This window comes from Lepisosteus oculatus, chromosome 5, assembly GCF_040954835.1.
Source record: "Lepisosteus oculatus isolate fLepOcu1 chromosome 5, fLepOcu1.hap2, whole genome shotgun sequence".
NCBI lineage: Eukaryota > Metazoa > Chordata > Actinopteri > Semionotiformes > Lepisosteidae > Lepisosteus > Lepisosteus oculatus.
In genome coordinates this window covers 30,074,345-30,311,257 of record NC_090700.1, presented here as the reverse complement: position 1 = coordinate 30,311,257, position 236,913 = coordinate 30,074,345, and the positions used below count along the sequence as shown (strand labels likewise).

At 42.7% G+C, this 236,913-nt stretch overlaps 8 protein-coding genes and 1 long non-coding RNA gene across 13 annotated transcripts; 5 read left to right on the top strand and 4 right to left on the bottom strand.

Annotated features, from left to right (window-relative positions):
- Positions 1 to 1,120: 1,120 nt before the first annotated feature.
- Positions 1,121 to 29,865, top strand: ipo9 (importin 9). The gene is made up of 24 exons (XM_006628287.3): positions 1,121 to 1,382; positions 8,180 to 8,241; positions 8,834 to 8,920; positions 9,300 to 9,501; positions 9,667 to 9,755; positions 10,417 to 10,503; positions 10,599 to 10,718; positions 11,685 to 11,785; positions 12,847 to 12,905; positions 13,365 to 13,516; positions 14,688 to 14,786; positions 16,530 to 16,636; positions 17,374 to 17,513; positions 18,171 to 18,333; positions 18,867 to 19,093; positions 19,321 to 19,469; positions 19,687 to 19,815; positions 20,209 to 20,484; positions 21,670 to 21,836; positions 23,365 to 23,498; positions 25,049 to 25,168; positions 26,613 to 26,714; positions 27,222 to 27,298; positions 28,014 to 29,865. Exons 1-24 carry the CDS (start codon positions 1,214 to 1,216, stop codon positions 28,122 to 28,124), a joined length of 3,129 nt encoding a protein of 1,042 aa, XP_006628350.1. The 5' UTR covers positions 1,121 to 1,213; the 3' UTR covers positions 28,125 to 29,865.
- Positions 29,866 to 35,334: 5,469 nt separating this feature from the next.
- Positions 35,335 to 43,985, top strand: shisa4 (shisa family member 4). Its single transcript, XM_006628350.3, has 5 exons — positions 35,335 to 35,604; positions 39,240 to 39,417; positions 40,443 to 40,576; positions 40,963 to 41,163; positions 42,058 to 43,985. Exons 1-5 carry the CDS (start codon positions 35,544 to 35,546, stop codon positions 42,096 to 42,098), a joined length of 615 nt encoding a protein of 204 aa, XP_006628413.2. The 5' UTR covers positions 35,335 to 35,543; the 3' UTR covers positions 42,099 to 43,985.
- A 3,795-nt stretch (positions 43,986 to 47,780) lies between these two features.
- Positions 47,781 to 64,716, top strand: lmod1b (leiomodin 1b (smooth muscle)). The gene is made up of 3 exons (XM_015342368.2): positions 47,781 to 48,306; positions 57,058 to 58,587; positions 60,178 to 64,716. Exons 1-3 carry the CDS (start codon positions 48,046 to 48,048, stop codon positions 60,202 to 60,204), a joined length of 1,818 nt encoding a protein of 605 aa, XP_015197854.2. The 5' UTR covers positions 47,781 to 48,045; the 3' UTR covers positions 60,205 to 64,716.
- LOC138239196 (uncharacterized) lies at positions 59,064 to 62,316 on the bottom strand. Its single transcript, XR_011189647.1, has 3 exons — positions 62,232 to 62,316; positions 60,777 to 60,933; positions 59,064 to 59,404 (listed from the first exon to the last, which is right to left on the bottom strand). It is a non-coding gene; the product is annotated as an uncharacterized lncRNA (long non-coding RNA).
- Positions 64,717 to 67,837: 3,121 nt separating the features above from the next.
- timm17a (translocase of inner mitochondrial membrane 17 homolog A (yeast)) lies at positions 67,838 to 80,183 on the top strand. The gene is made up of 6 exons (XM_006628286.3): positions 67,838 to 67,947; positions 70,073 to 70,172; positions 72,043 to 72,106; positions 72,534 to 72,662; positions 73,143 to 73,253; positions 77,649 to 80,183. Exons 1-6 carry the CDS (start codon positions 67,922 to 67,924, stop codon positions 77,717 to 77,719), a joined length of 501 nt encoding a protein of 166 aa, XP_006628349.1. The 5' UTR covers positions 67,838 to 67,921; the 3' UTR covers positions 77,720 to 80,183.
- A 98-nt stretch (positions 80,184 to 80,281) lies between these two features.
- Positions 80,282 to 93,891, bottom strand: LOC102682358 (arginyl aminopeptidase (aminopeptidase B)). The gene is made up of 11 exons (XM_006628348.3): positions 93,363 to 93,891; positions 91,281 to 91,421; positions 90,498 to 90,649; positions 88,134 to 88,250; positions 86,492 to 86,727; positions 85,552 to 85,665; positions 84,762 to 84,874; positions 83,971 to 84,079; positions 82,848 to 83,072; positions 81,644 to 81,786; positions 80,282 to 80,936 (listed from the first exon to the last, which is right to left on the bottom strand). Exons 1-11 carry the CDS (start codon positions 93,888 to 93,890, stop codon positions 80,775 to 80,777), a joined length of 2,040 nt encoding a protein of 679 aa, XP_006628411.3. The 5' UTR covers position 93,891; the 3' UTR covers positions 80,282 to 80,774.
- A 1,903-nt stretch (positions 93,892 to 95,794) lies between these two features.
- LOC138239195 (aminopeptidase B-like) lies at positions 95,795 to 96,892 on the bottom strand. The gene has a single exon (XM_069190265.1). The coding sequence runs from the start codon at positions 96,877 to 96,879 to the stop codon at positions 96,331 to 96,333; it is 549 nt and encodes a 182-aa protein (XP_069046366.1). The 5' UTR covers positions 96,880 to 96,892; the 3' UTR covers positions 95,795 to 96,330.
- Positions 96,893 to 98,342: 1,450 nt separating this feature from the next.
- On the bottom strand, positions 98,343 to 213,715 carry scube3 (signal peptide, CUB domain, EGF-like 3). Of its 2 annotated transcripts, XM_069190263.1 has the most exons (23): positions 213,200 to 213,715; positions 191,467 to 191,589; positions 183,919 to 184,044; positions 168,258 to 168,392; positions 143,814 to 143,939; positions 141,857 to 141,973; positions 136,907 to 136,954; positions 130,649 to 130,765; positions 127,848 to 127,970; positions 115,727 to 115,843; positions 110,871 to 110,993; positions 110,292 to 110,408; positions 109,882 to 109,977; positions 108,290 to 108,406; positions 107,520 to 107,681; positions 106,655 to 106,858; positions 106,106 to 106,267; positions 104,779 to 104,946; positions 104,212 to 104,373; positions 103,892 to 104,089; positions 103,099 to 103,251; positions 101,822 to 101,901; positions 98,343 to 101,209 (listed from the first exon to the last, which is right to left on the bottom strand). In XM_069190263.1, exons 1-23 carry the CDS (start codon positions 213,303 to 213,305, stop codon positions 101,057 to 101,059), a joined length of 3,033 nt encoding a protein of 1,010 aa, XP_069046364.1. In that variant the 5' UTR covers positions 213,306 to 213,715; the 3' UTR covers positions 98,343 to 101,056. The 2 variants fall into 2 exon arrangements, with proteins under 2 accessions (XP_069046364.1, XP_069046365.1); XM_069190264.1 differs by lacking the exon at positions 136,907 to 136,954.
- Positions 213,716 to 219,828: 6,113 nt separating this feature from the next.
- LOC102699073 (T-complex protein 11-like protein 1) lies at positions 219,829 to 236,320 on the top strand. 4 transcript variants are annotated; one of them, XM_015342162.2, is made up of 13 exons: positions 219,829 to 220,148; positions 220,919 to 221,124; positions 222,189 to 222,310; positions 225,582 to 225,753; positions 226,366 to 226,452; positions 226,859 to 226,991; positions 228,523 to 228,643; positions 228,924 to 229,144; positions 230,058 to 230,194; positions 231,696 to 231,901; positions 233,060 to 233,241; positions 234,233 to 234,405; positions 234,933 to 236,320. In XM_015342162.2, the coding sequence occupies exons 5-13, from the start codon at positions 226,368 to 226,370 to the stop codon at positions 235,166 to 235,168; spliced, it is 1,494 nt and encodes a 497-aa protein (XP_015197648.2). In that variant the 5' UTR covers positions 219,829 to 220,148; positions 220,919 to 221,124; positions 222,189 to 222,310; positions 225,582 to 225,753; positions 226,366 to 226,367; the 3' UTR covers positions 235,169 to 236,320. The 4 variants fall into 4 exon arrangements, with proteins under 4 accessions (XP_015197648.2, XP_015197647.2, XP_015197645.2 ...); XM_015342161.2 differs by lacking the exons at positions 219,829 to 220,148; positions 220,919 to 221,124; positions 222,189 to 222,310 and adding an exon at positions 225,116 to 225,255 and having other exon boundaries at positions 225,599 to 225,753; XM_015342159.2 differs by lacking the exons at positions 219,829 to 220,148; positions 220,919 to 221,124; positions 222,189 to 222,310 and adding an exon at positions 225,116 to 225,255.
- The last annotated feature ends 593 nt before the right edge of the window (positions 236,321 to 236,913 follow it).

Here is a 236,913-nt window from a genome sequence, read left to right as displayed (position 1 = left end):
CTTGTGCTACCTGTCTGACCATAGTATGTGAATGAATCTGAATTTCTACCTTTATTTACACACTGTAAAACAGCCTCCACGTGACAAACATTCTGGAAGTCACTGCAAATGAAAACCTAGAAACACAACTGTTATCTAGCCATTGTCCTGCCCAGTCCGCTTTCATTTCCCTATACCCATTAAGGTATTCTGTGAAGATGTGTATCTAATCCAGAACACAAAAGGTAGTGAAGTGTAAATGACAATTTACATGTTAATTCACTGTGCCCCCTTAATTACATAGTCATAATCATACTAATTCCTTACACTTATATAGCGCTTTTCTGGACACTCCACTCAAAGCGCTTTACAGGTAATGGGGTCTCCCCTCCCAGCACCACCAGTGTGCAGCCCCACCTGGATGATGTGACAGTAGTCATAGTGACTAGTACCCTCACCACACACCAGCTATCAATGGGGAGGAGAACAGAGTGATGAAGCCAGTTCAGAGACGGGAATTAGGAGGCCATGATTGGGAAAGACCAATGGGGAAATTTGGCCAGGACACCCTTACACCCCTACTCTTTTTGAGAAACATCCTGGGATTTTTAAAGGGCGCAGAGAGTCTGGACCTTGGTTTTATGTCTCATCCGAAGGATGGGCCTTTTTACAGTATAGTGTCCCCGTCACTATACTGGGGCATTAGGACCCACACAGATAGCAGAGTGAGAGCCCCCTGCTGGCCCCACTAACTGCAACCTTAGTTTTTCTCAGGAGGTCTCCCATCCAGGTACAGACCAGGCTCACAACTGCTGAGCTTCAGTGGGCTGCCAGTTGTGAGTTGCAGATTAATATGGCTGCTGGCCATACATACTTTTGTCACAATAAAAAACTGGAGTTCGTTTTCTGTACGGTACTAATAAACCCCTAGAGTTTCATGTGGAATGTCTCTAAAATGCTGGGAATGCTGAAGTGCTTTCATCAAATTCTAATACCGAAAGAAGGCAGGCTCCGTTATTCACGATGGTACACCCCTGCCCCGGAACTCCGAACCTGTCGTGCCCCTCCGCTCCTGGAGATGGAGCAGGCGCCCCGCACCGGGAGCAGGCGCGGCCGGACGCCGCTCTTGCCCTCCTGAGCTCCTCCTCCCCGCCGGTCCGTGCATTGGCGCGCTCCGGTGCAGCCTCTGTTCTCCTGCACTTGTGCTGCGGCTCCGGCTGTGCGGGCAGGAATAATGGCGGGCGTGAACGCTTCGGGTGCCGGCTCCGCTGCGGCGGCGGCTGGCCCGGTCCAGCAGGGCCTGAAGGAGGCTCTGATAGAGACGCTGACCGCGATATTGTCCCCGGTGCAAGAGGTGCGGGCAGCCGCCGAGGAGCAGATCAAAGTGTTGGAAGTCACGGAAGGTGAGTATCTGCGTGGAGCAGCGAGGGGAAGGAGGATGTCACCATGTGAATTACAATGAGTTACCCCAGGCCTGCTTGGATGCAGTTAGGGGTACTTAAAATAAGGACAAAAACTGTCTGAACAGTGACACCACGCAGTCATTTTCACTGAATCCACTCGTGTTGATGTCAACCACGCGTGACTCTCTGCCTTGCTGTGTAGTGTGTGCAGAAACGTGCACGTTTCGGAAGTGTCACGGTACGGTTTTCCGTCACCTGGGAGTGTTTCCTTGGGTTGCCCGTTGGTCAGTGTCCAATAAGATCTTTATTATTCTCTATTTTTCTTTACTGTGTTGTAATTGTTTTCCGCTCAAAGCGAAAAAATAATGTCGCGTCAAGCACTGAGGAGGCGAGACTCGCCGCGAAGTGGGAGCTTGGAAAGTGCGAACTTCGGCTGTCTCGGCAGTCTTGACCCGCTTTTTTTCGTAAATTCATGAGAAGGGCCAGTGAAAGTTGGAAAAAAAAGTAGTTTGTGTTTTCCCAAATAACTGCTGTGCTGTTTTGAGAACAATCTGCGTACATGGGTGTCATTCTTTATATGAGACTCTGCCTAATAGTTAATGGCGTGCATCTCCCATCAAGGGATGATAGCCTGTACTGCTCGGGATGAGTTTGATGCGCTGTGAAATCTGGGACCTGATCTATGGATTTCTTGTCTCCGTGTTGGGAAGGAGGGGGAAGTTTCCTTCCCAAATCTCCCGCCCACGCGCGTCTCGCATTGAACTTGAAGAAGAGGGTGTCTCCATGGCGACGGGCAATGGCGTTTCGGGACCTGGACGTCAGGTTCGGACTTCTGCTGTGAAGAATAGACATAGCCATCCTGAATCCTGGGCTCCAGGTTTTCGCCAGGGAACTCTAATGTGCAGTTTAGGTGTTATCAGTCTTAATGCTGTTTTGCAATATTGTACTTGCTTACCTAATCCATTGTAATGGTATTTGCTGTGGTTTATTTGTAATTTCTGCCTGTGCCTTCAGTTTCCCCTGCAGTTTAAAAGCTGTATAATGTGACCCACTACGGCCTTGTTTTAGTTCGCAATAAGGTTATGATGTTCGTTTTTGTTGAATACAGTTGCAGCTTTTTAGCTGTCCAGTGGTTAACAAGTGATTAGAAAATGAAGTCCTATTTCTGCAGTTGCGATAAGGCCTGTTTGTGCTAGTAAAAACTCCTATATGGTGGGCTCTGTGGCTAAGGATCTGCGCCTGTGGCTGGAAGTTTGTGGGTTTGAACCCGGCAGAGGAATTCTACTCTGTTGGGCCCCTGAGCAAGGCCCTTAACCCCAACTGCTCCAGAAGTGACCTATAAATGGCTGACCCTGCGCTCTGACCCCAAGCTTCTCTCCCTGTCTGTGTGTCTTGTGGGGAGCAAGTTGGGGTATGTGAAAAGTCAAACTCCTAATACAAGAATTTGTATATGGCCATTAAAGTGATCTTAACTTATCTTATATCAGCCTTTCTGATATACTTATAGTATGTCATTTTTAATCTTCTGGATCTGGTTCTGATCAGTGTTCCTGTTTTTAAGATACAGAGGTGTCTCTACTCTGTGCTCCAGAACAGCATATATTACGAAGGTAAAATCCTCTGCCTGGTGCTCCGGCGGGGCAGGATCCTGGGCCCAGCGCTAGGGCAGGGGGGCAGGATCCTGGGCCCAGCGCTAGGGCAGGGGGGCAGGATCCTGGGCCCAGCGCTAGGGCAGGGCAGGGGGGCAGGATCCTGGGCCCAGCGCTAGGGCAGGGCAGGGGGGCAGGATCCTGGGCCCAGCGCAAGGGCAGGGCAGGGGGGCAGGATCCTGGGCCCAGCGCTAGGGCAGGGCAGGGGGGCAGGATCCTGGGCCCAGCGCTAGGGCAGGGCAGGGGGGCAGGATCCTGGGCCCAGCGCTAGGGCAGGGGGGCAGGATCCTGGGCCCAGCGCTAGGGCAGGGCAGGGGGGCAGGATCCTGGGCCCAGCGCTAGGGCAGGGCAGGGGGGCAGGATCCTGGGCCCAGCGCTAGGGCAGGGGGGCAGGATCCTGGGCCCAGCACTAGGGCAGGGCAGGGGGGCAGGATCCTGGGCCCAGCGCAAGGGCAGGGCAGGGGGGCAGGATCCTGGGCCCAGCGCAAGGGCAGGGCAGGGGGGCAGGATCCTGGGGTGTGTCTGGAGGAGGCCCTGGAAGGTGAATGGAGATGAAGGCCTACTCACTGTGAAAAGGGGCTTCTGCCTCTTTCAGCAATTGATTGCAGGTGCTGGAAACCAGGGGGTCCCACTCCTGGTCCTGGAAGCCCCCCCACACATACACACACCTGGTTCCCATTCCAGCCCAGCTCTCAGTCCCTCAGTCGAACCCTTAACTTGACTTCCAAGTAGGCCCGATTCCTACTCTTTCACCATTTTTTCTCTTCCAAGAGTGTCGGGCTCAGGTTAGAAGACGTCTCTGTGGTGGTAACAGCCTCTTTTTGCCAGTCTGTCTCGGTTCAATTCAACCACACGTTTTCTTCTTCCAGTTTAGGGGAGACAGCAAGCAACATACAAGAGGCAAGGACACAGACACACTCACTCACTCCAGGAAGAGTTTTCCCAAAACTCGGTTAACTACCAGTTGGTCTTTGGACTGTGGGAGGCAATAAGAGCACCTGGAGGAAACCTGCATGAACTTGGAGAAAACATACAAACTCCACACAGACAGCACCCCAAGAACTGAACCTAGGGCCCAGTACTGAGGCAGTAATGCTAACCACTGTGCCTCCATGCCAAGCTCCATCAGTTTTTTTTTTGTCATGACATTAATTTGCAAAAATCCTTGATCTACTTTGTACTGTAGTGTATTCCTATACTTGCTAATATTTGACTATACACAGCATATGCATTGCATAATAATGGAGGTTTAAATTTGGACCAGGTTATTTCACATACAGCCAATATAACCAGACCTTTGTTTTATAATGTATTAAAATTGAGTTTGGTTTGTAAGTGCTCACATTATATGCAGCATTCTAAGAGTAATAACGTTTGGTATGGTACGATTAAAATGTCCACAATTTTGAAGACATTTAAAATAAAAAAGCAGTCTTTTTTTAATTGAAAAAAAATGGCCATCCCTAGTTTTCCCCAGGTGCTCTGGTTACCTCCTGTTACCAGGCAGGTCGTGCTTGATTGGCTGCTCTGAATCGTCTCGGTGGTGATGGGGGGGCAGGGTTGACCCCAGTGTTCTGGTGCTGTGCCACGAGTGGGAGGTGCTGGGCTCAAGCTGCTGGGCTTGTGTGTCAGCCCCCTGCTCCTGTTGCTGGGAGTGTAATATGACAGTCAGTCTAGTACTGCAGTCTCCCCTGCCCGTATGCGCAGCCAGGCTCCTGGAGCTGCGTACTGCAGTCTCCCCCGCTTGTATGCACAGCCGGTCTCCTTGAGCTGCGTGCTGCAATCTCCCCTGCTTGTATGCGCAGCCAGGCTTCTTGAGCTGCGTACTGCACTCTCCCCTGCTCGTATGCGCAGCCGGGCTCCTGGAGCTGCGTACTGTAGTCTCCCCCACTTGTATGCGCAGCCAAGCTCCTGGAACTGCGTACTGCAGTCTCCCCCGCCTGTATACTAACCCAGGCTCCTGGAGCTGCGTACTCCAGCTCTTCCATCTGTTTGTTCAGCCGATTATTATTATTATTATTAATGCTCTGATGAGAAATTGTTAATAGAATGTTTGAGCTCATCAAGGAGAGCATACTGGAAGCCTCTTACAGATGTCACTCCTGAGAGTACCTGTTCCTGTGGCGGTCTGGAAATCCAGCCTCATGCCTACTGTTGACCTGGGTCTCTGCGATTCGACAAGAGAGGGTTTGGGTTTGTTGGCTTGTTAGTTACCGTAGCTGGTTTCAGTTGACTGTGTATAGTGAGTAGCTGTGCCACAGCTGGGTGACAACACGAGGGGCGGGGTGCGTCAGAGTGTGGCACAGGGCACTGTGACAGAGGCTCCAATTGAGCGCCTTTGTGCTGTGTTTCCTAGCAGATCAAAGAGAAAGGAACAGACCCCAGGGTTACCCATGCTTCTGCCTACACGCCTGTTTTTTACCTGTATCATAGTGGAGAAATGCAAGAATTCACAGTGCCGTTCAGCTGTTTGAAATAAGTGTTAATTTGTGGTTCAGAAATTGCTTGATTTAGAGAAGGCGCACGCAAGGTGCGTCTTGCCTGGTGTTTCAGGCAGTTTTTCTAGAAGTTTTATAGTCTGAGTACAGCTCTGATCACTCGGTGTTATTGCCACAAAGGGGTGTTTGCAAAAGATCACTGCACATGCATTATAACTGTACAGAATACCTGCACACCTGGCACGATGGCGTTTTCTGATGGGTATTCCCACCTTTCACTTATGTCTGCTATATCTCCTGCAACAGGTGTCTGTGATTTCAACTGCACTCAGGTTGGGTTCTGCAGTAAACTGCCCTACGGTTGTGCGAGCATGCTCACTGCCGGACATCGCCCACAGTCCCTGCAGCAGGACGGAGTCTGTGCTCTTAGGGTTTCAAGGTGTCTGTGACCCCAGCTGAATATTGACAGACGCCCGACAACTCGGTGACCCTCCCGTCAGTAGAGGAGGAGTGCACGTGGCGCCCGTGTTCCTCCGAAAAATCTCTGTCCTGCATGGCTGGCAGGGCATCCTCTCTGCACACAGTGCCCAGACCAGCGCATGCCACGGGGGCATGCTACTCCGGCACACCCAAGCCCACCCAGCCTCCCGGGCAATTCTGCTTTACCGGCTGGTGGGTTAAAAACCCCCTGTGGCTCTAAGCAGTCTCACTGCATGCGGTGCGGACCAGTCGCAGCTCTGTTCCTCTGCGTCTGAAGAAAAGGACTTCTTGAATTCCTTCTGCCAGAGTGCCAGTTCGCCAGCCCAGCCTTGTCTCAGCCACTTCCCAGTTTACAGAGTCAATGTCATCCCAGCTCCCTTCCAGCAAGCCCCGCGGGTAACCTAATAAGTCCCTGCACGAGTGTCTGTTCTGAGAGCAGGCCTGTGCGCGGGGTCTCTGTGCCCTGCTTGTGAAAACCCCTCCTGCTCGGGAACCCTGCGCGTGTGTCAGCCTCATCCTCCCCTGGTGTAAAAGGCTGATTCTGCAGGATGTCGAGCGGGGATGACCTCTCTGGCGCTCTGTCTTTCAGCCTGGGTAAGCAGCTCTGCTAGTGTGTCAGCAGTCGCTTTGTCTCCCAAAGCGGCGCGGTGCCCCTCTGGGAAGGGGCGCTTAGACAGCGGGGTCTCTGCCAGCTGCCAGTCTCGGGTTTAGGGCTTTGTCTTCAGATTGATGGAAGAAGAGAAGGATGATGGCCAGCAGCCATATCACCCTGTAATTCACAACTGGCAGCCCACTAAAGCTCAGCAGGTGTGAGCCTGGTCAGTACCTGGATGAGAGACCTCCTGGGAAATACTAAGGTTGCTGCTAGAAGAGGTGTTAGTGGGACCAGTAGGGGGCGCTCACCCTGCAGTCTGTGTGGGTTCTAATACCCCGGTATAGTGACGGGGACACTGTACTGTAAAAAGGTGCCCTCCTTCAGATGAGACATAAAACCGAGGTCCTGACTCTCTGTGGTCCCAGGGTGTTTCTCGAAAAGAGTAGGGGTGTTACACCAACGTCTTGGCCAAATTTCCCCGTTGGTTTTTACCTATCATGGCCTCCTAATAATCCCCCTCTCTGAACTGGCTTCATCACTCTGTTCTCTTCCCCACTGATAGCTGATGTGTGGTGAGGGTACTGGTCACTGCAGGTGGGGCTGCACACTGGTGGTGGTGGAGGGGAGTCCCCATTACCTGTAAAGCACTTTGACTGGACTGTCCGTATGTGGAGTGTCTAAGTGTAGGGAGTATATGTTTTGTTTTTTACAATAACAGCCCTTGCCTGACTGTTAACAGACCCTCAGCTGATCTTGAAATCAAATCCCAGAGTTTTCCGATTCCTCATTCTTCATCGCCATGTCCATGGTGTGTGGACTGGATGTGTGAAACACACAGATGTCAAGAAAGATGGGTGACCCGTTGAAACAGCTGTCCTAGAATGTAATTTGATAGTTGCGTGTATTTACTGTAGGTTGAATCCAGCAGGGTTTTGGCAGTCATGCTCTGTATCCACACTGTACTATTTTAGCTCTGCCAGTTTCATGTTGTCTGCAAGACACTTTTTACTCTACCACCTTGTCACTATGTCCCCCTAGACAAGGGTATCTGCTAGGCAGGTTAGATAAACCCAAATGAAATGCAGTGCACATAGAAACAGGACCTCCAAGAACATGGGCAGCCTCAGTGGCCGGTGGTGGGGCTGTGTGAGTCACCTCTGGCATGATGGGATGATCTTGCGCTAATGCCTTCTGGAGATAGAGGTAGAGAAGTTTATTGCCATATGTACGTGTACATTGAAATTCTTACTAGCGCCTATACCTCAGGACATGCGCGGTACTGCAGACAACACAGTGTAACAGCCAACACCATACAATGTAAACACAACATTACAAAACGGTACATGATAAATAGTAACAACCAGAAGAATAAATAAGTTGTAGAAAAACTCTGCAGTGTGTATGTCATCATCCTTGGCGGTGTGTTCTTTATAGCCTTGTTGCTGGACCTTCACCGAAGCCCAGTGCTGCATGCTAAGTCGTTTGAGGAGTCCAGTTAGCGTATCTCCCCGCGTGCTCGAGTGAACGCGTGAGCCGCGGGCCTCTGGAAGCCGTCTCTGTGTCGTGCTCTTCGCGACGGGCTGTTATGTTGTCGCTCTTGTGACCGGCAGCGTTCCGGGTCTTGTGTTTCCTCAGAGTTCGGAGTTCACCTAGCAGAGCTGACTGTGGACACCCAGGGGGCCCTCGCTATTCGGCAGGTGAGCACAAACAAGTTCTGGGTGCCGGACTGTCCTGCAGCGCTCAGTGAAGGACTCTCCAGTTGTGCAGATGTATTGGAACATCACTGTGTGTAGCTATTCAGAGATAGAGGCGTCAGCGTTGCTCATAATAATTAAAGAAAGTCCTGATAGCAGCGCACCGTGTTGTTTAAGTGTTATATGCCATGTTGAAGATGTTATCACCTTCATTTACACCACCTGTACAGGAGTTACTATCAGCTGCTTGTAAGAGCATATAGGTCAGGCCCTGCGCATCCTTGGGCCACAATTGGAGCTCTGTGTTACTATTATCACTGGTTGAGGGCTTAGCATTGTAACATGGAACTGGACATCCTCCCATATTACTAAACGTGAATTGGAAGCAGATGTCCAAAGCTGTAAATGCAGCTGTTCCGCACAAGCAGAAGACTTTTTTTTTTGTTTGTTCACAGGTCGGAATCCCTTCAGAGCTTTCCGCTTTTACTTAAAGCTTATTTTCACTTATATTAATAATATTGACTTCTAAGTGAAAATAAAACGGTGATGCTGTGCTTCCCTGTGAAAGTGGGCCCCTCTCTCTCTGTCTCCTCAGCTGGCCTCCGTCATCCTGAAGCAGTATGTGGAGACCCACTGGTGTGCCCAGTCGGAGAAGTTCCGGCCCCCTGAAACGACGGACAGAGTAAGGACACCACGGCCTGGTTGTTGTGACCTTTCACCTCGGAAGCTTCCCGGAGGTGTAGCAGCTGTCTCTCAATTAAGATGGCACAGGAAAGTGGTTTTAACATTACTGAAAGCTGGAGAAAGTGTCCAAATTGCTTTGCATTTGGCAAGCACAGGAGAATCTGCACCCATCCTCTTTAAACATCGTATAGTTACATCAGGGAAATGTAAAATTACGTGTTAGAAGAGAATGATGTGTTATAACTATCTCTTGCCTTTCACGGTACTGGGTTGTTTCTAGGTTCCTGTCTCTCTTTGTGCTAGTAAGGCTCTCGCTGTGGAGTTCAGGATTGTAGAAATACCATTGCCTGCCCTCCTGACCGCGGCTCTCTCGCCAGGCCAAAGCGGCGATCCGCCAGCTGCTGCCCGGCGGCCTGCGGGAGTCCATCAGCAAGGTGCGCTCCAGCGTGGCCTACGCGGTGTCGGCCATCGCGCACTGGGACTGGCCGGAGGCCTGGCCCGAGCTCTTCAACCTGCTGATGGAGATGCTGGTCAGCGGGGACGTGTTCGCCGTGCACGGAGCCATGAGGGTGCTCACAGGTACCGCAGGGCGGGCTCCTGGGGGGACGGGGTCTCGGGGTACGGGGCTGCTATGGGACGGGATCTCGGGGATGGAGTAGTAACAGGGGGGGTGTGCTGAAGAGACTGACCTGTGTCTCCCTCCTCTTTCTCTTCCTCCTCATCCCCTGGCCCCCTTGCTGCCAGAGTTCACCCGGGAGGTGACGGACACTCAGATGCCCTTGGTGGCCCCAGTGATCCTCCCGGAGATGTACAAGATCTTCACCATGGCTGAGGTACCCAAGGGGAGGGGGTAGGGTCAAAGGGCAGGGTCCAGTGCTGTCTGGGGCTTGTGTGGCATTGAGGGGGATGAAAGGACCTGGACAGCACGGATCTGTCCCAGAGCGAGGTCAGAGAAGTATCACCTGGCCTGGCAGCTCTCCACACCTCGACAGCTGGTGCTGTAGTTCTAATTAATAAAGATTCTTGCCTCCATGGCAGAATAGGTCTTCACATTTTCCCTGTAAATAGGTTACATAGATTATTCGATTTTAATTGACAGGGCAGTAGGATATAGTTATCTTCTCTCTGTTGCACTAAACTACTAGCATTTACTTGCTCTCTTGCTAGAAATGAACTTTCTGTGCACAGCCTTTTTTATAGTTATGGTAGGTGCTTATAAGGCTATCGATATGTCGCAAACCTGCTGCATTGATTACTCATGTTAATCACATAAAACGATTTTAGGCCGATCGTTAGTGATCAGACTGGCCAGTATAGTGATTTGTCATGAGTTTCTAGCGTGAGCTTTGTTGCAGGAAGAATGAATTGAAACACTGCCTGTTTAAGGGATAGTTACAGTCATGTATGAGGCAGGTGCCAGGACTGCCAGTGGTCGGCGCTGGTGGGCTGGGCGGCGGACACAGAGTGAGCTGGCCCTATGCTCTATCCCTACAGGTCTACAGCATTCGAACCCGCTCCCGAGCCGTGGAGATCTTCACCACGTGTGCCAACCTGATCTGTGCCATCGAGGAGCTGGAGAAGGTAGAGGGAGGGCTGGGCGCGGGGTGTTGCTCTGGTAGAGGTGTAATCAGACAGTGCAGACCTACAGACCAGACCTGCGCTGTGTTTCTGTCCAGGGGGCTGCCAAAGCCCTGATCTTCCCCGTGGTCCAGCAGTTCACAGAGGCGTTCATCCAGGCGCTGCAGATGCCCGACGGGCCGTCCTCCGACAGTGGGCTCAAGATGGAGGTGCTGAAGGTGAGAGACAGGGCAGGACGTGGATGAGGAGACCTCCAACCTCCACATCCAAGCCTTGAAGCAAGAAAGAAGTTTGGGGAAAAATATTTTATCAGAAAAGCTACGAAAAAACACTAGACTTCTTTAAATCTATACTTCAGACTATGGCTTTGGACTGGAGGTGGAGCAAGTTTAGGTTTGCATCCAGTGTGGTGGAATAGATGAGACTTCCCTCTGCAGTATTAAATAAGCCTGAATGGTACACTGTTTTTGCTAATATGGAAGGTACAGAAGTGCCTTGGCAGTTCAGGTGGGTAGCTGCGTCAGCATGCGTTGGGTTCAAAGGAACAAGTAATACGTTTATTCCATGCTGAAAAGGGAAGAAAGAAAATGCTACGTTTCGGCACCTGAAGAAGGCTCCAAGGCCGAAACGTAGTGTTTTCTTTCTTCTCTTTTCAGCATGAAGTGCTTTGGCGCTTTGGTGATGTCTGTTCTTTTAAAGCTTCTCCTGACCAAGACTGCATTTGCGGGCCTTTTGAATAGTCAGAGCTCTTGCGACACCACCTCCAGGCAGAATCATTTCTCATGGAGTTCAAAGGGATTAATTAATAGAGCCAGGCTTTCCTGAAGCCCCCAGACCTGATGGAAACCAGACTTTATCTATTTCCACATGACGCTTTCTGTTCCCAGTTTTCCATTTTTATCTGCTGTTGGTCTTCAATTTTACATTGGAACCAGCCTGTCAGACTGTGGTGTTCAGGCTAAGCAGCGACTGGCGCCGTCTTGAAAGACGAGTACAGTAGATAATTTGACAGGCAAAAGCCCCGATCACAGATCATGGGACCAGATAATAAAACCTGCCTGAAGATGTATTTATTCTGTTTCAATGCAAAATGGCTTCCGGGTGACAAGAATGTGAGAATGTGCATGCCGTGTGGTTTGAATCCCAGCTGATCATCGCTCTCCCACCTCTCTCCCCCTCCCTAGGCAGTGACTGCGCTGGTGAAGAACTTCCCCAAACACATGGTGTCCTCCATGCAGCAGATCCTGCCCATTGTGTGGAACACTCTGACTGAGAGTGCTGCCTTATATCCATCACCCTGAGGCCAGCCGGCGCGTGTGGGAGTGTGTGTGTTAGAGAGCAAGTGTCTTCAGCTCAACTGAGGGGGCAGGGGCGTAAAATGGAGAGAAAGCCAAACACGTTATGACTAAGTGCCGCACAGGAAAGGCTCAGAAGGACAGCGAGGTGCTACAGCTTGGCCCTAGCCTGCTGGGATCGTGGTTGTCAAGTGGTGGCACTCGGCTGGCGCCCATCAGGGCTGTAGGTGTGGGGAGGGCGATACCCTTGCAGGGGGTCTGTCTTTTCAGCAGGGAGTGATGCGCAGGCAGGCTGGCGTTCATGTGGGCGAGAGAAGGGCCGCCGTCTTGTTGGCCACCATAGAGCTTGCAGAGACCGTGTCTGCATGTCTAGTTCCATCCTGAGCAGGTCTGCCCGACAGGCATTGTTCCTGGAGAGGTACAATATAATTGGCTGTTCTACATTGGGTGGGCCCTATAATAAAAATATTGGGATATCTTTAAGGAAAGAAAATCTTTCTGGGAGCTGAGAAACCAACTCGGCTGTACCCACCCACTTCTACCAGCTGTGCTGAGCCACAGATCCTGACCTGCCTGTGGGCATTTTGAATACAAAGTTGTTTGTGTGTTCAACGGAGAAAATATATAAAGTAATAGATCCCTGCGTTTGGTTTTCCTGATGCAAACGCAGGTGTCCACCCCACTGGTTTTTGCTGGGTCAGCAGTGTGCTTATAAGATGAGGGTGAGATCAGGCTTTGGGGAGCCCCAGGAGGGAGGATTCATGAAGCTGAGCGATTTGTGTATGGTGACCCCAGCCAGAGAGAGGCATGGTTGTAGTACTGGGAATGTACCACTGTCTTCTGCCTAGGGCTGCTGCTCTCACCCCCATTATGTATACATGTTGTCATGCCAAGGCTTAAGGGTGGCACGGCACCACACCGTATTAAACCACCCATCGGAATAAAAGAAATAAGTAGAATAATAGGAATAACATACTGCCGCTTCACCGCACTGCAGCCATTCTCTTCTAGCTTCTGTCAGCTCATGTGGGCTCCTTAACCCTCTGCGTACTTATGTCAGGACGGAGGTCAATGACACGGAAGAAGTGGACGACCCTGTGGACTCGGATGGTGCGTGGGCTCCGGAGGGGGGCGATTTTACAATTGCGGGACGCCGAGGGCGCCTTGTGGGATTGTCACTTGGGACCGGATCCAGCCTGCCTTGTCGCCTTTTTTCCCCCGCTTTGCCTCCTGGCGCGGCCATCTGTCAAAAGATGATCAGGAGCGGGCGAAGTTTAACGTGCAGGGCTGTGGCTCGCAGGCTGTTCTGGGTGCGGGTCTAGTCTGAACCACAGACCGCGGCAGGCGAGTCCAAACCCGTGAAACAGCCTGTGCCGGTACTGTCAGAGAACGTGCGCAGTGGCAGTTTTATTTTTAAAAGCTTGCGAGCTTCACAAGAGAGGTAAGAAACCCAAACTGCTCAATCGTATGGCTGCCGTATTAGAAACACTAGTTAGCCTGTACGGTTGTTTCCTGGCAGCGATCGCTGCTGTTGTTGTAACTCCTCCTCCGTCTCCCCTTCCCCCACAGGAGAGGTGCTGGGCTTTGAGAACCTGGTGTTCAGTATCTTTGAGTTCGTCCACACCCTCCTGGAGAACAGCAGGTTCAAGAGCACAGTGAATAAAGCTCTGCCCGAGCTCATCTACTACATCATCCTCTACATGCAGATCACGGAAGATCAGGTATGTAGCCACGTGCTAGCACAAGCATCGCTGTGAAGAGTACAGGCGTCTCTGCTATAACGCGATGGATGCATTCCTGTAAAACCTTGCTTTATGCAAAATCGCGCAATAAAAATAACAGGACTTATGGGGAAAATTGGGGTTAGGGGCAGACCACTCACAACCTAACCAAATGCCTAACCAAAACTTTTCTAATATCCTAATAAAAATGTTAACACAGTTTAAATGCATGTTAAACTCATAATAAATAAAGAAATACTTCAGCAAATTTAGGAAAAAAAGTTGGGAAGTCCACTGCAAAAAGTTAGGAAAAAGTTCACCACCTGAAATGTTATCACCACCACCCTTCTTAGACGCATTGCCACCTTGTCCACTCTTATTTACAGCAATGCAGAAGATTTTGTGAAAATAGCACGCAAATTAAGGAGCACCTCCCAGTTAGTGCTTCCAAAACAAAACACGTGGGACAATGGAACATCATGTGTATTCCTCTGTGGATTGCTGCGTTACTCCGAAAACGCAAAACGTAAACATGTCTGGGATGAAATTGCGTATAAGCCATCGTGAGTTTTGGAAACTCGCATAATAGCAGCGATCGCTGTACTTTGCTTTCTGAAGAGGAACTGTGAAGGGACAGAGTCTAGGTTCTAAAAGGTTAAAACCTAAAATCTAGGTTTGAAATCTCATCGGAATCACATCTTCTCCTAAACCAAACCTACAGCAAAGTTCTCAAATGTATTCTACCTTTAAGTGCAGTGAATCGAAAATGTGATTGTTTTACCTGACAACATAGAAATGAGGAGGACATTTGTCCAGTCTGTTTGGTACTTGCCAGCTAATTGATCCAAGGATTCTCATTTGTCTTTTATCCCAGACATCCACATGACAATCCCATGTCTGCTTTCCTGAATTTCTGAATTTTTGACTCTCTGTACAGTGTAAAAGTCACAGTTCCCTTATGGCTCTCTGTTTTCCTCTCTCTGTCTTGATCATTTGGAAAGAGGATTTCCTCTGAGAGGTGTGAGCTAATCTGGAAATAATCGCAGTCCTTAACAAGCTAACATGTCTGTATCTGCCGCTGTTCTCCCTCGACAGCAGCGATGAAGAAGCAAGTACTGCTCAGCTCCTATCCGATAAAAGCCTTTCTGACGTTGTCCTTATTCCTGCGCAGATCACGGTTTGGACTGCCAACCCGCAGCAGTTTGTTGAAGACGAGGATGACGAAACCTTTTCCTACTCTGTGCGAATCTCTGCCCAGGACCTGCTGTTGGTAAGAGCTGGACTCTGTGATCTCTGAGAGCTCACCCTGTCTGGGTATACTGATTCTCTTGCCTGTGGTGGTGGTGGTGGTGGGGAGGGGATACTGCAGTTTTATCAGTTCTCAACTGCAGCCACTGGCGTGAGATGTAATCTGAGACTGTAGAGCAGACCTGGAGAGCACTGTGTGAAATGACATTTAGACTGTAGTTACAGTTGCGCTGGTGGGGTGGGGGTTGGTGAGGCCCTTATAACCAAGTGGCAGTAGAGACTCAAGTAATAAATAATAGTAGTAATAATAATATTATTAATGACTCCTCTCCACCACCACCAGTGTGCAGCCCCACCTGGATGATGCAACGGCAGCCATAGTGACCAGTACCCTCACCACACACCTGCTATCAGTGGGGAGGAGAACAGAGTGATGAAGCCAGTTCAGAGAGGAGGATTATTAGGAGTATGATTGGTAAAGGCCAAGGGGAAATTTGACCAGGAATTTTTAAAAACCATGGAAATTCAGGGCGGTGCCTTTTATATAGTATAGAATACTGTCCCCTGCTGGTCCTGCTAACATCTCTTTCAGCAGCACCCTTGGTTTTCCCAGGAGGTCTCTTATCCCGGTACTGACCCGGCTCATACCTGCTGAGCTTCGGCGGGCTGCCAGTTGTGAGTTGCAAGGTGATATACCTGCTGGCTGCTTGTGGCTGATTGTGACTTTTGAATCATTTTGGCCTGTGCCCAAATCCTTTTGGTGGCTGCAGAGTCAAAGGACACCCAGTAAAGGTGCTGCCTCCCAAGCTCGTCGTGTCCTGTGGTATCCTGGGTTCAAGCCTGGGCCAGTGACATGCCGTTAGTGGACTCGGATCCCACAAGGCGCAGTGCAGAGCAGGGCGTCTCCAGAGTTACAAGCCCCAGGTTTGCCCCCTCAGACATGCAGCGCCTCTCCCAGGTCGTACGGAGAGGGGTGTGTCAGTGGGAGCACACCCGTGTGTCTCACCTGGGCCAGAGCAGGTGGAGGTGTTGTTACTGGTGTTAAAAATATCTGCCCATTCTGAACTGGAAAGGCGTTGTGGAAAGAAATGTACAAGCTGGGTTAGCGTTGCTGCTTCACTGCGCTGGGGTATGGGTTCAGCTCTGGAGCTGGGGTGCCATCTGTGTGGAGTTCGTATGTTCAGTTTATTTTTATATAGTGCCTTTCACAACAAGGTTGCCCCAAGGAGCTTAAGTGACCATACATGTTGTGAATACACAACAGAAAAGACCAGAAGACAATGGAGGAAAGGAACCAAAAACTCTAGGGGTCCAAGGTCAACTGGCTGCCCTTTGGGCATGCTAACATTATTCAATTAAAAAAATGAATACAGGTTTTAATCCATCCATCCAGCTCCATGCAGGTCTCTGTAGACCAGCAAAACAGTATGTTCTCCCCATGTTTGAGTGAGTTTTCTCTAGGTGCTCTGATTTCCTCTCACACTCCAAAGACACGCTGGGAGGTTAATTGGCTTTTGGGAGAATTGGCCCTGGTGTGAGTGTGTGAGTGTCTGTGTGTGCCCTGTGATGGACTAGTGTCCTCTCTAGGGTGTATCTTGAGCCCGTCGCTTGGCGGGAGAGTCTCTGGCACTCCCGTGACCCTGAATTGATTAAAAAGGTTCAAAAATGAGTGGATGTGCAGCCTCACCTCACAACGATGTAGGAGGCGTTTCCAGCTCTCCTGCAGCGGTAGCGGTGTTCTGACGAGAGCTCTCTCGCCCGGCAGGCTGTGGCCACCGAGTTCCAGAACGAGAGCGCGGCGGCCCTGGCGGCCGCTGCCACACGGCACCTGCAGGAGGCAGAGCAAGCCAAGAACAGCGGCAACCAGCACTGGTGAGCGAGCAGGCAGGAAGTGACAACATTGTCGCCACCTTGCAATAGGCAGAGCTGTGCGCAGCTGTCACTTTCTTCTATTATCACCAGCTACTGGGCGACAACAGGAGATATTTGAGTCACAATCGGTGCAGTGGACGTATTTGGTCAGTTGTGAAAAGGTGTAGTGATTCCTTTCATCAGATATAGGGTTTAATTTGGCTGTTTCTCCTTATATATTTTGTAGTTTTGATGTCTGAGCTTTATTATTATAAGAAGACAACCGCATACAAGCTAAGCCTTAGGTTTATCTGCATCTGAAGAAATTTGTACTAACACTGTTGATGCCCTTTCTGTTACAAATCCTACTAAATATCTAGTGACCAAGGATGACCTGTTATGTTTTCATCTTTAATACCTTGGAGTTCAGTGACATTTGATAGGTTTTATTAATATCATTTGAAAATTCTGATAAAAAAAATCAATTAGTAGCTTTCTAGAATCAATATTTCTAGTCCATAGACTTTTCAAAGAATGTTTTTTGAACTTTATGAACCCTGTGCCCTATAACACTTTGTGTCAAGGGTGATTAGAGTAAAAACAGTTGCAAATCATGTTCACTGAAGACCTATTGCTGTCTGTCCCCCGATGTTCTGATTGGCTGTGCAGTGCCTTGCCCCCTTTTCAGAACTGTCTGAGATTGGCTGTTGTGGCCCACCCCTTTCTCAGAGCTTCCCTGATTGGCCGTGTGTTCGCAGGTGGAAGATCCACGAGGCCTGCATGCTGGCCCTGGGCTCTGTGAAGAGCATCATCACTGAGAACGTCAAGAATGGGAGAGTCCAGTTCGACATGCACGGCTTCCTCACCAATGTCATCCTCTCCGACCTCAACCTCTCGGGTCAGAAGCACCACGTTTAAGCTTAAAATACATTACCAGCGGGACAGCACAACAATCTTGTCTATCCTACTAGCAAATTTTTTTTCTTATTGTTTCCTGAGTTAATTTCCAGTAACAGGGGTCTCCAAGCGTGGTCCTGAGGGAGCCTCAATCTTGTTAGTCTTACAGGTCACCTGTTTCTAAAGCCTGGCAACAGCTGAGTTATTGATGAATCAAGCGAGTAATTATTCAAATAATAATCTGATCCTTCAGGGCTGGAGAGCAGGTTAGGCTTTAGTTCCTAAATTATCTCTATATGACTAACTTTACTAGATCACCTGTTTAATTGATCACAATGGATTGGTTGGTTTAATGGTGACCTATAACACCTACTCGAGCTGGAAATCCCCGTCATATGTAGTCAGTGTTATTAGAATGTCTGTCTGTTGCAGAATAGCCTAGAGCTAAAGCTTTTACTATAGTGAATTTATTGATCATGATCAAAGACTTTGGTTTCATTTTGTATTTGGTTGTTTAAACCTTGTTTAGATGGGGTTTTTTTTTCCAGCTGGAGAAAGTTGAAAGTCTTTTTAATTGCAATGCAGAGTTATTGGAGATGGCCCTCTGTGTCTGCCACAGTGCTGCTGGTGGTAACTGTCTCTCTCTCTTGGCCTTCAGCTGCCTCTCCGTTCCTCCTGGGCCGGGCTCTTTGGGCGGCCAGTCGCTTCACAGCAGCCATGTCCCCTGAGCTGATCCAGCAGTTCCTACAGGCCACTGTGAGTGGTCTGCATGACAGCCAGCCCCCCTCCGTAAGGATCTCAGCTGTCCGGGCCATCTGGGGGTGAGGCTCTCTGGCACTGATATGCTCTCTCGCACGCCCGCCGTCTGAGACACCCGGCCGCTGGCGCGGGCTCTCTCACACGCTCTCTCGCACACCCGCCGTCTGAGACACCTGGCCGCTGGCGCGGGCTCTCTCGCACGCCCGCCGTCTGAGACACCCGGCCGCTGGCGCGGGCTCTCTCGCACGCACGCCCGCCGTCTGAGACACCCGGCCGCTGGCGCGGGCTCTCTCGCACGCACGCCCGCCGTCTGAGACACCCAGCCGCTGGCGCGGGCTCTCTCGCACGCCCGCCGTCTGAGACACCCGGCCGCTGGCGCGGGCTCTCTCGCACGCACGCCCGCCGTCTGAGACACCCGGCCGCTGGCGCGGGCTCTCTCGCACGCACGCACGCCGTCTGAGACACCCGGCCTGTAATAAGAGACCCTGCCTGTAACACGTCCATTAGAAAATGTCAGATCAATGAGAACCGATGGGCTGGCCAATGCATTCGACAGCCAGCCAGGGGTGAAGAGCTCTGTCTCTGTGCCCTCCAGGTACTGTGACCAGCTGAAGATGTCCGACAGCACCCACATCATGCAGCCCTTCCTGCCCAGCGTGCTGGACGGCCTGGTGCAACTGGCGGCCCAGTTCAGCTCGGAGGTGCTAACGCTGGTGATGGAGACGCTGTGCATCGTGTGCACTGTGGACCCAGCCTTCACCACCAGTGTGGAGAACAAGATATGCCCCCTCACCATCGCCATCTTCCTCAAATACAGCAACGGTAGGACAGACCGATTCCTGTTGTATTCCCTCTGGTGCTGGGGTTTCAGTGCTGTGCTGTGTTATAAAAAAAGTGTTGTCATGGAGTTATATTATAAATAAAAATCAGATAGATAACAATAGTTGGGCATGCGGTGGTGCCCAGGACATGAGGAGGACAAGATTGGCTCATACCTGAGCAATAGTGGGGCTGGGGTGTGTATTCTGATAGATCTCTCTCTTTCTCAGACCCTGTGGTGGCTGCCCTGGCACAGGACATCTTTAAGGAGCTCGCCCAGATTGAGGCCTGCCAGGGGCCCATGCAAATGAGGCTCATTCCGACACTCATCAGCATCATGCAGGCCCCAGCTGACAAGATTCCCTCAGGGCTGTGTGCTGTGAGTAACACTCTGAAGCCACCTCACATACACACAAGACACCGCACAACACGACACTGCGCCTGCTCCCCGGGGGCCTGTCTGTCCGTCCGTCCTCCAGACGACTGCGCCTGCCCACTTGTGTCCGCTGTGGGACTTCGACTTGGACAAATAAAGGTAGTTACCCAGGGCAAGATCTAGATTTCAGGAGACTGAACCTGTGCCTACCCGTTTGCAGACGGCCATCGACATCCTGACCACAGTGGTGCGGCACACGAAGCCGCCCCTCTCCGAGCTGCTCATCTCGCAGGCCTTCCCCGTCGTGGCGCAGTGCACCCTGCGAACGGATGACAACGCCACCATGCAGGTACGCTTGCCCGGCTGCAGCTGCAGGCAGTCAACAGCACTGCTCCAGTGGGGCTTTATCCTCCCAAAGACGGCATCCCATCTCGCAGCAGATGGAGGCACTTGATGTAATGTCACTTGATCTTCTCTCTGAGCTCTCTTTGACTCCTGGCCGTTCTCTTTTTGGCTGGTTGAGGATCTGTATTTAGCCGTTTTCACCCACACGTCGTGCTTTTAAATTCATTGCTTCTCGTTTTCTCTAGTTTGTTTCTGAGGGAGTCGTCTCCTTCCTGGCGTATCTGTGCATCATCTCTTCCCCTCGCTGTCTGTTCCCGCATTGGGTTTGCCCCGTGTCGGGGTGCAGTCACCCAGGCTCGGCTGGGCGTGACGGCCCCCTCTCTCTCTCTCTCTGCAGAACGGCGGCGAGTGTCTGCGCGCCTACGTCTCGGTGGCCCTGGAGCAGGTGGGGCAGTGGAGGGACGAGCAGGGCCACAGCGGCCTGTGGTACGTCATGCAGGTGGTCAGCCAGCTCCTGGACCCCCGCACCTCTGAGTTCACCGCGGCCTTCGTGGGCCGCCTGGTCTCCACGCTGATTGCGCGGGCCGGCACGCAGCTGGGCGACAACCTGGACCAGATCCTGCGCGCCATCCTCAGCAAGATGCAGCAGGCCGAGACCCTGAGCGTCATGCAGGTGGGGGTGCCCCCTGGTGGTTGTGGTGGTGGTGCTAGTGTGACTGCCTTTCAGTGCATATCTGCACTGCTAGAATGTTAATAATGGCCTCTAGTCTCCTGCAGCGATCTTGTGTCCGAATTGAGCTTCAGATCATTTCCTATAAAGGCTTGTCAAATTCTCTCGTGATGCGTCCTATATAAAGGATAGAACTAATAGTTTTTCTTTGCATCTAATATGCAGGCAATTAAAGTGGATAAGTAGAGCAGAATATTTCCAATCCAGGCACTAAAGAGACTTTGACACAGAATACATGGGCAGCCCAAGACATGTATGTACAGTACTCTGGTGTAGGCGTGTTCGTCGTGTGGTACCTGGAGTAGGCTGATGTTTATGCCATAGGAGTGGGAAAGACTGGCACTTGCAAGGGGGCTATATGTTTAAGTTGGTGTAAGCTCTCCGCAGTTCTCTGACTTGGAAAAGGGAAAACTACAATGCTATTTTTATATTTCAGAGTTAGAAAGAATCCGCCTTAACGAGTACATTTCAGATCACAAAGTTAAGATGTGCACAGTAACACGCAAGACCTCCAACTTGCATCACAAAATAGGCAAAATTTTCAGGTATGTGCAGTGTCATGTTCTGCAATTCAGAGTGAGGCAGCGAAACGATGACGTGAAGCTTATAACATTGCAAAGAAGCAGGCTTGTGAATGCATCTCTTTTATCCAGTGGAAATATCGCTCTGGACTTTGAGACGGTTTTGTCGACAATTACACTTGTTAACTCACTCTGGAACATTTCTGTGGTGAAAAGTCTGCTGCACCACCTGTGCTCGCACGGCACATTCCACTAGTCATTACAGCGACTAGTGAGCAGGAAGGGCGGCAGCACATCACAGTTCGTGGGAACTTGAATACGTGTTTGCAACAGCGTGGCGAGTTACGGTACTTTTACAAAGTTCAAGTTTTTTGTCCTTAATTCGAAATTCGTCAAATGATTCTAAAACATAAATTAATTGAATAACTGTTCTGAGAAACTGGGACTGCGGTTCCCCTTTGAAGAAAAAAACACAGATGAACTGCAGCGTAACCCAGGACTAAAGAGCCCACCCCACGGCCTGGAGATTGCAGACCTGCGTTTTGGGGTGTCGCTGTTGAGAGTGTGTAACCCTGTGTGTGCTCACTGTCTCACCCCCCCCGTCCAGTCCCTCATCATGGTGTTCGCACACCTGGTGCACTCCCAGCTGGAGCCACTGCTGGAGTTCCTGTGCAGCCTGCCCGGCCCCACGGGGAAGCCCGCCCTGGAGTTCGTCATGTCCGAGTGGATGAGCCGGCAGCACCTCTTCTACGGCCAGTACGAGGGCAAAGTCAGGTGAGCGCAGGCTGGCCTCGAACACGGAACGAGAGGTCCGCAGTGACCGGATAGACCCCAGATCTCCATCCCCGGTGCCGGAGAGCCACACTCCAGCAGGTTCTTTAGGTCACGGTTAAATCGCCAGTTTCTGCAGGTGTTGAATCATGTACTTAAGAGGATATTTGAGACTAAAATCAAAATACTCTTCAGTTCTCAAGGACTAGAATTCTCATAATTGAACAGATCACCTGTTTGATTCATCATTAGCTCAAAGGAGTTGTCAGTCTTTAAAAGGAACTGATTTATAAGACTGACTGGACTGGAGCTCTATAGGACTAGGGCTGGAGACCCTCTGATTCAGGGTGACCTATAAGACTACTGGACTGGAGCTCTATAGGACCAGGGCTGGAGACCCTCTGATTCAGGGTGACCTATAAGACTGACTGGACTTGGGCTGTCCAGGACCAGGGCTGCAGACCCTCTGATTCAGGGTGACATATAAGACAGACTGGGCCGGGGCTCTGTAGGACCAGGGATGCAGCCTCTCTGATTCAGGGTGACCTATAAGACTGACTGGGCTGGGGCTCTGTAGGACCAGGGATGCAGACTCTCTGATTCAGGGTGACCTATAAGACTGACTGGGGCTGTCCAGGATTGGATACCCTTTCAGCGGCCACTGCAGGCCTGTCACACTTGGACGAACTCCTGCTTCATGTTTTGAGGGTCAGGCTGTTGACCAAAGCAGGAAGTGTTTTAACAGGGGTTCCACTTCTGATTATGGGAACCCCTTGTGCCGTTGACCTAAGAATCCTTAAATGAACCAGCAAGTCGCTGGGTTAGGACCTGTGCAAGTTTTTCCTTCTACTCAACGCAGGGAAATGCAATAGTTAAAGGGCAGCCTCCTATATATTTAAAAAGTGAAAATAGAGAGTAAACCTGAAAATTAAAACTTGTTAGATCTGTTAAGAATTCAAAGATTTAATTGAGTGCTCAGGTGGGAAAAAAAACTCACACTTATACCAGACTTTGGCAGCATATCACTCTTACAGTTAAGCGTCTCCATTGCTGGACTATAAAGTGAATAAAGTCACAGATTCAAGACAATATCTTGTTACTGACTTAAGGCTTTAAATAATCTAACCCCTCTGTTTACATTCCTTCCGGTTCAGTTGAGGCTGGTCCTTGGATCATTGTCCCCAGGACTTAATCTCAGACTTTTGGTGATTGAGCTTTTTTCATCTGCTCCGTTGTTATGGAATGCCCTTCCTCCAACTCTTCTTCCTCGACTGTTTTCAAATCTAAACCTAAAGCTCACCTTTTTACTAGGGCCTGTGTCTGATTCCCTCGCAGTGTATCCTGCATGCTTCATTTTATTCACTCTTTTCCTCTTTTTCATTATGTACAGCGTCCTTGGGTTTGCACAGGTCATTTATAAGTAAGGTATTATTATTTTATTATCAGAAATCATCAGGTGACGACCAGCATTGGGAGCCTCTCTTTTGATGGCATCTTCTCTTTTTCCCCTACTTTGTCTCCCTCCCCACAGCACGGTGGCGCTGTGCAAGCTGCTGCAGCACGGCGTGAACACCAACGACAAGCGCCTGCAGGACATCATGGTGAAGGGCGAGGAGATCTTCAACCCCGACGAGGGCATCCGCACGCGCTCCAAGAGTGCCAAAAGTACGAGCCCGCCGCCCGCAGCACGGCCCTGGCTTAGAAGCGATGTGCATTCGCTTGGGGACAGCCGGCAGATCAGGCTTTATTGGTGTGAGCCTTGTGCCCGTGCACCAGTCACGAGGACCGTGCCCGCTTCCCTCTGGGGCACGCACGTGTCAGCCATCCTGCGCCCCGGCCACTAGAGCTCCGCAGTACGCCGAGCAGAGGGGCACCTGGTGAATCAGTGGGGTCACTTGTACAGCAAGTGGGAGGGACAGCCCAGCCCGCTGAAGTCCACCCTGCTGCTGTTTGGGGAATCCGAGGCTCATTCAGAAGAGGGTCACCAGCTGAGCCCCGCGGTGTTACTTAATGAGAGGCGCTGGAAGGGGAGTGTTAATTGGATCTGGTTGGTGAATCGGTTAGATGACAGTCGGATCAAGGAGAAGCAGTCTGGGTGAGGAGGTTAATCGTGGTGTGTGATATTTTGACAGGAAAAGGTCAGGGAACAAAGGGAGCAGCGTTTTCCCCAGGTAAGACCGTTTCAGGGTCACTGGCAGCCATACAGATAGGGAACAGTGTTGGAAAACTGTTTGGCAGCTGACACGTAATGTCATGGTGTGTCAAATGAGCATTTGCCAGAAAAACATGGGATCTGTAACCCCTTATGTCACAGCACTTAGCACTTGCTAAGAGGGCCAGTGGTAAAACAACACTGTCCCACCATGTTCTTATCAGTCTTTTTCCAGTTATTTGAGCAGTGATGTCAGCGCACTGAAACACAAGGTGTGTGGTCCAGTTTATACATTTGTCAGCCCTGCGTGTTCAGCCTAGTTCTTCGCCATACATCCAGCATTTGCCACCTCATTGGCCTTGCCCTCTCTGAGGGACCTGGGACCTTTTTCCCCAGGTGGTTTGGGTATGAATCAAAAGATCATTCAGCTCCGATCCTGAATGGCTCAAACAGTAAGGTGCAGGTTGAGCTGTATGATCCTTGCATCCCATGTTCAAACCTGCATCTCGCCACTAAGACGAAATCCAGTCTCCAGGAGTCCCCAGGTGATGAGACATGCCTGACACCGTGATGGTGGTGGTGCTGGAGTTAGTCTGCTAGGGGACTTGCAGGGGGGCGATCCAGGTCGCAGCAACATCTCCAGTTGGTGTAACCTCTCCTGTCAGGTGCTGTGGAGCTCATAGCATCTTCCAAGGCTGGCGGTTCTGGAGGTGAGCGTGCCATAGGTGCACATGGCTCTCTCTCCGGCATTTCTAGGTGGAGCCGATTCATAAAACAAGTAGGGATTCCAAATGGCACGGGTGTATAATAAAAAAAAAAAATGCTGACTTGACGGTGAGTTCCAAGTTGACCATCAGCCTGTGAACCCAAGACAGACCTTTTGATGTAACTGGTTTTGTATTACGTTTTCATCTGGGCTTGTTGGGGTTTAAATTGAGTTGATGGTGGGGATGTGTTTTTGTGGGGAGGGATATATTTGAAAATCCATCCACAGTTCTGCCAGCCCTTCTGTAAGGTAGTCCTCGCTGTGCTCTGGGGTAAAGTCTCTCTCCCTCTCCCCCAGATCCTGAGCGGTGGACCAATATCCCCCTGCTGGTGAAGATCTTCAAGCTGATCATCAATGAGCTCTCCTCCGTGATGGAGACCAACGCGTCACGAGCCGCTGCCGCAGACTGGAGCCAAGGTACGGCAAAGACAGGGGCGTCAGAACTACCCACCGTGCCACAGGAAAGGCTGTTAGTAGATAGTACACATTGAAGTGTAGCATACAGTTCCTCGCCACATAGCCAAATTTTGCCACCTCGTTGGCCTTGCCCTCTCTGAGGAACCTGGGACTTCTCCTGGAGATATTCTTAGGCTTTGGAGATTTCTTGCAGTGAAGAGTCTGCCACACTCCAGTGCTGCTTGAGCTCAGACCTGTACAGTTTGATGATGACAAGATAGCATCAGTTTGAGGCTGGATTGACTGAGCACATGCGTCGCAGGCAGGGGTGGATATGTATGCCTGGCTAGCCAGCTGTCCCACAATGATAATAATAATAATAATTATAATAATTGCTTACACTTATATAGCGCTTTTCTGGACACTCCACTCAAAGCGCTTTACAGGTAATGGGGACTCCCCTCCACCACCACCAATGTGCAGCATCCACCTGGATGATGCGACGGCAGCCATAGTGCGCCAGAACGCTCACCACACATTAGCTATCAGTGGGGAGGAGAGCAGAGTAATGTAGCCAATTCATAGAGGGGGATTATTAGGAGGCCATGATTAGTAAGGGCCAATTGGAAATTTGGCCAGGACACCGGGGTTACACCCCTACTCTTTTCGAGAAGCGCCCTGGGATTTTTAATGACCACAGAGAGTCAGGACCTCGGTTTTACGTCTCATCCGAAGGACGGCGCCTGTTTACAGTATAGTGTCCCCGTCACTATACTGGGGCATTAGGACCCACATGGACCGCAGGGTGAGCGCCCCCCGCTGGCCCCACTAACACCTCTTCCAGCAGCAACCTTAGTTTTTCCCAGGAGATCTCCCATCCAGGTACTGACCAGGCTCACACCTGCTTAGCTTCAGTGGGTTGCCAGTTGTGAGTTGCAGGGTGATATGGCTGCTGGCACATACGATCACTTGGTATGTGCTAGGTCCCTGCAAGCTTACAGCCTTGTTAGCTGATTATTATGTCTATGCTGCAAAAATCCTTATACCCTTCCTGCAAGGAATCGCCAGTTATTTTTTGGTTTACAGCAGCTCCCTGTTCCAGCAAGGAGAAGTAGGGGGCGGTGGATATTCTCCCGCTGCCACATGCCAATGAACGTGCTGTGGGCAGCCCAGGGCCTTGTAGGACCACTGATTGATTGGAGGGCTGGAGCTTCCTGATGTCACTACAAGCTCCCACAGCCAAGACACTGTCACTATTGGTTAACAAGCCAAGAATCAGTCACGGTTGGCTAGTGACATAGCCCTGGCTAGAGCTCTCTGTGAGCGAGCTAACTGTGCTGACACAGCCTCTCGAAAGCCCAGAGACATTATAAAACAGCAGGTGGGGGACCAAGCTAGTTAGTGACACGTGGATCTACAGACTGCCTGTGCATTGATCATAGCCTGCATCTCTCTCTCCCTCCAGATTCAGGAGACATGTGGGAGGAACAAGAGGATGAGGAGGCCGAGGAAGATGAAGGATTGGCTGGACAGCTGCTGTCTGACCTGATTGCGTCCAACAAATATGGTAAGAGCACAATACTGCCCCCTCTCTCCATTCTGCCTCGTTGTGCTCACTCACATCTGGCACACAGCTGTTTTGAAGAGAATAAAGCATTTATGATTTTTGACATTAGTCAGATTGTGGTTATATAATTTTTTTATCCTTTAATAGTCAATTTCATGACACAGGGATGTATGATAGCACCAGTCAGCCCTTCTGCTTTTTATTCTATGCTATGCAACAAGAACGTGGGCAGCCTTAATACGGAGAGAATCTGTATGTTGCAACACAAGGCACAAAATGGAGTAAACCCAAACACCACAGTACTGTATCTGGTAGCTAGTTCTAGTGTGTTGTGTGTCTAGGGGTTGACACTGGGACAGAAGTGTAGTGGGGAAACTGAATTATCATGCATCAGTCATGCCTTTAGTGGCTGACTTAATAATGCTGGTTTAGATGAATCGCTGTAGTGTGATGAGTCAAGCGCTGTGTGTTGTGTGTGTGTGTGATGCCTTTGTTGTCATTGCTCAGACGATGATTACTATGAAGATGAGGATGAAGAAGACCCAGACGCCTTGAAGGACCCGATTTATCAAATAGACATTCAGGTAAATCGCTGATCATTTCCAAAACTACTGCTGCAGGCTCTTCTCAATTTTTCTCCCAGATACATGCAAATGAATTTTACACTCCATCAGAAATCCACTTTAGGCGGCTTTCAGATCTCTAACAGTTAAACAGCACAGATATGGTAGAAAGATGCATCTCATCTACAAATATATCTGTTGACAACACGGTAGAACCTTTAAGTCTACAGAAAGTATGTCATGGCCATGGAGAACCATGAAGAAACTAAGACCCATACGTTTTATCATCCAGTTTGCTCAACGGCAAGCTTTGAACACTGGGGAAAAAAGGATCCACATCTGTCCCAAAATAATATATCAAGTGCTGAAATGTCTTGGGATTCCACCTAGATCTTTTTAATTCACTAAGAGTAAAATAATGACCTTACAAAATAGGCAGTAGGGGCTCCAGAGTGGCTCGCTTGTTTATCTCCAGGTTGTTTTTTACAGCACCACTAGCTATAGATCTCTGAGTTGGTTAATTAGACCAATAACGGGCTGATAAGAGCCCAGCAAGTCGTTAAGAGCCCAGCTGGACTGAAAATCCATAGACACTAACCCTCTGTGACCAGGATTGGGTACCTTTGATGTAACAGTTTCATCGAAACTGTTTGTACCTGGCCACGTCACCCAGCGCCCCCTGTTGGCGGTATTAAAGAGCTGCCTCTCTCTGTGCTTGTCGCCTTCCCCACTCCAGGCCTACCTGACAGACTTCCTGCGCCAGTTCGCGCAGCAGCCCTACTACTCCATGTTCTCTGGCCACCTGAACGAAGCGGAACGGAGGGTCCTGCACTCCATCGGCATCTAGCCTCCCCTCCTCCTCCTCCCCCCTGCCTAACCACCACATCTCGCACACACGCCACACCCACGCCACATCCCTCCCAGGAGCCGCCCACGTGCCCAGCTCCAACCCATCCATCCTGCGGAGCGCCAAGGGAGGGGAGAGGGCGAGAGCCGGCTGTGACCTCCTCTCCGCCCCGCGGCTCAGTGCGGAAAAGGGACAAGTCTGCACGTGAGAGGGAGACGGGCTGCACTGGAGGTGGACTGTCAGTAGGGGGCACCAGGAATGCGTGGGGGCTTAAAAACACAAGGAGGGGAGGGGAAAAGTTTTACCTTGGAAGGGACGCGTTCCTTGCGTTTCCAGGACTTGGGGAGGATGTTTTTTCCGAAGGACTGCTGTGGGATGCATCCCAGCTCCTCTCCAGGGCAGGCGGGGGGGCAGGCAAACTGGGACTGTTACATTGCAAACTGGGATCTGGACAGCCTTCTGCGGACGGATATTGTTTTTGTAGATGCAGTTGATGTGTTTTGCTGGAGAGAAAAAGGAACAAGGCCGTAAAGCAGGTGAGGAGGGCGCAAGGGAATAGGTGGTTCTGGGACAGAGAGTGGGCATGCAGCCTGCAGCTGTTTGCTTCCCAGTTCTGCGGATTTTCCAAGGACTTTGGCAGAACCCTGGGACTTTCTCCTTGAGGAACAGTTGGTCACCACTCTACCCTCCACCCTGGACTGCCTTTAATCGGAGATGGGGGTAGCACTTCAAGGACTGACCAGCAGGGGGATCTTGTAATCAGTTTTCACTGTGCTGTCAGTCCTGGCATGTTTTACACAGACGCACTTGTTAAAAGCAGCGGTTCTGAGGAGTGGGTTCAGGGTAACGTGCTTTACTGGTTTTTTTTTTGCAAGATCAAAGTCCATCCCAGAAGTTCAGTTGTCACAGCTTTGTTTATGAAGGCCACAAGGCCGTTTGGCTCAAGTGCTTCTGTCGTCTTGCGGACACATGGTAATGTACCAGCAAGGACAACACAGCTATGCAAAAGGTTGTGGAGTGGGTCTTCAGGGGGAGCAAGATAACTTTTCCATGTCTGTTCTGAAGTGGTACAAACCCAGGATGGGCAGCTCCAGTTTCTGAGGGTCTAGATTCCCGCAGGTTTTAGAGGTGCTTTTCATTTAGCAGCTTTTAAACCTTTAAACACTGAGGACTGGCATGCACATCCAAACACATGGTTCAAATCAGATAAAATCCAATCAGTTCTCCCTGGATCCCAGGATCTAGACTTGCCCATTCTTGGCAGGGAGGAAGTGAAGCCAGGCGAGATGCAAGTCTTACCTCCCGGGCTTGCTGGGCTCGACGGTCTGCACTTGCAAGGGAGAGTGGTGAAGGCTACTCCCGCAAAGCTGTCGTCATCCGCAATCAATTCACTTACTAAGAGGTGTGGCCGCCGACATCCAGGTCAGCTCAGCGTGAGAGTCTAGACAGTCGGTGAAGGACACCTTGGCACTTTCTCCTCGAGTTGCAGTGGCATGGCGGTATTTCTGGACAGCGCCGTCTGAAAGCGGGGGAGCCCTGTTTTTCTCGAATGGGCGGCGAGTGGCTCCCAGCTGTCTCTGCCCAGCGCAGCGGGATGGGCCTCCGGTGACGTGCTCCCCCCTCCCTTCAGCTCTGCCACATCTGCTTCAGTTCAGGGCCGGCTGCGAGCACGGCCCTGTTTCTAACGTTTGTAAGGTTTGGAAAAAGAAAACAAAGACAATAAAAAAAGCACATTTAAAAAGGTATCTTAATTAAAAGGGAAGAAATGTCCTGTTTTGCTTATTTCTGAAGTACTTGGGCTTTGTTTTTGGCTGTCGAGTTGGGTGGGACCACTTCCCATGATCCCCTCCACTGTGCCACTCTTGGTCACTGCTTCCTCATCCCGTGTTAGTACTTGGAACAAACCATTCTCCATCCATCCGTTTTTCTGACAGCTTCATCCAGCACAGGGTTGTGGGGCAGCTGGAGACTGTCTCAGCAAGCAACAAGCGTGAGACAGGCTGCCAGTCCATCAGCGGTTAGACACACCAGGGCCAATTTCCCCAGAAGCCAGTTGCCCTACCAGTCTGTTTTTGGACAGTGGGGGGAACATATAATCGCCACACGGATAGCACCCCAGGTCTGGAATTGAGCCCCAGGATCCCAGCACTGCAAGGCAACAGTTCTAACCTCTACTCCACCCTCAATGTATTCCCATTACTTAAATTCCAGCTAATGTTTCTTTTTCCCTAACTTCAGAGCGACCTGGAGTAGGGCACTGGTAAAGGATGGAAAATGAGGGCACCATGCAGGACCTTTCAGCAGGAACTCCACAGAGGTGTAACGTGGTCTTGTAGTTGCCAGTCGCGTCTGGTCCTGGAGAGCTACAGCCCAGCTGCTGCTGTGGGTTTCTTTCAAGTCCCCAACAGCACAACATCAGGCGACAGGCTAAATTGCTCAAGGGTTAGTGGGACCAATTTAATGTTCTGGCTTTTGTCTGAAATTAGGCAGGGAACTCCCACCCTTGCTATTTTGTATCTAACCATAAATGTATCCATTTTTAAAGAGGCGGGCAATTAGATGGTGCTCACATCACCAAATGATTTAATTTGAGCAATTCAGAGATCACTTCATGTAGAAATGTGAATACTCTTCAGCTGTTGGGGACAACATCTTGCTTAACAACACTCCCTATTTTAATCCACCTATTGCTGTTGGTGCTACTGCACTTGGCCCCAGCTGTGTTTACTGCCACAGTGACCAGCAGGGCAGTCCTGGTCCTGAAGGGCTAATGTCGACATTTTTTCTACATCTCAAAGCAGGGGTTAAGTTGTCCTATTAAACCAGTAAATAGCTGCTTGAGCTCACTTGGACCGGAGTGGGAATGAGACCTGCAGATACACAGGCCCTCAAGAACCAGGATATCCCCTCACTGATCTAGACAAGGGATAAATGTCTAATTTAGGTAACCAATAGCGTGGGTATAAAGTTAAAAAAAAACGTGCAATGGCATTGGAAGGGATTATTTGTGGGTGCAGAAAGCCTGGCAGATGTTTGCAAGGAACACGCACCCCATTCTCCAACCTCAGCGGACAAAGGGGATGAATTCGGAGGCAGAGAACAGGAACATCTCGTCACTAAAGGCTAGAGGCTGAGGTTTGTAAAAAAAACGCTGCCAGTACATAACATCACTCCTTCATCAAGAAAGAAAAGGTACCACCTAGCAGGACCGAATAGGCTGGAAAAAATACACAGCAGTTAAAGACGCTTAAGTATAAATTCTTCATCAAAACACCGTTACTGTTTTATTAAATTGTTGACTTAAGCAGAAGTATAACTTTTCTTTTGCGCTAGAGGGAATTACTAGTTTGAATTATTTGAGCCTCTTCATTTTTTCCCCCTCAGTAATGTTGCTGCCGGAGTAGCTGTTGTTTAACAAATTGAATATTAATTGATTTTCCAAAGCAGCAGTGGTCGTTCAGTCTGCGTTTCACAGCTCTCGGTCCACAGGCAAGAGAGTTGGAGCCGCAACCGGACTTCATGATCGTTTTTAATTACATGGGAATCGAGTACCAAGCAGATTTTGTAATCGACTTCGTTCTCTCGATAGTTGACTGAACTATCGTGCTTTGGGAACTGTTTTAATGAAAGCCTCTAACCCCCTACTCCTGAAGCCGCCCAACTGGCACTGCTAGAAGAGCCAATCGACACAATGTAAAACATAGCATACTATTCCCAACTAGCTCTGCGTAGAAGACATTTTTTTACCGCAACCACCTGCTGTGTTTCTCAGAGGACATAAGCGGCGGGCCGTAGAGCTTCCCCAGTGTTATCGGCTCAGACAGATGGACACCAGTCTGTTCCTCCAATCCGGAGAAAGGCTCTCCAGGCCCCGATACGGTGGCGCGTGTTTCTGCGGATGCGCAAAAGGAGGCCGGGCGCACCGGGGTAAAGTTAGCTCGAAGTTCGAAAACGATTTTGGCACGCCTGTAGCGCTTTCACGAAACCTCTTAGAGTTGCGAGAATGCTTGTTTTGTGTATAAAATACATTGTGGATGCTTTCTCAGCCTTTACTTTTTCGATTTTATGACATTTTTTTGACCATGCACGAATATTCTTTTGCCCATATCTTCGCAATGGAAGAACAGAACGCCGTCAAACCAAATGCATTTTTAAGACCACGACTTGTGGATATTTCCACAGCCTTTACATCAAACTATCAGTGAGCTAATTATCTTTTTTTAAACCTCCGGTTTTTCATCGATGCGTAATTACGCACGAACTGGAACCCGGGGGACCGCTGTGTGCACACGTTCACAACGCGAGAAATACTGTTCAATACGGCTTCATGCGAAAAACCCGTATATGACCATAGGAAGCAGAACAGCGCAGTCTCCCATTACCCAGACTGTAAGCACGGGAATAAAGCTTTGTTTGATTTCTGAAACCCTTCCTTTACGCCCTGTTTTCATTCAGGTAAGGGTCAACTATATTCACAATACTACTGACAGCAGGAAGATTAAAATATTCTTTACTCAGCAGCTTATTAAAAACAGCTCCCATGATGTTCAAACCGATTTACACAGAACACTGACACAGCTTTGTGTTCTGAATCTCTTTTTCTCTTGCTTTTATTTAATGTGGCACAATGCACTGGGATAGGGGTATTCTGTTCACAAACCAATAGCATTTAAACCACAGCACCCACAATGCTGCAGGTAAGTGTTTTGCACACTAAGCAGGTCATCTGACTATTCCAAGCTTTGTTTTGGGTTATGGAACCTTTATTTTTTTATGATTTTCTGAAGATAACACTACAGGTGGGATGGGTGGGTTGTCTTCATGGCTCAATAGCATTTCAAATACAGCACCCACACTGCTGAAACCAAGTGTTTTACACACCAGACAGGCCCCCGAACCTCATACAACCTTACTGTGGCTGTGGCCCCTTTCTTTATTTTGTAATGAGTTTCTGAAGATAACACTACAGGTAATACACTGGGACGGGTGGGTCGTCTTCATGGCTCAATAGCATTTCAAATACAGCACCCACACTGCTGAAACCAAGTGTTTTACACACCAGACAGGCCCCCTAACTTTATATAACCTTGCTGTGGCTGTGGCCCCTTTCTTTATTTTGTAATGATTTTCTGAAGATAACACTACAGGTAATACACTGGGACAGGTGGGTCGTCTTCATGGCTCAATAGCATTTCAAATACAGCACCCACACTGCTGAAACCAAGTGTTTTACACACCAGACAGGCCCCCTAACTTTATATAACCTTGCTGTGGCTGTGGCCCCTTTCTTTATTTTTTTATGATTTTCTGAAGATAACACTACATGTAATACACTGGGACAGGTGGGTCATCTTCATGGCTCAATAGCATTTCAAATACAACAGCCACACTGCTGAAACCAGGTGTTTTACACACCAGACAGCCCCCAGAACCTTATACAACCTTGCTGTGGTTGTGGCCCCTTTCTTTATTTTTTTATGAGTTTTTCAATATGGCACCATTAGACAGGCAGTACATGGGGATAGTACATCGTGCTCTTCACGAGTCAATAGCTCTTCAAGCACAACAGCCACAGTGCTGCAACCAGGTGTTTTACACACCAGACAGCTCCCCTAACCTTATACAACCTCGCTTTGAGTTGTTTAACATTTCTTTCAAATCACTTGGGTTCATCAATCATTTGATCATTTTTCAGCGTGGAATAAACCTATTACTTGTTCCTTGGAGATTACCATCTGCTGATAAGATATGATCGCTATATTGACCATATACAATTTCTTGCATAAGGAATTCATATTTTGCATACACCGATCCCCCCGGAGTCCCAAGTGATTCTGGTTTTGGAAAGCTAAAGGACAATGAGCTTCACGATACCAGGGGGACAGTGGGTGGTCAAGTCTCCCCTAAACAATGGATCTTGTCAGATTATGATGTCAGTGCATTTAATAAATGTTGTTGAACTCTCTTTAGCCCAAATACAGAGGAGCCCAGACCCAGAATGTTACACATACTGACAGAGAGTGATCTCATTATGTGTGTTTGGATTTTAACAACTATTTTTATTGTTTGCTAGAACCAAAACAATCTATGTTAGACATTTTCATCTTCAGCCAAAAATACAAACCTGTGTACGTAGTGTGGTGCAGGTTCTTGTCCCATCCTGCTCTTGGTCCAGGTTGGAGGGTTGCACCGATTCTGAATCTTGTTAGCTGGTATGGATGGGTTTGGGGGTGTTGATACCAGAGTGGTCCAGGAGGGGGATTCAGGTGTCTCGGGGGCATTCTTGTTTTTCTATGAGTTCAGGTTGATTCTGTTGGTTCTGTCATGAATCTCCCTCACGCAGGCAAGCGCTCCCGCATTCCCTCGAGCTCTCCCCATACCAAACGTGCACATGTCAATCAGTCCTCTACTTAAACCCTCATCTGTCCCCCGGTCATTGCTCACGATTGAGATTCTCTCCCAGAGCTTACCTACTAACTACGCCTTTGCCTTACTATGACTTCTCCCCTGGACCTCGACCCCGCTTTTCCGACAACTGCTTTAGCCACTCGATTTTGTACCTTCGCCTGTTTTACGCTTTCTCGGGTCCTGACCCCAGCCTGTCTCTTCATTTACGCCTCTGCCTACCGACGCAACTTCTACGCCTTCCCGGACTCCGACCCCTGCCAGTCCCTCGACTACGCCTTCGCCTGTCGATTCTGTGCCTACGCCTGTACTACGCCTTCCCGGACTCGGGCCCCTGCCTGTTTACTCCGACTACGCCTGCGTCTCGCGCCAACCCTACCAAGGGCACCGCATTGGATCCCTATCCTCAGCAGTCAGCCCCTGCGTGACAGGTTCTGAGTGTCTTGGTTACATCCGTTTGTGTGTATAGATGAAAAAGCTATTGAAGAGCACCCCCACACCCCCCACCCGTCTCGGTGGAAGTTGCCATGTTCAAAAAATCCTAAAAAGATAATTAAAGTTGCACACAACAAAGCATGACTGTGAAAGGTCAGGAGGCCTGCCTAGTGAGCACAACACTTGATTACAGTCAAAAAAAACATTAAAAAATATGAGAAATCATCCACAATGTATTTTATACACAAAGCAAGTGTTTTTGTAACTCTAAGAGATATCGTGAAAGCGCTACAGGCGTGCCAAAATCGTTTTCGAACTTCAAGCTAACTTTACCCCGGTGCCGGACCGGGGGGGGCGCTGGGGACCTTCAGACGCCTCTGAAAGCGTCACTGCCGAGGAGCCCGGTGTCATTGGACGCGGCTAGCCGGCTGCCCGTTACATGTTCAGCGCTGCTTCGCAAACAGGATTTAATTACACATTTTTTACAGTTTTCAGTGGGTGTTAGGGATGCAACACACGTAGTCCGCTATACGAACGGCTGCGGTTCGAATTTATTGAATTCTTGAATTCTCCGGCGAGATGTCCGTGCTCGCTGTATTGGCTTGGCCGTTGCTGGTCATCGCGCTTTCCGCCGGGCAAGGTAAGATACATTATCAGTCTGAGATACCCTGAAAGGCCTCTGTTCTGGAAAATTAAACGTTAAAAGCTGCATTGACATTATAACGTGTCTGTTTCTCCTCACTGCTGGGGAAACCGCTGCTACATTTTGTTATTACTGTTCTTGCACTGGATGAATATCTGGTGGGTAGCTGTTGGTAATAAGCATTTCACAAGAGAGGCGTTATTGTTAAAAATCTGTAAAGTGCTTGCAAAACCAGTTTGCTGTGGTGTTTGCAAATTAAATTTAGGATGTTTAATTCGAAATGCAGTACATCCTACAAAGTACAAATCCTTGGATCTCTTTGGCCTTTATTTAAATGTACCATTAAAAATCTTGCAGCTGATGACGTATTGTTGCTTTAATAACTGTAATATTGTATCATCACACTCACACGGCACTTATTATAAGCTAACAAAAATACTCGTAGCACCAAAGAAGTACAGTGTGTAGCCATTTATATCATAGCAGCGGGGCCTGTACGTTATCCTGCGTGGAAAATAACATTTCTGTTTTCAAGCTGCTACCGAAGACAAAAAGGTTTCTGTATTGGCGACTGCTCGGAGTGGCACTGTATCCTCTCTAAAATATATCTCACCAGTCTTTTTTTATGTACACTGATTGTAAACCACCTCCGAACCGTCATCTTTTGATTCTAGGTACATACAGTATATTTAACACTTCTCTTCGTAAACTCCGTGCCAACTGAAAAGAAAATCAGATGTCGTGAGAGGCATAATGATTTTTTCTGATCCTCGGATCAGCTTGGCTTCTTTCATGATGCTCCGTGTTTTGCTTTGGTGTTGTGGGCGCGTTTATATCCGTGTGTCCTTTAACCCTTGTAAGCGGTACTTATCGGATATCCTTTACCCATCAATGAAAATCTAGGAAGACAAAGCAGATGGTATTAGCAGGGTAAACATTAAAAAGATGCACGAATATTGTGTAGTGGGCAGCATAGTGGTGCACTGGTTAGCATTGCTGTCTTGTGGTGCTGGGGCCCTAGTTTCAATTTCTGGGGTGCTATCTGTGTAGAGTTTGTATGTTCACATGGATTTCCTCCTGCAGTCCAAAGACATACTGGTAGCGTAAACGCCTTCCTGGAAAACTGGCCCTGGTGTGAGCGTGTGCCCTGCCTTGCTCCTGTTGCTTGTCAGGATAGGCTCCAGCTCCTCTGTAACGCTGTATGGGATTTAGCAGTTAGAAAATGGATGGATGGGTCTAATATTGTATAACCACAGCAGTAAACATATGTAGGAGGAGGTACCTCACTAAGTACTTGAAGGCAGACACAACCGCTTCTCTCTGGTCTTTCCTGAGAGATGGCCCTTCAGAACAGAGCAGGCAGCTGAAACCCAGGAACAGCTGATGGAGAGCAGAGTGACAGCCATTAATCTAGAGGGGGAGCCATGATGGGAAAACCGCAGCTGCTCAGTTTCGGTAACCAGAAACGGGTTTGGCGAGGGCTGTTGTCTTGAGCTGTGCACCCTCCTCCTTTTTTTTTCATCTCCTGACCAAAAGGACAAGCTGAGAAGCGGTCAGTCAGGGCTTCACTCTGAAAATCCTCTCTGCAGGTGTCTTAAGAACAGAAGTGCTATCAAGCAGAAGCTCTGTGCCAATCTGGACTTTCTAGACGTCCCTGGATGCTTTTTGTGAACATAAAATAGCCCGTTTGGTAGTAGTTAATTGAAGAGGTTTATGTAGGTAACTTTGTCATCATACATAGGCTGCAAAGGGTTATTCCATGCTGTCAGGAAAAGAAAGCTCTCTTCAGGTGTGATGAGGTCCGAAAGAAGGCTCCACAGCTGAAACGTTGTGTCTCTTAGTAGTTAATTGATCTGAGGACCTCATCCAGCCAGGGGTTGAAAGGAGTTGGCTTCAACAAAATAGCTGGGCAGCTTGTTCCATACTCCCACCACCCTTTTTGTAAAGCACCCCTTGTGCCTTAGTCCGTATATTAATGTATACTCCCGTACATTATTCATCACAATTCAAGTGCATGAATTGTGCCTGGAGGCTTACTGGTCTGTGCGGGCAATTTCAAATGTGTTATCTTTCTGTCCTACTTGGGAAAATTTGACATGGTGCGGAAGCTCAAGGCTTTTATTTGATTGCACAGCATATTTCCGAGTAATTTTTCAGCAACATTCAGACAAGACAACGTCCTGCAATGTTAATTTTGCAAAAGCCGGTTTATTTCATGGTTTCTTCTGCCGGCCGGTTTTAAAGTTTAAAATAAAAACCTTCTGGAATTCCAATTTCTGGGGGTGTCACGGTGTCGCATTGCTGCCTCACAGCGCTGGAGCCCTGGGTTCAGTTCTGGACCTGGGGGTCTGTCTGTGTAGGGTTTGTACGTGTGATCTCCTGGTGTCCATGTGGGTTTCACCTGGGGGCTTCGTTTTCTTCCTACACTCCAAAGACACACTGGTATTTTATCTGGCTTCTGGGAAAATTGGCCCTGGTGTGAGCACGTGTGTGTTGGTGTTTGCGTCTGTTGTTCTGTCCTGTGATATGGTGTGGTGTCTCCAGGGTGTATTCTGCCTTGTGCCCAGTGCTTGCCAGGATAGGCTCCATTGAGTCTGACATTCACCCACAGGGAAAGAGTCCTCATGCACTGTGGTTTGATCCATTTGCTTTAATACTGTAGCAGTGGGTGCTGGATATTTCCAGGAAATTTGCAAATGCACAGCATTTCAGATTGAAATGTTATGAAGTATTTTTCTGATTCATCAGGTTAGCTTGTAAGCTAGCTAAACCAATCCAGCTACCCCAAATTAATAGTCGGGTTTGTTTCCCTGAATTCAAGGATTGGATATTTACCTGGATCATCACATTTCTATTACAGTTTGTTGCCAGTTGCCAGTGCTCTCAGTTGGGTTTTCTGTAGTAGAGTGAATTGAGAAGCTCTGAGTTCAGCGATAAGTTTGCACCAGAGCCACCCAGTCTGCAAGAGCCTGTGAAGCAGGTTTAGAGAAGACGGAGGAGGTGACTTCTCTGTACTGGAGAAGCCTCAGTCTTACTCTGCTGATGCTGTATCCTTCACCTTGGCTGTAACCGCTAATCAGATTGAAAAGCCTGGATCTGTCCTCAAGCTCAGATGAGGTCCTTCGCCTGCTGCGACTCTTAAGAAAGTAGGTTTTGTTTCGACTGTACACCCCTTCAGAGAGTGGGCATGGTGAGTTTTGTCTTCTGAGTATATTAGCTTTCACCCTTTAGTTCCGTTCATAGTTGATTTTGGGAAAAATTATGGGCAAGATTCCAAGCAGCAGTTTTAGTTATTTATATTCTGTCTATGTAAACCTTTTGAGAACTGTAGAGCATTTTGAGCACCTTCTTTACCAAAAGGTGCCAGTTTGGCTAGGAGTGTTCTGTTAATGTGGCACACAACATAAGAATCATGACAGCTGAGAGAGGGTCATTCACCCATCAGGCATGTTTGGTTGCTGTTACCTTATCACCCTAAGATCTGCTTTCTTCCAAGAAAGAGCTGGATATCGGCTTGTGCTGGGCGGCTTGATCCACACTCCCACAACTCTTTGTCTACAGAAGCTGGCCCTGTTCTCAATCTCAAACGCACTTTGCCTTGGGTTTGCATCTGCTGACCTTTGTGTCTGCAGTGAGCGCCAACGAGGACTGCCTGTGGTACGTGGATAAGAACGGCACCTGGCACAATGGCTTCGACTGCCCCCTCATCACCTTCTGCTGCGGGAACTGCCACCGGCGCTACTGTTGTCTGGACAGCTTCAAGATGATCACCGAGAGGGAGCAGAAGCACTGCATGCTCTTCCAGTTCAGGTATTCAATTCTGAGCCACCCAGGGAGAAGACAGATCTGTAACATGGCGCATAAATATTCCTTTTGTTCCCCTATTCTCTTAGCTTTCAAGTGTCTCTTTATTGTCAGGGTGTTGGACAAAGCAGGCGAATCCATTGAGGTCAGAAATAAAAAATGTTATTTGTTAAACACCTCGAATCAAACATTTTGATGATATTTTTTCTCTCAGTTTGGAATTGGTGATTGCTTTAGGATTGAGGAGGGAAGAGACGTGTAGAGACACAGAGACCCGAACTGCTGTTTGTCGTGTATCCTGCTCCGCAGTGCCTGTTGGGGGAGACGGTGCTGATTGGAGGAGCAGTACGTCCCTCACTGACATCACTGCAGGTCTGCTGGCGATTGGGGAACTGTGCATTCGCTTCTAGCCACTGAGTCAGCCATTCAGTCAATACTGGCGCCCTAATAATCTGTTTTGCAGATATGTGGCACAGTCATATGGATTGCTGCCTTGTAGTGCTGGGGTCCCAGGTTCAATTCCAGTCCATAGATGTACTGGTAGGTTAATTAGAGTCTGGGAAAACACACCCACTCCCCAGGTTACATGAAGATCCTTTTCGGTAGGTCTGTACTTAGTTTATGTGAATGGAAAGCGACTTGCTCGAGAGTTACCATTGCAGATACTTATAAATGAAAACATTTTGCTTAAGAAACAAAGCATGAAACACTCAAAATACACAGTAAAAAATCAATGAAACATTAGCGAGAGAAGGTACGGTCAGGATACCACAGCTGCACGACAGCAAAGCGAGACCGAGTGTAAAATGGCATCCTGCTGGTGACCGTGGTACAGCGACTCTGTGCTGCTCATCCGCTGGAGGGCTTGCGTATCAAAGGTAAACGTTGCACAACTTGCACTATGAGTCTTGCGTGATCCTGGCAGGGATGTAATATATGACAGAAAAAGTGTGCTGTGGTGAGTTCATGTGAGGGAGGGCGCAGTCTCGGAGTGCTGTACGTGTGTAACCTGCCTGCCCCTCTCTGCGCAGCCCCACCACCATCGCTGGCATCGCCTCCTCCATCCTGCTCTTCGTGGCCATCATCGCCACCGTGGTGTGCTGCTTCATGTGCTCCTGCTGCTACCTGTACCAGCGCCGCCAGCAGCACAGGACTCCGTTCGAGGGTAGGGGGTCCTGCTGGGGGGGGGGGTCGGTGTGTCAGACTGTGAGAGTGTAGATCAGTGCCACGCACAAAAGTAGACTCAAGCGCGGATAATTCAGTAGCAGGGATGTGTTTGGGATTCGTGGCCTGACCGCAGGCTAACGCTCGGAGACCAGAGGCTGCTTGTTACAACATGGGGGGAAGAACGGCGGACAGGAAGTGTGGTTTGAAGACATCGTGTCTAGTTAACTGTGCTACCATTTTCTTCGTAAGGAGTGTCCTTTTTAAAACAAGACTCCTTTCATTCCTCTGCTTTAGATCTGTCCTTCAAACGAGGGAGTGATTGGCCATAACTGGTCAGCTTTGCAGTGATGTACCAGTCAGTGATGCGAATGTGATGTTTTTCAGGCCAGCAAATTCCACTCTCCAACTACCCCATGGATTCCTCACACCAAGCTCCAGGCAAACCTGCTGGGGCCCCTGAGTACCATTACCCCGGTTACCCACCTGAACCGCAGTATCAGCCTGGCGCACCCCACCAGTATCCCATGATGCCCCCGGCGCCCTACCCACCCTACCCACCCGCAGATCCTGGGTATGGCCAGCCAGGTAAGAGCCAGTGGGAGAAACCAATTTATACTCCAGCCCATCTAGGCAGCTCAAGGGACGTACTCTGGTTGTGATTATAATAGCCAAACCATTTTAAGCAGTTGAACGGTGTGCTGTGTGTGGATGTAGCTCGAATGAGTTCAGAGTTGGGGGGCACAGTGGTACAGCAGCTAGCATTGCTGCCTTGCAGCCTTGGGGCTCTGGGTTCAACTCTGGACCTGGGGTGCTATCTGTGTGGAGTTTGTATGTTCTCCCTGGGTTTGTGTGGATCTCCTCTCTGTTCTTCAGTTTCCTCGCTCAGTCCACAGACATAATCGGTTAATCGGCCTCTTGGAAAATTGGCCCAGGTGTGCGTGTCAGTGTGTGTGCCCTGAAGTGGACTGGTGTCCCATCATGAGGTGTTGCCCTCCTTGTGCCCGTTGCTTGCTGGGATAGGCTCCGGCTCCCCCTTGACCCTGAACTGGAAGAAGCGGTTAGAAAAAAGATGGGTGGATACGTTTGACTTCAGTTTCTTTTTTCACAACATGAGATGTGAGCCTGTTTCAGTGACCAGGACTGAACGGTTAACACTTGGCTCAGCACCCACAGCCCCTGATCCGCGCTTTTGCAGTCTAATCTTTTCCGATTTAACCGGCACTCCTGGGAGCTTCCCACAGAACACCCAGGTGCCGCAGGTCATGCTGGTGTAGAAGAGCGAGATACTGTAAACCTTGTAATGGCGGTGGTAGCTAAATGACAGTGAGGTGTGTACAAAGTAGAGCTGCCCAGTGTGATTCCTGTGAGGCAGCAGATGATGATTGAGGAGGCAGTGTCTATTATAGCAGCGCAGCACAGCAGGCAGGAAGACCGATGAAGCCAAGCACTGACGTCCTGCTGCTGTTCCTTGTGTTGCAGTGCCCCCTCCGTACACCCCCCCGCAGTACAGCGGCCCCTGAGGAGCAGGAGAGGGGGGGACAGGACTGCGCCAGAAGAGCAGGGACAGGCCTCCCTCTCTCGCCGTCACTCCACTGGCTTCTCCCATTTAAAAAAAAGCACTAACTCACACCATGCGGCTTTGTTTTCTCTCATTGGATGGAGCATGATCTGAGCTGGGACTTCTGCTGGACTGTGCTGCATCTGCAGGACAGCAGGGGGCAGTGTGGAGATGTCAGCTGGCAGATAGAAGTATTCTCCTCGGAGTCGGGAACAGCCCCACATCACAGACTTCCAACTACACCTGGAAAAAGGGATCACATGTCTCTGGGGTTTTCTCTTCTGCGTTTTGCATTTTCTTTTCTCTGCTTTATTTTTTTTCTCTCCTTAATTGTATTGGAGCACAAAGAGGTAGATATTAAAGGTCACTCACGTCAATTTTTAGGCCCATTGTTCCTCCTCGTGGGTCTTAGTGATATAAAAAACTCACTCAGCTGCCTCCTTCTGTAATTCTGCTCAAAGCATCCTTGTGGCTGTGCACGTGTTCTGGTTCATGGTGTTTTGAAGTTCAAATACTCTGCAAATGGCTAATTTCTCCAGCCTCTCCCCTGTTGCTGTGGTTTACAAACTTCCATTTATTTATTCATTTGACAGCACTTCTATGGGAACTTTAGCTTTTCTTCCTGGCCACAAACTGATGGTGATTAAAGGATTCGCGTTTTTGTTTTTTGTTTTTTTTAAATGCTTGTCGTCATTTGGAACTGACCAGAGCAGAAAGATCCACTTCAATGAGACGGTCTGTTAGAACGCGTATCGGACGCACCTAGACGAGTATTTGGTCTTCGGCTTACACAGTCTGGCCTCCCTAAACTGCCCTTTGAAATCGCTGCGTGAAGCAGTTTCTCACTCGTCCACCTGATCAACTGTGCAGTGGGGCTGCTGGTGCTGGTCACCAATGCTGGTGCTGAGCCACACAGCCCTGGTTTCTGCTTGACTCCCCTTCTATACCTCAGCTGCGTTGGATCTCAGACTCTAGTCCTGGAGAACCTTAGTTCAGCAGGATAAGTGACTATTAAATCCCCAATTTCGTAAAATTTGGACAAATAAAAAAAGGCAACCTTTTGAGGTCTATGACTGCTGAATCCATGTTGTCTCTGTAATAGAAAGCATAATAAAGTTCCACTGATACATGGCCATTGTCTCCTCATCAGAGAGCCAGTAGTGTCGGTGATGCATATTTATTTGTGTTTTACCAGTTAATTAAACAGGTGGAACCAAAATTGAAGTTCTCTTCAATCCCCAAGGACCACAGTTCTCTTAATTGAACAGATTACTTGCTACAGACTCGTTCACTGTTGAGAGGTTTTGCCGGCTGTCTCCAGCAGGTGACCCATAATTGAAGTGGGGGCCCCGTTTTATGTAGAAACCTGTTTTTTAGTTGCCGGTTGAGCAGGTTTGCCCGCAAGTCCCATAGATGGTAAAACACAGCTGCCAGCGATAGAATGGTTGTGATGTAGTCGATCTGTTACGTGCATTAAATAAGAAAATGTGACATACTGTACCGAATGCTTTGTTTTATAACTGTTTTCTTGGATCTGTGGAATGTACACCGAGGTGATGTGTTAAATCTATGATTTCAAAACTGGGTAAAACTAATTCTCTGTTCATTTACTAACCACACCAGTTTTGGGTGGGTGGCTTGTGGAGTAATCTTTTGTAACAAGTCCTTGCTGAGTGGGATTGAGGGCTTTTTTTCCCCGAGCGGTGTTTATCTTGCCCGTGTGGTTGCCTATCCTGCTTTTCTTGTTAACTGATTGTCGAGTAACATGATGGATAGCCATGTCCACATTAAGAAAAAAAGAAGAAACAAAACTGGCCAATTTGTAATAAATAAAATAATCAAAAGTTAACCTTTTGTGGTCTCTGGCTTCAAAATCCATGTTGTTTCCTACCTCCATAATAGAAAGTATCAGCAAAGTTCCACCGACGCTTGGCCATTGAGCCAGCAGTGGCAGTGAGTATTAAAAGAGGAACTCCAGTCTATAGACTGAGATTGGGCTGAACTAGCTGAGCCGTGTGGCAGCCCACAGCCAAATACATTACAGCAATGGTTCTCAGCCATGGTCCTGGAGGAAAACAGCCCTAATTGCTGACCTAATTGAATGGTTTGCTTCTTCAACCATTTATGTAACTTGTTTCTTTGGTCAGTCCTGATTGTCACACATACCCTGCTTCAAGGATACTGTTGCCACAGCTTTGGCACTCAGAGCTCTACACAGTCTCTCCTCACCTTGCTTGCTGTTCTGACTCAACTGCTCTTACAACTGATTAACATACACAGGTGGAACATGGCCTTCCACAGAGGACCCGTTGGGTAGAGTTTAGGCTGCACGTCTGAATAAGAGCGGTTGGGAAACTCTGAGGGTATATCAATCACAAATCCCGTATGACTTTTAGAGAACTAAAAGGAAATTTACAAACATGCCCCCAAATAAATAATAATAAACTGTATTTTACATTGTAGCTTCTCAAAGTGCTTTACAGAACAAAAAATACACAATGAGAGGAGACAGCAGAATTACATAAGTTACAGTAAGGGTTTGGAAAGCAAAGGGTCAGCCACACAACCAGTTAAATACAAGTCCTTCTAAAGAAGAAGGTTTTGAGTCTGTATGTGAAAGTGCTCAGGCTAAGTCACTCTGTGATATCCTTAGGGATAGATTTCCAGAGCTCTGGGGCCGAGCAGGAGAAGGTCCTGTCACCCATAGAACGTAGATGGGATTGGGAGAGAGACAGAACACCAGGATTTATTTAATGAAGGTTGTGAGGTGGAGAGAAAGAAGAAAAGTCAGACAGGTACTGAGGTGACAAGCCATGCAGAGCCTTATAGGCGAGTATGAGGATTTTAAAGTCAGCACAAAAATTGATGGGTAGCTAGTGCAAGGACTCCAGGATAGGAGTAATGTGATCACTTGCTCTAGAACTGGTCAGGATTCTGGCTGCCAACTTTTGACATAATGTAGTTTATTCAATGTGGAATTTGGATTCCTCAATGAGTGTGGGGCTCCAGGAATCAATTCTAGACAACAAAAATATGTTGACCACCTTTTCAGCAACAGTTAGCAACAACATAGGACGCAGTCTGGCAATAGTTCTGAGGTGGGAGAATGATGTTTTAACAATACGTTTCACATGTAGGTCGACCTAAAAACCTGGATCAAATATCACACCCAAGTTCTTCAATTCAGATAGAAACTCAAGTACAGTACCATTCATTGATAGGGTTACTGCATTGGCTTCACAAAAATGAGGGAGGGTGCCCAGATACATGACTTTAGGCTTGTTGCAGTTTATTTGTCATCTAGGTTTTTATGTCAGAAATGCAATTAGAGAGCAGAGACGTGATTAAGAAATCAGATTAACACTAGAAGGATTTATCCTTTACGCATGTCATTTTGTATCTCAACCAGGAGGGGTCCTTCTAGACTCGTTTTCCGATTTAATTAGAAGCTTTCTTCGCTTTTGTTTCTGAAAAGAAATGATAAATCACTGAAGAGGCAAAACCAGCGATTAATATGTGTGAATCGTTGATGTTTCATGTCCGAAAGTTATTTTCAGAGAGATAACATTGGGTGATTAGATATGAATAATCCCCTGGTCTGGAGAAAAATGCGGAGGGAAAGCGAAAGTAATTATTGGAGTTACTGGAGTCCGTCTTATGTAATTAAGTAATGTCGTAAGTGCACATGGTGAGTATTTATTAACCCGCAGGACATTAATTAAATGGAAAGGTTCAATCAATTAAACAGTAAACTATGTAGTATAGTCATTGAACATTTTGTTTGGTTTTCAAGTTTAATCGGTATCTAATCTAGGAGCGACGAGAAAGATGTGCTGAGGAACAGATTTCGAGAAGCCACATTCAAACTACAATTGATAAATGATTATTGGTTATGGGCAAGAATGTGTGAAAATCTGATTTTCCTTTGACCTAAAACCTAGCAATACAACAGGTCTCTGTGTTGACAATACAAGTACTGTATGTGTACAAGTATAATTAAGTGGTGTTTTCTGGTCTCGGAAGATTTCGAAGGGTGTTCGGGTGGACCCCAAGAGCTATGAAAATATATGCAAACTAAAAAGCAGTTATTAGAATAATAATTAACACAGCATGCTGTGGGGTCGGTTTGCATCTGTACACCCGGTCTAACTAGTAAAGGTGTAGGGATCAAACACAGCAGTGAAGAGGACGTTGTCAGACCACTATGATCTTCTCAAGTGGGCCTGTTACTGATGGGTGGCCTATACATCATGTGATGGGTGGCTATCACAGAGGACAGTCACCACCCCGGGCATGAGCTCTTCACCCCACTGCCCTCAGGCAAGAGATATAAGAGCATACGGACACTTACCACTAGATTCTTCAATAGCTTCTATCCACAAGCATCCCCCTCGGACCACACCTACACCATCACCATCTACCTCTTTATGATTTCTTATTTATTGCACATCTCCAGTCATTGTTTACACGTCTGTATTGTTTACATTCAAACTGTCTACATGTTTACTTGTTCATTGTCTACTGTTTGTCTGTATATTGTCTTGATGCACTGTTTGCACTTTGTCTTGTTTTTTACACTTGTTTTACAATAGAGAGACTTCCTGTGAGTAAGAATTCCAATGTACTAGTACCGGTTACATATGGCAATAAAGTTCAAGTTCAAGTTCAATACGTACAACAGCTCTGGTCCGTGCGGGACCCAGAAGTGAAAGTCCGGCCATCCGTGGGGAATAGTAGGAGCGAGCAAACCCTAAACCAACTAAACAGTCGTCGCGTCCTGTCAATCAAACCTCCTTTTAGTGACGGATTAACGTGTATCAAATGTGTCGAAACCCGGTTAACGCGCCAGCAATAGTCCTTATTTCGTATTATCATTTGCTTAGTTGACACCTTTATATAGCGCTACCTGTCGTGCATATTAAGCTATTACGCATTACGATGCCTAGGTACGCTGCACCATTCTTTAGCACGGTTTCACAATGCTTACATGTGCAGTTCATGACTGCAGCCATGATGCACCACAGTTAACCCTCACACGCATGTGACACCCCGAACACGGTGGGGTCCGGGACTGGGCAGCAGCAGGCGGGGTCCGAGGTCTGAGGAGAACCGCTACCCAGAGGAAGCGACCAGCGAGCCAGCTGGCACGGTGCCTCTCCGTAGTACCAATGTTGTCACTCATCTTTTATCGTTCGTCTCGGCTTTTCACAAATATTGCTTTTTGTTTCTGACCCAATTTTTTCATGAACATGTATTTTGATACTTTTGTGCATTTATATTTTTCATTGCACTTCCTTCGATTCTTTGAAAGACAGAATAATTCAACTCTTCTGTTGTACACAAACAAAAAGTTAAAACGGAACACTTGCAATGAAGTTCAAAGTTGTTGCCAGGAAAGAATAAAGAATTCTGCCTTCCAAATTTAGTATTTGTGGTCTCCCAGCCAGAGCCTGAGAACCAAAACTTTTAATGATGTTTCATTACGAGGGGAAAAAAAACTCTGACTCTACAGCTTCGTATCAGCATCTCATGCTTTTACATTTCACCCGACTCTCACCCCCTTCTTCCTATTGCCTTTAAAAGGCTAAATGTTGTGAACTAAATTTGGGCATGGAGCTGCGGAGGATTTCAAGGAATGTCCTCGGATTTCAGACGGCTTTGATAGGCTAGTCTCGCTGCTCACAGGCTCCCGGGCTCCGCTGGTTGTCCACTCTGCGCTGCCCGCTTGCCAGGACAGAGCAGCTCGGTTTCTCGCTCCAGCGTGCGGTACCTCAGCAGACTGGACCTGCCTTTTTGTTTCTGGAGGAGCTGCTGACCTGGTGTGGACATTTTATTTTTACTTTTTTTTTTAGTGGTGGAAGCCCATACTCCTGTATCTTCCAGGTTTCGTTAGCAGCCAGGTCGTCGACATGTCCAGGATGTCGCGATACAGACGACAGGTGAGCGAGGATCCCGACATCGACAACCTGCTGGCCAACCTGTCGCCTGAGGAGATGGAAGAGCTGGAGAAAGAACTGGACGTGGCCGAACCCGACCCCAACGTGCCCGTCGGGCTCCGGCAGCGGAACCAGACGGACAAACAACCGTCGGGGACCTACAACCGAGAGGCTATGCTGCACTACTGTGAGCGGGAGACGAAGAAGCTCATCCAGAGGGAGCTCTCAGTGGAGGTAGGGGGGAGCGTCCGAAGACTCCCAGATCCAGGGTTGAACTTTAAACGTTGTTTGCATCCTGCTATCATGCCTCCTTTGTCTTTTTCTCTGAGTTCCCGTTGGAGACTGGAATTCCAAGAAAAAATACCAGAGAAAAAGCTTTTATAAAACAAACGCGGTTCAATTTCATTCGAAACAGTGCCATCATTTTTTGCCAGAAATGCACGATTCTCGTGGCAACGCTGGTATGCTACTTAGGGGAAATTCGGGAGTCATTCAGCTAACGTTCCCGAAAGTTCAGCGTGTTTGTCTCTTTCGGTACGGGTTTCTCAGAAGACTTTGGGGACATTGTCTTTGGCGTGGCAAATCCCAGTTCTGGATGTGCCGCTTATCGTGTTAATCGTGTTTATTCAAAACATAAAACAGTTTTGGTTTTATGTGGAGCCGATAAAGCCTACAAATCTCGTTTTGACTGGCGGAGGTTGTCTAGTGTCAATAACGCGCACGTCACAGGGACTCCCTGACACAAACAGCACTCCTGCCAGCAGATTAAAGATACGGGCGGCTGGATGGGAGTTTGAGTCAGCACCCCTCTGCACAGTGAACTTGTCAGACTAATGCAGATAGACTTGCGGCCAGCAGGCAAGCTGGCTCGACCAGGTTGCGCTGCTCTTCGCTGTGAGTGCAGAGGACGTACTGTATCTGGTGATCAGTATTCCCTCTGCTGTCAATGCAGGATAACAGAGATTGCTTATTCACAATACGGCCTGTAGCTGCGGTTTTTAAGACATCTTTGTTTGAGATGCGACCAATTTCACAGCCTCTCACGACGATTGATCTCTTGAAAGTGATGAGCCACAACATTGTCAGTAAAATTCAGGCAGCTATAAACCAGGACAAGAACACTGTTGAGATCCATACAAATATCCTGTTTTGTTACTTTACACTGTGAAACATAATTCAATATAAAGCGTTCAGAATTTCAGTGAAGCACCAGGGAAAACAAAACACGTTGTACCGTAGAGAAGAAAGAGTGCACAGCCAGGAATCCACATCAAAGCAGTCTGCAATTCTGGAGATAGAAATACTGATGAGGGGTCCTACACAGGATATAGGATAACGCAGCTTTATTCATCTTCTTAATTGTGAATCTATAAACAATAAATTCAATCTCTTTGGGTGTGCAGACATAGATTTAGAGCATTGTGATCATCCAGTTCATGTCTTCCTTACTATATTAATACTACTATTATAAATAATTTGCTTTTGCAGATGCCCATTTCTAACATGACTTACAATCAGGAACTTTTACTTTGTGTGTACAAGCCAAGAATATGAGACTGACAATTTTAAAGAGCTGTGCTCGTGTAAACAAATAGAACTGTAATTGTTACAAAATGTGTTTGGTCCTGTTGACTTTCTTCACCACAGAACACAACAGACTGCAAACAGGAAAAGTTTGTTCCCTCCTTCTTACGTTCCACAGAGCTTGATTTTCTGCAGAGAGACACAGCAGAGTAACGACTGTCGTATGAGGTCTCAAGAGGGAGAGAGAGGGGGTCTTCTGAGTCTTTAAAACTTTAACAACAAGATTAGATGAAGAACAGGAAACAAGAAAAATGGGGTGCTGTCAAAGTCTCCCTTGATAGCTCCACTGAGAAAAGAAATGAGCAGAAGACCCGGCCACAAGTTCTCACTGTGTGTGTCTTGAGTCTTTCCTCATGCATGTCTCTGTAAGCTCTGTCCCGCGGAGTGACATTTCCTCTTACAGAGCTTGAAGATACCATATGTCGAGTTCCTGAAACCCTGCCTGGTTTCCCAACTGTGGCTCCATGTTCATGATACAAATATCTGCATGATTCTGAAGACCAAGCACTGTGCTGCACAGCGAGTAACACACACAAAAAGAACGTGAACATGCAGGCACAGTGAAAGCACATAAAGCTGTTTCAAAGCCAGTGATTGGGCTTCAACAGCATGGTTGAGTAGCTTGTTCCACACTCCCACAACGGTTTGTGGAGAGAACTGCCTCCTTTTATGAGTTTCACCAAACCACGTGTGTCCTCTGGTTCTGAAATAGGATAACAGGAGTATTTTTCTTTTTCCTTTTTCCCAAATCTGATATGAATCTGCTATGCAGTACCGTGTGACAATCCTTTGTACAGAAGATTATGGCAGTAGCCCGAGTCCGGGAGAGCAGGGTGGGCCTGTGTAAGAGCACAGCTGTGGCTCTGCAGGCAAGCGTGTGTGGGACTATAGACACTGAGGCACACGTTCATCTGCTCCTGACGAGGGCAGAGGGCCAGGGCTCTGGCCGAGCCTTGTGTAGACGAGCTTCTTCCTGGAGCGAACGTCTGCAAGGCCCGTGGATTCTGGAAAAATGTCCGCCGGGCCGAGCTTTCGTAGCTGGTAGATCGCTCGATGACAGTTCCCTCCCAGCAATGCCCCCCTGGTGTTTTTGGGAACTGCTCCAGGAAAAGAGAACTAGTGTAGGCAGCATGTTTGCAGTATAGTTTGTCCACCCCCTCTCCCAGCAGGGCTTTCATTGAATTTTAATTCCCAAACAATTTGTGCTAAAGACTGGTTGTCTGTATTGAAATCACTCAACAGTTCCTAAAATGGTATCAAAATGTCATTGTCAAAGTAGAGGGACACCTTCCCCGTGGACCCCTAGTGATTTCTTCATGATTGTGGTCTTTTGAATGAAGCAGGCGTGAGGCGTTAAGCAGTTCTTTTTAGGAGGCAGCTTGCATTTCTCCTCCTTCTACCCACTGGGGAGGCTTGTTCATTCCCTAGTCTCCAGAGACACAGATTTGATTTTAACGACTGTGTTTTTTAAAAACTTTTTTCCCAATCTGATATGAATCTGCTTTGAAGGCGAGGAGCAAGAGAGCCATTGTAGGAGATAAGTCCTTCTTTATCATCCTTCAGGTTTGCTTGAGTCTTCCTAGGCCATTTCCACTGGTTTATTCCCGGAGAGGTGAGATCTGGAGCTGGGATCCTGTTCGTGGTGAGGTTAATCCTTGTTATGCAGTTCCTGCATTGTCCAAGACCTCTTTAACTCCTTAACTAAGCCATATCCTCTGGCGTACAAGGAATATGAGTTATGTCAGTGCCAGGGTACCAGGAAACTGAGGTCAAAACACACCCAGGAATCCATACCCAACACATCCCTCAGTACGTTCTGGGTCTGAACCTTCTATTCGGGCACGTTACACCATGCCAAAGGCTTCACATTAGAATTACATCGATTTCAATTTGAATTAATACTCTCTCTCATGACCTTCAACACTGGGTGCACATAGGCTAATGTATTTGGCTACACCCACGGTATGTAAATACTCTGTGTGGATGATTTTCCCCAGGTCTGGTATTAGGTGGCGCTAGTCTGGCCCAGCTTTCAATGTTTTAAAAATGTTAGATTCTTTTTTTGTTTCACACCCAATGATATGTCAAGGCCTCCCAGATTGTGGTGGAAAAAGCAGCCTGTCCATAAAGAGTCCATGGAGGAAGGACACTCTTGTCCCAGCAACAGAGTGGAATATTGGATTGGTCCCCAAAAACTCCACAATAGCAAGCCCCACAAGCAGGTTCTGGGAACCCTGATTTTCTCATTTCTTTGAAATAGGTCAATTATTTTCTAAGGGTAGCAGGCAGTAAATATAATAAGGCTTCATTAGTCCTTTGTTTGGTTGTGTTCTGCTGTTGTATAGTTTGACTTTGCTAATGGCTGGACAGAATACAAACAGTGCTAAATCTCGCTCAGAGGGGTTCACTGTCTTGGACCTGAAGAGAGCCTAAATGTAATCTTATTTCTGCTGGTTTCTCTTTGCTGATTTCCTGGAGATGATATCAGCTCCCCTGGCCAGAGATAAGAGCTGAAGCACTTATAACCCTGTGTTGGAAGGGCTAGAAGCCTGACAGCAGAGTGCTGCTACTTCTTAAGCTGTAGCAACGAGGCAGATCCAGAGAAGACGCAGGAATAATAGAAGAGTGACACTACAGGAGGTCAGCTGGAACTGACTTTATATTCTGCATTGCAGGGGGAAACAGGGCATTTAGGAGGATCTCCTGTTTTGGGAGGACACTATCTAGAAAAGGGGTTTAAATAAGATCACTTTAAGACAGTTTGAATTTCAAGTCATTTTTTTTTATTTTGGCAACAACAGTGATGGGATTCATGGAAACATATTTATTTGTGTTCCTTCACGAGAACAATTCTGAAGCCTGTGACTCCCTCACAAATCCTCTTTGGCCGATTGGAGCAACACAAGACTCTGGTTCCCATTCTCCACTCTTTATTTACTTGGAGGAAAATTAACTCACTTTGCACCCCTCCTTCCTGTAATTTCCTCACCACATCCCCCATTCTGATCTATTCATGAAACAGGTTTTCTGAGTGGTACTTGTGGCCTGTGCATTGACCTCACACAACCAAGCTCAACCTTGGCCATAAAAAAACAGTCTTGACCTTCAGTGATCGTGCAGGGACTGATGCAGAGGCTTGTGCGGATGGATGATAATAACACAGGGACAGGAGAAGGCCTGGACAATGCTGCTAGGTTTCGGAATACTGATCCTGGTGCAGGAACCAGGCTCTTCCCTCTCACATCCAGTCGGTTCTGATATGGAGATTAGGCAGATTTGTAAACGGGGCAGGCGGATGTCTTATAGCTGGTGTGAGAGCAAGGTGCTCCCTCTTATCTGAGTGAGGAAAGGGATGAGTAACTTTATCAGGCCCTGGCACCCAGGGCATGCATTCCAGGAATACTGCCCCGAGCGTGGTGCTTGAAATGGGATCCAGTAAGATAATACCCCCGAGCGTCTCTGTCACACCACAGCCCGGCTATGTGTTTTCGCTTGGAAAATAATTCCTCCTTGCTGAGGTGGGCCCTCGCTTTTGAATTAAGCTAAGTGAGAATGAAGGGGCGTGAGCAGGGAGCTGCGGTGTGCCTCCTGTGCAGCACAGATAAGAGTGAGGAAGAGAGAATGCTGAAGGCGCAGTGGATTGACAATGTAGCACAGAGAAGTGCAGTGTGGAATTACAGTACAGCTCCATTAAAAATGAAAGACCGTAGGGAAGCGTAACACAGCAGAACTTGGTAAATAAGCAGCGTGAGGAGCTGAGAATTCTGGTTCCAGTTCCCGAGCTAAACTCAGTCACAGGGCGTGCTTTCTGTGCAGTGGGCGTTGCGAGTGTATTGTGAAATGCAGAACGTCAGTTCAGGATGGAAAGTAGAAAATGGCATTATTTAAACGATTACCCACCTCTCTGGCCTGCCTCATCCCACTCCTGTGTTTGCTTCTTCTTGGGCATTCTGTATAAGCCTCCACCAGTGTCTCCTAGGTCTGTGCGTGGTTAAGTGTCTGTGAGACTGTGTCACTTCTACACTGCATTGTGCCCTCACTCTATTTCATCTGCAGGACTTGTTTAAGCCCATTGTTTGAATACCCATAAAAGCACATACTATTGATGAATACTATTAATAATAAAATGCTAAAAGTAGAACTACTGACTTACATGCTCAATTAATACTGTTAGAGCTGTTAGAATTAATGAGACCAAAATAGACCAAGAATCTTGCTCAATCATTTTTCTTGAGCGGGAGTGCTGATTTGAAGTGCATATTGTAGCATGAAGTTACCAAAAAGACTCCAAGGCCCTTAATTATTTAGACACCTTGACTATAGTTTGGGGTGATATGGTTGCCTCACAGTGCTTGGGCCTGAGTTCAAATCCTGGGGTGCTATTTGTGTGGAGTTTGTATGCTATAATATTTCCATGGGTTTCCTCTGGGTGCTCTGGATTTCTCCCACAGTCCAAACACATACTGGTAGGTTAATTGGAAAAATTGGCCCTGGTGTGAGTGTGTGTGTTTATATCTGCGCATGCCCTGCAATGGACTGGCGTAACGTCCAGGGTGTACCCTGCCTTGCGCCTGTTGCTTGCTGGGAGAGGCTTCGGCATTGACAAAATGGGTAGATGGAACTGTCGCCCTGCATGTCTCCATGAACATCCCCCCCAGGGAGGGATCTGCCTCCCAGGGGAGAGCAGTGATCTCCACCCATTGTGAGAAAAGAACCCGCAGAGATCCACAACAAGGACAGTTGTGGATCTGCTATTTAAATTCATTTAGGTTATGTGTTGAGCTTGCCAGAGCAAGGGAGATATTTCACAACTCTTAATAAAAAGTGTAATAAAAACAATTGCATTTGTATAATGGTTTTCATCCCTGAGAAAGCTCATCAGCGTAGTGGAACTCCTATGAAACATAGCTTTCTCTTTTCTTCTCCTTTAGAACAGGACACCGTCAGGACGCTGTAGAAACAACCAGAGCGCCTGTTTGTGTCTGGAGAGCAGTGAGGCTACCCAGGGTGGCTGAGGCCTGATCGAATGCAGGATCTGCTCAAAGCCTAGTACATGTGTGATGGTCTGTGGCAGTTTTCTGAATCACTTGTCCCAAAATAACCTTATGAAGAGCAGATCGCAAGAAAGTGTATGTGTAGCACAATGCCCTGTGGCCTATAGCTGAAGCATCGGGAGCTGTCCTCTTGACCTTTAACAAGTCTTCTCAGAAGTTCTGTTTTGCTAGTGTTGCCTGCACAACAGGAGTGCAAGTGAACCACGTACAGCGCGGTGTACCGCCATTCCAAGTCTGAAGTACTTTTGTCCTCAGCTGATCCTTTAAGGAAACTATCCTGTACCAAAACCGTGGGGCTTGTTGCTCAGAAGTGTTGGAAACAAGCCACCTGTGTAGCAAAGGCCGATGAAACCACTGTTGCTGTTTGTTTGCACAACGCCCAGGGGAAGAGGAAAGCGAAGTGTTTCAGTCTTGATCAGACCGGTGAAATGTCAGCCACTCACTGGGGTCCAGCGCTGCTCGATGTTGCTAGGCAGCGGGATCTTTACGTTCAACAAAGGCCTCTGGAAGCATGTTTCAGCCGGGACACATGAGCTGACAACACTGTGGTGCCAAGCGAGTCATACCTGCGGAATAGCTGGCTTTTTTTAATGATCAGACCTGGACACAGCTCTCAAATGAGGATTAAGACCTTCCAGACGCAAATGTCAAACCTGGACCCTGAGGACACCCATTAGCCACTGAGAACTGCGGATACAATTTATTTTACACAAGGAATTATGAGTGTAGTGTAATCAACACCCCAACACAGCATAGATGAGAGTTTGCTGGGGATAAATGCCCCTCCTTAGAAACCGTCCTATTATTTGAATTTAAACACAGTGTCTGGAAAAACCTGCCAAAAGTATTACTGCATTGCTATGCTGCGATATGCATTCAAGTCCTATGCATTTTCACTAGAATTGTGTTTTAAAGGGGGTCTTAAAATGCCCCCATTTTTCCAGGATAGGCACAGAAAGAAGCAGTGTGGAAGTCAGGGCTGGTTTTCTGGAGCTGGAGATCCTGGGCAGATGAAATTCCTGGGCTGCTGGTTTACATGCACACTGCCTTTTAAGGACACATCTGAGGGAACTGCAGTTCCTCACGGCAGCAAACGCAGAAGCTCACAAATCTCGGACTGCGCTGGCGGAGCTATCCTCCCCAGTAAACCTTCTGAAAATGGCTTGCCGCTTACAATGTAAATAGGGCAAATCTGACCTCATGCCTTGTGCATTTCCACGATTCCATGTGATTAAAAAATAAAAAACGCCTAGCTGCCGATGTCAGTGCTAATAAGCCGTATGGAGGCGGGTCAGCGAGAGGTGGCTTTGACGAATCAGAGATTTTTATCCTTTGACCTGGCTCTATACACAAAGAACGGAGATGAGTCGGTTGACATGAATAAATGTTTGGTTAGAATTTCTATATTGAGAGCTTGATAATGTGAAAATATCAGTGTACTCTTGCTTGTCATGTTGTATTTCTTCTCTTGACTCAGGGCTCTTTTCTAAACAAAGATTTTAAATATTTGTTCTTATGTCTGTCACATCAAAAGCTTAATACTGCACCATAAAAGTGATGTTTATGGCCCAAAAAATTTTACTAGTCGGCTGCTTATAATCCAAAACAGAATTTTCATACGTATCAATTTAGATCTTTAAATGACAAGCCGTGGTCTTTAAAATAACTTTCTAATGTGTGACCCCTTTATCTAGTGTTATCTATGTCTTGGTGTCCTTATCTGTTTAAGATATGGCATTTGTATTTTAGCATCTTTTTAATTTGAATAACTTGCATTTTATGAAAAACAACTTTTTTAATATTTCATGTGCCCCACCAGTCAGCAATGAACATGGGTTATATATAATTCTTATCTTTGCTTCTAGCAAATATCCTTGCTATTGTAATGGATATTTTTGAGAATTTCTTTTTCTAAAGAAACACTCTTGAGTGCCAAATCGGAGATGATGAGAAGAGAAACAATGTTGCAGGAGGTTCTGAATGTCCATTATATATTGCTGATTGTTGAGGTGGCGCGCGCTGGTGATATTCTTCCTCTCCGTCCTCTCTGTCCGCCAAGAGAAACCTTTCCCGACAGTTTTTTAAATCGCAAAAGTGAATTATGGTACACACTTCATTTGTTAGCTTGTAATACAGAGTAGGAACACAAATTCTTGAGGCAGCCTTTATTTGGAACAGTGTTATTCCCTGGCACTTATTTCCCAATATTTTTCAAAGTTTAATAGATGACAATTTGTCCTTTAGAGTGGCAACAAAGATTGCAGGTCTTTCAGCTAAGCTAAAGTCCATCCTGTGATTGTGCCGGTCCGCATGCAAATTAAATCTGTCCTTCTGTGTCCCTGTCTAGGAGGGAGTCCCGTTGGACACAACCAAAGACCTCAAGGTGGGGGAGAAGGAGAAGCCACAAGAGGGGGAGCCCAAGAAAGAGAGCAGGAAGCAGGAGTACCTGCGGAGGATGGGCCTCAGCCAGGAGAAACGCTGTTCCAGGTCCAACAGCAAGGAGAGTGTGGAGAAGGCTGGAAAGGAAGTGGGCAGCCCCTGCGAGGACACCCCACGCAAGAGAGGGGCCGCCGCCCGCAAGGAACAGGAGAACAGGAGGGAGGAGAAGAACTGCCAGGGCATGGAGCGCAAGAAAGACCATGGGCCCAGCACTCCAGGGAAAACCAAGAGAGAGGAACCCAAGACAGGAGCGTGCAGGAGAGAGGAGAGGGACAGCCAGACCAAGGAGGGCAAGAGAGAAGGCCCGGACTGTCCAGACAGGATAGGCAAGTCAGACCAAGGGGAGAAACGTGGAGACACGCCGGACAGCAGGAAGCAGGACAAGAAGCCCAAGGGTGAGGATAGGTGTAGCGTGAACGTCAAGACCGGATCTCAGCCTGAACAGGTGTCCAGGGAGGGGAAGCCCTCTCAAGAGAATGAGAAGAAGCCCAGGGAGCCACTCAAGAACGAAGAGCCGGAATCCGGCACAGCGGGAGAGAGTCCTGGAAGCAACGCGACAGGGGAGGAGCAGGAGGACGACGCCACCCCCAGCATATTCGACGAGCCCCTGGAGAAGGTGCAGAACAATGACCCCGAGCTGACCGAGCTCAACATCAACAACTCGGACGTCATCAACAACGACACCCTCATCCGCTTCGCCGACGCGCTGGGGGACAACACCCACGTGAGGGTCTTCGCTCTGGCCAACACCCGCGCCGACGACCACGTGGCCTTCGCCATCGCCAACACCCTGCGCTCCAACAGGACCCTGACCAGCATCAACCTGGACTCCAACCACCTCACCGGCAAGGGCATCATGGCGCTGGTCCGCGCGCTCCAGAACAACACCACCCTCACCGAGCTGCGCTTCCACAACCAGCGGCACATCTGCGGCGGCAAGACGGAGATGGAGATGGCCAAGATCCTGAAGGAGAACACCACCCTGCTGAAACTGGGCTACCACTTCGAGCTGGCGGGGCCCCGCATGACCATGACCAACATCCTGAGCCGAAACATGGACAAGCAGAGGCAGCGGCGCCTCCAGGAACAGAAGCAGGCCCTGGGGGACGGGGACAAAAAGGGCTCCTTGGAGGTCCCCAAAGTCGGAGGGGGCCTTCTAAAGGGCTCCCCCAAGCCCTCCCCCAAGCCCTCCCCGCAGTCTTCCCCTTGGTCGTCCCCCAAAGTGTCACCCAGAAAAGCGGGGGCGGCCGGACCTCCTCCCCCTCCGCCTCCGCCGCCCCCCGCGCCCGCCCTGGACGGCGAGGCCCTCCGGAACTCCCTGACCCCCGTCTCGCAGAGGAAGCTGGACGACAGGGGCAGCACCCCACCCCGCGACAAGAACACCCGGGACCAGCTGCTGGATTCCATCCGCAACAGCAACATCAAACAGCTCAAGAAGGTAGAGCCGGGCAGAAGCCCCTACACCCTCACACCCGGGGACAGAGAGATCTCAGGGGTTTAGAGCAGCCGGGAAATCCTGACCAGGGGGTTGCAGGTTCACATCCCAGGTGGGGGCTCTGCCACTATGCCCCTGAGCAAAACAGACTTTGTCCAAACCGCTACCCTGCTATAAATAAATAATTATCAAACAGAGCCAAAACTGAAAGACAAGGGGGGAAAAATGTATCCGAAAATGTATTGGTACCCTGCACAGACATTTGTACATGTTAAGTACAGATGTGTGATTGCCTTTCTGATAGTACTAGTCAGGTGTGCCAGTAAATGACCTCTTAAACACAGACATTTAAACCAAATGGAGAGGGAACAGCGTTTTAGAGTATAGCCCACTGATACTCTCTCCCGGTCCCCGTCTCTCTGTCTTCAGGTTTTCTAATAACTTCATTTGAGTCAATTGTTTACTAACTTAGTCTTTATTATCATTATTTCCATACCTGTGCTCATTGAGGATTACAGTATAAATTACTCACAAAGCCTGCTGGACTGGACTGTCAGTGGGATTCACCAAGAAATAGGCAGGCACTGAGAGTCGGGTACAATCAGTCAAGCAGAGCTCTCTCTGCTCTCGGTAACACAGTGACCCATGTAGCCCAAGCCTGTTGATGATGGACGCACCTGTCCTCCAATCAACACTGAACCTCTGGTGTGGGGGCTGTGCTTCCTGTGACTCATCTTGTGATGTTTGGCTCGAAAGTGGGCGGGTTGGAGGAGTCTGCCGATATTTCCTCATTCTCTTTAACATGCCATCGTGGGGTGAGCTGTAAAAAACAGCCAAGTGCAGTCTGAAGGCATGCTGTCAGATGTGTGCTTTCCCATGTGAAAGATCATCTTGTCTTATCCCCTGGTTAAATCGTTAATTGGTCATTAATTGGTGGTAATAATGTTTCATTCCATAAGTAATTAATTAGACCATTTTTAAAAATTATGTAGAAAATAAGTTTAATATATCTTCCCCTTAACGGGCACTCTGACTTTTCCAGCCACGCAGACGTTTTTATTAATTAAAAAGGATTTGTGCTCATTTCAATGAGACATTTTAAGAGCCATCTGTGCAGAAACTGCTTTTTCTCATCATTTGATAATTAGTAACACTGTGGTGTGTGAAAATATGGCCAAAGAAAATGACATATTTAAAAAGATAAAGAAACCAAGATGAACAAAATATATATTTTTTTCAGATCCTTGAACATAAATGTGCCATCACAGCACCCTTCTAATATCAATCACAGGAGCCAGACAACTGACACGTTGACAGTCAGCTCCCTAAATTTCACTTTAAAAGTGCTTTCAGCAGATGTATAATCTCAGCAAGGGCAAAAAGCCGACTGCGACTTGTTCTCTGCAGCACAGGGATATCTGCTTCCTTATGTAACCGTTCTGGTAAACCAGAGAGACAGATGTCTGTCTAACAACAGCAGCTGACATTGCAGACAGGAGTTTCACACTCATTTTTCTCCAACTTTACATGAAGAATGAACGACCAGTACTGAGCAATGTCCCAGACACGTGATTTCTCCTTTCCCGCCTGCAGGTCGAGGTGCCGAAGCTGCTGAGATAAAACTAACCTGGAGCATGGAGGAGCGCTGGGGGAGGGGGTGGGGTGGGAGGGGGCTGGGGGTTGGGGGGCAGATGGACAGCTCACAGGCCTCGTGGGAACTCCGAACTCTGAAGCCGCCCGAGTGATCACCGGCAGTACTGATGGGGGGCAGGCGGACAGCGACGATTGATCCGGGCTGTACCTGCTGCGGCGCTGTCCCTGGGTCCTCCCTGTCTTGGCACACACTGGACAACAGAGGGCGCAGGTGGGGCAGTGGTGTGTAGGGCTCCTGAGAAAAACGCTCCAAGCTTGGCTGTGTCTGTGAGGCTATGTTGATTTGCACTGGAGTTGGAAGGTTATAGTATGTTGGAAGAGTGTGTGAGCAATGCTGTTTGTATGGCCTTTTATTCAAGTGTAGATTACCTGGCCACTCATTGGGATTTTAATCGTGTGTAGATTGCCTGGAGATTCAGCAGGTTTGATTTTTTTTTACCTCTATCCCTGATTTTTTAAGCATGTTTTCACTGGCGTATTTTTAGATTCAGACATATTAGACAGTGATGTTGCAGGCAATATGCCTTTCTTCTTGTTACCTGATCCAGTTGGGCTTGTGGTGGACCAGTGCTGTCAAAAACACTGCAGCCGCCCCGCAGCCTGTGCTGTCATTCCTTGTAGAAGCATGGATTCACGTGATCTGACGTGACCCAACAACCATGGTTCAGTTCAGCCAGTCCAGTCTGTGATCTTGACCTAACAGTAGAACAGTAACATTCAGATCTAAACTTAGATCCAGCTTTCACCCAACTGGTAGCTCACATACATGGGCAGAAAAGATGGCCGCAAATGAACAGAAGCAGAAATCCTATCAGATTTTAGATACCAGACTCATGTAGGATTTCTTCATTTTTTCCTATGAATGGAAATCCACAAGATCTTTCCTGTGGGATTCCGGGAGGAGACTGGCAGGATGTTTGGAAGATTCTGTCAGGAGTTTGGCCCCAGATCTTTCACAAAGTTCTGGCATGGGTGATCTGCTGTTGTCTGACACTGTTATCCCCACTAAGTGACAGTATAGGTCTTGTAGGTCTAATATTACTAAGTGACAGGGAGGTGTTAGAGTATACAACATCTAAAAGGACACTTATTTTTAGTTGTGCAAGAAATTTAGGATGCCCACCTCTTAATAGCTACCTAGGAAGGTAGATCTTTCCAAATAGGATGCAGTGAGTCAATCACTCCTTTTGAATGATTTAATTTATTTTGAATAATTTCTTTCATGAAGAAAACATGAAAACAGCCTGCTATAGGAATAGGATGGGGTTCTTTACATCAAGGGTTGCAGCTGAGTGCAACAGCACAACTAAAATCGCTTCTATGCTCCAAGAAAAAGCTGGAAGAGGTTCTTGAACCGAACAGCGAATGACAGAATACAGAACGGCCCTCACTGATGCACGTTCTGAACCAGCTCCCTAGAAACAAGGGTTGCAGTTTCTGTATTCAAAGTGTTTTCTATAAGTCTTTTTGAATTTACAGATTGAATGATTGAGTCTATTGAAGCTGCGGGTGACAGGTATGTTTCACACTGGGAATAATGTGACAGAAACAACCTTTTGCTTGTCTATTTCTGGCAGCTACTTTCTTGTAAATCTGGTGAGGGGATGAGGGATGAATAATCACTGCGGGATGAATGGCATCAGCTCTGTTTGTCTGGGACTGCAATGCACAATGACTGAGCTCTTACATTTCTATATACAGCGCCCCTGGTGCACACAGTGGTTGAGTAACATGATATAAATGACCCCTTTGTGTGCAACTATTCAACAGGATGACTGTGTCCACATATGGCATTAGATAATCTAACCAATGTGCTGCAGGTGATCCCTCTCTGCAGTCTGTAATAACTGTCAAACACAATTGTGTCCTTAACATTTAACTCTGTTCTTTATAATCATAACCTCTGGTGGGTTTGAATGCAGTTTGTCTTTTCAGATATTTAAAGCTTAAAGGTTATGAAAAGGCTACGATAATTGCATAAAATATCACAGTACCTCTATTTTTGCAGAATTTCCTGTGCCTTTTGCAGGTTCTGAAATGCTTGTCCCGTGTGAATCTCTGTTGTACCCCAAGGGTCCGCTGGCCTGATGGTCTCAGTCCCTCATTCTACTTTCATTCTTTTAATTCATTTAGCTACGCCGTAATTGACCTAATTAAGCGGTTTGAAATATGTAATAATATTGTATCGCTTTCAGGTTCACGTGGGTATGTGCCGCTGTCGCCTCAGGTCCACCGCCGGTGACTTCACCGCGCTGGCAAGCCCACTCGTATGTGTTACAGTAATATGCTGTTAAACCTGAGAGTTCAAGTTAACTTTAACATGAATAGGTCAATTTAAGTACGGGCTAAGTACTATCATATTATTTATTCAATTAAGGGGTCGATTACGTTAGCGGGAGCTCAGATGGATTGAATTAATTTACCTTTTTTATTATATACCGTCCCAATTTGGCCAGGCAAAATTGTTTAAAGACTTGTCTTTTCGACTTTCGTCTTTTCCTATGGCTGTGCTTGTAGGCTCCTCGATCACGCTCACCTGTCAGCTTGCCCAATCATCTTTGACAAGCAGCAATTAACTGGCATTAGAGCCGGCACCTATCGCGTGAGCTGCACTTCCCTCACGTGACGTCACTGCACGCCTACCCCTCCTGGCTTGGCCTTGGACTGTCAAGGGTGCAGGGTTGCCATGTTTGCGACTGCTAGTTTTCCTAGTCTTTATTGCAAATCCTCTCCACTGTTAAGGACTATACTAAAAAGCCTCTTTGTTGACCTCTCCTTTGAGAACAGTATGGAGAGCTTCCAGTACAACACAACAAAACCGTGAAGAGACGCACTTTCTGGGCCATGTCATTGAAATCCCTGTCTAATGAGTCGGAGTCGGAGCCAGCCGAGCTTTTACACAGCTTTAAGATCGTAGGTCCAGACAAGTAGTTCACTCACCTTTTCCCTTTCTCGAGATTATTTCCGAACTTTTCTGCGAAATATTACAAATGATAGTTCTAACAAACATATGACGACAAGCTGGTTGCTGGGTGAGAATGAATATGTTTTCCGTTAGGCTTTTTTTCAACTAAGGTTCAGAACCTGCAATTAAAAAAAATCACATTCTGTTTAATATTCTAAAGTTAAATGCATGAATAACATGTCTTTGCAGAATCATGTAGCTTTGTTTTTTGTGTTTAAAAATGATAAACAGCGGCATTTTTAATTTAAAACGCTTGTGATAAAACCGAAATAAAGGGACGAAAATTAACATCGAATTGTAACCAGTCAAGTGGATATTCGAAAGGATTCTGTGCTTTCAGCACGAGAAAAAGCCACTTAATAATTAACTGGCCTATTTTGCGTTGCTCAGAATTAGGAAGGAAACCATTAAGTTAGATATTACATTGTTCGCATATATGTAAGCAGATACTGTACATGTACGTTATTGTATGTTTTCTAAAGGAAAACATTCAACCATAGCATACGTTTTATACATGCCTATACGTCTTGAATATTTAAATTATTATACTACTTTCCGTAACAATTCATTCTCCATCTTCAAAATTCTGACGACTTTTCCCTCGATAGTGACGTAAGATGACGTGTCTTGGGTCACCGATCAAGTTCCAACAGCTAAAAAAACAAGTTCCAACAGCTAATGTCGCTCTATTTACGTAGAAGACCATACGATTGAACAGAAGGACATTATGTCATGCCTTAGCTAAATGGAAGCCTGGGGATAAAGTTCTCAAACGCACCCAAGGCGTTTTTTATAAGAGGAAAAAAAGAGTCGTCCATACCTTTACAAAGGAGAAGATAATTCTTGAAATGATAAATTAGGCGATGTGTAGTTCAATGAAAGAGTTTTACAGGTCTTAAGTTCTCGTATGTATCGAAGAGTTTTTGAGAAGAATGATGTTCACACAGCTTTGTAAATATTTATTTTTCTACAGCTTCCAGATGTTCAACTGTTAAACGCATCATATGGATTTAAAGTGAAAAATAAAACTGTAGTTACGTTCAGATACGTTACTAATACGTTTTATCGTGATATACACCCAATTACGGTAACTTTCTAAAACGTTGCTCATGTTATAATGTGTCTCCTGTGTATCGTAAATATGTATGTTTGAAAGCGTATGGCCCATAAACTCTTTTACGACGTTATATTGGAAATGCTAATTTTAATATGAGCTGACTAGATTAACGGTAAGTGTCTGTACTTAAGAGTGTGTAAAAACACTATACCTGTATGTTGATGTAAAGGGAAAACTGACAGTACTACAATATTAATAATACCAATGTTTACTATCATGTAAATATACTGCACTTGACATCTAAAGAAATTGTCTTACAGTATTTCAGGTTACAGTGCCTTAAGTGCAAGGAATAGTACAGAAGGCAATTGTATGCACCTTTTGAGAGCAATGTGTTTTAAAATTGTACGTAAACAGTACAACTTTTGATCACAATAAAACTGAGAGTTATAACTTACAGCCTTTGAACATCATGTATTTAGTCCCACTACAATGCTACAGTGATGAGATATCTAAATATCAGGGTTGATTGTTTTAAGGTAGGCATGGAGCCAGAACAAATTTCCTTACTCAAATCAGGCTCACACTTTTACTAGACTAGATGTGAATTAAAAGTAACTTTCTGGAAAACAATGACTCATCTACCTTGTAGTCATCAGGTGGCTTTATTAAGCCCTAAAACTCTTTTATTGTGATAAATGCCAACAAACATGTTTTACAGTTTGTGATACAGTATGAGAGGCCTTTAAGGCCATGGACCGATGGATAAATGATTAGCGTGAATATTTCTCAAAAGTGACAACCAGAATAAAACACACCTTAAAAAAAAATCAGTCACAGTAAGTAGGTTACACGAGTTACGTTTTCTGTGAAATATGTTTCATGTCTATTCCACTGTATCTCTCTGATTTTCTATGGTACTTTGAGGTAGTTTCTGTAACATATTTTCACATACTGTGCTTAGGTTTCTCATTGCTAAGCTCCTTCTCCTTTTCAGACTGATTACGAACGAACAGAAGGGAAGCTCAAGCACGGGGCTCTCAGCCGCAGTTCCTGGGGGGCCCTGTGTCTTGTGGTTTTGATGCCAACATACAATACATAGTTGGTCAAACTACATAATTGACTGTATAATTGTAACACTCCAACCAGGTGATTAATAGGCAGCGGCACCTTTAATTGAGTGCCTTGTGCAATGAACTGTAAAAGACCTCAAGAGAAAATCCTGTCTGTGTCTAATTTAGAAAATAAGAAGGTCAATAGTCTGACTGCTCAGGTTGGAACAAGAACCCGAAGACAACAGGCCCTCCAGGAGGTGAGTCTGAGACACTTCTCCACAACAAGCATATTAAGGTTTTACTTCCTAAACATACATAAAGAGGCCGTCGCTGACATCTCATCAGGCTGGTGGCAGAGGTAACACAATAGGTTTGAGATTGTTCCTCCGCTTCTTGTTATCCAACAGTGTCCCTCAAAGCTGTGGACTTCCCTCATCATGCCAGAACAAGTTGGGAAATCACAGGACAGCATCCAGAGTACTCTGGCACAAAAGAAAACTCCATCCCTCTCTCTGAGACTCTATCCATGTTCTTCCAGGAGTAGATTCTTCCCCAGCAATGATTGAGAGATGTACTGAATGAAAGCTCGGCAGTTATGTTTCAGTTGCCTCCCAGCCTGTCCACCACAAACGCATACACAAACTCACAGCCCCCAGCACCAATGAAATGCCTATATTTGGTCATTTTTCAATGGAAACACAGTCTGAGGCTCATTCCATTACCATTCCTAAGAGTGGGAGAAAGGCCAAGAGCTTGTCTGACGCTCTTTAAAAGCTCTCCGCTCAGACATAGAGTAAAAAAAAAAACAGCTTATGTAAATATTTCCTTCTATCACAAAACTAACATAAATATTTATTTACCATCAGTCCCAAAGTCCTTGTCCGTTTCTTGTCTGAGTGTTTAGTCTCATTATTATCCCACTTCAGACTACGTAGCATCTCTGGACAAAGCTCATACACGTAGATTTGGTCATGCTTGTTCGAACGTCTGTGAACAGACGACCGTCTAGGTGAACGTCTGAGACAGATCCAATTTTTAACTGCTTGGGTCTGACGGAGAAACCTCCTTCGTCTCACACGTGAAAGGGATGCATTTTTGTCATCAGAGAACTTTAGTGAACCAGTTTTGTGTACAAGGCATAGAATCTGGCAGAACAAAGTGGAAACCAAGGAGAAATAGACACAAGACTGAGAAAGAATAAAAATGCTTCTATACGCAAAGGGAGGTAGGAGTGAGGAACAAATGACCAAGATATGGTGTAAATCTAGGATTCCATTTCAAGTCTTTCATGTCTGAGGAATTCAGGATACAGGGCTTGGTTTGTTTTTCTGTCTTAGGCTCTCACAATCCTGTGGGATTCATATTCCTGATAGCCTTTGTGAAATAACAAATCAGTCACACAAATTCCACACATATTTATGAAGTCACATAACCACTGTAAGAAAGGGTTAGAAACCAGCGATGCCCATTCAGCTCATGGAATGTGTCCAGTTAGTAATGGCTAAAAGATCTGAGAGCCTCATTCAGTCATTCTCTGAAGGACACCAGGACATCAGCTTCGATAACTTGGCCCAAACACGTCAGGTACCCCTGTTTAGGTCTTGATCCAGACTCCCACAATCCTTTGCAGATAAAGTCCCATGCTGGAGGCTTGAGGAAGGAACGAGAGGGAGGAAGTGAGGAGACTTTTCCTTACAAATCCTTTCCAAAGAAATCAAGGACCTGGAATGGGACTTTCTCATTCCCAGCTTTCCCTCTTCGTTGATGATGGGAGGATTCACCTGCTACCAGAGCAGCAGAGGACTGGGGGTGGGTATGAAGGGTACAGAGGTGACACATTCTTGTACAGGAATGTCCCTCAGGTCCAATGAAGGACCTGTGCCTTATCATCTGTAGCAAATGACACCCTTGCCTTGTTTCCTATGTAACAGTTCAGAACGATGTAGTCTGAATGACGTCTGACGTTGTTTTGAATACAGATCCTTTTTTCCTGAACCAGTCTTGAACATGTTTTGTGGTCTCGGTCAGCAGTATCAATTAAGTAATTAACAACCAACATAATTAAGAAACGGTCCTGCAATAATCCTACAATGAAATGGAACTGGTGCAGAAAGGCAAGCGGCTTAATAATTGATGCTTTCAGAGTTTTAAGGTAAAAAAACAAAAAAAAAGTATTTTGTTTACACAGACTGTAACTTTAAATTGAAAATCAAAATAGTAGCAGTGACACTTTAAGTTGACGTTGTCCACTACTAGGCGCTGAGTGGTCGGCACAGTGGCCTTTAGTCCTGCTGCCACAACTCAATTCAGTTCCGGCTTGGACACCTTCTCTGCGGAGATTAGCCACCCATAGCCACACAGGTTTTCCTCTGATTTCCACCCATAGTCCACAGACATGCAACTTAAATCAGGTCCGGAATTGAACCCAGGGCAATGCAATGCTCCTATCAGTCCTACCAGTTACGCATGGCGAAAATTAACTTTACATTTACACACAGTAAGAGAAGGACTAGCCCTTTAAGTCGCGCCAGTTTCTGAGAGCTTACACTTCCTGTGACGTCAGGACTCCGCCCTACTTTTTCCGCCGAGCGAGACCCCGAGAAGAAGATGGAGGAGTACGCACGTGAACCATGGTAAGTCATTATTTTTAGTATAGTGTGACATTACAAATGGTGTTTGTTTGACACAACGAGAGCTTAAAACCCCGCTAACATATGGGAATTTTTCTTCGGCGCTGTGAGGAAGGGTCGCTAACGCTGCAGTGGCCGGTGTGTCACACACTTTTTCTCTGCAGAGCCGGTCGGTGTCCTTGGCATCACAGACCGAGCCGGGTGACCTTGTGTAACCGATTTTTGTTTTACAGAAGTCGCGATTCCTGTGTATATTCTGTGTGGGCTCAATAGAATGTAAGACTGTATCCACGGTAGTCTCTTACGACCTGAATTCTTAGTTCATATTACAAGACGAGACAATTTTCCTTGTGTTTCCTGCCTCCTGGTGACGTAACCAGTGAGGGAAGCCTGTGTCTTTAGCACATTGTTGGAATCGACTAGAATGACGCTTTAAAATGAGTTCAGAAGGCATGGTGGGGTCGTTGATTGCAGCTGTGTGTACCTTTGATGTGGCAGAGTGCTGTTGATCACGCACCGGTGTTGTGTAATACTGATCCCATGCCGGTGATACGTTATGAGAGCCTGGTGTGTGGGTCACAGGCATACACTCGTGCGATTGCATTGCAGCCTCTGGTGCTTGTCGTTATTACAGCAGTGACCAGCCCTGGTCCTGGAGTGACATCCAAGCAGGTTTTCTGGGTCATCCTTAAATCATCAGAGCGTAAAGACGTGGAATGTGTGGGTTTCGATCAGCATGGTTATTGACTGTACTGAAGTCAGCCGGGCTGTGTGATGTGCGTGAGACCTACAGGCTGTTAAGATTTTCATTTCAAATGCTCTCTAAACATTATTGAGCAAACCTTCTCTTTCAGTGATGAAAATTTAAACTGGTTTCCTCCAGGTGCTCCTGGTTGGCTCCCACAGTCCAAAGATATGCTGGTGTGTGTGCTCTGTGATGGACTGTCCAGTGTATACCCATTGCATGCCAGGATATACTCCAGCTCCCTTGTGACCCTGCAGTGGCAGAGTGGTTAGAAAATGGAGGGGTATTTAGACAATACATGACTTGTAAGACCTGCTGGATGGGTGCTATCCAGAATTGGGTATGAGCGGCCCACCGCTCTCTAACAATATAGTAGAGAGGAAAGGGCTTCATTTAAAGTGCTTTGTCCGCCAGACTCAAGACTGCGCAGCCCTGTTGAGAAACCTGAACTCTTCCACCAGAGGCCAGGGTGCGGTTCAAGGGTGCGTGCTCGGTTGCGCTGTGTGATCTGACGCCTTGATGAGAACACAAGGGTAGTTCAACCTTGTCTAGCGATATTGTACACAGCGTTTTGTTTCCTTCACTTTCCCACGTGACTTGAACTAGTTTAATCTGCGCGAATTAAAGAGAAAAAGGTGAGGTAGCGGGCGGCAGGGTGCCATAGTGATCAGCATTGCTGCCTCACTGCACTGGGGTCTGGGTTCAATTCGGGACCTGGGTTGCTGTCTGTGTGGAGTTTGTATGTTCTCCCTGTGTTTTCTCCAGATGCTCTGGTTTCCTCCTGCAGTCTAAAAACATACTGGTAGGTTAATTCGTTTCTGGGAAGAACTGGCCCTAGGTGAGGGTGTGTGTGTGTGCGTGCAACCCTGAGTTGTATAATACAGTTGGATATTTGATGGATGAGTTAGGTAACTCTTTTTTGGTCTGTAATCAACAGCCTCTGCTGGCAAGGAGGGTGTATTGCAGGTGGAATCTCTCATCACTTCCCTGCACCTTTATGCTCAGTGCTCTTAGAAGCTTGCGTTCTTAACAGCAGAGAAAAGTAGCAGAGTATAAATATATCGAGTATAAGACAGAGTCTTGTACAGAGTATAAGTATGTTTGAGAATGTTTTTCTTGGCTTAGACAGATGTATTAAGTTTTTCTTGCTTATTTGATATATTTATCTGTTAAAGGGTGCACATCAGAAGGGAGACTGCAGCTCCTGTGCACTGGTTCTGTATTTCAGTACCTTCAGAATGCAGGCTGAGGCAGAGGGGCCAGTGGGACACATCCTGGGGCAGAACTGCTTCTCTCTCTCTCCATGATCGGTGGAGCAGGAAAATGTCAAATCGATTGTGCCGGCAGGTCATTAGAAAGTTATTGATGGCTTTATTTCTGCAGCCCCTGGAGGATCGTGGATGACTGTGGGGGTGCCTTCACCATGGGAGCCATTGGAGGAGGAATATTCCAGGCAGTCAAGGGCTTTAGAAATTCACCTGCTGTAAGTACTGGGACACTACTCCTCTATCGCAGGGCCTGGAGTCTCACAGCCCTGTCTTGCTGGCCAGCCTGCTTCTTTCATTCCAGCCGAACTTATTTAATGGGACAAATAATCAGGTCCTTTTCAAAGCTCTTGTCTTCAGCTCTTAACTAGTTTTAAGTAACTTGAAATGTTCAGCTTTTTGTAGCTGACATAACGAAAAGCGAATTATGAGGCTGATTTCAGGTCCATGCAGAGCTCAGTCAGAATGAAGACCAGGACTGGAGAGGGCCCCGTCTTAAGACCAGGAAGCTGAATAAATTACCCGGGCGGATCTCCGTTTCTTCAGTTCCACCATCGTGATGGAATGAAAACCAGAAAAAAAAGTGGTTCTCAGGAGAGAGAATCTATACATCAACTCTGCTGTCCTTTGCAGTTTTGGGGGGTAGTTACCTATAAAAAAGTAATTCATTCAGTTTTTAAGGTTTCTAAAATTTCACATTTTTTAAATTGCTATAATTACTCCATATTGACATCACATTGATCACCGGAACTGATGTTTTTCTCAAAATATTTCCCTGCTTTGCCCATCTCTTTTGGACCATTGACCTAGCCTGGCTCTGCTTGTCCTGTCAGTGCTTTTGTTGCCCCCTGTGTATTTAAACTAAGAGTGTGACTTTCCTTCTAGCCTTTCCTCTGTCTGCTGTCCTTACTGAAAGCTTCCAGCCTTGTGCTGGACTGTAGAGAATGGGGGAAGTGGGGGGCACATTCAGCACTGCCTTATCATGAACCAGACCTCATGTGGCCCTTCCATTTGCAAGACGTGAACATCAGCACATGTGTGGAAACTCTTTCTGGTAATTTTAGTACAGGAGACTGAAATCCTTTTATGCCCATGTTGTGTTTTGTCCGTGGCAGGATTTCACAGTGTTCAATTGAACAGATATTTATAACAGTCACTTGCATTTGGCAGGTCTTGACTCACTTTGTACTTTCCCGGTTTTCTTGATCTCTTATATAGAACTGCAAACGTCTATTTACGCGAGAAGGCTCCTGTCCTTTATTAAAGGCTCTGCCTACTAGCGGCATCTAAATAATTTCCTCTAGCTCTCTAGTGCTGTGTAAGAAGCTCTATCTGTTCTTAGTGCTTTGTTTGTTGCACCCTAGTGCTTTCACTGAGCTGCAGTAAAGCTCCAGTAGCTGAGGGCATGATTGAAGCTTCCTTTCCAGATATAAGGCTGTACTTTGCTACTTTAAAGCTGCAGCAAGAAGCTAATCCCAGGACTGAAACGTACATACATGACAGTTTGGGGGTTTCGGTTTTAGATGTCAAGTTGCACTCTCTTTAACAATCATGGTCATTCTTCACTGTGTTTATTTTTTCACTTCCTCTATATTTTAATACTTTGGCGTCCTGAATTCAAATTCTCTGACAGACAATGTCTGTGCTTTAGATGATGACTATACAGACACTTTAATAAACATTCTGCTTTTTGCTTGTCAGCTTTACTGTCCAAAGTGCCTCTGCATGTCTTTCCAGAGCCCCAGTCCTACTGCCAGAGTACTCCTCCTATGATGTTTGCCTACGCCAGTCTCACAGCGATGCTATGAGTGCCTCTCCACATTAGTGCTGCTGGGGTTTCCGCAGTGTCTTGAGTTTGTCAGCTTGCTGCTTTCACTACAGTTGCTTATTATGGACACTTGGTCCTTCAGATGTCATGATGTTGTCCTGCTTCTAGACCCTCGCTGTCTACAGTATATGAGACTAGTTGGAAACTCGTGTTTTTGACCTTTTCAACGTAACTGCAGTGTCGTCAGCTGAAACAGGTGTTTGACGCTTTCGGTAGCTGTGCTTGGCTGACCTGCTTGGGCTTGTTGTGTGTTTCTCCAGGGAATGAGTCACAGGTTGCGAGGCAGCGTGACGGCCATCAAGACAAGAGCCCCCCAGCTGGGAGGTGAGCGGGTGGGAGACGGGTGGGGGAGGGGGGGAGTCAGATAAAATTGTGAGTGTTCGCAGGTCCACATGCACGGTGCGCTACTGTTCGCCTGCTGTACCGAGCGAGCCTTTGTGACCGAGACAAATATATTATTTATATAGCCACTTTTATGCGAACTTGTAGGGCAAGGTGCTTGACAATTAAATGCGGAGAGATTAAAATCGCAACAAGTAATGTGGTGGAATAGCAATGCGTTTCCCTTGCAATTAAAGAAGGCAGTTAACAATCAAAAGTGACAGTACGTCATAAATCCACGTTTCAAATAATACATGACAAGATAAATTGAGATGGAAAGAAATGGGGTACGTTTTCAGATGACATTTAGGAAAGTCACCAGAGTGTCATGCTGAGGCGTGTTGCAGTAGCCTGTGCTTGTGTCGGACAGGGAGTTTCGCTGTGTGGGGGGGCCTGTTCTCCATGATTGACTGCAGCATGGTGAAAATGCGGGGCAAGGAGGACCCCTGGAACTCCATCACCAGCGGGGCCATGACGGGGGCCATCCTGGCGGCGCGCAGTGAGTACCCCCCTTTTTCCTTTCGCCCCCGAGAGCTGCTGTCCCCTCAGCGATGGGCGTGGGTGGGGTAACGGGTGCCGGCTTCCTACTGATCCTTGCCCATTTTCCTCCCTTCAGAAAGCATTCACTCCCCCCCAAACGATAGCGGTTTGTGAATGCATTGAATTGATTTTTTTTTCTCCTGGACAAGAGAAATAGTGCAGAAATATTTGTATGCCCCACGTTTATGAAAAGCAAGCCATATCTGTTTTACTGAAGTATTCCCTACCCAAGTCAAAGCACCTTCTGAAGAGCTGACAGCTGTGAGTCTTCTTGGGGGTGCCTGCTGCGTTGCACATCTGGGTTTAGGGATTTTTGCCTATCCTCACGTGTTCTCCCCCGGGCACGACGAGAGAGATTCACACCGCTGAGCTCTGAGGCACTGGTTCAGGCTCCTGCCTGCCTCCAGAGATACTAAGGTCCCTGTGTTTGTGTTCTCAGACGGCCCCGTGGCTATGGTGGGCTCTGCGGCCATGGGTGGCATTCTGCTGGCGTTGATCGAGGGCGCCGGGATCCTCTTAACGAGGTTTGCTTCCTCGCAGTTCCCCACAGGTGAGTGTCTGCAGGCAGGCTAGAGGTCTGCACAGGAATGACAGCGATGCAGTAACGTGCCTTTTCGTGAATTTTACAGATGGGGAAAGGGAAGCCAGAAAGAAAGTAAAGGAACGGCGGCTGGGACGTACGACTGTGATGTATTTGTGGACCAGAGCAGAGTAGACTGCTCATTCAAAATGGGTCTTTTTTAACAAGTAATGTAATGTGTATATGTTTCTTTATTAGCCCTATACAATTTCTTGCATTAGGAATTCGTCTTTTCGCATACCCCAGCTTTTCTCCATGGAGACACAGACACACAGACAGGGAGAGAAGCTTGGGGTCAGAGCACAGGGTCAGCCATTGTATGGCGCCCCTGGAGCAGCTGGGGTTAAGGGCCTTGCTCAGGGGCCCAACAGAGTAGGATTCCTCTGCCGGCTGCGGGGTTTGAACTGGCAGCCTTCCAGTCACAGGCGCAGATCCTTAGCCACAGAGACACCGCTCCGCCCCAAGTGTTCTGCTGTGCGTGAGGAGTTAATAACTGATGCTCTAGTGTTTGAGTGAGTGAAAGTATTTAAAATAATTTGTTAAAGACCATCTATAGCAAGTTTAAAAGTCTAAACCGGTGATTCCAAAACATTTTGTCTGCCGGGCCTTTACAGACCCCCCAACTTACTGCATCCCGCTTTGTGGACACTTTTTTTTGTATCTTAAGCCATTGAATTCCCACACAATCTGTAAATAATTTTGCAATTGTATTTAATATTGCATTGAATATATGTTGCTTTTAGTGTGGTGGATGACCCAGTTTCATGGAACATAAGTGTGTATAATTCTAAATATACAATAATAGAATTGGGCACCAGAGGGAATGGGTTCGTCCTGGTGAAAGCCAGAAATCCACTTTCAGGCATCTCAAGGCGCAGTGCATTAAAACCTTAAGTGCCCTGTCAGACATCTGAATCTCTGACCTGTGCTTTTGCTGGAATTCAGTCCTGAGGGTTCTGTTCTATGGGACTCTCTTGCTCGTTTGTTAATAGATAATCTGGACGTTGGAGGAAAAGTTGAGAAAGGTGTTGCAAAAAAAGAAAGAGTGGTGCAGTGGTTGGCATTCTTGATTTGTAATTGGAAGGTTATGGGTTCAAATCCTAGGTGAGACACTGCTGCTGTTATACTTTTATACCTCACCCAAATTTCTCAGTTAAAATACCTAGCTGTATATCTAAACTGGATAAAACGATCAACCAATTTAAGCAAAGCTATTTAGGAAAATTTTCATTTTACTGTTGTCAGGTTTGTGACGGTGTTGCCCAGTGTCACCCCTGAAATTATAGCTTTTTATTTGCCAGGAATTCGTGCAGGCTAGGAAACACCTCTGTGCTGTATTTCTCCACCCCACCAGCCCAGATGTCCATCCTTTCAGTCGTGGCTTCAGTTATGTCCTGCACTTTGAGAGTTGTTGCACTCAGCCCTTAAAGGCTTAAACTCGTTTAGGCGGTGCAGAGAAGAAACCGAGAGAAGAAAGGGCTAATCTGTGAGAAATACGATTGACTTCATAGGGTAGTACATAAAACTCGGTCAAACGCTCTCCCAGGGAGAGCCAGCAAACCTCTGTGTAGAGCAGCAGATTGACTTGTTGGTGTAGAAGACATGCTTTGATCAAATTGATTCTTTTTCCAACATTGTCTTTCTTTAAGTTGACACTTCCAGCAAGTTGTAGCAGCATGGGCTGTGTTTCCTGTGAAAGGTACAGTGCACCCAAGTGGCCTTCAGAGCTCCTGTTCTCCGCAGTGCCTCCCATTCATGGATTTTGAGCCATGGGTGTGAATTTCTGTGCAGCTGGCCCATGTGGGTAATTCCACGATCGCTGGCCATCAAGCACCTGAAAGATGAGCCACTGTGCTCACCCAGTTGTAGAGTGAAAAATGAACGTTGTTGAGGAGTCCCTTTACTAATGAACTCCGGATATCAAGGCCAAGTCATTATTGATATCAAGTGGTGTTTGATAATGGCACCTTTCCTTTCCACTCTTTAACTGCTGAGTGTGAAGCTTCGAGAACCTTTGTGTTATCAGTCTTGTCTACAGCGTCATGTTTTTCTACATTCTTGTTCTTGCTGAAATGTGCGATAGTGCCCATAGGGTAAACTCCTGTGGATTATCTCTGCTGCTGTCCTCGTTTCCAGGTGTTTGTGTTAAAGAGGTGGCTTTAAGCTGTTGTTCGCAAGTGCTTCACCAGTGTGCTTTGTGGTGATGGATAATAATAATAATAATTGCTTACACTTATATAGCGCTTCTCTGGACACTCCACTCAAAGCGCTTTACAGGTAATGGGGACTCCCCTCCACCACCACCAGTGCGCAGCCCCACCTGGATGATGCGACGGCAGCCACAGTGCGCCAGAACGCTCACTAGACATCAGCTATCAGTGGGGAGGAGAGCAGAGTAATGAAGCCAATTCATAGATAGGGATTATTAGGAGGCCATGGGAAATTTGGCCAGGACGCCAGGGTTACACCCCTACTCTTTTCAAGAAACGCCCTGGGATTTTAAATGACCACAGAGAGTCAGGACCTCGGTTTAACATCTCATCTGAAGGACGGATGAGAACTTTGCTGAGTTCCTAAGGAAGGTGTAAGCATTTTAGCCATTTTAATTATTTTGGATTAGTGATTTACATAATTAAGATGAGTGTTTTCCAGCCTTAAATGTTTTGTACTTCTACTAGTTATCATAAACTTTATTTTTATATTGTGGCTTTAAAAGCATCTTCTTAAAGCTCTTTACTGGAAAAAACATTTTAAACAACAAAAACGGTAACAATTATTAGCACAAAAAAAGCAGTGGCACTCGTCCAACAAAAGGCTATTCCAGTGTGTTTTTAGTTGTATTTGGGGTTTTTGTGCCCATTTCTTTTTGTTTTATTATTTCTATTTGCACGTGGAGGGTGAGGCTTGCCTTGAGTCTGTTTATGGTTCTGCGATGTCCACAGTTGGTAGTTTTTGTTGATGGCTTGTATTTGTGCCTGTCTTCAGGTATCTGCCCACTTTGCTGTTCTGTATTCATTGTAAAAGGTTGTCACTGAAGTGATCTGAATGAAGACAGTCTGCTGTAACATGATTCTAAATGGTGAACATTATTGCTCTGCATGATGTTCTCATTGTTACTTGGAGAAATAAGTGAACTAATTGCGTTTTTAAGAGGTGAGCAGCTGTTGGACGTGTTTGACATAGTGAAATGCAATTGGCTAATAAGGGAGTGAACAGAATATATTGCTAAGACAGCTCTATAAGACAGACATGCACTACTAGGATGCATTTTGGGAACTACTGCTTAGACGCTACATTTATACCAAGACGGACTAATACAGTTTTGTCTAGAAAATCTTTTCAGTATGTTGTCTGTTTTTCTAGAACTTTGCTGAGTTCCTAAGGAAGGTGTAAGCATCTTAGCCATTTTAATTCTTTTGGATTAGTGATTTACATAATTAAACTGAGTGTTTTCCAGACTTTAATGTATTGTACTTCAACTAGTTATCATAAACTTTATTTTAACATCGTGGCTTTAAAAGCATCTTCTCAAAGCTCTTTGCTGGAAAAAAACATTTTAAACAGCAAAAACCGTAACAATTATTAGCACAAAAAACAGAGGGGGTTAGAATCCTGTAGGAGATGTAGTGGGGCAGAAGCAGACAGCAATTAAATAACAGCCTTTCTGAAGGAGAGGATAGAAGATGGATATACTGATGTAACAAAGACTGAGCACATACAAAGTCCATTTAAAGGTCCCTGCTGTTGAAAGGCCTGTGTGCTCACTCTGTGCTTCTGATCGTGTCTTGTCCTGATCTGTTTATCTGTTTTAGCTGGCAGAGGGGTCTTGTGCACATTCTAAGAGCAGCTCTCCTGCAGGTTTTATTGGGATAGTGAAGTGGTCTGTTCCTGGCAAGTGAAGTGGTAACCTGGCAACCATATTCTCATCCACCACCGGACCAAATATTTGTCATTCAGACTTCATCTGGAACTAAAACCAAGGGCTCTTAAGTTGAAACGCATGTTGAGCTTCCCAGTCTAGATGTTGCTGGTTTCAGTCTGAGTCACTTCAGCTGGAGATGGGTGGGTTTGGGTAATCCAGGGTGGCCTTGGTTTGTGGGGACCCCTGGGACTTGTGACCCCAGGTCACCTGTTATCCTGGAGAGCTGTCGGAAGAAGGCGCATCATTCCTACGGTTGTAAGGCTCTGTGAAGCGGTTAGCTCATGCAGTGATTCAGAATAAGGGGAGTATGCAAAGAAGAATAGTTAAGAATATTGGTTTAGGAAATGAAAACCAGCAGGTTGCAGCCTTCTCTGTGAAGGAACGTATTTGGGACAGACATGTCTGTGTTCTGATCTTCTGCACGTTTGCTGCTATCCCTGCAGGTCCCCAGTTTCCTGAAGAGGGTTCCTCCATGCCCTCGCCCTCCTTTGGAGACTATCGGCAGTACCAGTAAGAACGCCTTGGGCCCTGTCCCTGCCAAGCCTTTTACTTTCCTCATGAACTCTCATTGGGATGCTGGAGTACCTATAGAGAAGAGACCAGGAAACCATGCACACAGAGATTTTTGATATTCGACACATCATTGTGGCCTGGGAGAGAGGAAAATGTATTCTTTATTAGTTTTGTATTTTTATCTGATTTTTTTTTTTGTCTGAACCATCAACAGCACCTGCCCTTCTCAGTACTGGTCTTGCACATTTAGTCCATCTCCATCCTGATTTCTAAGGCTGATGGAAGTGATTCTTCCCCTGCAGAAAAACCCTTCTGCTTCTCACTCAGCAGAACACATTGACCACAACTAAGAGACTGCTGATCTAAACCGTAACTGATTATTATATTGTTGTATGTGTATGTGTGAGACCCCAGTTGGGATGCTTCTGATCTCTCAGGCCTACTTGATAACTGCTGCTCTGCAAAAGTAAATAATGAGAAAGAAGCTTCACAAGCCCCAGTGGCTCATTTTCTATGGTCTTCCCAGAAGCAGGAGAGCAGAGAGGTTCCTCTACTAGGTAAGGATCAGTAGCTCAGATGGATAAGGATTTGGCTTTTCATTGCCTCCAAGAGCAGATCGAAGGTGTGAGACCTGGTTTGCTTGCGAATGAGGATTAAGTGAATGTTCTTGAAAACATCTTATAGAGTAAGTCTCAAGCTGGAAAGACCTGAGTGGGGCACTAAAGGCACAAGCCAGGAACAAGTAAGGTGTTGTGATTCTTTCACAGCTTATGCTGCGATCCAGTTTGAATCTGTATTATAACTGTATATAAAAGCTGCCCACAACTGCTTGGTGCATGTTGCTTGCCTCAGTTAAAGCCTGTTGTTTCTTGTCCTGATAGGATCAAAACCTGTATTGTGGAGAGGAGCTAGAGGTGAATAAAGTTGCCTTTCTGAGCAGATCACAAAGCCTTACCTGGAATGTAACGCTCAACCTTCATCTCTGTTCTTAGTGCCAGAGCCCTTTTTGAGTGCCAGGTCACCAGGACCAGTATAGGCGTGTTGATCATAAAGAAACCCCACTTCCTACTGGTCTTGATTTTTAGGAGGGCATTTGTTTTTTAATTAAAACAAAAAAACAGATGTGAATGAACTGTTGTGCTGTTTTAAAATCCAGTCAAAAACATTGCTAAAGGAATGTCCTGTGGGTCAATTGGAAAACTAGGGGAATGATTTAGGGAGAAAATTTTATATTTATATAATCTATAAATAGTATATATATGTAATGTACTCTAACTTATGTCTCCTTGCCTTGATTAATATGAGACAGAGTCCTGCCCTATGGCAAGAGGTGCTCCTGTGTATTTGGCAGCCTGAGTGTCTATAGGACCTGAACCATGACAGTACCAGGGCTGTATGATAGATTTTGGCATCCTCCAACCATAGTTCTGCAACATAGAAATACTCAATAGCTGCATCTCTTCAAAAAACCTTCAAAAAACCTCTGGAGTTTGCCTTTTTCCTGAGCCTCAGTTACATCCTGCAGATTGCAATAAGTTTTTCTGGAAGCAGCACTTTAGACTGGAAAAGATTGTTTAATTCATGATGCTGACTGGTGTTCTGTTTTAAGTAATGGAGTTTTTTGTTTAGTTCATTACTGTCAAACAAGAGACAGCATTGAAGATGTTTGAAAACACTTGGGGTTTTGAACACTGAGGCCCAGAAGTCAGTTGATCTTAGTCTTCCTCTCTCAGGGCAGGCTGTCTATAGGTATCAATGACAAAGGTTTGACAGCTCTCATAGGTATGCTGGCCATTTTAGGAGAAGTGACCTAAGAAGTCACCCTACTTAATTGTGGTGCTGGGGACATAAGATGGACAGGGGCCTGAAAACACCTGACTACTGTCATATTACAGTTTATTTCCATGCTAATTCTTTTGTTTTACAACCCCTGTGCTTAGCTGGGGTAGTTTATTTAATACTGTTGAGCTTTAAAGTTGCAGACATGGATATGCTCTATTCCCACACCATTAGTGAAACTGAAGCTGCTGCAGTAGATCAGTTGGCATGGGTTATGGTTGTCCTTGCAATCTGATTTTAAAATAATTTAAAATAAAAACTGAAACTTGTAGCACTTAACTTGACCAAATAAGTGGTACAAATAATGTGACTATTGCTACAGCTCCACTGGGCTTTAATCAGTTTGTCTGTGTGTATCTGTGTAGTGACTGTTCTGAGTTATGTGCACACTTCACATGCACAGTCAGTACTCTTCAGCCATTCAGTTATTCTCGATTTGTACAAAGTAAGCACGTGCTAGATACAACATCGCTGCAGTCTTTAGTGTTCCTGGTACAGCAGACAGACGCTGCAATGCTTGTCTACGGACCTGACTACAATGTACAAATGTTGTTTATGATGGGAAATAATATTGTCAATCTTTCGTGTAAAAACTTCTTAAATAAATGTTCCTTTCTGCTGTGGTACTCAGTTTTTGTTTTGTAATCTTCACTCCAGCTTGTTGCTCAATTTTTAATTCAGGGATCCTGTTTTTTAAAATGCACTTACTGCACGATAAGGGGAATGCTTGGTTACATCTTTTATTAAAGTGTCAGATCTACAAATCGAGAGACAGGAGTAAGTACAGATGTGAATCTTTTTCATTAACATTGTCAGTGTCTTCACCTTGGAAGAAAATTGAGATAAATACAAGTAATGTTAAGACTGCCCTAAGCTCTCACTTGGCTATCTGTGCTGGAGTAGCTTTGCTTAATTTCTTTCACTTGTTTCCTTTTAAAATGCTTAAAATATTTCACTCCAAACACAGGGCATCAACTCTTCATGATACCTAATAAAACTAGTAATTTTCAAAACAAGACTGCCACATCGTCTCTTTTCAACAGTAAACTTTTTTAACAGGTTTCCCAGTGTCCTCTGCATTTCCATGTATTCATTCAATTATCTCAAAATTTCCAGAAAAAGTAGGATCATTGATCTTGATTAAAAAAAAATTAAAAACCTTGATATGATTGCAAGCACAGAGCACTCACTGGCATGCTAAACGCCACACGGTCTCCTTACACAGGAGCTGGGTTGTCCAGTATTTTCTGGATGTAGCTGCGGACTATGCAGTGCAGCTGCTCGGAGGTGGCAGAGAAGATCTCCTTGGCCAGGGCCCTGGTCTTCTCCGAGCCGCTCCACATGGCTCGATACAAGGGCAGCGTGTACTTCTGCTTTCCCTGCAAGACAGCCGGAGAATTCACAGCAACGAAATAAGACAGTACCTGTGAGTGTCCAGAGAGCTGCAGGACTAAGAGCTGGAACCACCTTCAGCTCCAGCAACGTTAAGCCAGAGGGTGGGGAAAACATGCTCCTTTTCTACAACTGCATTCACGCGCCGTCTTTCAGGACATACAGAGCCTCCTCAACCTACTCTGCATTTTGTGTTTTACATTAGGTAGTTACTATTCTTACTGGTTCTTGAAAGAAGACGAAGTATCGGCTTCAATGGCTTTGGTGGGCAGCTTGTTAACACTTCCACAACCCTTTGCTCTGCAGGAAGTGCCTGCTGTTCTCACTTTTAAGCACACTGTCACAGTTTCCACCTCTGCCCCCCAATTTGTTTTTCACTTTTGATTCTAAAGAAGGCTACTGGGCTGATTTTGTCACTGTGTTGGAGGACTTTGAATACTTGAATGAGGTCCCCTTGTAGTGTTCTTGTAATGTTCAGCTCCTTCAGACTGGCAGTGTATGCCCCCCAGTGGGGCCCTGCTGTTGTGCCACTGGATCAGGTATTCCCTGTACTTATTAAACCTGATCAGTCAGACCACTCAAACCAGCCTCTTCCTTTGGCCCGGAAGGAGCAACTGCATCACTGCAGGAGCTGAGACTCCTGCACGGTTTGTGATGTGATTCAGTATCAATGTGCGTCGCCGTGACCCCTGACCTGGCAGCTGAGGAAAGCCCTGACATGCTGGAAGCCGGGCTTGTACTGGTTCTTCAGGACAATCTGGGCCCAGCGCAGGCGCAGCTCGGCATTGTGGGACCCCATGATGTGCGGATACTGCTGGGCAAACCTCTCGAGTTGACCTGACCACAGACAGAGTAAGAAAGCCAGAGAGGTCAGTATCCGACGTCCTCCAGGAGTTGCAAACTCCCAGAAGACACATGGAGAACTGGATCATGAGCATCCAAGAGGAAAGGGGGGAGAGAAGAAAGAGACAATCATCTGGCAGTTGCAAATAACAACTGTTCTGACATCTATACCTACCTACCAAGGCAAAAGTCCCGGACACTACAGCTCCCAGAATCCCTCACAGGGCCAGTAAGATGAACACATATCCCACATCCCATTTGTACAGCCACACTGTTGCCCCTTGTCTAAACTGGACACCTCCAACTCTTGGCACTAGTCAGCTCCATGGGACTAGACTTCACAGGACACTTCAGATACCATGTGAAACACAAAACTGGCAATCACTCACCAGTTTATTTACTCAAGTGATTACAACATCACTCACTTTCAGATCACTTTCATTCACTGCAAAAACATTGTCAGTTTTCTTGGAATTACTGAAGATTAAGCGGGAAATATCTGGCCTCAGAGGCACGGTGCCAAGACATACATCTGTAGAGGAACAAGTCTGAAGAGGACTCCACAGTCTCCAATCTGCAGTCTCAATTTCCTGTCAGACACTCACTAGGCCCATTAATGCCACTTTGAAAAGATGAATGATAACAATACAATACTATGCAGAATTTCTGAACAAACAAGTTAATAATAGTTTCAAACGAAGCACCAATACTATGTCTCCTTCTAATGAGTCTGAATATTTAACAATAATAAACAACTTTAGCTATTGTTAATTCTTGAAAAAGTATGTGAAACGCTGACTAGCCTTCTCTTTAGTGCTGTATGTTGCGAGACATCCTTCCTTGTGAATGGAAAAATCTCTAGTTGTGCAAAATAATTTTAACACCAAGTCTGCCATCTAGTGGTGAACGGTAATATCACACCAGTGCCTTTAACGGAGAAAGACCAGACTTGAGATGAGAATGTGTCCCTCCTCAAGGACTCCCCATTCCAGTTTCAGTGGATGACAAGGTGAATCTGTGCTGGTGGAAAGAGCATGACAAGTGCAGTTCCTCACCAGTGGGCAGTGGAGATTTCTCCAGGACCTTATCCAGGAAGTAGACAGTCTGGTAGGTCCTCCAGGGCACCGGGTCAATGGCAGCGATGGCTACCACATCCAGCTGTTCCTCTGCCCACAGTGCTGCCAGACTCTTCGCTGGCTTCATCAGGCTCTGACCGGCCGACAGGTCGGGAAGGTAGGGTGGCCAGCCGGGCACTTTCAGCCAGCGGTCAAACTCCAGCCCTGCAGCACAGCCGGAGGAGAAGACAGGACACATCACCACCTCTTAACAGTAATAAATAATAATTCCTTACACGGACATAACACTTTTCTGGACACTTCACTCAAAGCACTTTACAGGTAATGGGGACTCGCCTCCACCACCACCACCAGTGTGCAGCCCCACCTGGATGATGCGACAGCAGCCATCGTGACCAGTACCCTCACCACACACCTGCTATCAGTGGGGAGGAGAACAGAGTGATGACACCAGTCCAGAGATGGGGATTATTAGGAGGCCATGACTGGTAAAGACCAATGGGAAATTTGGCCAGGACATTGGGGGTAACACACCTACTCTTTTCAAGAAACACCCTGGAATTTTTAATGACCACAGAGACTCAGGACCTCAGTTTTACATCTCAGCAGAAGGATGGCGCCTTTCTACAGTACAGTGTCCCCGTCACTATACTGGGGCATTAGGACCCGCACAGACTGTCTTGTTTCCTCTACTGTCTTTCCACAGTGTATAGACAGTTGTGATGGGAGTGAAGGACGATCGTGATGGCTGCGAATCTCACATCTCGGGTCGCAACCGAGCGCAGCATCCAGTTGGCCTGGGCAACACGAGCGCCAAGCTGCAGGCCCGGCTCCACTCCTAGTGGCTGACTGTTCGACGAGCAAAGCTGGAAAAATGTCGCCCATCAGGAGCAGGACTGTTTCCTGTCACCACAAGCGACAGAAACCTCAAAAAATAAAACTGCTCAACCCAAAGAAATGCACTGCCTCCAAAAACATGGAAAATGGGAGCGAAGGGGCACTTTTGACAGGCTGGCTGGATTGGAATCCTGTAACGGCCAGAGAGGAGAGGGCAGGCCGGTTCTGTTATCGAGCACCCTGCTCCCTCAAAGGAGAACCCTACCTTCGATCCGGTGGACGTCCTTCTCCTTCAGGTCCGGGAAGTACTCCAGGTAAAACTCCAGGGTGTCCTCGGCCACCACACTGCGGAACTTGAACTTGTCCACATAGGCCTGGAGAAAAAAAAACACTAGCGCTATGCTCTCAGCACCGGTACCTAAGGGCAGGCCTGGACAGGGGGACATCTGGCCATCAGCTGCTAACCCTCAAGGACTGGAGCTGCTCACCACTTTGGTCTTGACTGAAGCCACTCCAGATCTGCATATACCTTCCCTAAACCACTGGTCCCAGCGTGCCCTACACTGGCTGACTGAATCCAGTTCTCCCAGCTCTTCAGATGATGGTGCATTAAAGAGAGCAGGGAATCCCACTAACACCCCCATTACAGATTTTCATAAAGTACATGTATTAAAAAAAGCCAGATGAGCTGGATCTCATGCTGACAACAGTGCTCTTCCACTCTGAGCGACAGGAATCGGGAGTGAAACTGGAGACCAGCATGACCCAGGCTGGCTGGGGGGGGGGTGGGTTCCTGGATTATATTACCAAGTGCACTGAGGGGTGACAGGACAGAGGAGCGAGTACTAGTCTGCGATCAGCATCTGGAATCGTTTCTGCCAAATCCTGTTCCTTAAGGGTGTGGAGATTCACAGCCGTGCGTCTGACTGTGTGGCTTCTGCACAGCCTGCTGACAGTCAAGCTCTGGCACCTCTCCTTATTAAAGAGTCTGTGAAGGTCTACATCCTCCCTCCCCCAACAGGACGATTCCCACACAAGGGGAGTGATGACACCGACCCTGAGGAAAGAATCGAATCGGCTTTGGTCCCCGGTCAGGTGGGCCAGGTAGGAGACGAAGCAGAAGCCCTTCTCATAGGGGGTCTCGTTGTAGGTCTCATCGGGGTCCACGCCTGTGGTGGGGGCAGACAGATGAGGATTGGTTCAGGGTGTGGTAATGCCGAACCGTCCAGCTCTTTGTTTTGCTACTGTCGAGCGGACGGAGAAGCAGTGAGCAGGTCAGGCTCTTAGTTTAAATAAAGATCATGAAAGAGTTAAAACGAACCGTCTCCTCTCAATATTCTTTATTTGCAGGGTGGTAACAGTTTATTTGCTCTGAATAATATTTAACATGTAAAATTTGTAAATTGTATAAAACCCTCAGTTTCTTACACTATAATATTCCTTATATGCGACGTTTGAGTTTCCTAATTATCTAAGAAACATGTGTAAATTTAATCTTAAGTAATGGCACATCTGGTAATGTTAATTCTCAAGTTACGCGTGTAACCTTTGATTCAGTTACAAATAAGAGGTCGTATTAGAAGAGGTCATTTAATTTTGCCTGTAATACGGGGTCACTTCTGCTCTTGGTTTAAATAAACAAAGATAAAAGGATTAAAACTAATGGCCTGCTCTCAATGGTGATCCCATGCTTGTAGTCGCCTGGACCTGCAGGGCACCGAGGGCGAGCTTTATCAGGTCGGCTTAAGCGAACATCACGCCCCATCCCACAGCCGAAAACGAACAGCCGCCTTTCAAACCGATCGCCCCGGCTTTCCGACGGCGCACAGGAGCGGGCCGAGCTGACCTGGCTCGATCTTGACCCTCAGCTTGTTGAGCGGGTGCTGCTGTCCGGTGTTGTCCATGTGCTGGCGCAGCAGGGCCCTGCCAGTGGCCGCCTCCAGGCAGGTGTAGGCCTCCCCTGGGGAAGGGAGGAGAGTCAGGTGGCACAAGCGGGCATCTCAAATGACATTCAGCAAAGGTGACCCGTTCACAGGATACCGCTTTTGGAGCTTGAAGGATGAAAAAAAGACCATATTTTCCAGATTTATAATTTAACTTAGTATATACTAGATTTTTCCCCTCTGGCACTCACCAATCATGTATATAGAACTTTTCTGGACACTCCACTATAAGCGCTTTTCAGGTAATGGCGACTCCCCTCCACCACCAGTGTGCAGCCCCACCTGGATGATGCAACAGCAGGCATAGTGACCAGTACCCTCACCACACATCAGTATATCAGTGGGGAGGAGAACACAGTGATGAAGCCAGTTCAGAGATGGGGATTATTAGGAGAACATGATTGGTAAGGGCCAATGGGAAATCACACCCCTACTCTTTTTGAGAAACACCCTGGGATTTGTAAAGACCACAGAGAGTCAGAACCTCAGTTTTATGTCTCATCTGAAGGACGGCGCCCTTTTACAGTATAGTGTCCCCGTCACTATACTGGGGCATTAGGTCCCACACAGACCGCAGGGTGAGCGCCCCCTGCTGGTTCCCCAACTTCCAGCAGCCACCTTAGTTTTTCCCAGGAGGTCTCTCATCCAGGTACAGACCAGGCTCACACCTGCTGAGCTTCAATGGGCTGCCATTTGTGACCTGCAGGGTGATATGGCTGCTAGTTATGGAGAAACAAAGGCAAGAAGGTCCCGCTACTCGAGTTTGGGCTCTTGAGAGCTTTTCAATAGAAGAGCACGGCGGGTCGCGCGGCCGGGACAGCAGGCCATCACGTCCTGGCGTACCGAAGATCTCCTTGCAGACGCGGCGCTGGGCGTACATGGTGAAGCCCTCGTTGAGCCAGAAGTCGCCCCAGTTGGCGTTGGTGACGAGGTTGCCGAACCAGCTGTGGCAGATCTCGTGCACGATGACGCCGGCCAGCGAGCGGTCCCCGGCCAGCAGGCAGGGCGTGACGAAGGTCAGGCAGGGGTTTTCCATGCCGCCGAAGGGGAAGGAGGGGGGCATGAACAGCACGTCGTACCTGAGAGGCAATAGCGCGCAGGTTTGTGCTCCACATCACCATCCTTTGTGCCTCCTTCAGGCGTGCAGAAGTTCAACTACACTTCTCACGCACCACAAACAGAACTGCCAGGCTGCGGCCGTGACACTGTCCTGATTTTTGTGTTTTGGGGGTGAACAGCAAACCCTCTCTCTAAACGGTTTGAGTATTACCAGCCCCTTTCAAAGACGTTAATGTTAAGGTGGTACCTCCTGCAATCCTGCCTCCAGAAGCTCTAGCTCATCTCTAATTTAGTTAAGGCCTGGAACAGGGATCTCTGGGTCTAACCCCAGCTGAGCTGCCCCGTTACGCAGCCGGTCCGATCCAGGGAAGTCTAGTTCTGGCCCAGTTCTGATCCTGGAGGGTTTGCATCTCTGCAGATCTTCAAGGTCTCTTTAAAGCAGCAGCTCTCGAAGAGCGGGGAGCTGCTGTTAAACTGGTCCAGTTAAGCCAATAACAAGGTGACTGGAATTGTAACAGTCGAGACAGAATGGAAATCTGCAGATTCACTGTCCCTCCAGGACCAGGATAAGCCAGCACTGGTGTAATTAACCCCATACAGTAATCCTTCGTTATTCAATCTTAATATGTTCCTTAAAAATTGCTTGGAGCAAGAAACCTGTTATAAACAGAAATTCAATTCCCATTAATTCTGGATTTATAAAAAAAATGTACAGCAGTTGCTCCTATAGCAAGGAACTACTGTACTTGTAATCTTTTTTTTTTACCAGGCTCTGGCAGTCATTAATAACGATAACATTTTATTTCTATACAATCCAATGGTTTACTGATCCTGTTAGTCATTAACTACATATAGGCCTGGAACAGAATGCATCTGAAAGCGCTCTAGCTGGGCAGAATGGCCTCAGGGAATTGACCACTTTCTGAGCGAAGAGGCCTGTCTCTCTCCGTCAGGCCGTGCGAGCCCGTTACTGCCCAGCAGGTCACAGGAAGAGCCCTGGCAGTGTTGTGCCCTGTCGGGTTTTTTAAAACGGTGGTCTGGAGGAAGCTGGCTGATGCAATGACTTCATCACCCTTAATTCATTTCTGCGCCTGGAGCACCGGGATCCTGATGTAAATGGCTCTGAAGCAGCAGTTTTGAAAACAAATTATATTCACGTGTCTTAATATAGATAAGTTAAACACAGCTGCAAACACACGCCTCCAGAAATACAACCTGGACTGACCAACTACCGTCCTTGAGTGCCAGACTCCTTTAATTTTTAAATGAACTTTTAGATTCAGACCTAGAAAAGACAGGACACATTTAACCGGATAATTGACTCCGAAAATTGCAAACAGAGGTCAAATCCTGACAGGGGACCCCGCAGTCCCTCAGGCCTGGAGGTATGTTTGACACCCCCCCCCACAGTAGCGGGGCTACTCACCTGCCCCACATGTAGGGCCCGAACAGCTTCTCCCCCACAGCCAGGAACTCCTCGATCACACCGTCGAACTCCTGCTGGGCCGCCGGCAGCAGGCAGGGCTCGGTCCACACCCGCGTCCTGCAGGGAGGGACAGAGGTACAGTGGACAGCCGGCAGGACAAGCAGCTCCACTACGAATTACTGGACCCTTCCAATATCGGTCATCTTATCTCGACCTCACCTGGTGCACGGCGAGGTCAATATTAACACACAGGCTGGCCTTTCTCCACAAAGCACACCAGATGGAGACTACAATCCTATTAACGCTTCAGTTGAGTGACTCCACTCTTCGGCTGGACTGGACAGGGTTCGGCAATCTGACATAACCTCAGCATTTACGACTGGAGAAGAAGAGTCTGCATGTCAAGGTCCTTCACATGAACAGAGTTTTCTCCTGACGGGTGATGTGTGGTCCCATCAGCACCCCTGGCCAAATCTCCTGGAAAGTGCCGTTCCAACCTTCAACACCAGTACCCTCACTGCAACCCCACACGGAGATGATCCTGCTGGATAACGGGCACGTGAGCGGACTGCACCCATTTTAAAACCTTGTGGGACGCAAGCCGAGTCAAACCTGTCTTTGTTTCTGCAGAGGTTACAACATTTTAACCCGTGGGTGGTGCTAATTTTTTGGCCAGTTAGTGTATTTAAGTGGTGGGTCAGGGATCTGTGTACAAATTGAGATACCTGGTGAATGCAAGAAGATATTCATGTTACATTACATCTCAGCACTGATCTTATTTGGGACCAATAAGCAAAAAAACACCTTCTGTTGCATTTAAAAAAAGAAAAAATCTTACAACTTTGTTCTCTACACTTGACATGATTTTGTGTAGTACTTTGAGATCAGGTTGTTAAAACGTACTTTGTAAATGGGGGAAAAAAGGCCGAGCCTGTGATGATCAAACAGAACAGGCCAATGTTTGCTGAAAAAAAAGAAATGACTGACACTCTGAAGTCTCCACTAAGGTGGTTTGTTTTTAAATCGGACTTCAAACAGGCTGCTCACATTCAAGAGGATGTGAAGAACGAAGATTGATGACTAACGTACACAGCAGTTTCCTTGTGCAAGGGCTTTGGCACTGATAAGGAGGCTCAAGGATCAAGCGAGCTGGCACTCGCCGCTGTGAAGAGGCCGAGCTCAAAGTGTTCTCGGAAGAATCCAGGTTGATTCTCTCCTGGCGGCAGACAGGAGCCCCTCAAACGCAGCCTGACGAGGAACAGGCCCTTGCAAGTTTTCAAAGGTAATCTGAATGAGGTGCAAACAATTAGAAAATAGTTTCAAGCCCACATGCCTCAGGCCTGATTTTATTGCAAATCATTATCTGTATTCTGGAGGTCAGCTGCAGGGGATCACAATCTAGAGGATACCGAGGTGCTTCTTGAGGTTAAATCACATTGGATTTTGATTCTGTGCTGTGCTTATTTTGTAATTTTCCATGGTATGCTGAGGTCTCATGGCATTTGAAAGTTTCTCATGAAGAAACTCTAGAGGCTGAGATCAATCATTTAACAACGAGCATGAGATTTACAGCACAGGATTACAAATATGGTCTTCAACCACAAGAACAGCTCTGCTGGAAGAACCTCAATCTGTAGATATTACTGTTGAAGCCAATGGAAAAGGTGAGCATTACCGCTGTATAACCCAAACCCACATTACGTAGAGATCTTCACTGTCATGGAGGATCTGGTCATGGAAGTGACAGCATGAACAAAGGGAAATGAAAAACAGAACTTAAACTGCTCATCTCATCAGTACAGAGGAGTTACAGCAGAGCTGGTCCTAAAGAAGGTACTATAGGACTTTAGGTCTTCCTTCTTCCACAGCTCTTAGTTCCCAGAACTGAGATAACAGTTACCTCCACTGGATTTTTATGCATCAAAACACACCAGCCAGATGGTCAGAGAAGTTTAAAACTGGCCCAGGAAGGAAAATCCCGCTGTTCAGCACCACTGTAGGGGGCGCCGTGGACCACGCTGGGGTGCGACTGTAAAGGTACAGTGCTAGAGCCCTGCAGCAGAAATTCAGAGCTGTTCCTGCTGCCACCTGTACCCATGCGTCTACGCTACAGGATGTGGCTCGCTACAGCGGCCTCATTCAAGCATTCAAACACCTCCAAGGCCCTGGCAAAGACAATCCAGGGGACTGCTACAGAATCAGTGAGTTGCCTCTTTACACAAAGGGCTGTGGGGGAGTGGAACAAGCTACCGAGCCATGTCTGTGAGGCTTCTGGGAACTTCTGGAGGAGATCCTGGTAAAGATTAGTTACTGACTACCCATGGGGTAGCTGCTGCAGGTTGCCTGTCCCCCAGTTGGGCTCACCTGGGGCCCACCTGGGCTGACACCAGCTCCCCCACAGCCAAAGCCACCAGGTAGGATGGGATGGGCTGCTCCATGGTGAACAGGAAGACGTTGTCGGCCTTGCGGTGCTGCCAGGTGGTGGCGCTCATCACTGCAGTGAACCCCTCTGGGACCTGTGTGCAGCAGGGACACAAGGCCACAGGGGTCAGATGCAAGGAGAGAGGCCGTCCCCAGGGTCTGACACCCTGCCCGGCTACACAGATCTGAGGCAACACGAGCAGCGCTTGCTGCTGGAGAACTGAAAGGGATCTTCCAGCAGCACAGCAGGTTTCTTAGTGCTTTTCAATCTCTCATTTGTTAAAGGTTTTCATAAGGAAAAAAAAGCCCAACAATGTAATAATCATTTGATGCATCAAGTGCATTTAAAGTGGACCATAGGAGGTACATCTTTACACCAAGGGTGGTAGGAGTGTGCAACAAGCTACGCAACCATGCAGTTTTAATCAGTACTCCAGTTTCTTTTCAGAAACAGTTGGATGAGGTCCTCCAGTCAGGACAGGAGGCAATTCTGTACACAAAGGGTGGTGGGAGTGGGGAACAAGCTACCCAGCCATGTGGTGTTGAAGTTATAAATGACTGGGCGAGATCCTCAGATCTATAAGCAAAAGGGGCAGGAGGGCTGGATGTCCTCCTCGTCCGCAGTCTTTCCCGTTTTGTGTTCTCCTGATGGGACAGTGAAGACGAGGCTGGGGCCCCCAAGCCCTGCTGGGGGGGTGCGGCTGGAGGGCATCGCCGCTGCCTCACCTTGATGGAGGCGGAGTACGTGCTCTTTACTGCCGGCGTGTCGCAGCAGGGGAAGAAGGACCGGTTGAGCACGGCCTGGCCTTGCGTGAAGACGAAGGGCTTCGTCCTCCCCGCCGTCTGCTCGGGCTCCAGCCAGCAAACCTGCAGCGGCGGAGGGGGGAGAGAGGCAGACAGGCAGAGCCTTGAGAGACGGGGCCGTGCGGAGACCGTAACCTGCACCGCAGCAGAGAGGGGGCTCCTCCCCAGCGGCCTGTGGAAGCCTGGGAACGGGCTCCGGTTGAGCACCGAGAAACCAGAGCTGTGAACTTGTGTCAACATACAGAAATGGGCGTGTGAAGTTGAAAAGAAATATACCTTTACCAGGAAAACGAGAAGCTTTCTTGAAGCAGGTATTATCAGGGCCAGCACAGTGCCAAGCCCCTGTGAAATGTTTAGGGCCTACGAAGGAGGGAAACACTAGTGACTAACGAAAAACGAGCTGAAACAACACGCTTGCGATCGACTCGAGGTGCTCCAAATCAATAATCATACACGATCTAGCGGCTGTTCTAGAAACTAGGAGTCGCTCCATCAATCATTTGAATAGTTTAAAGCGCAGCATGTCAATCGACGCAATTCAATTAGCGTTTACCCTTATTTTCCCACATTTCAAAGGGAAAGTGCCTGGGGCCTACGAACACCAAAATCCGGCACTGGGAATGACTGGACAGACATGACAATGCCAATTCACTGTGCAGACCGACACTTGTCATCAGCAGGGAGTCTGAGATACATGCTTTGCACCAAGTTGGAGATGCTGTCTTGTGGGATTCAAACTTACACTTTCACAGTTGGTTTTTGCATGTGCCTGTTCATTGGTCTCAGTCTCATATGCGTTGCGTTATCCAACCTCATCCCACAGATGTTCACTGGGGCTCAAGCCTAGTAAGTAGGATACATTCATAGGAACGGTAGCAAGTGAGATCCCAAGATCGGATCAACATAGTGTCGTCAATCACTGCAACTAGACACACGTGTCAAGAGCATCTCAGTCAGACCTCCCTTCTGCAGATCAGCACCACGCTCCCTGGTCTCCGCCAGAGTGGTCTACACCACACCTTGGTCAGTAAAGAGCAGTGGGGAGTCCGCCTAAGACATTACTCCGACACACCAATGACTGGAAAAGATTGCTGTCATGATAAGTGGGGGACACTGGTTCCTTTCTGTGTTTCTTAAGTCTTAAGAAACAGAATTTAACAGATTAAATCACCTCATTTCCTGTAGCCAATCAACTCTCTCATTCACAAAACAATTTAGCGATTGTGCCACAGTGATACACCTGATCGAGTCACCAGCGATCAATTAAAACAATGTTACCAAACTTGCAGCTCAGATTCCCAAACAGGTCCAACCAGAGAGTTAGACAACGGTGAGTGAAATAAAGTTATTTTGGTGGGAAAAAAAGTATTTTTAACCCATATGTCAGCAGAACTTATTTTATAAGTTTGGAAGTCACATATTCAGGACTGAACTTCTATATACTGTACAGACGTCGCAAACCGCAGGCAGGATTTACGTTTCCAGAAATCACAAGGTCTTTTTATTTGGCAAAAAATGAAACTGAAACTAGGCTTTTCGTACTAAAGAAAACTAAAAACAGCCAACAAATTCAGTTAAAGAGCATTACAACTAGAGAGCGACCCCCGGACACTTCAAGACAGCAGGACTTGTGGATTGATATCGATCTGAACACCTGAGTGAACGCTGACACACACAAATTCTACTAAATTGTGTAAATCTATCGTTCTCGTTAATGATAAAACTCCGTACGAGAACCTGGACTAAATCTGTTGCTTTACAGTAATAGAAACTGTGATCTCTCCCACACATCAGACTGCTGTCACAAACCCACTAATACGGAGTGGTCTGGGACTAATGAGATCACTTTACTCAAACTTGCAACAACACCGTTTAAACTTGAACCACAAGCACTAATTTGGGAGTCCAGCCAAAATCCTTCATATTAATTCTCGCTCTCTCTCATTTGTCCGCTAAAGGCATCCTTTACTCTCCCCCTGGTTTGTAAAACTGATGTATCCTTACCCCTGGTCCATCGGTCGCGCAGTACTTGATCGCGACCTGAAACTCATCCTTGCTTTTCCACGGGTTGGGAAATCTCAGCACCAGCGTGGTGCCGTAGCTGGTGAATCCTCGCGTCTCGAACTGCGCCGCCGTCCACTCCGTGCCGCCGACCCCGAGGAAGGACACCTCCTGCAGCCTCAGGGACGGGTGGACGTCCAGGCGCAACTCGCTCTGGGAATCCCGTAGGCATCTCACTTGCAGCGTCTCGGTTCCCCGCAACTGCCTCTGCTCAAAATCCACCTCCAAGTCCAGGTGGAAGTGCTTAATGCGGAAGTGCCTGTAGCTGGAGTCACTGGCCACGTCTTCCGCCCGGTCCGAGTGCAGCGAGAGCGACTCTTCCATCTCCCTGAGCTTGACTACGCGAGGAGCTGCTATCCTGTAACACCGTGTCCTCCCTGTCTGCCGGGTCTGGAGCCGGCTGTGCAGGCGAGAGTGACAACACGTGACGACCAGTCTCTTGCTGACGCCTGCACTAATTGAAGCCTTCATCCCCGGATGGGTACCGTATTTACGCACCCGAGCCTCGGGGCGCACGCAATAAATTCAGATTAAATTGAAAAATTAAGACCTCAGCACAGTAAGAACTAATATAATTGCCAAATGTTATGCACTTCCTAATATTCATTGCATATATTCAGCAATTGTGCCACCGGTCACCCAAAGATTATCCTGATACGGACTGCCACAGCATTCCGGTACGTGTATGTACATTCAGACGATCCAACCGCCGCCAAACTCACATAATTTCAACGACCCTTTAACGATACTGAATAATGTTTTTATATTGTTAACGTTATTTACTTAGACGACTAAAGTTTGTCCCGAAGAGCTACAATACGTCAGTTTTTATAGGACAGACCAGGCGTTTAGGTGTTTAGACTTTGTAATGGTATATTGGCGTGCAGTACACGCTTAGCGCCCTCGTCCGGTGCAGTGTTATAATACACCCTCGCTGGTTTCTCTTTTTACTGTATGTGCTTATTGGCTCTCGTTAAGTCTGATACTAAATACCCCAATGGGTTGGAGTTTTTTTTTTATTAAATAGTGGAAGCCTATAAAGATTTTCCACGTTCACCTTTGACACTGCTATAGTTCGAAGGTCGGATAGTTGTAAAAGTGATGATCCTATGGCAGGCGTACTGGGACGGATAAACTGTGACGGAAAATAGGGTACAACGACAAACAAGATTGCAGACAGATCCCTGCTTTCATAAGCGCTTTTAACGTCACCTTATTCTGACTCGCCATATCTAATGAATTGAAACTTAATCAAAAACAAAAGATTGCACCTGAAAATAGCTACGGTAATTCGTACCTGCAGTGTGACAAAACCGTTTCGAGTAAGGCGGTCCAGCACTCAAACACCATTTGCCCAGTTAACTGAATTTAAGCGTTGCAATTCTAATACTGATAGAATTAATATCTGTGAACATGGCGTTCCTGTGAAGACTGCCAGTGAACTGCCATTTCATTTCCTTTGTTACCAATACACAACCTGGATTACCAATTCCTGCAGTTTAAAAACCATGAGGTCAAATGACTCAAATGTTGGTATCAATGTGTTGATTTTGTTCTCATAACTCTGATAAATAAAGTGGTGTATGTTCATTTTGAATACAGTATACCTGAGGGCAAAATTTCCCTAGTGGGTTAATTGGTGTCGGAGTGAGCAGCATCCCTCACCACACTTGGGAAGGCAAATTTCCAGCATAAACTCACCTTGCATAGACCTGTTCTTGACTGTTTTATTGACATTCTACAGGTTATTTCTCGTACATGGAAAGGTGTTTGTAGGTGTGCACCCTCTTCTTGAATACATGTGCATGGCTGGTGCTGACAGTGATTTGAGGTGTCTTCATCAGGTCGGGCTGTTTCTGATCTCGAAACAAGTTTCTTTAATATGAAAAATAGAAGCAGGTGTGATTCTTCTTAAATGACAGAGCTGGGAAGAGTGCAGAGCTACCCAAGTTTAGCACCGCTTGAATTCAAGCCCCGCTGGCTCGCTGTCTGATGTGTAGTTGCCTGGAAGAAGATGTGTGCTTCTACTGAATTGTTTGTTCAAAGCCATGACGTTCCTGGACAGTGAAAATAGGAAGCTCTATCCGTTGGTGTATATGATGTGGCATTGCCTTCCTGTTTGTCTTTTTCTTCATTTACAATAGAGTATGCTGATATATGTATGTGCAAGTGTGCTGTAGCTCTTTTGTCAATTATTCAATCTCCAAAATGCAAGTGTGCAAAGAAACTGTAAAAAGATGAGCTCAGGTTTGGTCTTGTCTGCGTATTACTGAAGGCACCGTAGGATCACGAAGATGACCAGAAATATAAGATCTGATTTCTTTAGTTTTGCTACATTGAGACCCACGGGTTTCAGTAAAGAAAGACGCAAGAGCTTGTAAACACGTAAGAACACCAAATTCCATTCATTAAAAAAGACAATACAAAATCCAGACATCATTTTTTACATGAGCAATAACAATTTTCAAGTGCAAATACCATTATCAACTCTATGATACATCATCATAGCAAACTCTTATTTTTTTTTTAAAAAAAGGCAATAAAACAAAAATGAGTGTGTGTTTGTGTTCAGGCTGATGCGCTGGGAAAGGAAGAGGAGGAAGAGGGTGGTTGAACAGTGATATGCGGAAACAGAATAACGAAAAAAAGCCGATATAAATATGAGACTCAAGAGAACTGATGCAGCTTGGCTTCTTTCATAACATTCAAGAAAACAGCGATGGCAGCCTGGGCTCTACTGTCCTCATGATGCGTCTCTGGTCATGAAGGTGCAGTGGAACACCTGGAAATGTGTTCTTGTAGTATGAAAACCATGCGATTTGTTCATTTTTTAATGCAATTACTGCTAAACTTGTACCAACTGACAGAAGATTATTCTATTTGTAGAAAGATTGTGCAGTGATGTGCACATTTAAAACTGATGTATCCTTACCCCTGGTCCATCGGTCGCGCAGTACTTGATCGCGACCTGAAACTCATCCTTGCTTTTCCACGGGTTGGGAAATCTCAGCACCAGCGTGGTGCCGTAGCTGGTGAATCCTCGCGTCTCGAACTGCGCCGCCGTCCACTCCGTGCCGCCGACCCCGAGGAAGGACACCTCCTGCAGCCTCAGGGACGGGTGGACGTCCAGGCGCAACTCGCTCTGGGAATCCCGTAGGCATCTCACTTGCAGCGTCTCGGTTCCCCGCAACTGCCTCTGCTCAAAATCCACCTCCAAGTCCAGGTGGAAGTGCTTAATGCGGAAGTGCCTGTAGCTGGAGTCACTGGCCACGTCTTCCGCCCGGTCCGAGTGCAGCGAGAGCGACTCTTCCATCTCCCTGAGCTTGACTACGCGAGGAGCTGCTATCCTGTAACACCGTGTCCTCCCTGTCTGCCGGGTCTGGAGCCGGCTGTGCAGGCGAGAGTGACAACACGTGACGACCAGTCTCTTGCTGACGCCTGCACTAATTGAAGCCTTCATCCCCGGATGGGTACCGTATTTACGCACCCGAGCCTCGGGGCGCACGCAATAAATTCAGATTAAATTGAAAAATTAAGACCTCAGCACAGTAAGAACTAATATAATTGCCAAATGTTATGCACTTCCTAATATTCATTGCATATATTCAGCAATTGTGCCACCGGTCACCCAAAGATTATCCTGATACGGACTGCCACAGCATTCCGGTACGTGTATGTACATTCAGACGATCCAACCGCCGCCAAACTCACATAATTTCAACGACCCTTTAACGATACTGAATAATGTTTTTATATTGTTAACGTTATTTACTTAGACGACTAAAGTTTGTCCCGAAGAGCTACAATACGTCAGTTTTTATAGGACAGACCAGGCGTTTAGGTGTTTAGACTTTGTAATGGTATATTGGCGTGCAGTACACGCTTAGCGCCCTCGTCCGGTGCAGTGTTATAATACACCCTCGCTGGTTTCTCTTTTTACTGTATGTGCTTATTGGCTCTCGTTAAGTCTGATACTAAATACCCCAATGGGTTGGAGTTTTTTTTTTATTAAATAGTGGAAGCCTATAAAGATTTTCCACGTTCACCTTTGACACTGCTATAGTTCGAAGGTTGGATAGTTGTAAAAGTGATGATCCTATGGCAGGCGTACTGGGACGGATAAACTGTGACGGAAAATAGGGTACAACGACAAACAAGATTGCAGACAGATCCCTGCTTTCATAAGCGCTTTTAACGTCACCTTATTCTGACTCGCCATATCTAATGAATTGAAACTTAATCAAAAACAAAAGATTGCACCTGAAAATAGCTACGGTAATTCGAAACTGCAGTGTGACAAAACCGTTTTGAGTAAGGCGGTCCAGCACTCAAACACTTCTTGAATACATGTGCATGGCTGGTGCTGACAGTGATTTGAGGTGTCTTCATCAGGTCGGGCTGTTTCTGATCTCGAAACAAGTTTCTTTAATATGAAAAATAGAAGCAGGTTTGATTCTTCTTAAATGACAGAGCTGGGAAGAGTGCAGAGCTACCCAAGTTTAGCACCGCTTGAATTCAAGCCCCGCTGGCTCGCTGTCTGATGTGTAGTTGCCTGGAAGAAGATGTGTGCTTCTACTGAATTGTTTGTTCAAAGCCATGACGTTCCTGGACAGTGAGGATAGGAAGCTCTATCCGTTGGTGTATATGATGTGGCATTGCCTTCCTGTTTGTCTTTTTCTTCATTTACAATAGAGTATGCTGATATATGTATGTGCAAGTGTGCTGTAGCTCTTTTGTCAATTATTCAATCTCCAAAATGCAAGTGTGCAAAGAAACTGTAAAAAGATGAGCTCAGGTTTGGTCTTGTCTGCGTATTACTGAAGGCACCGTAGGATCACGAAGATGACCAGAAATATAAGATCTGATTTCTTTAGTTTTGCTACATTGAGACCCACGGGTTTCAGTAAAGAAAGACGCAAGAGCTTGTAAACACGTAAGAACACCAAATTCCATTCATTAAAAAAGACAATACAAAATCCAGACATCATTTTTTACATGAGCAATAACAATTTTCAAGTGCAAATACCATTATCAACTCTATGATACATCATCATAGCAAACTCTTATTTTTTTTTTAAAAAAAAGGCAATAAAACAAAAATGAATGTGTGTTTGTGTTCAGGCTGATGCGCTGGGAAAGGAAGAGGAGGAAGAGGGTGGTTGAACAGTTATATGCGGAAACGGAATAACGAAAAAAAGCCGATATAAATATGAGACTCAAGAGAACTGATGCAGCTTGGCTTCTTTCATAACATTCAAGAAAACAGCGATGGCAGCCTGGGCTCTACTGTCCTCATGATGCGTCTCTGGTCATGAAGGTGCAGTGGAACACCTGGAAATGTGTTCTTGTAGTATGAAAACCATGCGATTTGTTCATTTTTTAATGCAATTACTGCTAAACTTGTACCAACTGACAGAAGATTATTCTATTTGTAGAAATATTGTGCAGTGATGTGCACATTTAATAGGGTTCTTGAATTATAGAGCTTTGTACCCAAAAAAGTACTGTACATGACATTTTCATAAACCTATCTAACCTGAAGCAGCATAACAACTAAATCCAAGTTAAGGTTTTATTGGAGGTTTATTTGAAGTCATCTTACTGGCATATGAAATTCTACCTAATCAGCATTTTTCCTGGGATACGATACTACAAATAGTATGACTGGTAATAGTACTGACTGCTGTCCACCTATTTTGTGAAGATAATCAAAACCAAACTTCAAAGCAGTCTTTTTTACTATTTTGCTATGTTAAAGTCTATGTATTAGTTTTCTCTAAACATTTTAAAATGATCTGATATGTGTGGCATATGGACATAAATTAAATTTGTTAACCTAATTTTTCTATTTTGACAATTTACCAGGGTTTTAAAAAAAGAGTGGTTTCACATTCACAGCAAATGAATGTTTACAGAAGTACTGGGGCGTTCTAATAAACTTGCACACTATGTGTATTAACAGTATATATGCACCACTAGGAAGTTTCAATAATGTGAAGAACTTTGTTTTAAGACCTGTAAAGTTGTTCATCCGCAAGGATGTTCTTTAGATATATACATGTATATTACTATTTAAATTAAAATGACATCCATTTTTAAGGGACATGAAAACGTTTAGATCCTGTTTTGTTTTTAAATACAACCCAAGTGCCAGTCGCTGTATTTCAAAAGTAACGTAAGAATATATTCTTTAAAAAAATAAAAAAGACATTCCATTGTACAGTTTTGGCAGGTATAAATATTGTTCTTCCCTTGCTGTATACAAAAGAACAACAAAAGAAGACTAAAATCATTGCACTTTTACAACAAAGGTAGGATGGTGGGTCTAGATCTAGTGCATAAAATAAAAAAGGATAATCTTGCCACTGAGGCAGTCTTTGGAAGAGCTGATTTTGGTGGGACAGAGTTAGAGGGGGAGAAGGGTATCAGCAGAGGACTTGGCTTCTTTGGGTGAAAGGGTATTCATTTGGGGTGGGCCACCTGGAAAACCTGGGCTCAAACTTCATCACAGTCAGTTAATTACAACAATGAATCAAGATCTCAGGGTCACAGCTGTGACTTAAATGAGGCCTAAGCATTATCTGAATAACTTGCCAGTTTTGAATTCTTGCTATAGTATGCCTTAACTGCTCCTTTCATATATTGTCTTCGGTCACGTTTTTCAATTCTCTCTTTTCTATCAGATCCATTTTTTTTTTCCAACAAAAGTAGCTCCTTCTGGGGGGAAACCCTTAAATATTCAAGGGTTCGAATCAAAACCAAGTTTTAAAGTGACCATTGAAGTGAGCACCTGATGTCCCAGGAACATTTTTTTTTCCGTCTCTGTTAAGGGACCGTTTTTAATGTGAAGCACATTAAAACACATTGTGATCACAGACTCGGGTTTCTCTAGGTTTCCTATACTGTGTTTTTTGGAAGCACTAAATGTGTGCTGAAAATAGAGGTTTCTGTTTGGAGAAGCTATTTAACTTGGAATATAAGAACAGTTTAAAAGGAAGCAACACAAACTAATACAATCCAACAAGAAACGGACATAAAAAGATAAGAAATCAAACTGTTTTAACAGCAAGACCTTAAGAAGCATTGCTCTAAGAGCCTGAATATAGTAATGCTCTGAACATAATTAAGATGTACAAAACAATAAGAGATACCAGAGCTCAAGTCCCATTTTAGGAAAAGGAGACTACATAAGAGTCCAACAAGAAAGCACTTTACCACTTTCACACATCCGGTGAAAATTTCAATTCATTTTAAGTATGTAAAAGTTCCTTATTGTTCTAATAAGGATGTTCTTTCACCTTGAAAGGAAGCAGCTGTGATGGAGACAGTTCTCGCTGCAGCTAAAGCACAGGGTTTTGCGAACGTCTTTCACGGGACTTCAGACAAACAAAAAATGGACACAACAACAAGTGGCGATAAATAAAGATGGAGGGGGGAAGAGCCAATCAAACCAAAATCTGGTCTGACTCAATGAGAAGACTGGAGTGAGCTCGGTGGGTGACATCCGCCGGTAGAAACAAAAGCCGAAAAAAATGAAAATCTGCATAGTGACGTATGTTTTAAAAGCCATAAAAAGAGAGTCTCTTTGTCATCTTGTTGCTGCTGCGGGCTATGTAGCTGGCTCGCTGGCCCTGGGGCTACTTGTATGGTCTGAGGAAGGCCGAGACTTTGCTGCTGAGCAGGCGGATGAAGGATCGTGGAAGCATCTCCTTGGACTCCCGGGTGGTGTAGTTGAAGTAGTGGTTTGGGTGAGCCAGCACATCAAACAGGGTTTTAATCAGCTTCTTATCCTGCCAAGGATAACAGCAAGCTCACGTCAAGAGACCGGCAAACCGACAGAGTTCAACTGTTTTTTAGGTCAGGTTTGTAAAGCGTAAACTGTGCCCTGCTCTTTCACATTTTATGGGGTGGGGCTGTAGAAAACAAAATGCATTTGCATCATCAAAGACCAGTGATGTCAGGCTAGGAGCCGGCAACTCAGATTGAAAATGAAAGCTCAGCTGCATCAGCCAGTTCAAAGGAACAAATAATTCCGTGTTGAAAACAGAAAGGAGAGATGCACAATTTGGGGTGTAAATCCTTTTTCGGGATTCTCTACAGCCCAAATGTTGTGTTGCTCCTTTCTGTTTTTTTATCATGGAATTCACCACTACGTGTTCCTTTGCAGCTGACGCATGCCAATTGAACATCAACCTGAGTGGATCCACACTGGTCTGGAATATCCCAATATACTTGTTTTGAAACTTTCAGACTGTTTAACATGATACATTAAAAAACCTTTCCCAATTCCACTATCTAGTGTAAGGATGAGAGGTTTTGGATTAGTTTTGAGACATCCCAAAATTAGGGTTTAAAAAAGCCCAAAAGGAAAGATCCAGATGACTGCAGACACAGGGCCTCACCTTCAGGATCTCTTGGTGGTTTTCAGACGCATACAGCCTGCCATCTCTCACAATGTCCTCCACCAGCTGTTCATAGTCCTCTGCAAAAAGAGTGCAGATACAGTATTAGGCACACACAGTGTGAATCCAGTACAAAACACATCAGCCTCTAACCTATGGTTGCTTTCAGACTTGTCTGTCAGGGTTAAGCCTACAGATATTCGGACATTTCAGCATACCGTAGAACAGGATTTTTTCAAGGCATATATTTTGTGAACAATACATTTTACTGCTTCTAAACACTGCAGTGTGGGATCAAAGAGTAAGTAGGGGAGGTATGGGGCAAATAAAATATATATGATTGTTCACATGGCAAAATAAATATGCTTCAAAACGTGCTGGACACATTATTACACACTGTATTAGTATTCATGTTATAATGGCATTGACAAATATGTACAAAGGAACAATGTAAACATTTTGATATTACGTGAATACTATTGCCCAAAGCAGTACAGGGATTTTTTTAAAGGTCAGAAAGGTCAACAGCAGAGGAAAAATATTGGTACTGCTCCTTCATTTATAGACAGCAGTTCCTATGTATGATGTAATTTCCCATGACGTGCTAGCCTTTAGGTGCACCCTACTGTATGTTCAGGCATGACTTATGGTAGAAAGCTATGTTTTAAGAAGTGTACCTATATTCATAGTTTGCTAAAGATCTCCACGACATCTAACATATCTCCAACAGAGACATTCACCATTGTGAATACTACCTTTGGCTTGGTTCTGAAATGTTTCTTATGGGACGGTGTTCACATGCTTCTTTAGATGACTGTCTGTGAACTCTGTTTGGTGCTGTGAACATTGTTACAAGTTGTGAACACTGTTGGACGCTGTGAACACTGTTGGATGCTGTGAACAGTGTTAGGAGTTGTGACTACTTGAACACTGTTGGGTGCTTAGAACACTGTTGGGTGTTGTGAACACTGTTAGGTGCTCTGAACACTGTAGGGTGTTGTGAACACCATTGGGTTTTGTGAACACCGTTGGACGTTGTGAACACTGCTAGGTGCTGTGAACACTGTTGGGTGTTATGAACACCGTTGGGTGTTGTGAACGATGTTAGGTGCTGTGAACACTGTTGGGTGTTGTGAAAACTGTCAGGAGTTGTGAACGCTTGAATACCGTTGGGTGCTGTGAACACCGTTTGGTGCTGTGAACACTGTAGGGTGTGTGAACACTGTTGGGTGCTGTGCACACCGTTGGGTGTCGTGAACACTGTGCTAGGCCTTTACCATCGTACGTGACATAGGGGATCTGGAAGCCCCGGGCACTGTTGGCCTCGTTGGATTTGAAGTTGATCCAGAGGCGGCGAGAGCGCGCCGTGAAGGCAATGGGACGCTCGTATGTCTGACACGTCTCGTAGGTGGTGATGGAGGTTGGAGAGGCTGGAGGATAATGGGCAAAAGAGGGAGACAGAAGCAGTGTGTACGACGTCAGTAATGCTCATTAGTAATGCCTTAATTAGAAATTGTTCAGGACATTTTGTTATGTTACAAATCGCGGACGACATTAAGCTTCAACACCAACACAACAAATAAACACATTCAAGAAGAACTACAGATACAGAACCTTGCTATTTAAAATGAGCAGCTGTGACAAACAATATGTAAAACACACAACAATGGAGCTAAAAAAAAACTATCCGCTCTCGTGTAACAAGCGGGGCCAGAGGTACACAGTCATGCAAAAAGCTGATATTTTAACAATGGATTGAAATGTATTTTGTAAAAGTGGGGTAATTCTACCATGTTTTAGGGATAATATTTAACAGTGCAGTGATCTAAACAAAAAAGCTATCAAGCAACAAGAACTCCTTCTAATTAAACTTTTTTTTGCCACTGCTCTTACATTAGCTGTCAACTTCCTTTTGACATATTCTAGTACTGCATATAAATCAGCTTATTTCGTGGTGTTCTAGTCCTTGTTTAGCATAGCTGTTTCATTACTGACATGCTACCGCATCGTGTTGAGGCGATATTGTGGTGTGACTGAGGGCTACCAGAAAGGCAGAGAGGCTGAACTCACAGTTTTTGCGCATCACCAGCACGTCCCCACATTCGTCCTCGGAGGGCAGGAAGATCTCGGGCACCACAATGAGGATCTTGCGCTTGGGTGGGGGGTTGATGTTCCAAGTGCACTCCACATTGGCAGGGTAGTTGCCCGGGTAATTGGGTGACTCGATATAGCCAGTGTACTCGCCCAGTTCGCCACCACACTCCCGGTCTGTATTGTGAACACAAACATGTACAAGAACGCACACATGACAGACAGGACAAGTTTAGATATTCCACTGTGAGAACTCAGACGGAGTCAGAGAAGGGCGAGGCATGTCTGAAGGGCCTTACTCTTGCACTGGGAGACAGTGGTGGCGCCGTCAAAGTCTGTGGTGGTGTTGCCAGGGCAGGAGATACAGTAGTTCTGGCGGAAGTCTGGCTGATAGGTGCCTACTGGGCAACGAATGCATCGATGGACTGTAGTATTGTAGTAGTGACCAGGAGAACACTGAACTGCAGAGAACAGAGACAGGACATGGATTAGTAAGGCCAAAGAATAGGTGAGGAACATAACATTCTGCACTATAATGGCCTAGCAGAACTCATGGTTATACACTGAAATGGGGCTATGTCTGGGGTACAACAAATATCATAACAGAAACATAAATCAGCTGTCCTTAGGAAGAGGGTTAGGGCTAGGGTTTGAAACACGTTTTTTTAGTTTTATGCTGAAGCCACTGAAGAAGTGTAAAGTGTAAAAATATTTCTGGTTCTAGATGGCGGCTCCCTATTTAAAGAAAAAAACGTACTTTAGTTTGGCCTAGTGTTATCTCTGGGAAATATAACCTCAAGCACGCGGCCTGTAGCACCACCTTTGCGAACCCTGAATGGGGTTCTCTAGGGAGAAGGCTAGCTCACCTTTGGCCTCGCAGTCGTGGAAGGAACTGGCACCCTCCCACTTGGTGCTCAACCCCCCACCACAGGGGAAGCACAAGGTCCGGCCTGTGTCTGGCTGGTAGGTTCCATGTGGGCATGGCTGACAGGGCTTGAACCCGTCGGTGGAGTAATGCCCTGTGGGGCACTGACCTGAGCACAGCAGAAAGAAGGAACAGAGCTACATTATTACTTGCTCAAAATATAGAATATAACTGGGGTATACCGGTTCTACATTAGGTTCATTTATGTAATGAAGCAGGTAAAGATTTATTCCATGTTGAGAGGAAAACAAATGAAAGAAAAAAAATGTACCACCCGAAGAAGGCTCCACAGGCGAAATGTTGTGTTTCATTACTTTTGCTATCAGCATGGAATGAAACCTGTTTCTTCTAGCCTACCCATACTGACTCAGCTACCTACTGTACTTCAGCTTTGTTTATGTTAAAGCATATTTATCGAGTAAGATATACAATATCTTCCAGGAATTATCATCACACATTTGATTTTTATAATAATAATTCCTTGCTTTTCATCCCAAAAGATTACAAAGCCCTTTAAATAATCCACCTCTGCAGTACAGCACTAACGTAGATGATGCACAGCAGCCCTGCTACACAGCAGATCATGTAGAGAAGTGTGAAATTACTTCACTAAATACATTAAGGGATAACTTTAAGGAGGCCAGATTGTGCAAGGTAAGAGTGGAATTTCGCCAGAGCATCGTAGTTTATATCTATGCTCTTACATGGGGCGACGGGGTCTTTAATGACCCTAATCAGGACTGTGGTTTCAATGTCTTACCCAGTGGACACTGTCTCCTACAGCACAGAACTCCTTATCACTGGGGCACTGGTTCTGTAAATTCTGGTCCAGGGGAAAGAGAGCCCCCTACTATTCCACTAACACCATTTACAGGATCATCCCAGTTTTCCTTACAGGTCTCCCATCCCAGTATAGATAAGGATTCGCTGCTGCTTAGCTTTTGAGATCTGATTAAATCAAGCTTAAAGCTGATAATATCACCATTAATAATGGTTTATTATTATTAGATTATATACACAAATACATTGGTAAAGAATGTGAGAATGCATGTACACAGCTGTGACATATTAAATATAAAAAATGGGAAAAATATTAGGCTTTTGATGAAACACTCTGTTGTGTTGTGCTCATTTACATAAGTATGACAGTACTTGGTTTGTTAAAACACAACAACTGTTTAGTCGGATTGTGCTTTGTGACAGAAAAACCCTAGTCATTTGAGAAATGAGACATCTGGAGAAAGGCTGCAAGAGTACTCTGGACATACCTGCACAGGATGTTATATTTCGAGCACCAGAAGGTCCATGGCCTTCACTTCCAGGGCAGAGGTCACAGGCCAGCTGCCCCTCCTTCTCTTGGAAGGTGCCTGGTGGGCACGGAAGGCATCGTTCCTGCTCCCCATGGTAGTAGGACCCGGGCACACATCTGACTGAAAAAGCAGCAAAGACATGAGTCAGAGACTGTGTGCAGTGTGACAGATACAGAAGCATGTTTTTTAAATGACAAAGCTTCTCATTCAGTCCTCTTTTTTTAGGCTAATTTACTGTAAAGAACTTTTTTTAAAATAAATGGAATTTAATCTGCATTTTACGTGTCTTTCCCATATAGTCTCCTTATATACTCCTCAGATAGACCATATCAATACAGTATGAGCAATTGTTTGACACACATATATGGTGCCTGTTCTGTCACTAAGTATGGTAAGTGTGTTAAGATACAAAATAAACTGTTTACTGTCTATGTTTGCTTTTCAACACTTCTAAGCTCCATGGCTGTGTCTCTCAGTCGGAGATGCTGCCGTCAGCCCCTTCCTTACCACAGCGCCCACTCTCTCTCTCCCGACCCGGTCCACAGTTCTCCTGCTTCTCAGTGGCTCCCGCCAGCTTTTGGGCCACCTCATAATCCAGACCAGCCACACGGATCAGGAAGCGTTCCTGGTTGATGGATTTCTTCAGGGTCTTGATGTAGGACTTCACCTGCTTCTCCATACGTTGTCTTAGGCAGTTCAGATTGCAGTTTCCTGTGGAAATGCAGGGGCACAGGCAGATTATATCTGAGCGGGGGGACACATAAAGACATGGGTGCACATCAACATCACAATAACCCATTCTCCTTATTCACCCTGTTTCCAATGGTATTGATTACATCCTCTTTGATTTCAGGGTAATCTATGTAGCATTAAATAATCAATAAAGAACATCCTTCAACCTGATCAATAACAAGATTAGGAAAACATTTGTCTCCTAACACTTAGGCACAAGATGACTATTCTCCAAAAGACAATGCTTTCCCTTATTGGACAGGGATCAATGCTTTGAACCGCAAGACACTTCCACCAGAATACAGGTTACAAAAAACATCACTGTGACGATCCACCTTGTAAGCCTTCCTGTAACAAAGCAAAAACAGTTAAGAAAGAAAAGAAAAGTTGTTTCTTGGATTAAGGAGAGGTGGGCCAGCTACAGAATTTGTTAACCATTTGAAGCTCTAGGACAGACAGTGATCGGTTCTTTATTTTATTTTCAGAATGCCTGGTTACTCCTGGTTAGGACAGCACCCTGGAGCCCTTCCTGGAAACACAGGGTGAGAGGCAGGACTATGCCCTGCCTAGCAGATACCATGCCGGGTCTCTTTGCTGAGACGTTTGCAGCATGTTTCCGGTCCGCTCGGTGTCTCCTCACCTGTGACGTCACCGGGCTTGATCTCTGCTTCCAGCTCCAGCGTGATCCTGGTCACCTCCTTGTTGGGGGGGTTGCGGGTACGGCGGCCCTTTGCTTTCTTGGAGGAGTCACACTTCAGGTTGACGAAGGTGACGAAGCAGTCGCTGCAGGGCTGCCCACTCCCTGGGGAAAAGCAGACATAGACACTGAGAGGCATGCAGGGGGAGTTGGGGTGGGGTTCAGTGTGTGAGGCTGGCCTTGAAATTGGCTTTGCAAGACAGTGATGACCTTTGATTCTGGAGCCTGCTGCCGCTGCTGGTGGACATATTTTTAAATACGGAATCACTACAATTCCTCCACAACTCCAAAACAGTGTGAAATCTATAGCTGAACCCTGGGTTTCAGTGACAACGGGATACAGAGCCCTGGCATACGAAAAAAAAGCAGCTGCTTCACATCAGCAAGTTTAAAACAGAACAGACACAAACCCATCTGTGTCTGGAAATGTGGCTTTGTGTGTCATGTAAGGCCTTACACAGATATAATGCAGTAGGGTTATAATTATACTGTAGGTGCAGAGGAGCACCACACTAATTCAGGGCTGTTTAACACAGCAAGGCTGTAAGCATTCATTATTTTGTAGTAATATGCCCCCTGTGGTACAGATTTCTTTCACTTTGAGAGTGAGCAACATATTCCTCACATCTCTCTTCTGAGACGTTTTATGAAGGGAGTGAGTGTGTAGACCTGTACACACACTCCCTCACATGCTCACGCCCATCATGTCTCACCTGGCCCCTGCTGGCGCCCACCCTCTTCTTGGCGGCCCTTCAGTTTGGGGTGCAGGTGACACTTGGCGTCTTTGATCTTGAAAGAGGCTTTGTGCTTCACTGGTGGAGCCAGAGTCTCTACAGACAAACAGAGCAGTGTGTGGTGTTAACCTGACACAGCAGGACCAGTTCTCTCTCCCTTTACCCTCACCTCTCTGATACCACAGTGACCCCATACACTTACTCTGCTTCAGCTTCCCTTAATCACAATCATTTCCCTAAGTGTCAGGACAAAAAACACAGGAATTGATGATAATCAGAATAACAAACTTCAGCACAGTGCAAGGAAAATGTTACCCGATCCTGCGATTTCATTAAAAATGTTCACCTGCGTCATAACCCGAACAACATTTCTGATTTGCAATTACTTCAGTGATCTCTGGTGTCAAAATGTTTCTTATTCTCTTTTGAATTGGTACACAATAATTATAATATAGTATCAGCCAAAGAAAAAGGAAAGGAGAGTTCACAAAAAGACAGCAACAAAAAAGTGAATCATAGAAAAGATTTTTAGTCAATTTTTGGAAGATAAATTACGGGGTCATTCCATGAAGGTGGCTGCCTATTTTCCACCCGTCCAATATGTCCAAAGCTGTTAGATGCCCCATTTGGAAGGATGCAGTCCTTCCTCTTGGGGCAGAAAATAAAAGAACCTAAAGTCTAAGGGGTATAATCTATGCCAAGTCCTAAACACTCTTCACTGAAATGCCCAATAATAATATTTAAATGTAGATAAAGCCAAACCACCATAAGCTTTTGGGTGCTGAAAGGTCATCAATCAAACCCTTGGCCACATGCCCTTCCAAATAATACTGGCTATGATAGAGTTCAGGGAGACATCTGAGTGGGAATGAAATTCAGACTATTGCAAATAAAGAATAATATACATAAATATCTTTATAATATATATATATAAATTATATATTTTTATGTATAAATGACCAGTCATTTAGTATAACCTGGAAAGATACACCAGTCTGTTGTGATTTTCAAGAAATCATTCTGCAGATTTCCTGAAAATGGGGGGAGGTCTTACTGCCCACGAAAGGAAATAGTGATAGTGGGCAGAAATCATGATGCTCAGGGTACATAATTCAAAAGAATAAAAGAGACTTTGAGAATGATCAAAATAAAGTTAGAACATGGAGAGCTGAAGCGGAGTTATCTAAAGAAATAAAATAATAGCACGAAACAAAATGTAATCTTTGGCTGCCTGTATCTTAATAGGAGAAATACTGGTGTGTCTAATAGACTGAGCCAGCAATTTTAATGAAGGAGAATAATAGGAATGCATCAAAACTTTCATGACTGAATTTTACTGATGACGTTTATTTTCAGGATGAATAAGAAGAGCAAGAGACAAAGCATCAAGAAAGATCAAAGCAATTTGAAATATTTAGCCTGTCTTCAGCAGCAACTGGAGTTGCAGGATTAAAAAACAGTGAATAAAAAAATGATATGGCTGTTATGCAGCATGTGTCGAGGGCTGGACAAGAGAAATAAATGCAGAAACTGTGGCTTGTTATCCGTTTAGCACTGAAATGGGGGGTTACCTATACAGCTCTGTGAGTTGCTGCTGTTCGCTTTGGGGGTACTTTTGCCACGGAGGATAGGAATCCCACAGCTCACTGTATAACTGTTATCAGATTCTGCAATGAAACCACAAGAAACAAGGGCATCAGCCACTCCAGACACACAGAAATGCAAATACATGTGAAGATTTCCTCTGTGACTGCCTCAAGCATATTCCCCACTTGTTTATTGCTATTACTAAAACTGAGTCATATTACTAAACACATAATTGAGTTTTAAGATACAGGGTTAACCGTCATGAGGGGATTTGTCCAACCTTTTTACAACTACACATGGCAGAAAGGTGTTAATTTCAGAGGTCAATGGCCCAGCCTTTCACAGCAGCTAGGGAGGCCCAAGGCCACTGTGCCTGCGAGTTTCTACGGCCTACCTGCCAGATAGTGAGCTTTGGAGGAACAGGTGAGGGAGCAGCTCTCTTTCTTGCCAGTTTTGCTGCAGGTCAGGCTGGCCTTGGGAGAGACCCAGCTGGACACGCACTTCACCAGCTCTGAAATACACACTCACAGATATATGCCCTCATGTACACACAGACACAGATAAACACAAATGCAGACAGCCAGGAAAATAAACACAAGCACACGCCAATAAGTTACAGCACAGACTTTACTTCTGCATTTTTAAATCTATGCCAAGTAAATTATTAGAGGTGCTTACAGTAAAAGCCTGGACATGTGTCCTGGTTTAAACTGCCCTATTAACCAAACTAACGAAAGCTAAACGCACAGCAATTACAAGCTGCTTCATGCGCTGTATTGTCTACTTAAATAATAGTCTGTATTTATGCATAGCAAAAAAAATAAATTTCAAATGTTAGACATAGTAAATGTTTTTTGTTAATGTTAATGTTTTTTTATAGATGCACTATAGGGAAGCACATACTCTCCTTATTTAGACAAGACTAGCTGCGATTCATAGTTCTGACCACCAGATGTCAGTGTTTCCTACTTACCGATGCAATCCTTCTTGTTCCAATGAAGTTTGTAGCCAGGGGGACAGGTACACTCATAGCTTCCCAAAGTGTTCATGCAGCCGAATTTACAGCCCCCGTGGTTAATGCTGCACTCGTCAATATCTGCATAAGATAAGCACAGGTAGAGGGATGTTCACATATGATGGGTCACATGAAATTCAAAAATGTGCATTCCCAGATTTGTTTTTTTCCACGTTGGAATAACATAACTCTCACTTGCCTACAAAACAATCTAAAACACAGTGATTGCCCACTACAAGCAGAAGTAAAAAAGGCTCCTAGATTATACTGCTATTTAATTCATACACTTACTGTATAAATGATGATGAAGCTATTTGGAGAGTAAAATATTGTTGCGCTTAATCCTGCTTCTTTTCGTGTCCATAATATACAGGCCGTTTCCCCCCACCCACATTCTTTAATTGCTTAATTGGTAATCAAATATAAAAATATGATAATTAAGAAAGTCATGGGAGCTGCCTTCTGTAGGATTGGAGGATTGGAGGAGACACCTAGTCTAGAGCCCTTTGCTAACCCACCCTTACACTTAAGGAGAAATGGATGTTTTCAGACTCTTGCTGATCCATTCAAGGCTTGTTTGAGTCTTGGCAGCTGTGGCCTCTCTGTGACTTTGCGAGCTCTATCATTTCTTCATCATGGTTCCTGCTCAGAACCTACCCATTACTCCTAAATCTCCATTTAAGAGGGCTCCAGTGTGGGAGTCTCATTTAAAACAATCCATTATCCCAGTCTAACCAAACATGCCCTTCGGTGCAAAGCCCAGTATTAACAGTGATTTAGAGAATTAGTTCTCATCCGAATCGTTGTGTGGTATAGTGAAAGCAACAAGACACAGCGCAGCTCTCTGCCGCTCTGTGCCCAGCATACCGGAAACAAAGAATTTATTACAAAAAGGAAAAGAAAAGCCTGTCTCTCTGGCTTTTGGAAGACAAACCCCAATAACAAAAGAAGCATTAATCACACCAAACATGGCGTGCACAAAATGCTCCTGCTGTCTTTAGAGAGATTTTTTATGTGCTTCCATATTATATTTATAGTATTAAAAAACTGAAAAAGTATGTGTAACTGCAAAGGAAAGGATGGCGTCCAAGTATCATTTAATAAAGGGTTTTTCTTGAGGAGACAATTATTTTGATATCCATCAATGCACACACTTCATAATGTGATTGTTTTCATTAGTGAGCTGGGTATTCAGCTGAAATCCTAGCCAGATCCTGTCACATGTGTTTGAAGCTTCTGAAACAGGAATGGAAGTACATTTCAACCCACTGAGTACACTTGGTCCCAGTCTGGGAAACCACTTCAGTAAATTATAGCCTCCTTTTATACTGACAACTAAGCCACACGCAGGCCATACAAGCTCTTATTTAATAGAGCTAATCTAGTAGTTCATCAGCCCCTGAACTCACTTGGAAGACATTTGGGCTAAGAGAATAGGAGTGTTGATTTCTCACTGACAGTATGGTACGTAAACTCCTGTCATATTTCTACAAGAAAAGGGGAATTTGGAATGCCATTAACATGGAATCCTGCTACATTCAAGGTCTGATCACCAGTCACTATTATTACACTTAACTTGTGCAGTAACATCATTACATCAATAAGCCCAACACAGTGATTTACAACAATCTGAAATGTATTTGTTATTTTGGTAAAGAATAAAGTGCTCTATGGGCTTAAAAAATGAGCCTGTCTGCCAATAATTGCGTTGTTTTGCTGTGCTCGTGCCTGAATGCCCCGGAGCTCACACCTTTAACATGCTCTATCTTCCATGCCATGTTTCTGAGTGCTCCGAAGGGCCTATAATTCATCTTTACGGTGGAACATTCTGGGAAGAGACAAAAAACTGAATCTGGCACACACACTTACCCCCTGAATTAACGGTATACCTCAATTATTTCATGCAGTTGCTTTTTTGTTTATGTCACAGGCATTCATCCAAGTCTCACAAAGTAGGAAAATAAACTAGAAACTTGCAGTAAAATGTTTCAATAGGTGTCAATGCACATCGATCAATTCAATTCTCTTCTGTTCCTTGTGAACAAATTCCAAGAACCTGATGTAGACTGATTTATAGATATCTGCAGGTTGTCAAAAACAGAAATGGCTCAAAATGCTATGCAATGAGAGTCTTGTCTGTATCTATGGCTCAAGCTCCCACTGAGCAGGGATAGGCTGAGTCCCCAGTCAGACAAAGATACAGTATCTCAACACAATTCCACTGAAATGGCTGTTGCTAAAGCTGTGATAAACCTTCTAGGACTACAATGAGAACTAAAACTACAGCTTACAGAGTATTTCTTAACTTTGCAAATATAAAACGTTTCCATCCATCCATTTTCTATCCACTCCCAATTCAGGGCCACAGAGGACCCGAAGCCTAACCCTTCAAGCAAGGGGTGCAAGGCAGGATACACCCTGAACGGGACACCAGTCTGTCGCAGGGCAGACACACAGACACGCACACCCTCACATGTGAGGCCAATTTTCCAAGGTGCCAATTAACCTACCAGTCTGGACTGTGGGAAGAAACCAGAGCACCAAGAAACCAATGTGAACATAGGGAGAACATATGAACTCCACACAGAGAGTCTGGAATTGAACCTAGGGCCCCATGCTGTGAGGCAGCAGTGTTAACCACTGCACCTTTGTGCCACAAATAAATAAAAATAACTGCAAGGTTAAGTTTGTGTTGGGAGATAAAAGGTATGACTAATGGGTATTTGCAGATTATTGAACAGCATATTGTTCTACCTTAACTTAGCTGCAGGATATGCAATAATGATACTGATCAAGTATGAATTGTTAATTGTAGGTGATATATGTATTATATATATATAATAACCGTGCCAACAGTAACCATGTAGTGAAGCGACTGAATAGGCTCTCTGAACAAAAATCACATTCCACCACGGGTAAATTGGTTGGGCTATTAAGTACTGAAATTGTCCCACAGCTAGCTTAATTGTATCACTACATGACAAACAGCTTCACTACTGCTTGGTTCCTTACATTAACTGAATATGTTCCCTCAGCAATTTTCCTTTGTACTTTTTCACTTTTGTTAGGAGCTAATGTTCAGTTTTCTCAAGATGCACAATGCAAAACCTAACTCCTATTGCCTTCTTCAAGACTGCATACAGTATATATTCGTTAGAGTGTGAAGCCACATTCCTAAATTAATCCACAAGTGTCACATGCGTACACAGCACTGAAAGTGGTCCACCCAGTGTAGAGTCTCAGTGGTTTATTATTTAGTTAGGGCTGCTCGGCTGAATATTACAGGGCTCTGAAGAGATCCACACGTATCACTCAGGAGCAGTGTCAGTGTACAGCAGCAAAGATCTGAGATTTCTGTGCCCCTGTGTGTCACTGCATGTATACATGCTCGTTAGAGTGTGTATGTATAAGAGAGTCAGGAGTCAGGAAGGAGTGTGAGGACAGGCGGGTTGCCCATTGTTAAGAGCAATGGTGATGAATGATAGACCCTGCTCCCCCAAGATTGTCTGCTCTGTCGGAACTCTCAGATAGCCAGCAGGATTTATGACGCTCCACTCTTGCACACATTGAGAGGAAGGGCCCAGGAGTTTATTTTTTCTACACTGCTCTTCTTGTGAAAAATGGGCACTCTGACTCCAGAGTCTCTGGCGTTAGATAAACAAAGGGATCGCCCCGTACGACCTCAGTAAGACTGCAGCGGTGCTGAAAACACTTGGGGAGTGTGAAAAGCAGCCTGACTGTCTCTACATGATCCTGTACTACAACTGGGATTGGCCACGCAGAGATTCTCAAGAGATTAGCTCACACAGAATTAATGATCACATTTTGAACTGATCTGCTAGGATTCATTTGAAACACTCTAAGCCCTTGGCAATTTTCCACAAATATATAGTCACTTTCATATTTGCAATAAAGAACTATACTGAATGTAATCAATTCATTTGATAGATGTTTTAGAAGGGAAAAACATTTATATTATAATGATAATGATAATTCCCTAAAATAATCCAATCCATCGATTGTGTAATCTTAATATTCCCTTAATAAAAAATCTCTTGTGGAAATCATGGAGACCCCTTAGGAAGCAATAAGAAAGCTATCTTGTCATTGGAGTTACAGTGGCTTCATGAGATTTCAGAAGGACAAAACCACAGCGAGTATTTCTGCTCATTGGGTATGTACTGCTCTTGAATTGAAGTGAGGACAATGGAAAAGTGAGGAAAGAGTCTGTATGTGCCGGGAGCAGTGCATTTCTCTCAGTGCAGAGAGTCTGTATGTGCCGGGAGCAGTGCATTTCTCTCAGTGCAGAGAGTCTGTATGTGCTGGGAGCAGTGCATTTCTCTCAGTGCAGAGAGTCTGTATGTGCCAGTAGCAGTACATTTCTCTTAGTGTAGAGAGTCTGTATGTGCCAGTAGCAATACATTTCTCTCAGTTTGTATGTGCCTGCAACAGTGCATTTCTCTCAGTGCAAAGAGTCTACATATGAATTTCTCTAGGTGCAGTGTATTTTAGTGGAGTGTAGTATTTCTAAGAGACCTTTTTTAGAAATACTACACTTTCTTGTTTGATAGGAAGATAAGTGAGCTTTTAGGTAAGTTCTATTGCCAGTTATAAAGAAGCTAACTTTTATTTCTTCCTGTCCAATCTAAAAAGCCTTCAGGGGCTGCTTCAGACTGCAAAGAGATTTCCACACTGATATACGATCAAAGAATCAGAAATTTTAATCAGTGAAAACTAGTGTCTTGTTTCGGCCTGTGTTGTGTCCTCTTGTATTAACTTTAAGACAATCAGATGAAATAGTTCAGGTGGCCTACCTCCGCAGTGGGCCAGTCCATACAGCACGTAGCCCTTGTGGCAGAAGCACTGAAAGCTGCCAGGGGAATTGACGCAGGAATGATCACATGCTCTATCAAAAGAGCACTCATCAATATCTGCAGAAGAAGAACAAAGAAAGAGCCATCAACACACAGGACACAGGAACACAATGTATTATGTGGTGCACTGCGTCCACTTGAGCATTCATTTGGAAAAGCAGCAAGCCCCTTCAGAGGATAAAGTAAAATGACTCTCATGCATCTTTTAATGAGGCTAAAACAGGGGCATCCACGTTCCAGCCATTCTAAGCCATTCCTTCTGAAGGTGTTAGTACAAATAGTTAATTGTTTGATTAGCTTATTAACTTGATTATTAATCGTTTAGTAAGGGGTGTAGCTGTACTAAAACACCTCAACTTAGGGGACAGCAAGTATTGGTATTGAAACGGTTTTCCAAGACAAGTGCCAGGCAGATTCACTGTATACTTAAAAACATAACTGAGAATTCTTGGCTCTGAAATTGCCTCTGAGAGATGGCACAGTTTGAAAAATGTTAATCTAAGATCGCGTGGCTAGATTTGTGTATGCAGCAACAGGGAATAGAACTGGATAAACAGAATTATTTGATTTAATGCTGCCTTTGATGCAGAAGGCTTTGGCAACCTTGGCAGAAAGGATGTGCTAAGGGTCAAAATCACATTTATCTGCCACACATATTCTGTTTGTTAATTCATATTAATGCCAAAACGCTATATCATAAAAAGTATTTAGAACACCCCTCAACATACAGGCTTGTTAATCTTGCAGGAATTTGTTCTTTACATGCCATGCCTATCTGCTTGTCTTGTCTGTGAAAAGTGTGGTTTTCACTTTAAGCAAGGAAGTAGTTCTTAACTGGCCTAGAGCCAAGCTGATCCATGTAGTTAGTGGCACACAACACTGTCCTGCTGCCAAATGCCTGTCCTCCTCAAACCTGCTTAAGATAAGAGAGGTTTTGTGTTGGCAGTGGGAATTCAGTACTTTTTGAATCTGCCATCCATCCACTGGTGCCAATCACTGCACAATCTGCACTGTGGCTGTAAAAGTCAGTTAAGTCTCATTTAGCAGAGTAATAAATAGATTTATATGTATATTTGAATCTGACAGCTATAATGACCCATATGGAAACCATTTGCATGGAAAACACTTTCTTTATCTAGGAATGTGCCAGAGCAGCCGGAATGTGACACCAGATCACGTGATTGATCCATTTTCGCCATGAACTGCATTGAATTGGCAAATACCTCTGCTATTGTCATGTCCAGATATTTACATTAAATCCTGCCTTCTCAGCAGCTCAGCTGCTTCTCAGAAGTCTACCGTCTTTGGGGAGGAGAGTAAATAATAATCTCCTACTCTCCTAATCTCCTTTTAAGACTATCTTAAGAATCATATCTAATAATATATATGTATTTCATATGCTATGTATGTACACCAAGGGTCAAATAAGCAACACATTTTCAAAGGCACCGTAGAAGAGAGCAATATTGTTAATCTTTCATTTTGATCCACACATTACAGCGACCTCTGCATACCTGAATAGAAAGCCATCCCCTTTTTAAAGACATTGAGACACTGATGGGGACAGTTCCTGGCATGTGTGATGGCAGCACTGTGTGTGCAAAGGGAGTTTACTGTATTGTAAAACTAATTAACTCAATGATTGTATCCATATAGCACTTTCTATCACAAAGGCTCAAAGGTGAGCGTTCTGGTCCCCTATGCCTGCCGTCGCATCATCCAGGTGGATGCTGCACATTGGTGGTGGTGGAGGGGAGTCCCCATTACCTGTAAAGCACTTTGAGTGGAGTATCCAGAAAAGCGCTATATAAGTGTAAGCAATTATTATTATTATTATTATTATTATTATTATTATTAAAGGATCCCAAAGTTCTGTACATATAGGAAGAGACACATTTCACCCACCACTGCAGTCCAGTACCCTCTTAAATGACACATGGCAGCCATTCTACACCAACAGCCCCAGTACACAGCAGGTCAGGTGGAGAAGTGAAAGTACTGCTTCACCACTTGAATTACAGGGCAATTTTGGGGAAGCCAGATTGTTTAAGCTCCAAGAGAATTTAGTAAGGGCATTGAGCTTAATGCCATTACTCTTACACACAATGCCACGTGATCTTTAATTACCAAGTCGTTTCTATTTTAATTTAGAGTCTCATTTAAAGGACCGCACCTATGCACATTGTTCCTAGTCACCATAGTGCAGCACTTGTTTGGAAAATCTGCACTTTATATATAGTAGGGGTAAATATTTAATTTATGTAACCAGTTAAGCAGTGTGTACATCGACTGTATATGATTTAGCTTTACAATTCTTGGCTATTACTGTGAAGTTGAGCATTTTAAATGTACATGTATCTATTTTTCTTTTTGGCATCTTGAATCCATTTTAGGTGGAGGGGAGTCCCCATTACCTACAGTATAAAGTGTTTTGAGTGTCCAGAAAAGCACTATGTAAGCATGAAGAATAATAATAATTTTATAAGATAAACATCAGATCTTTTCTATATGATGTGGTTTACATTAGATCTCAATTATCGTTATATCCAAAAGATAGTTTTACTTATGCAATGGGAATTTTTTTTTCATTTAAAACATAGAAAAATATATTTTTTTTATACAAAAGAATCTCATCTATACAAAACATGAAGAATTTTATATACAATTTAAAGTCATTTCCAAACTATTTTAAGATAGAAATTTAGGCATTAAACCTGTCCAGAGTATAAAAGTATATTATGAGACATAATAGACATTAAAAACAGACAGTTTGTATCACTTATGGCATTTGGTGTACTGTAGTGGAGTGCCCTATCACACGCAGTCTTATTTGGAAACTGATAACAGTCCAGAATCTGTAGGCCACAAGCTGCATGAAGGTAAACACCTTCTAACAGGATTGGTCCAGCTTGTTCTAAAACTATAAAAGTTAACATCAATCGTTTTAATGATCAAACTTTAAAGGCAAGCAAAACTGGGTTACCAAGACTGGATATTTACATTATCACCAGATTCAAATTACCTGTACTGAACAATATTCGATTCTATTGGTGGATGAAATCAGATTCAGAGTACAGACGTTTATCTCTCTCAGTTCTGCCCTGCCTAAATCAGTCTAAACCTTTTTTGTCTTAAACAGAGAAGAGAATGAGGGTATTCATAATATTTAAGGAGACTAACAAAGTCAACCTTATGAATTTAATTGCAATTTAGCAGTAAAACACAAACCAGAGGACACAGAAGGAAACTAGAGCAGAAAGCAGGAAGAACTTCTTCATACAGAGGGGGTGGGAGTGTGAAACAAACTACCCAGCCATGTTGTTGAATCCGATACCCTGGCTTCTTCCAAGAACTGGCTGGATGAGATTATTGGATTAAGTAGCTACTAACAACCAAACATCTAACAAGCACTGAATGGCCTCCTCTCATTTATGAACGTTCTTATTTTGTTGTATCAGGATTGCTCTGTACCTTCAGTGAAACCACACTACGCTTGCAACAGAATCATCATGGCAACAACTCTTGGTCATGTGATTGGCCAGTGACACTTAATTTAGGGCAATAAATAATCTGAGCACGGGAGTTTCCTCTTTGGCTTGGCCGCTGTAGCCACCACTTTTACAGGTAAGCAACAATCGCAGCAGATAAAACAATTATTAAGTGATCAGTTTTCAAAGGGAAGACAGGATGTCTTTGGAGTTTGGGTGAAAATGAAAGGGAATGTTTAAGGTTTCGCAGATTTAAAAGACTTTCATTACAGGGTCTGAAAAAAACACCCACATTATCCTGGAGTGCACAGATGCACCACCACAACACACAATGAAAACGAATATTTAACAACAGAGTAATGATACACAGTAACTGCAAAGACCTGGATCATATTGAACGTGAGACAGTTTTTTATTTTTTTATATGAAACAAAAACACAAGTGTGAAAAATCATAGACAAAATGTCATTTATATAAAATATAAAAGGCTTTTATATTTCATATCATGTTTGCAAATATCGACTTTTAAGTGGCAAGCTGATGGATTTCTGGCAAAGCGTTTGTCTTAGGAACTGCAATCAAGCACACAGTTGCCAGCGAAAGGCAGCCAAATTCTTACTTTACTTTTTCTCGGTTCCCTGTTGTCTCAGTGAGAGAAATCTAAAAATTCTCCACACACACTCACTTTCCAACCAAGCTGGCCAGCGCATAAGAGATTCAAAGTGTTTGAATGATGTCTCTGAGTAGCAACAAGCTCAGCAGTAGTGCTCTGGGGTCTTTATTGCCTTTGGCTGTCTTCATATGTACAGTACTTCTGATTAAACTGGGTGCAATCTCTAGATAAGATTAGTCATTTTTGATCAATATTTGTTATGCCAGTCAATTCCAAATATCTGTACTGAGCTACAGTCATGTAAAACAGATAAGCAAAAGTATAATGCCCTCAGAAACACCTGCTGCCTTACTCAGTACAAGTGAAATACCTTCCATTCTGTCTGTGGTGAAAGATAATTTTATCATTAAAAAATGATTTACTTCACAGTACTGCTGTTTCATCATTATTACAAGCTTCTGTATTTGTAGTGCGAGTGTTTCTTTGCACTTCTCTAAAAGCAGTTAGCAACGCTCCTGTGTAGCTATAGCTTGATCTTAAAGGTAATTATTTCCAGACTGGTAGAGTGTAATACTGTACAGTATAAAACAACTTGTCTATTCTACTATCTTTCTCCACAAGATGAGCCCTGATTTTCTCCAAGATGTATAAGCAGGTCATTCAGTTCATAAAGCATTTCTGTAATTGAATCCTCTCACAGAAGGCTGACAAGTGGTTTCTGGATTTAGATTCTAATATGCCTTTAAGAAAAGACATCCTATCTCCTCCCCAGCCTCCATTCCATTTCTCTGGCCTCAAAATCATCTCACCTGTGCATGTGAAACCAGCAGTAAAGCCATCCGATATCACCTGAGCAGCCTTTAATTAAAACCACGGAAATCTAATTGCTATAAATAATAAGCCTGGATTATATAAGCAACCATGGCAGTGGTCCCACACAGCAGACTCTGCCAGTTTGCAGAGTGAGATCCTAGTGTTGGTTGAGATGTATAGAGAACAGACCACAGAAAGCACCTTCAGCAAAGATTAGTTTTTACATAAAACTTTATTATGGTGTGGGAAAATGCCCTCCCTGTCCGCACACACAAGCCCAACAGGCTTGGCACAACTAACATTTCGCTGATTGGACTGGCATGTTTGGACAATAAGCAGGCCCTTCAGTTATAACAGTTCATTTTCTGACCACTTTAATTACTTATCCCTTTTCCCCACTTGCTGCTCAAAGGGTACATCTGCTTCAAGACTGGTTATTTCTTCGTGAGAATTGCCTGACCTGATTTTCAATCCAAGATAGATGTCCAATAATAAAAACTCAGCGTGGGAATCTGTACAGGGATCAAATTCAAATCTGTTAATGTTACAAGGAACAAGCTCCTCAGGGTGTGGAGTTCTCAATAAACCAAGCAGAGTGGCAAGATATCTAAAGTGAAATCACTCAGAGCAAATTCCTTCAGAAGATCATGGGAGACCCAAATCAGGAGTGAAGTTCTGTAGGCGCTGTTTACAGCACAGGTATGTATGTGTGGCGAGACAGGTACCAAGAGTACGTGCAAGATACCACAAGGCAATGGGGAAAAGAGCGCTCACAAACACAAATACACCCTCCAGACAAACAGAAGAGCCTTTGTCTTCTCACATCGGCACATCTCAGATTTTTATATATATATATTATTTATAGTACCAGGGCATCACCCTCTTGAGACACACATGTGTGTGATAAAGCAGGCCTAGCAGATCCTCACTTTAGGTTTGCTACCTGGCCACACAAACACATCCAGCCCAGAACTTTCTTCTCTTCTCATTTGGTCACGAGCAATTGCCTGTTGCTCACCCAATGCCGAAGGATAAAACACACTGAAATAAGGCAACACGTGGGAAAAAACAAAACAGATTCCCAACAAGCAATTAGACAATCTGTGCAGTTCAAAAAATGTTACAGTGATAAGAAATGGCTTTATCTGCAATGTGCCAAATAGAGGATCCAAGCTTGCCTATGTGGAGAAGAGGCTGCATCTGATAAGCACAGTACCACCAGGCCCTCATAGGGAGGCAGCAGGGGGAACAGCTCTCAGACACTCATGGAATGAAGGAATGCCTACAGTCGCTCTCATCACACAGGCAAGTCTCTTCATGATTAATTACACAGGCGATGACAGCTATGTAACACTGTGACTGTTTAAATCCAGATAACCTGCGGAGTTAAGCTTATACTTCTCAGCTTCTTCCACATCTAAGGTGCTTGTTTTTGTTTTCGTCCCTTTCTCTCAAGCAAAGTCTGGTTATTGATACCATATACACGGAGAACCACCCTTTCCCCACTGCTTCCTGTTCCACGGCTATTCCTCCCCCCAGTGCACACCCACAATTCTATTTTCACACTGCTGCTGTTATCTCCAGAACTCCAAAAACAACAATACAAATGTAAAAGTCGAGATAAATGTGTATTTTGGCAGATTGCAAGCAACTCCCATTCTCCCTTTTTTGAACCCTGACACAATTACAGGCCAGACCCTTGAACCCTCAACTAAGACTAGCACGCAGCAGCTGAGCCCTCTTCACCAGAGTCCTGTTAACACAACACCTGGGAACGTGCTGACAATATACAGTGCCTTGCGAAAGTATTCGGCCCCCTTGAACTTTTCAACCTTTTGCCACATTTCAGGCTTCAAACATAAAGATATAAATTTTTTATTTTATGTGAAGAATCACCAACAACTGGGACACAATTGTGAAGTGGAACGAAATCTATTGGATTTTTGAAACTTTAACTAATAAAAAAATGAAAAGTGGGGCGTGCAAAATTATTCGGCCCCCTTGTGTTAATACTTTGTAGAGCCACCTTTTGCTGCGATTACAGCTGCAAGTCGCTTGGGGTATGTCTCTATCAGTTTTGCACATCGAGAGACTGAAATTCTTGCCCATTCTTCCTTGCAAAACAGCTCGAGCTCAGTGAGGTTGGATGGAGAGCGTTTGTGAACAGCAGTTTTCAGCTCTTTCCACAGATTCTCGATTGGATTCAGGTCTGGACTTTGACTTGGCCATTCAAACACCTGGATACGTTTATTTGTGAACCATTCCTTTGTAGATTTTGCTGTATGTTTGGGATCATTGTCTTGTTGGAAGATAAATCTCCGTCCCAGTTTCAGGTCTTTTGCAGACTCCAACAGGTTTTCATCCAGAATGGTCCTGTATTTGGCTGCATCCATCTTCCCCTCAATTTTAACCATCTTCCCTGTCCCTGCTGAAGAAAAGCAGGCCCAAACCATGATGCTGCCACCACCATGTTTGACAGTGGGGATGGTGTGTTGAGGGTGATGAGCTGTGTTGCTTTTACGCCAAACATATCGTTTTGCATTGTGGCCAAAAAGTTCGATTTTGGTTTCATCTGACCAGAGCACCTTCTTCCACATGTTAGGGTGTCTCCCAGGTGGCTTGTGGCAAACTTTAGACGAGACTTTTTATGGATATCTTTGAGAAATGGCTTTCTTCTTGCCACTCTTCCATAACGGCCAGATTTGTGCAGTGTAAGACTGATTGTTGTCCTATAGACAGACTCTCCCACCTCAGCTGTAGTTCTCTGCAGTTCATGCAGAGTGATCATGGGCCTCTTGGCTGCATCTCTGATCAGTCTTCTCCTTGTCTGAGCTGAAAGTTTAGAGGGACGGCCAGGTCTTGGTAAATTTGCAGTGGTCTGATACTCCTTCCATTTCAAGATGATCGCTTGCACAGTGCTCCTTGGGATGTTTGAAGCTTGGGAAATCTTTTTGTATCCAAATCCGGCTTTAAACTTCTCCACAACAGTATAACGGACCTGCCTGGTGTGTTCCTTGGTCTTCATGATGCTCTCTGCGCTTTCAACAGAACCTTGAGACTATCACAGAGCAGGTGCATTTATACAGAGACTTGATTACACACAGGTGGATTCTATTTATCACCATCAGTCATTTAGGACAACATTGGATCATTCAGAGATCCTCGCTGAAGTTCTGGAGTGAGTTTGCTGCACTGAAAGTAAAGGGGCCGAATAATTTTGCACGCCCCACTTTTCATTTTTTTATTAGTTAAAAAAGTTTCAAAAATCCAATAGATTTCGTTCCACTTCACAATTGTGTCCCACTTGTTGGTGATTCTTCACATAAAATAAAAAATGTATATCTTTATGTTTGAAGCCTGAAATGTGGCAAAAGGTTGAAAAGTTCAAGGGGGCCGAATACTTTCGCAAGGCACTGTAGCTCCTCTGTTTTTTTGTTAACAATATTCAAATATCAGGTTTTAGCATCAGAGTACTTTTGCCTAAAAGCCAACCAGCTTACCCTATCTTTAATCAGCTAAACTCTAGAGGTAGATGAAACAGAGACGTTTGTGCATGTCATAACCAATAATTTAACATTTCCTTGTATGAGTCATATGGTCATTACCTTCCCATACATATATATTATTTCTTTTGAGGCTACAGACCTATTGGAAAGGTGTGGATGTATTGTAGTCCCATGTATTATGTTTCATAAGGATGAAGAGCAATCAAGTTGGCGGTCTGGGTGACATGAGGTGAATTTGTTTCAGCCATCAATCAACATTTGTCAAGGGAAGAGTTTAAATCCGTAGATAAGACAATGATCACATTCAGAGATTCAAACCTGAGAGATCCGTATCCAATTTTTATTCATTTACACTGATCTCTTAATAACTATTCAGTAAAGCATAATTGGTGTTTAAACTGGTGTTCTAGTCAAAGGGTTATTTACACTAATGCAAAGTATTACAAATTCAGGAAGAATAGGATCTTAGAATAGAATCAATGTTAACTTTTAGCTCCTTCTTATCAATGTTAAAACAATAAAGCCAACCAACATCTCCAGAAAGTTAAAAGGCAAGCTGTGTGAAGCACAGAATAGTGAATGATGTGGCTCGAGTTACTCCTGTCTTGGGGTATGTCTAAGACTGACACTTGTTTTGAAACCTCTTCAAAAAAGTGATTAAGGCTAGTACACTTAAACTTTCACCACATTGGGAAGCTGACAGGTACTTAGCTTTAACATGTTCTGTTTACCTCAGACAGGGATAAAACAGAAAATAGAGAAACCCTTTTTCATGCTCCTACAGAAAAGCGAAGGATATGACTGTGTCACAGCACCTATGCTTGTCTAGACATCTGATGCCTTTAGAAAGCTGTTTTCTTGGTGAATTGAAGGGGGTGAAATTATACTTGGCTAATAATGATATTCAGATAAGGAAGAAACCTGCGTAGAGCCACTTGTAGATGTGACCGGATATTCAACAAGGTAATGAGTATAGAAGAATATAGAAAAAGGCTTGAACATCAAAACATTTGGATAAACAACATCAAAGAGATTGCCTCAGTCTCCCTCTTCATTGAGTCATCACTGCAGCACAGTACTGGCAATAATGAAAAAAACTTAGGAAATCACAATTTTAGAGAGATTGAGACAACTGATTCTTTCATCATACTCCATGACTCCTGTGCTTGTAATGAAATGTATGGTTATGAGAAATTATGAGTATTAATATGTTTCCAATGTTTTTAGTTTTGCTTTGTTATGCCATGAGACATCCATTTTTAAACCACTTCATTCAATTCAGGGTTGTGCGGGAGCTGGAGCCCATCCCAGCAAGCAATGGATGCAAAAAAGCATACACCCGGGCTGGGACACTAGTCCATTGCATACAGTAGATAGTCCATAGACAGATAATAATAATAATAATAATAATTGCTTACACTTATATAATGGTTTTCTGGACACTCCACTCAAAGCGCTTTACAGGTAATGGGGACTCCCCTCCACCACCACCAATGTGCAGCATCCACCTGGATCCGATGGCAGCCAGGCGGCAGCCATAGTGCCCAGAAACCTCACCCCACATCAGCTATCAGTGGAGAGGAGAGCAGAGTAATGAAGCCAATTCATAGATGGGGATTATTAGGAGGCCATGATTGGTAAGGGCCAATGGGAAATTTGGCCAGGATACTGGGATTACACCCCTACTCTTTTTGAGAAATGCCCTGGGATTTTTAATGACCACAGAGAGTCAGGACTTCGGTTTTACGTCTCACCTGAAGGACGGCGCCTGTTTACAGTACAGTGTCACCATCACTATACTGGGGCATTAGGACTCACATGGACCGCAGGGTGAGCGCCCCCTGCTGGCCCCACTAACACCTCTTCCAGCAGCAACCTTAGTTTTTCCCAGGAGGTCTCCCATCCAGGTACTGACCAGGCTCACACCTACTGAGCTTCAGTGGGCTGCCAGTTGTGTGTTGCAGAGTGATATGGTTGTGGCTAAACAACAGGTACAAACACCGACACACCGAGAAATAGCTCTCCACATGCAGAATTGAACCCAGACCCCCAGAGTTGTGAGACAGCAATACTAGCCACTGTGCCGCCCGTAAGGCTCTCGGTATATTATTGTTTCATTTGCAATTTGTCCTAAATTGTCTAACTTACACTGAAGATATTGATAGAAATATACATATTTCAACGGAGAGCATTACAGTATTGCAGATGTTGAAGAAATGTGGGCAATAAGATACAGCTTCTTTATAAATTCCACCTACAGTGTGGGCAGGAAATGAGTCTGAATGGAAAAATCTGGGCCCTGTCTGACAGTTGCTTGATTCACAGTCAGCGGCAGTGAAAACAAACAAGGTTCTGAGCTACTATTGTACACACTCCCCTGATAACCTCTGACCTCGTGACAAACACTTCTAGCCTTTATGCCCTTGGCTTTGTTTCAGGACATCACAGCGAAGGACAGACAGAATGTGAAAGTGGGGGATGGACAGCAGACAGAAAAACAAATCTGTCAGACTGAGGGCTCTCTTTGATAAGACTAGGTGTATCATAATAAGATTTTCAACCAACCTTAACAAATAATTAAAAATTGCACATCCCTTTCTTCTTGTTTTCTCTGCAGGACTTGAAGTATTTGTTGGGCTCCTGTTTTTATTCATTCTCTTCCAAGCTGGAAGTCTCTCCGACTGGATACCCACAGACAGGGAGTTATTGATGAGCACGGCTTTATCTTAATATTTTCCATAACTGTTGGTGGTGAGAGGTTTTGGATTTATCTATTGTGTTTGGCGGCATTCCAAGAAAAACAGAAGAAAAAGCTCCAGACAGGCTTTCTCTGCCATTGGCTTTCTCTGCCTCAGCTGAAGGCTGGGGGCAAGGTGGCAGAGGACTGCGAGGAGTGAGGAGTCAGGTATGATAAAAAAATCAGAAAAAAGACGGTACTTGAATTTTGCCGTAATTATGTCCTCATAATATTAAAGGACACACAAAATTCATCTCCTCATTTCCTCAGCCTGACATGTACATCTTACTGGTTCCGAAAGAGGTGGGAGTGTACAGCATCTTAAAATACTACCTGAGCAGAGATTTCATGTACTTCAGTTTGAGAGGTTTTGAGGCTCGCACATGTGGACCGGAAAACAAGCAGAAGGCTGTCCACATCATGATACTAAATGGGTAACATAGTTAAGTAAGTCATTTTGTTGGCTGACAGAAAGCATTGACTTTTGCAGTTTCTCCTGTAGAAAGTCATGTATCCATAATTTGGGTGGGTGTTCTCACTGTTCACCACAACATCAGACGTGAAGGACAGTGTTGGACAAAACGACCTCATCAACCTCTGTTCTAAAAAAACTGATTGTATCACCATGGAGATACTTCTCCAACCAAGGACTGAGTCACCTGCACTGTGTAGATGGATCCATACATCCTCAAGAGGAATGTCGAAACACGTAAATATCTGCCTCACTAGAAGGTCCATAAATATCAACATGGAAATCGGAAGGGAACCTTGATCTTCTGATCTTAAAATAACACTGAAGTGAGGTTCACATCCAAAGCCTTGCGACCCTGTTAGGGTGATGCGATATTTTTTCCACTTCTCTGGGCCCCCCCCCTCAAAAGAAACGCCGGACAAACAGCGCTACCTTGGCAGGTCCTCTCATCAGTCAGCAGTTTGTAGCCCTTCTTGCAGCTGCACTCAAAGCTGCCCACCGTGTTCCGACACACATGGTCACAGCCACCGTTGTTGAGACGACACTCATCGATGTCTGTACAGGGAAGCACATTAGGTAAAGATTAGCAATAACTGTACACACCGTGATCAGAAATATTTAGCAATCCTAGGCTTTGGGAAGCACTGGAAGTGGTTAAAACCCAGGTTACTCAGAGGCTGTCGATTGGCGTGATTAGTGTTCTAGGACTGAAGTAAACAGCACTCATTGTGGGTGTCCCATGCTTGAATGAACTTTGAGGAAGATATCTGACTGTCTCATTGAGGTAGATAAATAAGTTTAATTAAACTGCACTGCAATGAGACTCAGTACTCACAGACTTTGTAAGATGTGAGATCCTCGTTTTACTACATATTGTTTAACAAGTTTCAAACAGAGAGAGAGAAGAGAGGGAGTGAGATACAGACAGCTCACTGGCACTAGGAGAGCCATGCAACTATTAACATAAAAATTGCATATCAATATGAAAGAGAATTAACTGCAATCAAAAAAGTCCTTAATGTAGGGGTTTACCATTTCTTATAAGACTCTGGCAAAGGAGCAGCTTCAGAGATGAAACGTTTTCTTTACTAGTATTTTATTTCTGCTTGTTGATAGTGATTAGAGTGTTAATGCAGATCTAGATAAAACTAGTAGCCAGATAAAACAGTTTTCGTTGTGTCAGCATGACGACTCAAACATGTACCTCTTTAAAATCATTTTCATGCACCCGGTATGGATGCGTCTGAGAATGTATTGTTTCTAAGGTGCTTGGTGTCACTTTTCGATTTAAATGATCTGACCAATTTTTAGATTTAAATACTGTCAGTCACATCTGCAAAAGCATACAACATTCCAAAGCAATGCTTACAGAGAAAGCAATTCCCAGCATACAGAACATAGCAACATATCGTAGTTTTTGTCATATTCTTAAACTTAAAATGGAAAACTAAAAGGAATGAATGATCTTAAACCCTGTGACAGTGAAGATTAAGGAGCAGCTTATTTCCTGGACTAAAATGTGAAGAAGAAAAAATATAAAGACGGCATGGTCTACTGTTAGGTTTTTTTTTTCATTTTAAAAAGAACATGCTCATAATCACAAATGTAACGATTTTTTTTTCCTTCCTGGCATTCCTTTTAAAGCAGCTGGGTGCCAGGGGAAACAGTTTCCAGGTATCGACAGTGGACACCAACTCTCTATTTCCCCTCCATCCTCTTCTCTGCTCTTACTGCTGTGTGACAGGAGAGGCAGAGACCTCACACACTCTCTGTCAAATCACTAGCAGAGCGAGACCAGATGAAAAGGAATCTAGGAGAGAAGACAGCCAGACAGACGGACAGGCTGAGGGATGGGAAAGTGTTCTGTATGCCTCAGTAACCCTGAATTGCTTTTCTGATTAGAACCTGTCATTGCGGGCTCCCAGTCTGCCCTCAGAATCCCCTGTGCTGGTGCAGCAAGGCGTGGAATGACAGGCAGAGGGGGCAGCAGGTCAGAAGAGACATGATCCCAGAGAGGAGGGAGCTGCATGAAGTTCATACTGAAGTGGTGCTAAAATAACTCTCCACGCCCTCTGTCAGACGATGGACAATCACAAGAGAGTGATGTTGTCCTTTCGGCCACACATGACTGCACCACCCTTTAACAAGCTGTTAGCAGCCCTCAGCACTTAGCCTTTTTTTAATCCTCTCTGCTGAAAAATAAAATGACAGTTTCTGTCTCCCTTCACCGCACACACCACCATTACCCTTGATCTGGACATTGATAGGTACAACTGAACAGCCATGTTCTTCAGAAATTGCTGAGTTATATAGCATAAACATGCAGAAACGCACACAGATGAGACACATAGACACACCAGAGGAAAAAAAAGAGCAAGACACAGCAGCAAGAAACTTACTCTCCTGGCCACAGTCAAACACACATCAGCATAAACAATGACACACAGTAGCTCATGAGTCCCAGTGACCTCTAAACATACTTACATACTGTACCTGCACAGGATGTTAGAAACAAGACAGAAACCCTCACCAGGAACACATCAACGCACAAAAAAAGAAGCATTTCAGTTCAGAGTACAGCGGAGCTGTGCTGTATACCCCAAATTAGACCTTTAGAGATATCTTATTTTAAATTTCTTTACCTAGGTTTGGCCAGTCCATGCACACCGTAGTAGAGACATAAATGCCTTCACTTGATATGCTTAGAGAACTGTTACAACTATGAAAGTGAATTAACAACTGTCTTATGCTGATCACATACAGTATACTGTATATGCCCTAACTCTAACCTCAGCCTTTTTACATGTGGTGTCCTAGTGCTTACATCTGGGGCATTAACTGGGAATTCATTATTAGCTGGTGGCTACCATTTTAATGTGTAACTTTAACAGTATGTTGGCAATTTTGTTGTTGTTATGAACATTCTCAGTCTGCAATCCTGCCGTATTGATGTGCTTTTGTACCTTTTAATGTCTTACAGGGAGAGGAGTGAGGCCATGTCACTGTATATTTTAATGTCTTACAGGCAGGGGAGTGAGGCCATGTCACTGTATATTTTAATGTCTTACAGGGAGCGGAGTGAGACCATGTCACTGTATATTTTAATGTCTTACAGGGAGAGGAGTGAGGCCATGTCACTGTATATTTTAATGTCTTACAGGGAGCGGAGTGAGACCATGTCACTGTATATTTTAATGTCTTACAGGGAGGGGAGTGAGACCATGTCACTGTACCTTTGCACGTCTTGCGGTCAGGCTGAAGGGTGAAGCCCACGGGACAACTGCAGCGTACCCCCGTCACTGCATCATGACATGTGCTGTCACAGCCACCGTTGTTCACTGCACAAGTCTCTGGAGAAACAGACACAGCAAGAAGGAAAGGGAGCTGTCAGTTCTGCCATAAAAGACACAAAACCCTGTATACTGTACTGCCCTTTCCCTGAATGCCTTCACATCTCATTTCATTTCCGTAGTTCATGTGCATGTGTTTTTCTTCAATCTAACAATATTATTTGATAGAATGTTTCTGACCGTCATCTATAGGCACACATGTAGCTTCTTTGTTTAAATGAACGCAAGGGTGATAGCTGATCATTAAATCCGAAACAAGACACACAGGCCTCAGTTTCTTAGATAACGGCGTCCATCAGTCTCCTAACTCCATTGCCTAAATTATTATATAAAATCTGGTACTCCCAAAATATGCTGCATTTGTAATATGGGGAGGCTGTCTGAAAAGCACAGAATATTTTATTTTGCGATACAGCTTGTACTGTACCTTCAGCTTTTTTTTCTTAAGTTATTTTTATTGCACACAATTTTGAATCGCATGCAGGCCCATTTGTTGTTGTAGGGTCTTTGCCAACAGGTTACAGGCAGTTTAGACTCTATAGAGGTTAAAATAGAAAACAGAAATTCTTAAGGACTAAACAAAAGGTGCATGCTATAGACAATTTAGTACAGACACAGGAGCAAGTAGCCTACGTGATGATGAGATTATATACTACAGTTGAATTTATGTTACAGGGAGATTTTAATTTTCCACAAATTGGGATATTGCTACAGGGAATATAGAAGATAAAATTGATATGGTTGAAAAGGTTAATGAGTACTTCTTAACCCAGTTTACATACACTCCAACTTTGGAGATGCTCCTATTGACTAAATATTTTCAAACAACATGGATATGGCTGAGTGGATAGATATGATGCAATCAATGGGAAAATGTGACTGTAATATGGCATATATTGATGTATATTTTAAATCTTTAAAGCTTGAGTCTAAAGTTGGGTTCTAAATCTTAGAAAAGCACATTACGGGGGAATGAGGCTGAGCTGTTACGTGGGAACAGATGGGTACAGAGTTAATAGAAGAAGGATGCTTCAGAAACAACGTTAAAAGCTCAAATTCATTCCTAAACAATTCCAAGTCCAGGAAAATATGGCCTAAATGGTTTAGTGGAGAAATCAGAAGGATGAGCAACGTACAGCCACTGCTGAAGAAAGACATTAGGACATTTCCTCAAGGAAAATAGAAAGGATTATTGCAAGATGGAAAATAATTTTACAAAACATGTTTTCAGTACTTCAGACAAACATTTCCAATGTTCAATACAAAGTGATCACCTAAGGTACTGGTAACATACACTCACAAGGGTCATTCTGAGCTGCAGGAAGTGATGCACAAAATGACACATCGGTTAGTGACATAACCCAGACTCAAACTCATAATATGTGTATCTTCAGCTTGTCAAAGTATTTCAGTTGTTTATTAATTATTTAATATTCTACCATAATTAACAGCTCACCGATAATGTGGGAAGGGGTTGTCTTCCCCTGCGCTTAACATAAAAACTTTCATTCAGACCTTAAGAGATTCAAAAAAGCAGCCATCATCGCTGGCTCACCTTGTGTGTCTAAAACTAGTGAAACTTCCGAAAGTGTTACAGGGGCCAAACAATTACATGTGTTACATCAAAAAACTGTATAGTACAGTACTCTGTAGTATACTGTACTCTGACATGCTTGCATCAGTGATAAATAATTTATAATGTATATTTTAATTTTTTTCTTTTAGTTTTTATCTGTGATGTTTTTAAGGGTTTGAAATGATAATGTCATTATTCTACCTTCCATAAGACACCACTGAATGGTTTTGATTTCTGAATAGTTAACCATTTCATATAGATATTACCTTTTACCACTGCTGTGGTCTTGGCTACAATCCTGAAAAATGCATTACACTTGGTGCATACCGATCACATTTTAGTTTCTATTCAATTTAGGGGAATAATATAAAGCAAGAATGTTAATATTATGAAGTGTGTTGAGAAACAATTAAAACACATTAAAGGCTGAAAAGCATGTGATTAAATTAGAAAGAAATAATTTGCTTCATTATGCTGGTGAGTAGATTCCTGTTTTTTTGGGAGTGAACAATACTGACTTCGAGTGCTCAGTGAAAATAGCTGTACAATTTGTACGATAGATAAAAATAACTGCAGGTTATGCAAACTCTCGTAAAGTTTCAATTTAAATCGAATGGAAATATCTGAAACTTAGCTAAGCATCTATTGCTCCAATTACAGTTTATTTAATGAGAAAACGCATTTGTTTCCATTACAATTCTATACTCAGCTGCAGAAATCTTTCAGTTTCTTGTTTAGGGAAAGGGGTATTAAAAGGGTATTACTTTTTATTAGTATTTTTTATTGGTATGACAATACCAAGCATTCATTCTAGTGATGTACTGAATGGAACACCATTTAGCTTCTCTCACTCAACCTTTATCTGACAAATAATGGTTGTATGAATTACTAAGATTTTGGGCATTCAGAATACTGCAAATTAAATGTCAGTAGTTACGTGATGAACCTACTGAATAGTGAGTGCAATACTCTGTAATGCAAACATGAAGAATTAATGAATTCTTTCAGATCACTGTTAGACTGGGGGAGCTGAACAAAACATCAGTAATTGGCTCAGTAGGCTTACATTGAGAACCTTTCTTTGTGCCATTCTGAGACCAGAAATTCGTGAAATTAATACATATTAAAGTTGTAAGTTCTGTTGTATTCATTACAGATTCGTGCTGTCTTAAAAAAAAACAATTAATGGCATTTAACTGAAGCGTTACCAAAGTGGCACAGTCTGTTTGTTAAAATTACACACTGCAGGGCAGTGAAACTTGGCAGCCTTTAGCAGACCATGGAAGAGTGGTGGCATTGTCATGGCTTGTCTGTAAGCAGTGAATAAAAAAAATGAACATGGCCAAGGCAGATTACAGATGCACCCTTTCTATTGAAGGTTTGAACTAGAGTGTAATTTCTAGAACGTTTAGTGAAAATCTTCTGTTATTTCTTGTTTTAAATCGATGTTTGCAGATTATGATGTTGTTGCAATAATATACTATAAATGCTCTTCTGTATTAGATGAAGGATTGAAATGACACTTTGGTGCATGCCCAGGCTTGAGGTTTTAGTGATTTTACAATGGTCTGCTGTGGATGTTACTGACATAAACGCATTGTACTTTTCAACCAAGATAAGACAGTGAAGCAGTGCCCCTTTTAGGCCCGACTCTGCACTGTGGATTTCAATATCATGTGTACAGTACGTATACTTGTCATCCCTCAGAAAAACAGGCAAATGTTTGTATTTTTTACTGCTTTTGTAGCTTTTCTAATTCATTGAACCTACTGATATTGAATGATTTTTTAGATTATGATAATGTGTGACAAGCACATTGTGTGACAAGAATACTGCCAACCCAGAAAACACATTCAGTGTATATCTATTTTCAGTGGCATATCTATTTTATGCTTTTTTTTTAATGATAATAATAATAACAATGATGATAATGTTGCTTTATTAGCCCTATACAATTTCTTGCATTAGGAATTTGTCTTTTCACATACCCCAGCTTGCTCTTCATGAGACACACAGACAGGGAGAGAAGCTTGGGGTCAGAGCACAGGGTCAGCCATTGTACAGGGCCCCTGGAGCAGTTGGGGTTAAGGGCCTTGCTCAGGGGCCCAACGGAGTAGGATTCCTCTGCCAGCCGCAGGATACAAACCGGCAACCTTCCAGCCACAGGAGCAGATCCTTAGCCACAGATCCACCACTCCAGTCTGCTAATTCTGCTCTTTTTTAAATGACATTTTTAAATGACATTTCAGTAGTCTAGTTCTTAGTTCCTAATGAATGTGACAGAGATTAAATATGTATAGAGTATTTGGTGTGACTCGCTCATCTAATGGAATAGCAGTCCATCCAAGAAGATAAGATGTCCTAAGGATTGAGCTAGAAAGTTTAACGCAAGGGTGTAGATGAGAGGCAGGGGGCATTCAAGAGAGATATGCAAAAGGAAGTGCTGGGTGTGAGACTAGGATCTAATCTTCCTCCTGAACATCTATTATAAGCACCATTAAACATAAAATCCTCTGTTTCGATATTTTTGTTTTGGAATTCAATTCAATTTGGAAGAATAATGGTTGCAATGCAATTTTGGAATTTTCTGAATTCATCCCTTGGAATTAGTAGGGCTTCATACTTGCTGCTTTAAGATTAAAAATCTTTGTTTTCAACACCTTTCAGAAATGAACCTGATATATCCACAGAGAAAAAAAATAAGGCAGCGTTTCACTTGAGCTATTCTTCTCAACTGCTGTAGCTTGAGACATGTTTTTCACAGGCTTCCTTTAATTTAAAAGAAATCTCCTAGCTGGTCTCCTGCTATGAACTGCCATGCTTTGGTGCTAAATGGCAAAACCCATTTCCCCACTTCTGTTAATCAATGCATGTAAGTAGAGACAGAGCCTGGAGAAAGTGGATTGTCACAAAAGTGGGGGATTTGTACTGATTGACATAGTACATTGTACATCCTTTACTCAGAAGTACCTCTGAAAGCAAGCATGCAGTTAGTCTGGGATTATTTAGAGGAGGAAGATTTTGCTATCCTTTCTGAATGCTGTTTCAGTCCTTCACAAAAGCTGTGCTATAAGAGAGCTTATAATATGTGTTCACTCTAAAGGGGGTAAATTGATGTTTCTGCCAGCATTTCTTGAGAATGGAAAACTCTAGAGACATTTCTAGTTTCATTATAAAATGAATACTAAATCAGCTCGGTCCTTCATATATTTTTTTTTTACTTTCACAAAATGCATCAGTTTGAAAGGGTAGGTCTTGTGTTTATTGACCTTTGAAATCCAGGGAGATGGTGCAGGTGAGTCCCCTATTCTAAATAAAACCTATTCTGAACAAGGTCCCTTCTTTGCATAAGGCCCCAAATCAGCCAAGGTCATTCTTTAGAACATTTATTCATTTGTTCAGAGCACCTTTGTAAGAAATGACTTGGTTAGTGAATGCTTACTGCCAGGTTTCTGATAGTCTTTACATCAGTTTAGCCTTCAATTTCAACTCATAAAGCATCATTTTGATGTACAGTAATAACATTTTATACAAGCATTTACTTGCTATTAGTCTTAGATCTCATGTGTAATACATACACTCAATTCAGTTGTTTTTTTTAATTCCATAATCCACAATGGTAATATTTATATATTAAAACATATTATTTGGTTATTAAGACAAGAAAATGTGTGATTCTGCTGAACTGGAAAATTTAACAATACTAGAGTTTTGTTATTTAAGTCATTTTTATGTTTAGTACAGAATTAGGAGTGCTGTACTAAAGAGATTTTCTGTCTTTGTCCAGGAAGGCTGATTTGACTGGGTTTAATGTTGTTTTCCACTGACATTCCTGGGTCCTGATATTGAATTCAGCTGGACAGATAAACTCAGAGTTTTAAGCAATAGTCTTATGGGTCTGTGCTTCCAGAATAATGAGATAAAAGCTTATTGCAGTCCAGGATTGTATCTCAATGCTGTCAAATGATATCACAAATGACCTAAAGGCCCTTAGTGCATAGGGACATCAGGATACACACTTACTTGCTGTGGAAAATGTGCTTATAAAACGCTCTGAGTTAAAGTTTCAAAAGGCCAACGCAGACACAAAAAGAAAGGGTTGGACCAGAGCTGTAAAAAAGAGATTGACCCTTAAATTCTGTGCGGCAGAAATGATCTGGGAGTAAGTCTCTATATTAACTGAACTCGTAGTTTCTTTAGTAAAAACATTAAAGAGGGATTTGTTCTTAAAATTTGACATGGTACTTTTTTGAACACCCTTGCAGCAAAACTGAAGAAACATATAGGTAAAGAGGGGAGGTCCAAGGGCATTAGCCAGATGATCAGGGTGTAGTGGGCAGTGTGTACGGGAATGCGTGCTGGATGAGAGTGTGTCTAGGAGAAAGAGTGACAGACATGACACAGCATTCACAAAGGAACCCAGGAGAGTTGGGGCACAGGTAGGAGACACCTTGGAAAACGGCTGAACCTCAGTTCTTGTACCTCTGCACACCCTCACAGACAGACAGTCAGGACGCCAAGGCTACAGTTCAATCACATCCAAGCCAGGGAACAGACATATTTACCATTGGGTAACAGCTGTGGGGCTGCCTGCTGCTGGACACTTCTTTCCCCTGCACACATTATAAAAACACCGGTTTAGTGCTTGAGAGTTGCCATGGAAACCGGGAAAAAAGATCCCGCCAATCTCTCAACATTCTAAATAAAATATTCACTATGGATCTATGTAGGATACTGTACATGTTAAATTTAACACTGTTGCAATATGGTAAAAATATCTGATAAAAATAGTATCTTAAAAGTAATTTGACTTGGCAGAGGCTTCATATTTAAGTATGAAAATGAATGCATATCAGTATCTCTACAAAATCATTTTATTGATTTTACTATACTTTTTATGAATTGAGCTCTTTTCTTATATATAAAGAGAATGAATTTGTAGCACTGTTGAGAGCTCAGTAAGATTGTGGAATATGGTGAAGCAGTGCTCAAAATTATTGGGACACTTACACATCAAAATCATCTGTGGTATGTCTGTTTATCTTTACTCAAATGTACTTCAGCTAGAGTTTCACCTGGGCATAGGACTAAATGTTTTAATTAAAAAAGAGATCACAAACAACCATCTCCTGCGCCAGTTCTGTTCAGCTCAAGGAAGAGCAGCAAATACACTATGCTGAGTGAAAACCTGTGACCAGCTATGTGTCAACGATGGTCTTGAGTTGTTACTCAGTTGTTATTCAGCTGCATTCTGTCATCAAATTAAAAAAGAAATAAAGTAAAAATGCTGTCCCATTAACAATGAACACTACTTTAGCCCAATGAAAAGCTCTCTTGAATGTGCTCTCCTTGTGTGTTTGAGACATACTTATTAAAAACCTAGTCGTTCTTATCTGCAGACAGTGAAATTGCCTACATTACCTATGTTAGATAAAACCATTTCATTTATCACTTGGTTACACACTGCACATCAGCATGCATTTCCCTGGCTTACGGTGAAGCCTAGACACACATGATGTAACTGGTTCAATATGGGAGAGGTTTTAAAACGTGACGCAAGGCTTTCAATAGGTATAATACCACGGAAAAAAAAACCCAAGAGTCAGCTGTTTCAGGTCTGTGCACAAACAGCTGGCTCATAGAATTGAAACAATCACTGAATTATAGTAAGCGTTTAAATTCTAAGCAAAAACTACGAATACAAGCCAAGGTATTGTTAGTAACAGACGAGAAGAGAGGCCACAGCTGTGCGCATGGTCAGCTAAGAAAAAGGACAAAAGAAAAACAGAGAAATCATACCCAGAGCCAGATCACAGAAGCGTAACACTGATGAATGCAAGCAGGGATTCACAGAACTGATGAAGCTGAGTGCTGCAGGGTTAAACCAGGACAGGAGTGATGGCTGCTCCTAACCTGCCAGAACAGCCCTGGGACTGAGGGAATTTCACTCATGGATGGCTACGGAACGTCAAGTGCAAAGGCTGTACCCCAGCAAAGGAGTCTGTATCAATACAAACTGTACGTGGCACTACTGATCTTCAGGATGCAGTGAGCTACAGAGGACATTTAGAAACCATAGCACATCAAAATACAGCGGCCTCCTCAGTAGTTTCCTCAGGCTGCTCATTCTTTACAGCATATTTTCTAAAGACGTCCATGTCTTGGATGGACTCTATTCCAGGTCAGCTTTGCCAGTAAGCCAGTCCAACGGTTGATAATTTTGGTGTCTTGAGCTGTGAAAACAGCTTGTGATCTAAACACTTTTCTAGTTCAGTAATTGAAAAGCAGCACTTCTTTTACAGCGGCATTATATCATCGGGGTGTTAACAGTAACGATGATGTTTATGCAATTAATGGATGCACACAGAATTGTGCCCATGCCCAGCCCCTTTTCTGACAAGCAGGCGGGCCAAAGAGTTCTGTTTAAGTTGACATCAAAGATCCTACCTAACCGTGACATGTGACAGCTGTCTACCTTCGATCTACAAAAAAGCTTCAGTGAGAAACATACATATTTGCCCCTAGAGACGCATAGTGAGCCCAGCAGTTCAGTTGCGGGTCTGGGTTTGTGTATACCAGTGTGTGGGTGCTTGTGTGTGTAAGTATACATTTTTGTGTGCAGAGGTGTGTGTGTGTATGGTGTGTGTGTGGTTAATTTACGAGGATCAGAGATTCTGTGCAACTCTGCATCTGCCTGCTATTTGGGGATGTTTACGATTTGCTGCACTAACAGCTTGAGTACTTCCACATGATGACTTTTTTTGGTTTTGTTTAGTTTCTTACTTTACGGAAACGTATGTGCAAACACACTGGAACTCTGCCCTGAGAGAGTTTTGCAGCGTTGCTAATGGAAATTAAGGGCAAGGCTTAGAAACTGGATGGATTTCTCTGTTAGTCTGATCATTTGAAACACATTAAGTCAATTCTTTTTTTATGTGTCTGGATGCTTTATATCATCTTGAAAGGTCATTCCGTAAAATTCTACATCATCTACAAAAGCGTTTAAGAAAAGGTCATCCTGTCAGAAATAGTGCAGTTTCATTTCTATTATATTCTAAAATAGAACTGATTGTAAAATAACTTGAACTTTGTTGATATTGATGCATTTTAATTGAATAAAGACCAATCTGGAAACGTTTGCACGTCCTTTGTTTCTTTGAAAAAGAAGACTGACACAGAAAACCCTCAGTGGGGCTGGGCAGGGTGAGCTGTACTAGACTGCATAGCAAGGGCATTAAGAATCAACTGAAGAATCACAGTAAAGCTTGGAAGAATGGCAGCCAAGAAAGGAAGAAACTACGCAAATTGAACACATTTTGTATTCTAAGGAGAGACTAAAGTACTAGACAGTACATAGTAGGATTTGCAACGATTGCAATGAAGGCATATAAGTGGGCAAGAGAAGCTTAGAAAAAGTCGGTTCTGTGTTCAGTGTGCTCTGTGTAGTGTATTATGCAGACTTCGCCGAACGAGCTTGATGCCATGCAATGCGCACTTCGCATCTGGCTCAGGGAAGTCAGTTACCCACCACCAGAGAGAGAGGCTGAGCTTTGGACCCCGCCCCAAGAATGATCCGGCACACAGTAATCAAAGAGGATGTGTACACCCCTGGGGACCCCCTCCCTGCCAACTTAAACACGGATGCTTATGAGTCCCCCCCCCAGCGCCCCCTTCTCCCCAGCCCTGGGGCGGCTGTGACCGCATTCAGCACATGTACAATGCGCTAATTTATTCCAAACACACCATCAGCCAGGGTCAGCTTTCTGCAGGCACAGCAGTGCCTGCACATGGGAGAAAGCAAACGTTGCACTTGTTGATGAGAAGTGTTCACACTTGGGGAAGTCTGTTTTTCTCGACAGTTTATTCGGACTCCACTCTCTCTTCTCCAGAGCTGCTGCGCACAGTAGCCTGCTTTGATTAGCTCATTATTCACACTCTCAGTGGGTCCTTCAAGACACAGCTTTCGTCAAGCTGTTAATTGAAGCAACTCATTTACTTGCTGTTGTTGTTTTTTAAAATGTTCAAAATAATAATAAATGCATGCCCTACTTTTACACAAAAAGTTATTATTTATATAGTGTTTTTTTTAGCTTTGAAAAAATAATCTCAAACACGGGATGCTCTATTAAGGCCACTAATTAGCAGCACCACGAGGCATCCAACTGCAAAGTGGACGGCTGATTCCCCAGAATGGCACTGCAGGCTGGTGACTCAAAGCCCAAAGTGAGACTGTAGAGAATGTTTCAGCGCTTCTCTGGAATCTCTCTGGGATCTGTATTGCTCTAGGCTGCTCTCTGAAGCTGAGGTGTGAATCTTTGTGTATTCATAATCTTCGAGTTGTGCTGTGCTATCCAGCCATGTCAAATGAAAATCAGTTTGGATCCTGCTCCTGTGATGCCCCGAGGCAAGGTTATAACTTAAACTTACTGAAACCTGAACTTCTAAACTCTTGAAAACAGGAGAGTAAAGGCCGAAATTCATTGGTAATCTAATGTTGTATAGCACCTACACTGCAAAAAAAAAGGGAATCCAACCACACTTTTCAACTCTATACTTCACAGGCCTGTGGTGACTTCTGGATGAAATGACCATGTACTAGCACTCCCTTGGTGAAGCATGACAGCACCCTGTTCTCTCAGCTACAGTGCCAAACTGCTGTTTTAGTGATCTAGCAAAAGATCACATGCAGAGAAAGCAGGGACTAATGAAGCAAAGCAAAAAGAAAGCTGTAGTGAAGCATCATAATTAGAGATTGGTAAAGGCAGAGGACACCATAGAACTCCCCATACACAAAGACTGTATCCAACATTATTGTGTAGAAAATGCAGTGATGTTGAAGCTTACACCTTGACGTATATTACATGTTGGCTATTCAAAATGATCTTGGATTGTCTTTGGTTAATTACAACTATTTACATAACTACGTCTGTGGATGTGTTTCAAATAAAATCTCATCAATTCAGTTTACAGAATGTACGGTGGATTTATGGGAGGAGGTTGGGTTTAACACCAGAAATGGCATCCTATGAAAGTGCATTCTGACAGCTTTAGGCCACTCACCTTCGCTAAGCGGACATGTATTAAACGGGATCATTCATTTGAGAAAAAAAAGTGGATTGGCAGCTAAAAAAGACAAAGCATATACTGTAATATGAATGGCTATTGTAGAGTGATACATAGAATTGGCCATCCACATTTTGGTGCTAAACAGGTAAAATATCGGAATAGGGAATGCAAAACTTATGTTTAGGATGATGGCCAATATTGCTCTATGAAAATCTTTGATGAATCTGTGATCACAGTCACAGTGATGTGGCGTGTGCGTCAGTTGATTTTAAAGGGTTAAGGAACTTTAAACGTGCCATTTTATGGAAGAACACCCAACCTGCCCCCACCCACTGATACTGAAGAATAGAAAGCAGCTAGTGGTGAGTCTGTGTTCTGATAAATGAAAAATGAATGACAGAATCATCTGAAAAGTCCTTAGCCCCCCCCAGCCATAAGAACTGACTCACCTACACAGGTCTTGCCATCAGAGTGCAGGGCGAACTTCATGTGACAGCCGCACTTGGGCCCTTGGTCGGTGTCCTCACAGGTGTGCTGGCAGCCCCCATTGCCATAGTTACAAGTCACTGCAAGACAGGGGGTAATATGTGCTGCATTGTAAGGTCACTTGATCCCAGAGAACAGACTTCATGAGCAACCAAGACAGGAAGGCAGGCCACACCTTTCTGTTTGAAACATATGTATGTGTAAGATCAGGCTAGAGGAATACAATCTTGTGCTTTGTTCTGTGTGTGTCCATCCTTGGGCAAATTCATCTTGTAAGGTCCAATAGAGAAGACATGCCACAAATACAAACAATCTACTAATGTGCAAACCTGTGAAACAGCTCCTTGTCTATACTCTATCTTCAACTCCATATAAATCAAATACATACAAACTTACTTTTGTGTATATGTGTGAACTGCTTTTAAGAAGAACAATTCATGAAACTAAATCGGGGCTTTAAATATACACATTTGGCTTCATATAACTGAAATCAAACAAAGAGCCCAGTGACATATTTACAGTATACTATTTTTTATTTGGAACAGCACGTCCAGCACAGGCTATGAATGCATGCTGTAGATCTGAAAACACAAGCGCTCTGAGTATATGTAAGTGTAGAGGACAAAGAGCTTTTTCCAGCCTGGGGAGGGAGCTATGCCAACAATCCACTGTCTATAAAAACACCTGCAGCAACAGAAGGGGAACAATGTGTAAATTATAGCCCCACTCCCCCTTTCTCTTTTCCTGGGCCTTTGCAAAAATGTAGAATAACACTTTTGCAATCCTTATCCAAACACAGAAAAACCCCCCTTGACTTATTCTGAATTAAAACAAGCAGACTTACCCTGGAAGGCAGTGGAAAGGAGATGGGTAGAAAGACTATGATTAGAGTCTACTGGCTTTCACCTTCAGCCCACAAACCTCTTCCCCCCAGGTCACCTAACCACACTGACCTCATACTGCTTCCCTAAAGATTCATTCAGGGTAGACCAATGTGGATTTAGTACTGGTGACTGCAAAGAGGGCTGCCAACATGAACCACCATCTGGCTGCTCACAGGATGCCTCAGAATCATTGACAAAACACTAACAGAGAACTGGATCAGTATATGCAGTGCAGGTAATATCACTGCCCAACACATGCTGCTTCCATGTGGTTCAGGCTGTGTGTTAATGATAGAAACATAGCATACTTAACTTTCAATTACTAACTACAATGACCATCTCCGAGCAGAAAATAACTGATTTTCCCCAGTTAACTAACATAAACTGCTCCCATGTCTTAAACAGATTCATAGGCTGATTAAATTATCATGCAAAAGTTACAGCCATCTCTGAGCACTGAGAATAAAGATAATGTAAAGGCTCTATTCAAACTCCTACCATCATGCACAGTCTAACCCTCTGCTGTCTTTCAAAGACATCAAACATAATGGGTGGTGATTGTTTTGCTTACTGTATCATTTCAGTTCCAGTCTATATTCCTGTACATTTGCTTTGGGTGGGCTAATGTTCTTAAATAAATAATACAGGTGATTAATCAAAATAACAGAAGGGAAAGTTTGATGATGAGCACTTACTGTATATCACTAATGGTAAGAATTTAAAAAAAGTTATAACACAAATCTTGTTCTTGAAAAGAATGACTATAGTAAATGTATGTACGTGTGTGTACATGCACTCAAAATCCAGAAAACAAACTGAGCAAGAGATATATAAGGCTTCATAGTCCCACAGCACAACAGCACTGTTTGAAAACTGTTAAAGCTTCAATTGCCATACTGCAATCCTGAATATAAAACTGCATTTATTAGAAACAAAGTGGTTCAAACAATAGCTGTTAAGAGTCACATAATGTGGTGAATTATATTGTGATTACTGGAATCAAGCCTGTCAGAGGTGGGTGTGGAGGGACACTTACATTTGCAGTCTCTCTGGTTCTTGGTGAGTTGAAATCCTGGCCTGCACTCACAGGCAATGCCTCCTTTGGGCGTCTCTCGGCAGATGTGTGCACAGCCATGGTTCTTATTCATACAGTTCATTCCTTCTGAGGGACACAAGAGGAGAGAGAAGCAGTTTCAATGCCTTAAAAGTACAGTGGCATTTACTGTAGATTTGTCTCCTACCAGAAACCCATTCAATGTCGCCACCTGAGCCATCTTTGCCAATGTCAGTTCCAAAATATCTTTTACAATAGTGCTTAGTGATTTGTTTTTCAATGAACACAAAAATTCCTCCCGGAAAATCCATCTTTCCCAGCGCGCCCTCCCTCACAGCCCGGCTCAACCCGTCACTGTCGACAGACGAACATTGTCTGTCTGCTTACTCACAGGCTGAGAGCTTCTCAGAGCATGCCCAATCGTGTTTGGCAAATCTGTGATAATAAAAATGTACACCTAAAGAAAGAAAATCCTAAGGAGCTGATCTCACAGCCTTGTAACATTAATTGAGTTAATCTCTGTTTATAAAAGAATGGAAAAACATTCAAAAGGGAAATGTAATTTGTGCGCCAAGTGTGGTTTGCCCATAGTTTTAAAAAAGACTACAATTCAAATTCAATTGCTGTAGATGTACACTTTAAAAGGACTGAGAGAGTCATAATGTACGGTTATTTTGCCTCTTGTTCCATATTTTATGCATCATTCTATATTGATGTGTCCAATTACATCTGCTTTGCCAACTTTCCAGCAAAAACAAATCCTGCAAATGAGTTTACAAAATGACATGAGAGGTAAAAAGGTGTCACAGCTAAATCCTTCACAAGTGGGACTGTGTGTATAATTATTTCAAGGTGCAGATTATATAATTCATCAAGCTTCTGTAATTAATTCCTTCCTGCAGTCAAAGCCACCAGCAGCATCTAGGTACCACTGTTGGTAAGCTTATCTAGCCCAGAAGAACAGGTGAGTAGGGTTAAAGCCAGACTAAAGTCTTCTGTGAGATGAATCAATCATACTAAGTGATGATAAATTCTCTTTTAAAATGCTTGAGCTTCTCTTTCCTCTGTGGATTGGGCTGTTCTGGCAAGCAATTACCCCTTGTGCCATTCTCCTGTGTTCTGTGTGGGTAGCTACAACATGCCCACTCAGGACTGCCTGCTTGAGGGTAAAAGGTCAGGCCAATCCAATTAAGGGTGTCATGAGTATTCACTGAGTGGCAGAATAAGCCTGACCGCATTGTCAAAATACAGTATGTAATCTGCAAATTCATTTCCTAGGTTTCTACTTGCTCTTATTTTATCATGCACAGCTAGTCTGTGATTTGATATTACTTGAGCTTTGCCTTTTCCAGAACAACCACATTGCTCTAATCACCACACACTATAGTTCATGGGTATTTCAAAATAAATCACCAATTAAAAACAAGAATTGAGTTTGCTCCATCCATCCATTTGATCCATCACACAGTGGACAGACAAAAACACAGATACACATACAATCACACTGGGGCCAATTTACCCAGAAGCCAATTAACCTACCAGTATGTCAGTGGAGTGTGGGGGGAAACCAGAGCACCCGGAGAAAACCCACATAAACATACAAACTCCATACAGATAGAATCACAGGTCCGGAATTGATCCTTTGGCCCCAGGGCCTCTGTGCTGCCCATTTAATTTAATCAACATGTAAAAATAAACATAAAAACGTTCTTGTTTCTTTTTAGTTCTTCAGTCTGTGAAGAATGCCTTTTTTGTAATGAGTACCATTCTAAATCTCTTCATGCGGTCATTCTGTCTGCTTTAATAAAAAGGGTTAAAGTAAAAGCACAGTATGAGCTGCTTAAAAAAGGCTTATCCCAGAAAAACCACTAATTTTCTTTAATCAGCCTATACCGGTCACTTATTAGTATTCTTTTACTAATTGAAGAAGGTCATCTGGAGTTGGTTGCATTAGAACATAACGTCAAACACAGACAGACATAACTGGAAAACCCTGAATCTTGATGAATGTTGATAATGTTTACTTAGAAATGATTCTCTACATAATGGAGATTAACTCGGTTGGTTTAGAATTTCCATTGCCAATTCTGTCTGGAATACAATGAGCATGTACGGAATTGCTCAGGGATTCGTTTGGAAATCCGAGAAAAACCTTGAGGCTGGGACAGCAGTTATGTTTTAATGTTTTAATGACACCGTTCATCACCTTTCCACCTGATTTTCTGTGTAGTTGTGATGCTGGCTCCAAATGACTATCACAATTCAGCGGTGGCTATAAAGGGCCCTCTCCTGTATTTAAAGGGCCTTGGGAGTTTCTGGGATGAAAAGAGATATCTGAATGCTATCGAGATTTATTATAATAATTATAATACACAAAGACATCTCGGAGAGAGAAGGGGAAGGTAGATGTTCTAAAAAGTAAGGTTCTAAAGCAGACTTACACTGCCCTAACATATCAGAAATAACTACCAACTAGATATAATACTTTGGAAATGAAACACTTATTAGATAGCATTTGGCCTTGTGCAGTATGCAGCACATGATGAAAAGGCTGATATTTATACTTCAGGCAAAAAAATACACTGGGAAAATCATACATCATATATATCCGCTGTTTTGGACAGGGTCATTTTAACAAACCAGGGCTCTGTCAGTGTAGATGTTCTATTGAATGGTCTCTATCACCTCATTTCTACAGTCAGGTGTACTCAAAAGATAACTCCATTAATTTTCTTAAAAGCAAAAGAATATTTTCGAACGAGAGGAAGCTGTTTGGCTCAACAAGCTCACTTGGAGGCTAGCATGAATTGATCCAGCAATTTCTAGGAAGACGCCAAAGCTTCAACAAAATGTTTGGATAGCTGGTTGTGCTGCAGTGGTGATACCCCAGCAGGCACGCAGATCGCAATTCCCCAATAACAAAGGGAAATTAACGATTTATTAAGTACAAAAAAAGGCAAAAGGCAATTCCTTCTGCTTATCTGACCTGATGTCTTGTTCTCAAGTGAGTCCCAGAAGGAATGAGAAAGGGGGACTGTCAGGTCTCATTACACAGTGAGAACACTTTAGGACAGTTTGAGAGAGAACTGCACTGTGAATGTGAGAGAGTCTGCTTTAGTAGGCACTTAAGACTGCAGTTAGGCCTATGATAAATTAATCAGCAAGTAAAATTAATTTGTAATGTACTAGTGCCTACTTTAGAGGTATATGTTGGTCTGCTTAGTTCAGAAGTTTACTGAGGATAGTGTGTGTCTTTCTGTGTATATGTATGGTATATTTGGGTCTATTTTAAAGATACAGTCTAAAATAATTACATACCCTATATCCATAGGTTTGTGCCTCACAAAAGTATTCAGAGCCTTCCTATGGAAGTTTTGACAAAATGATACATACATGAATGCTTAAACTAAAGACTGCTTATTAAATAATTATTAATTCAATATTTGAATTAACTCAAAGATTTGGTGGAAGCACCACTGGCAGCAATAACAAGCTGCAAGGTGTTCTAGTTCTCTACTGTCTTTGTACATTGGCTTGATGATATTTTTGCCCATTCTTGTCGGCAGATTTGCTCAAGCTCTCTCGAGTTGCTTGGGAATGACTAAAACAGCACTTTTTAAGTCTTTCCACAGATTCTCAAGAGGATTTAAGGCAGGACTTTGACTGGGCAACTCACGTCCTTATTCTTAACCCATTTCTATATAGCTTTGGCCTTGAACTTTTGATTGTCCTGCTTAAAAGGTGAATTTTCACCAGTTTGAAATGTTTGAAACAGGATTTCCTCCAGTTTTTCCAGCACTTTGCTCTGTCCATTTCTGCTTCAATTTCATCAAGTCTTCAAGTCCCGGTTGTGTAGAATCACCCCCACAGCATAATGTTGCCACCACCATGTTTGACTGTAAGGATGGCACTGACTGGAGGATGTGCCGTGTTGGGTCTGTGTCAAATATAATGTTGAGCAATAAGACAAAAAATTCAGATTTTGTCTTCTCTGACTGTGAAACCTTGGCCACATGCTTGCATCATTACTTGAATATGTTATTTTCCATTCTGCCATAAAGGTCAGCTTTGTGGATTGATGGGGATGTTGTTGACGTATGGACATTTTCTCCCATTTGAGATATTGAACTCTGTAGCTGTTTCAAAGCTGTCCAAACCTCTCAGAAGCCTCCCTCAGGTAGTGAGGATGACCTGATCTAGGCAGTGTCTGGGTGGTACCATGCACTGTCCTTTTCTTTGTGATTGAGTCAGCTGTGCTCACAGGAGTATTAAGGGACTTCAATGATTTTGTTTTTATATCCTCCTCCTGTTCTGTGTTTTTCAAAGACTTTATTCCACATTTGGTTTGAAAGCTCTTTAATACTCATGGTGGTGATTTTGCTTGAAATTCATTAACTGACCAAGGAACCTCACAGAAATGTGTGTTTATTCTGTAATCATGAGAACCACTATATTTGTACACACTAGTTGTGTCTTGGTAAGGTAATTTTGTGTGCCTAAATTTAGGTTTGTCTCAGTAAAAGACTGAATACTTATACAAAACTGATTTTTTCCATTTTTCTTTCACTTAATTATCTATTCACTTCTTTCTTTTTTGATTTGAAAATGTTGAGTATCTAAATTTGCAAACTGCACAAAGGTCTTAATAGTTTAGAAAGGCACTGCATATGGTTCCACAGATTGTCATATAATACGGTAAGGGACATTTCACAACTAATGCCTGTCTTATATTCTTAAATTACAATTCTATCCCTGTCTATCAATTTATAGACTGAAAAATAGTGAAAATAATGAATATATATACAGTATTAACCTGACCATGTTGCATTAATCTAATCAGATAACTACTGAAGGTTTTTGTTTTCATAAAAACAAAATAAATAGATTTGTGCAACTCCAAACTATGTTGACATACAGTACAGGAATATACACATCTTTCTGTTCTTCAACTGAATGTGATGAGCACATTTATGCTTTTACACGTACTTAACAGAAAACTATGAGAAATTCTGCTGTGCAGCAAAAAACTTTAAAATTACTGTAAATCTATTTTTGAAGAGTGCAAAAATTGCAAGCACTGTTTTGTAAAGTTCTGTGTATGTTTATCTCAAGTTATCTTTGTGTATAGAGTATTGGGTATTTATATATGCACGCATCTGTGTAGCTCTCAGTGTGTTTTCCTAGGCTCTGTGTTTGACAATATAGCTTCCTTGCGGTATTTTGTGTGGGTTTGCCCAAGCCCCATGATTCACAATGCAACATGTCTGCTGTCAATTGGCCTCCTTCCCCTCCTCTGGAGGTTATCAGAGAAAAGCCCTCTCATTACTCTAAATCTGGACAACTGTGCAAACCCCACCCCATACAGTACATCACCTCTGTGGACTGACCCTACCTCACCCTCCATTCTGTTGGCCTGTATTTGTCTGTGTGCCAATATCTGACTGCCTTTTCTCGTGTCTATCTTCCACTGTAGCTATGCTTCTGGTTTTTATTATCTGCCTCAGTTATCTGTGTTTCTCTGCCTTCTTGCCATTGTGTTTAGTCTGTTAGTCTCAATCTTCACTTCACTTTCCATTTGTCTCTTTTGCTCTATTGGTCTGTCTGTGCTTAATTATCTGTCAGACCTCCTATACCATTCATGAAACTCTAGTTTGGAACTATCTTCAGTATTAATATAAGCAAGAGATTCGAAAAGATACCTCAATGTTCCAAAGGAGATACGCATGACAGTAAATATATTGAAAGCATTTGGCTTTGCAATTTTTTCTATTCTTTCTGTGTTTTTGACAAACACTACAAGTCTGTTCACTTGCTACACACATCCAGTATAGACACCATTTTAGATGCCCCTTTTGTCTGTTAGAGTGTTTTGCTTTGTGCCTTCTCTTGTGTCTCCTACTTAGATCTCTGACCTCAGGCTCAGGGAATAAATCCAGCTGTCTGGTTTGTTGTGCGTCCCATAAATAAAGTGAAGTAAAAGGGGTCTGCAGTGTGTATGGTGGCCCATCGCCATGTAGCAGGAGGGAAAAGGGATCTGACTTGAAACAGACTGCTTGATGTAGACCAAGCTCGATTCCACACACCTGGAACCCCCAGCCAGACACCTGCTGTTTCTGTAGGACTGGAGGCTGAGGAAGGGCAAGGTGGGCTGGTGGGGGAGGGGTCATTTTCAACAGGATATCTGAAAATTCAAAATACACATTTAGAGAACCTAAAGAATGGGTCATCTGTCTAGGATGTGTCCATGTGAAAGAAAGGGGCCTTCTGTTCAGCAGTTGAACAACCATTAAAGAATGATCACAAAAAGTCTTTAATACTGTCCACCTACTATAAGTGTCGGAATACTGTAGTTATGTATACATACTTGTACTCTGTCGTTGTTTTTCTTATTTCTTATTTTCAATTTTGTAAATGGCTATAAAGTAAGACTGGTAGCATCTGCACATGAGGTCATAGAGACACATTCTATGAGGTATTCTGCCCTTTCAAAAAAAGTGTGTTTTACCCCTGAAATGACAGGTGCATCTTTACATTCATAAATTGTTTAAAATTGCCCCATAGAAAACACATTTTTGGAAAAAGCTGAAACAGGTTATCAATATGGGTTATCATTTAGGGGTCCTGACAAGTAAATAAAGGTTTTGAATAACCCAATATTATATTAATTGGTATATATCAACATTTAAAGGTGAATTACTAAAACATAATCTGTAAAAGACAAGACAGTATGAAGAGGTTACATGGTTAAGTACAATAACACACACAAAAAAAAAAACAGGCCAGGATCTTCTAGGGAATATACCAAAGTCTGTTTAAAAAAGAAAATGTACGTTAAATTATACAGTGAACTGGTAAGACCTCATTAAAAATGTGTTTTCAATTTTGGTCGCCATGGTACAAAACTGATGTTGCAGCTCTGGAAAGAGTTCAAAGATGACTAACAAGGTTGAATCCTAGTTGCAAATTAAGTTAGAGGACCTAACTATCTTTAGTCTTGATACAAGACTAAACAGGGGTCTTGATACAAGAATTTTAAATCCTGAATGGTCTTGATAGTGCCAACCTAGTGAACTATATCAGGAGCAACATTGGAACAAGGACAGAAGACAATAATGGAACTGTAACTAAGAAGGCACTTAAACCTTGTAACAGAAGGGTCCTGGAACAAACTACCCAGCCATGCTGCTGAAGAGCTTCCCCTGGGTTTCCACAAGAAATAGCAGAAGAAGATACATGGATCAATATTTCTTCTTTTTTTGTCATTTTTCTGCCACGTGTGAAAGTCGCATGTGAATTATGGGAGAAGTGAGATGAGCGTTGCAAAGCCAGAAATGAACTGTACCACTGAAATGAACATGTTGAGACAGCTCAGGTACTGTATATAGTACGGAAGAAAATGTTTTGGTTTAATTTCGGTTTTAAACTACTAAGTAACACAATACAATTTTTCGGCCTCAATAATCATATTGTTTTATTTCCAATCCTTATGCCAAACCATGTCTTTATCTCTCACTTTAAGCAAATGTTGACAGGACTGACAAATGTTGATGCCACTATATTTGTCATTATTGGCAGAAAAATGGGGGATTTTAGTCTCTGAAAATAGACTCTAAACCTGTTGGTTATTAAAGTCAATCCGACAAGATTTGTCCTACTGGATACCTCAGAGGATCCTGGGATTAAGCAATAATGTCACATAAGCACAGGGGTTAGGATAGCATTACACCTGGCATTTAGAGAAAGAACATATTAAAGCTGAAGCTTATGTCCTCTGTGTTTTCAAGGTTTTTTCCACTTTGCACTCACCTCATTCAACCATTTTTATTGCTCATCTTTTCTTTGCCCTGACTATTCCATTGAAAGCCCTTTATGAAAGCACTTTTCTACATAGACTACATAAGTTATGGGGGATAGAAAATTAGCCTTGAGCAATGCTCTGAATCCAAGGAGAGAAACCTCACGCAATAACGCCTTTCTCATGATACTGTATTACAATGACACTCCGTGTTTCTTCGTGCTCGGTCCGTTAGTCCACAAATGTGGGTGCAGGAATCAATCAAAACACAAAACAACAGCGAGATGCACAGAAGATGCATGAAAAGTTACAATTCAAACAAGTTGTAAGTCAAGCTGGAAATAAAAACAGTGATAAAAGGCTATGGATAAAACACTCCTTTATCTTTATACTCATCTGTGTTTACTGTAACAGCTGTATTTCTGGAAATGCAGCAGGGATCTTTATTTCCATTATGTTGGTCTATAACATTCAAGCACTGCTCAGCTCATTTAGTGGCCCCATGTTGTGCAGCCCTGTCCCCCTCCCCACCTCTCCCCTAGCTGAGACCCACAGGCATCGCAGACCCATCCATCAAAGCCAGGTCGGGCTGAGGCCAGAACCTGGGCTTTAACATCTCCTAAGAGCCATAAAAGCAAACCTGCCACAATGAGTCTATTCTCTCTGGCTGAGACAAGGCCTGATCTTCCCCCAAGAAGCTGATTAATGTTTTTCATTATTATTACGTGATTATTCTTATGATGATTTTTACTATAACTAATAAAGAAAACACTAAAAAAGGACAAAGTAGTTCACTGAAAACAGGGAGAAATTAAAATTAAAAAAATGAAACTGCTTAGCTTGTTAATTCCCCATTATCTCATAAAACAAGTACATAGGACGATAAAGAAAAAAACTGGGAAAGTATTGACAAGCGTTGGAGTAAAAAATGACATGTTGAAAGCACTCTAACCCTGGTGAGCTCCTTCTCTATAAGATTTTCAGCCTGGATATCTGAGCAGATCAGATTTCTCAGTGGATACTCCAAGGTCTAAAACTTTCAACACCAATTAAAACAATCTAGCAAACACTGGTTCATTCTCACTGACACACTGTAAACATGGGGAGTCAACAGGATTTACAGGCCAGTTTTGTATGGCCGTATTAATTTGCTTCTGTCAACTGGTAAGGACGTTTGTGGTGCAGAAATGATGACAGAAACTGCAAAACCACCATAACACTGATGGAAACACTTCGGTCAGACCAGACCAGAGCCCTAAAAACTCCCCAAGGAAAGAATGAGAAACATAACAAAAACATGGATTCTACTGTACAAACCACTACATAGCTTCTATTCGATAAACCAGCAAGCCACTCTAAGGAGTGTGGAGACAGAAGCACATTAATACCAGAAGGATGTAGTACAGCCTGAGAAAAACAGCAATGTTCTAAATACAATACATGTTACTCTCAAGTACAAAATCATAATAATATACAGTACAGTAATCTATATCTACACTCTTTAAAATACAAACCTTTTGATCCTACTGAATCTACTGAACCTATTGAATAAGACTTTGCTTGACAGTTAACCTAATAACCTGCAAGTTAACCTAATAACAAAGTTCAGCGTGCTGCCTGTAGGCTGTGTAAGCTATAGCCACTTATCCATCATGTTCATGTGGTGATGTAACTAATATTATAATAAGTGCAGCAGACAATTTTTTTTTTATTGGAAACTAAGTTTGTGCTAAGTCTCTCAAAGTACTATGTACTACGTCTCTCAAAAAGGCCACACAAGAGAATCAAACCAAAGTTTCTCTTCTTTAATAAAACTTAATAGAGAATTTGGGAGTGGCCCTCTGTAGTAATAAAATAGAACAACATAAATATAGATTCACTGGGGTGTCTTACAGTACACTGCAGTAAACTGCAGCAGTGGTGCCAAATTCCCAACAGTCTTGAATATTGGCTCAGGTCCCTTTGCTTTCTCTGGTATCCAGAGGCACATGGCAGTTCTCTGAGTCCCATGGTCCGTACTGTTATCTTTACTCGCTACACTGGTTGCTAAGGGACCATGCCCTAAACACAGAGCTGCTCTATAATTAAAGCAGAATTCCTTCTCCAGATAATGGGGCACTAAAAGTTTTAACAGGGAAATAAAAATGTCAGCACATTGAAACTGAAAACGTGCATTAGGCCCAGGCTAGCCTGTTCCATCACCACATTGGGTTACAGACAGTGCGTACTTGCTGCCAAATACTATCTGAAGTAGAGCTCTTTCTTCAGCACCCAAAACACCAAGCTACTGCTTAGGTGCAAGCCTGAGGACTTTCTATAACCGCTGTTACACAGGGTCCGGGGGGAGGGGGGGCAGCTTGACATATTTATCATTTTATTTAATGAGAAAAATGTGTCCAGACATACCAAACAGTGATATTTAATGGCCTTCCTTGATAGGTGCCACAGTAGACAAAGCTATTAGTGGGACAGACCCCAAAAGCAGATGAAGGGAAAAGAAAGCTTAAAAGAAAGCAGAGATTTTACTTTGATGTATTTGTTCAATTTCATTTTTATATTGAAAAATAATTCTGTCACTGTTGTGTAAAGGCAGACTTTTAGAACAATATATCCCGGTCATGCTACTCCATGACATCTTGGTGTTATTTATAAGATTCTTACGTCTAACATACTTGAGCCAAGAACTGAATGAATAATTTTTTTTAATTTGCACTTGCATTACAAAGAGTTAACTGCAGAGTCTGATGCATGATATATATATATACTGTACATCGTGCTAAACATTGATTCATTTTGTGTTGTCTTACCTAGTTTGAATTCTTTTGATGGTTACAACAAGACAGAACATGCTTTTTTAAGTTCTGTGGAGCCTGTCAGAATTTACTGGACTCTGACAGCCTGTGTGGAACAGGACATTCTTGTGGGTGTAGCATCAATTTAGGGAAACAACCACAGCCTCTCAGCAGACGCCCACTGAGGTGAGTGCTCTGCTCTGCAGCCAAAGAATTGTCATTTCCATAGGCCTTCACATTCTTCTTCAGTCTCTCTGTTTTCCATCTTTCAGTTGTCGTAATATTGCCTGATGCTCGTGCCAACACACAAATAACATCCCAATATTTCCCCAAATGTGCCTGTCATATTACAGGAGTGAAGCTTATCATATTCACTTTCCTCTCTCTTCATTTTTTACTTGTGGTATTACTAGAGCAAATCCATATTAGACATAATCTGATATAATATACACCTACTATCTCAGTGTCAGTGTTGCAGGCTCAGTGTAGCTGAATTGCTTGAATGCTGCTTTTTATTCTGTAATTTTCCGGTAATTTTCTGGTAACTAGTGAATGGCTTCTGAAAAAAAAAATCAAGTATCAAAAATATCAATTCAAGCCCTGGATCACTAGGATGGTTAAGCAATGAAAGTTTTTCCCTGGGACAAAGCACTCTAAGAGAAGTCCATTTAGCAACCTTCTATATTCTGTTATTCACCTTCCTATGCAAGTTGTGGTGTACTACAGTTATTATGCTGTAATTTTCTATTTTCTTTTTCTGTGAATATTTCTATAATTTATAGAAAAAGCAAGGCAAACCACAGCACAATTAACAGTCAAGCTTTAACTTTACACAGCAATGGTTAAATATCACTTTTGTTTTGAAATCTTAACTGCACTGTATGCTATGTGCAAAAGGCACTACCTGCTTGTTTGCATATTGCAGACTACAGCAGAGAGAGAGGTCTGTTACATTGCTCTCTTACAGTCCCAGACTAGAAAATTACAAATGAGACATGGGGACACTTTAAATTCACCTATCCAGTACTTTGCTTCCAAGTTTGTAACTATTTCTTTTCTCCTTTCCTTATGGAATACATGATCAATGCAGGTGTATAGTGCTGTGCTGTATGTCAGCCACAGTAGCTGAGTGATACCCTTCAACCAAGTCACATAGTTCAAGGCATTCCTGCTATAAAGATGTATAGGGTATTCAGCATGAATGCAGCCAAGGCATTCAAGCATCCAAGCCACTGATGTATATATTAGTTCAAGGGGGAAATAGGGTTGAAAACCTAGTCTAGACAAAGAGAGAGAGAGCCTGGTGCTGAGCTTTCACTATGCTTAAGAATTGGGAGTAATTTAGAGTGCAGAGCAAAAGCAGTAGGGTCCCGCAGGCCTCATTGTGCACTCTTTGATGCCTGACTGATGGCCAAGCTTAATGGGCAGCCCTTTGGGGAGTATGAGAAGCAGGAGGCAGAGGTGGGGGGTTGGTAGGGAGGGGGGTGTAGAACGTTCGATCTAATCCCACAGAATAGGAAAAGAGTCTAGTTATATGGTTGGTCTGCAGAGCAATAGAGCAGCCACTTTGCACTTGTAAAAACAATTCTGCGGCCAGTGAAGAGCCAGACAGGCAGGCTTGGGCTTCCCTTCTGGAAGGGAATAATATAAGTGAGATGAGCTCAGCTCTGTAGGGGAAAATAAGGATAGAAATTAGTCTAGTATTGAATATTCCATTCAACAAGATGAGGGCCTTTTTGCTACTGTGCAAAATTGCCATCTTATTGTCCTAAGTGGATGCTAAGTTAAGATTTACTAAAATAAGTATATACAAGTTTAAATGTTTGTTTTAAAACAAACTTCTGCTTGTTCTTCCTTTTTCGTTAAGGGGAGAATTTTAACATAATGTAAACGCTTTATGTCCAAATACTGCTATTCTACATAACTCTTGTCTGAGTGTGTGAAGCATCAGATGCATTTAGTACTGATAAACCAGTCCCTACACTCATACCTACAGAAATCAACTTTCTTTATCAAGTCTTTATCATTCCACCTAGAACTTTATTAAATCCGGATCTCTCACTTATCTTCTTTTTTACTCCTAGTTGAGGGAATGTTTAAAACAATTTGGATAGCAAGCAAACTTAGTTGCTTTCCATCTGTAAACAAATTTTTGGCTTTATACTGGATTATACTGGTACTCACAATATCTAAAAATATACTTGTAAGAATCATACATTCAAAAACAACATGTTTGGTTTTATAGATCTCAAAACTCAGTCTTTGGTCTTTGTGAAGTTAAACAAAACACCAAATTCTAAGAGATTAGAGCTTCAGTGTCTGAAATTCATTCACAGCTCAGCTTCCTGCAGGGTTCAGAATATCCCTCCTCTGTGATTTTATGACACTGTTATTATATTGGTAAAACACACTGCATGTGCTAGAGGTGCCCTGTCACGGCCTTGTCTGCAAGTGACCTTGTTTTTACCAGTCTCTGACACTAATCTGAAGAAAAAAGGTGTTTTTGGAAGATTTAATATTCAAAGAATTATAGTCTTTTACCCATATAGAATGTATGACATAGCTATTCTTATTTGTATACAGTTCATATTTCAAAGCAAATACTATATTTAGGATTCAAAACACAATATACAACAGCTTTGTATATAATTTACAATATCAACACAATGTAAAACACAATATATACAATATACTGTATATAAACACAATATACAACAGGTTTTCTAATAAAGAAACTAAAATAAGAGGATGTTTCTCTGGCTACCAGGAGAATCTCTCTGTAGGTCCAGCAGCCCCAGCTTATTTAAAGAATAAAACAAAGTTAATTTTAGAGTAGAAAAATGGCTTTATTTGATAGCCTTTAAAAACAAAAGCAAGAAAAAAAGATTCCTCGAGTCGTAACTAAAATAAAACAACAAATGCTATGCATTCACTCTCATCTTTGATCTCTTTTTACACCATCATCATCTAAATTGGTTATAATGTAACAAATAGGAAGGAAAAATGTTTTTAAAAAATAATGTTGGATTACTATTCGGTAAGAACCCTTTCTAAATAGTGCTAGTCTCGGTGCTAGTCTATGATCAATAAAGCAAAATACAGTTTTACTATAAACAACGTGTGCACTGCAATTACAATACTTTATTTCATTTTTCATTGGTTCGTTATGCAGTATTTTCTTGCAGTGAACTGACCATGGCAAGGGGTATTGACCTTTTCACTTTTACTGTATACTGTATACTGGGCTTTAGAACTAGTTGGCTAATACTGGTATTCTGAGTTAAGTTCCAGCTGAAATTATTAGGTATCTCCACAGTCACATTCAGCATGATACATTATATCTCACTATAGTAGGCTTAGGCTCTAATTCAATAAAAGTTCTTATAAGCGGACAGCAGACACACGTTAAGAAATGTCTTATAACTATAAGTAAGGTGGCATTCACTAAGAAGCATGTAGTGGTAACAGAAATGACTATTAGCAGAGTAAAATGTACCTCAACTTAAGGGGCACACAAAAAATCAGCACAGTTCTAATGATAATTTCTGAACACAAGGTGCACCTGAAGGCACACCATGTACTGAAGCCATACTGTACATTGTGGTTACTGACTATAAAGGAAGAATGGGGAAGTGTTAAAAAGACAGTGTTTGGAAGCCAGTTTTTTTTAGAAATATGCTATGATTGAAGATATTTTGACCAAGAAATGTTTTCTAGATTATTCATAAAATATAAAATACATGTGCTGTACCTTAAAAGAAAAGGCGAAAACATTTCTGCCACAAAACAATACCTTGATGGCAATTAGAAAAATTGACTCAAGAACCTTGTCTTACAGAACTTCACAGAACTTTTGAAGAATATCATGACTCTCTTCTGGCTTAAAACAGTGAATATAGTGGTAGTACTGTATTTTAATGAGAGTTTTTTCCCCTAAAAACAAATTGCTTAGTTGAGCCTTTCAAAATTTCTGAGAATTGCTGTGCTTCAGGCTCTTAAACTTTCTTCTCTTTTCTTTGAAACTGTCACCTGTTTCTGTTGCCAAAGTGTGCCTTCAAGATGGGCAAAAAACACTTAAGCTTTTAACAAGATGGATCTCAGTTTATAGCACTTGCTGCATACCACGTGACTCAAAGCATGCATTTATGGTTAACACGGTTTAGTGCACACCAAATGCATATCATTACCCTCCTGAGAGTTATCTTTCCATGCCATTGGAATACATTACCCGGTATTTGTATATTCATCAGATGCTAATGAACTCATAAACTAATTTTAAAGCGTGTGTGTCAAATCACGCCTTATACTTCAACACTTATTGGCTGATGAATACTGTGTGTAATAGCATTTGGTTTTTTCCCTCGGATCACACATCTCTTATCACATATGAAGCTTTACTGAATGAATTCCTAAGGGTGGTCCTTTTGGTTTAGTGGTATCATTACTGTGTGCAGATGTAAGCATTCTAGTGTGTGTCTTTGGCCATATGGCAGTGTGACTGCGTGTGTTCGTACTTCCTTGTGCATGTCAATATCTGATTATTTTCAATTTAAGCCAAGTGCAGGCATGCTCTACTTCTAGAGAAAGCTTTGAGAACTTTGTGTACTCAGTGACCAGGTAGGGTACACTGCAAACATGGCACACACAGCTCATGGGGCTATGGCAAGCTAGTTTCTCCAAATAATAATCTGGCTCACCAGAGGAGAATTGCAGAAAACCCCTGTGAGGAAACTGAGGGAAATGTCTGGTGGCCAGCCCAAACACAGGAAGTGGTTTGCTGTGACAGTGTAAACATTTCTTTGAAAAATTCTGTGGAGTTGCTCAAAACAAGTGATTACAACAAGTTTCAGTGAGAAAGAGAGAACCCTTAACTATTTGTGAAATCTAAGTTCATAGGTGCTGCCTCAAGATGAAAAGTCAGATTGTAAGTAAAAGAGAACAACACTTAGTGTCTGGAATGAAGAAAATCAGGTGAGGCTCTGCATCTGGAGTCACATCACAGCATCAGCTGTACATGTTAATAAATATGTTACAACTGAATATTGAGCTACACTAAACTAATAGCCACACAGGTTCTTGCACTACCTGCCTTCAATTGAATTTTATAGGTAATTCAACAAATCAGATAAAGGTAATTTAACACTTTATAGTGTTTTAATCAGTGTTGTGACATTTCATAAGAACAAAGAAAACCAGGCACTGCAACCTACTGTACCTGGATGATCTGCAATGTAGAAGCAGTTTGCTGTATTTTTGTAAAATTATTAATAGTACTATAGAAAGTTGTACAAAGTTGAAGAGTTTCCACAAGTAAAGAAACTGATGTACAGTTTAGCATAGTCAATGAGTTCACTTAATATGAAAGACGAGTCTGGGTCTCTCTGCTTAAGGGTTAAGAGAAAGAGGAGCCATCTGCACGGTACATAATTAAATCTTGTTTGGATCTAGTCATCTGCAAAGCACATTCAAAACCATTTAGTTCAAGGTAATTTCGTTATTATTTCATTACATACCAGAACGGGGTTTGTCAGTCAAAGGGAACTTAATTATATCCATGCAAGCTCCTCCAGTCTCTGATCGAGCAGCACTGCATTCTCAGACACCAGGCACGGTGATGGGGCTCACCGTCGTGTGACGGTTTCTCTGTTTTCATCGGCACACACCCCCACCCTGAAATCTTAATATCAATTAACTTTAATGAAAATATTGCAAAGATTTATCCCGGCATATGTTTTTTCGATAGGTAAATTAGTAAAAACGGCGATTGTTCTCTATGTGTCAGTTAAATCTTTTAAAAAACATTTGCCTTACAGCACCTGAGTACACTATACTGTAAACAGGTGCCATCCTTCGGATGAGATGTAAAATTGAGGTCCCGACTCTCTGTGGTCATTAAAAAAATCCCAGGGCGTTTCTCGAAAAGAGTAGGGGTGTAACCCCGGCGTCCTGGCCAAATTTCCCATTGGCCCTTACCAATCATGGCCTCCTAATAATCCCCATCTATGAATTGGCTTCATTAACTCTCTGCTCTCCTCCCCACTAATAGCTGATGTGTGGTGAGCGTTCTGGCACACTATGGCTGCCACCTCATCCAGGTGGATGCTGCACATTGGTGGTGGTGGAGGGGAGTCCCCATTACCTGTAAAGCGCTTTGAGTGGAGTGTCCAGAAAAGCGCTATATAAGTGTAAGCAATTATTATTATTATTAATTATTACTACAGATCTTCCTGGTGGAGCATAAGCTCATTTGCCAAGTGAAGTGATGATAATAAAAAAGTCCAAAATGCAAAAGCACAAGGGATTTGCTAGTGTATTATTGTCTTAAAATGTATAAGGTAACTTTTTCAGGGCAAATAATCAAAGGGACAGATGAGTGTCATTTCTAGGTAATTTTAAGTTGTATTTCCCCAGTTGCTGAAACCCAGATACCACAGAAACCAAAGGTTGTCTACAGCACACCAATTTCTGACTGAATGCAAATAAGTAAGGAAATCGTAAATGATCAGTGGAGAAAACTAGGTAAATTGTAAAATATTAAAAAATAACATCCAAAAATACAAAAGCAACACAATAATCTGAAAAATAATAAAAATATGAATAGTATTAATAACTAAAAATACGTACAAAAAATAGTTCAAAAGATGCAGAACTGAATGTAATAACCATTTACTCAAACACACAGATACTGTGGCACTAGATCCTGCAAGATAAAACGATGACCTAACCAATCACAGCACACCAAGCAGCACCAAATCTTTGCCAATTGGCATCACAACAGCAGGGCAGTACAGTCAGCTGTAGATTTTTCAAATTAGCCTCAGTACATACAGCACAGTACTTTATTTCTTCAGTCTTGCCATTTTAATATTGTAAGTGCTTGTACTGGTTTTATGGCTTTAGTTTACACATATTTTAACATTAATGTTGTTAGTTTAACCATGGCCAATACCTTTTACAAGAAGTTTTTTATTGGGAGCTTTGATGGCTAGGAACCTAACTAATTCTTTCCATAAGGCTTATGTAAATACAGGTCATGAATTAGTACCAGTCTCACCCAGGAACATAACCTTGCATACAATTGGTAGCTTACTTTATTGTTTATCATGTTTTAGCTGTAATTTCTTGCATTTATATAGTGCTTTTCATCCTAAATGATCCTGAAAAAGTGCTTTACATGTAAAAGAGAATTACAGCATCCATCTAGGTTACACACAGCAGACATTCTGTAGCAGCAGCCCCAGCTGACAGTAGATAAGATAGAAAAGTAAGAAACTACTTCACCAACTGAATTCAGAGGGATCTTTAGGGAAGCCAAATTGTGCAAGTCCAGAGTAAAATTTAGCCAAGACAACTGGGATAACACCATTGCACTTACAAACCACCATGGGAATTTTAATGACTAAGCAGTCTGGTCATTGGTTTAACTAATTATCTGAAGGATGAAAACTCCTACAGGAAAAGGCCTGTCTAGTCAGTCTGGGGTATTAGTTTGGGTATCATGGTTGAGAGGGATGAGAGCCACCTACTGGTACACTAGCACCACTTACAGTACAACAGCAACCTGGTTTTCATTGGAAGTCATCCATCCAAGTTGGGCAAAAGAAACTCAAAATAGGTTCGTTCATCACCACACTATAAAGTTTTCCTTTTAAAAGATTTCCATTGAACATTTTAAAAACCCAACTTGTATTTGTTTAAAGTCAGATATCAAGACCTTGCTTTTGTCAGATCTGAGCAAGGTGGAGCTTTTAATACTGGGATGGGAGACTTCCAACAGAGATCAGGTAGCTGGGGTAAGGGGTGCTTATGAACCAGAAGGTGGCGCTCTTCCATTCCACGCATTCTGGACCAGTTTGCCCCAGTATTGTGACCAGGAACACTGTGCTGTAAGAGCTGCCATCCTTCAGATCAAATGTTCAGCAAAGGTCCAGGATACCTGGAGATTACTAAATCACATTGCACTTTTTTTTTAAATAAAAAGGAGGTTTCCTAGCTAAATTCAACTCTGGACATGCACTATCTGATTTCCATAAAAGTCTTTCCTTAATTCAACTGACTTCTCTACCTGATCTTCTGTATTAGGGCAGCTGGCATACAATGACTGTGTGCCACCCATGGGGTGCTACTCCTCAGCAGAAGCTAAAGTGGGTCCCGTATACATAAAGGTCTTCGAGGATTGTTGGGAGGAAAAAACCTAGGTGAAAGAGAGGAGCTATTACAATTATAATTAAAATTTACAAGAATCATTTCAAACATAACGAGTGCTAGCAGAGATTTCACCAAATGTTTAAAGAAATGCTTAATTAGTTCAAATGCCATTGGGGGATAAAATAATAAAAAAAATAGTTTTGACCTGAATTATGAATTTTCAAAAATGTCAGTCTCCCTAGTTCACATGCGAATCCCCAAACAAAATCTGAACGTTTCTTTGTAATACAATTAAAGCACTCTTTGTTTTACTCTGCACAAAGAGGCTGGCACATAGCAATACTTAATATCAAATACCTTGTATACAAAGATATATCTTGTTTGAAATGAGACTCTTGTATCATGGCAACATCTATTTTTTTTCTTTGTAACAAATCTAAAACAGTGATCACGTTTGTTGGGAGAATTTAGTCTGCGTAAATCCCAGAACAACACAGAAATGTTAGTCATAAGTATCCAAGACTACAGGTATATCGGAGCAGATAAATAATGTGTTGAATGAATAAAGCACATACTGTATAACAGCTGCTTAGCGAGAATGGAGACAAAATAGTGAAATCCTTAACCTGGTTCTTTAACAGAGCCTGCTTTCTTTCAAAAGCAATGAGAAACTTGAAAATAAACTTGAAAATAAAACTTGTTGTGACTTCAAATAGAATAATCTCCATAGATTCTGTGTGGCTTCCAATGTGCCAAAACTGGAATCTATAAAGGATATAGATTTTTCCAAGAGTTTGACTGGATTGTCATACTCTGCTGCCTCTGGAAAACCCACTTTGTAATATTGCAAAGGGAGTGGTCCTTCAACTTATCCACCTTGCATTCCAAATTTTCCAGTTTCATTGCATGAGTATTTAGTACTTTTCAAATTTAACATTGTTCACCTGAGATTAAATCTAGTCTCAAGATCGGCTTCTGAATAATTGACATGTGGGCGTTAAAGTTTGCACCTAATCCAGTGATCCATGTGCTCACTGCTGCCATCTCAGCTTTAACGAGCAGGGCCCGCTGCTCCATTGAATGTTTAAATAGACTGGCTGGATATCAGCGAGCTGTAGAGAAACCAGTGCTTTCAGTTTCTTCTCACTGGGGAAAGGGGCAAGGGAAGAATGAGTCTTTTATCAAGTCCCTGACATCTGAAAATGGACCAACATGAGACTGTAAGAAAAAAAAACAGTGACAATAAAAAAAAACAGAGTGACAGGAAGCCAGAGATGTACATGTAACCCCAAGCCACCATGCCAGCATACCGGTCACATGCTCTCTCTGTATTTATTATTTTTTCAAGAATGGACAGACTGTATAAGACACAAGAACAAAATGATGTGTCTCTGAAAATTAAACTTAGAGGCTGCTTAGTTAACTTTTGTTTTACTAAGCAACTAATACGTGTGCTAACTACACATACCTTTTGGGGGCGTGTAATATGAACTCTAGCAAATAGTCTTTCATTTCTGAAATTTTAAAAAGAGTGTCTGGATTTCAGTGAGAATCAGGAGCGGTTTTAAGCTAAAGATGAGGAGTCAGGTTGCTGACCTCTGAAAAAATCTAAATTAAGGAGTGGTACTGAAATATCTATAACAACACACAACTTGAACTGAAAGTTACAACATTGCAAAGCCCTTAAAAAGATCAATTTGGTCAGGAGGGATACTGTGAATTTAACACTTTGTCTCTAAAAACCTTCACACTACCTAAAACAGCTTTTTGATTTTATAACACTGTGTGAACGTCTACAAAATCTGACCCTCTGAGTTATGTATGTTGTCCGATTAACCTGACAGGCCTTTTCCAATTACAAATAAGAGAGCTGTGTAAAATGAGTAAACACTAGTTCTATAGGATGTTGTTTCTTTGGGTTGTCTGGTGTCACACAATTCTGAGTTTGGGGTCACTCTGAGGCAGATTTCAAAAGCGAAACCTTCTGACCTGAATGGAATTCCTCTCGACCACTAAGCACTTTGGCTGGCCTTTCAAAGGGTTCATTACTCTACTTGGGGAAATATGTGCTGCAAATAAATGAACTGTTACATTCCACTGAACGAAGATGGAAGCTTTCATTTTCTGAAAGGTACTCCTTTAGAACCGCCTTTTTAATCAGAACCAGACACCAGCTGCTCTATCATTAGGCACGGAAGCTGGCAGCCATGGTCACTAATTGGCATATTTTTCTGCTAACAAGGGCTCCCAGCAAAGAGCTTGGCAGCACCAAGCATTACCACAATGGCAGCTGAGAGTGCACCTTATTCACAGCTAATGAATGCAAAGTCCATAAAGAGAAGGCTAATTTACTTTTAATGTATTTAATAAAAGGCTGAGGTTACTGTACATGAACCTTTGGCTGGGCTAGTCCCAAAAGAAAAAGTAATGGGCAACAATACATGGGAATAGAGAGACCGGAGCAGCCTCCTTTGAGATATAAGAAAGACTGATACTGATGAACAATAACGAGAATTACGTGAAGATAATACCCACATTTGCAAAATTCCCAATAAGAACTGAAATTGTGCTGCATCACCTTTTCTTTAGTTACATATTTTATTATGACACTATACTGTTTATATTTACTTCTTTTTCACTTTTTAATATTTCTCTGCTAATTAAAATGCCTTATGAAGTGAATGAACAGATGATATGGCTGCAGTATGTCACCCAGGTGGGGGGGCTGCCCTTCAGTGCTAGATGAATTGGGTCTTCTCCTATATGTGAAGTGCTTTGGAATCCTTTCAGCACTACATACATGTTTTGAACTATTATTTAATATGAATAATAATATGCTTTTCTATTTTTGTACTGTCCAATGTGGACTTACAGACTGCCAATCAACTCTTTGAAATGTGCACTTGCTAGCCCTTGTCTTTTGTTCACACTGGAAACTGAAAGCACTGAAAGCTCATATAAGCCCAACAAGTCATACTGTACTGTATATATTGTAAGAAAAACTGAAGACACAATCCACTAATGACAGATCCCAGTCCTGAAAAAGCCCTGTTACATTTTCTTGCTAACTTAGAAGCCCTCTAGATGATACCATTTAAAAATTTAACAACTATATCTTTAAAAAAAAAAAAAATTAATAGACATCTTCTTGCAAATTTACATAAACGTTCATTTAATCGTCAAAATTCCCCAAATTTTCTTTCCCTTGTTTTTGGATCACCCCAGGGAATAATAAACCAAATTCCAGTTTGAAATATGAGAGCTGTGGGATGTTTATCAAATCATTTATCTAAGAATTTTGCCTGCTGCAATGATCTTCAAAACAGCTATTCTGCACACATCGTACGAAAACCAGTCTGCAAAAATTCTGCATTATAAAAAAACGACTGAGGTCAGGTTCACGCCACTTGAATACCACAGAGCTCTCATATCAGATAATATAGTAATTCATAAAGCAAAATTTATATAGCTGGGCAAATCATTAGAAAAATTGCATAAGCAAAATGAAATCGGCAAACAAACATATAAGCACTTCTATGGTATTTTTTCAATGATGCATAAGACTTTTAAACAATACAGGAGTGCTAACAGTCTTCTCTAGTGTACAGCAAGCAGCTCATATAAGTTTTGTTATTCATATATCTGTACAACATAATTAACATCCCACTTCTCACCCCACCTCTCCTAACACTATCCTTTCAAATCCCATAGGAATGCTCTATAAACATAATCCACTCCAGCCGCTGGCTATATGTTTAATAGTTCATTAATTTTTTTCAGTCCCACTGCGATTTGCATGCTACCGATGCTTTAAAAACTGCAGTAAAAAATAATTTCAAGGAATAAAGGGGTGGGGGGTGCTCTTTACTCAATGTCTCGAGGCATCATACAAAGGTTTCATAACTGCTTCGTTTTAACACGGTTATTAGAAAAAAGCATAAAGACGGAAAAAACGGTACACAAATTAAGATGAAGTACGGAACCTTATCATCCCAAACCTTTTAACAGTTTTATCTGATAAATTCAAATATCTCACACATTAAAAAGTGACTATACCACTTTGAGAATTTTAGAAGTGCTTGGATCCCTGTGTACACAGAAGAAGATAAAACACTGATTACTATGACTGAAACTTTCTATGAAACAAGGTCTTAAAGGTCATCCCTATCTCCAAGCAAAATGACATTACAAAATCTAAGAAGCACCAGTGTGTTGGGGTTATACATGCACTGTATACGGCAAGGGCGTACCTGAAAGAATATTTTTAAAGGGATGTCGACAAAGAGACATCCTTAAAAGCAAGATAGAGAAGAGATAACTTCACTTAACTAAGTGAAAAGCTAAGGCTTTTTTGTAACTGCTGCCGTTAATTAATTACACAGATATAGTTTAGGTTGAGTGACTAAAAGTTAATTAACAGTACAATTTCAATAAATACATTAAAAAGGGCAAATTCTTAAAGGAGACTCAGATCTCCACCTCTGTGTATCACTTTTTGAATTAGTAAATACCCAAAGATGATATTCTCTATGTCCTTCATTACTCAGTCTCTTCAGAGTTTCCTAACTTTACCTCTAGTTTATTTACCGCTGTTCTGAACAACTTTAAAAAAACCTGAGGGAGGATGCTGTGCTGTGCTGTGCAGTGCTGAAGCACTAGTACTCTTTCCTGTTGCATTATCCCTTGAGCTTCAGTCTAAATTGAAAAACTTGCACTGGCTTTCTTTCAAATTTAAAATCCTCATGCTCACCTATAAGGCTCTGCATGGCTTGGCACCTCAGTACCTGAGCTGAGCTATTATCGCCCTACTCCCCATCTCGCAACCTTCGCTCTTCTAATTCTGCTCTCCTTACTGTCCCCCAAGCACATCTACATTCTATGGGTGACAGGGCCTTCTCCTGTTATGCCCCCAAGCTCTGGAACTCTCTCCCCAAGGACATCAGAGAGTCACCTTCTCTAACCTCCTTCAAATCGAAATTCAGAACCTTCTTGTTTAGAAGAGCCTTTACTTAACTGGTTCCATTCTTTACCCCTCTGATCCTGCTATACTAAGTACCACCATCCACGGTCTCCTCTGTGTATGGTAATTGTGTTTTATCTTTTGTATTCTTGTTATTTCTTGTTGTTGACATTCTGTAAAGCGGTTTGAGAAGCCACCTTTAAAGGCGCTATATAAAATAAAGTTTATTATTATTATTATTATTATTATTATTATTATTATTATTATTATTATTATCATCATCATCATCATCCCTGGTTCAATCCCTTTGAGAGGTCTTTCTTTGCAGGAAGAAAGATGATAGATAAAGTCAAAACAAGAAGAAGGAAGATTTAGCACCACCCACAAGAGGATATTCAGGAACATTTAAGAAATTCCATAACAATTGTGAATAACAGGTGAACTTTGTAAACTGTAATCAGGTGCAGGGCACAGTGACTGTCCCATTTTCCTCTCCTCAGAATCCTCACATTTTAACCAGACTAAAGAAATTGCAAGGTAACAACTGCTCAGAAAGACTGAGTAGAGCAGATCAGACACTGGCTCTGCTGGTTTAAACCATAAACCGCTGAACCGGTTTTCCAATTGGCAACGTCAGGTGAGAGAGATGCACAAGTGGGTACAGGAAGCATGGCTTGCCTAGTCCTCCCATCTGTGTGGCACCCTAGAGGGCGCTGGTCGTCGAGGCTGACCTTTGGGCCTCTGGATGCAGGTGTGCTGGTTGTCGCTCAGGAAGAAGCCCTCGCGGCAGCGGCACTCGTAGCTCCCCATCATGTTGACACAGATCTGCTGGCAGCCGCCGTTTCCCTCGGCGCACTCGTCCACATCTGTCACGACACACACAACAGCACCATCATGCATAGCGCGAACCCAGCAAGCCCCGGTTTTAAAGGTGTGCTGAAACTGCATGCGAAAGATTCTCACATCACAGCCAAGTACAGTATTTGTGAAAAGAGGAATCGCTCCTATGTACCTGGTTACATTTGAAAATGAATGCAGGAATTGTTTCGCAGGCTAAAGGTAGAGGATTTCTTTACTTTTATGTGCCCAGATTCTTAGTGGTTCTTGGGTTTAAAACTGAGATGAGAACAAGGAACAAATCCACATCTACTGCACTTTGACTCTTTTTCAAATTCAAATTTTTCGAATGACATTTTGTTCAGTTCATGCAACTTCATCTGGGGACTTCTTTAGTTAGTTATAATGTTCACAGTCTATTCTTACAAACAACATGAATCAGGTCACACCTACTGCAGGTTGGAAGACTATGTGCATATTTTTTAGGTTTTAAGGTTTAAAGTTTAAACCTGTTCAGCAGTTTGTAAGACTGATTTAAAACTGATTAAAATGACACCTAAAAAAGGCAACATAGTGTATATTTCCAAAAACAGTTCCTACGGATATAAATAAGAATTTATTGCAGGAGTACCCTATTGAAGATTAACAGGCAAAGTGAGTGCATTAATGAATAATTAACCCTTAAAATTAATGTCCATGCAGTTACTGTAACTGGTGCAACAGTCCAGCTTGCTGGTACACAATAACATCAACATTCAAACTCCCTATGGGTCTATCATAGAAAAAGTGAACAATCTGACATTTAAAATGTTAAGGTGTACTAGCATTGAAACTATGCTCCAGCCCTGAGTTGTTTAAGTTGGTGAAGCTTCACTGTGAAGCATTGTGGGACTCAGATGGTAAAATATAAACGCAGGTCATCCTGTGGCTGGCTGAGGAATGGCAGTGGAAAATCCATTAAATGTTGCTGTAGAAGGCTGAATGGTTGGAAGACTCATTTAAAGTTGCAACACAGATATTCTTCACTAATCATTTTCCCACATTTTGCCCTGAACAATCTCTCCTGAAGAAAAATGTTTCGTGTGTAGTTGGTACAATGGAAAGGATCATTAATTAAATAATAGGATATGAGTATGATATGATTATCTTTATGACTACAGTACAGACATGTTATGTATTCTCTGATGTGGGTAAAGGTGAAGTTCAATAGATGTTTGGTAAAAGACTTCAATTATTAGGAACTGTATAAGAAAATGCTTGCATTGCAAATTCCTCTTCAATTTTTGTAACCTGATCCATCCGAGCCAAAACAGATGTCAATAAATGGCGTTGCTGAGCTTCCTTCAGCGCTTAGATTAAATGAGTTTTACCAGCATCCCACTTAAAGAAATACACATACTGTACAGTAACAGTGGAATCTTTCCACTGCTGTTTCCACGAAGCTATTTAAAAGATATTATTTTTGAATTTAAAAATCTGAAAATAGTTTAAGCACGACTAGTTTCATTTCTTTCAGTTTTCTTTCAATTGATGTTTAATGAAGATACACTACTAAGAGTCAAAATTCACCTCCTCTTCTCACACCACGTACCACGAGCAACACCCACCTGGGATGCCTTGTGCACACATCGGTGCCAGTGTAGTGTTTTCCTCTTAAGATAAGATCACTTTATTGGCCATATACAAATTCTTGTATTAGGAATTTTGTCTTTTTCACATACCCCAGCTTACTCTCTATGAGACACACAGACAGGGAGAGAAGCTTGGGGTCAGAGCACAGGGTCAACCATTTATAGGACGCCCCTGGAGCAGTTGTGGTTAAGGGCCTTGCTCAGGGGCCCAACGGAGTAGGATTCCTCTGCCAGCTGAGGGATACAAACCCACAACCTTCCAGCCACAGGCACAGATCCTTAGCCACAGAACCACTGCACCGCCCTTTTCACTCAATGTTTGTCTTCATGCAGTATCACAATTTTATGGAAATGTTCTACTCAGAAATTAATCATTTTTAGTTTCTGCAGTTTAGCTTCAATAGTAAATTGTGACATTATTTTGTGTAATATGTGGATGTGTTAATGATGTTAGTACATCACGTCTTATTATATGCTCATGCATACTGTAGGTTACCTTTAGTTGTTGAGATCACATTTCTGAAGATTCTGATCAATATGAATTAAATATTGCAAACTTACTAGGCTGGTTTATGCTGAACTCAGCTGTATTAGTAATAGTCATTATAGTTACAAAAGCAGAAAACCTTAATTGTGACTTTGATTGCAGTCCAAGACTGAAAAGCAGTGTGTATTGCAATGAAACACTCTTCTTCAACTTAATTTAAGAGCATCTGAATCTGTATTTAGCACATTAGGACGGAACTAAATGTGTTTTAAAGAATTTGAATAATCGCAAATCAAAACAGTTTTGTAAAATAATCTAATCCTACTATCACTAGAACCTATTCAGTTTTTTTAATCTGGAAAAAACTGCAGATATACTTTTTTGACGTATGTTTGCATGAGATGATTACAGTCTAAAACCTCTTTCATAAATACAGACATACTGTCATAAGCATCATTAATATGAAGACAAATTTAATTATATTTATATAATTTATACTATATAATTATGCAGAACATGAGCTTTGCTGCACGTTTGTAAACAAAAACAAGAGCTAAGTGGAAAAATATTCTGGTATTTAATTACCTTTTTTACATCTAAAATTACAAATGTGCGTCTTAAAATCTTTGCACACAAGATGACCTAATATGTTTTCCTATGAGTCACTAAACTCAGGCCAGCTCTGGCCTCATCACAAGAATGTGGATACAGGTGCAAATTGGACTTTGTTGGCAAAAGACTTTTCCTCTTCCATTTGTAATTAGGCTAAAACTTGTACATGTAACATTCTGAACAGCGGTATTCTGTTTATGTGGCACCCTGAGGTAAGCCTTAGATGGCTTACATATACACAACAATGAAGTAAAAACTCTTACTGATTGGTTAAAAAAAGGGAGTGTGGTACACAAACACTGTTGTCCTGTCTTTGTTCCATTGCATGCTCATGCAAACTCTTGCAACACGTTTTGCTGTTGGGTAAGGTATTGCTTAAATGTTTCTTTAATTCCCAGGGAATTTCTTCCTTCAAACAAACCAACAAGACAAACGTCCCCAGATAGGGGGTGGAGCAGTGGGTCTGTGGCTAAGGATATGTTCCTCTGGCTGGATGGTTGCTGGTTCAAATCCTGCAGCTGGCAGAGGAATCCTACTCTGTTGGGCCCCTGAGCAAGGCCCTTAACCCCAAATGCTCCAGGGGTGCTATACAACGGGTGACCCTGCCCTCTGACCCCAAGCTTCTCTCCCTGTCAGTGTGTCTCATGGAGAGCAAGCTGGGGTATGTGAAAAAACAAATTCCTAATGCAAGAAATAGTAAAGGGTTAATAAAGTGATGTTGTTATTATTATATTATTATAACATTAGTATTGCTCTTACTTTTGGCAATCATTTAAAAAGATTAAAGTTTCTGGGTTTCATTTTTCCAACCATGCATTAATTAAAATGAAATAGGGGCAAGATTTGATTCCTAGATTCTTTATTAGTCTATTGTAATGGACGAACAGACAACACAGAAAACAAGGCAGAACTGTCAGTATCTTGTTAGCCAGACTGTCTGCTAAACCTGTGCACCTGTCACATTTACAGCACCTAATAAGGTGTCCTGGCTTTGAGAACCTCAGCTATCAGGAGCCTTTTCTTCTAATGACTTCCTGATTTTAGTGTCGTGTGATGGAAGTATTAATTGATGTCACCGGCAAGGGATTAATTCATGGATTGCATTTCACCTAGCGACAGGATGTGTCTATGAATTTGTCTCTGAATTCAAAACAAACCATGTCCTATGTCCAAAAACATCACTTCAATTAAAAATTGCAGGAGAGATCTTGAAATCATCACACGATGTTTTGCACTGGCCTGACATAGACTTACTGTATGTGCTGGTGCATAAAGGAGAGCTTACAATGTTTTTTTTTTTTTCATTCAAGTTACAAAAAATGCACAAACTATACAATTAGAAGAAAATGTTAGAAGACTAAATCTGAAGTTAAATGTGAAGTTGCAAGCTCAGGGTGAACTCAATGATTTCTCTTTGTGACTCGGAGCTCTGTCATTATTCAATATCACTCTCCTTTGTCTACCATATTATATAATCTGAACAGTGTCTCATGTATAAGGACTATAATGTACTAACTCCTATAATGAGCCTCTGTGCCTCCTTCTCCCCCAAGCACAGTGAGCACAGACACACTGACAGGCCAGGGGGCTCAACACTCGCCCCAGTGGAACTCTATACTTCTCCTGGGCTCTCAGCATTAATAAGCTGCTGTATACATAGTGATTTTTTAATAAGCCGTCATGCGAAACTAATTTTCTGTCTGTTTGTCCAGTCCAGGAAGGCCGTAGGATTGGATTTCTTTTCTGGGGATTCTCAGCCCAATGGAATTAAAAATTGAAGCAAGGGGAAAAAAATTAACTAATAGAAGAAGACCCCCCCACGCCACAAAAAAACCAAACACTCATACATGCCCCCATTAGTGGAAGAAACAGCTAGATCATGCCAAGTAAAACTGGGGGCAGAGTGGAATGTCAACTCATGCGTTTCTAACCAGGTCAGTGGAAAAGTGACCCCCATCACTACAGACCCTCTAAATGCACACACATTTTCAGTAATGTAGCTGTTCTTATAGCAGGTAAGTAAAACCTTTTTGCTCTTGAAACTCAAGTACAAACAGAATGTTGTGGATGCCTTATTTTTTAAGCAAATGGCAGGCTATTCACATCCCCATCGCATCACAAATTGGACATTTAAATATTAAAAGCATAAGCAGTTGACAGTGAAGTCAGGCCAGATCACTGCATTCAGTCTTATGCTTTTGACTCGGCTGACAAGGATTTTGGAATTATTGGACTGATGCGTGAAGAAAAACCTATGTTGTTTTCTTTTCATGAGAAACTTTACATATGTTCGTCTGAATTACACATAAGTAGCATCGTTATTCCAAACTTTGTACGCCCCAAACGCACGGTGGAAAGGCCACGTTTCCCAACAACACTTCGATTCCTGTAATACAGTAAACATTTCAGCCTTTTGCATGAATCTCTGCATCGGTCCCTGCATGTTACATAAGACTACATTTTTGAGTTTCTGTCTGCTCCATTTAGTGCTCATTTTTTTGTCTCCTTCCATTTTTCCCCTGCGAAAGAGCTGCTCATTTTAATTTGGCAGGACTCTTTTATTAAGGTCTTCACAAAATACCAGCTCCTGCACATGCACACACAGCTTCTTCAAAATCCCACAGGAACGCTCCACAAACATGATATGTTCCAGCCCCTGCATCAATATAGGTTTCATTTCTCAATTCCTTCATCCCTCAAAACGAGGCGTCGCCTGTCAGTGGATCTATCCTGTTCAAATAGCTTCAATAATTGCCTGTGTTGTGTGCTGGGCAAGGCCAGCGTCCAAAGCAAATATTTCCAAACGGAAAAGGATTCTGGCATGGCTGAAGAAGTGCCCCTGTTGTTTGGATCTAAAAAGTTACTTTTTCTGGTGAAGGGAAAAATATCTTAATTAAGTTAAAAGTCTGCATGGGCTCTGAAAAAAAAACTAGACAGTTCTCGCCTCTCCCTTAAAAACATCAGAAAGAGAGAAATGAAGAGATTGGTTCTATTTGTGGATGCAATGTCCCCTGCTTTCTCAGATAGCCTCACTGTATATATAACATTTGGCCTTGTGCTGAGCTGAAGAGATGTGTAAACATGGTGGTTATGTTACAGTGTGTCCTCTCATGGATTTTGTGCTTACAGACACTTTTGTGGTGGAAGGGAGGAAGAACATGTCTCCATTCCTTAATCGCTGACCCAGCTGTCTTAACCTCCAGACCATTCCGATGAGGACTGGTTTCCCACTCAGGAACTTAACAGGACCCTGAACTCAGCAATAAAGTACAGAATGAGTGATCTGCTCAGTGCATCAGCAAAGGTGATGAGGTAACCAGCACCTTGTGTGTTTGTGCTTTTCATTTCCTGAGTTTGTGAACATGCTTTTTAACAAGCAAGTAAATACATTTAATGACACACAAACATCGAACAGAGAACAGAGCCAGCAGGTAACCAGACATGACAGACGTACATCATAATTTCCTTTCCTTTACCTTGCATGAGGAGAACATTTGCAAAATTGAAGCAAGATTTTTAATTTGACCTTTTTTTTTTACAGGATTACAGGAATTTCCATTTTCCTACAAAAACATTTATTTTTTTCCATAGCATCCTATTTATCTCTGCAGATCCAGGCTTGATTTAGGTTTACGTTAATGCTAATACAAGTCAAAATTATAATTTCATGTAAATTAAATTGTAATTAAGGAATTAGAGCAACATCGATTCGAAGTATATGCAGGGACACAGGTAAAAGTTATGTTGCTGCATTTGCAACATGTTTACAGTTTGAAAGCTTAGCAAACATATTGTAAGCTAGCTCTATACTGTGAATTCTAACTCTATCAATTAAAAAATGGACATTAAGCAGTATTGCTCCTATTAATTATATATCTGGACCAAGTAGATGCAGATGAGGATGGGGACCGGAGCCAGTTGTCATTGGTGGTAAATGCTTCTGCAATGCCAGATAATATCAATCAGAGGTCAACCTTAATCTGAGGGACAGCAGAGGAAAAGGAAATATATTTTGTAAAGATATTGTTTCTTATAATCGTTAGGTGTAATGGTGCCTCAAAATTGTCTTATAATGCATCAGATTTCATGTTTCCTGACAAAAGAATGCTGGAGTTCAAGTAGGCAGCTGCGTCAGCATGCGTAGGCTGTAAAGGAACAAGTAATAGTTTACTCCATGCTGATACGAGAAGAAAAGAAACACAACGTTTTGGCTGTGGAGCCTTCTTCGGGTGACACATGAAATGAACCTTTACTTGTTTCCAAAAGAAGGTCGGGTCTAGCTAAGCTGCAAATTAGAAATAGTCATTTGCCATTCAGGAGAAAGGAAAACAGACATACAGTAGCGGATCGAACACCTATCATATCTGTACTTGTGTGTTTCAAGCCTGATCAAACACTGACATCCATGTGTTTTACTAAAGTCATTGCGGAATTCTGTCTCTCCCTAGCTTGACTAGATGAACCTGTCATTCCAGCTTTAATTGACTTTGGAATAGGAGCTGCAGTCAATCACCTCTCAATTCAAGATTAGATGATCTTTACACTTCCAGCCTAACTTTGTGAAAAGCTAACCTTTTCTGTTCAGGTCAAGACAAAATGGAAGACAAGAAACCTGCTGCCTATTTCTACCAGTTGTATCACTGGGGCTATCCGAAACATTCTCATAAACAACAGCTAGGGATGGAAAACGTACTTAGTCTAAAGACGGTGTAGAAGGGTTGGAGCAATCTTACTTAACATCTGCTTGTCATCCCCTTTTCTATTACCTCTAAACAGCTTCCATTTGCTTTATGAAGCTATTTCCATCTCTTGTGAAAGTTATTCGTTTCTCTGACAGAAGCTGAACACCACAAGTTCATAAATAAAGAACAAAACTCCAGCCCTAAAACTCAAATTAATTCAGGTTTCATGTATTTCTTCCATGAACTGTTTATTTACATCTTTTCATATCTAAAAACTTTTGGTTTGCATAACATGCTTTGTAAAACTGTTGTTTTCAAGCATCTAATATTCATAATATTACCTAATAACATCATAATATGACCTCCAAAATTCTTGATAATTCCCTTTCTGAGTTTACATATTTAAAAATTATATTATCATACAAGTTTAAATATTCAATCATCATACAAGTATAAACTATGGTGAACAAATTAACATAATTAAAAGAGCATACTAATACTTATGTCCAAAATGGAGATCATTTCAGTGCTTCTTTGTGTTCACATGCAGAGCATTTTTATTGTTCTGTTGAACTGTTTTATTTATTGTTTTATTGAACTGTAAAGTACAAATTCAGTAAATACTTTAGCTCCCAATACCTTCTCCTCCATACATTAATCCCAATGAAGTAAGATGTCTGTACAACAAAAATAAACTACATTGAATTCAGAATACTGTACAGGGTTTAAGAAGCATGCACTGTGTATTGCATATCTGAAGCCAACATGCAACAAGTTTTTTTTACAACACAAATTTAGTAATACAATATGGGGATATTGTAATCCTAAAATGCTTTACGTATTGTAGTACAGAAGAGATACCACAGCATACCACACTCCAGTGGTTAGGGGCAGTGTTTTGTCTGTCTGTGAATTACACTACAAGTGTGTTCTTGCTTTCTTTCACTTCAACGGAGCAGAACAGCAACTTTTTCAAGGTGTCAAATGAGTCTATGGTCCTTTTTAAAATTAACTAGGATTCCTACAATAGGGTCGTTGATTTCTCAACAGATAGCAAATGTGTAAAGGGCATTTACCAATTAATATGCTCGATAAAGAGAGGATTCAGATGTTCTAACGAACACCTTACAAGAAAAAATGAAACATCCCCTTTGCTTGTAGAACTCATAACGAAATCCAAACACTGTCAGAGGTAAAAAATAGAGACAAGATACTAACAATGCTTTTCTCCCATTATTGCTGATTAGACCATCACCACCAAGATTTCAAATATTTTATTCATACTGGACTTTACTTGTATCTCTTGAATACTTGAATACATACACCCATAATTATAATATGCAAATAAGTAACTCTTCTTAAAGGGTAGCTTATAGCAAATAGACAGTGCTGTTATAAGTTGAATAGCACATAAACTGATCTCACACTGCTGGGACATTAAAATGAGAATTCCAAACTGCAGAAATATCAAGCTTTCTTTCAACATTTCTATACCTGCGGTATAGGATTTTGCAAGAACATGTATGAAACCTTTGAGCACTAAGGGATACTGTATTTGGTTTTTTGGAGTTGCAAATATATTACTTTTATACAAGGCTGCTCATTGAAAACAACAGTAGTCTACTCTTTACTTGTTTCCTTGTTATGCCACTAAAAAGATACATGGCCAGTTTATGGCTTCAGAATTTAAATTTATCCTGATGTGCCAGTCAGCCCCATATTGTACTCCTTCATTTTCTAATGACTGTAATTAGTTTTAGCAGTAGCCCACTTACAGGAGACCTGTCACACAGCCATATGATGTTTAGAATAGTGTTCTTTAACAATGCCTTCTTAATCACAGCTCATGTCAAATTACAGCATGCTGTCACCCCCAAACAATGAGTACCACTTGCCAGCCATTAGGACAAGAAAGGTTATATCTTTAGGAGGTTCAAATCTATTATTTAAAGTATCAGAAATTGCAGCTCTTAGTGTGACACTGTTGTTTAAAGAAAAGCTGCAACCTATTAGTGATAAAACAAGAACAATAACACCAAATAAAATGGAATTAAAATGACTATCAGACAGGCTTCACTGTTGGACAGGTAGATTTTTTTGTGAACTTTATGATGTCACCTTTTAAGTACAGAGTTATATTAAAATCTTATTTTGTGCACGTTCTCACATTTCTTTGAGAAACTGATTATTCTCTCAAATTATATTATAAATATCATCTAGAAATGAGATCGAAATTAACGGATTTACTGATAATATTGATCACCATAATTAACATTCAATAACCAAAAGGTTTAAACATTTTTTTTGTATTTATTATTGAACTATGGAGATTTGTAAAAACGAACACACCAAGAAACATCACTGATAGCTTTATTTTTAAAACTGGAAACAGCAACACACATTGACTATGTGACTACCAAAAACTGTCACTCTGCCAAACTCTAACCCTTTAGCTAAAGAAATACCCATTTTCTGACTTGATATATCTGGGAGGCATTAAAAATGCAACAAATGTGTACTGGAAACAACAGCATCTGTTGCATTTCGAATGCCTCTCACTATATATGTAACAGAGCTGAAGCATTGATTAAGATGAAGTTATTCCTGGGGTTGTGCAGATATGTATTTTAAATATAATAACACTCAGTTGAATATGTCATGTTGTGGGAAACACCTGTCAAAATAACAAAATAACAGATTAAACAGCCAATGTTTAGCACTTTTGGACAATTCAGACTTTTCCGTGAGCTTAATTAGTAAAGCCTGTGCTGATTACCAATCGGATGTATCTGATTAACTCTGAGCTGACTAATGTGCCTAGAAGTCTGGAGTGGCTTGGGGCTCTAGGAAGCTGGAGCTGCATGTGAAACTAAGCTGTGGGCATGGTTTGTGTGGTAAGAAAAGGTAGTCATTATCTCAATTAAGACATCACGATCAAAAGTCTAGACCCATTCAAATTCACCATTTCTTGCCAAAGCACATCTTAACACCAGCAAAAACGGAAACACACAGAAATACAGACCAAGGACACAACTAACCCCACCCAGGAGTTCTGCTCTACTTTTAGAACATGTTTATCCCTGTGCACTATATATACACACTAACTATACATAATATATTATATCCAGCCGACTCTGTTATGGGCCTCAATCTAGAGCTGGGAAAAGAGCCATCAAGACAAAACCATCAAAGTCACCAAGGCCCTCAGAAAATAATTTAATCCCATCTTCATTAGTGTATGTACTGCATCTCTGTGCTTTACACTTGTGCACATGTACAAAAAGATTGTAATTGACGATATGACAAGAATAATGCAACACAAGAGTACAGAAGAGGGAACACTTTAATTTTAACTTTATAGTAGATATAATTCTAGCAAAAGAAAGCATACTGCAGGTGCAAGATTTATAGCTCCCCAGTGTAGTGAAATTAGTTTAAGAGATCTAACAGATTAGTATATTACTATCTGCAGAGCTTGTTTGTGTCAGTAACTGGGAGGTAGCAAAATTGAATACATTAGAGCACAGAGAACTCAATAATGAGCTTATGAGATCCATACAACTCAATTTATTTTAAGTCAATAAAGTTTAAAAAAACACCAGTTTGACATATTTATTACAGTAGAGCAAAAGGTTTGGTAGTTAATTATAGTTCAGATTGGGACTGTCAGTAGTGGATATACTGTACGTTAGGCATCAAGGGGAATAGAACATAGTTTATTCTCCACATCTCTGCATAAGACCATTCTTCAGACATCTGCATCAGTCACAGAGATTATGGAAGAATAAAAGGTAATCGGGGAACCAGACATTTCAATCTGACAGTATTGTAAATAAAAATTTGATACAGATGATCTAAGTACTACAACACATCAGAAAAATGTGGATAGTACTGATATCTTAGAGAGCACAATGGAGAAGGAAACATCATTAGATTGGCTTGACTAAAAACAAGACTGATTTCTTCCAATATATCCCACAGCCCAAAAACTGCACTTCATGAAGTCAGAAGCATGAGGTTCGGGAGTTTTCCTCTGCCATGTGACCTGCAGCTCACCTACTTAGCAAAACCCTTACAAGAAGACCAAGACACAAACAAACACAGGGAGGGAGAATGACAAAAAATCTATACATACAGTAAATGTATCACAGGAGCAGATTTTCAGATATTGGCAGGACAACCAATTCAAGTGTACAAAAGCCTTTTAAACTTAAGATCTGCACTACCAGAGCATCAATTACACATGCATGCAAGACTGGAGCGCATCCACTGAACAGCAAATGATCCGTACAGACCAAAGTGCCAATGTTAAATGACTCGGAAAATGAACCTATGTGTCTATGTGTAGTTCGGGACAGTAACTGGATATGATTTGAGTTGCATATAAAGACAGGGAATTTGCTATTTAATGGAATACAGTACAGCAATTTAAAACGTACATGTTTACAAATCTTCTTAAAACCGAGAAACATCAGAAACTCAAGTTTGTAGAGTTTGTGCTTGGATTATGATTGACAGAAAAGAGGAATATTGTCCTACATTATTTTTATTGAATAGATAATTGCAATAACCTACAGCTTAACTTTCAAAACGTCCGCCAAAAAAGAACATGATTAATGAAAGCTCCCAGAGCAAGGAAAAAGTGCCAATCTACTCAAGCAAAATTTTGTGAAAATTCAAAGTTTTGAATACCAAAATTTTAAAGAGTCACTTCCTGTGCTTTTGTCCATTATCAGTATGACACCGATAAACTGCACAGTACAGGTAGCTATCACCATTGAATAGTAATAATAATAAAACAGCACTAGCATAAAGTCTCACAAGCTGATGAAAGACGTTGTCTCGGTACCCAGCATCAGTGAGGGTGTCCATCAGGTGGTTCCCCAGACCCTAACCTACATGCATATAGGTACAATTCATAAAAAATGGATTTTTTCTAAAAGCGTCTGTCATCCAAAGACTTTAGACTTGACAAGACTGTTATATGTGCATTTATCTAATAACTGCCCATCATTTTGTCTTCAAACATCATGTAGCAGTCCCTATGCTACAGCTCGAAGATAATTTTTCAAATGTATTGATTTTTTGTATTGGGTCTGGACTTTTGAAAAGTTGCCCACATGAAAAAACAACCTTTTCTTTAATAAAATAATCTCTGTAGTTTGACTACTCTGACACTGCCAGGAGTGTGGTATGCATTCCACGTCCAGGACACTTGTGGGACAATTCAATAAGGGAGATTCAGTAGTAAAAAATGAAAGTAAGTGGGAGCTCTGTGAATGGCTCAACTGTTATTTGTGCTCTCCCACACACAGGTTAAGCTCTATGATCATGGGTTTGAGCCTGGGTAGTATCACTAGCTGACTAGTTGCCAGCCTTCCCCACACAGGTGGCTGAGTGCCACCAATGGCGAAGTGGGGATTAGTGGGCTAGGGCTCTCCAGGCTCTGAGTCACCCCTGTGGCCTCATGGGTGCTTACAGGTATGTGGTGCTGTCACTGAGGATGCGCCTCTCCTCCAATCAACATCGAACCTATGGAATGGGGCTGTGGCATGTGTGATATGCTAACAGCTGAATGGCTTCAGGGGGGAGGGCTGAAGTTTGTCAACGCTTCCTCATTGTCCCCTGTGTTTGATTGTGGCATTTGTAGCTGCAAGCTAAGATATGAAAAACATTGTTGCTGTGTGGAGCCTCTGTATTTCTTCCTTGCCATCATTTGATCCTGCTCGGCCTTGCTATGACTTATATACAGTAGATGTGGTATTTCATAGTACCAGCGTGGGGGATGCTGAAAGCCTAGGGTGCTGCAAATGCTGCAGTCAAGTTCATATTGCACAGTGCCTCTATGACAGCTGTCAAAATTCTAAATGCAGACACGAAAAATAAGATAACTAAAACAAGGCTCAGTGTTATCTAAATGTCTATGATAAGACACATTTTCTTGATGATGAATTTTTAAACACTTCTAGGAAATGTTTAAAACCAGCAGGGGAGTGGGCTCGGGTATTGTTAAGTACCATTAATTAATCTCTTTTAAAAAAGTAAAAAAGATTTATGAATTACTGGAGGCGTTTAAGCTTGAAGTCTGACATCTATCAAAGCTGCACGAACACAAGGCTTTACGGCACAACAGAGCCAGGGAAATTCCCCGAGAGAGAGCTGCTCCGTGATACAAGTTAGCACAGCGCCCTATCTAGGTGTTGGCACCACGCTCACCAAACAACAGGCTGGAGTCACCCAGGGCCCTGTCAGCACACAGACTGTCTGGCTGGTGCTCAGGGCGCAGAGTAAGGGAGGGGGAGCAGTATGGACTGGAGCTCAGAGCAGGGAAGGGCACTCCTGATTCACTGATGAAGGACTGGTAGAGAATAAGGCATTTAGGTGTAGTGATTCAAGCTCACATACTGTTAGGAATCCAAAGTCTCCCAACTTAGAGAAGCAAAGTGGAGAGGAACATGCTTTGGTTCTTACAGCGTAAGCTGAGGTCCTTTGAGGACAGTTTTGAATGCTAATGCTTGGAGGTGATAGTTCAGAGGGAGGCAGTTTAAGACAAGTGTGTGAGTGGGAAAGAAACTGTATGTGCCCCTGGGGGAAAAGCTAAGGGGCAGAACATCAGACAGTGCCGAGCAGTGATTGCGCAGGAAGAATTGTGTAAAACTCTGTAACACAGAGGGATATCGGTATTTATCACATAACTGTTTGTCTCTAATTAAAGACAGCTGAAGTCAGAGTCACTAAAGCAGAAACTGCATTCATAGCTGAGTCATTTTTAATAATTTACCACTGCTTATACTTCAAAGCTCTTCACTCCACAATGTAATCTAAATCAACTGCGAAAGAAACTTGGGAAAACCCAAGATTGGCTCAAGTTCTTAGAAAAAAGTCAGCTTTCCCTAATTGTGTTACCTCTGTAGTTTAAAGTATGTTTCACGGACATGATGTGAAGTACACACTAGTGTAACATTAAACCTTGGAAAAATATTGCCCTTTGACAGCAAACTCTAAGTTGAGTCCTAAGGTCAGAGTCTTCATAAATTTACACCACTTCATAGTTCTTACTGGAGAATCTACTGCAGATATACCTGTTAATAGCAACAAGGAAATGACTAGAAATTGTAGTTCATTTATTAACCTCAAGGATATTTACAAAATCTTAAATAAATTATTTTTAGCCCGGGCACATTTTTGACAGTGGAAAACGGTCCAAGTCTCCACATAATTAGATATTATTATTGTAGAAAATGCATGTGATTAGTGAGCATGTTTTTGTGCTTTTACATATTGACCTACAGTACCACTGTGATTTGCCAGGTGTACCAGCTGTTGATACTCCCTGACTAGTACATCCTCAAGAGAGATGTTCAAAAGCAGTGCCAATCCTTCCTACATCACTAGAGTGTATTACAGTACTTACAGTAGATACAGTGTTATGAAGCCTAAAGTAAATATAAAACAGCTGTATATAACAAATACTATCAAGAAGAAAACATCATGTAAGAGCAATCACACTAAACATAACACTTGTCAAAATGCATGTAATAATACTTTTTAGGTTTAGACCTACAGTAGAACTATCGCTGGGGTTCGTTTTTGATTTACTATGAAAACTTATGTACCTATTGATTTTGAAAGAATAATCATAGAGGTTTATGAATGTCATTATATTGTTCTGTTAATTGTTCTCTAAGAGGCTTAACTAGGTATAATTCAAATGAGGAATTGCTGAAAGAGTTATACATACAGTATTTTGACTTGGATTTGCTATTTCTGGTTCTTTGTCTTTGAAATAGACTGTTGTGTGTGTATGGGTTATGTACAACAGTGCATTTCAACCTTTTATATAATAGGGACCACCTCTCTAAGCTTCTCCACCTTTGAGGACTACTTTAAGCTAAAAATACCCCATAGAACAAACAAATTTTAATCAATAATGTAAGTTCAAGTCTCAACAAGGACTGGTTGGCATTGCTTGAGTGACTGGTACCAGTCTGAGGAAGGGGGATGGAGAAACAGGGGCTTAGGAGACGAAGGTGAGGAACAAAGATGAAAAGGAGCTGACAGATATTAGAACGTTTATCAACAGATCTGCTGTGCTGTACAGATCGGTGGGAGATGTGTGGGTTTTGAATTTGAGATCGCTCACCCAGACAGTTGTGTCCATCGTGTGCCAGTCTGAAGCCATCGTAACAAGTGCAGCGGTAGTTCCCTGGGATGTTGATGCACTCGTGCACACAGCCCCCATTGTAATCACTCTCACATTCGTCGATGTCTGCAAATAAGTAGATGGAACACCGTCAGGGGACACATTAGAAGCAGCCAACCCTGGACCCCATTTTTCACACATATAGATTAAGTTATATGACACACTTGGTTAAGATGGGTTTTCAGTTTTTCCAAATGAGAAAGTCTGAGGCAGTTCAATCAATTCATCTAATTTAAAGCATGCAGTGTGATGAACTGGTCATTGCACCTGGTTTCAGGCACTACAGTTTATTAAAGATGTTTATATCACTTACTGCACATCAACAAAACATCTAACTTTACAATGTCATATGTGAAACAACAGTACATTTATATGTAAACTATTGTAAGTTATTTAAAATACACATAAAAGCACTTCAGGGAAAATATAATTGGCATTTATTTACCTTTAGGCATTATATCTATACACAACAGTACATAAAAAAAACATGTTTTAGATTATGCAATAGGGATTTACAAGCACTGATGAGTAGCAAAATCTATTGGCCAGAGCTAAGAAAATGCGTGACGCTGAAGTAGAATAGATTAAACAGCAGCATGTCAGGACTACAAGAACCGTGAGTGAATGGGTAGATTTATTATTAATAAAAGAAAAAAAAATGAATTTGTGTATTCATATATTTCCAAAAGCCTTTCCTACAGGGAAAAAGGAGGAAATGAATGGCAGAGAAAACAAGTGGATAATGAAAGGAGGAAAAGGGGAACTGACAAGCAAAACAGAAGAAGAAATACAGGATAAAGAGAGGGGGGAAGAGGAAACAGGAGAAAGGCAAAAAGCTTGGAGACAGAGTAAGAGAGAGGGAAAAAAGAGATACAGAGGGAGAAGGAGAAAGCCACTAGAAGAAACAAGGCCGCAGCTGAAACAACACGCAGGCAAGCGGCTGGTTGGCTACAGCAGGATTGATGAAGTGCAGGCAGGAGGTACAGGCAGTCCCTACTCATTTACTGGCCAATTTACAGCAAATTAGCCGGATGGCCTGCCTTTGTTGTTGTGGGGGCTTTGATGCAGAGGTGAGGGCTGCTTAATTTAACCTGACAGGACGGGGAAGCGGCCTGCCTGCCTTCTCCTTAAGAGAAATCAATCGGAGGGAAGGAGGGGGGTGGGGGGGTGGGGTCTTTTGTTCAAGATGAATGCGCAGATCCCCCCTTATGGCAACTCCCAGCAGGGGAAAAACACATTTCAAACAGCAAACCTTTCAGTTATTCCCTATGAAATGGATTATTGCTATCAAAACGAACTTCAAGATAGCAATCCCCATCTCCGGGGAAGATGGACAGTCGATTATAAATGCGCGCTTCACCCTCTCTATGTTTGCCAAATACTTTTATTAAGAATTAATGTAGAATTATTTTTGTAATCTGAAATGGTATTTTTTTCTTCCTAACCCTGACAAGCTGGAATCACCCTATAATGTGCACGCCTTCCTCCGGAATGTGCATTGTTGAGACAACCACCTTTACACGGACTGAGTTCCAAGTGCCTAGAGCACAGTTAGAGTGAAGAAGTGAAACTGCTGCAGCTTCACAGGCCCCGTCCCAGGGATGAATGTTGTGTAGGAAGCCAAGGACACCTTGGCCAAGTCAAGCCCACTCAATCCTGGCAGAGTCTGAACAGAATGTGTGCCAGGAATGTGAATGTTCTTGGGGAATCCCAGTCATTGTTGGCTAACGACAAAACCAACATAGGTGAACAAAGAGGTAATGTCCAGAATACAGGTCTCAACCTGAAATAGTACAGTACCTTTATGGGGAGGCTTGGTTTTGTGTCTTGTGTATCCCACCATCATGTTGCATTTCTACTACAAGACAGTGAAGTGGCAAACCACACAAACAGCACAGCACTGTGCATTGATGGATGAACCCATCGATATTTTTATCCTTGATGAAAAAGTACACTTCCTCAGCTCCCTTCCTTAGGTTTACTGTGAGTCTTTTAATGAACTCATGCTGCAGATATAAAAAAAAACATCTAAATATAAATAACACAATTCAGAATGTGAAAAAAATCTATGATCTCTCTCTCTGTCCCTTAAAGAGCTGCTCATAGAAGTATCTAATTTATTTATTAGTTGTCTAATTTTAGATGAACAAATAAGACATTAACCTCATAACTGACAGCATGAGCTGAACATGAATGTGGTGAAGGAGGTAAGTGGGGGTGGGGAGGGTACAGGAAGGATTCCCTCCTGCTGGTAGCTGGTTCTGTGTACCGGTGGCAAAGCACGCTTTGCATGCTTACGTATGCACACTACAGGATGAAAGAAACTGCCCCTATGTGTTATTTTGAAACCCTGTTTCTGCGTAAATGTGTTTGCATTGCTTGGTTCAACGAGAAGATACAGAATTAAAAACATTCCTGGACACGAAAAAATTATATTGCATCCATCTCTGTGTTATAGCAAAAAGAGCTGGGTGATCTGCATAACATCTGTAAACACGCTCGGAAGAGCGCAAGATACAGCACAGACTCCCTCTTGGACCACTCTCGTAATGAATGACAGTGACGCTGCATACACTTACACACAGGGACATATTTATGAGGCTCACAGTTTGGACACAGACAACATTACCCTTGTCATGCTAAGCATTTGTATCCTGTTAATCAAAATATTCTCATCAACCACATGAAAGACTGCATATACGTCATCTTAAAAGTAGCACAAGCCGATTACTCACAATCTGCTGAAGAATATGTGCATGCGATGCCTCACCAGGGATCTCTGTAGAGATTTAGGCATGTGATATACTTCATCGCACATCCAAAGTATTCCACAGATAGACTATTTAACACTGAAACTGCCCAATGCTAAAAGGCAATTACCATAGGGATACAGGAGAGGTGAATGTAACACTTTATTTACATGGAACTGAGGGTGTGGAGAGTATTGAGTGCAGAAGCGCTCAGTACACAGTGGATGAAAAAGGAGCTCTTCTCTTTTGAGGTATTATCTGGGAAGAGCAAAGCTTCACACCATACATCCACTACCTCAGCAGGGTGCTAATGACCTACATTAGCATTACAAAATGCTGCTCAGTTGCTGTTTTTTAAATTGTATTTGTTTTCCCGCTTGTGACAAAAAGCACCCTGGATGTACCTCTCGGCATGGAGAGATGCTGTCAGGCCAAAGAAAAGCAGAAGAAGGAGCAAATCTAGAATGGGGGAGAAAACATATAAAAGAAGAAGAGTTTCCTATGAAAGCTTAAATCTCCAGAGGTAAAGTCTGCATGTCTGATTGCTATTTGCTTTTAAGGTATTTTTGAGCCAATTTCTTATTTGCACTCAGAAAGAGAAATGGCTATTACTGTCTCCACACCACAAAGTGTCTTGCAGAAGCTGTAGAGTATAAATCTAACTACAGATCATGCTCCTTCTAATCCTATAAAAATACAGAATAGCATTTTCCACACAGATTAGGAGGATGTCCCTACTAATGCACATCAGTGCAACTGGACACAATAGTACTTTCACAACAGAAGAAGTGATGTTGATAGTGGAGTACAGAACAATCAGGTATTGAAAGGTCCTAAGAACTATGTCAGCATTGGTGTCAAACACCAGAAACTGTAATTAGAAATACAAAAACTAGACAGTAATTGAATTTAATGTTTTCCTAATTTGTGCTGTTAATAACTGAGTTTTAATATCAGTCTGCAAATCCTTTTATCCTTTTAAGAACATTATTGTATTTATTTCCAGAATAAATGATCTGAAATATTTTGAGGACAAACAAAAAAGAAACGTTTTTTTTCTTTCAGAAAACATTAAATGTGCAGAGGTATTTATTTCAATTGTATGAATCTCAAACTAAAGTGCAACACACTGCTTAATCTGTGGCACAAAATATATATACTGCTAAAATTTTAAATTGATATTTATGCTGAATATTTAAACCTGCACTACTATTTTTCCCAAACGTAATGTATTTGCAGGAGCTTTGAATGATCTTGGGAAAACAGGATCACAGGGCTTTTATAGTGAGTATGTTTCTTTCATAAACATGTAATCATTTTAAACAAAGTAAAAAATAAAAATACAAACATAATTTGACATTATGTAAAATGTCATATTCTTTCTTTTCTAAAAAAGATAGAAGGTAAAGCAGCCATTGAATTCAAAATATATGCATTACAGTCAACATCTGAAGCTGGAGATACAAGGCTGCTCGGCACAAAAGTGCCCTAGCAGGGTTAAAAAACCTGTCCTGTCTATTCATTTTACAGATTATAAACAGAATGTTTTCCCAGGGTTACTTCATAACAAACCCTCAGAGCTGCTTTTGATTACACATTTAGAGGAGCTCAGAGACTGCTGAGCACCATGATAGTGCTGAAAGGCAAGGCTCCATACAAGATGCAGTTCAAGGTTTTATTAATTTTTCATTTGATATGAAACATGTGAGATCACCACCTGAACCTGTAAAACCTGCCATATGGCATTGACCCACACTGAATCACGGAGCTTCTGGGTTTTAGTGTTTCACCTCCCACATATGCATGAAATCTTGCAAGTGCATGTGTTTTTGCCTCTTTTTCTATAATGTGAAATGTGTTAGTCTCATCACTCCTGGGAAAATCTACCAGCATTTAGAAACACATTGTACGTAGAATTATTTGCATCAGAAACTCTCAGAAAAGGAAAAGCTGTCTTATTTAATATTCCTGATTTATGAAATCCATTGTGGAGCCCATATTTTTTGCTCTGTAAGCCCCAGGGATAAATACTTTCCAAGCAGCTAGGTTTCTTTATACATCCATACTTACAGTATTTCATCATTTAAATATTTCAAGCTGTGTTTCTTCTGTACTACATCCTTTAAATGAAGCACTGTCTCTTGTGAGGATGCCATGTGATTGTCTTTCCCTGTCAGAGCATTTAATTGCACTTTCCTAAGTATATCACATGACTGTGTGTGTGCAGTACACATGCGTTTGAGATGTACATTCAAACATACTGTACAGGCAATGCACCTGTTTTCTTCTGTAAAGATAGCCATGGTACTGCACAATGTGATTCTAAGACAGCACGTCAGGAAGAGACACGTGTTACACTTAGTGAGTAAAATGAATCGCCATGACACATTTTAAATGATGACTTATTAGGACCTTTCTAATAATTGGGCCACTGATGTCCATGAACATATTAACTACTAACTAACATATGGCTTATTCTTGTCTTTTGTGTATAGGCTTTCTGGATAGGGAGCATCTCTGCTGCAACCCATAATCTAAATGTATATAACATTGTATGGGTGATTGTGTTATATACAGTATGTGTTACCCATGTATGACCAAGCTAGGCTCTGTGTTCCTGTGGCTGTACTACTGTGTATTTATATATGTATGGCACTTTTATAGAACAGTTTTCATCATAAATAAAGGCTGGATTCAACTTCCTAGAGATGCCCAGGAATAACACTTCAATCGCATGCTGAATGTAGCCATCTCCACGACATTAAGTGCCCTTCAGATGTATCCATACGCCCAATAAAATAGGAACAAGAACCATCATTTAGCAGAATAAGTTATGGATTGAATTATGTGTCCCGCTTAAAAAAGTCTATAAATGTTACAGTATACTATCATCACAATAGCATTGCACAGCACAATGTCCTAGTTTTGAGAAATGAATAAATTGCAGAAAACAAGAGGGTGACATTTATTCTCACCTCTAAGTATTCCTTGAAATAAAATGTAACAAAAACAATTATACAGGAACATTTTCCTATTAGCATGTGCAATGAAAACCTCCTGAGCAAAATATAGAGGTCTCTGCCGATTTTCTGTTTCCATGGGTTATAAAGGGAGGTGATACACAGCTTGTGTCACCAACATGAATCATAGTTAAAGTCAAACAGCTCACTATAGACTGCAGGCAAATCGTCACTGACCTCCATAAGTTGGGAGATGGCTAAAGGAGCCCACAAACAGATGAATATACCACTTTCCACTGTAATGCCTATTATTAAGTCATTTTTTTTAGACTACTGGTATAGGACATCCCTAGAAGGAATATGATACAAGTCTATCTTGCTACCACAGGCTGTGAAACAAGTGGTCTGGGAGACAACCGTAAATCCAAAGGTAACAGCTGGAGATGTCCAATGCCTACATGCATCTTGCACAAAGCGGAGAAGTGTTTGAAGTCACCTGCGTGAGAATGGCATTCATAGCTGGGCTGCAAGGAAGGAACCTCTTTTTGAGGGCAAATCACAAAAAGAGCCAACTCAAAGTTGCTAAACATCATTAGAATTACAGCAGATACTGTAATGCTTCTGGGTTCACGTGGGCGCCCTCGTTGCTGCTGCATCAGGTCGGCCCCCCACCGTCAGGGACTCGAACGCGGGCCTCCAGCGTCACTCAACAGGGACCCAGCCTCTTGAGCCAAAGGGAAATCTCCCATTAGCCCAGCGGCTGCAGTCCCTGCTATTCACAGGCAAGGGCGGTGACATCATTGCGCTGGTAGGCCGGCTTTCACAAACAATGGTGGCCGTAAGCGTTACAATATAATGTCTTGCTCAGGTGAAAATGTCAGGTGACCATTCAATGAAAATGAATGATCAGGTATAATGAAATTTGAGTTTTCTGGAATGCTCATCAGCATTTGGTTTGGCGCAAAAAAAAAAGACAAAGCTCTTTTTGAGAAAACACCATTACCCACTCTGAAATATTGTGAAGGTCTATTATGTTTTGGGACTGTTTTGCATCTATGAGTCTTGAAGCCCTTGTCCAGGTAGGGAATGTCATGATCCCAAAAACATACCAGCACATTTTCTGGTTCTTTATGTCAGGAACCTCAAGCTTGCCAAAAAATGGATATTCCTGCATGACAATGATCGAAAGCGACCACCCAGATCAATAAAAGAATAGTTAATTGCACACAAAATAAATGCTCATGAAAGGTTTACTCAATCTCAAGAGCTCAATCCCATTGAATATTTTTGATTCTAAATCAAGATGGCTGGCCACTAATGGAAATATAAGGGTCAGAAGGACTTAAAGAGTTAAAGTTCTGCATGTAGGAATGTTCCCATCTGAAGTAACAGAACCAACACGCTAGCACGCTACAAGAGGCATCTAGTCAGTGTAATCTTTGCCAGAGGAGGACTTACAAAATACTAACTACAGGGGTGTGAGCAAATGTGTCCCTCATGTTTTTTGGATTTAAATTGTTTATATAAGAAATATGACTTTGTTTTGTGCAGTGCTATTCAGATTACTGTATTACAGTTTTAATATTTTGAAGGAAGAAATATTATTGAATCTATACAGTATATAAAAAGATGTATATCTTTCTGTTATTTAATGTTTTGTTACTGTTTCATCAGGGGTTTGAATAATTTTGTAGGGCACTGTATACACAAGCTTTAGGATGTCTAAAGCAGGCAGACCAGGGCACATCTGAGAGGAGAATTTTGGGGCTCTCTCTTACCTTCGCAATGCTTGCCATCCCCAGTATAGCCAGACTTGCATATGCACTTATAAGACTTCAGGGTGTTCTGACAGATAGCATCGATGTTACAGTTATCCAATGCTTCTGCACACTCATCAACATCTGGGCACAGAGAGAAACAGAGAAAACAGTGTAAAGCAGAATAACAAAGCTGTTGAATAATATGGATGCAGGTTAATAGTATACATTTATAAAGGTACTGTACTGTAGGATTGCATATGACCTATAAACAAACAACAGCAAGATTGTAATTTAAAAAATCTTTTTAATTCTACATATACATTAAAAACATCTGTTTTACTTCAAGGATACCACATGAAAATAAAACATTGTTTTAACTGATTTGTTGAGTTGTGCATGTTTCAACAAAACCAACATAATTCAATAAAATGAACTGCTTGATATAAATAGTACAAAACCTGAATTCAAACAATTTATTTCTTAAATAAAGTCATTCTTAATTTAAAGGTTCTCTGAGCATAGAATTGAAAAAATAAGTATAACAGTCAGCAATGTTAATTCGAGATTAAACATACATACTGGACTCAATGTCCAGAATATGACAAAGCCCCTACCAGATGAATGGCAGTGTAAGTGGTAACCAATGAATACACAGTTGCTAAGAAAGGCCTTCACCACCTTCCCTGGACAGAACTCACGTCTACTGAACTCTGGTGGAAGTGGAGTAATGTGTATTTCAGTCCCACCACGACTTCATCTGAAGATCTGAAGGTAACTCTACTAGTGGAAGGGGATGGGATTGGGCTGTCAATATTTCCCAGCCTTGTGCAACACATGTCCCTGCCTCAAGATGATGTACGCACTATTTTTACTTTGTCAAGCTAAACAAACTCTATGTGTTTCCATGGATAGTGCATGGATTTCTCATGAGACTTCACCTACAGTTTACCTAACACTCCTTTTGTAAATGCTGTAGGAATTCAATCTGTTCTACACTTCACAGAGATTTTCATTAATCACAGCTGATCTCAGTTAACAGCCACAGGTGTTTGGGATTACTCAGTGTAAAGACTGACATGGTTGAACTGCTTCACAATGTGATCCTTATCTGATACTGCATTTCAGTGCTATTAGCCTCTTGTGAATGAAAGGGCATCTTTTATGTGACTTCTGTAGTCTAATACACAATTGAAAAAAATGTGTCACATACAGTATACAGTAAAGGGGAGGAATAATTTAAGCAACTTCTGAAATGGCAGTGGATTGTATTAGCTGTTTTTCAGTTAGGTGTATTTGTATAACGCCATAGCTTGCCAGAGCAAGCATCCTTTCAAAAGGATGAACTCAAGAGTATCTAGAGTTGTTTAATTTTTTACTCAAGCTGTAATTTGCACAATACCAAGGACAGAACAAAACTATGATAAACACTAGTATGGTCAGAGTCTAAGAAATTTAGCAAGCAATTAAAAGGCACATGACACAATCCCCTTCTGCAGCCTGCACTGGAATTTTCTTTGCAAATAACATTATTTTAAAAAAATCTACATTTTCCATGGTTGATAAATAAAGACATCTAAAGAGAAAGATGCCACTCCTCACAATTGTGAATGGTGCAGGATAACTACACATACAAGTTGCAGGCATCTTGGGTGAAGGCTGGGATACAAGTATGTAAATCACTCATGTGAAATGGCTATTTACAGTATCTTGAATTCTGACACAGAAAACAGAAAAGGCAACAATGAAAGGAGATGCACATATCATGATCTACCTGTTCAACTATCTTGTTCAAACATGCTGAGACTCAGAACACTTCCATTTTAAATTGTTACATACCAAAGTTTCAGTTTATACAAAGTGTAAAATTTGTGTAAAAATATTGAAAACTACAAAATAACTTTTAAATCACAGAAAGCTTGAACTGAACATCATAGCCATAGACCAAACAAGTTAGGTAACAATAAAATAATTATAGAAAATGTTAACTTCATATGAAAATCGTTAGTTTACACAGCAGCTAAAGAAAAATCACTTAAAGTAGTTTAAGGGACTGATAAATAATTAGGGTGCAATAGTACAAATAAAATTTAATTTTAAAATTCAAAATTGAAAATTGAAACCCAATCCTATGTGTCATACACTGTAAAAAAAGATAAAGAAAGACAAAACTGAAAGACAAGTGATCCCATACAATGACTCAGATCTTAATATTAATTTACCCACTTGCAATCTGAAACTTTCAAATGGTTTTACCACAAATGATGCATGTAACACCTGTAAGGTAATGCAGTCCACAACACTAAAAGTGTATCTGCCCAAAACATTTACTGTGGAAGGAAACTAAACGTGTGGTTAAATGCGCCCTACTGCACAAAACAAAAAACAAGGTGTTTTCCATAAAATCATAAGACTTAAAAAATCCCTTTAAATGTAAATCCCTTTTTATATACTCTATAATAATACACAATAATACAATCTTTGGTACACATATACGTTTTTATAACTAATTAGTAAATACATTAAAACATAGATAAAGAATATCACTATCCATAATCAGTTCAGCTGTTCTAAAAATGCACACAGAGTATCCACACAGAATATAGGAATGTCATATGTTACAAATAGTAGAGAATAATGTATATCACAAAATATAAAATGACAAATGATGGCTAGAAATCAATATGGTGTATGTAATGGGAAATTCCAAATACAAAATCCTGATAGGTATTGACAAAGGCAAAAAATAAAACTGAGGACAAGAATATATTTAACATTCAGAACAGGAAGCTCTTCTTTCTCTAAAGGGTTGAGGGAATATGGAAGCAGCTAGTCAGCCTCATTACTGAAGTCAAAACCATGACTTTTTTTCCAATAAACTGTAAGATGAGATTCTTGAATCCACCCTTTATCTCCCCCACTAATGTTCAGTGGTGGTGCTCAAGTCTGGGACTTTTAGCATCCCTAGTATAACTTTATCACATAAGCATAACTTACATAAACAATCTTATTCACTTCTCTCGAGACACAAGCAGCAACTGATGACTCAAATCAATGTAGCGCCATACACTTAGGTTGCCAGCAATTAATACAAGTGGAGTTGGATCATCACAAATGGACCTCCTCATCAATTTCTTGTTGAACAGAACAACTGGTGTATTGTTATGCATGCCAGTGCCTTACTCACCAAAAACCACAAAGGAGATCTACACAAAACTTTGATTCATCCTTAAAGGAACTGGCCCCACTGATAAGTCCATTTAAAGTGTTGCTGAAACATTCTAATGGAATAAAGGCATTGTGCTCTTAATAAGTCGTGCCTTTCTATTTTCACCAGGCTTTACATAAGGTCATGCTTAAATGACCTTGTCACCCAATCAATTTTCTCAGTATTAAGGTAAATTAATGTTTATGCAACAATCGTATGAGTTTATCATAGTCACAAATAATTAATGAATAAAAATGACACCAAAACCATTTATACAATATCTTAAATTTGTTTACAATATTTTTCTAAAACAAAGTGCCCTTCAGATTAATTCATATCCCTGATGAAATAAGAAATATCTTTAAACATCTTTTTAAAAATATCTTAAAATGTATTTTTTAACATAAAGATTTACAGAGTGGATGAAAAATAAAAATCATACTGTAATCTTTAATAACAATGATCATAGCAAAGTCATATTTCTCATAAAGGTCTGAAAACATAAGAGTCACATGTATTCACACCCATGTATCAGTATTTTGCTCATTCCCAGCTGCCATTCATTACTCTGACAAACCAATTCCTGCAGAGTGCTGTGAAGTTCTGGCACTTTTGAGGCAGGATTTTTGACCGTTCCTTCAGGCACAATTGTTCTAGGTTTGGTTTGCGTTTGTGAATTGCGTTATTGAAGTCGGGCTGCAAATGTTTGATTAGATTAAGGTCTGGAAATTAAGAAGGCTAGACAAGAGTATTTATTTTATTTTATGTGCAGTTAACCATTTCTTAGTTGATTTGGATGTACAGTATGCTTTGGATCATTGTCATGCTGGAATGTCAATTTTCAGCCAAGTTTGAGCTTCTTGGCAGAGGGAGCTAGATGTTTGGCTAACAGGAGTTCATGATTCTCCCTATCCCCTCAAGGGCTGCAGGACCAATAGGTGCACATCCACCCCAAAACATAATAGACCCACTGCTGTGCCCACCCTTCACAGTGGGGATGAGCATTTTCTTAATGTGAGTTCACCTTTTTTATGCCAAACATAAATCTGATGAACATGTCTGAAACGCTCAATTTGCATTTCATCTGAGAATAAAACATGGTTTCACTTGACATTTAGATGTAGTCTGGGGAATCCTCAGAAGACAACATTCATTCAGGTAGCATCAAATGGTAGTTTTTGACACTTTGTATTCTTAAGATGTCAGTTTGTGTTGATTTATAATTCTTACTTTTGGATTCCAGTGGTGGAATGATGCACTTGTTCTCTCTTCATGGCAGAGTTGCCAAAGGTCTTAAATTTCTATATAATGGACAATACAATGGACAACAAGATTCAAATTTTGTAGGTTCTTTATAGCCATCGCCAAACATGTGGAGGTCAAGGAACATTTGCCTGTACTGTTTGGACAGTTCTCTAACCTTAAACATGGTGATCCAAACTATTGCTGAATATTGGTACTACTGAATTTCTTAAGTGTGTTACCTCTTTTCACAGCCCAGGTAAACAGAAAACCTTCAGTAGGCTTCCAGTGCACTTCCAAAGAGCAGAACGTTACTGTAGATTGGTTTTTGTTGAATTTCATTTAGAGAAATACTAAATAATAAGAATAAATATGACCATTATGATTTCTCAAATTCAACTATATATAGTGCAGAATTATGTTATCGTTCTGCTTCTCACCAATAGGAAACTCGTCAAGATAGATGGGAGGATACGTGGAGCTAAGTATTGGAAAATGTTACAGGACAACCTCTTTCAGGCTGAATTCTGGGACAAAAAAATCACCTTTCAGCAGGACAATGACAATGCTACACTGGACTGACTGAAGAATAAGAAAATGACTGACTGTCATAGAGTGGCCCAGTCAAAGTCGCTACTTGAATACTTTTGAGAAAAGACTTGAAAACTGGTGTTCATGAGCAATTTCCAGGCAACATGAGAGTTTAAGCAAATTTGCCATGACGAATGTGCAGACATTTCACCAAGCTAGTGTAAAACATTGATAGAGACTTAACCAAAAAGACTTGCAGCTGTAATAGCTGCTAAGGGTGCTGAATACTCATGCACTCAACATATTTGAGTCTTGTTGTACTTTTAACTGACATTAACTATAACTTGTCTTATCTTTAGAAGTCTTCAGCTTTGGAATACAATATTAAGTTTAAAAATATATGCATGCATCATTCACAAAATTGGAATCATAGGAAGGTCCTGAATACTTTTAAAAGACGCTGTATGGCACAATGACATTTCTCTGTACTGCTATTATGATCACAGTATAATTCGTCTTAGCAAGACTTTATCCCATCTGTAACTCATTCTGTTACTGTATATGTGTTTTTTGTTTCTTTTTCACTTGGGGTTTGAATACATTTGGAGGCCACTGTGCATAAATGGAATAATAAGTTTCCTTTGATGCTGAGTATACATTTAAAAAGATTACGGGATGTTTACAATTACACACAATCAGTGGCATTCAAGTACTTTTTGTTCTGCAACTATTATAAAGGTTTTTGTTCTGCTCCCCTAAACAAGCAAAATTAAATGTCATTTGTGTTATACAGGTTATACTAGTTTCAAATAAAAGTTCTAACAGTAAACCTTGTCATGTGGTTGAGGGGAAAACCAAAGTTACCTATTCTTTATTGCCAGTCTAAGGTTCTTTTAATATTGAGAGTGGTTACTTCACCATTTCTCTGCCCCACTGAGCAGTCGTTACCAAGCTTCATGAAAAGACAATATAAGCAAGTGCTTTCCTGTGGGGTAAAGGTTAATAAGTCTGATTACTCCTGCGTGGCTATAAGCCACACACACCACCTCTAGGAAAACAGCAGGCTTCAATTATCTTGAATGGAGAGCGACAAGCTGTCGCATCAATGCCAGTGAAAACCAGGAACGTGAATTCTAGGAACACTGGGCTATTTCAGTAGTTTACTTTTAGCTCCGTGGTGCCCTGATTGAAATGTTATCTGCCTTTACAGTGTGACAGGAGCATGTAGAGTGCTACTGGTTGCATCAAGGTTAAAGGACATTTCACCTAATGTGAGCAGAGAGATCCTTAAGAAGAAGAGCAGCCCTGAAGAAGATAAAGCCCCAAGACTACCCTTGTGATTTATTCATTTTATTTTAAACAATTTTCACCATATAATGATTATTACTATTAGTATTTTATTTTTTGCTGATGCTTTTATACAAAGTGACTCTCATTTACTCCAATTTATGCAACTGGATATCTCCCAGAACAATTCGGATGAAGTACCTTGCTCAAGGACACAACAGCATCGTCTTATTTGAGATTTGAACCCACAGATCTCAGTTATGAGTTCAGAACTCCAACAACTGCTCTACAAAGCTGCCCAGTGATCCTTTCAGGCATCTCTCAGACCAGTAAAGTAGGCTTTCGTGTAACAGGTTTTAGTTTGAGAAAAGGCTTTGATTTGTATGGAGTAAAGTTTCATTGTCCAGGGAGCTGCAATGGCAGCTCCACCCTTGTCAGCACATATAACTCAGCTCTTACAGAGGGGATGCAGCACAGTAAGCTCTTGATTTCCCCACAGCCTAGACTGGGACTGCTAAAGTGGAAGGTCTATGACTCGAGGAGTTAAAGAGTTAGATATTAGGCTCCGAGCTGATGCATGTTTGCAGAAAATGTTGCAAACGTTTGAGGAATTAAAAACAAGTCACAGCAGTCTTCCAAAACATTTTCAGGAGGAAGATTATGAAAAGACCTCAAAGTAGACAAAAGCATTTACTGCAGATTCAGACATTACAGAACACAGTGCATTGGAGATAATGTTTCAACCATCTTATTTTCATTCGAAGAACACAAGGCAACGGAATGGAAATTGTACAGTTTACATGAAAACTTTACTTAAGCTAAAGGAAAGGTAAATATGTGTAAGTTAAGTACTGATTTAAGATGTTTAGGGCAGATGAACAGGCTCAAGACAGTAGTATACCTAGTCTTAGAATGCAAAGTGATTCAGTTTGAGCTTTTTTCAATTTTCTAAACTCTTTTTTTTTTCCAATAAAGAAGATACACTTAGCAAATGATTTACGTCAGAGAAATGGTGCAAAAAGTCAGTTATTGAGATAAAAGGCTGTATTAGTTGGGATTAGAATATTGTCTCAAGCACAACAGAAACTGAACTGCACTGGAGTGATTCAAAATTTAAATGCCTCTGCTGCTAAACTAAACATGTCAGAATCAATACTGTTATGGTTCAGTTAAGAGGACATTCTTCTGAACACTTGAAAAAAGAATGCATTCAGTAACACTGCCCTTGTAATTGACTCACGCACATAGATGAAAAGCTCTTTTTTTGTTTTAGTTGACGTATATAAGCTGTTGGGAATAGTTTTGGCAGAATAGAGTAAAATTAGGAATTTCAAACTGGAGTGAATAAACATTGAGAAAAAAAAAACAAATTTATGTAAAATAAAACAGATCCTTTGACCGTTGTCTTTTAAGGTGAAGTTTATATATGGCTTTTTATGTAATTTCTTTCGTGTTGCATAATTTCTTATATGCATTCTGTAAAAGATTATTGTTGTTTCTGCTAAGACTGCCTTTTGCCATGCTAACTCAATGTTCCAGTAAAAACAAACAGCTCCTGAATTCACTTCTAACTGTTGAGTGAAAGGAAATGAGATAGGGAACTATATCAGTGCTGCACAAAGCAGTGCTTTTTCAGCTGGTGTGACCCTAATTTCTTTCCCTTTCACACCTCAAGGTTTAAAAGTTTTAATAAATACATTTACTCCCATTACATAGTCTGTTAATAGCCTCAACTGAATCAGAAACAGGGCAAAAGAAACAATATACAGTATATAATAAAAAGTTCACTGAATACATGAACTGCTATAATCAACCATAAAATTGTCTTCAATCTGTACAGCCATCATAACTCTGACATCTTTGAATGTCTAATGTTACAGGCCTTTTTGTGGAGCTTTCCATATTCTGTTAAGCACAAGTGTGAGAAAGCTGGTTTGCTCTTTATCTTGTAGATCAAGTAACAGAAAAAATGCAGTTAATGGTCCAGTGTTCTCATTAACCCAAAGGTTTTTCTATTCATTCTATATAAATAATACTGTTATGTCATTTAAGTGCTGGGTGCAAGTTACCTCTGTTGAAACAGAAGCAGTTTCTATATCCTCTTTCAATTTAAATATTTAATTTAATTTAATTACAGATCTTTAATCTGATATTTAATCTGAAATGTGTTACTGCTCGGAGATAAACAGATACTTGATAGTATTAATATTTGTAGAATGCATCTAGAGTTTAAGACAGTATAAAACGTATAAACAGTATAAAAATGAAAATATCTTTATCCTCTTCTAGATGGTGTGTCCTTCAAGAGAAACTAACAGTGGAGTGGCAGAGTACTTGGCAGACTGGAGGTGTGCAATTCAAACATCAGGCTGTATTTACTCTCCCCTGAACCCTAAACTGCCTTTAGACGCTTGTCCCCTGGACAACTCAGACAATGTTGTGGGTTTGCTAACTCACAAAATTCATCTTTTTCCCTGAATACAGGACAAACAAGCAGACTGGCCTGGTTATTCGAAGTGAGAAGCTGGCATACAGAAAATTCTTCTGAACCATTATAAAGGAACAGAAGGCCTTACTCCTTCAATGAATAATTACTGTGGACAGGAGGTGAGATGGATGTCAATGTTGGGTGGATCAGGAAGGAGACAGCAAGGTTTTTTTGTTACATCTAACAAAACAAGCAGGAAAGCAGTGCATTGACGATGCTTAGACTAGAGTCTACATGGTAGGCAGTCAAATAGCCTAGGAGCCGGAGCTGTGAAACTGCAGTACGTGTCCTAAACATTTAGAAAAAGCAGGCTTACAGAGGTAAATCTGAAATGCTCAAACACAAAAGAACTAGAACATGTTGATAGCTCACAGACTAACCTAGCACATCAGGGGCCTGATGCAGCCAGACAAAAATTAAAGGTGAAAAATTGAAAGTCCTTCAATTTTTGGGGTATCTTTTTAAATATGGCATGTCTTCGTAGTAGGATGTGATATTTAAACCTGAGAGAGGAAAGAGGGCAGGCTGATGGTTAAATGTAGTGGATCACGATTAAATTAATTCTCTGAAGGTATTAGTAAATGTAATCCAAATTTTGAAAGTTATGTTGAATAATAGAAGTTTATGCACAAGGAATTGAGCATCTTTCCTCTTTCAGTTAATAAAGAGATGTACTATGACACTATTATGGAGGACAGGGTTCACCTTGGTTGGGCACTGCTGTTGTACCCATGAGCAATGTACTTCACTCACTTTGTTTCAGCAAAAAACCCTGTTCACAAGTATCAGCCAGACAGAGTCTCCCAAGTCTTCAGCTGGTAAAGGAACACACCTGAGGGTCTGAAGGAGTCCTGGGTTTGAGTCTGGGTCTTGTCACTAGCTGACTATGAATGGGATTCTCTAAAAAGTGGTGCACAGTTGGCTGATTGGCACCGAGGGTAGGGTGGTATTTACTGGCCTGGCCTCTCATGGCTCCCAGTGAGCCCTTGCAGATGTGTACTGTTCTCAGTGAGGGAAGCGTCTCACTTCTAACCAGTACTGAACCTCCATTACAGGGCTGTGATGGAAAATAGATACTCATGTGAAGTATGCTAAAAGTACACAAAGCATCTTACATTTCCACCTCAGACTGAAAATAATGCCTCAACAGACAAGCTCAAACTTCGATTCTTTTTAAACCTAAAACGATGCTGAAAAGCAATTAAATCCTAGCAGCTTAAAACGAATGTCCTGCATTTCTTTACATTACAGAGTGTCTCTGGAGCGCTCGGCAAAACAATGATAATAGCAGTTATTGCATTTATATAGTGCTTTTCAGTCAAAATGATCCCACCACACTTTACATATACGAGTGGACTCACTTCAGCTACTGTAGATGTGCTGTACCAAAAAGGATGATGTGCAGCCACCATTCTGCTCCAGCAGTACCACAACCCAGGAGATCAAGTGGAGAAGTGAGAAATTGCATTACCCATTGAATTTAGGCTGGCCTGAATTGTGAAAGCCAAGGGTGCTATTTAGTGAAGACTCCAGGTCTAACACCTCTAGTAGCCTGGACCTCGGTTTTACTGTCTCATCCAAAAGACAACACCTAGAGCACTCTGTCACCATTATTAAGGTATTTGGTTTGAAATTTTGCTCCCAGGGAAACAGAGCCAGGTGTAATCGGTCCACAACACCACTTACACCAACAAGCTGGTTTTCTCTGGACGGCTCCTGTCTTGCACCTACTGACAACTCCCAGCCTTGCTTAGCCTCTGAGAGACTGCAGGGTGGTGATGCTATAATATTAAATTATAATATTCTAATAAAATTATAGCACTATCGTAAAATTATAATATAGTAATGGCAGTGATACACTATTGAAGCAAACCCCAGGATTGGGGAGAAGAAAATAAAAAAACGAAAACAAATGGTATAAGATGGCCACGCTGACTATATAAAGGCACATCAATCCATTTAATATCTTTGATTTACCCGTGTCCACTTTGCATTCTACATAAAAAATAAGGAAAGGAAACCTTCCATTTGAGAAGTAGGGCTATAACACACACCTACCTTTGGTAAAGCAATGTACATCTAAGAATTATGTAAGATTATCAAAACAAAGTACTTCACCTTGGAATACATACCGGCTTATCCATAGTATATATTTATATAGCACCTTTAAAGATACAACATCCAAAAGTGCTTTATAATAAAATAATAGAGACAGCTATACATAAATATATTTAGTCATTTATTAAAGTAAAATAGTAAAACAGGATGAAATAGAGTATAAAGGTAAGTGTATTCCTTAAATTAAGAAATGTAAGAATTTTAAAGTGCTGACTGAAGTTTAAGATCTGAGATGGGCTGGGGGGTCATTCCACTGCCTTGGAGTAACAGAACAGAACGCCTGGTCTCCCAGTGTTTGGAGTCTCCTACTGGGAAGAAGGCCTGAGACTTAAAAGTACAAACTGTAGTCATATGAGAGGTTAGCAATTCTCTTTATAATTAAGACCCAAACTGTTCAAGCCCTAGAAGCCAAGCAGCAGCAGTATTCTGAAGTTGATTCTGAAATCCACTGGAAACCAGTGCAAGGAAGCTAAAACAGGTGATATATGTTAATACATTTTAGTTTAAGATAAGGTCTCAGCTATGGAGTTCTGGACGTGCTGTAACCTGTTAGGAATATATTTGGATATATCATAAAGAACTGTATTACAATAAGCAAGCCCGAAATAGGCAAATGCATACATTCACTTTCAGAGTAGGCATCGGAGAAAAATGTAAAGCAATGTTGTGAAGGTGAAAAAAGGACAACTTCATAACATTACACTGAGTTTCAAACGCAAGTCTCAGGTCAAAAATGACACCCGGATATCTGACCTAAGAAATTGTACTTTCTCAGGAGAGCCAGTCAGCACAACATCAGTCTCATCAGAGTTCAGATATAAAAAGTTTTGCTGCTTCCATTTGGTAACATAATCTAAGCAGTGTGGAAGTGTGTATCAGTATCACTTTATAGTACAATATGATAAAAAAATGATCAATTGTGGAGATCTGTTACCATTTCCTACATAAATGTAGTACAAAGATGCATAAATTCACTGATATCCTGATGCTGCTAATTTTGCTCCTGCTCATAACTTAATTTCATGTAATTGAATAACATTTTTCTGTGTTTTAATTATTGATTTCCTAGTAAAAAATGTTTCCATCTTGAAATGTGACAAAGATAAATGAGAAATACATTTTTAAAGGTTTTTCTGAAGCATTTGGCAGGTCATCCTGTTTTCTTAAGATGTCAATAAAAACAAAGATGAACAAGACGTTAAAGTCACTACAAATATTAGAATAAAAATATGAATATAGAAAATACTGTAATATAAATATACCTTTAACTTAACATGACATTGTAATTGATGAGCTGGGGCTTGTGCATGTCTGCCAAATGCTCAGCTTCTTGCTGAGGTACCTCTGCCTTATCTGCTTTAAATATTCCAGAGGATTAATCTGTCAGCACTACTGCTCCTCTGGACAGACTTCAAATGGCAAGGCAGGCTGTCACTGCCATTTTACAAGACATAATAACTGTATAAAAGGATTCAAGACCTCAGGGGGTACTTTTAGAGGGATCTATCATTGTGAGGCAAAAAATGCTGTCTGGATTACTGAACCTATGTTCTGGAAAACACTTTTTTTTTTTAAACCAAGATATTGAAGAAAAGGGGTATGCTAACTACGCAGGCTTTATTTCTAAAACAAAAAGGAAAAAAAATTCGGAAATACGAAGGCATTAGCAGACAAGGACTGTTCATAACCATTTTCTTTATTTTAATTATTAGGATTTAATTCTGATGTTCGGTTTGGCACCACTTTAAAGGATTTCATTTCACAGAACATGAACAGAGGCACTGCCTAATAATCATGCCTCTTAATACATGCTGTACCAATAGTCTCTTTTTTCTTCTGTAAGGAACTAAGACTGGCTCGCAGACTGTTCTGGAAGAGGGTTGCTTTGAGCTGACACCCAGGGCTACATAATTCCTATTTCAAAGTTAATGTGTATGCTGACATTCTTTTCTAAAAATGCAGGAACAACGCAGCGACATTTAAAACTATTGGGACTATACTATACAATTAAAGCTTCAGCTGTGATTTGTTGGTGAAACTATTTTGTGAATGATGCAACCTCTCAGCTACAGTAGATGCTGTAAATTCAGCTGAATAATTCAAAACAAGAGCTAGTTCTGCAAAACTCAGATATACCTGTTTTAATTTTATTACAGTCTATTGGGACTACAACATTACCCCTTGTCACTCGTATTTATGTACTAGGGCCAAGGGGTTTCTTTCTAGCTAAATATGATATTTATATACACATACTGTATATAGTAGCAATTAAAGCTGTTGCAGACCTTATATTTATACCACTTGAATAAGTTACATGACACTTTCTCCGATGCACACAGTAATTATTCGTATTGAGTGCTCTCTAGCCAAGTGGTTCAAAGACACCAATTATAACACAGGGCAACATAATTATAACTGTGCTGTAGCCTATTATTTTCAACTGGGTCCTGATGCATAGGCTACTAATCCTAAATGAATGAGCTACTGCTCTTGTAATGAATTGGGGGGGGGGGTGAATATTTTTTGGATGATTAGAAAACCAATTCGCAACTCCAGGAACATTACTTCAGCTTTGGTGGTGCTTGCCCAGTCTGTGACTTTCAAGACTGATTATTGCCCACTAATACTACAAACACTGTTTTGTTAACTACTGCTCTAATTCCACTTCCAGTGATGGCAGTGATGGAAATCTTTAGCGTCCCAGATTTAAATCATCCATTGTTAAGTCAAGAGGATCATTCATACCTGTGCCCCATTCTACAGAGAAACAAAGATGCAGAAAGGGCAAACGTAATCAGCTCCACACTTGATAATTTCTTTTAAAAAATAGCATAATAAATGGAGATGGGTGGAAAGTGATAGAAATCACTCACTGTATGGGCTGTAACTGTAAAATCAGTGGTTATTTCTAGTGGTTTTGCTTTGTGAGATTCAAGGAAATCTCACTGTTCAGTATGACCCGAATTCTGATTTGGCAGATCACTTTAAACTTAAAAAAGTAACATATACACTAAAGACAGAAATAAAGAAAATGTTATTGCTGCACATTAAAAAATTATATTGACATATGAAAAAGAAAGAACTTTTAAGACTGCCACATAGCAAAAAATGATATTACTGTGGGTGGCAGATAAGACAGTAGGCTTACTTCTGGCTCATTGAGAACATCAATACCTCTAATGGCTTTACTGATACATTCATGCTGCTGCCATCCTCCGGGCAGAACCTGAACAGAATTAGCTAAATCCATCAAATAAAGTAAAGTATTTTGTTATTAACTGAATTCCTTTGACATTCAGAGTGTCTGTTTTTTCAATCACTTAACAAACAATAGGTTTTCCAATACAGTCCCTAAGGCTTGTGCTAGAATTGAAGAATGTAAACAAACTGTTCTAAACATAAGCTTTTATTGCAGATATTACAGAAATACCAGTTATTGACTAGGAAATTATTTAATATAGAAATAATGTAGTTACAGACTGAGATATTGATGTACCGAACAGAACAGCCAAGAAAATTAAATGTTAAATTCATCCAATTTATTAAACACTGAAGCCAGAACTATGAGTCTAAGAAACAGTACTTAGTTTTCTTTTTGTTTTGGTCTTGTAGCAGAGCAAGCTCATACATAGACACCCCAGAACCATACAATTGCCAATCAGTGACTCACGAAAACTCTGAGAAGAGCAAAACAAATGCAAGAGATTAATGATCTAAGTGTCAGCACAGCTGTCTGATGAAGTACATGAAGCACTGCTAACTTTATGTGCTAGAAAGAGGCTGGCCGGGGCAGCAAACACATCATAACCACCACTGAAGTGAGCATGGCTGCCACTGAATGCCACATCAACTCGATCCTGAAAACCAGAGCACTGTAAATATAGCAGAGCTGCCAAGCACAGACCAGGGCAGGGTGGTGATCCTACTGAAGTTCACATAAAACATTAAGAGCCCCATTCGCTGCACGCTGTTTATATTACATTCCAATAAATAAACGGCTTAAAAGAGCTTTGTCAGACAGTAAGTCAGTGGAGGCAGTGGCAATGCAAACTTTAGTTACTGTACACATCATAATAGGAGAGGATTATCAACTCCAGTTAACTCTCCCATTTATCCTTAAGCACAGGACTTCTAAATAACTGATGCAGCATTTCGATCGGGTTTCACCTGAGATACGAGGAAGCTGGCTGATCACCTTTGAGAAGTCGAACCTTTTCTTGTACTCTGTTCAGTGTAGTTACTGGTGTCTGACAAAAGGTTCAAGAGCTCCACAATAAAGGAAGCTAACCGCAACCAGTCAGCATCTCCCAGCTGTACCACCACACTAGTAACACTGTCCAGAAAGGACTCATTGATGTACCCGCAGTGAGGATAGGGTGGCATCATTAATACACCCAAGCATTTGTCTGCTTCCATTAATAAAAAGAGGAAGGGGAAAACTTACAGTATGCACCTATCCGAGAACCATTTCCTGTTGGAACGGTTGTTCCATAAATAGAAAATCCTAATCCCAACACAGCTATATGAATACACAAATAAAAACAAATAAATATCCTCTCGAGGGTTTACAAATACATTTAATCTACAGTATACTACATTACTTTGCATGCCTGGTGGTACACTCCTGTAATCTTGAGCAAGGTACTTCAGCCAAATAGCTACATTAAAATAGCTGTATAAATGGGTGCAATTTAAGTTGCTTTGGTTTAAAGTGCATTCAAGTACATTAGTAATAATAACAAAATCATGCTTCTGTATAAGGTCAGAAGTCAGATTTTGGTTTTGGTAAATGGGCAGTTTCCTATGTTTGTCTTGACTACATGCATAGATATGTTGTGAACCTCTTACCTGAAATGATTTTTTTCACAATCTTTAACAGAAAGTAAATATGAGTAACTAGGAGAAATGAGTTCCCATGCACAAGAATGTCAGACTCTCGCATTCTTGTGTTTTGTAGGAACAAAGGCCATAGTAACACAGCACAAGGGCAGGGTGCTGAAGGTAAGGATGTTTCTGACATAATACGTTCTTCAGTATAACAACATTTTTATTTCCATCCCAATTATACAGAATCAACAGAACCAACAGGAGTCAGTGCGAAGTGCCCAGGGTCTCCTGCCTATTACAATGAAACACATTATGGTTCAGTAGCACAGAGCTGGAAAGTGCTATGCAATAGGTACTCTTCCCTATCTGCAAGCGTCCTCTGCACGCACCTTCTCAACTGCATAAAGCTAAATTGCTGTTTACAAAGCAACACTTGTTGACTGTGCCAGACTTACACAGAAACTAGAGACAAGTTCAACATTAAATACTGAAATTCTACGAGGCAGATCCTGTACACCCAGAGCCTGCATTAATAAACTATTTTTAACCACTAGAAAGTGTTGAAATCTATTTAAATAACAGCATAGCAAATCATTAACACAGGGACTAGTCCTATAAATGTTTTCAAAGAACCTGTACTATGTTGTACCTGAACCTCAATCCCACACAGCTCCAGGTCCTTCATGTTGAATTTATAAATGTCCAGCATACTAATTCTCAATTGACAGATCTTCATTTCACTAGGCTTTCACAAAAGGCCAATCTAACTGGCTTAAGACTTCTTGCCAAAGCCTTACTGGAAGTGTATAAAAAAGCCTTCCAACCAGGAGATCTGTAATTTGTTTTTATTTCCTGTTGACCCGATAATGCAACACTTGGATATTATTGGGCTTTTGCTGTCGGATGGTAATATTTCTCATTACACTGGGTAGCCACCACTAAGCTGTTGAGACAATAAACAAGAGATGACGTGTTCATGCTTAGTTGGACTACATAAAAATCCTAAGGATTCTTTTAAGTAAAAAAGTATAACCTTACATTTTGGAAGAAAAGGGCATTCAAACAAACTCATTTACAGTATATGGATGTCACTGCTGCATCAGTGAAATTAAGGTTAAATGCTACCATCTCTGGAGTGAAATGGCAAACAACAAATGACAATGATGGCAACGGTGATGATGCATGTTCAGTTATGTACAGTACAGTAGCTCAATGGTTCACTTCCTTTAAAGATAAACTTGTGTTATGAAACCCAAGTATTTCGGTATACTGGGATAACAAATCAATCAGAGGCAAACATCTGCATTAATTTACAATTGATCACGACAATTCAAAATGCTGATTTCAATAACATCACAAACCTGGCTATAGGGATTTACCTGCAGTTCTGTATTAAATAATTACCAAAGGACCATGGGTGATAGGAGTAAACTGTTTTATAAATCCAGACAAGAACTGAAAAGTGATAATTGATAACAATATTGAGAAAGAACACAAATGACAGACTTTTGTAATACTTTTGTACATATTACATACATTTCTGAATGCTGTAAAAGATGCATTTAAATGCAATGGATGCCAAAATTATTTAATGCTTCATTTTCACCTGTGACCTAGATTAACATGAACAATTCATTCCTTTCAGCCTGGTGTACTGCCATCTTCAAGTGTTAATCCAACTGCTAATACTGTAGGTGCTAACACCAGTCACAGACCATCTAGCACTGGCATTTGTTTATAAAAGTAATTTGCAGTTGGGACATCTTTGTTATTCAACACTGCAGCACACACAGAATAAAGGTCTTTTATAATGTTGTTTTCAATGTTTCAGATGTTCAATGTATTTACCTCATTTTGAAGCATGATTTGACCACAGTGACCTTATCAAGCACAAAATGCCTCAAGAGGACTCAGACTTCTTTTTTGTTGTTTTTCACATCCAGTCCTTGAAACACAGGTTCAGGTTTTACTAGTGCCAAATAAATATTGTACACATAAGTCTACAAAAAAAAGCACTTCCACCACATAATAGTTTGGAAATCGGTAAAAAGGAAAACGATTATCAGCACAACCAGGAAAACTAAGGAAAGAGCGTCCACTGGACAGGTAAAGAATAATGATCAGTGGCCACAACTTGATTCATCTTACACTGAGAAGACTGTGAGCCTCGATAACTGCCATGGAGCTTTTGATAGGGTACCTCAATGTAACAGGCTAAAGGCTACTGAAGAGCACACTACATTCAGAAAATGTTGAGGTAAACAAGACCCAAAGCATGGTCAAAACATGGTAAAGAACAGACAAAATAGGTGTGTAGCTGGGAGAGGAATATATTACTTTATATGGTAAACAGTAATGCATCTGTATGACTCAGAAAGACTCAATAACACATTCCTTAATGTAATTGTAGAACAAACACAGACTGAGGAGATGAACAGTACATAGTCTCTGTTAAAAAGCAGTGCTCTATTACAAAATGTTCATTCTACTCAGTTAACAAAATCTCAGTTAACAAAATCTCACACCTTAGGTTTGTACACTTTTATAGGGCTGTTGTAAAATCTAAAACAAAACTTGAGTACTTCCCCCAAAAATCCTTAAAGTGCACATAAGCTTTTAGTGACAATTCACACTATGCATCAAAATCCCGAAAGGCATTCACATCGTCAATCCGTGGGGCCTCTTGCAGATCCACAAAAATACATAAACTCAAGGACAGGAAAGCAGCAGTGAGGCTTGGGAACAAAATTCCCTAACTATTTGTTGAAGCTGGACGTGGGACCTCAGAAAAATTGACTTGATGGGAAGACCTGCCACAAGTACTCTCCTCACCTGTAGCCTTTCTTATGTTCTTGTTCTAAAAATACATTGTTTTATTTCATGGAACGGACAAAGAAATTTAAGACTAAAATATCCTTCAGGGGTAAAAAGGCTCAAGTTTGAGATAAGATGAAAACCAACATAATACTTCATAATTTCATGAGCCCTTGTTCTTATTTAGCCAGCAGTATTGACAAAGACATTAAATTGGACACCGCCGGCTACAACTAAGGCCTGTGGAAATGACTAAAAGGAAAAGAATGATGAAGCAAAAAAACACTCCCCTCCCCCTGCTGTGAGGGCTAGCTTTCCAGGTACACTACATTCTCCTGTGAGCCTCGTTTGCACAGTGTTTTCACATCAGAGTCTTTCCCACACAGTCCGCACTGTAGCCTGTTCCAGCAGAGGCTTTCTGAATTAGACATTCAAGCAAGGTGCAAAGGTTACACCAACACAGTTACTGCGGCATGTCATTTTGTCTCTCTTGGTTGCCTTGGCGCTGCGTAGCAATGGCTCCTGCCGTGTTTGATCAGACTGTGGGCCGCTACATTCTCCACACTTCTCCTCCTTCAGGATCTAGGGGCATCCATCGATTGATGGCAATATCAGACAAGCCACCCTCCAACTTTTTCTTATGATTTTTCATGCAGAATCTAGGATTGTCCTGACACTGATGGGGGACAAAGAGGCTTGTCGCTAACATCTGTGTTAAGTAAATATTTACTTCACAAATTGTGCCCCTTAATCTCTGTCATTGTCTATTTTTTCCTTTCTCTCTCTAGTCCCTGTTCCTTGTTTCAGAAGGTTAACCACAGACAGTTAACATACTTTTACACCAGATTGGCTTCTCTGAGAGTTGACCAGAGGGAGCTTATCCTTATTCCATGTGACCAAGATTTACTGTACAGTTTTACATCATACTATAAACTTTATTAACACACTATGTTCTCATTGCATCAGACACCACATGAGGTCACCTATAAAATGTAACAAAGAAGAGTAAAAAAATGGCAATTACTCAAAAGAATTTTATATATATATGCAATATAATTTAAGTATCAGTTTACATATTGTAGATGCTGAGGAAAACCTTGTTTCTTTAAAAGGTGTAAAGGAACACTTTAGACATGTTACATGTCCATCACAAATTTAATTTTAAATGTTATCATATCCCCTCATGAGGCAAATCATGCTGGAAACAAGTTCATCTAATAGTATTTGGCCATGCTGAACAGACATCCATGGCACCTGGTCTTACCATAAAAGTATTTAATCCTCCCCTTTCACACCTTAACTTCAGTTACAAAGTTTTTCAAAGCAAAAGACTATAAACGAGCCCATACAAAATGCTGTGCTGATGTGCACAAATCTAAAATTACAGTGCATAGCATCACTCAAGGAGTAATTTCAAAATCTTAAGTCATGAGGGTCTGTAAATGTGGTCCTTTTCTCTGAGGCTGGGGAAGGCAGCAGCAACAAAACCTTACTGTATATGAGCTGTGGTGCTCAATGTACTTTCTCCACGTAAGGTTAAGTCCAGAAGTAGCCTGCTCACTTCTGAACTCTGAACAACAAAATGTGCAATCAGAAAAGGAAAGAAATAAGTTCTAATTGTAAAATGTAAATATTAGGTTTTCCCACAAGTGGGAGCAGACCACCCAGGGTGCAAAATAGTCATTTTTCCCTCCTTCACTGCTTCTCAACAGCCCAAACGGCGTCTTTTCTTCCTCTTTATTTAAACGTGGCATTACTTGTATACCTCACCACATTGCTTGGGCATCCTATGGATGAGCCATGTGGAGTCAAATACAGATGACTACAATATTCTGAACTGGATGTCGAAGTTACATGCGATCTTCCTGCTACTTCTGTGTGTAATTAGTACTACTTCAAATGAGTCAAATAAATATTCCAACCTTACTTACTAAGACCAGACTAAGCATTGCAGAGAACAACAAAATGTGTAAGTTTTAAAAATTAACAAATGTACAATATTACCCATTACAGTTTCAATATTTAGCACATTTGGTACAGGTAATTACAGTGTAGTTTGTCAATGCTTTTTGATAAAAGTACTGGACAACACTTCATGAACCACTCTGCCACTGATCTTTAAGATTGAGTAGTTCAGAGTGGGATGAATTACAAAAGCTTTTTTTAGACTAAACTACCCCACTTGACAATCCTCTAAAACAAGAGAACATTCAATCGTCAAAAAAAACCCAACAAATTTAAGATTCCTGGTGATTATTGATTGAGCTCCTGTAAAGTGTTTTAAACAAATAACTTTTCATTACTTTCAGAAGCTAACAATATACATGGACATCTTTCATCTATAAAGTGTATACACATGTCTGAGTGTGTCTGTAACTCAGTGCATACATCCTTACATCCTTTGAGAAATTACATTAACTGTATAAGCAGTCCTGCTGAGACCCATTCAGGGTACAGTTATTATTGTAATATTAATTACGAGTATTAGCAGTAACTACCATTGTTATAATTTAAACGGGCAGCTTTTACTGAGCAGCCACCTGGACTACCAAAATGAGATTGCTGAGTTTATGCTGAATTGTGCGAGAATGAACAAGGCATGGTAAAGGACTGGCAGAGTACAGCAATTCAGAGTTTATATTCACATAAAAGGGATCATTGACACCAGCACCATGAATCTGCATTCAAATTGTTTTATACATTTACTGGATATAAAACATGAATGTCTGCTATCAATTCAGACTAATTCAGTTCTAATAATAAGGATAATAATCCGTTGAGACATTAAAGCTTTAACTGATCAGTGATAAGTCAATCAAAATATAATAGTTAAAACATTGTATCTGCTTTGTAAACGTAAGATAGAATTATTAGTAAATGAAATCACATCACGCAACAGCACAATGAAAACTCGTGATAAATGCAATAATCCTTTAAAACTTTAGAACTTTTATCTTGAGCACTATAATGCAAGAAACTATGTTAAGTTTCTTGTTTGCCTTTTATCTGTCGTATCCCAGCCTAAGATACTACCAGTACCTCGTTTCCTTGTAACAGATCACTTATTTATTACTTCAACAAAAGCATTATTTACAAGTCGTTAGAAAAGGATTTGCGTTTAACTTGCTCTGATTTTCCAGCCAAGTGTGAAACTCATTTAAAAACGCATAACTAAAAGCAACCCGCCCCCACATATCAGCGTCAAATTAGTGTAAAATGAAAGAAAAAAACAAACTTACCTTGAGTAGATTTGGTTCCTAAAGCACTATCAGGCTGTTGGACAAAGGCAACCAAAAAGAAACCTAAAAATCCAATACTAGCGCGCATCACAGCGTACCTATACATATTACATACATATAATAAAATTGCTTAAACATATACACATGTACGTCCTCGGACAAGAGCAAGCAACACAATTTTTTGAGGCGTTCAATGAAGAGCAAGGTGAGGATACTCCTTTCTTCCTTAGCCCTGCTCGGGTTGCTCTCCCTTCCCCGTGTTTTACTTTAAATGCTCGGGTACTACGAGGTGCCCGGCTATGTGCAACACTGGAGAGAGTTCTGTGATCATGTTCGACCCTAGCCAATTTCAATATAAGAGAGAGAGAGGGGGAGAGAGAGAGATAGAGTGAAGACGAGAAGAGGAAGGGGGAGGAGAGATGAAGATCCGCGCATTGCTACAGCTCTCGCTCTCCCTCTCTCTCTTTCTCCGGCTACTTGCAAGGATTTTCTTTTTCTGCAGGAATTTACAATCAGCTGCTGGTTAGTGCATGGGGAGGTTACCATGGAAACGGCTTCTCTGGGCGCGGAGGTCAGACTCGGGGACCATGTGCAATCAATGGATCAATGCGAGTTGAGCGCAACATCCAGACCAAACAACCTCACCGTACGCACACTAGCAGAGACACAGCTCCCAAAAGAGGGACAGAGAGAAAGAAAATAGCGGAAGACTCAGGCCAGGTTTGGCAACATCAGCGGACTGGGTATTTCATTGGGTGTCTAGTACGTGTACTCGCCAAATGCCCTAGCCAGTACAGTATATATTTTTCTCTGTTTCGTGAATTTGATTGGTCACAAGTGTTTAAAATGTATTTAATCGAACTGCTTTCCGTCACCCTTCTTATTACTCCCTTTCTAAATGGCTGCAGAACGCACACAACCTGAAAACACCTTTCTCCTCTTTCCCTCGCACTTTGAAAACTCTTCCTTGTGATTCCTTGCAGTGCAGTACATTCCCACCTCCCGGCAAGGGATTCGTTTAGCTTCTTGAAAAATATGCGAAGTAATAAATACACTTCTCTTTAATTATTTACTTAACTAGTCGACTTTAATATGGCATAACTCATTTTTGTTCAATGAACATAAGCATGCCTTATGCTATTTATGGCCGAAACAGCTGGAAAGAAAGACCCGTCAGCCAGTTTAATTCCCACCAAGCACAAGCTAAATGTAAGCTAAAAACACAAATGAGCCCCAAATGATTTTAGAATAAGTGTTTAAAGATTATCCAAAAGAGGGAAGAGGGTGAATGGTTATTTCACTGTATGACACTGCCGTCTCCCCCACACACACTTTATTCTAGGCTTGGATAAATACAAATTGCCGATAAATAAATAAAATATAAATATAAATAAAAATTCATCAGCTGTTGGGAACTGCTAATGTAAACGCAGCCACTAAAGCCCCAATCTGTCCCAACTGTAACATGGACCTCGTTAAACTCATCACACAATCCCTTCAGTAGCCTTGATTTTGACCTTCCCTTGTTTCTCAAGCAAGCTTGCATCTCTCACTGCCCAAACAAGAGCACACACCCTGCGCACAGAAGCGGGAAAAGAACACAAGGGGCCCCAAGCCTCACTTGTGTCAGACCCAGTCCATACCTGGCATTGTATGGGGCTGTTTGCCTTCAGAGGTCAAAACTGGTGAGGCACATTTACAGGGGCTGCCTCTATTTAGTGTGTCAGGCATAGAGCTTGCTCTTGCTGCTACCCAGCTCAACCGCAAGAGACTGCCCCGAAAACACACGTTTATCACACCTGTAAAACAGTCGTTGACTGTCTTCCAAAATTATATTTTATGGGCAGACACACACCTATAGATAGCTGTTTGCTTAAGAAGGTCACGGCTGCCAAGGCACATTCATTTAATTCAGGCTACACAGTATCTGCTTCTAATTTGGTTTCTTTTTAGACATCAATCCGTAGGAGAAAAGAAAAGCAAGCATGAGTTAGCCTGCTCGGGTTCTGTAGCTGTGCTCTGTACTGTTGCTCTTCAACCTGAACGACGGCAAACACATTTCAGGAGTGGTTTAGATTTATCGGCAATTTCTGTTATTTCATTGTGACGCATACTGTTAAACTGTGTGCGTGCTGCAACACTGCATGCTGCTGTTTTTTCTTAGATTATCTGGCATGTGAACACTTTTCATCACAGTATGCGAGAAAGTTTTATGGGGAGGTAAATTACTTCCACAAAAGATCTGAAGCTCAGTGGTGGAGAATAATTTTTTTAGCACTTCTCATATACTCCCTCTTGTCAACACATCTCATTTACTGTAGCTTGAGAGGCCTGCATGAGAATGTAAAGCCTTCTCATCAGCCATCACAACCCACTGATCATCTGCTTCTTTGTCACTTTCTCCAGTTTGCCTCGTATTTGAGTAATTGTGTCTGGTACATGCCAGTACTATCAGCTTTATGGGAAATGTCAGAAAATGGTAAACTAGTTCACAGCCATGCTGTTAATGACAGTTTTCCACGACCTTATTCCTAAATTATTCGTAACTTTTCAAGGCATGGCAAATGGTTGAATAGACGTGGGAAAACACAATCATATGAGATACACAGAAACAGGAAGAAAAGGGACAGAAGGTATCTCAACTATATTACACCTGTCCTCAGTATTCTGCAAAGTTCTAGATGTGAAAGACTTTTTTCTTAAAACTCAGCCCTGTCCATTTTACACCTCCGAAATGCAACATTCAAGACTCATGAAGGAATGCGAACTACATTACAAAACTATTTAAAAAGTAAAGCTACATCCAAGTAATTAAAAATACCAATTAAAAAAGGAACACAAGAATAATACAGTATATCTAATGACAAACACTATATCAATTGTATTTGCAGTACAGAATATCCCTTACAGATACGGATAGAACAAGAAAATCAGTGTTCTTTTCTAGATCTATCATGTTACAGATAGAACTTTTTAGCCTATAGATGAAGAAAAGTGCTCAAACCTTCAAAAACATTCTATTAAGACTTTTTTCTAAGATTCTAGAAATGACAGTTTATTGACAGATCTGTTCAGCACATTCATACCCTTATTTAATGCTCAAATGAAAAGGAAAAAAGAAGTAAAAATCTTAATGATTTGTTATTTATCTTATATTTTTTCCTCATGCACTGTGTAAAAGTGGTATTCTAATGTATTGTGTTTTTGCTGTAGTTAATAGTTACATCTTAACATGTTCTCCTTCTGTTTTTCATTGACATTCAGTCTTATTTACTAACCAATTATGTGTTTAGTCAATATAGTTGAAAAATGCAATCATTATTACAATAAATTTAAGTCACAAGCCACAAAAATGCTTAAGAAACAGAATACGTTTCCCAAGCACAGCAGTAAAATGATTGATGTTGTATTATAAATATGGCTGTTTTTACATCTTTTTTACATCACTAGCAGGAAAGATAGGCCAGATTATGTTTTATTTATGACTCTGACTGAAAGACGCACAAGCTGGCAGAGAGAGAGAAGGGACTTAATGCACCAGTGCATTTGACCTTCTGTGTACCATGGGGTCAAGGGGTCCTGACCTTCCAACTGTTGTTGTAGTTAGAAGCTCAGTGCAAGTAAGAGATGTTAAGCAAATTAACCCTTTGAAATCCTTCAAAGTTTTTAACATACTCAAAAAAGGGAAAAGCTGCACATAAATAACTAGTGAAACAGAACTGTGAAAATCTTAATTTCATGAGCTGTCCTTCTCTGCTCTGTCTATAGTCGATTCTCACCCGGATGCAACTAGAAAGAATGATGAAAAAGGTATTGGCTGCTTGAAAGTGTGTATTATACAATTACCAATATTTATTTTGACAGTGGTAGGGCTTACATGGACATGTTTTTTTTTTCTTTTGATGTGTTGCTTGTCCATTTCAGGAAGTATTCTTGTATGCCAATCTGTTTTTGGAAGAAAAATAGCATGCACTAACTCACTTATCCATGTCTGATACCATTTATATCAAGAGTAGTGTTTCATGCATTACTATGAGAATGATTTAGAATTTGTCTCCTTACATTGCCAATTAGCACCAATTTGCTTCTCAATCCACAACTGATTATTAAGACTATTAAAAGAGTGCATTGTCCCCACCTTTATCTTGTTCATGTTAGACTATTTTTTAAAATGATATGAACACAGCCTTGGTCAGCCCTGAATGCATATAGTTAGCCCAGTCGTTGTGAACTGACATGTGTCATGAAAACTTGGCTTGCTTCAGGTATAGCATTGTGAGAAAGCAAACAGTAGATGGATATCTAGTCTGTATTTTTATCCCCAAATCCATAGGTACTCTTATCTGGAGACTCTGTGGAGCTGTTTCTATAAATAGTATGGATGAGAAAACATTTTTCAGTACTTACCTTCAGCCAGCTTTGAAGACATGTTTTGTGTGGTCTTGCTGCAAAACGGTAAACTCTTTTCTGTTTCAACCCATTTTTCACAAGCAAGCCAAAGTGCTTCAGGAGTGAGTCACTTCTTAGTAGGTTTATTGATGTTAGGTTTCGCTTTGGAAATTGAATACTTTGTAAACTAAGCTCTTGCAAACAAACAACACAAATTACCATTTCCACCTGGAGAGGAATAACAACTATTCTGGAAAAAGAAAAGATTCAGCAAATTGTATTGCAGAATAATATTTTAGACAGGCATGAATTTATCCACCTACAGTAGCTAGGAGGGCGGAGGGCATTGAAGACCATATTAAAAACAAATTAGTGTACACATTTAGCAGGTTAAATAAGCGAATGGTCTCTTCACACCAACAGAAATACTTATTTTGGATCCTTTTTGAAGATGGCACCACTTAGGATTATAATTGAAAAGATACATATTTGGTAAAAAGATTAGTTAAAATGAAAAAATAATGACCTCCAGTAAGAAAAAAGAGGTGAGAGAAAAGTGTTAGGGGATTTATACAGAGACACCAATTTACAAGTTACATGTTTGCACTTTCCAAGATCCACCATTTTTAGAAAACAAGGCAATCATGACTGCAAAGGTTAAATCATACCCAGAAAAAAATGTGGTAACTTGACAAAACATGGGAATCTCAGAAATACTTAAATCATTGTCAGGATCTTACAACAGGGTAAAAATGTCTCATAACAGGTATTACCTACAGTAACATCCCAACATTACTTAAGTATCCCCTCTTTATGTGTATTTATGTGACCTTCTCAACACACATTGGCAATGTTATACCAATCAGTTAGATCTGACATCAATCAAATATCTGAAAATGGTGCTGTCTCTGACAGATATTTGAAGTTGAAAGGAAAGTCAGACACACACTGGCACTTTTCAACACCACTGGGTCACACACTGTCTGACAGAGCAACATTAGGAGTCTGGGAATTTTAAAGCTACATTCCAAGGGACCAGAACTGACGTTATGGTGTTTAACCTATCTGTGCCCTGACTGAATATATACCCCCTGAGAACATTTTCTTTTCTTAAAAAGCCAATCTGAAAATTGTGTACTTATATACAATTTGTCCTGTAACTTATGGGCAGTTAATTAATACCCAAATTACAGGCCCCAGCATTGCCACCTTATAGCCCGATCTTGTCAGTTCTCAGGAGATAAACAAAGCTGGAGCTGGTCAGTTCTGGGACAGGAGACCTCCAGGAAAATCCAGGTAGCTACGTACGAACCAAGAGACGGCACTTTACTCTCTGGACAAGAATTTTCAAATCAATGTCCCAGAATGACATAGTCAGTCTTGAGAAGATACATTAAACTGAGGTTCTGAATACTACATTGCTAAAGATCCCATGGCACTGTTTGTAAAACAAGGGGTGTCCCGGTTAAATTCTTTTCCGAACTAGCAATCTGGCGTCCCTGAAGTTCTCTCTTATTTGGAGAAGCACTTTCTCACTTCTCTACTTGATTTGCTGTGTAGTGGGGCTGCTGATGTGTTATGGCTACCATGTATTTCCAAGGTGGATGCTATACTTCAGGAGGTTCTACCTTATACTGTATGTAAATCCTCTTGAGAAGCTCTGGAATAAAAATAAAAAAACACTATTAAAATGCAATGAATTAATCGATCAGTATTTGATTAAGGTATTTTATTTTCCTTTAAAAAGTGAATAAAAAGAGATATGGGGTTTACCACTCCATACAGGCATAAAAACAGCTGGAAATGTCCATTCACTTTCAATCCACTTCATCACACAGACACAAACATGCACATACTCATACCAGGGCCAGTTTTCCCAGAAGCCTTTGGACTGTGAGAGGAGATCAGAGCATCCCCACGCAAACACAGTGAGAATACTACAGAAACCCATAGCTGCAATGCTAACCACAGTGCGCTACTGTGCTACCCTGGGTGGAAATGTGATGTACATTAAAATTAAATTATTAGCATGTTATCTAGAGTGCTTTAAGAGAGGATTAAGCATATTTTATTCAAATAATAGACATCAAGAGGATAGGCTTTGTCATTAATTAATTGGATGTAAATGTGCTAGTCATGAACTTTCAGAGAATGATGGGTAAAAAAAAATGGGAGTGGGGTCAATTGAGGTCATACGTTTAATCAGACAGAGATTTCTCAAAGCAGAATTGCTGAAGAAGACTGTCTTATTTCTGTTCCCTCAGCAGCAGGAGGCTAGGGGCAATGTGGGCTTGTTTTAGAATCCAGAAAAGCTAAGCACAGGCAGAAATCTCAGCAGTGATCTGACTGGGCAAGATACCATCTGGAGTGGCCCACAGCACTTGCTATGATCTTGCTGCGCCATCCCCTCCAGTTGCTAAGTGTTTCACAGATACAGGAGGCTGATATCATGGCAGCACTGTGGACTCTGAAACACTTCCAAAAACACACAACTGCCTGCAACACTGACTCAGCACAGAATGCTGCCCTTGAAGAAAAAGCACCAGGGAGGTGAAGAGTGGTGAGTGCATTATTTTTGCTGTTTGTGGTTTACTGCATTTATTCTGTTTTTTTTTTTAAACATTTAGCATAGTCAGTTGACATTTTCACATATTTTCCTCATATCAACGCAATGGTATGTTAGGTTTCTTCAAGAAGCCCAGAAAGCAATAGGGGCTAAAGATTAATGGCGGTCCTACAGTATGACCTCAATGTCTAACCAGATACTTTTCTCATTTCACCTGGCATTATGTTGCCAATTTTTCCCATAGCATCAGACGTGATGTAAAACAAAACGGATTCCTTCTTGCTGCTTGGTCACGTAGGCAGTTATTCCTCATTTGCGAGGATTTGTGTGTGCCCTTATACCAGCTATCCAAGGTGTACCACTGGTGAATCCCCTCCTTGGAAATGGCTTTGCTTTCGTAGGCTTTTTGCTGTCACTCTAACTTCTCTGACTGGTTTATCTGATTCTCACCCTGTGTTTTCTCCCAGTATAAGAAAAAATGCTAGTGTTCATGTCCAAGCCTTTAACCAGTTTACTGTTACACATTATGCTTCAGTAAACAATGGCTTTCCTTCTGCCACGTAACGAGTACACAGATAACCTGGCAGAGAAGGAAGAGTGAAAAATGGCCCACATTTTTTTTAGGGAGTAGAGCAGTGCTTTCACCCATTCCTCTTCATCAAAACTATATATTTTCCATCTCTTCAGACTGACCGGGTCTTTTGTCTGTGTTGCTACTCCTCTCCGGTATCTCTCTGAAGTGCTTTTTTTTTTTTGCGGTGCAGGGACGAAAGATGAAAACAGCGTTTTCATGAGGGTCGCTCCAGGTCACTGTTTTCTTTTTCAAGGCCGCAAGACAAATTGGTCATTGTTAGTCCGCAGCTGGAGCCAAAATAGCGGCAGAACGCAGAAATCTTTGAGAGAGAAGAGGAACAGACAAGTCACGCCAAAAAAACAAATAACAGCTCTTCAAAAATGAAGATTTGTGAGTGTAAGAATTTCTTTAAACCTTTTTATCAGTTTTTTTTCTCCATTTATTGTTTACTGCACTTGGTTTAAAGGGCGTGATGTAAACAGCTTTGTCATCTGATGTAAAATGAGTAATAGGCGGCTCTCTGAAATGATGTGATAGTAGGTTTTGTCCAGACTAAACAATAAGAGAGAGTCACTATTTTAATTTGTACAAGGCGGATTCCTGATTCGATAATTTTACAAAAATTTCACTTCCAAAAGTCAGCAAGGCAGACATTCATTTTTACTAATTTTTTTTACATTTAACCGTTCCCATCATGCTTGCTTTCTCCACCTGGGGAGATAAACCTGTAGCGACGAAAATAATTATAAAAAACGTTCTTTTTAGGCTATTGATTTGGCAGGATAATCCCCTTCAGACATTGAAATCCAACTTTTTTCATTGTGTACCTTTCGGTTCAGGTTATGAAAGAGGATGTTTTTAGTCTCTCAGGCTTTTTAAATCTAGTATTTTGCTTAAAAAGATTCAAGAAAAACCTCACTGAAAAGACCTGTTAACAGCTAAAAGGTAAATACTATAATGTTGTTGACAGGTTAAACCAGCAAACAAAAGGCCTGTTTACATCTTCTGTGCCAAACATACAGTACATTGCAAGCCATTGTGCATACATGTACACAAACACTTTATAACAGTGATAATGCGTAATTCTTGGCAACAGTCCATTCAGCCTGGAATTGCACTCAGGAAGGTTAAAATACATTCTCTAAGGATATTAATCTAGGTGATGAGGATAGGACAGGGTAGTCACACCCTAGTCCTTTAAGACTTCCAGATCTTCTGCTTTTTTATGCTACCTGAACAAAACTGATTACCTGATTCATTTGACAACTTTAACATTTGTTGTGGGTTCTTATTCCAGTGAGGATTGTAGTCCTCCATGTTTTATGCATACTGGACCTGAAATGTACTTGGCATGTGTCAGACATCAACTAGAGTGAATTGTAGGCTTGAAAACTAAAGTTGTGCACGGGGGTGACACTCACTCTGCAGCGCTGTTTTCATCTCTCTTTTCTGTGTCACAGAAAAGCACTTCAGAGAGACACCGGAGAAGAAAAGCAAGGAGGAGATAAAAGGCTGCACTGGGGAACATATTTCTTTGTGGTGAAGTGGGAAGGGTGAACACAGCACTCCACTGCCCTAAAACGTGATTGCAACTTTTTTTTTTTACCTTTGTGCCAAGTTCCATGTGTACTCCTTATGCAACAGAGCGAAATAAATTGTTCTCTAAAGTGTAATGTACCATACACTTTAGAAACCTTAGTAACCTTTTTTAACCTTTATTTAAAGGTTACTTTAAATAAAGACACAAATAAATGCCACAGTGTTTTGATATGCTATGTAAAAGAAATGGCAAGGTGAAAAAAAAAGCATGATTTGTTTAGAGCTAGGAGTGCCAGTAAGCTGGTAAAGAAATATGATTAGGCAAAGCCACTTCACCCTAGTAATTCAACAGGAGCTCATCTTGCTCTGCTGGCACAAGAGCACACCAGGAGTCGCAGCTAACACATCAAATGCCTAATAATGCAAATGTGTGGCTGTTCAATAATGTAAATGAGAGCTGCAATGGAATGTGGTTGTATAATGAGTTAAAGGCCAGTTTGCATCAGTCTGTATGTGATGAATTTTCCATGGTCTGCATGCTAATGAAACATTGTAAGGGCAACTACTCCACTGCTCCTCAACCTCTTCTTTGTTCAGTTGATTTAACTGAAATTGAAATCACATTTTTGGGTCTTGTTTTAAAGAGACCTTCAAGTCATGCCGCTTCCTGACCCTAATGAACTAGAGATGCACACTCCTGCCATAGACTGTACATACACTGTAGCACTACCCATACACTGTGACTCCATCTGGTCAGCAAAGACTAGTAGGAAAGGATAGAAATCTTAAATCCCACACACCTTTGTTTCTTGTAAGTACCCACCCCCTGTTTTCTTCACTCTGGGATTTAGAAATGATACGTTCTAAATGATTTCTGCTTCTGAGGTTGCTTTCCTAGAGAGCCATTGGTATTATCAGCCATTGGCATGAAAAACATTTTATCATGAGCAATAGAAATATGGATTGCTTATTACTAGCTTACAGGCAGATGGATAGCCTGTCCTTTAAAAAAAGAAGAAAGTGTGTGAATTCCTAGACCCTAGGCTGCAGTGGAAGTTTAGAGTCAAATCTCACTCAACACTGATATGTGATTGGGCCAGGTAAAGTGCTCCACACCATGAGGCTGTAAAGCTGCTGTATGATGTGCTGTATGATGTGATGTGCTTCTTTATTTCTTCAGACTGTCTGTTCCTGAAGATAAATAAAGGCCAACGCAATGCTTTGTCCTGCTGGGCTTGTACCTGGGCTGTGATGTCATAAGATGGCATTGGTCCTTCCTGACTTCCCTTCTGCTGCAACCAATGATAATCCTGGAATTCTCCAAGAAACCCAATCTGTACGAACAGGAATGTAACCATAGCAATTAAACATTACATTTTTTAAATTTAAAGTCATAGCATTCTTGAAAAGTGTAATGTTGGCAGTATTAGAGAATCAATTTAGCCCCCATTTCCACAAGACTACAGCTCTAAGTAAGACTCCATTCCTCCACAGTTTGTGGGAGTAATCCTGCAGTTTTCTTTCCACTCCACTGGCAATCTGATTGTTTTCATCCTTTGTGAGACTTTGATCACAGTATATCATTGATTGAACTGTGAACAACATCAGATGTGGTTCCGTATTTTTCCTGTAATGTCACAGTATGTGTAACGTACTTGTTTAGCTGTACGCACAGATGTGAGAAACATACAGTACTACTTAAAACTAAACTACAGCAGGACTGAAGCAGCTTAATTTTTGTAGAGTGTAATTATGAACTAACTGAGATTTTCCTGGAGACCTGGATTTTTGCAATTGTGTGTGTAAATTTCTCTTTTTTCATCATACTGCTTCGTAGGAGACGAACTTATATTACCATCACTGTCCAGCTATGTGCAATTTGGAAGAAAATTAATTTCCCTCATTACAAAACTGCTAGCTAAGCAGAGGGCTACCATTTAAATTTAACAAAAAAAATTTAATGGAATATTCCATTATTATCCTCATTATAGAACGTGTTACTTTCTAGCATAGTGGGGCAGTCTGATCTCAATTTCCCACTTGTAATTATTTGTGGTCTATGCCCGACACCTCTGTTCACCCGTGAGCTAATACAGCAGCCGACGCCGCATACACGCATATTTTAGGTCAAGGCCATTGGTGCCCCCTACTGGTACAATAGTGGAAAAAGATAGTTTTTCTGGTGAAGAGATGATCGGGAAACTACCGCGTCCACCTGTATTTTTATTTAAAAAGATAACTTGTTACTTTGGTAGAGGAGTCAGAACTGGTAACTCGTATAAAAATAGTTCTATGTTTTCGAGAGACATGCTGCGACGAGTTCATTTGTTTTTTTTTTACTATGAAGCATGTGTTTTAAATTCAAAATAAGGTCAATTTGTACATACAATTATGGAAATCCTGAAATTATGGAAAACCTACTTTTTAAAATTAATCAGCCAAACAACTATTTATATCATTTATCGCCACAATGAAAAGTATCAGATTCCTTGCAGTGTTCCATTATGCTGTGTAGAAGATCCTTCTATGCTTTATGAAAAAAAATAACTTGAAAAATACATCTCAGCGATAAATTCAGGTATTATCTCACAGTTAAAGTGAAAACGGTTGATTTTGCTGTTAAATATCGCTGTTTGTGCTACATTTACTACATATTCGGCACCATAGAGAACCGGGTTTTGTGACTTATCCTCATAAGAAAAACACTAAGTTAAATACAGCGGCTTTCGTTAGGTAGTCTGAACAAGTCACGGTGCCAACACTGGGTTTCACAACGTTGAAGTGGTTGCAGTATTTAAAACCGGAATGAGACAGCTAGGATTCTGTTGGCTAGTTTAAACAAATGCAATTTTTTAAATAATAAATCACGTGTCTAAGCTGTTGCCATGGTCGCAAGCATGGTTGCTGACTTTTTTAAAAACAGTACAGAGCGTGAACATGCATTTCCGGGGTCCAATATAACTCTGGCCTTCATCGATAGTTGAATCGGTAAGAAAGCTAAAAAAAAACACCACCTCTGAACCAGCTTTAGTCCTCCTCCTTATTTCCACTACAATAATGAATGAAGTGTTTTAATGACAGCTGAAATCCATATTGTTACAGTAGAGAGAGGAGGAAGGAGGGGCGAGCTCCGCCTTGTTATGGTTCAACATTGGAGCCGACCAACTTTATCTTGATAGGGGAAACTGATAATTCCAAAATAAAACCAGCACGAAAGAAACAACAACCCCCTTCACAAATAATGATAGTAGTGATGTGTCGACAAAGGCTGTATAAATATCTGTGTTTACACTGCCATTTATAAAAGGAAACAGGACAACTTGTTTCGCAGTGTGACCGGCGGGTCCCCGGCAAGTGCGCGGTGGTGTAGCCCAGTTTGAAGTTTGAGGCGGTGCGCCGGGCTGCTGCCTTACTCGCGGTGCGACTCGCTGGCCTGGGCTCCTGTGTTTTGACGCTTTGACATTCGGACAGCGCACCACCAACTAGGTAAGCGGGCTTACCTGCATTTCAGATACGATGTCGTTGTGAGATTTTTAAATGGATGGTGTCAAAAGAAGTGAATAATGGATGAAAAAAGTACTCTACTTTTTTATTTATTTTTCTCATGGCGTGTGATTATAATATAGAATGTTGCCTAATGAGTGCTGTATAAAGTCTTGTATGGTAACAGCTGTCACGTTCATCTGTATCATTGATGAAAAATGCTTCAGTTCACATTTAACTGCAAGCGTTTAGGAATGGTTTCGCTTCGTACGTGTTGTTCAAATGCCTCGTAAACGTAAACATTTAAACGTTGACGTAACATTCAAAAGGCAGGTGGGTCGTTTTGGGGTTTTTTTCCCCGTCAGCTGGTTATGAGTTCTGAAACAAAAATGACATTTTCCGAACTGTGAAACACGTTGTTTCCTGCTCGCACGGATACCGTGCACGGCGCCGGTCCTGGGTTCACCTGCCGCCGGGTGAGTCGGCTCACCTGTGTCATAGACGAGCAGCGCAACATCGGGGCGTTTCATGCATACCTGGTTCCTACGGTCTCCCATCTTTTCTGGATCCATTTAAAGGGTCTTCAATAAAAACTGTGACCTTTGTGCGCCGCAGGGATGCCGAACATCACGGAGAAGCCGGCGGAGAGTGAAGAACTACCTTCAGACACACCGGACCTGGCGACACCGGATCCTCCCTGTGGTAACTTAATCATTAAGCTTGTCCCAGCAAGCAACGGGCGCAAGGCAGGATACCCCATGGACAGGACGCCAGTCCATTGTAGGACACAGGCAGACACAAACAAACACACTCTCACACCAGGGACAATTTCCCAGGAAGCCAATCAACTTACTAGTATATCTTTGCACTGTGGTAACTCATACAAGCTCCACACAGATTGGTCCAAAATTTAACCCAGGGCCCCAGTACTGTGAGACAGCAATGCTAACCACTGTGCCACTGGCATGCACAACATGAACACTCTGTGTTTAAAGTGTTGGATTTGGTGTATAGCTTAACATGTATTTAGATGTTGTCATCTGGACATTTGCCCATTAACCTCTGTGTAATAGCTCTGTTTCCTCTGACCCCCTGCCCCTCCCTGCAGCCAGCCCCCCCAGGCCGGCCCCTCTGGAGGAGGTGATGGAGATTGAGAGGAATGTGTCCAACCTCAGCATCGCCCACGAGATCATGGTCAACAGGGACTTTCGCTTCAGGCAGAGCTGCCCGCCTCCGGACAGGTATGGACAGCGGGGGTGGCTTGGAGGTGAAACACAGGACGTGTGTGAAATCACAGAGGCCTTGTTACAGCAAGCACCCCCTCTCCCAAGAGAAACAAAGAAATGAATTGTCCTAGAGGTGCCTTCTGCGTCAGGCTAATGACTACAGGTTAGAGCACGGCTGTATAAACAGGCGCCGTCCTTCGGATGAGACGTAAAACCGAGGTCCTGACTCTCTGCGCTCATTAAAAATCCCAGGGCGTTCCTTGAAAAGAGTAGGGGTGTAACCCCAGTGTCCTGGCCAAATTTCCCATTGGCCCTTACCAATCATGGCCTCCTAATAATCCCCATCTCTGAATTGGCTACATTACTCTGCTCTCCTCCCCACTGATAGCTGATGTGTGGTGAGTGTACTGGTCACTATGGCTGCTGTCACATCATCCAGGTGGGGCTGCAGATTGATGGTGGTGCAGGGGAGTCCCCATTACCTGTAAAGCGCTTTGAGTGGAGTGTCCAGAAAAGTGCTATATAAGTGTAAGCAATTATTATTATTATGTATAAAACCCACAGGAAACTCAACCCTATCGGAGACTTTATTGTGCATTGCTTTGCAGTTTCCACATTTCCCTCTCGGTCTGTGTACTAATTTTCTTTGGACATGGATCATCCCACAGCTCTATGAATACAGCACATACAGCACCTTTAGAAGCCTGCCTGCCGATGCAGAAATGAGTCCTACAGGGTAAGGTGGCACCCAGGGGTGCAGTGAGGTGCAGGGGCTTCCTGTTGATTGGTAGAGAGGTACGTCCCTCAGTGACATCATCAGAGAGCTGCAGTGAGGTGCGGGGCTTCCTGTTGATTGGTAGAGAGGTACATCCCTCAGTGACGTCATCAGAGAGCTGCAGTGAGGTGCAGGGCTTCCTGTTGATTGGTAGAGAGGTACGTCCCTCAGTGACATCATCAGAGAGCTGCAGTGAGGTGCAGGGGCTTCCTGTTGATTGGTAGAGAGGTACGTCCCTCAGTAACATCATCACAGAGCTGCAGGGCACGGGGGTCCCCGTCTGGCTCGGAGCCCCTCTCTGTGCCCAGGACGAGGGGTCCCAAGAGCTCAGATGAGTTTAAAATTTCCTCTGCAAGGCCCTGTATTTTAATTCCTGGTCATTCCTCTGCTTTGTAACCTGTCAATCCATCTTGCGCCGTTCGTTTGGTTGCTAGAAGTAGACGCTAACTAATCTGAAGTCTCCCAGCTTTTCTCCGAAAGAAGTCAGGGTATCTGCTTCAGATCGTTATAACTGAAGATTGCTATTGCTATCGCTAGCGTAACCGCCTACTGTACGAAGAATGGATGAACATTCGGAGTAGATTTTATTAGTAAGTGTGTCTATTTTACATGTCCCTATTCTTGTTGCAGTTGCCTTTCAACGTCTGCACATTGAAGACCATGCACGCAATATTAAGAGCCTCGGTAACATTCATGGCGCTCTCGTGCAGGAAAGATAAATGATAATTAAGAAAATGAATTAAATAAGTGAATGTGCTTGTGTTTCTCCAGCTTAGAGGGCAGAGTGAAGGAGATGATGCACAAAGCGTTTTGGGACAGCCTGCAGGCTCAGCTGTCCCTCAATCCTCCAGATTACACCCAGGCTATCCGGCTCCTGCAGGAGGTCAAAGAGGTGAGGCTCCCGGTTGGCCACCAGGGCGGCGCTGCTCCTGCGTGTCTCACAAGTTCTGCTTTGAATTGTTTCTCTCATGTAGATCTTTTCAGATGGGTTCGGGAATCCTGGCTTTCAGGAGCCTGTCTTGCTCAGTTCCCCTCTTCCTTTATCTCCTTTTCTGTCTCTCAGCCTCTCCCCCGTATCGAAATCTCTGGGTCGTTCCGTTTCTGCCTCCGTCCCCCTCCCCTTGCCTCGATCCCAGTTTTCCTCGCCCCTGACGCCTCTCCCCTGCCCTCAGGCGCTGCTGTCGCTCCTCCTGCCCGGCCACACGCGGCTGCGGGCGCAGGTGGGTGAGGCCCTGGACCTGGCTCTGATCCGGCAGCAGGCGGAACACGGCGCCCTGGACCTGCAGCGGCTGGGCGGCTTTGTCATCGCCACCATGGCCGCACTGTGTGCCCCCGCGCGCGATGGCGAGATCCGCCGGCTCCGGGAGCTGTCGGAGCCCGTGCCTCTGCTCAGGTGAGTGGGACGGCCCAGCGTCAGGGTTTGCCATGGAGTGAGGCCAGGCCGCAGGGAGTCTGCTTCTGCCAGTTGGTCTTCTGTATTTTACGAGCTTTGTTTTGAACACATTTCCATCAGGAGGTGTCCTTGTCATTCATTTCATGAAAATCACCACTTTGCAGAGGGTTGGTATCTGTTAATAATAAATAATATTTTTTTTTATGTAGCACTTTTCTGGACACTCCACTCAAAGCGCTTTACAGGTAATGGGGACTCCCCTCCACCACCACCAATCTGCAGCCCCACCTGGATGATGTTACGGCAGCCATAGTGACCAGTACCCTCACCACACACCACCACACGCTATCAGTGGGGAGGAGACAGAGTAATGAAGCCAGTTCAGAGATTATTTGGAGGCCATGATTGGTAAAGGGAAATGGGAAATTTGGCCAGAATGACGGGTTAACACCTCTACTCATTTTGAGAAACACCCTGGGATTTTTAATGACCACAGAGGGTCAGGACCTCAGTTTTACTAAGCAACCTTAGTTTTTCCCAGGAGGTCTCCCATCCAGGTACTGACCAGGCTCACACCTGCTGAGCTTCAGTGGGCTGCCAGTTGAGAGTTACAGGGTGATATGGCTGCTGGCGAGATCTTCGCCATACTTGGCATTGGCATACAGAGGTACAACAGAGCTGGAGAAATTGCCCCACCTGGGGCAGCCTCTATCGCTTACATTTTAATGTAGATGAAGACTGTGGTGCTGCATAAGGATGCTAACAGAAAGCTGAAGAGAAGTTCCTCTCGCTCGTGACAGCATGGCGGCCGTACTGACCAGCGCCGGTGAGTCGCGGCGTGGTTGGAGGCGCCGCCTGTTGCGGGTCTGGGTGGCGTGCCGACTGAGAGCTCTCCTCTCTGTGCCCTGCTCAGGGAGATCCTACGCGTGCTGGGCCTGATGAAGATGGACGCGGTCAACTTCACCGTGCAGGCCCTGCGGCCCCACCTCCTGCAGCAGGCCGTCCAGTACGAGCGCGCCAAGTTCCAGGAGATCCTGGACAAGCGGTCAGGTGAGGAGACACGATCACTAGTGCGCGGGGCTGGAGAACCATCTAAAGCAGAGAACTCCAGCCCTGGCGCTCAGAGTGTGTAGGTCACTTTGAAATGACCACTTCTTGATCTTGTGATTAATTAAGTAATTTAGACATCTCACTGAGACTAAAATCTATGTACTCCTCAGATGTCTTCTAATTGAACAGATTACACGCTCAATTCATCATTAGCTTAAAGACTAATGGGACTGGAGCTCTCCAGGACCAGGGCAGGAAACCCAGGGTTTTGGTTAGATTTATCTTTATCACCAAAACAGCTCAGTGGAGTTATACCAAGGACAGCCTGTGTGTCATTTGCTGAAATAGTGTGGCATCTTTTCTGAAACGCCTCTTCCACATTTCTTTGAACAAGTTTCAGGTAATTAGTTCTTTCCTCGGCCACCAGGGGGCATTGCGATGCCGTTTGTAATTTGTATTCTGCTCCCAACTCTTACTGTGAATAGAAATGATGCATTATAAATTAATTGGAATGGAAAGGAAAGGTTCTTGGAAATTCATTTTTTAATAGAGGTTGTTCAAAATGAAAAGAAATCTCCTAATGAGCCATTAACTAGTTATCATCAGGCACATATCTGTTATTATGGAGACTGTGTGTTTTAAAGATTGCCTGATGTACAGTTCTAACAGGTGACTAAGTAGCTTCAATTGATACTTTAATTGATACTAGTGATGGAACATGCCCATTTATGCACAAGCATTCTCAAACAACTATATTTTAGGGACATTTAAAAAAAAATCAATGTTTTTTCATTTTATCCTGTCCATTGCACTCCAGGGGATATCACATACTAAAAGCCACTGAAAGTGCAACAACAGAAATAGGATACCTCTTTTTTTTCTGTTTTTGGAAATTAAATAATGAAGATTTTTTTTTAAATCAGCAACTAAAAGAATTTCTGTCCTATGCTGAAAGATCTAAAGTAAGGTCAATCAACTCCAAGGACAGTAGCAGTTTTTGCAGCTCAGCTGTCACAGATAAACACCAAGACAGGTCCCAGACTAAGCTATCACACTGTCCACGCTTGGCAGCTCTGGTAAAATACAGTACACCACTGGATGTAATGAGTCTGCTGCCATTCAGGGCTAAATTGGTAAGATATTTTCTGCCGTAACATCACATTCATAAGAATGTCATGATAATAATCTTCTATGGAATATACTCTTATTTAGCCTCTAAGAATCTGTAAGAAAAGTCTTATACAGGCTAGATGAAACCTCACTCAGAGGAAGCATGACTTATTTTTGTCCTGCTCAAGGTGGAAGGTCTTTTGCTTCTGTAGAAAGAGAGGCAGTTGTTTGTGTTGTAACTCCAGTGGTGTGACAGATGTTCGGGAAGCATGTATTGGTCTCCCAGCTGTTGAAAGGGACAGGGTGTGTCTGAGAGGCTTTGCTCTAGTTTGCCGGTCAGTGCCAGTGTCCTGCTGGCGTGAGGGTTTCAGCTGGCACGTGTGCTTTCAAGATGCCCTGGACAACACCACCGCCTGGCTGCAGAGGGCAGTGAAAGAGGTGTCCACTGCCTGTGTTCCTCCCGACTCTGGTGCCCCGAGTCCAGGCCAGACTCCCGCGCCCCGAGAGGAGGGCTCCCCTTGCAGCCCCAGCGCCGTGCTCAACCAGGCCTACCTGCACCTGCTGTGTTGGGACCCCGAGTGCCCGCTGTACCCTGAGGTAGGCCACAGAGACGCTACAAAGGGCAGAGGAAGTGGACCTCAGACATACCGGAACACACTGCCCTTGTCTTACTAGCACAGCTGTCAAGTGAGCGTCTGTGTCAGACCCTGCACGACACACAAGGCTGCTGTTTTTGTGCTGGCTCTGTTTTGTGCTTGGTGTTGTGTTGTCTACGTAAAATATGTTTCTGTGTCTCAATACAGCTTATTTTTTCATAGCAGGGACAGAGTGACTCATCTGTTTTTCTTCATTCAGCTGTTGAAAGTCCACTATGTTTCTGAAAGCCCTGCAGTCCCACAGCAATAAAGGCAAAAAGTACTTGTGAAAATAGAAACCTTAAAGTCCACTTCTTAATACAAGCGTCTTCAAAGAGATGCCTTCAGGGCCTTCTTTCGATTAGATACAAAGCTGAGCAGGAATGTAATATGAGGCAGTAAAAAAAATGATAAAATGATTGGAAATTTGTAAATTCTTTCTGTGGTGGGTCCCTGTGGAACAGCCGTGCTATTTTAGCTGTGAAAGATTCTACTCAGGGATACAATGATCTTGTTAGCATGGGATTTTTGTTGGCATTTGCCGTTGTTAGTGCCACTCTTGGAAGATCCAAATCCATTTTGGAACGACCAGAAACAATGGCTGGGTGTTGCGTTATGGGGGGTGACGTCGGACGAGACGAGGCTCCTCCCTGAAGCGACTCGGCCAGTCCAGGCCCTCGCTCGCAGCTGAGCGTGGCCATGATGTCCAGGGCTGGGGCCTGGCCTGCGCTGTCCGAACTGGCGGAGCACCGCTCACTCTGGCCGGGTCTGGGGCAGCTGTGCTTGGAACCAGTGACCCCCGTGAAGCGAGGGGTGTCCCCGAGCCCGCGGCGCTGTCAGCGAGACGCCCCCGGCAGGCACTGGGGCTCACAACATGAGATTCGCGGGACGGCCCTTCTGTACAATCCAGAGGGCAGCAGCCCTCCTACATGTTGTCGTCGTAGGCAGCTGGGTTGATTAACAAGCGACGATTCCAAATAGGCAGAGTGAAGCAAGAAATTCTAACTAAAAGAAATGTTGAATCTACAAGTAAAAGAGCCTGACTACACCACAAATACAGAGCAAAGCACCGGGTCAAGGTGCCTTTATTCTTCTCTCTTCTGTTTCTCTCTTCCTCCAGACAGTTCTGATGGACCGATCCCGTCTGGACGGGCTGCAGCGCCAAGTGGACCAGCTGACCGTGATGGCAGCGGTTCTGCTGGTGACCAGCAGCCAGTGCGGTGGTGCCGTGTGCTCCGGGCCCGGGTTTGTAGATAAACTCAAGGAGGTCATGGCTGCCCTGCTGGAGGGCAGTCACAGCAGGTAGGTGAACCATACTGTGTGCTCGCTGGAAGAGGACGAGGATGAGAACCTTTTCTTCCAGCCGTACAGGTAAACTACGGCGTGGAAAAGGAAGCACTGTTGAACAGGGTTCTTATCATGTTAGCTGGCCTATTTAAACATTTGTGTCACGAGAGCCGTGTTCTGGTGAACAGGAAGCTTGGGACACTTGCAGCTGGGACTGTGGGAATCAGTACACACTAGAGGAAACTGCACCAGCATAGTTTCACCTCCATTTACACCCAGTGATGACCTCCTTGCATGGAAGGAGACGTAAAACAGCTGCAGAGTCATACGGGCTGAGTGAACAAGACCGCAGGGTTTAAAAGAATCCCGTCGCAGGAATCCATAGTAGCTAGGCCTGGCAGTGCAGGGCCTGACATGGACCCTCACACAGAAGGCTGGTTCTAATACCATGAGCGTGTAAGTTTTGAAAGGTGGGTGCACAGTGTATAGGGCTGCTGGACTCAGACTGTGAGGTTACACATACTCTAAGGTACAGATGACTACAATAAGACACTTTATAGATTTATTCAGTGAATGCGAGACAGTGGGGGATGAAGGGTACACACAGTGTATATTGTTTGTAACGCTGGTAAAAGTTGCCTTTTGTTGACCACACTCACTTATGTTAAAGTGAGGACACTTTGAAGCTCATGTTAGTTTAAGAAACAGCATATATTTTAAAGGGGTATTAAACCAAAAATATGATTAAGAGTGTGGGGTAATTCTAACTGTAATTTTAATTACTGGATAATAATAGACACCAATAGACAAACGAAATTTAAGAAGAGGCTAAATGTAATTTGTAATACAAGTAGGCTATCAGAAGAAGTGGTCTTTCCCTCTACCCAGCTGACAGAAATGGATTATGTAGTTGAAATGCAGAGCTCTACAGAATTTTCTGAGATTCCAAACAAATCCCAGGATGTCAGGGACTGTAGTTCTAATGGTCTTTGTGTGGTGCACCTAGGTCATTTAACCTGCAGGAGGCGCTGCTGGGGGTGGGCGAGCAGGTGCAGCGGCTGGTGAACCAGGGGCTGCGTGCCCAGGGGGGCCCGGCCATGGACCGCGACCAGGAGGCCGTCCTGCGAGGCCAGATCAGAGACATCGCGAAGACGGACAATCCTGTTCGCACTCTCCTAGGTCAGACTCAGCTGATCCCTGGGCCAAATTATTATTTGACCTGTCTGTTACTAGTTGTCGATCATAATTTATAATTCAGAAATAATGAATGAATCATAAATCATAAATAATTTATGATTCAGGCAATTCAGGCAGCACAGTCGTGCAGTGGTCAGCATATTTGCCTCACAGTACTGGGGTCCTGGTTTGAGCAATGGCGCTGGGGTGCTATCTGTGTGGAGTTTGTATGTTCTTCCTATGCTTGCGTGGGTTTCCTTCTGGTGCTCTGGTTTCCTCCTGCTGTGCAAAGACTTACATACAGGTTAGCAAGCTTCTGTTCCTTGATCCTTGTCTGAATGTGTGCGTGTCTGTTTGTGTCTGTCTGCGCTGTGATGGGCTGGTGTCCTGTCCAGGGTGTATCCTGCCTTGCACCTGTTGCTTGCTGGGAGAGCCTTAAGAGTAACCCATGACAGGAGAGGTTACTGCTATACAGTCACATTTTTCTCCTGACTACACTGTTGACCTTGTTCCCTCTGACTGCCTTACAGCGTCTCGTATCCAGAGCTTCCTGCGGACATTCCTGGGCTCCCCATCAGGCCAGAAGGGTCCCATGGTGCCCCCTGCTGGGCTGGCCTCAGTGGGCGCGGAGCTGACGGAGATCGGAGCAGCGTTCGGCCGCATTACTCACCACAACCGCCTGGTCTTCGGGCCCTTCTACTCCGCCATCCTGAAGAAGGCGCTGTTTCCCGAAGGGGAATGTGATACGGGCATTGATTCCCGCTAGGGTCCCGGAGAGGGCCAGGGCTCGGGGCTGGGGCTCACGGGTGGGACAGGGCAGGTCGTTCTGGATCACCGTCAAGGCGCTTTCGCAATCCTGCCTTGTATGGGCTGCTTCTCCCTTTTACTCGGAGCCATTTGGCATTGTACTATATAAAGTATGTTATAAGGAACACTTCCTTGTACTTGTGGGCTCTGGTTTTAGGGTAAATATAGGTTTGTTTGTTTTTTTCAAAAAGTCAGACTGATTTTTTTTTTCCCATGATAAGTCTGACAGAAAAAAAAAAGTTGACATCATGTAAAAACAACAAAGAAAAAAAAAAGGGACAGCAATCAAGAATCATGCTGTAGTCTCTTTTACAGCATTTTTATTCTTGTAACAGAGCTGAGCCTATTAGCTGCCTAAACAGAGTGGAAAACTGCAGCAACATCAGCTGGTTTTGACTCTCAAAGACAAGGGCTCGCCTGCTGCATTTTTAAATCCCCCAGATCAAGCGCAAAGATCCGAACCACGGAGTGTAAGTGTTGTGGCTCCTGCACTTCTCTGAAACTGAACAATCTAGAGAAATATTGGAATGGGAGTTGCCATTTTTTAAAAAGAGTAGAGTGGGCTGGAACTTGAGCTTTCATTTTCTGTCACGCTCTGCCGAGTAAAATCGGGCTCTCTGTTGAAATATTCATGCCCCCAGTGAAGGCAGCGGGCTGCCGTGTAGATAAATCTGAGCAGTTCCAAAGCAGGCAATGCTTTCATCTGATTTGAGGATCTTTAAATATACACCTAGGATGACTCTACACCTTAAACCAGCCCAGAGACCATACTGAGCAAACAGGCATTCAGAGCATTAAAACAGTCACTTCCACCCCATCCCCCAGTTGTCCCCAAGGTCAGTTGTGTGCTGCATTTATCCTTTTACTGGAGTAACAGATGACATGAATTGGTAACGTGTATAAGCAATGTACAGTACAGATGCTGGTTTTAGTAATCAACGTGGACTGTTCTGTGGGCACTGGTGTGCATGTGTGATATTGAATAAGCTAGAGAGAACTGCTGTGAAACTGCTACGCTGAGATGATTTTATAGGCTGGATACCTCTTTTCTGCCAAAGAGTTTGTAAATACAGAGCTTGTTCAGCTGGAATAAAATGAGTGTATTTTATGATTTTTAACTCCTTTAGCCTCGTTTTTGATACATATGCTTAAACAAAATGTTTAAACTAAATCTTCAATGTGTGTCAGCGCCGACACACATTTTCAATGTCCGCTTTGCTCTCTCGGTGATGTTGTATTGGCTGTGTGACGCATTCAGTGAACTAGCTACTAGCGCGTTGCATTCGAGAAACAGTTCAAACCGAATTTAAACAAAGGTCCAGTGCAACTGGGAGACACATCAGGAACCATGGACAGATCTAGTGCTGAACTTTCACGACGGCTGCCTGTGTTCAATAACAAGTAATCACAGCTGCAGGGCTTCTAAGTGAATCATCTCCTTAAAATCAAAGTCTATTTGATTACTTCTGAGTTGCTCTGGCAGTGAGGGTGTAGATCAGGCCCTGTGGCCAGGATGCACTGTTACGAAGCGTCTTTCAGGACCCTATGCAGACTCCGGAAGGGAGTGAACACACACAGGAGGGAGACGAGGAACTGGGCTGGTAGAGGAACGGGGAGGGGGCATGACGAAGGTGCTGCAGGGTACGTGGTCCAGGCAAACAGTCCAAAAGGGAGTCCAAAGGGAAGTCCACTACAGGTGAAGGT

Coding starts and splice junctions, on each gene's coding strand:
- ipo9 (XM_006628287.3), top strand. CDS start 1,214: ATGGCGGGCGTGAACGCTTCGGGTGCCGGCTCCGCTGCGGCGGCGGCT. Junction 10,719..11,684: donor TCAAGATGGAGGTGCTGAAG/GTGAGAGACAGG, acceptor CCCCCTCCCTAG/GCAGTGACTGCGCTGGTGAA. Junction 23,499..25,048: donor GCGCTCCAAGAGTGCCAAAA/GTACGAGCCCGC, acceptor CCTCTCCCCCAG/ATCCTGAGCGGTGGACCAAT.
- shisa4 (XM_006628350.3), top strand. CDS start 35,544: ATGTCCGTGCTCGCTGTATTGGCTTGGCCGTTGCTGGTCATCGCGCTT. Junction 35,605..39,239: donor CGCGCTTTCCGCCGGGCAAG/GTAAGATACATT, acceptor TTGTGTCTGCAG/TGAGCGCCAACGAGGACTGC. Junction 39,418..40,442: donor TGCATGCTCTTCCAGTTCAG/GTATTCAATTCT, acceptor CTCTCTGCGCAG/CCCCACCACCATCGCTGGCA.
- lmod1b (XM_015342368.2), top strand. CDS start 48,046: ATGTCCAGGATGTCGCGATACAGACGACAGGTGAGCGAGGATCCCGAC. Junction 48,307..57,057: donor AGAGGGAGCTCTCAGTGGAG/GTAGGGGGGAGC, acceptor GTCCCTGTCTAG/GAGGGAGTCCCGTTGGACAC. Junction 58,588..60,177: donor ACATCAAACAGCTCAAGAAG/GTAGAGCCGGGC, acceptor TCCCGCCTGCAG/GTCGAGGTGCCGAAGCTGCT.
- timm17a (XM_006628286.3), top strand. CDS start 67,922: ATGGAGGAGTACGCACGTGAACCATG. Junction 72,107..72,533: donor AAGAGCCCCCCAGCTGGGAG/GTGAGCGGGTGG, acceptor TGTGTCGGACAG/GGAGTTTCGCTGTGTGGGGG. Junction 73,254..77,648: donor TTCCTCGCAGTTCCCCACAG/GTGAGTGTCTGC, acceptor CTATCCCTGCAG/GTCCCCAGTTTCCTGAAGAG.
- LOC102682358 (XM_006628348.3), bottom strand. CDS start 93,890: ATGAAGGCTTCAATTAGTGCAGGCGTCAGCAAGAGACTGGTCGTCACG. Junction 84,875..85,551: donor GAGGGTCAAGATCGAGCCAG/GTCAGCTCGGCC, acceptor CCCCCACCACAG/GCGTGGACCCCGATGAGACC. Junction 83,073..83,970: donor GGACGTCCACCGGATCGAAG/GTAGGGTTCTCC, acceptor GCTGTGCTGCAG/GGCTGGAGTTTGACCGCTGG.
- LOC138239195 (XM_069190265.1), bottom strand. CDS start 96,879: ATGAAGGCTTCAATTAGTGCAGGCGTCAGCAAGAGACTGGTCGTCACG.
- scube3 (XM_069190263.1), bottom strand. CDS start 213,305: ATGTATAGGTACGCTGTGATGCGCGCTAGTATTGGATTTTTAGGTTTC. Junction 127,971..130,648: donor TGACCGCAAGACGTGCAAAG/GTACAGTGACAT, acceptor TTCCCTGTACAG/ACATCGATGAGTGTCGTCTC. Junction 104,374..104,778: donor CCACGACTGCGAGGCCAAAG/GTGAGCTAGCCT, acceptor TGTTCTCTGCAG/TTCAGTGTTCTCCTGGTCAC.
- LOC102699073 (XM_015342162.2), top strand. CDS start 226,368: ATGCCGAACATCACGGAGAAGCCGGCGGAGAGTGAAGAACTACCTTCA. Junction 231,902..233,059: donor AGTGCCCGCTGTACCCTGAG/GTAGGCCACAGA, acceptor CTCTTCCTCCAG/ACAGTTCTGATGGACCGATC. Junction 234,406..234,932: donor TCCTGTTCGCACTCTCCTAG/GTCAGACTCAGC, acceptor ACTGCCTTACAG/CGTCTCGTATCCAGAGCTTC.